A 288,358-nucleotide genomic window follows, 5' to 3' on the forward strand; every position below is an offset into this window, starting at 1 on the left:
TATTTATTTTTCATGGATGCAAAATACAAAAGGATCGTTCTGATAAGCTGGAACAAAACGACAGGTCGACCGTAGATTCTTGTCTTGGCAACCCCACATATAGGGTAAATTATTAGCGATACCATTGTTGGTGTTTTATAGGTTAAAAGTCAAAAGCATTACAGAATCAAAAGGCAGTAACATGAGTGATTATTGGTGGTTACATGGTGAAACAGAGCCAATGGAAGAGGATTATTGGATTAAATATTGTATATTCACATTTCAAATGGGGTGGCAATCTTTTCAGCTGACTGTTTTGGTGTCTCGTGAGTAATATATACAGGCGTTTATATATCACTAAGTATTGGATATATTTATGTTTATATGGTATATTTTGAAACATTTACATCTCTAAGGTCTAGTCTGAGGAATAGTCTTAGCCTATAACATTCATCATCGTCATCACCATTTATTTATATAGCGCCACTGATACCGCAGCGCTGTACAGAGAACTCACTCACATCAGTCCCTGCCCCATTGGAGCTTACAGTCTAATTTCCCTAACACACACACACACACACACACAGACAGGTAGAGACTAGGGTCAATTTTGATACCAGCCAATTAACCTACTAGTAAGTTTTTGGAGTGTGGGAGGAAACCGGAGCACCCGGAGGAAACCCACGCAAACACGGTGAGAACATACAAACTCCTCACAGATAAGGCCATGTTCGGGAATTGAACTCATGACCCCAGCGCTGTGAGGCAGAAGTGCTAACCACTAAGCCACCGTGCTGCCTTAAAAGCGTTTTCAGTCCAGGAAAACACCACTTAAGCAGGGGAGGGGCTAGTCTTTCTGTTGATTGAGGTCACACCTCTGCTTATCCAAAAGCGCTTAATGGTTTGCAGTGTTTTGTTTGCTATAAGAGAGTGATACTACAATAACTATCCAAATTTGCACACTGTTGCATCCTTACATACATTTAGCGGCCCTCAAACCTTGAAATCTGTCTTCATTTACCCCTTGCACAAATAATCTTCCTTCCTCTCTACTCGCCGTTATGACAATTTTCCACAGAATCCTTAGTGCACTTCCAGGATTACAAAGAAACAGGTTCGTTGGCTGATCCAGTCAGGGCCGGTGATACTTTTAGGCTAATGGTGAAATAATGGGGCATATTTAATTGTCGCGGGTTTCCGTAGCGTTAAAACTACTACCGTTAGCTGGATTTCAGCTTGCGGCTCAGGGAGCTGCGAGCTGAAATCCAGCGAGAAAATTACCATAATAACGTTTTAGCGCGAGATTTTCGCCGTTTCCGCCGACAATTGAATATGCCCCAATGTTTTTAATGCCCCCAAGGATCCCCCACACAGAACGCCACCCAGGGGTGGGGCCTTGGGTCAGTAACATTAATCAGCAGTGAACAACCTTCGTTTTTGTAGACAGATCCACAGATCCATGGACAGATACGTTAGCAGTACAAAACAAGCACTTGTACCCTGGGTCTCATTATGAACATCTCCTTTAGTAAACGTACTCACAGGAAGTCTAACATCTGCCCATTGGGCATTACCCTGCGCTATTTTTACCGAGAGAGGAATGTTGCTTAAGCACTTGTCAAAATCGTGACAAACAAATCACTGTGACAAAACACTTTCTATACTCCCAGTGCTGTTAGCGAATGCCAAGTGGACTGTGGATCAAATTTATCGGGATGACGTTCCAGTCAGCGTTTCTTAACACCGCCATAAGTACTAGTACATCTTTTGTCATAGCGATCTGTTGACCATTCTTCTGTCAGGCACTGGAAGGCTGTTACTTCACGATAAGTACAGCGTAACTCACTACAGCGTGATCCAGGGCCGTCTTTCCCCCTGGGCACTCTGGGCAGTTGCCCGGGGGCCCCACGAGCATAAGGGCCCCCATAGGCAGGGCCCAATAGAAAAAAAATCTCTTCACCCATGTATCAAGGCACAACTATACAGCCTGTTTTTTTCATGTTTAAACACTTATTTTTGTTGCAGGTACCAATAAATATAAACTTAATTTTATTGGTAATTTACATTTTTATTCCTGTGAGTGGTTGTGGAGGTAGGGGCCCAAGTGCACTGCTTTGCCCGGGGGCCCATGATATTGTTAAGATGGGCCTGGCGTGATCCAGTGAGTGTGTACCCTTAGATCAGTGTCTCTCAACTCCAGTCCTCAGGACCCCCTAGCAGGACATGTTTTCCATATCTCCTTGCTGGAGCACAGATGTATTCATTACTGACTGACACAGTGTAGCAGGAGGTATACTTATTTCACTGGTCACCTGGCAATCCTGCACAGTTATTGGTTCCTGACGACTGGAGTTAAGAAACACTGCCGTAGATTATAAACTACAGCTACCACCAATAATAAATATACATAGTACAGAAACAGAGTAAATATATAAATATATATATATATATATATATATATATTCATTATACATTCTTAGATAGATATTTATTGTAGTGTAGCAGACAGGTAAGCCACAATAATGATATATTAACCCTAGAGAGTAGAATCTGAGAACTGGGCTACAAAGCCATTGGGAGCTCCCAACTCCCTATTGTGTCTAGGTGCGAAAAAAAGACGCTATTTATGTGGACGTCTGATCTCGTCTGTGAGATAATGGAACGAAAATACATCATTATCAATGTCTGTATATGGATTGCTCCCCCCCACACACGTGGAGTAAACATTTATTGCATTGTGATGTATTCATTAAATACTTTGATTAAATGTAGCGATGCAATTACAGCACTTCCAGCTTTTTAGGCAGACACATGACCTGTTTGACTCTATTGAGTAGATATTTCATTTTTTTTTTTTAATTCTAAATAGAGATTTATAGAATTTGTATGGAAAGCAATCATTTCACGAGCCCAGAGAGGTAAATGTCAATATAGCTGTATGTGAGTGTATGTATATAGGAGTTTAATGGAACATGTATATTGATTTCTGGCGTACAAATGTACAATTTAAAGAAACATGTATTATTTCATTTCGGTGAACAGTGAATGAGAGAGCTGACATTACCAGGGGCGATAGTCTGGGCAGCAGAAAAGCGCAGTAACAACATAGATAGAAAACTGCTTCTAATCTCACATTCTGTACAAAATATCACTGATGTTATTATCTGAAAGAAATTTACAAATGTATATGTGAACATTGTAATATTTTGAGACAGGTTGGCGTGGACTGTCCTGCTCCCAGGAGAGGCCAGCTCTGGGGGACTGGGAGGTCTTACCCTGAGAATTGGACAACGCTCTCATTTTGTCTCTGATGTCAAACGTCAGCTGCCAATCCCAGCTCCAGCTTGTGAAAAGTAGGGCGGCTGAAACAAAGTACCAGGAACTTTCCACCCTCTCTCCTGTGGGCTCTGCAACCCCCCAAAAAAGGAGTCTTAGCTCTTCCTATGTTCCGTTGTGGAGCTGAAGGCATCTGGACCCTGTGTGCTGGCTCCACAGGTGAGTGTCACATAAGAAAATAGAGCTGCCTACATGTGTTTTATATTATATTATTATTTATATTTTTTAACAGTAAATTATGTGTATACATTAAATTGGTGCCACTACTATGTGATATAATATGAACCAGGAGAACTACTGTGTGGTATAATATGAACTGGGGACACTACTGTGTGGTATAATATATACTGGGGACACTACTGTGTGGCATAATATGAACCAGGAGAACTACTGTGGGGTATAATATGAACTGGGGACACTACTGTGTGGTATAATATATACTGGGGGCACTACTGTGTGGCATAATATGAACCAGGAGAACTACTGTGTGGTATAATATGAACCAGGAGAACTACTGTGTGGTATAATATGAACTGGGGACACTACTGTGTGGTATAATATATACTGGGGGCACTACTGTGTGGCATAATATGAACCAGGAGAACTACTGTGTGGTATAATATGAACTGGGGACACTACTGTGTGGTATAATATGAACCGGGGACTCTACTGTGTGGCATAATATGAACTGGGGGCACTACTGTGTGGTATAATATGAACTGTGGGCACTACTGTGTGGTATAATATGAACTGAGGACACTACTGTGTGGCATAATATGAACTGGGGTCACTACTGTGTGGTATAATATGAACTGAGGACACTACTGTGTGGCATAATATGAACTGGGGACGCTACTGTGTGGCATAATATGAACTGGACGCTCTACTGTGTGACATAATATGAACTGTGGGCACTACTGTGTGGTATAATATATAATATATATGTGTTTTATATTATATTATTGTTTATATTTTTTAACAGTAAATTATGTGTATACATTAAATTGGTGGCACTACTATGTGATATAATATGAACCAGGAGAACTACTGTGTGGTATAATATGAACCAGGAGAACTACTGTGTGGTATAATATGAACTTGGGGCTCTACTGTGTGGTATAATATGAACTGGGGACGCTCTACTGTGTGACATAATATGAACTGTGGGCACTACTGTGTGGTATAATATGAACTTGAGACTCTACTGTGTGGTATAATATGAACTGGGGACGCTACTGTGTGGTATAATATGAACTGGGTTCACTACTGTGTGGTATAATATGAACTGGGGACACTACTGTGTGGTATAATATGAACTGGGGAAACTACTGTGTGGCATAATATGAACTGGGGACGCTAATGTGTGGCATAATATGAACTGGGGACGCTACTGTGTGGCATAATATGAACTGTGGGCTCTACTGTGTGGTATAATATATACTGGGGACACTACTGTGTGGCATAATATGAACTGGACGCTCTACTGTGTGGTATATTATATACTGGGGACACTACTGTGTGGTATATTATATACTGGGGACACTACTGTGTGGCATAATATGAACTGGACGCTCTACTGTGTGGTATAATATGAACTGGGGACACTACTGTGTGGTATAATATGAACTGGGGACTCTACTGTATGGTATAATATGAACTGGACGCTCTACTGTGTGGTATAATATGAACTTGGGGCTCTACTGTGTGGTATAATATGAACTTGGGACACTACTGTGTGGCATAATATGAACTGGGGACACTACTGTGTGGTATAATATGAACTTGGGACACTACTGTGTGGCATAATATGAACTGGGGACGCTACTGTGTGGTATAATATGAACTTGGGACACTACTGTGTGGTATAATATGAACTGGGGACACTACTGTGTGGTATAATATGAACTGGACGCTCTACTGTGTGGTATAATATGAACTGGGGACTCTACTGTGTGGTATAATATGAACTGGGGACTCTACTGTGTGGTATAATATGAACTGGGGACTCTACTGTGTGGTATAATATGAACTGGGGACTCTACTGTGTGGTATAATATGAACTGGACGCTCTACTGTGTGGTATAATATGAACTGGGGACTCTACTGTGTGGTATAATATGAACTGGGGACTCTACTGTGTGGTATAATATGAACTGGGGACACTACTGTGTGGTATAATATGAACTGGGGACTCTACTGTGTGGTATAATATGAACTGGATGCTCTACTGTGTGGCATAATATGAACTTGGGACACTACTGTGTGGTATAATATGAACTGTGGGCACTACTGTGTGGTATAATATATAATATATATGTGTTTTATATTATATTATTGTTTATATTTTTTAACAGTAAATTATGTGTATACATTAAATTGGTGGCACTACTATGTGATATAATATGAACCAGGAGAACTACTGTGTGGTATAATATGAACCAGGAGAACTACTGTGTGGTATAATATGAACTTGGGGCTCTACTGTGTGGTATAATATGAACTGGGGACGCTCTACTGTGTGACATAATATGAACTGTGGGCACTACTGTGTGGTATAATATGAACTTGAGACTCTACTGTGTGGTATAATATGAACTGAGTGCACTACTGTGTGGTATAATATGAACTGGGGTCACTACTGTGTGGTATAATATGAACTGGGGACGCTACTGTGTGGTATAATATGAACTGGGTTCACTACTGTGTGGTATAATATGAACTGGGGACACTACTGTGTGGTATAATATGAACTGGGGACACTACTGTGTGGCATAATATGAACTGGGGACGCTACTGTGTGGCATAATATGAACTGGGGACGCTACTGTGTGGCATAATATGAACTGGACGCTCTACTGTGTGGTATATTATATACTGGAGACACTACTGTGTGGTATATTATATACTGGGGACACTACTGTGTGGCATAATATGAACTGGACGCTCTACTGTGTGGTATAATATGAACTGGGGACACTACTGTGTGGTATAATATGAACTGGGGACTCTACTGTATGGTATAATATGAACTGGACGCTCTACTGTGTGGTATAATATGAACTTGGGGCTCTACTGTGTGGTATAATATGAACTTGGGACACTACTGTGTGGCATAATATGAACTGGGGACACTACTGTGTGGTATAATATGAACTTGGGACACTACTGTGTGGCATAATATGAACTGGGGACGCTACTGTGTGGTATAATATGAACTTGGGACACTACTGTGTGGTATAATATGAACTGGGGACACTACTGTGTGGTATAATATGAACTGGGGACACTACTGTGTGGTATAATATGAACTGGGGACTCTACTGTGTGGCATAATATGAACTGGGGACTCTACTGTGTGGCATAATATGAACTGTGGGCTCTACTGTGTGGCATAATATGAACTGGGGACGCTACTGTGTGGCATAATATGAACTGTGGGCTCTACTGTGTGGTATAATATATACTGGGGACACTACTGTGTGGCATAATATGAACTGGACGCTCTACTGTGTGGTATATTATATACTGGGGACACTACTGTGTGGTATATTATATACTGGGGACACTACTGTGTGACATAATATGAACTGGACGCTCTACTGTGTGGTATAATATGAACTGGGGACACTACTGTGTGGCATACTATGAACTGGGGACTCTACTGTGTGGCACAATATGAACTGGACGCTCTACTGTGTGGCATAATATGAACTGGGGGCACTTCTGTGTGGCACAATATGAACTGGGGACACTACTGTGTGGTATAATATGAGCTGGGGAGTGTTGGAGGAAACTGGAGCACCAGGAAGAAACCCACACAAACACAGAAAAGGCCATGGTTGGCATGGATAATTGAACTCATGAACCCAGTATGTGTGGCTGACCAATGAGCCGCCATGCTGCCCTACTATGTTGTGTATTATGAACCTGGGGGACAATTATACATTAAAATGTGTGGTATAATATGAACTGGGGACTCTACTGTGTGGTATAATATGAACTGGGGACTCTACTGTGTGGTATAATATGAACTGGATGCTCTACTGTGTGGCACAATATGAACTGGGAACACTACTGTGTGGTATAATATGTACTGGGGACACTACTGTGTGGTATAATATGAACTGGAGACACTACTGTGTGGTATAATATGAACTGGGGACACTACTGTGTGGTATAATATGAACTGGAGACACTACTGTGTGGTATAATATGAACTGGGGACACTACTGTGTGGTATAATATGAACTGGGGACTCTACTGTGTGGCATAATATGAACTGGGGACTCTACTGTGTGGCATAATATGAACTGGGGACTCTACTGTGTGGCATAATATGAACTGTGGGCTCTACTGTGTGGCATAATATGAACTGGGGGCACTGCTGTGTGGCATAATATGAACTGGGGGCTCTACTGTGTGGCATAATATGAACTGGGGGCACTACTGTGTGGTATAATATGAACTTGGGACTCTACTGTGTGGTATAATATGAACTGGACGCTCTACTGTGTGGCATAATATGAACTTGGGACACTACTGTGTGGTATAATATGAACTGGAGACACTACTGTGTGGTATAATATGAACTGGGGACACTACTGTGTGGTATAATATGAACTGGGGACTCTACTGTGTGGTATAATATGAACTGGGGACTCTACTGTGTGGTATAATATGAACTGGACGCTCTACTGTGTGGCACAATATGAACTGGGGACACTACTGTGTGGTATAATATGAACTGGAGACACTACTGTGTGGTATAATATGAACTGGGGACACTACTGTGTGGTATAATATGAACTGGAGACACTACTGTGTGGTATAATATGAACTGGGGACACTACTGTGTGGTATAATATGAACTGGGGACTCTACTGTGTGGCATAATATGAACTGGGGACTCTACTGTGTGGCATAATATGAACTGGGGACTCTACTGTGTGGCATAATATGAACTGGGGGCACTGCTGTGTGGCATAATATGAACTGGGGGCTCTACTGTGTGGCATAATATGAACTGGGGGCTCTACTGTGTGGCATAATATGAACTGGGGGCTCTACTGTGTGGCATAATATGAACTGGGGGCACTACTGTGTGGTATAATATGAACTGGGGGCACTACTGTGTGGTATAATATGAACTGGGGACGCTACTGTGTGGCATAATATGAACTGTGGGCTCTACTGTGTGGTATAATTTGAACTGGACGCTCTACTGTGTGGTATATTATATACTGGGGACACTACTGTGTGGTATATTATATACTGGGGACACTACTGTGTGGCATAATATGAACTGGACGCTCTACTGTGTGGTATAATATGAACTGGGGACACTACTGTGTGGCATACTATGAACTGGGGACTCTACTGTGTGGCACAATATGAACTGGACGCTCTACTGTGTGGCATAATATGAACTGGGGGCACTTCTGTGTGGCACAATATGAACTGGGGACACTACTGTGTGGTATAATATGAGCTGGGGAGTGTTGGAGGAAACTGGAGCACCAGGAAGAAACCCACACAAACACAGAAAAGGCCATGGTTGGCATGGATAATTGAACTCATGAACCCAGTATGTGTGGCTGACCAATGAGCCGCCATGCTGCCCTACTATGTTGTGTATTATGAACCTGGGGGACAATTATACATTAAAAAATAATAAATTGCACATACATATAAAACACACACACACACACACACGTACACATGTCTCATATCTGCTTCTTCCCCATATGCCCCTGTCATGTCTTATGCTGACTTTTTCTGTATGCTATACAATTTTTTGTGTTTACTATTATTCTGCTTAGCTGTACCCACTTACCTGTTACTGTTTTCATGTATGTCATATTTGGATCATTATGTCAGGCGCTCTGGAATCTGTGGTGCCATATAAATAAACGATGATAATGACGGCGATGAGTCTTTAGTTACTGTTTAAGGCCCAAACCAATAAAGAATACCTGGGATAAAAATAAGTAACTGCTGCAATACCAGTCCTGACCTATAGGTGACAGTGCAGAGCCCACCCAATCTAATTATTTGTTTGGTACCATGGTTAGCAGGGAGCCCCCAGTGCAATTGCTATGTTTGTTTTACATGTTGTATGGCAATCATAGGTGTGCACCTGCCAAAATCTAGGGAGGGATTCTCTGTACTGCAGTGCTCTGCTGGAAGGGCCATGTCTATTCCTCTACTGAATCACTCTGCATGTCTCTACACTCGTTGCCTGTTTTCTACCAAATCCAATATAAAATACTTTTACTAACCTACAAGGCCATCAACAAAGCTGCACTAACATACATCTCCTCTCTTGTCTCAAAATATCTCCCAACTCGGCAACTCCGTTCTGCACAAGATCTGCGTCTCTCATCCACCCTCATTAGATCCTCCCATTCCCGGTTACAGGACATTGTTTCGGGCTGCACCCACTCTATGGAATTATCTCCCTCGCACAATAAGATTCTCCTCTAGTCTACAAACTTTCAAGCGTTCTCTGAAAACCCACCTCTTCAGACAAGCTTATAATATTCCTCAACCACCCTCTTAACCTCACTACATTACCCTATTACCACCCGTTACACAATTTCACACAAGACAACTACCCCCTGACCGACATTGTTGTGTGACAGGATCATTTAGCTTATGAGTCACTCTTAACTTTGCAGTCTGGCTGGGCCGAAATGCAAAATGTAGACTTAGCCTCATGTATCAAACTCCCATTGTCCCATATATTGTAAGCTTGCGAGCAGGGCCTTCTCACCTCTTTGTCTGTTTTACCCAGTTTGTTTATTAGTTTACTGTGTTTGTCCCCAATTGTAAAGCGCTACGGAATATGTTGGCGTTATATAAATAAATGATGATGATGTCTACATCATATTATGCCCAAATAGAAGTGCCCCCAGGAAGGGGAATTCATTATCCTACATGACAACACGTACAACTCACTGCACTGATCCGTCCTCAGCTCCTGCAGGGGTGGAGATAATTTGGGCGCAAAGTGAAAGGGAGGGAACCGCCACTCCGCCAAGTCTTGTGAGTCGCTGACCCTAGCGACTAGGTCACAGCCAAGGAGTCAAACACAGAGAGTCTGATTCGGAGATGGCGTCCTCCTCACACACATCACCTATGAAATGGGGCTTACTCGTGAATGATTTCGCATTTGTTATCTGTTGAGAGCTCTAAGTAACGCACTGCTGAATTCTGCAGACAATGTTTAGGGAATAGTGTGCGGAAGCACCGTAGCCAGATTTACCTCACTGACGCCTATAGCACACTTCCAAACATTAAGAATCCGCCACCAATATGCAAATTTGGGTAAAATTCCCGCTCCTTTTGCAGGCCCTGACAAAATCGGGACAGTTGTGAGGCATGCTCCAGACACCTAACATTTGATTCTTAAACCCGACCCCGTTCACTAGCCAAAAATCTTTTACATTCCACTTCTCAGTGGTCCTATCACAGAGAAAAAGGTATTGACAGTACCCTGCAGATTTTAAACCTTCAGTTCCACCTATGTCTGGTGATCTTTCTACACCCCATTAGTTAATTTTGTTCTTAGGTGTGTAAAAAAAAATCAAACAGTTTGATACACGTACTGTGTAGGGTATAAGCCGCCTTTTATACCAAGACGCCCCAAGGCACAGACTTATTCTGCGTGATGTTAAATACGGGCCTGGGGGCCACATTTCTCCTAGTCAGGATAATAGAAGCAATTCTACACACCTAATTAACACAGCAGGAAAGATTCCACTGAATATATTTGTATAGTGTCAGTATATGTTTATAATGCTATCTATTGATTGTAAACCAACTGGAGCGTTTTCGTCCAATAATCTGGCAAATCAGTCTAAATATGACCATTCGGTCAGGTTAGTATGTACAGTGACACGATGGTCGAAAGTCGTTCCAAATTGTCAATTGTCGGCTCATTTGGTTGGTCGTACTGTTTAATATTTTCTGACCAATCATGTAGTGTGTATGCACTCATGCTCAGGATCTACATAGAGTTTAGAGTCGTGTTCTTTTCAGCAGACGCATGTCTGGTGAATAAATGTAGAGAGTGCTGTAGAAGGAATAATTAAATTTGTTCGTCATGAGACAGAATATTTCATTTCAGAGTCACAGAAGCCAACGAAATCCGTTAGGACATGTGGATAGTTATAACAAGGCGGTTTTAATCAGTGTGACAATGTGACAATAATGAATAAATGAATGAATATTGTGCTGTCATTCTCTGAAGACTAGAGGACCAGATGAAGGACCAGATGAAGGACCAGATGAAGAGCACAGATCTGAAGGTAAATCGTGTCCGTGTGTATGGATGAATCGTCAGACTGATCGGACCTTCAGTCGTAGGTACAATCGTTTGAGATAACACGTCGGTCGGAAAATTCTTCAGTGTGTACCTAGCCTAAGTCGTAGCATCCAATCACAAATAGATAAAAAATAACAGCAGCAACTTGATTGGTTGCTACAGGCAACACCACCTTTTCTGCACAGTCAACTGCGGAACAGTTTTCTCAATTGTCCCCATCACTTCCACATAAGAAGCTGACCAATCAGAGCAACTGATAATTGTAAGAATGTATAGGTTCAATGTTTAGTGCTGATTAATAAATTGTTTGCTTATTAAAGTACACTTACACCCGGAAACTGATTTAATTTCTTTTGCTCGCCCAGGCGGCCTTTTCTGTACCGCTCCTTACCCCATCCAGCTGTAACTTTACATGGTTTAAAGCCCTACTAACTCCCTTTATAGAGGTAATTCCTGCTGCAATGATTTCATCATAATCTGCGGCTTCAGACTGCTCCTGTCAGTAACCGAGAAGGAGACAAGAATATAAAGTGAGGTCTGGTGCATTTGTAACAGGTGAGTTGTTACTGTCCAACCTGATAATTTTATCTCTTCCTTGTCTTCCTGTGGCACATCTTTCCATCTTCCAGCTCTGGCCCGTCGGTCTAACGTTCTGTCACCAATCAGAGTGCAGTTGCGGATGACACCTCTGCTTTTATTACAAGGCAGACCATTATTGCTTTTTGTGGCTGGATCACATCTAAATAAGTTATGGTATGAATTTATTTAAAGGAAATAGTGCGGGGCGCTTATTTATATAAATTGCCAATGCACTTATTTTAATATTGTGTATATTTAGAGATAGGAAATCGTTATTTCTGAGACCAGGGTAGAAAATGTGTTTTTTACTGTTTAGCCTGCATTATGTCTGATGTATATATCTGATACAATGAGCCTTTGTTTACAAAGCCTTTGGTGTATTGTGATGTGGGGAAGTGGCTTGTTTTGTTTTTTTGTTTTTTTTGGTTCTGTGGGAATGTATATTCGGCGACTGTCTGAAGAAGGTATTCATGTCAGATAGAGCTTTTGACTTGCTAGTATGTATCCTGCCTCTGAAATAAGACGCAGGATATCACAGCAAGGTTTTTAAGAATTTCATAGCTAAGTGTAAATATTATTGGCTTTGCAATGCATGTAAATCCATGTTTGTGTAAACATCTTATATCCTGATGCTAAAAATAGCCTGTGTCTGAACTGTATAAAAGGCACTAGCTTGTATTGGAAACTTGTTCTTCTGATTTCAACATTTGACCTGATCACTGGTACCCTTAACCAGTGTGATAGCAAATAAACAACTTGCTTCAAAGACCTGCTTGGAAACATAATGCTGTATTCCTGTGACCTACAGATTAGACCCTAAATTTCATCCGTTCTCAGGGGCGGGCTGGCCCGGAGGGCAGGTAGGCCGGCATCTCATGACACGGGATGCGGCCGCGTCATTGATGATGCGGCCGTGTCATGTGATGCGGCCGCCTGTGCACCCACCGGGATGACCTTTCCTAGCCCGCGCCTGTCCGTTCTCCGGCTGTTCTGAGGTTTGGACCCAAGCTTTCCAGTATCACGGCTCTGCCTGCTACCCATGCAGCCCTGGTGAGTGTGACAGGCCAGGGGGGGATCCATCCACAGCAATCCTGATCTATAGGAAGAGGTCAGGAGTACCAGCCCAGGTACACCAGCAACGAGGTACACTAGCAGCGTCAGTTACCCAGAAGAAACCCGATTCTGGATGCCGGTATAGGAGTCCAGTGGTGGCAGCCTTTGCAAGCCCCTCCTACTGCGGCAAGAGGGCGCAAGGGAAAGGGAATGGTGGCAAAGTAAGGCCAGCTGGATCCCAGCAACAACAGACATGGTGGCATAGGTGGTACATCCTGTCACACTATTGTTATACAATTTCATAAAAAGAGCAACGTATTCATGTGATACAATTTTATCTAGAAATGACAGGTGTTAATTCAAGTGAAAGTCTTGAAAACAGATTTAAATAACAGGTGTTTGGGATATAAAGCATTATGGTCTGATGCAACTGTGATCTGTAAGAACTCCAGCCGCACTAATGAGCTGCAATGGAAACAGAAGTCATCTGGGTATTCGGCCAAAACCTTTTCTGATTTGTTCAGCCACGTGTCTGGCCAAAGAGAATGATAGCTGGGTCAAGCCGCAGGATACTAAGACAAAGCCCGCTACGTTTCTTTCCTCCAATAATTACCTATAACTTGATTCTTATGTACAGCCGGGCCATCTGCGGCTTCTCTTCTATAGATATCTGTATGTTATATGTAAAAGTGTCATCTACACTCACTATCCCTAGTCCTGCAATATGAAGTCCATTGGTCAAGTGGTATTCTACCAGCTTTCAGGAAAAACTAACATGTTTCATTGTATGTAACTGGGTAGAACGGTGGCTCAGTGGTTAGCACTTCTGCTTCACAGTGCTGGGGTCACGAGTTCGATTCCCGAACAGTGCTTCATCTGTGTGGAGTTTGTATGTTCTCCCTGTGTTTTAGTGGGGTTTCCTCCGGGTGCTCCGGTTTCCTCCCACACTCCAGAAAAAAAATAAAAAAAAATAATTGGCTGCGGACAATCTTAACCCTAGTCTATGTGTATGTTAGGGAATTTAGACTGTAAGCTCCAAAGGGGCAGGGACTGGTGGGAAAGACAAATATTCTCTGTACGGCAAATATACAATGTATATATAATATACATTATATAAATAAATGCTGATGAAAGAACGTAGGTGACTTTCATGGGTTTGTACAAACCACACTTACCAACTTTTTTAAGTTGGTGTCCGGGAGACTCTCTGTAGCAGGTAGGCGTGCGGGGGGCGGGGCACCGAAATTGCGTCATTTTGCCCCCGCGACGTAATGACACAAATAGCGTCATTTGACAGCGGGGGGGCGGGGCTAAACGCCGCGATTCCCGGTGAATCTAATTCTGCCCACTTCACTAGGAAGTGGGGCACTTCCTAGTGAAGTGGGCAGAATTTGGGAGATTGCCACACTCGTCCGGGAGTCCGGGAGACTCTCGCAAAATGCGGAAAGTTGGCAAGTATGGTACAAACTTGTGGCTGGGACCTCTGCTGGATTTAGCATATGAGTCAGAGATACTGCTCTTCGCCCGCACAGTGTGTATGTCAACTTTGTTACCTTCAGTAACAAAGAAAAATGAACTCTGAGTGATAAAAATCATCTAACGTGAGTTTAAAGGGAATCTATTATGTCATTTTTGCTAAAGTATTTTCCATTAGTGATTAACTTTTTTGTGACTTTCATTTTTACAATGCAAATTGTGATGTCACCATTTTCAGAATCGTATTTCACATTGGAAGCCGCAACCAGGAAGTGCGATTATGTTGTGTATTGGTGCAGTCTACTTCATCCTCGCTGAACAGCACTGCTGCGAGAATTCTCACTACAGCTCCACCTAGTGGCTGCCATTCGGTAGTTGCCAGCATTTTAAATAATTACCAAAGAGACTTCGGTGCTGGGCAGGGGGATGTAAGCATGTAACACACACGCATATTACATAGGACACACTGCAATCTCCATCATTGCATGTTCACTGGACAAGGCTGTAGTCTCATATTTTTGCATTTTAGATGCTGTTCTTTAATGAGTAGTAACTTACAAAGACCAGAGAAAATAAAAGAGATCGGGCCTGATTCATTCTCCGACGCAACTCCCTTTGCGTGCTGTATCTTGCGCGAAATAGCTCTGCGCATGCTCAGACATGGACTTTACACCAATGAACACAATTGCAGGCAATTCATGTTTGAACGCAAATGACACTTAATACTCAGGGGCAAACGCAGGATTTGTAGAGAGGGGTTTCCATACACACCGCCAGTGGGCGTGACCAGCATGCTACGGGGCGTGGCTATAATATTAGACAGTGCTTGGCTGCTCTCCAACTCTTCCTATCCCCATAATATACATGGGCAATGCTGCGTGCACTACTGTTAGGTTACTGTTTTCGAGCAGAGCCGTGTGAAGTAGGGTCAGGGTCCAGCCACCTCAATTATACAGTGCCCCAGGCTTGGAGGGGGGTTTCCAGGCACTAGGTAACCCCCTCTGTTTGTCTATGCTACTGCCTACGACTTGAAGGGATCAGGGGAGGGAATGGCTGGATAAACGTAGGCAAGGGCGTGTAGAGGGTGTGCCAGTGCAGATGCGGCCAATTCAAGTGCTGGGTTTCTCTTAAGTACGTATTCTTTAGCGGAACTGTTTGCACCAGCTACAGGCATACTTGCCTACTTTCAGGCAGTGCAGTCTGGGAGAGGGGTGTGACTAGAGGGGGGGAGGTGCGGGGCGCAGTCTATCGCGTCATTTTGGCCCCACCCTCCTCGGCAAAAATTATGCCAAAATGACACGATTCATGGCGAATTGCGACCTGCCTGCTCTCCTGGGAGACTGCCCCGGATTTCGGGAGTCTCCCGGAATTGACAAGTATGGCTACAGGGCAGTCAGTGCCGACTGATAGTGATGTCTGACACGACATAGCCTTTGTTTTAAAAACTACACATGAGCGTGACGCTAGATAGCACAATACATGTGTATGCACGTAAGAGAAACGATAGAAGCAGATTGTATGTACAGTGTCCATTAAGAACATTCTAATTTATGTATTTAATGTAAAAAAAAAGATATGTTTTTAAAACAACATTTTATTAATGATTATAGTATTATGAGTTGGTAATTTCTTGTATAAAATGTTTATTTTTTGATGCGTTCTGATGGCACTTGATATTGTATACATGTGGACAACCTGCAGTTCCTTCTGTCTGTTAACATATGACAAGTACTGTTTAGGTAGAGGGTACTTATACCCAGATTCAAATAAGAACCACTGGGAGTTGAATACAGGCTGAGGTTCCGCACTCATTTTAAAAATGCAACTTGCGTGGAGGTGGCGTTCAAAGATGAATCCGGCTCATAGAATTGCACCCTATAAAGAGAACAAGAGAAATTGTACTGGACAGTCAGTTTTGCAAAATAGGGACTTGCGTAGGGATAGACCTTTAAAACTTGGGTCTGACCCTGGAAATTAGGGCACATGGGCAATTCCATGTATAATTGTAAACGCGTCACAACAACATGCCCACTTGTTTTTCAAAAAGCATTCAATATTGTAAAAATAGTGACATAATTTATCTCAATATACAAACGTATATAATTTACTGATTGTGTGTGCACATATGTTTCAATCCATCTGTCTTACTTACTGTTTATTGACAGGTGTCTGTGCATGCAACCCTCTTCCAAAGCGGACAATGGGCAGGATGATAGAATTGAATGGATGACAGATTAGGGGCATTGGCAAGTAAGGATCAGCACGGTGGCTCAGTGGTTACCACTTCTGCCTCACAACACTGGGGTCATGAGTTCAATTCCCGACCATGGCCTTATCTGTGAGGAGTTTGTATGTTCTCCCTGTGTTTGCGTGGGTTTCCTCCCACACTCCAAAAACATACTGGTAGGTTAATTGGCCGCTAACAAATTGACCCTAGTGTGTGTATGTGTGTTAGGGAATTTAGACTGTAAGCTCCAATGGGGCAGGGACTGATGTGAGTGAGTTCTCTGTACAGCGCTGCAGCATTAGTGGCGCTATATAAATAAATGATAATAATAATATGTCCCTATTATAGCATACATTTTGGTAATGCATCTCGTGTGCACTGTTCTTATGTTATGCATCACTACGGACATCAATGGTCTCTACAGCAACGTGTCTCTTCTTTGTTCACTTACAGAAGAGATCAGTAACGCGTTGAGGTTCCCGTCTGCACAAAGCCCAGTGGAGGTGAAGGTCAGGAATGAAAGCTGTGCGGTCAGTTTCATTGTCTTTACAGTCTTACAAAATAGTGTATGCTTGAAAGAATGGCAATTTATTTCCCACTGTTTAGCCAGGTGTTCCGCTAACCCAAATGTAATCCTAAAGCACATTGAGTATAACTGGCACCGTTCTTATATTTTTAGGAAACAGTGACTGCTATTCTCTACATTTCTGAATGGCTATGAAGTGTTTGCACCTGAATAATATGGCGGAACACAGTCATATAGTATTATTATTTATATAGTGTCAATCCTACTACGCAACGCTGTACAGAGAATATGTATCATTGCCCCACTGGGGCTTACAATCTGAATTCCCTATCACACACACACAACGCTATCCACTACGCCACCAGGCTGCTCAGTATATATATTACTAAACATAAAAATACAGATATACAAAGTAAGCAAAATCAGAGAAGAAATAAGCCCGCAGTCAGTATATCCCATATTATAAATAGTACCAACCGCGTGGCAATATAAACGCCCATATATGTATACAAAAGAAAAAGACAGTTGTCAGCGCTTATCCTTAACACTGCATATCGGTTTGTATCTAGCAAAATGAAAACATGAGGTATTGGTTCATATTTTGATCAAAACATTTAACCCTGCATCCCAGCGTCAATGGCACCTCAGTGTATGCCGGCTGACAACAACTGTCCTTTTGTTTAGTAAGCAAAATATCTGCATAATATATTTTCATTTCTCTTAAGAGAACATAAATACTACTTAAAATATCATGTTCTTATTTCTTTAACGAGGAGCTTTGCCAAAATTCACGTGTAAGCTATAATATACTCAATTATTACTACTGCAAACTAACTTGTAATGCTATATAAAATACATAATAGATTGGAGTCACACTCAGAGCCTCAAGGTCAGGCTTGATCTGGGGACTTTCTGAAACCTGCAGAGTCGGGTTGTGCGTGTTACAGAGCCTTGAAATTCTTTCATTCATGATTATCATTAGTTCTGACAACAATAAAGATTGACACAGATGTATAGTCTATGTAGCATGTATTTTCCCTCACTTAGTGGCTACTAGATAAATGAATGGTGTGTAAAGTGTACCTGTTATCTACTATACAAGTGCAGTCAGCTATTGTGTGTGCTGGAATAATATTGATGACAACGCAGTATAACAATACATTAGGAATCGGTGACATCAGTGAAGCACTTTGTGGTATTTTCTTATCTCCGGCGTCTTTTATTCACATCTTCCCTCAGTAACCTCCACGATTCACCGTTCTCTATGAATGGAAATAAAAGCCACCCGTCACATGCCACAAGCCAAGTTCATCTATTAACATACTGAGTATTCTATTCGGAACTTAGTGTAGCCAGAGAATTTGGGTGCGTTGCTGGGCAACATAGGAAAAGGTGGATAGGTGCACGGCCATGCCGCTGTAGCCTCCCCGGACCCCCCGCTCTTTTCATCCACCTGCTGAAAGTCGGATAAACTCTTAGAACAGGGCGTGCGACAAGTCTTCACCTATAGCAAGCTGCCTTTCCCATAGATAGTGATATGTTCACAGGTACTCAAATCCCCCCGGGACTTATACTCCGTTATAAGAGTTTATCTTAGGTACCAGGTAGCATTGATATATTGAGACTGGAGGTAGTAGCAGTACGCAAAAGGTCAGCAACAGGTAATCAATGGGTAATGTTTCAGCAAAGAGCAGGATACACAAAGTGCTGGCACAAATACCATAACCGGCATGGATGCTAAGCCCTCCCTGCTATGTAAAGTAATGAAAGTCAATCAGAACTCTACAGCAAGCCCTCCAGCAATCTAACAGGACGATTGCGATCATGTGGTCACCTATTATAGAAATAGCAGCCCGGCTGCTTACCAACCAGCCGGGACAGAAGGGGCGTGGCAATGGCGCTGTAGTTTCCCTGGCCCCCTGCTCCACTCAGAAACAGATGCCGCCCTGCGTCTTTCAGAGCAGAAAGAGGACATCGGGTAGTGCTGACAGCAGCCTGGGGGGAGGGGGCACACCGCTGGGCCCTGTAGTAGTTGCATCCCCTGCACCCACTCTAGTTCCACCACAGGGGTGGAGGCTACAGGGGGGGGGGGGGGGGGGGGGGGGGGGGGGGGTTGTTCACAAAATTCTCTTTGCCTTTTTATTACTTCAGCATATGTTTTATTAAAAAAAAAAAAGCAACGTGCCCCCTCCGATATTCACCTGTTGCTTTTCTATTATTACATACTAGACATAATGGATAACAACTTCCCTGCACCGGGGCCCACAGCTCACTAATTCCACCTCTTGCATCAGCTATTTTTATATAGCGCCACTAGTTCCGCAGCGCTGTACAGAGAACTCATTCACATCAGTCCCTGCCCCATTGGAGCTTACAGTCTAAATTCTCTAACACACACACACAGAACAAAAACTAAGGTTAATTTAATAGCAGCCAATTAACCTACCAGTATGTAATAAACTTAAGGATTTCCAGCTGAAAAATTTGGGGTACATGGGAGCCCTGTAATAGAAAGGGTATCTTGTTCTCCTCCTACGTAACTTGACGCCTCGCTGTGCGTGTTGGATAAATAATGATGGCTGGGGATTGTCGGAAGGGGCTTGGTGTACAACATTAAGTGACGGAAACTCTCCGGAAACCTTGGTTCACCAACAATGGTTTGGAAAGGCTGTGGCAGAACCTTGGCTCACTATCGGGCTGTCTTATGATTCTAACGCTAATTGAGCCACAATGTTCTACCGTCACATGTTCCTCTAAGTATTCCCGCGCCAGGCGTACACCACCATACCAATGCTTTACAATCGCTCTTCCGTGATGCACGCTCTCACCAAAGTTGCCAAATCAAGGGTCGCAAGCTTTCGATTAAGAGGTAGTCTGTGCTACATTGTTATTTACAGTAACTGAAGCCGCTGTGACATCAGCACCTCCTGAAACGCCATAGCTCCCGCCCGAATCTAGCCAAATTCCCTTCTGAAGTGGGTGGAGGCGAGGCCTAGCGACGCGATTCACAGCAAATCGCGGCCACCCGACCCAGACTGTATTATTCCGTAAATCGTGGCATTTTAGCGTCTGGGATCTCTTAAAGGTCAGCAAGTATGATTTTAATGCCAGATGGACACAAGGGTACACATAAGGGGATTTGTGCCACAGTCATTAGTTTTGAACTATGCTGAACATAAATTGAAAAAACAAACAGAAAAAAACAAAACAAAAACATAAAATATCAAAAAGACAAATGCATAATTGTCATACATACGCTGCAATACCAGTGTTCCAGAATCTACAAGCCGCAGAACGCGAATATCTGGCTATTATATTTGGCATGTATGCATAGTAAACAAGTTGTAGCAGAGGTATGTTTTTGACGTGGATAAAACTGATTAATCAGCAATTACATATTCATTCAGCTTTACTAATCATGCAGGTTATTAAATCACACCTAAATGATCATTAATCATTACCATTATAAAACAGAGATTGCATGCACCATTTTGAAGCCTGAATTTCAACAGCTCAGTTATCCTCAGGAGATTAAGGAAGTGAAGATGGGTCTAGCGTATTGCCCTATCCACAGCAACATGGGGTCACGCTTTCATTTTGCATCTCCATCATTGGAATGGAGGAGATACAAAGGAACGAGCAGTAGAAATATGGATGTATATTAAATGCACAACACCTGTATTGTTTCTTTTTTTGTTTAAAGAGCAATTATAACGTACAAGGCAGCCATCTTCCTTTCCATTCACCAACAACCAGTGACATCACTGTGGCATCCTGGCTCAGTCCACAAAATGGCTGCCCCACTGTGCTCCGACAAGGTCAAACTACAACATCTATGGAGTCCAAAAGCTGCCCCTGTGGTCATATGAAGTATTGTATAGTTTTTTGACAAACAGTAACTTTTGAGCAAATCTATTTACTTTCCTTAAAGAATCAGGCTAACTAAAAAATTGAGTAAGTAATCTCCTAGACAAAACCATGTTACAATGCAAGGGGTGCAAATTAGTTTTCTATTTTGCACATAAGTTAAATACTGTCTGTTTTTTCATGTAACACACAAATACTTGATAGCTTATTTGTACACTGAAATTTAAAGTTGATATTTGTGTGCTACATGAAAAACAGACAGTATTTAAACTTATGTGTAAAATTGAAAACTAATTTGCACCCCTTGCATTGTAACATGGTTTCGTCCAGGAGACTACTTACTCAATGATTTACTTAACTTTCCTTAATGAATCAGGATCTATGAGAGTACCATCAGCAAAAACATGTGTTTGTTCTATAATAAGAAGATATTCTGGTCTGCTCGGACTCTGCAAAGGCAAAAGTTTTTATTCATTAATTTTCATTGCCTATATTTATTCCCATAAAATGACTGAAAGGCTACATTTCTTGTGGTAATATATTGAAATAAATACCCAAATAAGTAATAGAAAATTACAATAAAAAATAAAAAAAGTGCAAAAGAGAAAACCTCTGGACCTTGGATAATATTTATTACATATAAAAATATTAAAAATGCCCCCCCCCCCCCCCCCCAAAAATAAATAAATGGTCTGATCGTTTAAATAACTCACTGCACAGCGTCAAAACATTCTTAGCAAATCATCTTTATTTAAAAATACAAATTTAGGTAAGGCATCCTTTCAGTGAAATGTGTTTCTAACTTACAAAGAAAAGTAAAACAAAAAACTCCCCAACCATTAATAGTTCATATTATCACTCTCTCTATAACAACCCCCCCCAAAAAAAAAACCCCGACAGAACGATGCTTGTGTAACAATGTTGTAGATGGACACCATCTAGTAAGACAACCCAAAGTGGTGTAAGGATAGAAACACTTATCATGCTCCCCCTCACCACTAAGTGCTTTCCTCATTTCCTACAAGCAGTGGAGGCAGCCATTTTGTGCCATCTACCTCAGTGATGTTAGGCAGGGTGCATTCTCGTGATGGTTTCACCTCACAAAATGGCTGCCTCCAGTCTATGTAGGAGCTGGGTAACCTTTAAATTTTATTTTACAAACCAGTTTTGGAGAAATTCTCTTTTTCGTTATTAAAAACAAACACTTCACAAAAATATATATATATATATCATTGCACATTGTACAGTAACCAGATACATTTGCTCTTTTTTACAGATAAGAAGAGATTAGTCAATTTATCTCCGGGTGGTTGGCTGCGTTATTACATATACAGAAATTAAAAATGACCAGGTGCACAGTGTATATCAATATACCACTATCCTGCAGCCTCACGTTGGTCAGTTGGGTGACAATAAGAATACAAAGCGCACACGCCTCAGCGCGTCAGTTAGTGTCACTCAGGATGCGGCAAAGCCCTCGCTTTAGATCGACGGCCGTCGGATAAACCGCCTTGTTTTGACGCGGGCCTTTATAACGCTGCATTGTATGTAAAGTCTGAGGTGAAGCAGAAGCTCCGAGACGTGCAGAAGAGGCGTGAAGTCACATCGTCACAGACTTATTGGAATTTCCTCTGGAACCAACAGCACTCTGGGTCTCGTTGTGTTGTCCGAGCAATTACAACAGTCAGCGGAGCTGAACTAAACCGTTCTGAGTAAGAAAGAACGAGGCACAATGGCTTCTGATTCCAACCTGAACATTTCACATTTTCCAGCTTTTCTCCAAATTTAATGAAGAGTTTTTCCAACATCGAATATCCCTGAAATTCATTTTCACACCTAACATACTATCCCAAGCCAGAGAGAGCGAGCAAATTACATGACTTCTTCTAGTAAGTCGGCGTCCTAAGCGTAGCACTGTATTTCTGCAATAGATAACGTGGAGGCTCGCTGATAAGACGTTACTACTTCAACGATCGGGGCTGCGTCCTGGGGAGTGGGCGGAAATCTGTATCTCCCAGTAGAGCGTAAACATGAATAAAAAAAATCCACCCATCGTGGCTCAGTCGCCGTCTCTTTGGTAACTGTATATTTCAGTAGTATTGTTAAAAACCCATCGACAAAAGTATTTATTTTTTGCAACAAAGCAGTCCTTCCTCTCTGGCAAACGCACAAATTACACTCTGGTCACACACACGCACACGTAAGTCCGCTCCGACCTTTGGGCTTCAGCTGGGTTGGTTCGATCTTGTGGAACCTCTAAAGACAATGGATAAAAAAAAAAAAAAAAAAGACAATGAAAGATATGGGTTGGAATAAAACAAAACAAAAAAAAAAAAAACATCTACTAAATACACAAATTATATTATGGATTCTGGGTGCATCTCAGCGATATCACAAATTCCTAATGAATTCTTTAAATTCATGAATTATACAATTACTGCTTCAGTTGAGTGTAGAAGGTTGGTCCATTTAAATGGATCATATCCTTCCAAAATTACATCGTAACGTGCAAGTCCAATCTCATCTTATGATCATCGAGATCTTCAATCTAAGTGTCTACGGCATTCATTACATGCACAAATTAATGGTGACTTTTATAAATAAACTGTAGTGGGGTATACACCGATTCAGGCAAGGACAAGATGCAATTAAGCCAGAGTACCTGCTCTATAAAAGTAAAAAAGTTAGAATACATGGGGGTATATTCACTAAACTTCAGGTTTGAAAAAGTGGAGATGTTGCCTATAGCAACCAATCAGATTCTAGTTATTTATTTAGAACATTCTACAAAAGGACAGCTAGAATCTGATAGGTTGCTATAGGCAACATCAAAAACACAATTGTGTACTTTTCCAAAGTACAGATATACTAAATGTGTATTTTACGCAAGTTTTGATGGATAACGCAGGGCCTAAAATAATGGGAAGGTTTATTTTAACATTTATTTTTAAACTTTTGCTTTTTTTCTGTGTTAACGAGTGGAGATCTCGAATTACCAGCGATTTCAACAGGTTTCTTATGCTTTGAGCACAAATGTTATAGATCCAATGTATGTATGTAACCTGGATCTAAATCTACAGAGCGTTTACCAGTAGATCCTTCCTCAATGGCCATGCCACCAAGCGATTGCCATTTATGAATGTAAATGGATTCTGGCCTGCTCATTGGACCCCAGGCTAATCAATCATTGCAACGTCGTCAAATGCGTCAGCATTAACAAACGTGCAAGCTGTAGGATATCAGTCACTAGTTGCTCACTACACGCTACCATATTTCTGTGGCCTCCCACATCCCAAGTCAATATCTGGATCAATAAATAAGAATAATAATAATAATAATAATAACAAAAATAAACACACGTTTCAGGGGTAGTTACCTTTGATATGGTGGAGGGGGTGCGTCATAGGTCCCCGATGCCTCCAAAGCCTCTTCATAAGACGGGAGCCCCGGGGCTGTAGGTCCAGCCAATGGCAGCTCTGTTAGTGGCAGGGCTTCGGGAAGTGAAGTACTACTCGTAAGGTTTACAGGGGCCCTGAAATACAAGAAAGCATTAAAGCAGTCAAAAAATCTATGAAGTTCAACAGCAATAAAAAAAGCTACAAAGTCCCCAACAACAACAACAATCCATCACACTGATGACCTGTTATGCAGCAAAAAAAAAGTTATTAAAACTTAAATACAAGCAGACATTGATCCATTTTTATGCTTACACAATGTCTATGTATAAAGCATACACTGAAGCTGCTAGCCAGGTGTCAGCAGAGCAGCTGAAACAAACAACGGTTAAAGCGTCGTTTGTTTGGTTAAATAGAAGCCTAGACCTTCAAAATTGCTAGACAAGCCCAGGGGGAACTTAGCTAAGCCCCATTGTGAATTGGCCACACCCCCTATTGTGTGTAGAGGCCTGTGGGCACTGCATTGAGGTTAGAGGTATGTCTTTATATAATCACAGCTCCCATGCCTTTAAACCAGCATTAATATTACCACATTACTATTATCTACCCAGCAGAACGAGCACCTACCTCCCGTGCCTTGTCCTCTCCTTGGCCTTGTATCTCACACAGTACATGATCAGGACTCCTATCATCACCAGCAGTACGACCCCTGCTACCAGCCCAGCGACCAGGCCAGCCACATCCACCGCAGGGGACTTTCCTGGAAGTACAGACATGAGTGGAACGTGGTGAAAATTAGGCAACGGAAAGTGAGCAATGGCCTCCCTTCCTATGTGTGGTACCACAGAGCAGTATGTAGCAACACCCGACATTACACTGCAATGTGATCTACACAGAGAGGGATAACAATGCAAGTTATCACCAGACAAGAGATGGCACATATGGACCTAATGCCTACACACCTCATGTACGAAGTGCAAAGTAGATAGTTTTGTTGCTGCGCCAGTGAACCTACATCGCCTGCTCAGCTCACTTGAAACGCACGCCGGATTTCCATATCTGGAGACTTTTATAACATTTGGTTGTATTTAGAGCTTTTATTCTTGTAATATAGAGAAAGTGCACTTCTCTGCTGGAGTGCAACAGTAAGGGGGGAAAAAGCACCCCCATTAAAATGATCGAAACACTCAAGAATTTTTTGTTTCATTTATATTGAATCTCACTCCACAACGCAGCAGACGAGGACACAACCTACGGACCGAGTCTGCATTAAGCCAAAGAACTCTGCCCGTGGAATGGTGTAAAAATATTTTCCTTCAAATGTGGCGCCAGTTTGCCTTTTATTTGGTCTGCAAGGCCAGGCACTTCTGCGCAAAACTAAGTGCGTTTTAGAAATGGTTTTACAGCAGTTTCATCTGTCGCAAATGATCTTCAGTGGTTCGGTTGCATTTCTGATCTGGTCTCGTTACATGTGTTATATTTCACCATGACAAAGCCTTATAACGGGTGTGCCACTTACCTGAGCCGCCACCTTGCCCATTGTGCACATAAGTTTTCCAAAAGTCTTTCTAAAATGGAGAGAGAGAGAAATTTAACACGAGGATTTAAGAATACCTATTAAACGTCCTTAAACAATCAAGTACAGTAATAAATTTTGATTTGACCCGTTTATAGTGCCGTATTTGACAACATATGGTTTTCCAGCTGCTGTGGAACTACAAATGCCAGCATGCCCTACCATTAAGTGACTCGAGAGACACAGGGATCAAATACACAATTTTAGCGACTCATTTGGTTTTAAGTGTATTCTTTTAAACAGCCACTAGAGGGCGAGCAGCAATCTTTTAAAAATAAAATGCAATACTCTGCATACAGTCAAGATCACATTGAATGAAAATCTCTTTCTTGGGAGCGATTGCTGCTATAACTGTGAAGGCAAACATAGTATCATCATCAACATTTATTCATATAGCGCCAGCAGATTCCGTAGCGCTTTACAATTTGGAACAAACATTAATAAAACAATACTGGGTAATATATACAGACAGAGAGGTAAGAGGGTCCCGCTCGCAAGCTTACAATCTATGGGATATGTTATTGTTATTTGAGCGCCATGTTCTCATCAGCGTATATTGGGAAAGGATAAGATCGATTTAGAACTGATCATTCCCAGGCGTAGTTATTCACCTAGGGGCGCACACAGGGTGCGAATATCGACAATGCCACCAGCAAAATCGCAACATAGCCATAATAAAGAACATTTATGTGTTAACCTAGGCACCTGCTTCCACACCTCTGCTCTATACTGTATTGTAGGAGTTCTTGCCTTCACATAAATTCATAAAATGAACACAATTACGCCTGTATATTTTCCCAATAAAAAAAAAATTAAATCAGTGATAAAAAAATAAATTAACTGAAGATTCATTCGAAATACAGCAATTAATAAAACAATGTTACATAAAATAAGATTTTTTTTGTATTAACTATTTTAAAATATATTCAGAATTTTGCTTATAAAAAGTTAAAAGTATCTTTTTTTAAAAAAAATGTCCCTATAACCAAAGGTAGTAACGGATCGAAAACTGGTTGTTAGGAGACGATGACATAAATAGCGATTCGGGTAAAAAAAAAAAAAAAATAGACTATTCATGGTTTGTAAGATAGAACAGAAAAGAATTTCCTGGTCCTTGTTCTACACTGCAGGGTTACATTGTCTACCTTAATTATACCCTCCTTCCATGCGCTCTCTCCCTTTTCAGATATTGTGGAGAGGGGCCTGGGCAGTAATAGCCATCTGTGTGTCAGCAAATCGCATCCCGCACTGTTCAATCAGCGCTCCGGTCTCCATGGCAACCGCACTCCGGACTCGTCAATCACAGAGGGCTCAGAGCGTGAATGTGACTAGATTCAGTGAGTTTAAGATCTTCTATGTCGAAGATTTCAGGATTCTCCAGCCTGGGGAGCCTTGAATTACCTGACAGATTCACTTATATAAGAAAATAACTTATACAAGTGTTTGTGTGTGTATATGTATATGTATGTATGTATGTATGTATGTATGTATGTATGTATGTATATATATATATATATATATTTTTTCAATTTTATGGTTTTCTTTCCTTGGTCACTTCTACTAGTCATAACGAAGCCAAGCATCCGCTTATCTAATACTGCCACATTATTAAAGGACACTCGCCAAAAAGGTGGCGTTTTGCTTGATAGATCAGTAGGCTTCATAACCAAGAACGAATGCTGCGCTCACCGTTTTCTGTTCATCCTCAAAGCACTCCCGCGCTTCCTCGTAGTTACACACCTCCTCGTAACATTCCCTCTCTAGATTACCCGGGGTAAACATCTCGAAATCCCAACTGTTGTACAGCAGCTTGCGGTTAAAGAAAGCGTGTGCGTCTTCATTGTTCAGGAACACTAGAGGGGACGGAAGATTTTAGGATTAGTGTTTTACTTCAGGAATGATAAAAAACCCCAATATATATTATAATAATATTATTCATATATATTATTTATTTACTATTGCCTTACACTGCACTATTTTATGTTACATGCATTCTTATCTACCGTCTAGCTCTTCAAATCTTTCCCTATTGTTCCTCTTTCCCAATCTTCAAGGATCCTCTATTCACATGCTTCAAGTCGTGGCTATGTGGCTTATAAACAGAACATAATATTATTCATTCTTTATTATATTATTGAGCTAAAGCATTAACTAGGCAAACTGGTAACATGATGGGGTGTATAGGACATTATGTACCCGTCTGGTAGTGCCTATAGGGTGGCATATGTTGTACCACGATATAGAGAGTAGATAATATAGACATAAATACACACTGGTATTTCAAAGTTATTATTACACCATTAGTTAAGAAAACTTTTTGTGTTCACTTGTTCAGTTTATAAAACAAGAACAGAACGCATGAAATCGCCAGGTATCCCCGAAGCTATTGTGCCACTATAGATCCAAAAGGTCACCCAGTAAATATTAAGAAACAGACAACTTATTAAAAGTTGTCAACAGCCCTTAATAAATTGCATCCATGAATCTCAATATATACAGCAGGCCTGGCCAATCCATAGCTCTGCAGGTGTTGTGTAACTACCAGTCCCAGCATGCCTTGCCAGCTCTTGACTGGCAGAGTATCCTGGGGGTTGTAGTTTCACAACACCTGGAGAACCACAGGTTGGCAAGCGACACAAATTAAAACTGCACTCCCAGGTAGGGTGAAAATAAAAATGAACTAATGACAGCGTGCTGTCTTCTATTGGTCACCCCGCTTCCTGGCAACTGGTTGATAGCGGTGAGCGGGAAAGACGTGTGAGCGATCTACCACCGACCACAGCGGTTCAGGGTAATCCTGTAACAGCATGCAGTCTCAGGTTCTCCACTAGGGGAAGCAGCGGCTCAGGGTCTGAGACGGACGGGTCTTACGCTCAGCATGGTGTCTAAAGCTGGGTACACACTACAGAAGTTTCAACCAACTTTTTATGCCGAGCGATTTTACATCCGATCGATGTTCCGATCGCTCGGTCCATGGACTGCATACACACTAGCCTTGTTTAGGACGATAAAGGGAAGAGCGGACGTCCCTTTAGCGACTTTTTACAGCCATGTTGTCGTGAGCAATGACTGCAATTTCGTACTCACTGTTGTGGATCGGTCGGAAGTTTATACACACTACACAGCGGAAACGAGATTGGAACGAAAATATTAAACGGTACGCCAACCAAATGAGGCGACAATCGTCCATTTGGGCAGACTTTCGACCATCGTGTCACTGCACACACTGACCCGACTTTCGAACGAGCGGTTGTATGTCGGCTGATTGAGCCGATTATTGGATGAAAACCGTGTAGTGTGTACCCAGCTTTAGTGTGCAAAGCTATAGCAGAAGCCATTGTAAAGTTAAACATGGTTATTGGTAAAATCATACATGCCCACTTTTAAGATTTCTCCCCCAGTCATGTGACACATGGGGTAGGAGGGGGGGCGTGGTGACATTTCACCATAGCCCCGTCCCCACTCTAAAAAGCCGAAATTCACAGCATTAAATGGGGGGGGGGTGGGGTGGGGGGGGGGGGGGTGGAGCTTAATGACATGTTAAGCCCCGCCCCCTACATTCACCGCTGTTAATTTCGCCAAATTTTGGGAGCTATGCCTACTCTTCTGGGAGTCCGAGAGGACTCCCGGAAATTCGGGAGCCTCCCGGGAATTTCGGGAGAGTAGGCAATTATGGGTAAAATGCATCTGAAAAGGAAGCATGAATGAATGACAGGTTTACCTTCTTTCCCTGGTTTTAGAAGTTCAGGCTGCTTCTGGGGTTCAATAACACGGCCAACGGTGGCTGCAAACGCCTGGAATAGCAAAATGTACCCGGCCCACATCATGGCAGCGACCTGTCAGAGAGAAGCAGTTATTACAAACACTGACTGTACATGCCCTGAACTTCTGATACAATACATAGACCACCACTTGTTCTACAGTGGTGCAATACAGTGCACCAGCATCTGGAGATCATGTTAGTAAGCAGTGCTCGAAGTGGGGCGGTATGTGCCGATATGACATACCGGCACTTCTCTGCCCCACTTCTTCAAAGACACTACCGGTGTTGAGCAGGCAAGGAGGGGGGAAGGGGGGGGCGCTATGTCCGATAGGCGCTCTGCTCCCCCTAGCTTCCCCTCTTCACCCCAACTCCTCTCTGTTCTCTGCTAAATTCTCACTGACTGTCGGGACCCGACAGCGAGACCGCAGGTGAGAGCAGAGAGGAACGGGGAGCACAGAATGAAAGAACAGAGAAGAAGACAGAAAAAAGAATGTCACAGAAAAGTAAGTACAGAACCGAGAGCACCATGTGATGATGGAGGAGGGGGCACAGGGTGATCTATGGAAGGGGGCACAGTGTGATGATGATGGAGGGGGCACAGGGTGATGATGGAGGAGGGGGCACAGGGTGACGATGGAGGAGGGGGCACAGTGCACAGAAGAAGCAGCAGTGTCAATTAACTAGTGAGAGGGAATAACAGGAACAGAAACAGGTAGAGAGAGAGGATCAAGGACTAAGGGAGAAGCAGGATGTGAGGCACAAGGAGAGCAGGTAAGGAGCAGGTGCGGATCTAGAATTTTTTTATTTTTCGGGGGGCGATTTAGTCCCCCCCCCCCCTTTTTTTCACAGCTAAGGCTGCCTGCGGCTGCACACTATGTGCAGGTCCGTTCTGCAGAGTCTCTGCGCTCTAGCTAGTTATATGCTTAGGTGGTTTTGCAAGTCCGGTAATTGTCTGTAGAATTCATTTGTTAGGTAGGCTCAGGGCTGGACGGGTTTGGTTTCAGATGCTTTTTCGTGTAAAATTAGACTTGTTCTAAAACAAATTAGCCTATTTACTCAAACTACCGAGCCATACGGACTTGTAACAGAGCACATTGCCGCAGAGACAGGCAGAGAGAGTATGCTGCCCGGCCGCTCCGATTGTGTTTTATACACAATCAGAGCAGCCAGTCAGCACACTCTCCCTGCTGAACGGAACTACACAGTGTGCAGCCGCCGGCAGCAAGCCCCTGCTAGGGGCCCCCACCTGGATCCGCCAATGGTAGGGAGAGAGAGAGGGGAAATATCTGTAATGAATATAGGAACACATAGGAACAGACAAAGTAAACAGATAAGGGAAAAATAAAGGCTAACATGGAAGATATAAGGGAGACAATGCCACCAGCCGTTCATTTCAAAGTGGAAGGTCCATATCAGCACTTGTAGATTTCCACTTTGACCACTGTTAGTAAGTAACAGATACATTAAAAACCTAATTTGGAAACAGTTATCCTGTTTGAAAATACTTGGATTATCCCACCCGTTAAAAAATAAATGTCTCTAGCTCTAATGTATAATCTTAAGTAATATCGCCACAGACGCGTCCCTGGAATTAGCTCAATGGCGGATAATAACCAGATTGGGATAAGTCGCGTTGTTGTGCAGGTCGGTAAACGGGGCCAGAAGAGTATGACTTTCGGGCAGTGTGTAGTCATCCATCCAACCTCCGCAAATTAATTAATTGGAATTTAGTTTTGTGGATTAATATAAAAGAGGAATTAGAGAACACTCATGTAAAGTGTTTTAGTTATCCTGCAAGGACTGCACTTATATAAACAAACAAATAAAGAGGATTTAAAATATTTAAATATTTTTGTAGCAAAACAAAATAACAAAATCCACACAACAACAAAATCCTATACAGAACATATATAGTAGGTAGGAGAAAGTTCAGTTAAGATTTTCCTATTGCAACATAAAAAAAATCCCTTATCACTGCAATATATCTTGTATATAAAAATTATTGGTCTGTTTGTCTGTCCAGTCATGCATTTGGATACCCTGCACCGATTGGGATGAAACCAACGCGAGGTGGTCCAGTTGGATCCTGGACAAGTTTTAGGGGTGTCAAGGTCCCGGTCAGACCTCCCGTTGGTGTACGCTGGGCAGAACTTTGACCTGGGACCCTATTCTGGGCCTTCCATTGGATGGATTCCGATGACATTTAATATAAAAACAAAATATTTCAGTGGCTGCTGCTAATCATTTTTTTTTAAAAAAGTTGACAGTTACATCCAACTCATTGATAACTTAATGATTTAAACCCGGGCAGCGCTTGAATTTGACTTAAAGCCAGATTGATGCATGGATTAGGTACAGTGTTTACTATTGTTCCAACATGCTCAAGTTATGGTTAATTCTCTGATTGGCCACAATTAATTACTCTACATTTGTATCATTGTTAGTAAATGAGGCCAACTGTGTATTATCATCATTTATTTATATAGCGCCACCAATTCCGCAGCGCTGTACAGAGAGTACGATTCATTCACATAAGTCCTTGCCCCATTGGAGCTTACAGTCTAAATTCCCTAACACACACACACACAGATACACACACACACATACAGATACACACACACACACACAGACAGGCCGACAGAGAGACTAGGGTCAATTTGTTAGGAGCCAATTAACCTACCAGTATGTTTTTGGAGTGTGGGAGGAAACCAGAGCACCCGGAGGAAACCCACGCAAACACGGGGAGAACATACAAACTCCACACAGATCAGGTCGGGATTCAAACTCATAACCCCAACTAAATGTACCAACAGCCACCACACTACTTGACAGTTACTAATCTTAATGGATACTTTATAAAAGATATTACAGATTCTACTACTATCAATATCACTTTCAATGAAGTTGATCATTAGATCACCCACACTGATATTACTGTGGAGAGACCGTATGAAACTAAATGCGATATAATTCAATGAGTTATTATTATGAACACAATTGAGACTGCTATAGTGGGAAAGAATAATATACTGCCAATTTAAAATCCTGTTGGCATAATTATTGCAGAAATACACCTATACATGTTCTTAATATTTCGCTACCATATAATCAGGAGTAGTTATCAATAGATTTGAATATTTTTTTAACATACGTCTTGAAACCTAGAGTATAATATTATATAATATTAATATATTCTGGGCGGATTAATACGTTCTAAAATCCCTTGGGATGCTATATACCAGGTAAGGCTGGAATTGTTCTTGTTCTGAGAGAGAACATTGTAGCTATGACACAGAGAACAGCAAATACCTGAACCGTAACTAGGGCAGAGGCACATGTCATGGGCACCAAGCCGAGGCGGGCACCAAGCTGAGGGGGGGCACCAGCGTTGGGTTAGTTAGTCCATAAGAGGCCACTATGGGGAGAATAGATGGTCCAGAGAGGGGTCAAGGGTCGTCCAGCAATTGTTCTAACCCATGTTGTTCACGGACCAGCGACGACCCTCCATGTTGGCACCTACTATGCCCCCATCAAGATGGGAAGAACCAATGTTCTCTCTTGCCCGTGGCATTAAAATGTCTCATTACTGCATTATGGCTACATTATCCCTGCCTAATAATCCCAATTATCACAGGACAATCCATATTTTTGGCATTCAAAAAGGATATGGCCCACATGAAGCGAGCGTGTTTAAACAGGATCAGAACACGATTTGTGAGAGTGGCCTAATTTGTCTAAAAATTTCTAAGTGGGAACGCCGGCAGGTATGTTATAGGTTGTTCTAGCCCACCCCTCTTCCATCTCGAATACATTCTGGCCATGCAAGAGTTTGCCGAACTAAAAATACTCTGTACTGCTATTAAACTTCCAATGCTCTGATTGGCTACAGGTTATTTGATTCCCCCCCCACTTCGAAGTTGGAAACACACTGCAAAGCAGGAGATGCAGACTGACAATATAGGTGCTTTAACCCTAGTCAACCACACACAAAAAAAAATAAAGGAGGGTTAAAGTGACAAGTGCCACCTCAGAGGTGTAATGCATACCTCCCAATTATTCTAATTTAGGCAGGACAGTACCTTTGTCCTGCTTGTTGGGAGAGGCAGTAGTTAGAATATCGAGGAACCTCGTCAACATTGCAAAATGGGATAATATTGAGAGGTAGAGCAACTATAAGATTACTCACGTGTATGAGCGAGTGGTCAGTACACACAATTCTCAGGTTGACTGTACAAAAAGTTACACCTACGCGTTTCAGGATGCATTTTTTACATGTTAAAATCATAAAGGTTCTTTTTGTTGACATTTTGTACCCCAAGGGTTAATGTACTGTCTACATTGAAATGGCAATTAGACAAGTACATTCCTATGTGACACATTTGCATTAGTCAGAAGCCAGCTATGTCCTATTAACCTTTGAGTTCCAAGCAGAACAATACTTTTATTGCCACAAACTGGAAATACATCCTACTCTGCATCCCATGAATATATGAACAAATGGAAAATAATAAAATATGACACATTCAAGTCACGCTCTGGTCTTATCCCCGAATGCCGTCAGAATGACAAAGTCAGACCTTTATTTTGCTTTGTAAGAAAAGACTTCACTGTCCAAGCTGTGTCTGTGGGACAATACATACAGAGATTTAACAATATTGCATAAGATCACATTGGACACAGTGACCTATGGACCCCTGGTACACTATGGAGAGTACGGGGGAGGCAGATTGTAGACTCCCACTGTCTCCAGTATTGAAGCACTCGCTCTCAGACCGAAAATGACATGGCTTGTGAGCTGTAATGACAAGCAAGAGAAGGCCGAGCAGGATGTTTTGGGCTCAGCTCCTGGATACACAATTGAATTGAATATATTTTTATCAACAAAACAAGCAGCGACTATTACGAGAAAGATTTAAAGACTTACTTGGCAACAGTCTACTGCATTCAATCCCAGAATCCCCAAACATTTTTTCGTTCAGGGGGACAACAAAAACCAATTTATACATATAAAATAAATGCTAAAACTCTGATTCGCTGGCAAAAAAAAAGAAAAAGAAAAAAAGAAATACAATATTTAACCTGATTTTGCAGCGCGCACTTTCATTTCATTCAATACACTACTAGAAAGGGAAGAGTCTCTCTAAAAATTATAATTGCTGCCTGGCCCAGACCGTAGGCTCTGTGCGAGAATAATGTACCAGTATCAGATTGCAGAGTCAGCATTCAGAGAGAAGCAGTTACAAACATTTAATAATACAATGTCAGAACAATTCTTATCCGAGAGGCAGCGTGTTCATCGCGCTGTGAAGAAAGAAGGGCTTTGTTCTGCGCCGGCAGCGCGGCCTGCGACGCTTATCTCTATCCAGTCCGTCTTTATTGTGGGATGTGAGATTTGGGCTGTAAGTGGGATTCTAGGAAGATCTGAAATGCCAGAGGAAAGGAGAGATTAACTCTTCTCCGCTCACCACGCCGTCTCTTATCCTTGGAATACATACAAATTGGGCTATTCCCAGTAGACCTTGAGAGATCTTCGTACGTTCCCTTTAGATGCACAATGATTGTGACAGTATAATCTTAACTTTGTATTTTATGAACAGTTAGGCTGGGTACACACTACATCATCATCATCAATTTATATAGGGCCACTAATTCCGCAGCGCTGTACAGAGAACTCACTCACATCAGTCCCTGCCCCATTGGAGCTTACAGTATAAATTCCCTAACATACACACACACAGAGAGAGAGAGACTAGGGTCAATTTTGATAGCAGCCAATTAACCTACTGGTATGTTTTTGGAGTGTGGGAGGAAACCAGAGCACCCGGAGGAAACCCACGCAAACACGGGGAGAACATACAAACTCCACACAGATAAGACCATGGTCGGGATTTGAACTCATGACCTCAGTGCTGTGAGGCAGAAGTGCTAACCACTGAGCCACCGTGCTGCCCACTACTACAGAACATTTCTCCCGATGTGATATCGTTAATGAAAGTCCCGATCAGCAGCCGATTCATGTGTACACACTATACACGTTTTACCTTCAGATCTGTGCACTTCATCGGTCATAACCATCGGCTGAAAAGATCGGGACTCTATAAACTCTATGGAGGTCTGACTACACTGCTGGACGCGAGTGCGTACACACTGCAGGATTTGCTCAACATCGTTCCATAAAATGATTTTTAGTCCGTTTATAAAATGAAATTGTACCATGCGCTTTGGAAAGATAATGTTTCCTTGTTGGAGCGAACACACTAATGCGAGATGGGGGCCGAACAATCGTTTATTGCGCGATTGGTACGATCATCGGGTGAAATACCTGTAGTGTGTACCCAGCCTTAGGTTCTTGCCCCAACCATTTAGACAACATGCAGACTGGTCTGTATAAGCGGGGCATCCGTATGACCATCTTACAAAACAGGCCCACTAGCTCCTGCCTAAAAAATACAATAAAACCAAACAAAGCAACTGCTTAAGTCCCTACTTCACACTTCATATAGACCCTACAATTATCATGCTGCAGTTAATCAATTCTCAAAGAGAACGTCTTCTGCCTCCTAGGTACTATCCGGAGTATAGATGTGGGGGTTTCCATACCACTGTGATTGGGGTAGACAGAAGATGGGTTTTAGAGGTAATGACTGATTTCAGTTCTGGAAATCAGGGGGAGGAGGGGGGGGTTAATTTCGCAGCATAAAATCAAGCTGTAGGGCAATACTTCAAGATGCGACTTGGAAGTAATGTAAGCATATTAAATAAGAGGAAGCAGTCAGACAGGTATTTCCATTATGTTGTGCCAATAATTTATCCATGTTGAATTTAGTAGGCTGTGCACAAGGGCCGTGCTAGTCATGAACACAGCGTGTGTACGCACCACATTCACTATATACAAATAACCATGAAGCCCCCCCCCCCAATAAATACATATAATGGAGAGAAATGACTGTAAAAGTCTGTAATGCACTAAAAAAGCAATTGGGAGGGTCACGTTGGGAGACTAGGGGCTACATTTACTAAACTGCGGGTTTGAAAAAGTGTAGATGCTGCCTATAGCAACCAATCAGATTCTAGCTGTCATTTATTTAGTGCATTCTACAAAATGACAGCTAGAATCTGATAGGTTGCTATAGGCAACATCTCCACTTTTTCAAACCCGCAGCTTAGTAAATATACCCCTAGGAGAGCGGCCGCCCGACAAAAGATGTCCCTTAAGAATTTGACGGCTGCCCAAATTAGACCTCCTCCTATTGACCTAGATTATCCTAGATGGTGGCAAAGCCCAACGGGAGTCTCAACTCTTCAAGTAGAAGCCCCGCAGCTTGTGAAACGAGTACCTGAATCAATGATGCCGGTGCGTTTATAAATGCACTAAGAGACGCTGACCGATACTTTCACCTCCAAAATCAAGGAAGTAAGAACGGAAACTACTAAACTATAAGGCAAGAAACATTCACAGTCCTGGGCAGCAAGGTGGCCACATCCCAGAGGTGGAGAACTGCCCGCATCACGTTGTGCTGTGGGGTTTGGCAAGGCATCGAAAAAAATGGCAGACAATACGGAAAACAGATTGAAGCGAAACATAAGGATCTACCTGAAAAGGAAACAAAAAAAACAAAAAAAATCTTCTTAGGGCTCAGAGCTGTTGGAATGGTTTTAGACTCTTCCGCTAGAAAGGCAGGTAGCACAAATCGTACAAATAGCCGTGCAGACACAAAGGAGCACTTTAACGGCAGTAAAATAAAGACATTACATATACAATGACCTACCCTTAAAGACTGAGCTCGTACAAAGATAGAACGTTCTTCTTTAATACACGGTTAGAGGCTACGGGTCATACGGTCAATAAACCATCTCCACACTTTAGGTTCCAAACTTCAACACCTTTTGTGCATCCACCATATAATTTGGAAGACGGCAGCAAAGAGGATGAAGCTACAATTTGAATTCTTATTGGATTTCACAACCTTCAGTCATCACACAAGTGACCCTTTTGGTCTTGCACTTGTTAGTGAGTAATTAAGGGATTTAGGGGTATATTTACTAAACTGCAGGTTTGAAATCGTGGAGATGTTGCCTATAGCAACCAATCAGATTCTAGCTGTCATTTTGTAGAGTGCACTAAATAAATGATAACTAGAAACTGATTGGTTGCTGGAGGCAACATCTCCACTTTTTCAAACCCGCAGTTTAGTAAATCTAGCCCTAAACTCACCTAGTGGCGAGTGGTTAGAAGATCACTCCAGGTTGGACAGGTACATTATAGACACGGTTTTGAGCTATACAAGGTATTATATTAAATGTCCGCTCTCCCACCCACGTGTTAAGTACTATAACAAAGAAACACTCCAGCGTTTGAGGTAGATAGGGGTGGTCTGGATCTCTGAGAACATACAGACAGCTTTTGAAATATGAAAAATTTGGGATGCTGCCTGACACAGTAAAAATTGTATCACAGTACGTAAGGTGGGGGCTTCGTTCAAAGAGCACATGACATTTCAATTTCCTAAAAGATGTACACCAGCGATAGTGTGACACTATTATTCCTGCCGTTAAGGGGGAAATTTAAGGAGGCGCCGCCTGTACAATGTACAAGCCTTCCTAAAAAAAAACAAAAAAAAACAAAACATTGTACAGCAGGCGTTTCCTTGCATTGCCCCCTTAACGGCAGGAATAATAGTGTCGCCCTTGAAACTGACGTCTGAAGATAAATCGCTTACTGATTTATCTTTGAATGCAACTTGGAAGTTATCTCCACATTAAACAAAATCATACATTAAATATGCAATGCTTTTAACTAAACCAGTATTGCTATTGTATAACTGCTCATATTAGCTCAGATTACACAGCCCCTGAGGGAATGGAGCTTTATTAATTGACAAATAGGAAGGGCGTGAACGCGTTATCCCTTACACTACATAAGTTGGCGTTTTAATTTTTAGTCACAAGCAGAGAAGCAGCAATAACAGTGTCATAGTCCCAACTTTCTCCTATCAATTTTACGAGCACAGAGCTAGCAAAGGTCACTCGACAGGACATCAATATAATCCAGATAAATTTCTATTTGTGCAAATGGCCTGCAGACAGCAATCAGTGATGGCTGCACCTTGGGTCATCTCTGTGTCAGGTGCGATACGCATGTTCGACAGTTACACGATCGACACCATAATATAGACATGGTTGGAAAGTTGACAATGATAACAGACGGTATTATTAGGTCAGAGAATAATCCCCCAGCAACACTGCTGAGAACCAGTAAACGAGCCGCCTTTCTACTTGTACATAAAAATGCAGAATTCTCAGTTAGACAAATTTGCAAATATATGATAAGCCACCCGCCATGTCAAGGCGCTGCTAATAGGGTGGTCCTAACTCTAAACAAGGAGAGTCCCTATATTGGGTCATACATTCATGTGTTTTTAAATTGAGAGCTCACTTTCCAAGAGGTAACCCCAAGAGCCTCCAAATGACAATATAGAGGTCCCCCATCAGCCATGGATACCAGACAGGCCTCTCATACAACAATACAGAAGTGGAAGTTGCTCAATTCATTTATAGGTTCACAGCAGGTGCTCGAAATAAAATGATTGATCAACTTCCATTTCTGTAGTATTATTAGATTGACAATAATATCCCTAAGCCTAACCCTACCCAACAACGCGGCCGACGGTCAAATTGTCTTGGTTGCTAGCAGCTGATTGTCTTAAGATTTCTAAGACTAGCTAATTGGTCTTCACTTCATCATTATTATTATTATTAATTTTTATTTATAGGGCGCCACTAGGTGTCTGTAGCGCCGTACAGGGACAAACGAAATTACAATACGAGGTGAGACAGCACAGTACAGTAAACAATAAGCACAGTAACTCCGTGAGCTCAAAGCACAGCTAAGGGGACGGGGGAGGGGAGAGGGGAAGGTCCTCCTAAGACAGAGTCCAAGAGGGAGGGCATGGGTGACAGGGAGACACCCAGAGGGGGGAGGAGGGAGCGAGAGGGGACAAGGGGAAGAGGGTCCTCGAGGAAGAGGGCGAGGTAGCTGGAGAGCAGAGTTAACAGTGGTGAAGACAGGAGAAGAGAAGACCCTGCTCAAAGGAGCGTACAATCTAAGGGGTGGGGTAGACAGACAGAGAAACACGGGGGAGAGAGGGAGAGAAGGAGGAATGGAGGATAAGGGAAGGGGAAAGAGGGGAATAGGCAGTAGAAAAGGTAGGAAATTAAGTGGGAGACTGGAAGGCTTTAAGAAAGAGGTGGGTTTTTAAAGCCCATTTGAAACTGGACAGATTAGGGGAGGTTCTGATGGAAGGAGGGAGCTTGTTCCAGTGGAGGGGGGCAGCGCGGGCGAAGTCTTGGATACGCGCATGGGAGGAGGTGATCAGGGGGGAAGAGAGGCGACGGTCATTGGCAGAACGGAGAGGGCGGGATGGAGCATGAATAGAGAGGAGGGTGGAAATGTAGGGTGCAGTGGCATTGGCGAGGGCCTTGTATGTAAGAGTGAGGAGCTTGAACAGGATTCTGTAGGGGAAGGGGAGCCAGTGAAGGGATAGGTAGAGGGGGGAGACGGAAGAGGAGCGGCGAGAAAGGAAGATAAGCCTAGCGGCTGCGTTAAGTACAGATCGAAGGGGAGTGAGATGAGAGAGTAGTCCAAGCGGGAGATGATCAGAGAGTGAATAAGACATTTGGTGGCATCTTGGGAGAGGAAAGGCCGGATGCGAGCGATGTTCCGCAGCTGGAAGCGGCAGGATTTAGCAAGAGAGAGAATGTGGGGGCCAAAGGAGTCGAGGATGACACCGAGGCAGCGAAGTTGGGGGACAGGGGAGATAGAGGTGTTGTTGGCAGTGATAGAGAGGTCAGAAGGGGGCGAGGCATGAGGGGGAGGAAAGACTATGAGTTCAGTTTTGGGGAGGTTAAGTTTGAGGAATTGAGAGGACATCCAGGAGGTGATGGCAGAGAGGCAGGCGAACACCCTAGAGAGGAGGGAGAGAGATTAGGAGAGGAGATGTAAAGTTGAGTGTCGTCAGCGTAGAGGTGGTAGTTTAGGCCATAGGAGCTGATGAGTTCACCCAGGGAAGAGGTGTATAAAGAGAAGAGTAAGGGTCCCAAAACAGAGCCCTGAGGGACCCCGACTGGAAGGGTGGACAGGGGGGGAGAGAGACCCAGAGGCGGAGACGGAGAAGGATCGGTCAGCGAGGTAAGACGTGAACCAAGACAGGACTGGGCCGGAGAGGCCAAAGGACTGGAGGGTGTGGAGGAGGAGGGGGTGGTCAACGGTGTCGAAGGCTGCTGAGAGATCAAGGAGGATGAGAAGGGAGAAATGGCCCCTGGCTTTAGCCGTCTCTTCATTCCAACCATACCGCACCACCGGTAGCTGCACAGAAATAACCGTCTGCCAGATGCTTTAACATTGGTGGCTGATGCTTCTACCTAGCACTAAGCACACTATCGCTACTACCAGGTATTGTTATCTTGCTACCACCACCTTAGGATCCCTGTATTAATTACATGTTTTTTTTTATCCTAAAATACTATTTACTTCAGACACATTAAGGTCCAAATGGTGGGAGGGATGGTAAGCCGAGACTTTATTACAGATTTTAATTTTTGGGTATTTTAGGTATAACATGGTGAGTATTTGTGCACTTAACTGCATCTGGATGAAAAACAAATGAAATTAAACAGTGAAACTATAAGACAATTCCAGAGCAACTGTATCATTTCAGGCGTAAAGCAGCTCTCCTTCACCCGCTACCCAGACAATGCTCAGTAAATGTGCCCTTTCCATCCCTTGAATCTCATTAAAATATATTGTCCTGCAAGAATGCATTTTTTTGCATGTTGGGAACATATTGTATTCCTATCCAAAATCCTGCCGCTACATCCCCCGTTCTCCCGACTTTTCCCCTGCTGTATGTACTTCCAAATGTATCGGGTCTTATGCACCAACCAGTGCACTTTGTCTAACATCTACTAACCCTTACTAAGTCTGCAATTATTCTTCCAATAGTCCATGTATCAAGAACAGGACACATGTATTCCTGTATCATCATAACTGGTGAAAATGTAATATTCAGTAGTTGATGTATAGTTACCAGGGGCACCAAGAAGAAAGGGGAGGGTATAAAGTACTTGGGCCTCCCTTGGGGGCCAGGCGGTGGTAAATATGGTAGTGGGCCCCTCAAGAAGTAACGACACTGGGCCCCCGAGAATCCTTTCAGAGGCCCTGATGGTTACCTTGCTGTGAAGATTCCATACTCTGATCACATGGTTTTCAACCTCTGCAGGACCTCACATCTCACAGTCTAAAAGGTCTTATTGAATTCACATAAATAATGTTGATCACACATATGGGATGAACCGTATACAAAAATATAGTTTAAAACCCATCATCCTAAACAGAAAAAAAAACCAAAACTACCAAATAGGTAGGCTTAACTAGTTCCATTAAAGTGATCATCTTCCAGTAGTTTTCTACAAGTTTTTATAACGTGTAAAATTAAAATTGTATTATACGCATCAAAGGTGAGAGACAAGACCTGACAATGTCATTAGTTTTATTAAGTAGTAGTTTACTTAGCTGCTATTAAATTAACCTTAGTCTCTCTCAATGTTTGTGTTTGTTAGACTGTAAGCTCCAATGGGGCAGGGACTGATGCGAGTTCTCTGTACAGCGCTGCGGAATTAGTGGTGCTATATAAAAATGGAGAAGTAGATGCTGTTATTCTGCCTTTATCGCTGATGAATGAATATATTCTACAGGACATAATGGTATAATGACACCTAAAGTCCTAATATGAATAAAAAAAAACAACAAATGACTTGCTTGGGGGGGGTGGGGTTACAAACCCATAACATTTAGATACAGCAAATCTAAAGAGAAGAGAGAGCCCAAGAAGTGCCTTCTAAAATGATATATATATTTGACACTTTTTGTGTAAGTAACGTCATGCAAAAAATAGTGAATTGACTACTTTATTTCTGTTCTAATCCATGCAGCTAGGAATGCAAATTAACACCCAAAGTAGCTGCAATAAAGTTAAAAAACAAAACAGATACAAACACAGCACAGCCAAATAAATAACCAACATGTTTCAAACCATGGACATTTCTTACTGAGAAATCTGTATAGAAAAGTGCTTCTATGGTCACACCCTGCCTGCTGGGGTTAGAACGTTCAATTACTACCCAATTTCCAGTACTGTATACACTGAAGCAAATACACGTGTGGCCATTCACACCAGACCCTACACTTACCAACACGGTGTCACATAAGTGCAGAGTGGTCACTTCGAGGTTAATCAGGTTACTGGAACAGGTTGTGTGGATTAAAGAAAAAGTGAAAGCGCCCTGCAGGATCTATGGCTTCTAGTTCCTCATGAGAACAGCAAACAGCTACAACCATAGCACAATATACAATTACAGCACAGAATGACAAGCTGTATTCTCCCTTTCTATGACCCAGCACAGTCACATGGTTAATTCCAGTAATAACAACAATGGCTGAATACTACCATCTGCAACAAGTGGCTGGCACAGGATGGCAGCATGCAATGCTCCAGCTGTTTGTGAAATACAAACCAGGGGCACTTGGGGACTGACAGATCCACAGGTTGCCCCAGCCTTCTGCATCAACACATGAAAACCACCTGTTTCTATATTTTTAGTTACTGTTAAAGGAAAGCACCAAAAAGCCCTAAACTGCAACAAAGAAAATCAAAAGCACACAAACACACATTAAAATACCTTGCATTTTTTTACAAGGCAAGTTCAAACAATTATCCACTTAGTACAGGATCACTTACCTTTGATGTGTTGCTACTGCATTGGGTGGGTAGTTGTAATAATGCTCAAATAATAAACAAAGGAGTCACTTTACAGCAACTCTCTACAATGATCCCACTTAATACTAGTACTACTAAGCCATACAAATTAGATTGACTGTGAAACCAAAAATGTACTTACCACAGTAAGCTATTGGGCAGGTACAGAATCAGCCTATAATAGTAAATAAACAAAAAAAATAAAACAGCTGGGATTTCAGCTGGTCAACAACGATCAAATAAAAAAAAAAAAAAATAATAATAAAAAAAGGAAAATATTTGCATCTATATAGAAAAAATATGTTCAGCTTTTCAAAACCAACATGGAAAAAAAATCAATAGCAGTTTCCCCAGCACATGTCCATGGCTGTGCAGACCAAGCTGGCTGCTTCACTTGCTCCTGTAGTCCAAGCATGTAGCCCTTAAACACATTTGGAAGCAGAACATGCAACACTTGGATTACAAGGAAAATAAAAAGAAAAGAGAACTGACTTGCAGCAATGAAGGGTTTATTTTCCGCTTCAGCAACAGGAGACTACTTTCCACTGCTGAATCACAATGTTCCTCCTTTTCCTGTAAGCTCGCCCTCCTCCCCCCTTCTCTCTATCCAGCACAGCCCCTACTGATAAGAGGTCCAGCTGACAGGCTCAGGTAGCTGCAGGGGAGGTGTTGGTGTCACATGACTAGTGGAGTAACAGGTATAACACTGTGTAAAGGGACAGATACAGGTGCATTCAGGGGATCCTGCATTCCTGCACGGCTCTCCCTCTGGCTCCAGCCAACATGACTAATTTATGGCCGAGCATTCAAACATCAGCTCTGCAAATCCTGTGCATGGACTATTATCTGATGATACCAGTGGAGTGTGCACAGGGCTGATTGCTGGTTAGTGGTTATACAATGTCAGGCTTTCTAAATGTGTCTTTATTTGTCAACTGGATACAGATCCTGGGATTGCTCATGGTCAGATATTTGGTATATGATACACTGTTGATTTTTCGGAACTTTAAGGAACATGCAGTCTGGATTATGGCACCAAAAAGACCTCATGCTTTTTTTTTTTATTATTATTATTATTATTATTATTATTATTATTATGCTTTATTTATAGAGTACAAACAGGATAAGACAGTACAGAACAACAAATGAGGAAAACCAAGGGGTATATTTACTAAACTGTGGGTTTAAAAAAGTGGAGATGTTGCCTATAGCAACCAGTCAGATTCTAGTTATCATTTATTTAGTACATTCTACAAAATGACAGCTAGACTCTGGTTGCTATAGGCAACATCTCCACTTTTTCAAAACCCACAGTTTAGTAAATATACCCCAAAGACTCTTATGGCTCCTAGCATAGCTAGTACAGTGAGGTTGGAGGAGATGAAATGGTATAGAGACAGGAGGAATGAGGGCCCTGCTCCTAAGAGCATACATACTACAGGGAGGGATGTATTTGGCTTATTCAGTCTGCATATGTCTAATGGAGATATTGCTTATATTCATCCAGACCCCCCAGTATTTGGGAGTGCATAAAGTGTAGAAATAAACTGACATTAATGTGCTACAGGCATGTTTTTGAGTTATTATTTATTATTATTAATATTATTATTTTATTAAACATTTATGCAATCAGCAATGCAACATTTTAACTAATTGTTAAATGGCATGGTTAATTGGTAGGGAAAAAATAGTTTTAGCGTAGAATTACCCTCCCTATATTGCATTGGCTGTCAAATGAGAGGTATCGCATGCCGTTCATTTTACGGAAGAGAGTGGCCTTTCTATATACTGCATTTTTAGGCAGGGATGTGGTAATACCAATTGTCCTGGCAGGTTCCCGAAACATTTGCATATAGATTTATGGCAGACTAAAAAACAAATCTGAATTTACAGTATATGTGCCACAAGGAAAGACATAAATTATGTTCAGAGTGACAAACACCAGGGGAAATATTTACTAAACTGCATGTTTAAAAAAAGTGGAGATGTTGCCTATAGCAACCAATCAGATACTAGCTGTCATTTTGTAGAATGTACTAAATAAATGAGAACTAGAATCTGGTTGCTATAGGCAACATCTGCTTCCCCCCCCCCCCCCAAACCCACAGTTTAGTAAATATACCCCTAACAATGTACAGTAATGAAGGTGCATTATAGAGCTGAAAACACTACATGCATGCAGCATTGATAATACGATACGTACACAGTGGCACATTGACTCATCCTACAAACAGTTCACTCTTTACAACTGCTGATATGTTAGCAGGAAGATTAATGACGATGATACTATCTTCGAGGAAGAAGGAATAAAAAAATGAATAGGGATTTCCCTTTAAAGGAGAGAAGCAAAATATATATATTTTTGCAATGTTCTACAACATGAAAATACTAATGGGCTTTATTACATTTATTGCTCTTTTATTATTATTATTATTATTATTATTAATTTTTATTTATAAGGCGCCACTCAGTGTCCGTAGCACCGTACAGGGACAAACAAGTACAGTACAAGGTGGGACGGCAAAATACAGTAAACAATAAGCACAGTAACTCAGTAAGCTCAGAGCACAGCTAGAGAGAGGGGGGAGGGAAGACCGCAAGAGCCGGAGCCCAAGAGGAAGGGCGCGGATGACGGGGAGACCCCCAGAGGGGTGGTGGGAAAGGTAGCTGGAGAGCAGAGTAAAAGGTACAGGAAACAGGAGGAGAGATGGCCCTGCTCAAGGGAGCGTACAATCTTAATTTTGTTGAGGATAACACTGTTGCTATTCTTCTCTATGAGGACTCGTTCACACAGATGCTCTTGGAAAATGGACAAAAATGCATGGAAACACGCGTTCTTTAGTGATGAACTGCGCTCAAGCCAATACATTCTATTGTTCTGGTAGCGAGTGTTCACGCATGACAAATAGAGTTTGCTACGTTCTAAAATTGTAAGCGTTAAAATTGGTGAAGCCCCCAAGAAACCATTCTCCCTATATTTTTGTGAGACGTTACCAGATAAAATGCACATGGAATAAGTGTGAACGAGCACTTAAGGTTTCATTCTTGGCTAAAAATGTTTGATCACGAACAGCTAACACTATAATATATTAACACTATTTTTATTATTATTTTAATTAATACGAAATTCTTGGTTCATACCCCCACAAACACATCCTGTGTTTGTTCTAGTCACTAAAACTCCACAGGCCATTGTTCTAGGCCTTGAGAGGGAACACGAGGCCTCGGGCGCTACAGAGGTGGCGTCAATTCCAAGATAACGATTCAGTTATTCAAAGGAATGCATGACATTCCTACATAATGCTCCCACTGATGAGGAGATCCGAGCTTCTCCAGCTCGTGACAGTTTTCTGGTTGGACAGAGAAAATTTTTCCACTTTTTATTTTTTCCTGTATGGCGCTAAGCTTTTTTATTTTTCCCCAATGTATTAATTTTAGGTAAAATATCTAGTTGTTATGATCAGAGAGATAGAAAATATATGGTCAGCACGGTGGCTCAGTGGTTAGCACTTCTGCCTCACAGCACTGGGGTCATGAGTTCGATTCCCGACCATGGTCTTATCTGTGAGGAGTTTGTATGTTCTCCCAGTGTTTGCCTGGGTTTCCTCCGGGTGCTCCGGTTTCCTCCCACACTCTAAAAACTTACTGGTAGGTTAATTGGCTGCTATCAAAATTGACCCTAGTCTCTACCTCTCTGTCTGTCTGTGGGTGTATGTTAGGGGATTTAGACTGTAAGCTCCAATGGGACAGGGACTGATGTGAATGAGTTCTCTGTACAGCGCTGCGAAATTAGTGGCGCTAAATAAATAAATGATGATGATGATATGGTCAAGGCTATGACAAAAAATGTGTTCTTTTTTTTTGCTAGGGGTAAGTTCAGTAAAGCCTGATCAGTCTTTTTTTCTGGAAAATTCTCATTGTGCTGCCCCTAATTTTGAGTTTGCACAGAATATATGTCTTTGATGTTGGAGATAGAGGAGAGGTGTCAAGCGTGGAAGGGGTAGTGGTGAGAACTATAGTCCCACCACCTATCGCAATCCACTGTGTTTTGTGATGGGGCAGGGCTTAATGACACAACTTCCAGCACTAATACAAATACATAGTAGATATAATATATACTGCTCGTCCTAACTGACCCAAGTATAAGGCCGCGGAGTTGCCCAACTCTAAAATCTCAGCGGACGGTAGGCTCTGCCATAGGCCCGGATGGTCTTCACACTCTGTACTATAATAAGTTTGCTGCCATTCTTGCCCCCAAGCTTACCCCATTCTTTAACTCAATCCTAGAGGGTGGGACTTTCGATCCTGATACAACAAGAGTCAAGAGTTTGGTCACCTCTAAAGAAAGCAAAGACCCATCTCTCTGAAGTAGCTACCGGCCTACCTTCTTATTAAATGTAGACCTGAAGATTGTTGCTAAAGTCCTTGCTTATAGACATAATGTGGTCCTACCATTCTGGTAGGTCTTGTCCCCCATTGCCAGGCTGCTGACAACACCAGGCAGATCATTGACTTAACTCAAATTCATCATGTGAATAAGTGCACAATGCCATTGCTATTTTGCCTGTTCTTGAATGCAAAGAAAGCCTTCAACAGCATTGGTTGATCCTTTATGACGAGAGTTCCTGCCTCCTATGTCTTCCAAGATGGGTTAATTATAGGTGTGTCTGCTCTGTATTGTGGACCCTCAGCTTCGGTCCTGGTGAATAGATGCAATTCCCCTTTTCTCTGCAGAAATAATGGCACCAGATAGGGATTATCCTTATCTCCTCTGTTTTTTTCTTGATGACATCCTTCTCACCATAACAAATCCTCTGATCTCACTCCTAAATGTGATCAATGAACACAGAGCTTTTCGATTTTAACTTCCCTGCAATTAGCACTTTAGTCAGATAAAGTATCTAGGGATTATGCTTACTAAAGCTGGGTACACACTACAGAATTTTCCACCAACTTTTTATGCCGATATATTTTACATCCGATCGATGGGCCGATCGCTCGGTCCATGGACTGCATACACACTAGCCTTGTTTTAGACGATAAAGGGAACAGCGGCCATCCCGTTAGAAACTTTTTACAGCCATGTTGTCGTGAGCAATGATTTTATTTCGTACACACTGAAGTAATATTGGTCGGATCGGTCGGAAATTTATACACACTACACAACGGAATGGAGATTGGAACGAAAATATTGAACGCTACGACCAACCAAATGAGGCAACAATCGTCCACTTGGGCAGACTTTCGATCATCGTGTCACTACACACACTGACCCGACTTTCGAACGAGCGGTCGTATGTCGGCTGGTTGAGCCGAATATTGGACAAAAACCCTGTAGTTTGTACCCATCTTAAGAAAGTGAAAAGTATCTACCAAGCTAATTATCCCCCCACCCCACTTGAATCGTGATAACAATAACCTGACCTCATAGAAAGGTTTCATCATCTCCTAGATTGTTCGAATCACCTCAATAATAATGGATATCCTCTCCAGGTTATCATACCACTTCATTACTTTGCCTATCAGAGTCCCTGCCAAAGTCCTCTCTTCTCTGCAAAAGTTGGTGATACGTGTTGTCTGGTCTGGTAGAAAGACGCAGATTCAGACTTGCATCTTCCAGAGAAGCACAGGTTCAGGTGGTCTGGGCAAACCAAGTTTTTCGCAAATACAATTTGATAGTCCAGCCGGCACAATTTATTCAATGGCATTCCCTTTGGGATACCAGAGTTTTGGTGGACATAGAACCAGTGTCATTGGGCAGGTCTCCTCTAGGTAGTCTTCTCTGGCTGACTCTATCCCTGAGACTCCGTTCGCCAATGTTGTATTCACCAGTCCTTAGAAATGTGCTGCAGTAGGTTGTGTAAACTATCCCCACCTTCCAATTTCTTTATGAGGCAACCTTGCTTCCCCACCCTCCATCAAATATGGCCACAGGTGGTCCAAGGCAGGACTGCTTTCCAGGAACAGCCTTCGTTGGGCAGGTGTATTCCCTCAGTCTTCCAATTTGAAGATTTACCTGGATTCTGGATGGGACAGCTCTACCAGTATCCACAAGTTAGACATCTCTTTCACTCAGTCAAAACCCGTCTCTGCAGCAGATGTCTCTCCACAATAGAGAATCTCTGCCTCCACAACAACTCCTCCAAATGCATTTTTTCAACGCTAAACAACGTCCTCCTTCCCAACACAGATGATGAGAAAGAGCTGCGTCAGCTGCAATGGGAATTGGAACTCGCAAGCACTTGGCTTAAATATTACTCTATCGGATAGTGGTAAAATAAAGCTAGCAATCAATCTGCACATACTGTATATAGATACATGTGATAGAAGCCCGCAGGGTATATATAAAGTATTAAGACTGTTTTAGAGGATGGTTTGCTGCGAGAGGTAGGGGCCAAGCCTTTACAAATAAAGGCTAAGCTATTCTGATACCTCCTTTGACCCAGACAGTAATAAAGGGGTAATGGCCCCATCGGTTTATTAATTATCATGTGGGCACTGTAAACTTATTTTTCCACTTCATATGTTTATATGACCTCAGCAACTGGTCTGAATGATCAATCTATGGATGGGAATTTCTGGTGACCAGGAGGAGAGGAAAGGCGGTAAATTTCCTCTTATAGGTTAAAGTCACAGTTTGCCAAGGTCCAAACCATTCACAAGACTTATCTTGTCCCCTCTTTTTAGGCTAGGTACGCACTGGAGGTTTTTCATCCAATCACCGGCTAATGTGTATACTTGCACCCTGAACGAAAGACGTCCCGAAGTGCCGATAGTCGTTTGATTTGATTGGTCGTACTGTTTGATAATCTCGTTCCAATCATCTTTCGATCACGTAGTGTGTTTGAATTCACAACTGATTCCACCAGCAACTGCCGATAGTTTCTAAAACCGTGACTCCTTTCGGGGCTTGTGTATGTAAATTTCTGATGTCTTTACCTCTCCCACGTGGTGCGATGTCCGCATGTCAGTCAAAGGTGCTTCTAACAGAAACGCAATAGTAGCTGTGTATTGCATTGATGTGTATAGCATATGTCTGCTTGCCTAATTATTCACTAGGCAATGGGACACTGGTTGTTCGGCGGTGAAGCTGTTCTGTTACCCTCTTCACTGCCACCAATGAGAGGTCAGTATTGTCTATATAAAGGAGGCTCTGGCGCCATTCTGGTGCCAGAGTATCAAGTTCCCCTTATGCTCCAGCGTTCCTGTTTGCTCCCAAGTTTTCTGACTGACTCCAGGTTCCATACCTGACCTCCCCTTTGGATCTCCTTTTGGCATTGATAGATTTCCTGGTTTTATCTCCGGGTTCCTTACTACGCTCCTGTTTGACCCTATTGTACCATTCTACTCCCACGGCCTGACCTCGGATTGCTTGACCACGCTTATTCACCTTTTACTTCACTGGTGGCTAATTAGGAATGGCCGCCACCTGCGTGTCTTCTGCAGCTAACTCCAAACTCCCTTGTGGGGGTTACTGCGAAGACCAGAGGCACGTTTAGACTCCGTGCCTCCTTGTTTAGCGGTTCAAATACCAGTAAGTAGGTCTCGGTTTTCTGCTATCCATGATAATTAAACACCTGTGTACATCATCTAGTCTACAAGAAAAGCACATAGCAATATTTTTGGGAGGCACGTAGCAAAAGTTTTTGGGAGGTTTTTGCCGGAGATGTTCTGCCCTTTATTTAAGTTTCTTCGGCATATAGCTGCAGGGAGCCTATATGTTGTTTCAGTGTGTACGAAATCAAAATCTTTCAAGACGACAATATAGATGTCGAAATTCATTGCCCGGATGATTGGTCTTGAGCAAAGCATTTAAATCATGTTAGTGTGTGTGCATGAATCGCCCGTCCAATTGGTCCATCAGTCACAGGTACAATCATTGTACTTAAAACATCGGTTGGAAAACTCTCCAGTGTGTTCTTAGCCTTTCTGTGTATTGTGATCTTGGACACAAAGACAGGCTCAGTGGAGTCTACTCAGCAGGGAGCTCAGGGAGGGAACATTGTGGTCTTGTACCCACTAAGAGTCATCCCCTTCCAGAAGTCGAGCATAGGTAACAGACAGCCATAGCGCGGGAATCCTAGGAGATACGAAAACCATAAGCCCATGGGAGATTTGTTCGGAGGTGTTTGCGGATTACAGTTCCCAATGGGCCAAGATGATTGCTGGGAGGAGACGATTCTATGAGCAACAGTTATGCGGGGAGACAAGTGGTGAATATACTTGTTTATTTACATTGACTGAGAGTGTATTCCTGCCCATGTAGACTTAAGCAGGCCCCATGTTCCCTAGTTCCTAATTAGTGGTTTACTTTAATAAACATATGATGAGAATTTCAATGTTCCAAGGTCCCATGCATATATATACATATATATATATATATATACATATATATATATGTATAATGATTTTAATGCTACTCTATCTAATACTAAATGTGGATGTCGTTTTAATCTGCCACTTTTAGCATGATAATAGCTTCATTATCATTCATCCAAATTACAGATGCTCCCTAATACTATAAAATATGCATTCAGCGGGAGACGGAGTATGTCCCAAATTAACGTGAACATAATTACCGCCTGCTTCGATTCATTTGTAGCTTGATTTGGTGACTGCCTTTTACAGCACAAAATCAACGCAGTATGCAGATCCTCAGCTCCGAGAGCAAGAATGAGCCTTTCTCCCACCCCAAGTCTTCATTACCCTCATAACATGATTACTGCTTGCATCCCTATAGACCCAGCATGTTATGTTGATAATTTATATATCGCTCCCATCTCAACTTGTTTAGCAGACAAATGGCACCCGGCAACTAGAGATTCACATAAAAAACAGCCAGCTAGTTAAGGGAATCACGGCCAACGTTTGTTTTGGAGCATATGAATGAATGACAGGGAGAAGTGTGTGTGTGTGTGTGTGTGTGTGTGTATGTGTGTATATATGTGTATATATATATATATATATATATATATATATATATATATATATATATATATTATATATATATATAATGTTAACCCGTGCATGATACTCATGCATTCTAGTGAAATCAAGCTACTTAAGGTGTTAAAAAGGTTCTTGTCATGCATTTGGGCCTAGCCCAGGCCTCCTCAGGGGAAGAGCGTTACTTCCCGACGCAAGCGCCCTTTTTTAACGTGGTTTTGTCCACATGTCACCACCTCATCATTCTTCTCCATCACCTCATCCTTCATCTTTATCGCCACATCTATCCAGATGTCTATCCAGACACAGGGATCTCTCTCAGCGGTCCTGAGAATCACACTCCTCTCACTCTGTCACCCCCGGCAACCACCAACCACTCCCAACTGTCACCCCCGGCAACCACCAACCACTCCCAACTGTCACCCCCCGGCAACCACCAACCACTCCCCACTGTCACCCCCGGCAACCACCAACCACTCCCAACTGTCACTTCTCCTTCAAGAAATATATATATATTTTTTTTTTTTAATCTTTATAAACACTTTTAACAATTAACAAATTAAATTAACAAATTAAAAACATCTTTGTATACCAAATTTCAGCCCTTTCTGAATTTTTTTCCCCACACACACTAAGAATTTAGTAGGTCAGTGTATAACTCCACCCAGCAGGTGGCGCTTGGTTTTATTTTTTCCACACACTCACACACACACAGACAGACTAACAAACGCCACTAAGCATTTATAATATATATATATATATATAATCTAAATAATTGTTATAATTTCATGGGATCCATCTCCACGTTCACCATGGGTCAATAACATATGTATGTTTACCTAGTTCCACTGGATTGACAATGTTTACAGATGTCAACTGCAAACTGCAGGTGCTTTATATCAACAAAGGTTTAGTTAGCGTAATAAACAATGTGCAGGATAAAGCAGCAATGAGATACCAGTTTAGGGAGCGATATTATTAAAGTGAGGTGAAGAGAGCGCCTCTGCGTGGGGTCAAAAACATTTTTTTCCAGGCGGTCTCTGGGCAATATGATCAAAAAAGAATGTCACATGCACAAAATTGGACATGCACAATCCCCATGTACTCACACTATGCTGCTGTTAAACGAAAATGAAATTAGGTGAACAGGGCATGCCCCTTTCCCCGAGGCTACCAGCCCAGACTGAGCACCCCCTCAAGATGTGAGAGCTGGGGTGATGAGCATGGTGGCTTAGTGGTTAGCACTTCTGCCTTACAGCACTGGGGTCATGAGTTCAATTCCTGACCATGGCCTTATCTGTGAGGAGTTTGTATGTTCTCCCTGTATTTGCGTGGGTTTCCTCCGGGTGCTCCCGTTTCCTCCCACACTCCAAAAACATACTTGTAGGTTAATTGGCTGCTATCAAATTGACCCTAGTCTGTCTCTGTCTGTGTGTGTGTATGTCAGCGAATTTAGACTGTAAGCTCCAATGGGACAGGGACTGATGTGAGTGAGTTCTCTGTACAGCGCTGCGGAATTAGTGGCGCTATATAAATAAATGGTATTAATAATAATAATAATAATAATAATGATTTGGACCCCTGGAGTGGCAACTTGGTCACCCCAGTTGTCCAGTGTAATTGACAATTAGCTTTTGCCTGTGATTTAAGCTGGAAGTATGAGCAAGGTGCATGTAACTTTTTAATATCACTTACAAAACACACAGCACATGTTGACCTAGCTATAATACAGGATAAATCTGCCCAAAACTCAATTTGTACTTTTCAGTGGAGATGAGGAAGTTAAAATAAAACAATTGAGCCTGAGTCATTAAAGAACGTAAGGGAAATAAAAAAAAGAGTAAATGTTCTCCGGGACAAACCATGTCACAATGCAAGGGGTGCAAATTAGTTTATTATTTTGCACATAAGTTAAATACTGTCTGTTTTGTCATCTAGCACACAAATACTTGATAGCTTTATTTTTACACTGATATTTAAAGTTGATCTAGGACATGCCCTACCCCAGCTATAAATCTGTACCCACATTTTAAATTTACCTCCCCCTCCAATGCAACATGGTTTTGCCCAGGTGCAAAGTTACTCCTTTTTTATGCTTTGCTCTCCTTAACGACTCAAAAAGTATAACTTACAGGCACCATTCACTGGATCAGCCATTGGTTCCAATAGCTATAATTGTCCAAAACAGCAGTTCTTTAGATGCCAGATTTCAGTGACCCTCCCCCCTAAACTTCCTGTTTACAGTAATGGCAATAATGGGCATGGACACCCACTTGTCTGTAAGATATAGGCTGAGTAGTAGGCCTATGGCATACTTACCAACCTTTGGAAAGTTCATTCCGGGAGATCCCAGGCAGCGGGGCGTAGATTTTGGGGTGCGGCAATTTGCGTCATTTTGGCTCCGCCCCACCCTACAAAATGCCGTTTTTGTTGGCGGGGCCAAATTGTCGCGAGTCACCGCGAATTGCGTCATTTTGAGGAGCAAGATGTCATATGTGGGATATTTGCCTGCTCTCCCGGGAGACCGGACCTACCCGAATTTCGGAAGTCTCCCGGAGATTCCCGGAGAGTTGGCAAGTATGGCCTATGGAGGAGTGCAACATGGGACATGGGACTGTTGCAACCATTGTGGACCATGACAAATCTGAAAATTGGCGTCTGAAAGGCATTTTTTTTTCTTACTTTTTTTTTTTTTTTTTTTTTTTTTAACTTTAAGACCTTTATTTCCATCCAAAATAACAGTTTTCACTTTGGGGGGATTTGTTTAAATGTGTGCCAGAAATGATACGGTTGCTATGGATATAGCAAAATGTGTAGTCTAATGTGTAATGTCATCAATAAATCACATATATAATAATAATGTATTTCTGGAATAAAAACAAAAGCACCTGTAACAAAAAAAAAATAAAGGATTTCCTTGTTAGATAACTACAGAACTGATGTCGGAGAGATTATGTCAGCTCCTGTGAACGTCTTTGTGAGCGCTGTCCTGAAACTGAATTTATAGAAATATATTGGTCACATAACAGACGCACCCACAACTATGGGCTGAATTTCCCACACAAGTGACTGTACTCCACGGGGGTGGCAACACCAAGTTGAAAAACAGGTTATTGTCTGTTATGGTCAACCAGCGAAGATACTAAAATTAGGCATACCATGTACTTGTACTTAGAATTGGTTCATTTGTCCTTTTCTTTTCATATTTTGCTTATGCAGTGAGAATGCTGATGAGATCAGTATGGTTTCAGGCTGAAACTCGACACCTGAACGTGCTCTCACATTCCAAACCTGTATGTACCTACTCCTGATCATCACCACCATTAGCTGGATGTGCTGTCAACAACCCAATTCCATAATGTCACACAAAGGATAATATCTTATTTAGTGTTAACGTAGAGCAATGTTGTCCAAGTATGTACAGGAAAATGTATATTCTAGCTAGGGCTTGTGGTCCAAATATATTTTTTAAAAATGTTGTCATACAGTCAGGGCTGGATTTAGATGAAATCTGAACCAGTTCAGAAGATATAATGGACATGGTCAATGACCAGTGACTCATTTCAATTTTACAGGGCTCATTACAACCCGGATTACACAGTTCTGCTGTAAGCCACATATCAAACCTGCACAGACTCCCCTTTTTCTTATTATTTAGCTACTGCTCAAAATAATACGTTGTCTACTCTCCCGGAATGTCCAGAAAGTTCCCGGATTTTGGGAAGACCTCCCGGATAAGCAGGAACCCTACCGGAGTCGGCAGGGGTGAAGCTTAGTGACTGTCATGTAAATTAGGAAACTGGAGGGTGGCCTACTGATTTTGACGCTACTCAGCAGTGAGGTGTGGATTCTAACGTGTCTCTGGTCTTCACCAGGGACCCCCGTCATGAAGTTTGGGCTTAGCTGGGGGAGACACGCAGGTCGCGGTTCTCAATGTGAGTAATCAGCGAAGCACTAGATGGAAGAGGTGTCAGGCAATCCGGGTCAGAACCATACAGACAAGGAAGGTATAGAGGGAGTATCAAACACGTAGTCAGGCAATCCGGGGTCAAACACAGGATTCAGAATATCACCAAAACCAGGAGGGAAACCAAGAGCGAGTCAGGAACAATAGAGCTGAGAATAAATAGGAGATTGGAAAGGACGTGGTTACCGAGTAGCGTCCTGTTTCCCGTTGCCTAGCAACAGGACGCGCATGCGGCGAGCAGCCTGGCGATTCCCCGGAGGTAGCGCAAGGGCGTCGCAGGAAGCAGGCACCCGTCCCTGTGCAGGAGAGGAAACACAGGGACGGCGCCTGACAGTGACGTGAATCGTGTTACCACACCCCCTCCAGCACTTGCCGTCTGCCCTCCCCAGCAGGATCTCCCAGAGGGTAGAGACTGAAAGTCGTCAAGTGTACCTGAAGTTCCCCTCACAGAGCCTGCCTCTGACCCGGATTGCCTTGCCATATGTTTACTGAGCCAGAGCTGAAGTCAAATGCCTGTGTGGCAGCTCACAGTTTCAACTTTGCCCCAGTAAATGGGTAGCAGGACAGGCTCCAAAGGCTTCTACAGATTTGTTTATAAATAGGAATCAGTTCCAAGTTGTAGGAGACAACTAGAGCCGAGTATAATATGAAAAGCAACATACGGTGTGGAGTATAATATGAAGAGCTATATCATACTTGTCTACTTTTAAATCCTCCCCTTCTGGGAAATCGCGGAGGGGAGTTCATGTTGCAAGTGGAAGAGGGTGTATGGTGACCCCATCGCATCACCATGGCCCTGACCCTGCTATAAAATAGCGATATTAACCGCATTGCATAGTGGGGGTGGAGCTTAATGGCGCAATCGAATCATTAAGCCCCGTCTCCACCAAGACCCGGCAGGATGCCTACTGTGAAATTCTGTAACCTCTCGGAAATTTCAGGAGAGTAGGGAAGTATAAGCGATATATGGTGCCAAGTGTAATCCGCAGAGCCATGCTAATTCTGATATATAGAGTTATATGTGGTGCTGGGTATTTGTACGAACGTGATCCTTACTTCAGTGTTCTGTCCTGTCAGGATCCTGCTCATTACAGCTGTTTCCTGCCTTACACTAAAGTACAACAGCCAGTCAAGGTTCAGTGTAAGACAGGAGCTCCACTATATCAACTAGAGATCGCTCGGGCTGATAGTGTGAGGTTTTACTGGGGTTGTGAACCCAGGATCTCTGTGCTCAAGTATCTACTCCTTAGCCTTCCTAATTTATATCATCTTTACTGTTTCTGACATCTAGGGGTAAACGTATCAAGCTGAGAGTTTTTCGGCGGGTTTGAAAAGTGGAGATGTTGCCTATAGCAACCAATCAGATTCTAGCTGTCATTTATTTAGTACATTCTACAAAATGACAGCTAGAATCTGATTGGTTGCTATAGGCAACATCTCCACTTTTCAAACCCGCCGAAAAACTCTCAGCTTGATACATTTACCCCCTGGTCTGTTTTCTCTACACCGACATGCCCCAGCTACAGGGAATCTCGGGCAATCCCCAGCCCTATATAATGTGTACTCAAAGACTCTAGTTTGCTGGTTCGTTTTGTGGCTTGTACCTATGTTGCTGAGTCCCTGTCTTTTAAAAAGGGCCACGCATTAAACTTAATTTCAGTAGTAAGTTACAACAATACTTTAATAAAAGAAAGAGACACCTATCTGTAATGACATAACAGAAGGCATTGTAAACAAGTGTTACCAGCTATAACAAATCTAACAATAAAGCAGTAAGGACCTGGGGGCCTCAGATGAAAGCTCGAAGGGCTACATGTGGCCCTAAGTCCTATAGTTGCCCATCACTCACGAGCTGTATGCAGTATGGCAAAAAAAATGTAAATATTGTCCTGGAACGGCCGCGGGACCCTTTTTTTTTGTTTTTTTTTTTTAGTGAAAGTACCGCTCACTTTTACTCACGCCCCATAGAGGTGCGAGCAAGAGTAAGCGTTACTTTGTACTGTATAAACGGTAATAAAGCGCGGACATTAGACCACTAGGCTCCTTCTCCGGCACCTAGAACCGCTTCCTTCTGGGTAACCATTGCTGCTAGTGCTGGGCACCTGGGCTGGGGCCACCTGACCTCTTCCTTCAGACCAAGGTCACTGTGGATGGCTCCCCATGGCCTCTCAGAATGGCCAGAGCTGCTGGTAGCGGGCAGAGCGTTGGTACTAGACGCTGGATCCTAACCTCAGAACAGTCGGATAATGGATTAGAGTGGTCTAATCTGTAGGTCACAGGAATTGAAGCCGGTAAGGAGGTGTCAAAGAAGGATCTTGAAGCAGTGATGTTTATTTGCTCAGAGAAGGTCCTTAGTTACACACTAGTTAGACTAGCCCACTCTCTATAGCGTGACCTATGTCCCAGCAGTCCTGAATTTTAGGACAGTGACCTAAAAGCAGCATTTTTAGGAGAAGATATATAGATGTTATAATGAAAAAGACAAATATAAACAAGACAGCTTTATTTTATACATTTCTAATATAAAGAAACAAATAAATAAAAATAAATAACAAACATTTTGATACAGAAACATAATAGAGAAACTTAGCTTTGACATGTTAAACCTTTAAACATAAATATCAAAATAATTTAGAAGGGAAAAAAAAATCAGTGTAATTGTAAACCATACTTGCCAACTTTTGCAATTTCTTTTTTGGGAGGTCCGAAGGGAAGGTGGGCATGTGGGGGCGGGGCTCGAAGAATCGTGCCATTGGCCACGCCCTCAACTGTCATAGTTATTTCTAGCCTATAACAGAAGGGGGCAGGCTCATGATGACGCGTGAATCACGTCACTAAACCCTGCTCCCTCCATTTAACATTGCAAACTGTCCGGGATCCCGGGAGGTTGCCATGCTCTCCCGGCAGTCCGGGAGGACTCCCAGAAATTCGTGAGTCGCCCGGACATTCCGGGAGAGTTGGCAACTATGTTGTAAATACCTACCTAGGAACATATGAGTCACAATACAAAATTATTATTTTTTTTTACAATGAAACACTGATCATAGAGGGCCTGATTCATTAAGGAGGGCAAAGCAAAATGGTTCACTCACATTTACAAATCCTACTCTATATCTCATTCTTGACCCCCTTGGAAACAGCTAAGAATTTGATTTTCATTATTCGGAAATGCGCCAAACAACTTCTCTATATTACATCCAGGATGGTACAATCCCCTCCCCCACCATCCTGCTTCTCTCTCCTTTACCGGGTGTATTTTCTGCCCTTAATCCTTTCAATTATATCATAAGGTGTGTATGCACACTGGCAAATAAGAAATGGAAATTGTACGTATTGTTTCTTTTGTCTAAAATATTTTACTTGCTTTGTAACCTTTGTTTTATAAATATACAACATTGTTCTGCAGCAAAACAATGTCTCAATGCCAACTTGAAAATGGGGACACTCTACAGGGATGTGTTTCCTTAGATTAACAGAATCGTTAGCAGTTGTTTACTTATTAACCTTTATGGAAGGATACTGGTTTGTAGAACTATGCAGTTATATTTTTAAAACCATTTGCTATTTCAAAAGCCTTGTTAAAATGTTGTTTTTTTTTTATTAAAAGTATTGATCATACTTTTTTTGTTATAATATATATATATTTATATATTTTTGAATGTTTAAGGAAGTTTAACCTTTTGGGTGCAGATTGTTACAGGTTTCAGATTCTACTGTTGCTTTTGCTATCTACGACTATGTATGATGCTGTTGACAAGTTTTCCACTTAGACCAGAGCAACAGCGACACCTGTAGGCTGCAGGTATGAACTGCACACCAGCAGCAATTTTTCTGCTTTGCAAAAACCTCAGCAGCAACATTGTACTTATTTTGCCCCCGGCAGCTGCCCCTGGATATAGCTCAGACTGTTCCGAGATGCTGTGAATGGTTTTGATTGTTGTTGTTTGTCATTACAACCATGTAAAGATCCCGTATGGGGACTGCACGGTATTTGCCTAAATGGAGGAGATTTCCGCTAGGCATGCAATGCATAGCAACTAAACTTAAAAAGATGTGGAAACAGCTGTTTCTGCATCTTTTATGTGCCAAATATGCTTGATGCATAGACCCCTAAATACTATCTGCTGATCACATTAGTCCACGTTAATACCAGTTTTGCTGACGTGTGAAGTTGCCTGTATTATCGACCAATATGAGGCGATGTTTGTTCTGTGTGTGCCTGTTCTGTTAGATGCCCATTTGTTAGGCTTTCCTTTGCAATGTATATGCAGCATATCTATTTGCTTTTTGCCATTCTGATTTTGTTTGATTTGTTTCCTGTATAGTTTTATCTCCACCTGCTATTCTGACATTCTTTATCTGCAGTCTAGACATCCTGTTCTTTTCTTGTTCCTCTAGAAGGTATGTTATTGTCTGGGGTCAGGTCAGTTTTGCAGATTAATTCTGACACCTGCTGGACGGAATCGGTAGTAATCCCAGATTAAATAGGTAATGGTGCTCCAGCCCTATTTATTATATACCTGCCAACTCTCCCTGAATGTCAGGAGACTCCCTGAAATAGGGGTGATCTCCCTCACTCCCTGAAGAGTCTGGCATTCACCCTGATGCTGAGTCAGTACAAGACGTGGTTGGCTTCGCCATCTGTGGCATGATGACACCGTTCAGAAATTGTGTCCTATGTCCATGTATTGATGCCTATGGAGGTGGCCATTTTCATGGAGACCAAGATTTAATCAAAGACTGACAGGTAAGACAACGTGACTTCAGTAATGGAGACAGAAATGTAAAAGACACTTCAGTCTCTAGAGAGTCATTAGCTGCTTGTCTTTAACGCATAGTTGCCTACTCTCCTGGAATGTCCGGGAGACTCCCGCATTTCTGGGAGACCTCCTGGGAGAGCAGGGTAACCTCCCAGTTCTCGCCCCCACAATAGATAAGTAGTGGGTGGGGGGGGGGGGCTTAATGCCGCAAATATCATGCCCCGCACCCTGCTGTAATTGGCCAAATTTTTGACAATCGTTTAGGGGGCAGGGCCAAATGATGCGATTCATCAAGCCCCGCCCCCACACGCCCACCTCCCCCAGGATCTCCTTGAAGCCAACGAGGAGAAGTTGGTAAGTATGTGTATATATTTAAGTTTTAGATGCTATTTAATTTGATTTATTGTATACACATTATTGTCATTATTATTATAATTAACCCAAAGTCATATCAGGCAGGTTCTTTCTAACTGTTGTTACCTAAATTACTTAAAACTCCTAAAAGGTGCCGTCTACCAACACATGCCACATACATTACTTTCACGTGTCCAACCAGCGTTAAGTGGGCGCAAGAGGGCCAACACTAAACCCGGTATCCTCACATTTGGTGGTAGATAGTGGGATCACTCATTCCCGGGCAGTGTAGGATTGGCCCACTGGGGAAATCCCTGATGGGCCCTAATGTTGGAAAGGTGCAGGGCCCACAGCTCGGTCTGTGTTATTGTGTCGTGGCATCACTAGATCATGTGACGTCCAGTGCTTGAAAGCTATGACAGGTTGATGTGAAACCCATAGACCACTTTCGGTTGAATGGACATAACCGGATGAGGGACTGCCGTGTTTTCGTGGAAGGCAAGGTATGGAGATTGACAGGAGAGAGATTCCCGACCATGGCCTTATCTGTGTGGAGTTTGTATGTTCTCCCCGTGTTTGCGTGGGTTTCCTCCAGGTGCTCCGGTTTCCTCCCACACTCCAAAAACATACTGGTAGGTTAATTGGCTGCTATCAAAGTGACCCTAATCCCTCTCTGTCTGTATGTGTGTGTTAGTGAATTTAGACTATAAGCTCTATTGGGGCAGGGACTGATGTGAGTGTGTTCTCTGTACAGCGCTGCTGAATTAGTGGCGCTATAAAAATAAAAAAATGATGATGATGATGATGATGAGAGCTGTCAGGGGCCGAACATGCCCAGTCAAAACAATAGCTAGGGGGAAACACATGTTCCATCATGTGACTTCTACAACGCTTAAAATAAACTGCTGCTCCTCATAGTGCCAAAGTACTAAAACAACGATCTTGCCTTTTATAATACCAGTCCTTGGGTTTTCCACTGATTACATTTACACAAATACTCCGAGCTGAGGCCTTTCTGAGGCATCTAAAATTGCCCAAACCCCTCCCCACACCTCAGCCTTTAAATAAAAAAAATATTTTTCCTACTGTTTTGGGACAGTATTAACTTATGTTTATTTGTTTTTAATATCACATTAACTTTTTAAAAACAAAATATTCATACACAGGGCAATGTAAATATTATTGTTTTAATGTATTGCTGTATTAAACAGAGGCACAAAAATACAATATTTATTTGGTTTTACATGTTTCATTAATTTTTGAATTTGCAATATTCAGAAAAGTGCAAATTAAACATTTTTAACAACCGTATAATTCGTAAAGAAACAAAAGTGGACATACATATCACTACGTGTACAGAAACCACACCACATGTACTCTCAGATAATCTCGCATCAATGGAACGTCATTGGCCTTTCATAGACAATAAAAATCAGTAAATCCTCCCACCAACATCACATCACCTTACTTTGGTCCCCTCTATACTAAATCTTGTAAATGACCCTTAGAAATTTGCTTACAACTGAGTACGTATTATAGGACAAGCTGGTTAAGAATCTAAATACCTTCTGAAAAACTTATTTTCAGATATTATGGAATGTCTTTAATATATATAATTATTATTCCACCAGAAGGAACATAGGGTACAAAAAAGCAATTTGCACCCCCGTCAATTCATCAATTGGGAGAGAGATCATTTTTATATATATATATATATATATATATATTTACTGTACGGACTTTCCTTTTAACCATAGCTCCCAACAGTTTTGGCAGGACGTCCCGATGTGCAGTCTGAAAAGGGGTGGGGCTTAATTGGAAAGTGGGTGAGACTTGACCAAATATGCCCATTTGTGGGCGGAGTTTTGGCACCACTGGCCGGAGTTTGGGCAGGGCGGGGCTTATTTTGCTTCGCTTTCGGGGTTCTATATGTTGGGATCTATGTTTTAACAAACATTGTTGGCCACATTTGAGGAGCCTATATCTGGTCGATGTAAGCGTTTTGGGAATGGGGCGATGAGCAGCCACTAATTATCTAGGACCAGTCCATCATTTCAATATCTTTCAGAAATGACAACAGGTCACTGCCTGACATAGAGTCAGATATTTCCAGATTGACGTCACTATGGATCAGTGAGGACGCTCCCGCGCTGTAACTCATCTCATGAAGCAGGGCCATGACCACTGGCGTGATCTAGGGAGGAAACACAATCATATCTGTCACGTGCATTGCAAAGAAGCTGTGAAATGAATCATACAAGGTGGGATATGAAATAAACATATGGGCCTGATTCATTAAGGACCATAAATGCCGTATTTTGCCTAAAATTGCTCTGGCAATGCTCAGAAACGGACTATACGCCAGTAAACAAGAATGCAATTCATCTTAAAACGCAAAGGGCACTCCTAAATGCCTATGATGTCAAGCGCGGAATTAAGAAGGGAAGAGGTGTATGGACGTAGTCAATGTACTGTAAGCCAGTAAGGGCGTGCCAAGGTTGAGCGTTTGCACATCCGTCCAATCCAAGCTCAGAGGCAGCACAGTGGCTCAGTGGTCAGCACTTCTGCCTTACAGCACTGGGGTCATGAGTTCAATTCCCGACCATGGCCTTATCTGTGAGGAGTTTGTATGTTCTCCCCGTGTTTGCGTATGTTTTCTCCGGGTGCTCCGGTTTCCTCCCACACTCCAAAAACATACTGGTAGGTTAACTGACTGCTAACAAAATTGACCATATTCTGTCTATATGTCTGTGTGTGTGTGTGTGTGTGTGTGTGTGTGTTAGGGAATTTAGACTGTAAGCCCCAATAGGGCAGGGACTGATGTGAGTGAGTTCTCTGTACAGCGCTGCGGAATCAGTGGCGCTATATAAATAAATGGTGATGATGATCTCTGAGGTTCGTGATTTTCAGCCGTATCACTTGCACCAGCTACAGGTCAGGTGTAAGTGCCGACTGATAGTGATGATGGCTGTGTATACAGCTAGAACATGTGTTTGCAATCAGAAGCAACTGTAAAACTACATTTTATGTACAGGGGATATTAATTACATCCTAATAAATTTATTTCATGTTAGAAAAAATAATAATAATAAAAAACAAGACATCCTCATGTCTTTATAACTCAGGAAGAAGAGTTTATACATCATATTTACCAACTTTTTACTCTACCCCTCCGGGAGGTGGGGTATGAGGAATGCAATATTTTGCAATGGGGTTGTGGTCAAAAAGACGCGTCATGGAGGCTCCCATCTGCATTCCGTCCACTTCACTAGGAAGTGGCCAGGATGCGGGAGAATGGCCTGCTCTCTGGGAGACCTACCTGGAATTCTGCAGTCTCCCGGGAAAAACGGGAGAGTGGGCAAGTATGTTATACATACGTTTTTAAAATCTGTTCAAAGGTAAATGTTGGTGCTGCCTAAGACATATGTCTGCTTTTATATTCTACAAGGGCATCATAAAAGTGTCTTGGTTGCTATGGCCAACACTGCATTTTCCTGTGCTCCAGCGTTCATAAACTCCTTCCAGTGATTCCTCTGCACTGTGCCTCACAGCGGAGACTCTTACAGCATAATGACTCACCTGCACCATGATGCATTTCTTGTTCCACAGAACGCCGTCCGGCCATTGTTCTCCAAGACAAATCCAAATGTTATATTGTGGAGACTCTTTCCTCCTGTGTTCCAGAAATTCAATCAGTTCTGACAGGGATGAGAAATGGCAGAGTTATCTATATGTTACAGTATTTAGATCGTTGTGTTACACATGGGCCAATGCTGAGATAGGTTGGTAACTAAGTCACATGGGCCAATGCTGATATAGGTTGGTAATTTAGTCACATGGGCTAATGCTGATATAGGTTGGAGACTAAGTCACATGGGCATATGCCTATGGCAGGAGAGGTTCAGGGGCAGCATTATTTTGCACAGCATTGTTATAATTTTCTTACACGTCATACTCTAATATTTTATGATTTGCAGCTCATAAGCATTATCCAAGGCCTTAGTTTAAGCTGTATCATTCCCATGGATTTTATATAGGTTTGGCTTATACTGAGTTTGCTTTTCTCAGTACAGTCCTATGTTTTGTCAATAAAAAGGTATAAACCTCAATACTGATTATCTCACAGAGACACCTGGAGACCCTGGTTTAATGTAATTAGTGACAGAAATAATTGTTTTTACCACATCTGGCTTCCAAGATGTATTGAGAGGTGGCATTTGTTGACTGAGGAAAAGTGAAAGGTAGTTAGCAAGACATGTACATGGGGCAAATGCAGAAAGCCTAGGGGTCTTATTTGACAATCCAGGAATCAGTGGATTTTTTGCTGCACTTCAAGTTATTATCTTACTAATATAGCAAAGGGCTAACAATCGGACACGGTCCCTCCAACAACTACTGCCAGCACACCACATCCCTGAACATGCACACTTACGCCTGCTAACAGTCCTGATTTATAGTATCCTAAAGGGGCATGACCATAGCTACAATGGGTGTGGCCACATATACAACGGATGTGGCCACACCTACAATGGGCGTGGTCAGACCTACAATGGGTGTGACCACCCATACAATGTGTGTGTGTGGGGGGGGGGGGGGTCACACCAAAAATGGGCGTGGTCACGAAAAAAAAATAAATAAAAAAAATGGGCGCAGCTGCACAAAAACAGGCTACAGTTTGGACATGGCCTATTTACAGGTGTATTTACAGCTGGAGTGTGTACAATCATTGGGTGCAGTGAAGTATTAGGAAAAGCGGCATTTCCATGACTAGCTACGTCCTGCTTTAAGATGTGCGGTTATTTTATATATGTATATTTTTTGTTTGTGATTATTACTATTTATATATAAAGTAGATGAAAACGGTATAATAATAAATCAATACCTGTAACAAACTGATGCACGCTATACAAAACAGAGTAGTCGGATTTGTCTATCTGATTGGGCACGTTCGTGGTCGGTGTATCGGTCATACTCCAATAGCTCCGACAGTGGCCTGTCCTTTTGGCACAGATTAATCCGCCTCGTACTTCTACCAGCGTCCCTTGTTCCAGTTTTGACAGGAGCATGTTGACTGCCTTAACCAGCAGCTGATCTGTGACGCATGTTGCAGGCTGCGGCAAAGCCACGTGCTCTAAATAGCTGCCCGTAATTGTCTGATCTCCGGCGGTGATGTAGAATCCACGTGGGTTTTTCACAGTGGTTTTGTGAACCTGGTTTCCTCGGTAAAACATTTTGACTTCAAAATCGGTTTCTGTAGCAAAACAAGACAACAAAACATTTATACTGTAGTATAATTATTGCAGGATAGAAACAAATCATATTTGGGATAATGTACTAATCTCCAATGTGAACGCTAGCAAAATAAAAGCCAACTAACAGTACCCTGATCGTATATATACCCACATGGTCACAGTTCAATACTAAACAAGTAACAATACTACAGCACTTAAGCTATTGGCCAAGTTCAGAAAAGTTAAGCCGGGTACACACTACACGGTTTTCGTCCAATAATCGGCTCAATCAGCTGACATACGACCGCTCGTTCAAAAGTCGGGTCAGTGTGTGTAGTGACACGATGGTCCAAAGTCTGCCCAAATGGACGATTGCCGCCTCATTTGGTTGGTCGTACTGTTTAATATTTTCGTTCCAATCTCGTTTCCGCTGTGTAGTGTGTGTAAACTTCCCACCGATCCACAACAGTGAGTACGAAATTACAGTCATTGCTCACGACAACATGGCTGTAAAAAGTCGCTAAAGGGACGTCCGCTCTTCCCTTTATCGTCCTAAACAAGACTAGTGTGTATGCAGTCCATGGACCGAGCGATCGGAACATCGATCGCATGTAAAATCGCTTGGCATAAAAAGTTGGTTGAAATTTCTGTAGTGTGTACCCAGCTTTAGTAAACAATTTGTGTTGATATCACGTTTTAATTAAAGAACATTAACTCTAATATTTACAAACATTTGTTGTTATTGGTTTCGACTGCTACAGTCAAAATGTTCATAAAAGTGGGAGTGGTTATCTCCAAATTTAATTAACTCCAACTTTATGAATGCGGTGTAAAGTTTATACACCAGCGGGTTCAGTTCAGCGCGAGGGTCCGCTGAACATCGCCTTGATGTTCAGATGCGTCTATTGCCGGCTATTACGGTAAAAAAATTCTGGTCATTTTTCTGCGCACCTCTAGGGGACGTGAGGAAAATTAAGTGAAAATTTCTGTGGAAACTCAGACGCAATGTGTCCACGCGGACTGTTCAGGAGATGAATGGCGTCACCTTGCGCCGAACTGAATCCGCCCCAAAGAGTTAACACTATTATCCGAATTCACAAAAGTGACTATAGTTAAAAAAAAACAAAAAACAAGCAGCTGTTGATACTATTTTGAACAAATTTCTGATGAACAAACTATTAAAATAGGCTTAACACAGCTTTTTAGTGCGTCGTATTTGTTGGTTTTCTTAAAGGAAATTTTTATGAGTAGTTTAAGGGAAAAAAGTTATTGTACCTGTAGCACTGGGGAATGTATAGGTTAGACATCATTTAAGTTGTCCCTTTATGCTAACTATGAGCAAACTCAGGTGAGGGTCTGTTACCTCTCTGATATTTCTGATAATTTTCAGACCTGACCACACCCTCGATGACATCATACCCTGCTACCAATGACATATCTCCCTTGCCACTAGGCCACGCCCCCAGGTTTTTTGTGTTTGAGATGACTCTCACCACTAAACTCTGACCACTGACAATGCAAAGCATTTGAAGCCCCAGAATTCCGTGCATGTGAGCTGACGATCTAGGGCTCCAATATTAAATTCTACTCAGGAGGGAACTTTAGCCCCTGGGTGGAGCAGCCTGATAAGCTAGGTGAGGCGAAGGAGAGGTGAGTTGGTCCCTCTGTAGAAAAATTGTGGGGGGGGGGGAGTGGGGCTCACTAATCCAAAATCTATAAATAAAAACAGCAGCATACACCCTTCACTGTAATAGCTGATTGTTACGGATTCAGAAGGGTATTATCTATAGTCATTGTTAACAAAGGATTCACAAATAACAACCGTCAACGTAAAACAATATGTCCCATGCTAAGTACATATGTAGGATTCACAAATGAATGTTACGCGAGTCATGAATACGTTACTCAGGTCATTTTTTAGACCACACCTGGCCAATCTGTGGCTCTACGGGTATTTGTGAAACTACAAGCCCCAGAATGCTTTGCCACTAGATAGTTAGCCGATAGATGGCAGAGCATGTGGAACTTGTAGTTCCACAATACCTGGAGAGACACAGGATGGCCAGGCCAGAGCTAGACAAATATTTAGATCACAATTAAGACCACTTTGTGACATTCAGGCATATTTTTTTCAGCAGTGACTTAAGTTCAGAAAAGTTGTCTGCGGTATGTATGAAATGAATTATACAACTACATTTTAAGATAGTATTTGAAGACAAAAAGAACACAATTTATGTGACTATAGGTACGTTGTCTTTGTCACTCTAGCTAGATATAAAATCTATGTTCTTTAGTTTTATGCTAGTGAAGAATGCATTTATTCTAAGCTACTTAACAATTGTTAATGATGCGAAGATTCTCACCAAACGCGTTGTTGGCGAAATGCGTAAGTATCCGTTGTTTCAGATTCCCAGGTTCCTGGGCAGGTTGTGGTTGAACTACTGCTGTAATATATGAACAAAGGGTGAGATTAGAAGAATTTGTGAACACATTGTATCTCAGAAAAAGTGATCATTGTTACAGACCTTCATGTATTTTCTAGCAATAGTCATCTGCCTGGAATTACTATTCAGAAGAAGCAACACACAGCCGCTTTCAAATTGAGATATGAAATATTTTTAATAACTCATGTATTGTTTTCATATCAAAAAAATAAAATAAAAAATAAAAAGTGATTGTGAATGTGGGGGATGGGAAGGAGAGAAACTTCTTCCGAATAAGAATCATCAGGTTCCTCATTATCAGTGCCTATCAGGAATAAAATGCAACAGTATTTATGTACATTAAATTTCCCAACCATTATGGGCATCACCACCACCATCCAGCCTCGTTACTCCTGGTCCCAATGCCTAGTGAAATTTAGGTAGAGGACCCTTTACCTGTTACCATATGCGGTGGAATGATTAGCACTATCAGCCCAAGGGCTAGATTTACTACACTGCGGCTTTGAAATAGTGGAGATGTTGCCTATAGCAACCAATAAGATTCTAGCTGTCATTTATTTAGTGCACTCTACAAAATGACAGCTAGAATCTGATTGGTTGCTATAGGCAACATCTCCACTTTTTCAAACCCGCAGTTTAGTAAATATACCCCTAGGTGTTCAGTTATCTTCTGACCACAATAACAGCCCGCAGTGAGCAGGAGACACCTGACCACTTGGGCCAAAGATCTGAATTACTGAATGTCGTAGAATTTGGCCACCTATATGTATGTGTGCTGGCAGGATCACCTGTTGTGTTACCAGCCGAAGCACGGCTTGCTTGAGTTACAATGCCCATTATGCTTTATATTGTTACTGAAATATATGTAATTGCTTCCACTAAATAGAATACATTTGACTTTAACCATTGATAACTTAGCAGAGGTTGCTGTAGCTGGAATGTAAACAATTTTTTTCTAACATAGGTTGAGATTATCTGCACTATCATCATCATATTCATCATCTATTTATATAGCGCCGCTAATTCCGCTGCGCTGTACAGAGAACTCACTCACATCAGTCCCTGCCCCATTGGAGCGTACAGTCTAAATCCCCTAACATACACACACACACACACACACACAGACCGAGCGAGACTAAGGGCAATTTAATAGCAGCCAATTAACCTACCAGTATGTTTTTGGAGTGTGGGAGGAAACCGGAGCACCCGGAGGAAACCCACGCAAACACGGGGAGAACATACAAACTCCTCACAGATAAGGCCATGGTCGGGAATTGAACTCATGACCCCAGTGCTGTGAGACAGAAGTGATAACAACTGAGCCACTGTGCTGCCCTACATGCACAGCAACGTATCATATTCCATGTCAGTAGGATGACATACACCAACTCTTTTTAGGCTAGTGATTTCAAACCAGCCAATGTCAGACAAGTGTGGGTAAGAAGAGGACTTCTCCCGAAGTCTTTGGTTACAGGTAATGTTAGATACACTGGATTATCGTGCAGGGGCATAACTATAGGGGGTTCAAAGATGTGGTGGCTATGGGGCCCGGAGGTGTTGGGAGCCCTGTAGCTCACTCACCCATACTACCTGAGACCCTCACTCTGCACCATGTATACTCACCCCACCCCACCCCTCGCTCTGCTTCAACCTCTGCCCGCCAGGCCTGGGAGACAAGAACAGCATACCAAAATTTAGCTACGAGATCCGGTGATGCACTGTTCCGCCCCTGGTAAAGTGTATATCTAACCACCAGTATAAAGTACGCAGCTACTTGTTTTTATAAAGTCACCCTTTGGGTCTACTATGTCTTTTGCATTTTAAACACCCAAAAAAGTCAGTAGCCTCAAAAGTGAGTTTGTTTTGATCCCTCACTATCTGAACTTTTGCAGTTCCTAAACCAACTGTGTCCTTTCAAATAATGTCTTAAATCTGTTTTACTCTAGTCTACTACAAAAAAATGAAACATTATTTATCCTTTAGGAAATGAGGACATCGCTGCACACAGAAACTAGCAGGGGCTGGTGACTAGGGCTGCCAACATTTTTTAAAAGAAAACTACATCCTTTTAAATTTGAAGGTGTTTGCTCTACTTTGAAATCCAGAATCAGATGACCCATGACAAGAACGGAGCCAATGTATGATGAGACTGTTACTTTTCACTATATTAGAACCTACCAACTGGTATCCCACTTGATGCAGAAGGGAGGGCATCGCTGTACACAGGGTGGGTGGCATCAGAGCATACAGGATTGGGGGCAGCAACTGCGCCATCCACATAGACTTGTGGTGATGAAACAGCGTCGCTACCGATTTCGTCTATAGTGCTGTGCAAGTCTCCAAGAGAAAGGTACAACCCTGAAAGGCAATGTATAGAAATTAATCACAATGCAGAATCATTTAACAGTGGGCACCTGGCTTTCAATAGGATGTACTGACTGTGCCGTGTTCCAAAGATTATTGTATCTAGTTTCCCCAGGTTGCCAGCTTTTGGCTGGCTATCTACTGGTGAAGGATGCTGGGACTTGTAGTTTCCCAAACACATGGAGAGCCACAGGTTGGCCAGGCGTGCAGTAGTGGAACTTCTAACTGGGCTATAGCCCAGGGGCCTCGGGCATCCAGGGGGCCCTTCAAACTCCTCAGCAGCATTATTGATCGGTCGGGGGCGGGGGCGCCCCCGGCCCGATCGATGCTGCTGAGTACTGTCAGTGAAGTCCTCCGTCCCGGCGCGCTGTAGTCTGCTTACTGAGGATATCTCGCGAGAGTTAATGAACTCTCGCGAGATCTCCTCAGTAAGGAGCTTACAGCGCGCCGGGACGGAGGACTGCACTGACAGGTAAGTGCTTGGGGGGGTCCTCGCGGGGGGTGGGGGGCGGCGGACGGCTCACATTGGGGGCCTCGCGGGGAATGGAGGGCCCCTTAGCCCAGGGGCCTCCATTCCCTTAATCCGGCCCTGAGTGGAAGACGGGCCTAATATGTTTACCTGGTGCTGTTGCTCGTAGACTGCCAGGGAAGGGGTCCAGTAAGCAGGTACAGCACTATATATATAAAGGATACTAACCGGAGAGTCCTCCGCCAACAATAACATTAACCTACCAGTATATTTATGGCCTGGAAGGGAGGGGGGTGGGGACTCAAACAATCATGGTGACAACATACAAACTCCACACAGATCATGTCCTGGAATAGAACCCAGCGCTGTAATGTAGAATACTGGTATGTGGAATGAATACCGTAGAGGACTGCTTGTGGGTCATTGGCAGAGATACGGCTTTTAGAACTTTTTTTTTAGGCAGTGGGTAGTTATTGCATACTTGCCGGCTCTCCCGGAATATCCGGGAGACTCCAGGATTCCAGGTGGGAATCCCGGACTCCCGGGAGAGGACGGCAGTCTCCCGCATCTGCCCACTTCCTAGTGTAGTGGGCAGAATTAAATCCAAAATGCTGCGATTCCCAGCTCCCGAACGCCGACTGCCATAAGTTGGCAAGTATGAGTTATTGTGAGACCCGCAATTATATTTCTATGGGACCTAGTAACCCCTAGTAATGCCTCTGGCAGTTAGGTTCCTATAAATCGGGGTGCAATCAGTTTGAGTGGCGTTAGCAGGAAATCCCCCCCATGTTATCCAGCTGTGTGGCCGTACTCTAGTTTTCTGTACAATTAAAGCATGCAGGATTCTGTACACAGAAAATTATATTTCCTAACACATTTTAGCCCTCCTGAACAAAACGGAAATTAAAAAGCTTCTTGCAGGAGTATCATAGCTCACGTGTTAATAAATGACATAAGAAAAATAAAGAGCGGGGGCATAGCCTCAGCTATAACAAGTGCTTACCATCTTCACCCTGGCAATACCCTGCCAGCTCCGATTCTGCTGACACGTTTGCATGAGGAGGCTGGGCAAAAAGACAAAGATGTTTTGTTACATAAGCAATACCCTACAGCTGAATTCAAAAAACCAATGTCTATTGTTTGTGCTGTACTTTTATCTGCTTTTCAAAATCAGATATACTCACCATTGTTCCACCAGCTTGTTGGCTATTGGAGTCAGGGGGCTGTAAAGTTGGGGAGCCACTACTGCTAGCATACTGTTCTGCAGGAACTGTTGGAAAAGGAGAAGGGAATAGATGTTTTATATTGTCTTTTCCTGATAAGTAGAAAAAGAGTCACTGAGGGGTCTATTTATCAACGATTTTTCCTGTGTTAAACACCCGAAAACAACAGTTTTGGGTGTTTACCGTGAAATTACTATGTATCATTGAAGCATTGCAGCAGATATCTCAGATATCTGCTGCTTTGCATTTCCTATCGGTTTTCTGAACACTCCCCATAACAGTGTATGGGAAGTGCTCAGAACCGCTATGTATTAAAAGCTAACTAGAGAAAATCTTCTCTTTTTTTACATGTTAATGTACGTCATCTGTACGCCAACTGTTGTTCACCACTGATCCAAATCCTACTAAAAAAAATAAAACTATTCATTAAAAATACACCATCATTCCTGCTTAACCCTCCCAGGGTAACCAACTCTGAGTTAATTTTCTGTCAGTAAAAAACAAGTCAGATTTTCACCCGTTAGTAAGAAATAAAGTAGTGGTCAATAAAAATCAGCCCCCACCATGCCTTAATTTATTGTAAATGCTGTTTCTACTGAGTCCAGGGTGAAATTTAAAACCAGCATGGTCAGTAAAATTGCTAGCTGTCAGTAAAAAAAATATATATTTTCAAGCGTTAGCAAACCTGGTGCTTATTATTTTATCCCTAAACAGATCCGCCCATGAGGTGTTCTTACATGCATTGGCCCCTCGGGTGATCTGGTATATTTTGTGAGGTTCATTGGAGTCCGAGCTGAAGTCCTGGGTCATGCAGATGCCCTCTCTCGTCAGCAGAGCCGAACGGAAATTCCTTTTCCATCTTGCTGGGTCAGGTTTGTCCGTGGTGGGGTTATAGCATCCGCTGGCAATAGCCCAGGCCTAGTAATACAATAAGAAAATGATTGCAAATATGCATTTATATTTCCCTCTCTTTGTCGCATCCACCTGGAGTACTTGTCTACTTTTGATAAATCATTTCAGGGAGATTATGAAAGCATCAATTAGGCTGCTGTCCTGCCCCGCCCACGAGATGAGTCTAGCTCCACCTATGCATGTGTCCTGTCCTATCCGTGGGATGAGTCTGACTCCACCTGTGGGCGTGTCCTGCCCCACCCACGGGATGAGTCTAGCTCCACCTGTGGCTTGTCATGCCCTACTAATGGTTTAAGTCTAGCTCCACCCATGGGATGAGTCTAGCTCCTCCTGTGGGCGTGTCCTGTCCTGCTAATGGGATCAATCTAGCTCCACCCATGGGATGAGTCTAGCTCCTCCTGTGGGCGTGTCCTGCCCTGCCCATGGGATGAGTCTAGCTCCTCCTGTGGGTGTGTACTGCCCATGGGATGAGTCAAGTTCCATCTGGGGCGTGTCATGCCCTACTAATGGGATCAGTCTAGCTCCACCCATGGGATGAGTCAAGCTCCTTCTGTGGGCGTGTCCTGCCCTGCCCATGGGATAAGTCTAGCTCCTCCTGTGGGCGTGTCCTGTCCTGCTAATGGGATCAATCTAGCTCCACCCATGGGATGAGTCTAGCTCCTCCTGTGGGCATGTCCTGCCCTGGCCATGGGATGAGTCTAGCTCCTCCTGTGGGCGTGTCCTGTCCTGCTAATGCGATCAATCTAGCTCCACCCATGGGATGAGTCTAGCTCCTCCTGTGGGTATGTCCTGCCCATGGGATGAGTCAAGTTCTACCTGTGCGTGTCATGCCCTACTAATGGGATCAGTCTAGCTCCACCCATGGGATGAGTCCAGGGGTAGGCAACCTGCGGCTCTCCAGATGTTGTGAAACTACAAATCCCAGCATGCCTTGCCACCTATCTGCTGTTTATCTACTGGCAAAGCATGCTGGGACTTGTAGTTTCACAACACCTGGAGAGCCGCAGGTTGCCTACCCCTCTAGCTCCTTCTGTGGGCGTGTCCTGCCCTGCCCATGGGATAAGTCTAGCTCCTCCTGTGGGCGTGTCCTGCCCTGCCCATGGGATGAGTCTAGCTCCTCCTGTGGGTGTGTCCTGTCCTGCTAATGGGATCAGTCTAGCTCCACCCATGGGATGAGTCTGATTGGTTGCTTCCTTTTAATAAAAGTTAAATTTTGTCCAATGTGCACAGAAATAGTAAATACAAAACAAAATGTGTTAGTCCATAACCCATCTGTAACAAATAGGTTTTACCTCAAAGATTTTAAAATCTTCTAGAGATAGGTCCTGCCTCAGGGCATGCTTCCAAGGTATCCGGAATTGTGTTCGTTCGGCGTTAACCCATTGCAAACCTGGGTACCTCTGGCTGTCGATCTGAGTGATGAGCCAAGGGATAATACGAGGCCTTTGGGAGCTCATGCTTGAGGCCTGCAGAGAACAGGAAATGAAAGGGAAACAAAATATTAAATCACAGAAATATAATATTATATGAGATAATGTAAGATTTTCATATGGACACGGAATTTATCTATGATTGTCAATATCTGTAAAAAAAAAATAAAAAAATCAGGGTAGATATGGTCAATGGTGATTCCCCCAACAGTATAGGATTCGGGGAAATTAAATAAATCACAGCTGTCAAACTTGCATTCCAGCGATTGCTTCTGGCTCCCAGATTTATGAAGAAATAAGAGTTTAGCTGATTATGTATTTGTTTATTAATTTTTTATAAAGGGAAAATATGATCATGAAGAGATAGATAGAGATATATATATATATATATATATATATATATATATATACATATATATGTGACCATATGATGATGGCAACATACAAGGTGTTGGGAGAGGTGTAATTATTAATATAATGTAAGGACTGGTGTGTGTGGCATTATCATACCGTGAGGACTGGTGTGTGTGAGGTTAATACATACTTGTCAACTCTCCCGGAATGTCCAGGAGACTCCCGGATTCCGTGTGGGTCTCCCGGACTTCCAGGAGAGTATGTCAGCCTCCCACATCTGCCGCCTTCCTAGTGAAGTGGGCAGAATTAGATCCAAAATGTAGCGATTCCCTGAGAATTGCACCATTTGCCCCACCCCCCTCCCCCCCCCGCTGTAAAATGACGCATTTGCATCATTACGTCACAGGGCCAAAATTACAAAATTTTCTGAGCCCCGCCCCGCACACGCCCACCTCCCGGACGACGACTGCCATAAGTTGGCAAGTATGGGTTAATATGGTTAATATACTGTGGGGACTAGTGTATGACTGTGTAGGGTGCATATACTGTAGATGAGGAGTTAATCTGAGGGTATTTGATGTAATGTAGGATTGGTGGGGCTATAAATATACTTCATGGGCTATTAATGCAATGTGGGGTCTCTGTATTACATGTGAATGTTATTCATTTGATGTCAGGCTTAGGAATATAGGCCTGTTTATGTAATATTGAGATTGCCATTGATTTAATTTTGGGGCTAGTTGGTGTGAAATAGGTCTATTATGAAATAGGAGTGCTATTTATTTCCAGTGCTTGTTGGCGCTAATAGAGGCTTATTTATTAGACATGAGTGCTATTCATTTGATGTTGGGGATAGTCGGGGAGAAGGAGGCCAAATTATTAAACATGGGGGCTATTGATTTAGTCTTGGGGCTTCTTGTGCTTAAGAGTGTTCACTCCCTGCACGGCTATCCAGGAGGTGAATAATAATTATCTTTTTTCCTATCAGGGCCCCAACATTCCAGGATCCGGCCAGCAACTGAGCTTACGATACCGGCAGCAGTATGTAGTCAAAGCTGCAAGAACAGGTAGGAGACAGCGAAACTCTCTGACGCTTGTACAACGTTTGTGAATCCGACATCATGGCAGGGGGTGTGGTCACATTATGATGGGGCGTGATCATGTCATTAAGGGGTGTGGCCACAGCCCAGGGGCATGCCTAGTGCTTTTAAAATAGGCTGCTCTGTACTCTCCTCCCCTCCAAACACCTCCATTGCCATGCTCGCCAGTGCACGCGGTACCCGATCACCGCTGCTCTGCTATGCAGATTGGTTCTGCATGGCAGATTGGTTGGTGGGACAGTTCAGATTTTTGGGCACTGGCTGTGACACACACTGGGCCACTCAGTTGGGCTATTTACACAGGCTAAAAGTTGCCCATTTCTGTGCCACTGAATACTAGTCTGTAATACACGTTGTGACCTTTGGCCAATCAGACTAGACCTTTTATTGGGGGAGTGGGAAAAGGACCTACCATCCGGCCCAACTGCACTTCTTTGCCGGGGGGTGAGACAGGTGTTGGATCAATCTAAACGTCCCCTTAGTTTTTTTGGGCAGCATGGTGGCATAGTGGTTAGCACTTCTGCCTTACAGCACTGGGGTCATGAGTTCAATTCCCAACCATGGCCCCGTGTTTGCGTGGGTTTCCCCCAGGTGCTCCGGTTTCCTCTCACATTCCAAAAAAAAACTTACTGGTAGGTTAATTGGCTGCTAATAAATTGACCCTAGTCTGTGTGGTCCGTCTGTCTGTCCAGTCCGTCGGTCCTGTGTGTGTGTTAGGGAATTTAGACTGTAAGCCCCAATGGGGCAGGGACTGATGTGAGTGAGTTCTCTGTACAGCGCTGTGGAATTAGTGCCGCTATATAAATAAATGATGATGATGATCTAGCGCTATTAATTAATAAATGTGTTGCCACTAAATACTGGTCTGCGATACACATATTAATTTGTGATATATATTATTGCAATAGATTGGTCTGTGACAGATATATCGCCTTGTGATGACTAGTCCCACTAAAATATTGGTCTGTGATACATATGTTGCCTTGTGTTATATAATATCACTAAATACTCTTCTGTGATACTGTGTGATTATATACTGGTCTGTATATAGCAAGCTGTGATATACAGGTTGTACATTGATATCTAATGCTGCTAAATGCCAGTGTGATACATATGCTGAATTTTTATAAATAATACCACTAAATATCTAATTCTACTTTATGCCGACCTTAAAACATTCCCATTTCATCTAACATATAATTATCTGCTCATCTTCTTCCTTATTTCCCAGCTTGGTCAATTAAGTCATTCATTCATGGTCTGGGTTAATAGAAAAGCCACTCACCTAAGATAATCTAGAATGTAAGATCTTCAGATTGTCCTATTCCAAGGCTTGTACAGGAGCAGGATCATTGTGTAGAGGCTTCAAGACAGTCGCTTATATACCAGACTTTAGTTTCATTTACCAGACTTCCCCATTGTTTCCTGTTTATCCCTCCCTCTCAGCTGACAGTTCTAGACTTTCACTGTTATAGCAGGAGGACACCCTTAGGTGGCGCTAAATGCTTGTTTTAGAAAGCTACAGGGTCTGACATTTATTTTCAAAAAAACTATTTGCAAGAGAAAAAGCAGCTCTTGTTATACTGTGTATAGATGTTCAGCAAATTAAAATCTATACATTCCATGCACTTGGAATTTCGACAACAAAAATATTTATTCGGTACTTGTTAATTATACAGGCACCACTCTGGTCAATGCTGCCCTTGTGTTATAATCAACAGCAGCTCAGCACATTCATACCGCTTTAATACTGCCACCCCGGGAATATCCTGGGTATATGGCCATAGGCAGAGCGAGGTGGGGGGGGGGGGGGGTTCCTAGTGCCTGGAAACCCCCCTCCAAGCCTGGGGCACTGTATAATTGAGGTGGCTGGACCCTGCCCCCACGTCACACGGCTCTGCTTGAAAAGGGAGAGCTGCGTGCACCTAACAGTAGTACACGCAGCATTGCCTGTGTATATTATAGGGATAGGAAGAGTTGGAAAGCAGCCAAGCACTGTCTAAAATTATAGCCACTCCCCCATGCATGCTGGTCACAGCCACTGGTGGAGTGGTGTGGAAACCCCCCTCTACAAATCCTGCGTTTTGGCCCTGATGGCAGAGGTTCGTACCTATCAAATTCCCAGATAGACCCTGTTCATACTGAACACGGGTCCACCCAGGGTTCTGGGAATTAGACCTGGAGTCATTCATACTGCAGCCTGGACTTGGGTCGAGGATGCAGTATGAAATGGATATCAGAGAGGTCAAGGCACTGGGTTGGGGGTGACAGGCAGCGGGTTCAGGGTGACCGGCAGATAATGGGTTCGGGAGTGACAGACAGGCCGTCAATTTGGGGTGACAGGCAGACAGTGGGTTTGGGATGACAGGCAGGCAGCAGGTTCGGGTTTACAGACAGGCCTTCGGTTTGGGATGACAGACAGGCAACAGGTTCAGGGTGACAGATAGTGGGTTCAGGAAGACAGGCAGCCAGCCTGTTTGGGGTGACAAGCAGATAGTGGGTTCGGGTGGACAGGCAAATAGTGGGTTCAGGGTGACAAGCAGACAATGGGTTCAGGTAGACAGGCAGACAGTGGGTTCGGGTAGACAGGCAGACAGTGGGTTCAGGGTGACAAGCAGACAATGGGTTCAGGTAGACAGGCAGACAATGGGTTCAGGGTGACAGGCAGACAATGGGTTCAGGGTGACAAGCAGACAATGGGTTCAGGTAGACAGGCAGACAATGGGTTCAGGTAGACAGGCAGACAGTGGGTTCAGGTCGACAGGCAGATCGTGGCTTCAGGTTTACAGACAGGCCTTTGGTTTGGGGTGACAGACAGGCAACAGGTTCAGGGTGACAGATAGTGGGTTCAGGAAGACAGGCAGCCAGCCTGTTTGGGGTGACAAGCAGATAGTGGATTCGGGTGGACAGGAAAATAGTGGGTTCAGGGTGACAAGCAGACAATGGGTTCAGGTAGACAGGCAGACAATGGGTTCAGGTAGACAGGCAGACAATGGGTTCAGGTAGACAGGCAGACAGTGGGTTCAGGGTGACAAGCAGACAATGTGTTCAGGTAGACAGGCAGACAGTGGGTTCAGGTAGACAGGCAGACAGTGGGTTCAGGTAGACAGGCAGACAGTGGGTTCAGGGTGACAAGCAGACAATGGGTTCAGGTAGACAGGCAGACAGTGGGTTCAGGTCGACAGGCAGATCGTGGCTTCAGGTTTACAGACAGGCCTTTGGTTTGGGGTGACAGACAGGCAACAGGTTCAGGGTGACAGATAGTGGGTTCAGGAAGACAGGCAGCCAGCCTGTTTGGGGTGACAAGCAGATAGTGGATTCGGGTGGACAGGCAAATAGTGGGTTCAGGGTGACAAGCAGAAAATGGGTTCAGGTAGACAGGCAGACAATGGGTTCAGGTAGACAGGCAGACAATGGGTTCAGGTAGACAGGCAGACAGTGGGTTCAGGTAGACAGGCAGACAGTGGGTTCAGGTAGACAGGCAGACAGTGGGTTCAGGTAGACAGGCAGACAGTGGGTTCAGGTAGACAGGCAGACAGTGGGTTCAGGGTGACAAGCAGACAATGTGTTCAGGTAGACAGGCAGACAGTGGGTTCAGGTAGACAGGCAGACAGTGGGTTCAGGTAGACAGGCAGACAGTGGGTTCAGGTAGACAGGCAGACAGTGGGTTCAGGGTGACAAGCAGACAATGGGTTCAGGTAGACAGGCAGACAGTGGGTTCAGGTCGACAGGCAGATCGTGGCTTCAGGTTTACAGACAGGCCTTTGGTTTGGGGTGACAGACAGGCAACAGGTTCAGGGTGACAGATAGTGGGTTCAGGAAGACAGGCAGCCAGCCTGTTTGGGGTGACAAGCAGATAGTGGATTCGGGTGGACAGGCAAATAGTGGGTTCAGGGTGACAAGCAGACAATGGGTTCAGGTAGACAGGCAGACAGTGGGTTCAGGTAGACAGGCAGACAGTGGGTTCAGGTAGACAGGCAGACAGTGGGTTCAGGTAGACAGGCAGACAGTGGGTTCAGGTAGACAGGCAGACAGTAGGTTCAGGTAGACAGGCAGACAGTGGGTTCAGGTAGACAGGCAGACAGTGGGTTCAGGTAGACAGGCAGACAGTGGGTTCGGGTAGACAGGTAGGCAAGCAGTGGGTTCAGTTTGATCGTCAGACAGTGGGTTAGTTTTGTTGTAACTTACTCCATAAAGGTTGTGATTGCAAAACCTGGCAGATCGTGAAACTAGATTCAGCCGGTATACCTTAAATATAGATCAGTTCCAAGAAGTTTACAGCGTTTTTTGTTTTTTTTAAAAGCCTTATAACTCACCTTAACGTGGCCAAAACTAAGGAGGTTCCAAATGGGTTATTCATTAAAATAACTTTATCCACTCACGTTTGTTTATCCCAATTTTACTAGAAAATACAGAGTTGCTGACATAGTACCTGGAAATTTTAAAATAGTTACTGATCCCTAATAGACGAGACCACTTTTGAACCATTTGTTTTCTAGGACATATTCAGTAAAATAATCTGGTAGACTTACTTCTCCTTACTAGACACACCTGTCATTTATCCCTAAGCTTTTATCCTGTGCTACACAATACCCCAGCTCTCCGCACATCTTTACTAACCCCTGGGTAAGGACACTTTTTTATCATTTCATTTTTATTGAAGCAAATGGTCAGTTCATAGTGTTAAATACATAATCATACATGGTGATGTAGGTCTAAAGCCAGGGAGCAAATGTACCAATGTGATTGTTGCATAGTAGGTACATTATGTGATACAATAAATATTGGATCACATAATGCAATCAAATATGCAAATATATACCTACACTAGCCCACCTGGTGCACAAGTTTGGACCTCAGTCATTACTAAGCGCAAAAACAAATGTAATGTGCATTTCTTTTTTTTAAAAAAAAAACGTGCATTTATCATCAGCTATTTATATAGCGCCACTAAACTAATTACGCAGCGCTGTACAGAGAACTCACTCACATCAGTCCCTGCCCCATTGGAGCTTACAGTCTAAATTTCCTAACACACACACACAGACTAGGGTCAATTTTGCTAGCAGCCAATTAGGCTACCAGTATGTTTTTGGAGTGTGGGAGGAAACCGGAGCACCCGGAGGAAACCCACGCAAACACATGGAGAACATATAAACTCCACACAGATAAGGCCATGGTCAGGAATTGAACTCATGACCCCAGTGCTGTAAGGCAGAAGTGATAACCACTTAGCCACTGTGCATTGGGTATACACTTGTCCATATTCAGCAAGGAGCAGATGTGAAGCTACGTCTGATGAATACGGGTCTAGGTGCACTTTGCTCTGACAGACAACACAGTGCAAGATACATCCAATACATATGTGAAATACGAAGTCACAAAAGAACACACAGAAAAAAATTAAAACTATTCAATTAATGTCACCTGTTAATAATATAGTCATTAATGGCAAAACATTATAAAAAGTGATTTTTTGGGGAGGGGGTTATTTTTTATTTTTTTCCAGGGAACACATTTTTTAGTATGTTATGAATGTCTACTGTACACAAAAAACATTTTTACAGTTGCTCCTGATTGCAAACACATGTTGTAGCATGCACACTCAGCCGTCATCACTAGAAATCAGCACTTAGACCAGACCTATAGATGGTGCAAGGGATACGACTAAAAACCATGCACCTTAGTGATGCCCAAAGCTTGAACCGGGCGCTGCTACGTGCGCTCGAGCTTGGCACGTCCTTACTGTACATTGACTACGGACATATGCCTATTCCCCTAGCCGTTCCGCCCCTGAAATCATAGACTGTAGTAGCGTCCTTTGCGCTCGAAGAGATGGATTGGACGTTGCTACGTTCTGTGGCGTATAGTCCGGTTCCGGACATGCGCAGAGTAATTGTGCACGTTATACGCAACGAACTGCCACTTCCGCTTCTTAATGAATACCAGAGCATGAATATAGTATGTTAAACCATGAATTGGCATGGAATTGAGAGACCAACGAGAGACCGTTCATCCCATTGGAAGTAAATGATCGAATATTGGAGGATCTTGTGCACATAAACTGGTCTCAAACCCAGCGAGGTGCCGAAAGTATCTCCAAACTTGATTCTGTGTTGAGGATGGAAGAATGTGAATTAAGATTTCCCCCCTGTCAAGTAAACCTTACTGTCTGTTTCTCTATGGATGCTTCCATCCATTCTGAAAATGTGAATAAGTCCCCCCTTCCCCTAAATAATATAAACGACGGAGCAGAGATATGGACATCAACATCTGGAGAATGCTTTTTCTGGCAACTACGGGGGAAGACTAATGATAGTTTTTAGGAGCTCTTGGAACTTCTTGTGTCTGTTGGGTGGGAGCCTAGTATAACCCAGAAGCAAATCTCACAACCTGGAACCAGAAACGCTTATTTGGGCAGTTAATGAGTCTAGGGGACCTTTCATTTTGGGCATTCGGGTTGTGTCATAGTCTTCTATCAAGAATCTTGTATGTGGCAATAAGCTTTGTGTGTCCAGGAGACTCTGACTACAAATACTTGCTGGGAGGAGTCTTGTCCAGGGTTAGAGAAGGGAAGCAGTTAGGCTTTGTGCAAGACTTGGTTTCGTTTTTCCATAATAGAGTTTGTCACGCAGATCTTTGTAATACAGGGAAATGGCCTTAAGGTCAGGAGAATGTCTAAGGGTTTCTTTCAATCGGATTAGTCAAGGTTATCATTACCTTTTCTTGTCATTGTATGTTACTTGTTTGTATCACGATCCCCCCCTCAATGTCCAGCGCTGAGTAAATTGTTGACGCTTTATAAATAAAATAATAATAATAACAATGGCATTCTCATACCACTGATAAGTTAAATTGTCATATGGCCTGGTCTTCTTTGGGAGGTTAATCCCTCCGTTAAGTTTTGATTTAGCAGTTTGGATAGGATTATGTTTGGTTTTTCACCTTTCGAAATAGAATCGCAGAAATTTCTGGTTTAAGTTTTTCTGAGGATCCAACTCAATCACGTCCAGGTATCTGTGAGGACTATAACCAGGGCCGGTGCTAGGGTCCACGGCGCCCTAGGCATTTTTAAAAAGGGGCGCCCCCCCACAAAAATCGCCGCCCTCCTCCCTCCTCTCCTTACCTTGTCTCACCACCGCCGCCTCTCTGCTCCGTCTCCTCCCCTCCACTCACTGACACTAGTAAGTGGAGGGGAGGAGACGGAGCAGAGAGGCGGCGGTGGTGACAAAATAGCCTCTTCCCCCCCCCCCCCCTCCCCGTCCATCTGAATGCTGTGCGGCGGCCGTGACAGGTATGGTCAGCGGTCGCCGCACAGTTTTAAAGTCTTTTAGTATTCTGTGGCGCCCTCCAGGCGCCCTCCAGAGCCCGGCGCCCTAGGCAAGTGCCTAACCTTGCCTAATGGGAGCGCCAGGCCTGACTATAACAGAAGATTGGCCTAGAAGCTACGTTTTGCTGTACTGGGTTTTGGGAGCTGTGTACAACTGTATCCAGACGTTCTGTGGCAACGGTGTTGGATTTGATCTTGACTAGTGACATCATTAGGAAACATGATCGTACTATTTTAGATGTGGAATATTTAGGAGCAGTGTTGTGCTCATGGTAATCCATGGAACTGTTTTGTTTAGTTTGTACTCTTGAGGAAAAAATGAAACAAATGTTTTTTAAAAATGTAAAGTATTATCATACCAAAATAATACAAGACACCAATAGTGCAGCAATGAAACAGTCTTTGAACCCATGCTGATAAAGTCGTTAGCATGTGCGCAGGTTAACATGCATGTATTAGTCATGTATATTTCATGATCATAATCACTTTCTTGCTCACTTCGCTTGTGAAAGTGCATTTTTATTTCTAATGGTATGCTGTCCTTTCACTGTTTGTTTAAACTTTTTATTGCTAGTGTTTGTTGGGGGAGCTTATTCAGGGCTTGATTGAAGAACACTGATCACATGTGTTTGGTAACCTTATATATTCATTGTCGAATGGCTGCAATCCAAATGATGGCTGCATAGCTAGTGTGTATAGTTACAAGTGTAAACAATTTAAAAAGCATAATTTGGAGTTATACCAGAGTTAAACAGAAGAACATTCTGCCTATTATCACAGCTACACCAGGACAACAGTCAGTATTCACCTGAAACTTCATATTCTACTCCTGATATTTCCATCTCTCCCTGGCTACAAGCTTCGCACCACAAGAAGACTGTTTAATCAGCCTGCTGTACTACTTGCTCAGCCACTCCCTACCCATACTACAGCTATTTCAGTCCCCTATCTCATCATTGTACTTTCAATTCTACTCAAGGCTTTGTCTGCCATCACAAGTGTGCAAATGTGTGCAACAAAGACTTTTGCATTTTTATCTACAGTAGAAATGGCAGATCTGTTGCTGGCTATAGCAGTGTGCTGGGGGAAAAAAATGTTGTGTGTATGTTCCTTGCAGGATAACCCCACCCTTTCAAGCACCTGTTATGGCCTATAAATTGATTTGAGCAGCTTCCACTTTTGTATTTGTCTGAGAGGCATGTTGGTGTCAGTAGCTGAGAGGGGGTACTGGCACTGAATTGCTGTTTGGAGGCTTCTGGGGTACCTCTTTGGTAAGTTGGCTCTCAATTTAAAAACACATATGTATGGCCCAAATATATGGGACTCTCATTGTTTAGAGTAGGACCATCCTATTAGCAAAAGCGCCTTGGCGTGGAAGGATGGCTTAAACATACATTTGCAAATGTGTGCAACAAAGACTTTGGCATTTTTATCTACAATAGAAATGGCAGATCTGTTGCTGGCTATAGCAGTGTGCTGGGGAAAAAAATGTTGTGTGTATGTTCCTTGCAGGATAACCCCACCCTTTCAGCACCTGTTATGGCCTATAAATTGATTTGAGCAGCTTCCACTTTTGTATTTGCCATCACAAGTAGTAAGGAAATTAAACTGATTTTGAACCACTCTCCTCTTTCATGACTCTGCAAAAACTCAGCTACTCCATCACCTGCTCTATATTATACCGCTTTCATACTGCCGCCCCGGCAATATCCCGGGTTTTTCAAGCCGGGTTTTTGCCGGGGCTCGGAGCGTCCCAGCTCAGAAACACCATTCATACTGCACATCGGACCCGGGAATTTCCCGGGTTGACCCCATTCATACTGCACAAGTCTGTGCCCTGGCAATTTGTGGGAGTCATCACCAGAGCAGTTTTCATTGGCTGAAAAATGGTGATGTCATTGAAAGGTGACGGGCTCCCACCGATGACATCATCCTCCAGAGACAGGCAGACAGCCAATCAGCTTGTTTTCTGTGCAACCCGGGTTGAAAAACCCGGGTTGCACCATTCATAGTGCAGGCAACCCAGGTCCGACCCGGGAATTACCCCTCGATAAATCCCGGGTTGAAGACCCAGGTTTTTAGACCCGGGATTTTTGACTTGTACCATTCATACTGCACCAAGACCCGGGTCGTTTGAGCTCGCCCCGGCAAAAACCCGGGATTTTGGTGCAGTATGAATGGGGTATTACTCTACATTCAATACTTCCACCCACATCATTACTCCATGCTGTCCAGACATCCAGGAATAAACTACATCTACTGCAGCCTCACTCTGCACTACTTCTCTGATTACACAGGACATTGCAATTAGGTAATTCTTTTAATTCCCTAATTTTTTGCTATTTTACTCATAAATCTCAATGCTTGCCAAAATATTTTTCTCTCTCTTTTTATGGCATTATCTTTAGGACTATATCATCCCTCACCCATCCCGCAGCACACACCTCTGTCCACATTGTCCCTTCATTACTTCACTTAAGTTTTCTGGACAAAACCATATTGCAATGCAAGGGGTGTAAATTAGTTTATTATTTTGCACATAAGTTAATTACTGGCTGTTTTTTTTTCATGTAGCACAAAAATACTTGATAGCTTATTTGTACACTGAAATCTAAAGTTGATATTCGTGCGCAACATGAAAAAACAGCCAGTATTTAAGTTATGTGCAAAATAATAAACCAATTTGTAACCCTTGCATTGCAACATGGTTTTGTCTTACTCAAATTCTTGCCTAAGTTCCTTAATGAATCAGGCCCAATGTGGGTTTGTTTTAAAACGCATGGAATTCGGGTATACGTACACCCGAAATCAACAAGGATGAATGAAGGCTGATGAATATGGGTGTAGGTCTGCTCAGCCCTGCAGGACACTGCAAGATATGTCTAATACCTATGTGAAATATAAATTCTCAAAAAAACGTTGAGAAAACAAAAATGTAATTAATGTCACCTGTAAATAGTATATGCATTAATGACAAAACATTATTGTTTTTTTTCTTTCCATGAAATACATTTATTATGATGTTCTGAATGTCTACTGTACATAAAATACATTTTTACAGTTGCTACTGATTGAAAACACATGTTATAGCATGCAAACACACGTTATAGCATGCATAATCAGCTGTCATCACTAGTAATTGGCACTTAGACTGGCCCTGTAGCTGGAGCAAGAGATATGGCTAAAACACAAGTACCTGAGAGATGACAAATAAAAAATGACACCCACATATGCTGTATGTGACAATGAATCCTTTCTTGAGATGAGCGGAATTTTCAAAACTGTTCCGTAGCAGATTCACCTCATTCCTTTGGCGGGATGGAATGTCACATGGTTTCCCTGCAGTATATGCCCTTCGGAGCCTGACGGGCATCTGGCCCCCAGGCCGGTTCCACCTTGGGCTGGGTCAGTGGGCTACCTGCAATTTTTTCCTTTAAAATATTCCTAATAGGCTGTTGAGTTGAGTCACCTCCGTCCCCTGGCACACACACATACTCCCCTGACTAAAATATGCCAGCCTCTATTTTATGATAATTTTTTTTTTTGTATCCGTTTCTCTGATAGTCTTTTAGGCTACATGCCCAATGGTGGTAAAATTCTCCATTTAACATGTTGTTTTCAATGTAAGTTAAATGCATGTAAAAGGATATGAAAATATAAATCATTGCACCAAATGAGACCGTACCAATCTAGGTTCTCTGTGCATACGCTGCGTTATTGTTATATGGCATCATTCCATTTTAGTGTTGGAACTATATATTAATTTCTAAACACATATCTAAATACATATCAAATGTGAACATAAACAAATGCTTTTTTTCTACTTGCCCGTGGCCACAAATCCTTGCTGTAACGAGTGCAGTTGTGCTCAAGGGTAAGTCATATTTTTGTCTGCTTTCTTTCCTCTCAGAAGAGCATATTATTATTATTATTATTATTATTATTAAAATTGGTACATGAATAGTTAGGCTAGTTACACACTGGAGCATTTTCGGCCAATAATCGGGTAAATCGGCCGACATACGACCATTCGGTCGGAAGTCGGGTTAGTGTGTATAGTGACACGATGGTCGAAAGTCGTTCCAAAGTGTCGATTGTCGGTTCATTTGGTTGGTCGTACTGTTTAATATCTTTCGACCAATCACCGACTGATCATGTAGTGTGTATGCATGTCTCCATAGCGTTCACAGAGTCGTCCTCTTTTCAGCCGATGCTAGCGATGAATGTCCCGGTGAGTAAATGTAGAGAGTGCTGTAGAAGGAATAATTAATTTGTTCGCTCTGAGACAGAATGTTTCGTTTCAGAGTCACAGAAGCTAACGAAATTGGTTAGGACATGTGGATAGTTATAACAAGGCGGTTTTAATCAGTGTGACAATGTGACAATAATGAATGAATGAATGAATATTGTGCTGTCATTCTCTGAAGACTAGACGACCAGATGAAAGACCAGATGAAGGACCAGATGAAGAGGACAGATCTGAAGATAAATCGTGTCAGTGTGTACGGATGAATCGTCAGACTGATCGGACCTTCAGTCGTAGGTACAATCGTTTGAGATAACGAATTGTTCGGAAAATTCTTCAGTGTGTACCTAGCCTTAGGGCTAGATTTACTAAGCTGCGGGTTTGAAAAAGTGGGGATGTTGCCTGTAGCAACCAATCAGATTCTAGCTGTCATTTTGTAGAAGATACTAAATAAATGAAAGCTAGAATCTGATTGGTTGCTATAGGCAACATCCCCACTTTTTCAAACCCGCAGCTTAGTAAATCTAGCCCTTAGTCTCTTTCATTTTCAAATAATTTTTTTTGTCTGCATATCACTTAAAATCCCCCTTTTGTGACAATTAAAAATCATAGCCGATTGTAGATGATGACATTTGTGGGTCTGCTAAGCACAATCCATTCTTTCTTCAAACTCCCTGAGAAAAGTCAGTATATCACTTGTACTGCGGAGGGAGAGAGAGTCTGAGATTTGCAGGTTGACCTCACTGCTGCGTAAGGAGGAAGCTCCGCTGCTGTAACTCAGCTCATGAAGTATTTGCATCGACACCGGTGTGATCTAAAGGCAACAAAAGGCATAATGTACTAACATTACAAACAAATATTCTGAATGTTTAGCAAAAGTGAAAATAATAACAAAACATATTTTTACTAAACAAGCTATATTTATAAATTTGTTTCATATAGACATGCGTTTGACACCAAAATCTTTCCGCACTAGTGTGACGGGAATCACACGTCATTCTCTGTGGTGTTAACATTCAGATGTTAGGATTGGTTACGTTAGTTTGGTACCTTCCACTACACCTTACACTCGCTGGTGGTGATGGCTTATGGTGAACCAGACGCCTATGCTGCCGATCAGAGGAGGACGCATCTCGAAAAATACGATAGTTTTCCATTGGTGGTTTTTTTTTTTAAAGCATATTTTACTCCTATTTTGCAGCCAATTCTACATCAGCACTGCTGTCTCTCATAAGATCAGCACAAAAGAAAATGAATATGTTTCAATGAATATAAATATACTTTCCACAAAAGCATATGTTCCCCTGTGAGCATTCTGATGATATGATTGGCTACAGCTTGTTCTATCCCCGCCTACTTCATAATTGGGAACATATTGCTGAGCAGAAGATGACGATAGATAACTTAAAGGTAATCAGAACCTATATGTATAATAAAAAGGCTTTGTGCTAAGGAAAAACAATGGTACTTTGGAGTACAGGTATCTTAGATGAAGCCTGGGGGGGGGGGGGGGTCATCGCTGTATGTTTGCTTTGTACTTGTGACAAGTTTACCTATATCACAACTGTATGTTTATTTATTTCACAGGTGGACTCACTTTCACCATGATCAATTTCTTCTTCCACGATCGCATATCCGGCCATAATTCTCCCAAACAAACATAGATGGAATACTGTGGCGATTCGGTTCTCTTTTGTTCTGTGAATTCAATCAGTTCTGAAGGGAAGAAGGATGGATAATGAGAGAAGATATGCCATATTTACCTGTTACATGTACAAATATATGCCATTAAACATATCCAGCGATCAATTTAGATCCCGGAGAACTAGGCAAGCACCTTTACATACATAGAGGACGGCAGCTACTAGGGTTATTCATGTCTATCTGACACATTTTATTTAGAAATCCCTTGGTATCCATGTGGCTCCACCCAGTCTCACAATAACTCTGCCCATTCCGACAAGCTCTCAGCCTTTATGATCACAAAATCTTTTATTTGGAGTTGCGTCCAATCTAAGGTAGACAAAATTCAGCAAACTGCAGACTTAAGATTCGTAATTATTCTGCCTCAAATTTATATGCAAATGTTTCAGGAACCTGCCAGAACAATTTCTGTTTTTCTATGGCGGCCTAAAAGTGCAGTGGGGAGGGGCCATCCTACTAGAACGCTCCTCCGGGCAGCAGGAACCAGCCAACCAATAAGAAGCTCTTAGTGATGTCTTACGACCTACTGCAGAGGTTTCCCAATAGGAATGAGTGCCTCATGCCTCAGTGAGGTTGCAGATTCCTAGTGAATTGATAGGCTACTTTTGAAAACAAAATGGCTGCCTTCACTGTGTTATAAGTAGACTTTAAAGATCACAGGTCAAAATTTTGGGTGCTTTGCAGTGTTTTCCTATACCTTCCGAGTTTGCAAGAACTCACCCACATTAGAACCTCATGTGTACCTTTGCCTATTCTCCCGGCGTGGACAACTTAGGTGAATTGAAATCCAAACGGCAAAGTAGCAGAGTGGTTAGCAGTGCTGTGTCATAGAGCTGGGATTAGTAGTTAGTTTCCTGCCTTATCTGTGTGGAGTTTGTAGGTTCTCCCCGTGTTTGCGTGGTCTACCTCTGTGTCTCTGGTTTCCTCCCACACTCAGGAGACATACATAGTAGGTTAATTGGCTGCTGACTAATATGGATCCTAGTGTATGTGTCTGTATTAGGGAATTTAGACTGTAAGCTCCAATGGGACAGGGACTGATGTCAATGATAAATATTCTCTGAACAACACTGTATAACATGGTGGTGCTATAGAAATAAGCGATAATAATAATTCAATTAATTTTGTACAACAGTGCTAATTGGACAGAGCCACGGGTTTGTTAATATAGAACACTTACATACATGATTCGACGAGCCCCCCCTGAGGCTACACAGCTCAGTATTGCCGTTATATGCTACCAGAGCACCATGCTTCAGAGGCAACGGTGCTGCCAATGCTGAAATGCTGAAATGACTGAAACAGGCAGGCTATAGTAGCAGAACGCAGAGCAGCGATGGCAGATTGAAGGATTTGTGGGATCCGCCTGATCAGGAACGGATCAGGAATCAGATCCGGCCTAAACTCCACTTAAAACTTAGTTTTGGGTAGCGTTCTTTTGGGTAAAAAAAACTTAAAAGCTAAGACGTTAAAACAAATAAATAGATGGGAAAGGATTCTTGCCTATACCTTTGACAAACTGCTGAAAGTTATACAGGACACAATAGTCCGTTTTGTCTACTGGATTGGGTTCGTAAGTGGTCGGCGTGTCCGTCATGCTCCAAAAGCTTCTGCATTTGCCCAGCCTCTTCGCACAGATGGCCCCGTGTCGCACCTCCACCAGGGTCCCTTGTTCCAAGCTCTGCAGCAGCTTGTTGATTTCGGCAGCCACTTTCTGGTCAGGGATGATATTTGCAGGCGGCAGCGAGACAAACTCTAGGTAACTGTCTGGATCGGCCTGCCTTCTTGACGTGATGTGGAAACCAATTGGGTTTTTCACCAAGGTGTTCTTTACTAGGGTTCCGCGGTAATAAATGTTGACTTCAAACTGCGTTTCTGCAATGATCAAAAGAAAAAAGAGTGAAAAGATAATATGTGCTTACATCCTGCTAAAATTTATTCAAGAATTTTTAATTTTTACTGGCTTATTTCTGCGTTCCAGAAACCTGTATTTACCCACTATCCAGTCTGTCTCTGAGATGTTGGCTATAGCAACCAATCAGATTCTAGCTTTCATTTTGTAGAATGTACTAAATAAATGATAACTAGAATCTGATTGGTTGCTATAGGCAACATCTCCACTTTTTCAAACCTCGCAGCTTGATAAATTTACCCCTCTGACTGTTTGAGAGAATGCTGGATTCTCGGTAAGGATTCATTCCCATACCTTGGGGATTCCAGGATGCCATTAAAAACCCCCAAAAAAGAAAACTATAAAAACACACATGCATAATGCAATAAACATATGCAGTAAATAAAATCGAGGGACGCATGAGCCCGATACAATCGTCATGGCCCTTATTCAATAATACCATGAAAGCAGCAGTGATGTGCTACCACTGGAATATGCTTTTGCCTAAAGATTTAACAAACTGCTAGTACAGATGTAACTACACAGCTAAGTAGATTTAATAAGTAGAAGGTTTAACTTACCAAATGTGTTGTTAGGGAACATTCGTTCCATTAGGGTTTGTTGTTCCAGAGACGGAGAGGCTTCAGCTTGTCCTTCAGGGATAAGAAACATACACTAATTAAACTAATGGAATGTTAACGGTAAATTTACTGTTACATAAAGTCTACAAATACCTAGCATACAAAGCTGCCCTACAGTCAGGGACAATCGAGGATGATGCTACAAAAACTAATAAAATTATATAGCACAACATTGAGTAATAGTAATACCACACTATAAACACTTAACCCAATAACTGGTTGTGTAGTTATTCTCCGGCTGTTGGGTCAAGAACATTGATATGTTCATCAAGAGGTCCTTGGGTTCAAACAAGAGTTCAATAAAGCTTTTCAGGTTGTACCGTACAGGTTTTTGTAACGAGCAGGTGTTTGCCAGAACCAGCGCACGCTCATCAGGCAGTGTGGAATTCTAATGAGTCTCCACCACTAAAAAGATGGAATTTGTACTACGTGACATGCCTTATGTAAGAGCTACAAGTAACATTCACAAACATATAGGAACTCTCGTTGGTTAGAGTTAAGACCACCCGATTAGCAGCAGCGCCTTGACGGGGCGGGGGGCTTATCATAAATGTGCAAATGCGTGTAAAAGAATTCTGCATTTTTATTTACAAGTAGGATAACAGCTATTTAACTGGTTATAGCAATGTGCTGGGGGGATTTTCTCTGTAGTTTCTCCTTTCAGGATAACCCCGCCCTTCCAAGCAGCTGCTGTGATCCTATAAATTGATTGAGAAACTTCCACTTCTATATTATTGTTTGAGAGGCATGTTGGTATCAGTAGCTGATGGGGGGTACCATTTGGAGGCTTCTGGGGTATCTCTTTGGTAAGTTAGCTCTCAATTTAAAAACACATATGTATGGCCCAAATATATGGGACTCTCACTGTTTAGAGTTAGGACCACCCTATTAGCAAAAGCGCCTTGGAGTGGCGGGTGGCTTTAACATACATTTGCAAATGTGTGCAACTAAGACTTTTGCATTTTTATCTACAGTAGAAATGGCAGCTCCTTTGCTGGCTGTAGCAGTGTGCTGGGGGAATTTTTTGTGTGTTTGTTCCTTTTAGGATAGCCCCACCCTTTCAAGCACCTGCTATGAGCCTATAAATTGATTGAGCAACTTCCACTTCTGTATTTGTATAGCTGCTTTTTTCATTATGGAACAGCTTGTATTTCAGGTTTAGACGACTTTTATGTGTTGAATTTTTCACTATTTTGCCTTGAGACATAGCTAGATTTAATGGAAGCTCAAACCATGTTACCGGGAAAGGGCAGTAGACATTTTTCTTGCCTTCAAATCTCAGCTGAGTGATCTCTAAAATTTGCTTTGCTATAATGACAAAAATCTAATAATGTAACAAAGGAGGAACATGCATATATAAATATTTTAGCATTTTTTGTATACAGTAGGTTTTAACAGATTTTCTTTGTGGTACATTTGTAACCGTTCTATAAACATTTCCGTATCTGCAATATTTTGATTTTAAGACTACTGTACTTACCGGGCTGCTCTTCTGGACAGGGTGAGGGTTGAGTGAGGCAGTCTGGGCTAGTCTCTTCCACGAACACATCCGGAGATAAGATGGTACTATACCAGTCCTGAAACGGTGCACCCGAGGGGCTTTGCAAGTCTTCCGGAGCAAGGTACAAATCTACAAAACAAGAGCAAAATAATAGTTATCAATATTATAGGAATTCTACACTAGTCACAGGCACCATGAACTGTTTTAACGTCAGTTTTTGTTGTAGCATAGTGTCCCCAGACCAATGGTGGTCCCAATACCAATTTTGCAGGGGCATACGCAGGATTTGTAGAGGGGGGTTTCCACACCACGCCACCAGTGGGCGTGACCAGCATGCACGGGGGCGTGGCTATAATTTTAGACAGTGCTTGGCTGCTCTCCAACTCTTCCTATCCCCACAATATACATGGGCAATGCTGCATGCACTACTGTTAGGTGCACCCAGCTCTCCCTTTTCAAGCAGAGCTGTGTGAAGCGGGGGCAGGGTCCAGCCACCTCAGTTATATAGTGCCCCAGGCATGGAGGGGGGTTTTCCAAGCACTAGGAATCCCCCCTCGGTTTGCCTATGTTTTGGCGGCAAATTTGGACAATTTAGACCAAATTGGTCCAAAATTGTTGCACGTCTGGGGATCCACCAACCAACTACAGATAACGAAGACGACTAAACTCTGTTTGGATTTCAATCCTTCTCAGCCCAAAATGCAATTGGCCATTGACCACTATTTAAATGTGTGTGAGTGATCACAACCAACCACACTAATGGAACCCCAGTGAGTCCAGCCATTTGGCATGATCAACAAATTGCTAATTCCACCGGTATAGTCCCCACTTAATGTGTGTGTATGTTTTATAGGCAAGTACTGCGTTACACACCAATGCGCTTTCCACATTCTTATCTCATCTTGCACATCAGTAACTGTATGATAAAAACCAGCAGCGATTATATTCATCTACCATCTTTGTTCATTAAAGCAGAAATATAAAAATATGACTTTTAATATTATTATATATAGACAAGATATTTCTTTATAAAAACAAACATATCTACTGCACGCTTCCATATTTCTGTGAGTCTATCCCACATCCCCAGTCACTGATTTATAACAATAAATAAACAGCAGTGTTAGCAGCACCGCATGCCATCGTAGACTTACTGCGCTACCTCCTGTGTCAGCTGACATATCACACCTTTTTTAAAAGAGTCAATTCCAGGCTATTTCCACTGTAATAGAATTGGTTCTGTTCTTAGTATATAAATCACAGTCCTGCCGACCAGGAGACAGATCATTATAATGGCCGGAAGTGAGCAATGCGGATATGTTCAAACTGATATAATATAAGCAATTAGCCAATCAGAAGCGACTAGCTAGGGCTGGCGACTGTCATCATCATCAGCGTATATTTGCAACAGAATATACGGAATATAGCGGCTAGCTGGTCTGTATATACGGGCACGCTGGTCTGTATACTGCGGGTGCACTGGTCTGTATATTGCGGGTGCGTGGTCTGTATATGTGGGTGCGTGGTCTGTATATGCGGGTGCGCTGGTTTGTATATGCGGGTACGTTGGTCTGTATATTGTGGGTGCGCTGGTCTGTATATTGCGGGTGCGCTGGTCTGTATATTGCGGGTGCGCTGATCTGTATATTGCGGGTGCGTGGTCTGTATATGTGGGTGCGTGGTCTGTATATGTGGGTGCGTGGTCTGTATATGTGGGTGCGTGGTCTGTATATGCGGGTGCGCTGGTCTGTATATGCGGGTGCGTGGTCTGTATATTGCGGGTGCGCTGGTCTGTATATTGCGGGTGCGCTGATCTGTATATTGCGGGTGCGTGGTCTGTATATTCGGATGCGCTGGTCTGTATATGCGGGTGCGTGGTCTGTATATGCGGGTGCGCTGGTTTGTATATGCGGGTATGTTGGTCTGCATATTGTGGGTGCGCTGGTCTGTATATGCGGGTGCGTGGTCTGTATATGCGGGTGCGCTGGTTTGTATATGCGGGTATGTTGGTCTGCATATTGTGGATGCGCTGGTCTGTATATGTGGGTGCGTGGTCTGTATATGTGGATGCGCTGGTCTGTATATATGGGTGCGCTGTTCTGTATATGTGGGTGCGCTGGTCTGTATATGTGGGTGTGCTGGTCTGTATATGCGGATGCGCTGGTCTGTATATGCGGGTGCGCTGGTCTGTATATGCGGGTGCGCTGGTCTGTATATTGTGGGTGCGCTGGTCTGTATATTGTGGGTGCGCTGGTCTGTATATGCGGGTGCGCTGGTCTGTATATTGTGGGTGCGCTGGTCTGTATATTGTGGGTGCGCTGGTCTGTATATTGCGGGTGCGCTGGTCTGTATATTGCGGGTGCGCTGGTCTGTATATTGTGGGTGCGCTGGTCTGTATATGTGGGTGCGTGGTCTGTATATGTGGGTACACTGATCTGTATATTGTGGGTGCGCTGGTCTGTATATTGCGGGTGCGCTGGTTTGAATAAGTGGGTGCGCTGGTCTGTATATGTGGGTGCGCTGGTCTGAATAAGTAGGTGCGCTGGTCTGTATATATATGTGGACATGCTGGTCTGTATATTGTGGATGCGCTGGTCTGAATAAGTGGGTGCGCTGGTCTGTATATGCGGGTGTGCTGGTCTGAATAAGTGGGTGCGCTGATCTGTATATGCGTGTGCGCTGGTCTGAATAAGTGGGTGCGCTGGTCTGTATATTGCGGGTGCGCTGGTCTATATATTGCGGGTGCGCTGGTCTGTATATTGTGGGTGCGCTGGTCCGTATATTGCGGGTTCATTGGTCTGTATATTGCGGGTGCACTGGTCTGTATATGTGGGTGCGTGGTCTGTATATGTAGGTGCACTGATCTGTATATTGTGGGTGCGCTGGTCTGTATATTGTGGGTGCGCTGATCTGTATATGTGGGTGCGCTAATCTGAATAAGTGGGTGCGCTGGTCTGAATAAATGGGTGCACTGGTCTGTATATATATATGTGGACATGCTGGTCTGTATATTGTGGATGCGCTGGTCTGTATATTGTGGATGTGCTCGTCTGTATATTGCGGGTGTGCTGGTCTGAATTAGTGGGTGCGCTGGTCTGTATATGTGGGTGTGCTGGTCTGAATAAGTAGGTGCGCTGGTCTGTATATATATGTGGACATGCTGGTCTGTATATTGTGGATGTGCTGGTCTGTATATTGTGGATGCGCTGGTCTGTATATTGTGAATGCGTTGGTCTGTATATGTGGGTGCGCTGGTCTGTATATTGTGGATGCGTTGGTCTGTATATTGTGGATGCGCTGGTCTGAATAAGTAGGTGCGCTGGTCTGTATATATATGTGGACATGCTGGTCTGTATATTGTGGATGCGCTGGTCTGTATATTGTGGATGCGCTGGTCTGTATATTGTGGATGCGCTGGTCTGAATAAGTAGGTGCGCTGGTCTGTATATATATGTGGACATGCTGGTCTGTATATTGTGGATGCGCTGGTCTGTATATTGTGGATGCGCTGGTCTGTATATTGTGGATGCGCTGGTCTGTATATTGTGGGTGCGCTGGTCTATATATTGCGGGTGCGCTGGTCTGTATATGCGGGTGCGCTGGTCTGTATATGCGGGTGCGCTGGTCTGTATATGCGGGTGCTCTGATCTGTATATGCGGGTGCGCTGGTCTGTATATTGCGAGTGTGCTGGTCTGTATATATATGTGGACATGTTGATCTGCATTTCTGTGAACACGCCCTTACTGTACACGCATGTGTGTGGCTTTTCGTGGGCACGAGCAGCACAAATTTGCGTATTTTACGTTATGCAAACAGGCCGACGTCGGCATCAGGCCCTAAATGTCGTTACCTTCATCATTATGTGAAATCTGCATCTGTGTCATCTCCTGGGAAAGGTTTCTGTCCTGTAAAACACACAAACCTCAAAGTCAACTTTATTGACAGAGCAGAGTAACTGTATTATTGGTATTATAATCACTGGAATAATAATTGCCAACAGTTCTGGTATGTTGTGGGAGTTATAACAGCACGGCCATCTTGTGTCTTGTCCATCCTGTGTAAAACTAAGACAGGGCGGCCCTCTTGTGACTTGAGAAAGTATAGAAGATTTGGGGATCCGCATATTTTTGCAATCTGTAAACGAGCCTCAAAGGGCGGGGGGGGGGATTTAATAACAGGGGACACTAGTGCTCTAAGAAGAAGCAACCACTTAACAGATAATTCCACTAAAATTAAAATTGTGTTTTTTTGGGTGGGGGAGTAAAGATAATTAAAATCAAACGAAAATTTACCTCCGCTTCCTGATTGCTGTAACAGTCCAGGCAGTAGACTCTCTCTTCTGCCCGGGGGATTGTCTTTTTCAATTTCCTAAAAGTCCTCCCCCCTTGTGAGTTTCCCATTGGAATGAATTATTAAATTACTTGTTTTGAAAGGAGTTCTCCTTTAGCAATTGCATGATGATGCTAGGATAGAGTTCTAGGGGATCTGTAAAGTGGTCTTTTTAAGTTCGTTTAAATACATTTTTATTGATCACTTACCAAAAGTTAAAAAAATGCCTATTGTAGCCAATATAACCAATGTTTCTGAAATACCCATTGTGTCACCGTTTACACTGGAGGCTACCTGGGTCAGACTCGGGAATAACCCTCCTAAACACCCGGGTCTGCACAGTGCAGAGACTTCAGACCCAGGTGAATGCACAGTGCAGAGACTGCAGACCCAGGTGAATGCACAGTGCAGAGACTGCAGACCCAGGTGAATGCACAGTGCAGACCCAGGTGAATGCACAGTGCAGAGACTTCAGACCCAGGTGAATGCACAGTGCAGAGACTTCAGACCCAGGTGAATGCACAGTGCAGAGACTGCAGACCCAGGTGAATGCACAGTGCAGAGACTGCAGACCCAGGTGAATGCACAGTGCAGACCCAGGTGAATGCACAGTGCAGAGACTTCAGACCCAGGTGAATGCACAGTGCAGAGACTGCAGACCCAGGTGAATGCACAGTGCAGAGACTTCAGACCCAGGTGAATGCACAGTGCAGAGACTGCAGACCCAGGTGAATGCACAGTGCAGACCCAGGTGAATGCACAGTGCAGAGACTGCAGACCCAGGTGAATGCACAGTGAATGAACAGAAGAGAGATCTAAATCAAATCAATATTTGTTGTGACCACCCTTTGCCTTCGAAGCAAAATCACACTTGTATGATTAAGCAATCATACCGAACACATGATAATGATCATCATTTTTATGTGTAGGTTGAAACACAGTCATTAACTGAATCAGAAACAGTTGTGTAGGAGGCTTAGTACTGGGTGAGGAACAGTCAAACTCTGCTGCATAAGTCAGGTTGTGGAAGACAGTGTCATGTCACAGGTCATACACCATGGCAAGACTGAGCACAGCAACAAGACACAAGGTAGTTTATACTGCAACTACGTATATATATAATATATTATATAAAATTCATCTCATTATATTGACTCTTTACAGTTCACACATTCACTGCCTATAATCAGTACAGTTTATTACCCAGGAAATTAAATAATAATAATAGAAATATGATAATAATAATAGTAATAATAATGATGGATTGTGTAAATCAACTAACCACAAAGATTTGGCTTCTCGGGCTGTTCAAGCTGGTTCTATCAGACGAAGGACTGACACTATCGCTCATGTCCTCAGAAGCTACATCACCTGTAGAATAAATCTCATTAAACAGACCTTTATATTGAAACATTACTTATGGTTTGCACGTATATGGTTGCATAATAAAACAAAGATATTTTTATTTATAATATGTATTACAGACATGTTCACAGGGTGATTGCTTGGTAAAGACGATGCAATTTCGAAACCTGTGGTTCATATAACCACAAGATACACCGGACCAATGCAAGGGTTGTTAAACTCAATTATAGCTAACAAACGTTCTCGTGTAAAAAGGATGAAACACAGTAGGACAAAGCAGCAGAAGAATTTTCTTAATCACATAAAAGAGTTCTTGACATTTACACGCCTTGAGGGGGTGTTTTGGATATATTATTTGTGCAAATCAAGGACTACTTGGTAAACGTTTGGCATCATAAAATATGTAAAATAGAGCTTCATAAAATCCTGCGGAATATCGATGCCGACTACCCCGGCAAGACTTACCCCGACCTGAGGATTCCAAAGGGGCTGCTTCCCGACCTTGACCGATGATGACTCCTCTTCACACCGACTTCAGCCAATGACGATGAAGAAGGCGGCTGCACTTGATGACGTCATTGAGCATGCCGACGGGATTATTGCTGTTGTTAAGGGGGTAATGTAAGTATGCATCCATGTACAATGTAGAAGCCTTTGTAAACTACATTGTACATGGGTGCATACTTACATTACCCCCTTAACAACAGCGATAATCCCGTCGGCATGCTCAATGACGTCATCAACTGCAGCCGCCTTCATCGTCATTGGCTGAAGTCGGGGATAAGAGGTGTCAAGGTGGGGAAGCAGCCCCTTCGGAATCCTCAGGTCGGGGTAAGTCTTGTCGGGCTTCTCGGCATCGATATGCCGTACCCCACCCACGGCGAGCTGGTGGTCTTTCAGACTTTATGGGGCGGATTCAACAAAGATTGAAGTCTCACAGACACTTAGCGCAAAAAGTGATACTGCATCGTACCAGCAATTCTATTGTGAGCGCGAACAAGCAAAGATTTTAACATCCCGTGGAGGAACCTTGCGTGAAGTTTCTACAAGACTTCGCTCCTAATTGAACCTGCCCCTTTTTGTCCATCTGGGTTACTGGTGACTCTGTTGCTGGGCCGGGACCTCTTTCCAGTTCAGATCTTTTAAAATTATCTAAAACAGAAATACTAACGTACAGAAGAGTCTGGGAGACCTTTGGGTTTGGCGACTGCCGTTAGCTGGGGACTAAACCAAGTGCTGAATCACAGAGTACGAAAAAGGCATCCTTACCGCCAGCAGAAATACCTCCTCTGACGATCTCGTAGATTTTATGTGGGTTTTGTGAGTCAGAGCTGCTGTCTCTGATCACTTTGATCTCGTTTTTACGATTCAGAGCAGATCGGACATTTCTTTTCCACACCGCTGGACTAGGCTCATGTTTGGAGGGATCATAGCTTCCGCTGGCAATCGCCCAGGCCTGGGCGAAGAAAAGACAAAAGAACTCATCAAATCAGGACGCTAAAGTATTGTGCTTCGTTCTCCGATGACCAAACCAGCTCTCAGCCCGGCAGACTCATAGGAAACAAAGACAATCAGAACAGGAACTAGAACCACGTACATTCCGGGACTGGTGTTAGGGGTTGGGAAAGGACGCTTGAGAATTCAGGCCATCCATCGTATGCCTCCACGCCACTTACACAGCCGTTAAAGCTGGCTATTAATGAATGATTTCCTTTCTAAAATTAATTTTAGATGTCAATTCCATTACGGGAGGGCTGTCATTTTATTTTCTAGCACTATGATTGCCTCTTTAGCGGGATCCTAGATCTGCGATTCCCCTTCAGAAACTCACTGGTAAAGCATGGTGATAAAGTGAGCGACCCCCCCCCCTAAGTCAAGGTACGTAAATGCTCAAGCTGAGTTAGGTGACAAAGTTACTTCCTAAGAGTAAAATACTTTCCTCTACGGAGTCTTCTAAGCCATATCTGTGGCCGACAACAGGGATGTTTATCTTATCTACAGTGTTGTAAGGAAAGTAGCACTGTGTGATTATTGAGAACTGATTAGAACCTGGTGAGTATGTTTGTCAGTTCTATGGCATTTCTACGGCATAGTCCAGTGTCGGCTAACCTGTGACACTCCAGGTGTTTGTGAAACTACAAGTCCCAGCATGCTTTGCCAATATATAGCAGCTTATTACTGGAAAGTGATGCTGGGACTTGTAGTTTCACAACACCTGGAGTGTCACAGGTTAGCCAACACTGGCATAGCCATTCTCCTACAGCCAGCTATCTCCTTCGGCCACTTTTCTCCAGGACCGTTAAATCTACACTGTGGACATAAGCTGGCACCTCTGGTCAGGCACATACAAGCCTCTAGTGCTAACTGTGGTACAAATATCTACTATGATATATGACAGCGGTGAAGATACTTCTTACGGCGAGTTATGAACAGCTTACCTTGGGGAAGAAAAATAATTACCTCAAATATTTTCACATCATCCTCCGATCGGTCCTGCCTCAGGCCGTGCTTCCAAGGTATCCGGAACTGTGTCCGCTCTCTGTTGAGCCATATGAGACCTGGATACTCCTGGCTGTCGATTTGGTCGATGAGCCAAGGGATGATACGTGGCTTCTGAGAGGCCATCTTCACAGACAGCAAGATGCTTTCCTCTGCACTGACTGAGTGGTTGATCTACGGGTAACACCAGATAGCAGGGATGAAGAACACACTACCACCATGCAAACTAAGGTTACAATAACATTAATGCATGTGGTCTCAGCACATGTGGCCTGTCAGAAGATACATTCAATTACTATTGCATAGGACAGTGGTTCCCAAACTGTGCGCAGCAGCTCCTTGGGGTGCCTCGGCGGTCTACCAGGAGTGCCGTGGCCAGGGCCGGTGGTAAGCAACTAGGACTACTTGGTAATTATTTTGGAGACCGTAAGGGCGCCTTGAACTGAGAAAGTTTGGGATCCACTGGCATAGAAGAATACTGGCGCTATTTTCTAGCTAGAGAATATAATATATGGAGGAAATTAAGGTTCTCTAACTTATCGCTGCATTTTTTTGGTGTGGTTTTATGATGCCCAAGTGCTGAAAGTGAACTTATATGGTCTGCAAGAGCATCATATTTGCATTTAAACTTACTATATTTGCATACATAAGCAGACGCACAGGACAAAAAGGTGAAATTATGACCAGTGAGAATTTGTGCCGTTACACGCATTTTCAGGTCATCAATGGCTCGCTGTTTGTCTATCGCAACCTGAAAAATGTGAGTGTTTGATTACCCAGTGTCATGACTATATACTACTAATAGTGCCCTATGCACTTGTTGCAGATTACGGTTTTGTAGATGCTCAGTACAGTACAGTTACATAGGAAGAATTCAGTGTTTATTTTCCTAGCATCACAAGGCAGGTGAGTACCTTGCCTCCTGCGGAAATTTTGCAAAGAGAGCGGCAGTCCCCGGACCTTGATAGAATTTGAGATGACATTTTATTTGCATTTACAGAGTACAAGCTAATGTTCTCTGTTATCAGACATTTTCTGCAAAAGGTGGCAAAAGTCGCACAACAGGATTAAGATTTCTGGGGGCCCCAGGGTAGGTTACTTAGGGGTGCCACTGCCACTAAAACACCATTTATAAAATGCTATAGTGGGGTTATTATCTAGTGTGTCAATCAGCGTTGTGCTTGTTTCCCAAATTCCTACAGGCAGATGATATGAAGTGTCTTGAAAAGGAAAGTGAAGTAAATAAGTAATTAAGTAAGTTAATTTAATTAAAATGCAATCAATCCTCATTAAGCAGGACAAGTCTAGTGACCAATGTGTTACCACCCTGCTTAAAATAAAATACACATTCACAAATATCCTGAAACATCTGCCCATTAATGTAATAAAATGAATATTCACGAATATACTGAGTTTCAAATTCAGGTAGCTTATCGAAATATTTGATCATGAGTAACAGCTGTATGTACTTTTTTTGTAGGTCTTATCTGAGTTTATTTACAAAAACAACTTATTTTTGCGAATAAGTGTGTTAACGAGGTGATAGTATTGCTAATCACAGCCTATAGTTCTGATATCAGCATAGGTATTTAGCATAGGCCCGCCCCTTCTATACTCTGATTGGTGGGCCCGTCCCCTTCTGTCACTTTGATTGGAACAGACAGATGAGAAACAGACAGAGGATACGATCCGGCTGCTCTAATTGGGCTTGGTTTATTATGACACACAAAACAAATGTAATGTGTGTTTTTTTAAAAACGCACATAAATCGGTATATGCACATTTGTATTTAACAAGGAGCAGATGTAAAGATATGTCTATTGCCCAGTCTGCTCTAACAGACAAGACACTGCAGAATACGTCCTATAAAAGAAGGCACAGAAAAAAAATTAAATTAATGTCACCTGTTAATAATATAGGCATTAATGGCAAAACATTAAAAAATAAAATTAAGTTTATTTTTCCATTTTTTTCCATACATTTATTAGGATGTTATTAATGTCTACTGGACGTAAAATTAATTTTTACAGTTGCTTCTGATTGCAAACACATGTTCTAACGTGCATACACAGCCGTTATCACTACCAGTCGGCACTTACACCTGACCGGCTGCTGGTGCGAGGGATACGACAGAAAGACACGTACCTTTGAGATTTCCAGAGCTTAAATCGGACGCTGCTCTGTACGTTCAAGCTTGGCACGCACTTACTGCACAGTGACTACGTGCATACGTCCATTCCCCTCCCCGTTCCTCCCCTGAAATCCTAGGCTGTAGTAAGGGTCCTGTTGCCGCGTTCTATGGTGTATGGTTTGTTTCTGGGAGATTGTACACAAAATACAGCCTTTACATGTCTTACTGAATCAGGACCATTGTGTTTAAAACATACTTGCCAACTCTCCCTGAATGTCAGGGAGACTCCCTGAAATAGGGGTGATCTCCCTCCCTCCCTGAAGAGTCTGGCATTCTCCCTGATGCTGAGCCAGTACAAGACGTGGTTGGCTGCGCCATCTGTGGCATGATGACACAGTTCAGGAATTGTGTCCTATGTCCATGTATTGATGCCTATGGAGGTGGCCATTTTCATGGAGACCAAGATTTAATCAAAGACTGACAGGTAAGACAACATGACTTTAGTAATGGAGACAGAAATGTAAAAGACACTTCAGTCTCTAGAGATTCATTAGCTGCTTTTCTTTAACGCATAGTTGCCTACTCTCCCGGAATGTGCGGGAGACTCCCGCATTTCTGGGAGACCTCCCGGGAGAGCAAGGCAACCTCATGGTTCTCGACGCCGCAATAGATAAGTTGGGGGGCTTAATGATGCAAATATCGTGTCATCTTAGCCCCACCCCCAGCTGTAATTGTCCAAAATTGTGACAATCGTTTAGGGGGAGGGGGAAATAATGATTTGATTAGTCAAGCCCCGCCCCTGTTCGCCCACCTCTCCCTGAAGCCAACGAGGAAAAGTTGGCAAGTATGGTTTAAAACATAATGGGGCAGGGACTGATGCGAGTGAGTTCTCTGTACAGCGCTGCGGAATTAGTGGCGATGATAATCGGAGCAGCCTGGCAGGATCCTCTGCCTGCCTCTTGGCTGCCAAGCAGATGTATGTAGTGTGCTGCTAGAGGGGGGACGATTGCCCCGATTGCTCCCCTCTGGATCCACCATTGGTCCAAGTCTGACCTGCAGGCACTCTTGTGGGTGCTGGAGGGCAGGTGCAAAATACGCACTGGTGATTATGATAACATGACCGTAGTGCATATGCATTTCATGCAGACATGGTCACACCTTATAGTTCTTTTTTTTTTTGAGACGCAATTTACGTCTGCACTTTTTTACATGAATTGCATCCATTCCAACAAGCCCTCAGTGTTTAGGAGTGTGGGAACATGTGACACAATGCTTTGGTTTGGTGAAGGCAGCACACTATCTATAAGTAACCCATTTTGAAACATTTTATTGCAGGCAGTTATGACAAAACTCATTGGTAACCTGCAGCCCAGTCCTTTGTCCACTTCTCTATCTGTTCTTAATACAGCGCTTGACCTTCATGTACCCAGTGCAAATCTAACTGTAATACTGCCACCATGACTGAACGTAAATAATTATACATGGATTAAACACAAAAGAGACTACTGAAGCAGTACTGACTTCAGCCAACGCTGACTGTACATGGCTAATCGTTCATATATCTACATTATACATTTGAATGAAGGCTACACTCCCCCCTCCCCTTAGTAAATCCATTGAAAGCTGCTGGTATGCAAACGTTCTACAAACTGTCATTCAGGCTTTACAGAAAATGACTTACTTACTTTAATATTTGTAAACAAACAACTGGCATGTTCTTCTTGTACAGAATATATATTAATAACACAACACAATGTATCTTACCTGGAAGTCTCAGTAGAGTGTATATAGCAGGCTGTGTGTTCAGCTCTCAGAATTGGTTTCAGTTTCAATTACTGTGAAACTCCTTCCTCCTCCTTAGGCACTGCCCAGTGTGACTGCAAGTCTGCAATCCATAGGTTAAAGCAGAAAATTACTCATCTCACACAGTGGAATTCCCAATTTGATATCGTTTTTTTTTATGTTGTATTTATGAAAACAAGTCAAGACTAGTACAATGAAAGTAAGCAGATGCAATAACATGATGGGAGGTTTTCAGAAACAGAATTACAAACAAAATTCCAAAATAAGAAGATATGTAAATATTCTACATTATTGTGTGTCGATTTGCCTGCTGAATATGAGCATTTTTTGCTGAGCGTAGACCACTTATAGTGGAAATGAGTTTTTTTGTTTTCTTTGTTGTTTTCTATGCAATGTCTTTGAAACTTTAGATAAAAATATTTGATTAAAAAAAAAAGAAGATTTGGGAGATTCTATGGGGGGGGGGGGGGAGGGGGGATTCAATGGATCGCGTTACTGCTGATAGTAACGCGGCCTGCACTCTATTTCCGTTAATACGGTAATTTTAACCCGGGTTTCTGCCAGCGTTAAAGATTACTGTACTAATGGTAATAAATAATAATGCGCACTATTATCGTAGTAACGGTAATAGTGCACTTTCGGCAGTAACGCGGCCAATTGAATTCCCCCGCCTAAGAGGAATGGTAACTCTAGTCTGCTCAAAGTAATTCCAAATAGATATAATCAGTGGTGGAAGTGGCTTGTTTACGGTGGTATGCCACACCGCCCCTTCTCCTACTGCCTTAGGGGTATATTTACTAAGCTGTGGGTTTGAAAAAGTGGAGATGTTGCCTATAGCAACCAATCAGATTCTAGTTATCATTCATTTACTACATTCTACAAAATGACAGCTAGATTCTGATTGGTTGCTATAGGCAACATCTCCACTTTTTCAAACCCACAGTTTAGTAAATACACCCCTAGATTTTAAAACTATCAAATTCCATTCCCTTTTGTTTTTCCATGCCTCCACTGCTAAAATTCCACTTTAACAATGGATAGAATAATATCAAATTAAAATTTTCTGTATATTCCCACAGAAATCCCAACCCCACAGATTGTATCATCCACACATGTATTGCTAAGGCGTTGTCATGTTTTACATGCGGAATGACAGCTGTTTGCTATAGAATGACAGCTGCTTTTTAGGTTATGGCAATGCAAACAATTCAATAAGAATCTGCATGTGTTTATAACTCCCGTTTCTCCCAGATCCTTTAAACCCACACATTAAATCCTTGGCACATGCTGTCCCCCCGTACCTATAACCCACTACACAGGTGATGATGTGGGATGGCAGCTGTTTGCTATGGAATGACAAACATGCCCCCTCTGACTCCCAGCCCAGCCAACCCCTGCTTATAGTGACAATTGATTCAGGGTCAATAGGCTAATAAATGTGATCAATTCATTTTTATTGATCTTAAATCATATCCTCATCATCATTTATTTATATAGCGCCACTAATTCTGCAGCGCTGTACAGAGAACTCATTTACAACAGTCCCTGCCCCATAGGAGCTTACAGTCTAAATTCCCTAACATGCAGACACTCACACACACACACACACATAGAGACAGAGACAAGGGTAAACGAATAAAATAACATATAATATAAAGCAAATTTGTGTAATAGGTGTATAAAAAGGGACAGGGGGGTTGAAAGGGGAAAAGGGAGTGGAACAAATAAAAATAAAAAATTATACGTGAGATAAATAGATATACAATATGTCAGGATTCATAATTACGCACTCTAAAATATATATAAAAGTGCAAGTGAAGTGAAGGTGTGTTCAGAATGATAATGTGTACTGATGTAATTGGAATCTACTTACAGCGTAATAACCTATTTACAGAAATACTATACTTATAGTCCGTACACTTTTATCCAGCATTATAAACATTATTTCAGGCACAATTTTGCTGCCCAATGAAGGACAAAATAGATTTTTCTGCACACCAGGAAACAGAGTGACTTATCCGAGTTCATAAGGTGGCGATACTGGGGTGGGAAATGTTAGAAAGTCACTGAAGGATGTACTCAAAAATCAAGATACTATACTCATAATAGAGGCCATAGAGAAGTAAGTACAGACAAGAAGTCATTTGTCAAACTAGGGACCGTCCCTTCAGCAGATAGCAGATGAGTATGGTGATATCAATGGCTACTCCATACCCATTTATTGTATTGAATTCCATTCTGTGTTCCATTGTTATTTTTTTAAGAAAGAGGTTTGTTTTTCAGCTTATCTATAAAAACACTATTTGGACAAAAGTATTTGGCCACACTTGTTAATTGTTGAATTGAGGTGTTTCAATCAGACCCGTTGCCAGAGGTGTATATAATCAAGCACCTAGCCATGCAGTCTCCATTTGCAAACATTTGTGATACAAAATGAGCTCAGTGACTTCAAGCGTGGTACTGTGATAGGATGTCACCTGCAATAAGACGGTTCTTGGAATTTCATCCCTGCTGGATATTCCACGGTCAACTGTAAGTGATATTATTAGAAAGTGGAAGCATTTAGGAACAACAGTAACTCAGCCATGAAGCGGAAGACCACGTAAAATCTCAGACCGTGGCCAACGACTGCTAAGGCACATGGTGCGTAAAAGTCGCAACGCTCTGCTGATTCCATAGCTGAAGATCCGAACTTCCACTGGCGTTAATATAAGCACAAAAACTGTGCGGCGGGAGCTTAATGGAATGGGTTTCCATGGCCGAGCAGCTGCATGGAAGCCTCACATCACCAAGCCCTTTTTTATTCCAACATGACTGTGCCCCAGTGCACAAAGCAAGGACTACAAAGACATGGTTTGATGAGCTTGGTGTGGAAGAACTTGATTGGCCCGCACAGAGCCCTGACCTCAACCCCATCAACACCTTTGGGATAAACTGGTACAGAGATTGCGAGCCAGGTCTTCTCATCCAACATCAGTGCTGACCTCATAAATGCTCTACAGAATGAATGGGCACAAATTCCCACAGAAACACACCAACATCTTGTGGAAGCCTCCCAAGAAGAGTGGAAGCTGTTATCACTGCAAAAGGGGGAACCAACTCCATATTAAAGTATATGTATTTGAATACTATGTCATTACAGTCCCTGTTGGTGTAATGGTCAAGCGTCTGAATACTTTTGTTCATATAGTGACAAAGTCACTGGATTAGTGTTTAATGGCAAGTAATTTTCACCTAGGTTCCTAACCTACTTGTTTTAAAACCCCAGTGAAATTTTATTGTATGTGATCTGCTGAAGGTCTCCAGGGCTGTTGAAAAAGGGTCCTGGATTCATGGATGGAAAGTGAGGATGGGCACCATAAATTAGGCCCATACACCGGGTCTTACAAGTTACCAGTGATAAGCTAAACAGGAGTTGCACCTGACTGGTATTGGTAAAAGGCTGCAAGACACCTCAGTCAGTCTCTCACTGCCTAGGGACAGGGGCCGTAGAGTCTCTATGAGAAAAAGCCTGATATCTGCCTGTAAGTAACTGTGCTGAAACTTCTTTTTGTTTTGTCTTAGTTTGTTAGTCAGTAGATGGTACCCTGGACACCCCTACCCGGTCACTATATAAATATAAATAAATATATATATTATATATATATATATATATATATATATATATATATATAGTTTGACTGACAATCTGCAACATAAGGTGGCAGATAGGGTTAAATTCTTGCGGAGTGATAATAGTTTATTATTTTGCACATAAGAAAAATACTATTCATGTAGCACACAAATACTTGATAGCTTATATGTAAACTGAAATTTAAGGTTGATCTAGGGGAAAAAAAGGCAGTATTTTCCTTATGTGCAAAATAATAAACTAATATGCACCCCTGGTATTGTAACATGGTTTTGTCCAGGAGAGAACTTAAGTAAAAAGATGAGTACTTTCCTTAATGAATCAGGCCCTATATTATTAACAGGTGACATTAATTGAATAGTTTTTTATCTGTGCTTTCTTTTGTTAATTTATATTCCATATATGTATTGGACGTATCATGCAGTGTATGGCCTAGCAGAGCAGAGCAGACCTACACCCGTAGTCATCACCAGACGTATCTTCAAGTACGCTCCTTGCGGGAATAGGGATCTATTCTTAATGTGTTCTAGGGATAAATGCCTAATAGTATAGTCCTGGTTATTGTGTCTTTGTAAGGTAGAAAACCATGAAATGATTTATTTATTTTCCTTTTATTAACAGCAATCTTCTGACAGTTATGGACCTAATTAGCAGTACATTTAGATGTCTAGAAATTAATTAAAAAGAGTGTCAGGTAAATAATATATATTAAATGACAGAATGTGATAGGAGTTGAGTGAAAGTAAATCAGAGGTAAAAATAAATCCTTGGAGACAGAGGACTATATGGACAGATGTGTGATAAATAGTCTGTGGACTCTTCCTCTTTATGGAATGTTGAGCTAAGTGAGGTCATGATTAGGGATGTGCACCGGCGACTTTTGAGGTCTCGTGTTTTGTGTTTTGGATCCGGATTTTCGTTATTTTTGAGGTTCGGATTTGTCTCGCAAAACACTTGACGAAAGGTCTCGGTTCGGATTTAAGGTATTGGATTCGGATTTTTTTTGAAAAAAAACATAAAAAGTTTAAAAATCAAGTTTTTGGGCTTATTTTCACTCCTAGGCTATTATTAACCTCAATAACATTCAATAACAAGCATTTCCACTAATTTACAGTGTATTCTGAACACCTCACAATATAGTTATTAGTCCAAAACGTTGCAAAAAGGTATCTTTCTGGACTGCGTAGAGGAATGGGTCACCACAATATCTTAAAAACCCTGAACTTTTATGATTCGCACCAATAATTGTACCTGGACTGCGTAGAGGAGTGGGTCACCACAATATATTAAAAACCCTGAACTTTTATGAATCGCACCAATAAATGTACCTGGACTGCGTAGAGGAGTGGGTCACCACAATATATTAAAAACCCAGAACTTTTATGAATCGCACCAATAAATGTACCTGGACTGCGTAGAGGAGTGGGTCACCACAATATATTAAAAACCCTGAACTTTTATGAATCGCACCAATAAATGTACCTGGACTGCGTAGAGGAGTGGGTCACCACAATATATTAAAAACCCTGAACTTTTATGAATCGCACCAATAAATGTACCTGGACTGCGTAGAGGAGTGGGTCACCACAATATCTTAAAAACCCTGAACTTTTATGAATCGCACCAAAAAATGTACCTGGACTGCGTAGAGGAGTGGGCACTGGGCACCACAATAAAATATATAAAAAACCTTCAACAGGTCTGCATTACACTACACATACGGCTGCTCCTCCATCCTCTCCATCATATACATGTTGGAGTTTTAGCGTGTGACAACCTCTTGTTTTTGATAATGTCAGTGCATTTTGAATATTTTTCAATTTGCCCCACACCACTGAATGTACTTTATCTATGATACGCATCTATCTATCTTGACTGCGTAGTGTGGTGGCCCCGGTACCCAACTTGATACCGGGGCCACAATAAAATAAATACACCCTCCACGTGTCAGAATTCCACCAAACAAGTATCTGGACTGCGTAGTGGGGTGGCCCCGGTACCCAACTTGATACCGGGGCCACAATACCTCCTCCAAACATGCTACAGACAATTCGTCATTGAGATCCCATTAAGTATGTTAAAGACAGACAGGGTCCAAGTGTTATTAGTTGACTTTGTAAAGAAAAAAACTGTCCCTGTTGCACATAGTCGTGCAATGAAGACTTACTTTTTCATTTAAAGGCACGATCTTTCAAGTGTAGTGTTTGTAAGTCTAAGTCATATTATACTTTTGGTAAAATTGGTTTTTTTTGTTCCTCTTTATGTTAATTAATTAGTAATAGAATTAAAGTAGGAAATAGAATTAAATAGAATTAAAGTAGGAAATAGAGTGGTATAGAGTTGTAGTGTGGTATAGATAGAGTGGTCCACACAATATAATAATAAAACCCTCAACTGGTCTGAATTCCACCAAACAAGTATCTTGACTGCGTAGTGTGGTGGCCCCGGTACACAATTTGGTACCGAGGCCACAATATAATTAAAAAACCCTCCACGTGTCGGAATTCCACCAAACAAGTATCTGGACTGCATAGTGGGGTGGCCCCGGTACCCAATTTGATACCGGGGCCACAATACCTCCTCAAAACATGCTCCAGACAATTCGTCATTGACAGACCCCAGACAGACAGGGTCGTAGTGTTATTGTTTGACTTTGTAAACCCAAAAAAATGTCCCTGTTGCACTTGCACATAGTCGTGCAATGAAGACTGACTTTTTCATTTAAAGGCACGATCTTTCAAGTGTAGTGTTTGTAAGTCTAAGTCATATTATACTTTTGGTAAAATTGGTTTTTTTTGTTCCTCTTTATGGTAATTAATTAGTAATAGAATTAAAGTAGGAAATAGAATTAAATAGAATTAAAGTAGGAAATAGAGTGGTATAGAGTTGTAGTGTGGTATAGATAGAGTGGTCCACACAATATAATAATAAAACCCTCAACTGGTCTGAATTCCACCAAACAAGTATCTTGACTGCGTAGTGTGGTGGCCCCGGTACACAATTTGGTACCGAGGCCACAATATAATTTAAAAACCCTCCACGTGTCGGAATTCCACCAAACAAGTATCTGGACTGCATAGTGGGGTGGCCCCGGTACCCAATTTGATACCGGGGCCACATTACCTCCTCCAATTTCCAAGTGTAGTGTTTATAACATCTTAACACTACACTAATTCTAGCACGTCAAAACCTCTTGTTTTAAATAATGACAGGGCATTTAACTTTTGATTTAATTTATTGAATTTGTTGGCATTTTCTTTTACTTTTTGAACATGGCAAACGACTGTTGAATGGTCACATAATGCCAAAAAAAAAGTTGCAAGATGGAATTGTCCTTGGGCCCTCCCACCCACCCTTATGTTGTTGAAATAGGACATGCACACTTTAACAAACCAATCATTTCAGCGACAGGGCCTACCAAACAACTGTGGCTGAAATGATTGGTTTGTTTGGGCCCCCACACCAATAAAACAATTCATCTCTCCCTGTACAAACTAAACAGGCTCTACTGAGGAAAGATGTCGTCCTTATCCTCAACCTCTGATTCCTCTCCCCCTACAGTGTGTACTTCCTCCTCCTCACACATTATCAATTCGTCCCCGCTGGACTCCACAACCACAGTCCCTCTGTACTGTCTGGAGGGCAGTGCTGTACTTCATTGAGGAATTGATTATTCATTTTTATAAACATCATTTTTTCAACGTTGTGAGGAAGCAACCTCCTTCGCCGCTCACTGACCAGGTTCCCCGCTGCACTAAAAACTCTTTCCGAGTACACACTGGAGGGGGGACAACTCAGTTAAAAAATAGAGCCAGTTTGTACAGGGGCTTCCAAACTGCCTTTTGGAGTTCTACCACGTCACTACCTCTAGTTAATTTAGATTGCAAGGCTTGTAAATATAAATACTTTGAAGATAAAAAAAAGCAGGCTGCACAGACTGTGGAGCTAGAAAGTGAAATTAAATGGACCACGTTACTTTGGTGGCTATCTATGCCCCCCCCCCCGCCCTACACTTGTAGTTGAATATAAATAAAGCAGCCTGCATAGACTGTAGAACTAGCAATTCAAATATACAAAGAAATGGACAAAGGCAGTTTGGTATCTGTCTGCATCAGATCCCCTCTCCACTAGGAGTAAAACAGAAAACTTTTCAGCCGTTATATAATCTAGAATATAAATAGAAATTGAGAAATGCAATTTGGTATCTGTCTGCATCATAATCATCAACATCCTCCTCAGCGCCAGCTACATCAATATCCTCCTCCCAGTGCACAACATTCACACCTTCATTAGCCAAATCTGTAACTGGACTGTGGGTGATCCTTCCAGCATATGCAGAGGGCGTGCTGCAAATGCTGGATGGAGTCACCTCTTCCCGTACAGTGATGGGAAGGTCAGGGTTCACAACCAACAACACCCTTGGACTCGCCTTGGGGATTTGTGATGTCATCTGTTTAGAAGGCAGAGTTCTTTGCTGTTTTGTTGTTGTTGCTGACAGCATAACTCTCTTAAATTTTTTGTAGGGGGGGGGAGGAGGGCTTTGATCCTTGGGTGAAGTTGGACCACTAGTCATGAACACGGGACAGGGCCTAAGCCGTTCCTTGCCACTACTTGTCGTAATTGGCATATTGCCAACTTTACGTTTCTCCTCAGATGATTTTAAGTTTCTTTTTTTGCTGTTTTTTGAGAACTTGGGCTTTTTGGATTTTACATGCCCTGTACTAGGAGATTGGGCATCGTGCTTGCCAGACGACGTTAATGGCATTTCATCGTCTATGTCATGACTAGTGGCAGCAGCTTCAGCATTAGGAGGAAGTGGGTCTTGATCTTTCCCTACTTTATCCTCCAAATTTTTGCTCTCCATTATATGTAGCACAAGATACTGCAGAATGTGTGAACTTGGTAATATTGCAGTACCAATGGACTTATAATGCTGGATTGGTTTTGCAAATTTGGTTATAATTATTATATATTTTTTTTTTTTAAAATTTTTTATTATTTTTTACTTTTTTTTTATTTTTTAAAAACTTGGGAATAATGGGGAAATAACTATGCCCTTAGAAGCACAGAGCACAGGACACAGCACCACTGGACTGAACAGGACACGGCACAGGACCCAGCAGCACTACGGAACTCAGCAGGACAGAGCACAGGACACAGCACCACTGGACTGATACTGCAGAATGTGTAAACTTTGTAATATTGCAGTACCACTGGACTTTTACTGCTGAATGTGTGAACTTGGTAATATTGCAGTACCAATGGGCTTATACTGCAGGATTGGTTGTGAAAATTTTGTGGTAATTAAAAAATATTAAAGTAGTTTTTGGTATTTTTTAAAAAAACTTTTTTTTATTTTTTTAAACACAGGGGAATATTGGGGAAATAACTATGCCCTTAGAAGCACAGAGCACAGGACACAGCACCACTGGACTGAACAGGACACAGCACAGGACCCAGCAGCACCACTGACCTCAGAAGGACAGAGCACAGCACACAGCACCACTGGACTGATACTGCAGAACACAGCACAGCACAGCACAGCACAGCACTAAACAGCACAGCACAGCACAGCACTAAACAGCACAGAACTAAACAGCACAGAACTAAACAGCACAGAGGACCACCTAACACACCCTCCCTCTACCCTGATCAATGCCCGAGTGAAGATGGCGGCGACTAGCGGGGAATTTATAGGATCCGAGTATCGCGAGATCCGACAACGGGATTATGAGTCAGAGCCTCAGTTTCACTTTTGAATTTGGCGCCAATACCCGGATCTGTCTCGGATCCGACTCGGATCCGCAACGTTCGGGTGGGCTCGGATTTCAGAAATCCGAGCGCGCTCATCCCTAGTCATGATGTGACATCATAATGGTAACTGCTGATATAACTGCTTCAAGACTCCACCCTCTGTCACACACAGCCAGGACACTGACCCAGCACCAGCAGACATCCCCAGCTCTCCTGCACAGACTGACGACATCCTCTGCACCTCGCCATCATCTGATATTTACTACAGAAACTTGTAGCCATCTCACCAAAAGAGGCCAGAATTAGGTAAGTATGTCGTCATAAACCTGTGGATGTGCCTGCAGACTCGGAGCTTGATTACCCTAAAATTCCACCTTCACATGATCATGTGAAGTAAAATGTGTGTTGATCATGTGAAGGTGAAATGTGTGTTGATCATGTGAAGGTGAAATGTGTGTTGATCATGTGAAGGTGAAATGTGTGTTGATCAAGTGAAGGTGAAATGTGTGTTGATTATGTAAAGGTGAAATGTGTGTTGATTATGTGAAAGTGAAATATGTGTTGATCATGTAAAGGTGAAATGTGTTGATCATGTGAAGGTGAAATGTGTTGATCATTCACCTTCACTTGATCAACACACATTTCACATTCACATGGTCGACACGCATTTCGGTTCAAACGAACAACACGCATTTCACCTTCACACAAACAACACGCATTTCACCTTCACACGAACAACACGCATTTCACCTTCACACGAACAACACGCATTTCACCTTCACACGAACAACACGCATTTCACCTTCACACGAACAACACGCATTTCACCTTCACACGAGCAACAAGCATTTCACCTTCACACGAGCAACACACATTTCACTTTCACAGGAGCAACAAGCATTTCACCTTCACAGGAGCAACAAGCATTTTACCTTCACAGGATCAACAAGCATTTCACCTTCACAGGATCAACAGACATTTCACCTTCACAGGAGCAACAAGCATTTTACCCTCACAGGAGCAACACGCATTTCACCTTCACAGGAGCAACAAGCATTTTACCTTCACAGGAGCAACATGCATTTCACCTTCACAGGAGCAACACTCATTTCACCTTCTCAGGAGCAACACGCATTTTACCTTCACAGGAGCAACAAGAATTTTACCTTCACCTGATCAACGGATATTTCATCTTCACCTGAGTAACATGATCACCTTCAGATGTACTTTTTTTTAAGGCTCAGTAATTTATTTCTGCATAGCCCCTTAATGCCCAGAGGGAAGGGCAGTCCTTGCAGCCATGGTTCCCCAGAGGTTTCCTCCACAGGGGGTTTTTCCTCTCCTGAGCGCTGAAGGATGACTCCTCGTGAGTCCAGGGGTATCCGCTATCTTGGTTCTCTTATAGAACAAGTTTGTAAGAGCCATGGCCAATTTTTTACCATATGTTCCTATTTTATTATGCAGAATAACAAATGTATGTTTTCATTTTAAAGAAAACTTTAATAAATACATTTTAAAATACTGTATATTTGCATGATTTTCCTTTTTGTTTTCTTAATAAATGCTCCTGAAATGGGCAGAGAAGTGGTGTGTGAGATAATGACTGGGGGCAGAGATGGTAATGGGGGGCAGTACATGGGTAGCTGAAATAATGAAAACTCAGCTTATTAGAGGTAAACCACAGGTATAGAGAAGATAGAGATTAGAACAGGCAGATCTGAGGGTTAAGGAGAAAAAGATTAAGGCTAAGTGCACACAAGTGACTTTAATGCATCCGTGTTATTTCCAGCTTTCTGTCCTCTGTAAGAGAGATGTCAGCACAGTTGGGGACATAGATATCTAAGAGAAAAAGCAGAACCTGTGCACATTGGCTTCTCCATGGGATGGATGTAGATAGACAAGATAAGACATGTCCTTTCTATCCACAGTAGTCTTGGTCTTTGTGAACAAACCCCCCTTGTGCACAGACATTGCTTCTTCTCATGTATCAATGACCCCTAGTGCCCCAGTCTCTCCCTAGTGTGTCTCCTCCATCCACTGGTAGAAACATAGGGAGCACCAGGGGCACTAGCTATAAGGAAGGAAGGTGATTACCTGAAGGAGGCCGCTGACGTTTATAAGACGTCATAATTACTAATAATACATCTAAGAGCTATGTGGTCAAAAAGAGGTAACATAAAAATCTGTGTGTAAATGAAAGATATATCAATGCCATATACAGCTGCCGCTTTTATCCACCTGTTTCCTGTCTGCTTGGAGTGACTTCACCTGAAGAAGGGGGGGGGGGGGTATTAGATATATGATTGGGAAGTGGAGGAGCCCAGAGAGCGTATTTAGGCACCACCGCATCACATTGTACCTGGAAGAAGGAGACAGACCCGACTGTGAGACTTGGAGTGAGTGGAAAGTTGCACAGAGGATCCTGACACATGTTGCAGCCTTTACACAGAAATATAATATCTGACAATAAAACTAAAGACAACAACAGTCCATTTAGAGAGCACATATTGACATTGACATATAATATGTAAGAAGCACAACCGTCAAACAGGTAAGATACATATTTACACCTATCTGCTGGGTCGGATACATCCAGCACTGCACCAGTCCCATATGCACCAAAACTGCGTTAGACTTACACCCAAATACACTGACATTTGTTTTGACAATGAAAAATGCATTCTCTATGAGGTTTGAGTTGCATGAATAAAAGACTCTATAGTACAGCAGCGTTAATCTCCCTTCTTGTGTAGGGATGAAAGTAGCAAAAACTTAAATCAATATTGGCCCAAAAAATCATATGATATAGGTTCGATCAATGAAGAAAGCTTCAGAGGTGAATCGCAAACAGCCAATCAGAAGCCACTAGCGCTGGCGACTGTCATCATCATCATCAGTGTGTATTGTCACCAGCCCTTCTCAGAGGAGAGCGGTAGCCACGAGGCAGGGGGGGGGAAGGAAGGATGTGGGGGCCAATCACCGACAGAGAACTTCTATCAACTCTGGGTATACTGGGATATTAAAGTAGGACAACCAGGGGACAATCTTGTCCGGTATTAGTCCAGAATGTTAATACCAACATGCATCTGGATGGTGCTGTAAACAATGACAAAACCAAATATAGCCCAAGTGGTTTATTATAAATTTAATTAAGAAATAAAATTGCCCTTATATACAGGCAATGATAAAAGAACAGTGGAACATTTGCAGGCTGTTTCCCACCAGAATATGGTGCAGGTAACCTGGAAATCCATCCTTTTTCCAGTAACTCAAATTAAATGGTTACAAACATCTCCTAGGGCTGGAGTAACAGGGTTGTTGATGTCACTATTAAACAAAGTAAAATCATTTTCAAGTCAGATAAGTATAGGGATTATTGCAACATGCAGACACCTTATATAAGAGCAGAACAAGGTGGTGCCCGGGAATCCTCAGGCTGTATCTGAGCGACTGTCAGGGAGACTAGCGGTCAGTAATGGGTGTATGCTCTATACAGTTATTATGGACCTGGTTTAGAGTTGCACCTTAGTGCATTTGTGTGAAACAAACATGTGTCTTGATACACAATAGTCGCAGAAAGTGTGGAAGTCTTTATACTATGTAGGAAGTAACATTTCTGGGAGTTCCGAGAGTTCAAGAAAAGACCATACAGGTTCCTCAGATACGTAATATGCAGCACAGAGTGGCATAAAACACTAAGGCAGAGCATTGAAAGGAGAAACCTCAGTGTGGATGAGATTTTCTTAGTATAGATAAAAGGATTACACTTACATATAATATAGAGCAGGGGCAGGCAAACTTTTTCTACCAGTGTGCCAACTAAACTTTAGTTAAGACCAGGTGTGCCAGATATATATATATAGATATATATATATATATATATATATATATATATATATATATATATATATATATATATATATATATATACACATACTATATGGACAAAAGTATTTGGACACTTGACCATTACACCTACAGGGACTGTAATGACATTGTATTCAAATACATACACTTTAATATGGAGTTGTTTCCCCTTTTGCAGTGATAACAGCTTCCACTCTTCTTGGAAGGCTTCCACAAGACGTTGGAGTGTTTCTGTGGGAATTTGTGCCCATTAATTTTGTAGAGCAATTTATGAGGTCAGGCACTGATGTTGGATGAGAAGGCCTGGCACGCAATCTCCGTTCCAGTACATCCCAAAAGTGTTCGATAGAGTTGAGGTCAGGGCTCTGTGCAGGATAGTCAAGTTCTTCCACACCAAACTCATCAAACCATGTCTTTGTAGTCCTTGCTTTGTGCACTGGGGCACAGTCATGTTGGAATAGAAAACGGCCTTCCCCAAACTGTTACCACAAAGTTGGAAGCATAGAGTTGTCCAAAATGACTTGGTATGCTGAAGCATTAAGATTGTCCTTCACTGGAGATAAGGGGCCTAGTCCAAACCCTGAAAAACAGCCCCCTACCATTATCCCTCCTCAGGGCCTGATTAAGGGTTCTGACCACTCTAAGCTAATACACCCGTAGACGCCCTTCCCCCAATCATTAAAGGAAAATTCAGGAGTAATTTCCAGCAAACAAATTTAGACAGATTCTCTTACCTGTTCTTGCTGTTGTTTTTTGCTTGTCCTTGCACCTTTATTGTTGTTTAGCTGTCTTCTGGAAAGTTGTGGTCCTGTTTTGAAAATGTGCAAACATTACAAAATCCTACATGATTAGGCTCTTTAGAGAGGATCCTCATGAACACCACACAATACAGAGATCATACCCCTCCCACAAGCGGCCAATTCATGACCCTCCAGCCATTTCATCACACTGCAGCGGCCAATTCATGACTCCCCTGCACACTGTCCCCCTCAGAGCATACTCTGTCCCCCTTCAAAACACACACTCTGCCCCCCCCCCTTTCTGCATGCTGTTGCCCAGAACACACTCTGTCCCCCTCAGAACACACTCTGTCCCCCTCAGAACACACTTTGTCCCCCTTCAAAACAACACAGTCTGTCCCCATTTCTGTACGTTGTCCCCCGGAACACACTCTGTCCCCCTTTCTGCACGCTGTCCGCCTGCATAAACACAAATCTACTTACCCCCTTCTTCTCTTCCGCCGGCAGTCAGCTCCTCACTGACACAGTCGGGATGTGATGATGACATCACGCCCGACAGCCAGTGGGGAGGGAGGAGAGGAGAGAGGGGGGCAGAGTGGGTAAGAGGAGAGGGGAGGAGGGAGCGACAGTGTGGAGGAGGGGGCAAGGGCGGCTCCGTGCGCACATAATCAATAGTAAAAAAAATTTAAATTAAAATCTTAAATGTTGCCGTTACAACCCCCCAGGTCCCAGCGCCCCAGGCTGCAGTCTGATCAGTATATTGGTTGATCAGGCCCTGTCTCTCCTCCACCAAACTTCACAGTTGGCATAATGCAGTCAGGCAGGTAACATTCTCCCAGACTCGCCCATCTGACTGCCAAACAGAGAAACGTGATTCGTCACTCCACACAACACGTTTCCACTGCTCCACAGTCCAGTGTCGGTGTGCTTTACACTACTCCATCTGACGCTTGGCATTGGTCTTGGTGATGTGAGGTTAGCATGCAGCTGCTCGGCCATGGAAACCCATTCCATTAAGCTCCAGCCGTACAGTTTTTGTGCTTACATTAATGCCAGTGTAAGTTCGGAACTCTTCAGCTATGGAATCAGCAGAATGTTGGCGACTTTTACACACCATGCGCCTTAACAGTTGTTGACCCCGCTCTGTGATTATACGTGGTCTTCCACTTCGTGGCTGAGTTGCTTTTTATACATCTCTGGGAACGGGTCTTGTTGAAACACCTCAATTCAATAATTAACAGGTGTGGCCAAATACTTTTGTCCATATAGTGTGTGTGTGTGTGTGTGTATATATATATATACACACATATATATATATATATATATATATATATATATATATATATATATATATATATATATATATATAAAATCAGCTTTTGTTTGAAAAACTGTGAAGTGCCAAACACCCCACTGTGCAGATCCTTTTCTAACCCTGTCCACCGTACACATAAATGACATTATCAAAAAAGTACTATGAATAAAATCTCCGATGTTTCCTAATTAAATGCCAATCTCTCAAAATCAAATGAGAAAATAAATGTTTCTAAAAAAAAATGGTTCCTTCCCACTTATTGACATGATAGATGATAACCTTCCTGTGATATGATAGGATAGTACGTACGGCCTGGCCTGACATTTAATGAGGTAATCAGGTAAACATCTTTTAATTAACAGCCGTGAAACAACCTTTTTAAATTCACATTAACCTATTGATATCAAGATCCTGGCGGCCCTTTAGCCTTCTGTCTGCGTCTCTTTGCTGAAACTGTTTGAAGAGATAAGAGGCATTAGGTTTGCAAACATTAATCTGTGCACTCCTCTCCTGTCCGGGGAAATTCGTCTTCTTATCTTTCCTATTAGTTCCAAAATATTATTTTATTATAATCTAATAGGCTCTCTAGTACTCGTGTACCAAAGTCATTGAAACCTGGTGGTATATTTTTATTTGCACTGGAGAAATAAAAGGCGTTGATATTACTGTTATTTAAAGTCGATTAATTATCCTCAGATAAAACGAACACTTTAAAGTATGAAAAAAGGGTCTGTCTAGATCTGGGATCCTTAATCTTTTTCAGCCTGGGGGCTAGATTTACTATACTGCGGGTTTGAAAAAGTGGAGATGTTGCCTATAGCAACCAATCAAATTGTAGTTGTCATTTTGTAGAATGCACTAAATAAATGACAGCTAGAATCTGATTGGTTGCTATAGGTAACATCTCCACATTTTCAAACCCGCAGTTTAGTAAATCTAGCCCCAAGTTTTAAACAAATCTTAATATGGCAATGTTGTCTACAAATTAAACTGATTGCATATCTCCTGGATGGCTCAGCCAATCACATTATTTTACGCCAATGTCCAGGAGGGTCTGAAGCAGCAGGCGATTGGATGTGAGGCGATCACATGACATTCACATCCAACTAGGTGCCTCTTTTCTAGTTAAGAAGGCCTGCTTCTATAATGTCTCTTAAATCAGATGTTTCAGTCAGGGAGTGGTCAGTCTCATTTAAAAATATGTAACTCCAAGGAAACAATTTACTTGTACAAAATTAAATTATATTTACCTAATCAATGAACTGTGCGGAACAGCATTAATTTTTTGGACCCTGACGTACAGATTTCTCGGTGTGTATTAATCATAAAATAGCTATTGCAATAACAATAAACTTCTTTAACACTCTTTATTCGCTAGAAGCTTGGCTTAATCTGTCTCCTTACCATGAACATACTGGAGCCACAACCATACACAGGAATTGCCAGTAGGGAAGAAATGAAACATATTAAAATATAGCTAAAAACAAAAAGAGAGTAAGCAAGTTCTGTATCTCTCCAGGTGTTGTGGAACTACAACCCCCAGCATGCTTTGCCAGCAGATAGTAGCCGATAGGTGGCGAGGTATAATGGGACGTGTAGTTTCACAACACCTGGACAAAGATATAAAAAGTATTTAGTACTGGTAATGTAGATAACACCTATACCTACAAAAGGCAACCTTGTGAAAATAATTTGCTCTATCTGTCAGAGCAATGTAAAGGCCTTAAAAGGTGTATAATAGATTGGTGCAGTTTATTTATTAATCAAAGTCAGTGACTTGATGTGCGAGACGCAGAGCAGACTGCAGTGAACTCCTAAATTATTTTCTAGTAACCATTTCCTTTTTATTTATTTTAAATTTTTAGAAATTTGGTCTGTGCTCGTAAACGGGTTGGGTACCATTTTCCGAAGTTGTTAATTCCGACATCGGTTAAACCTGCTTTCGCTACGCTACATACCGATTCCTCTGAATGTCGGCACTTTGAAATTACGTCACTCTCCATAGCCAAAGAGATATCTCGATATTTAAATCGGCAATGCCAGGACCCCACCACTTTAACATCTCATTTACACGTTGGGGTCCTGGAATTGCCGATTTAAATATCGAGATATCTCTGTGGCTATGGAGAGTGACGTAATTTCAAAGTGCCGGCATTCAGAGGAATCAGTATGGAGGGTAAGCATGCAGAGGATGTGCACTGTCATTTTTATTGTAAGTCATTATTTTAGTTTTGTAGGCATTCTTTAAATCGCAATTTTTTTGTAGGTTTAACCAATGTCGTTATAGTGGTAGTCATATATGACTACCACCGTTGTAAAACATGGGTTGTCTTGTGGATAAAAACTCACCTTGTGGTCTGTCACAATCAGCTAGGAGACAGTACTAATGTTTGAGAACTGTAACTGAATTGTCCTCAACCAAAACAGCTGCAACGTCTTACTGTTATACAGAGAGGGGACTACATGTACCAGAATGCTTCTGTACATCCAAAAGGTTCTCAAAAGCCCGGCTGGATAATATATTGTATAAGAGAAGGAGCGATGCTGTTTAAGTGGCAAGAGAGGGAAGAGTGAGAAGCTAAGGCAAAGAGTTGGTTGAGGAGAAGACAAGGATCAACCAAGATGTGCGTGCCAAGGGAAAAGCTTGTAAAGTAAAATTATATGGGAGCTGAGAGTGGGATGATCTTTTATTCAGGAGGCTGGAGCAACAACCACTCAGATAGTGGCCTACAGCTAGTGTGCAGTGATTCAGTCAGAAAACAGCATTTATACATTAGCTAGATCAATTCAGCAGGAGCTGTAACCCCTAGCCAATACTGACTTCAGCTAGTGCTGACTTCAACCAGTACTGACTTCAGCCAGTACTGACTTCAGCCAGTACTGACTTCAGTCCACCATGATCTTCACTGCTGAATCATCCTCTGGTCTCCAAGCCCAGCCTTTAATTCGGTCTCTGGTTCCCACACTTCTGGTTAGCGCTCCCTCTTCTGGCTCCCTGATTGGTGGCTCTTATTTCCTGGAATCTAAGGATAAGGAATCTATTTCTCTCCAGGAACCCCTTCCGACAGTGGCTCCACAATATCTGCAGTGAATGGGTTCCCAGATAATGGATCTCAACAAAAGAAGCTATTCACTGGAGATGTAATTAGCAATGGCATCCTCCCTGGAATGAGTTGCAGTATCACAAGTGCTGCCGGTGAAGTTTGGTTGGCTTCGAAATGCCTAGTTTCACTCAAGAGCGGGCTGTGTTTGGAACAGCCTTTGCATAGTTCTCTCAAGGGATGGCTACATTGCTTTCAGTAACATATTACCCGGTAAATACATTGTTCCTACTTCCCAATAATTTACATATAGAATAACTTAGATATTAGGTATGTGCTGAATCTATATTTGAGGATTCATCGCTTGCACTGAATACCAGACCAAATCTGACTCTTAATCTGCCTATGAAATTTAAAGAAGAACTCCACCCAAAACTAAAACGCATGTCACATGCATCTGTCACTGGCTCACTGTAGGCTTCCCCACAATAAACACCAAAGGCCTGATTCATTAAGGAAAGTAAGGCAAAGAGAGGATTAGATTTTCTCCAGGGCAAACCATGTTACAATGCAAGGGGTGCAAATTAGTTTATTATTTTGCACATAAGTTAAACACTGGCTGTTTTTTCATGTCGCACACAAATACTTGATAGCTTTATTTTTACACTGAAATGTAAAGTTGATCTAGGACATGCCCTACCCCCAACTATAAACCTGTCCCCACATTTTAAATTTGCCTTCCCCTCCAATGCAACATGGTTTTGCCCAGGTGCAAAGTTACTCCCTTTTTTTGCTTTACCTTCCTTAAAGAATCAGGCCCAATGCGCCCAGATAACCGGAACACAATTGGAGTGACTGTGGACAGGGCCGCAGAGAGGGGGGGGGGAATAATTACCCAGGCCAGGGGATGCCAGGGGGCCCGGCCCAGGCCCTCACTGCCAACAGTTTTTTTTTTTTGTTGCGCGTGGGGGGAGCGGCGGGACACCAGCGTGTACAAATATCACATGACCGCAGTGCCGGCGGCTTCCCTCCTCCGTTTGCACTGAATGTCGGTCGTGACGTTACCACATCCCACCCGACAGTGAGGAGCGGCGTACAGGCAAGAGAAGGCAGAATTAAAGAAAAGAGATGAAAGAAGCCAATACAAATGTAACTAAAAGAACGGAGGAAAGGCACAGTGTGATGGGGGGGGGAGAGAAAAGGCACAGTGTGATGGGGGGGAGAGAAAGGCACAGTGTGATGGGGGGGGGAGAAAGGCACAGTGTGATGGGGGGGAGAGAAAGGTACAGTGTGATGGGGGGAGGAGAAAGGCACAGTGTGATGGGGGGGGAGAGAAAGGCACAGTGTGATCGGGGGGAGAGAAAGGCACAGTGTGATGGGGGGGAGAGAAAGGCACAGTGTGATGGGGGGGAGAGAAAGGCACAGTGTGATGGGGGGGGGAGAGAAAGGCACAGTGTGATGGGGGGAGAGAAAGGCACAGTGTGATGGGGGGGAGAGAAAGGCACAGTGTGATGGGGGGGAGAGAGAAAGGCACAGTGTGATGGGGGGAGAGAAAGGCACAGTGTGATGGGGGGGTGAGAAAGGCACAGTGTGATGGGGGGGAGAGAAAGGCACAGTGTGATGGGGGGAGAGAAAGGCACAGTGTGATGGGGGGGAGAGAAAGGCACAGTGTGATGGGGGGAGAGAAAGGCACAGTGTGATGGGGGGGAGAGAAAGGCACAGTGTGATGGGGGGGAGAGAAAGGCACAGTGTGATGGGGGGAGAGAAAGGCACAGTGTGATGGGGGGGAGAGAAAGGCACAGTGTGATGGGGGGGAGAGAAAGGTACAGTGTGATGGGGGGGAGAAAGGCACAGTGTGATGGGGGGAGAGAAAGGCACAGTGTGATGGGGGAGAGAGAAAGGCACAGTGTGATGGGGGGGAGAGAAAGGTACAGTGTGATGGGGAGAGAGAAAGGCACAGTGTGATGGGGGGGGAGAGAAAGGTACAGTGTGATGGGGGGAGAGAAAGGCACAGTGTGATGGGGGGGAGAGAAAGGCACAGTGTGATGGGGGGAGAGAAAGGTACAGTGTGATGGGGGGAGAGAAAGGCACAGTGTGATGGGGGGAGAGAAAGGCACAGTGTGATGGGGGGAGAGAAAGGCACAGTGTGATGGGGGGAGAGAAAGGCACAGTGTGATGGGGGGAGAGAAAGGCACAGTGTGATGGGGGGTGAGAAAGGCACAGTGTGATGGGGGGGGAGAGAAAGGCACAGTGTGATGGGGGGAGAAAGGCACAGTGTGATGGGGGGGAGAGAAAGGTACAGTGTGATGGGGGGGGGAGAAAGGCACAGTGTGATGGGGGGGGAGAGAAAGGCACAGTGTGATGGGGGGGGAGAGAAAGGCACAGTGTGATGGGGGGGAGAAAGGCACAGTGTGATGGGGGGGGGGAGAGAAAGGTACAGTGTGATGGGGGGAGAGAAAGGCACAGTGTGATGGGGGGTGAGAAAGGCACAGTGTGATGGGGGGAGAGAAAGGCACAGTGTGATGGGGGGGAGAGAAAGGCACAGTGTGATGGGGGGAGAAAGGCACAGTGTGATGGGGGGGAGAGAAAGGTACAGTGTGATGGGGGGGGGAGAAAGGCACAGTGTGATGGGGGGGAGAGAAAGGCACAGTGTGATGGGGAGAGAGAAAGGCACAGTGTGATGGGGGGAGAAAGGCACAGTGTGATGGGGGGGGAGAGAAAGGTACAGTGTGATGGGGGGGGGGGAGAAAGGCACAGTGTGATGGGGGGGGGAGAGAAAGGCACAGTGTGATGGGGGGGAGAAAGGCACAGTGTGATGGGGGGGGGGAGAGAAAGGTACAGTGTGATGGGGGGAGAGAAAGGCACAGTGTGATGGGGGGTGAGAAAGGCACAGTGTGATGGGGGGAGAGAAAGGCACAGTGTGATGGGGGGGAGAGAAAGGCACAGTATGGTAATGAAGAAAAGGGGGAGGGAGAGAGAAAGGCACAGTGTGATGGGGGGGGGAGAGAAAGGCACAGTGTGATGGGGGGAGAAAGGCACAGTGTGATGGGGGGGGAGAGAAAGGTACAGTGTGATGGGGGGAGAGAAAGGCACAGTGTGATGGGGAGAGAGAAAGGCACAGTGTGATGGGGGGGAGAGAAAGGTACAGTGTGATGGGGGGTGAGAAAGGCACAGTGTGATGGGGGGGAGAGAAAGGCACAGTGTGATGGGGGGGAGAGAAAGGCACAGTGTGATGGGGGGAGAGAAAGGCACAGTGTGATGGGGGGGGAGAAAGGCACAGTGTGATGGGGGGGAGAGAAAGGCACAGTGTGATGGGGGGAGAAAGGCACAGTGTGATGGGGGGAGAGAAAGGTACAGTGTGATGGGAGGGGGGGAGAAAGGCACAGTGTGATGGGGGGGGGAGAGAAAGGCACAGTGTGATGGGGAGAGAGAAAGGCACAGTGTGATGGGGGAGAGAAAGGTACAGTGTGATGGGGGGTGAGAAAGGCACAGTGTGATGGGGGGAGAGAAAGGCACAGTGTGATGGGGGGGAGAGAAAGGCACAGTGTGATGGGGGGAGAAAGGCACAGTGTGATGGGGGGGAGAGAAAGGTACAGTGTGATGGGGGGGGGGGGAGAAAGGCACAGTGTGATGGGGGGGAGAGAAAGGCACAGTGTGATGGGGAGAGAGAAAGGTACAGTGTGATGGGGGGGGGAGAAAGGCACAGTGTGATGGGGGGGGGGGAGAGAAAGGCACAGTGTGATGGGGGGGAGAGAAAGGTACAGTGTGATGGGGGAGAGAAAGGCACAGTGTGATGGGGGGAGAGAAAGGCACAGTGTGATGGGGGGAGAGAAAGGCACAGTGTGATGGGGGGAGAGAAAGGCACAGTGTGATGGGGGGAGAGAAAGGCACAGTGTGATGGGGGGTGAGAAAGGCACAGTGTGATGGGGGGGAGAGAAAGGCACAGTGTGATGGGGGGAGAAAGGCACAGTGTGATGGGGGGGGAGAGAAAGGTACAGTGTGATGGGGGGGGGGGGGAGAAAGGCACAGTGTGATGGGGGGGGAGAGAAAGGCACAGTGTGATGGGGGGGAGAAAGGCACAGTGTGATGGGGGGGGAGAGAAAGGTACAGTGTGATGGGGGGAGAGAAAGGCACAGTGTGATGGGGGGTGAGAAAGGCACAGTGTGATGGGGGGAGAGAAAGGCACAGTGTGATGGGGGGGAGAGAAAGGCACAGTGTGATGGGGGGAGAAAGGCACAGTGTGATGGGGGGGAGAGAAAGGTACAGTGTGATGGGGGGGGGGGAGAAAGGCACAGTGTGATGGGGGGGGGAGAGAAAGGCACAGTGTGATGGGGAGAGAGAAAGGCACAGTGTGATGGGGGGAGAAAGGCACAGTGTGATGGGGGGGGAGAGAAAGGTACAGTGTGATGGGGGGGGGGAGAAAGGCACAGTGTGATGGGGGGGGGAGAGAAAGGCACAGTGTGATGGGGGGGAGAAAGGCACAGTGTGATAGGGGGGGAGAGAAAGGTACAGTGTGATGGGGGAGAGAAAGGCACAGTGTGATGGGGGGTGAGAAAGGCACAGTGTGATGGGGGGAGAGAAAGGCACAGTGTGATGGGGGGGAGAGAAAGGCACAGTATGGTAATGAAGAAAAGGGGGGAGGGAGAGAGAAAGGCACAGTGTGATGGGGGGGGGAGAGAAAGGCACAGTGTGATGGGGGGAGAAAGGCACAGTGTGATGGGGGGGGAGAGAAAGGTACAGTGTGATGGGGGGAGAGAAAGGCACAGTGTGATGGGGGGAGAGAAAGGCACAGTGTGATGGGGGGTGAGAAAGGCACAGTGTGATGGGGGGGAGAGAAAGGCACAGTGTGATGGGGGGAGAAAGGCACAGTGTGATGGGGGGGAGAGAAAGGTACAGTGTGATGGGGGGGGGGGAGAAAGGCACAGTGTGATGGGGGGGGGGGAGAGAAAGGCACAGTGTGATGGGGAGAGAGAAAGGCACAGTGTGATGGGGGGGAGAGAAAGGTACAGTGTGATGGGGGGTGAGAAAGGCACAGTGTGATGGGGGGGAGAGAAAGGCACAGTGTGATGGGGGGAGAGAAAGGCACAGTGTGATGGGGGGAGAGAAAGGCACAGTGTGATGGGGGGAGAGAAAGGTACAGTGTGATGGGGGGAGAGAAAGGCACAGTGTGATGGGGGGAGAGAAAGGCACAGTGTGATGGGGGGGAGAGAAAGGCACAGTGTGATGGGGGGGAGAGAAAGGTACAGTGTGATGGGGGGAGAGAAAGGCACAGTGTGATGGAGGGGGAGAGAAAGGTACAGTGTGATGGGGGGAGAGAAAGGCACAGTGTGATGGGGGGAGAGAAAGGCACAGTGTGATGGGGGGAGAGAAAGGCACAGTGTGATGGGGGGGAGAGAAAGGCACAGTGTGATGGGGGGGAGAAAGGCACAGTGTGATGGGGGGGAGAGAAAGGTACAGTGTGATGGGGGGGAGAAAGGCACAGTGTGATGGGGGGGGAGAGAAAGGCACAGTATGATGGGGGGGAGAGAAAGGCACAGTATGGTAATGAAGAAGAGGGGGAGGGAGAGAGAAAAGCACGGTGTGATGACAGGTGGGGGGGGCAGCATGGTAGAGTGTAAAGAGGGGTAAAAGCAGCAGCATCACAGAGTGTGAAGAGGGGCCAACGTAGCATGGCACAGTGTGATGAAGTGTGGCCAGGTGAAGGGGGAAAAGCAACATGGAGGACTCAGTGTGATCATAAGGAGGCACTGCGTGGTATGATGAAGGGGCACAATAATGTGTGTGTGATGGCACAGGGGACTTGTGACAATATGAGTATTGTTTTGTCTTTTTAATAATGAGAATCAGGACTTGTTTTTTCATGTTATCATCTAAAAATCTGACTTTAACCCCCGACCATAAAGGTTGGACGGTTGTGATTTATTTCTTCATTAAACACAAGTGGTACCATCCTCTCAGCCCTTCCTAGGTCCTGAGTCGCCCACATCCTGTATTGCAGATAACAGATCATTAAGAGAGAGTGTCTTAATTGATTGAGCAAACAAAGTCATAAGTCCACTCACCTCCCTCCAGGTAATTCTATTTGCAGAGAGTGGGGCTAGGTGAGATAGGAGAATTAACCGTATGGACACATTAACATATCTTAGTTATAACGCAATGACACATTAATGACTAATAAAGGAGGTGCGAGCTGCCAGACACTATGAAGCAGTGCACTATCTATCTCCAATGGCGGCATCTGGTATAAATACAGAATCGTCAGCTCTTTTCTGTCTGTTACTACCATCCCTCCTAGAGACAAGCAGTGGATCCTTGGACGACTGAGCTTACATCCCCTGGACAGTGAGTACAACTGATTACGTTACTTCTCCAATGTTGTCAATGTGGCAAACATTTATTGGGGCATTACCGTGTGAGTTGGGCAGCACAGTGGCTCAGTGGTTAACACTTCTGTCTCACAGCGCTGGGGTCATGAGTTCAATTCCCGACCATGGCCTTATCTGTGTGGAGTTTGTATGTTCTCCCCGTGTTTGCGTGGGTTTCCTCCGGGTGCTCCGGTTTCCTCCCACACTCCAAAAACATACTAGTAGGTTAATCAAAATTGACCCTAGTCTCTCTCTCTCTGTGTAGGGAATTTAGATTGTAAGCTCCAATGGGGCAGGGACTGATGTGAGTGAGTTCTCTGTACAGCGCTGTGGAGTCAGTGGCGCTATATAAATAAATTGTGATGATGATGATGATGATGATGTGTTGCTGGTGCATTTGGTGATAAGCATAGTGAAAGCACTAATTCAGTAGTTTACCTTGAACCCATCATCATCGTTTATTTATATAGCGCCACCAATTCTGCAGCGCTGTACAGAGAATATTTGACATTCACATAAGTCTCTGCCCCATCGGAGCTTACAGTATAAATTCCTTAACACACACAAGCTGGGGTTAATTTTGTCAGCTGTTTATTAACCTACTAGCATGTTTTTAGAGTGTGGGAGGAAACCGGAGCACCTGGAGGAAACCCACGCAAACACGGGAAAACATACAAACTCCACACAGATTAGGGCCAGTTTAGGAATTGAACTCATGACCCCAGCGCTGTGAGGCAGAAGTGCTAACCACTGAGCCACCACAAAGTCTCAAAAAAACCAGGTTCGGATGATCGTACTCCAAGAAGAGGAGCAAGTTCGATCATCGTCTTTTTATTTTCTATATACAAGAGTACCTACTTGCACATTGCTTCTATAAAACATTTACTGAGGCCCATACGTAAAGTATTAAGGGTGTATCCCGAGATAACGCTAAGTCAGTCCATACCTGAACATCTGCATTATATAGCGGCTGTTGGGTGCAGAGTTCACGTTAATGCTAAAAACTTATTTTACTTGACTGACTTGACTACTATATTTTGCAGGACAGAGGTCTTGTAGTTGTGGTATGTGAAAAATACAATTAATTATAATTATATATATTCGGAAGGAGATGCCCATACATATTTTATTCATATTCCCTAATTGAGAATGAGATTAAATATTTCTTTCTCTTTCGTAAAATGTATTTTTCTTTAAAAACAAAATGTAACCTCTCTATGATTTGCCAGAGCACTAAGGTTTGCAGGGAGCTGCAACATTGTTGCACCAAAGTAAGAAAACTAATAGTAGTTTTGGCTGCTTGTCAAGTGTACAGAACAGGGTAGAGAAGGGATGTGAAAGTTTGGGATTCTCGCATCCTGGAGAGATGCTTTATTTCCACCATAAAGCAGCATAGGTATTACTAACAATACCATGCAAATAATCTTATTATCAATTGTGAATCCATGGGGTAAATGTATCAAGCTGAGAATTTTCCTGCGGGTTTGAAAAACCAATCAGATTCTAGCTATCATTTATTTAATACATTCTACAAAATGACAGCTAGAATCTGATTGGTTGCTATAGGCAACATCTCCACTTTTCAAACCCGCCGGAAAACTCTCAGCTTGATACATTTACCCCCCAATTTTTGTTTAATGCTTTAGCAATTATAACACTAGTAGGCCTATTCAATTTTACCAAGATAGTTCGTGTTTTGTGACTGATAATCATTCTTGTATACCATAGCAAGATTTTTTTATTTAGATTGTAGTAGATCCATGAAGGGATGAAATACTATTTTGTTAGAAAATCATATATAGAAGTCACCTATATAAGTTTTGTCAGCCAATCACGTGGCTGTGTCTTGTGTAGTGATTCTGTGACAAGATACATGCACTACATACAGTCCAATCTTATGATTACATTGAATGTACCGTATCCATGGAGCATTACATTTTTATGCAGATGACATCAGCACTGAATATTGAGGCTGTGTTACTTTGTCTCTCCTCAGAATTATGCCTTTAACGATGGGACTCAGAGCACTGATGATACTTGTAGTGTTCCTGCAGTTATCATGTTCATCCGTACTTCCTGCCAGGTAAGACGACTAGGCAAGGGAAACTTGTTCACTTATCTTTTACAACAAAAATCTACATTTTCTAAGATCAGAATAATTTCTTTGTGCTGATTGGTGAACAGATTATAATCTAACAGTGATAAAACTCTGCAATGCTTCAGGCAGAAGTAAAACCTATAACATTTGATATGTTACATTGGATTACATAATTATTTTATCCTCCACTACTTTCCAGAACAACTATGTTCATATGAGAAACCATTCGTGAGTTGCTCGCCAAATGCTGCCATCTTTGTAAAAGAGTCTATCCCACCTCCCAAAGTCAATGACTTGAGAAAGTGGAGTTTGGGAAAGTTGTGAAGGTACATTAGAGCGACTAGCATAGGTGGGAGTAGAGTAAGCTCCAATACAGAGGTGGGTTTTCAGAGCGTGTTTAAAGATTTGAATGTTGCAGGAGAATCTGATTGGACGTGGCAAAGAATTCCACAAGTGGGTAGTGGACGTCATGTTGGTGGTGGGGAGGGGGACCAGAGATGAAGCACAGGTTAGATGTAGATCTAATAGGGAGTGAGATAAAGTATTCTGAAATGAGATGTATGCAGGGGTGATGTTGTTGAAGATTAGGCTTTGTCAAAGTTATGTATCTTCTGAACTCACCTGTTGGTTTTTTAAGTCAATTCAACCCTGATTTATTTCTACAGTTGGGAAAAATAAATATGGCAAGTCACAGCAGGAATAATTCATAATGAGTCATACTTTTTTATTTATCATATCTTTATTTAAAAAATTTGCATATACAAAATAACTCTAAAAATGCAAAGCAAGTGAAATAAGAAACGGCACAATCACAGCCATCTGTTCAAGGGAGAAAGAAAGGGGGAGGTTAGAATATAAAAAATTCAGCACATTATATATAATCATAAATGGTCCAACAAGGCAGAAACATTTGAGTCCAAGACAGAATTATTGAATTTATCTTCACGTGCATATCAAGCATTTTATTATATTGATCAGAGTGAACCTTGAAATGCGCTTGTCCAAAAAAGAACGGACTCGTTGGGTGCAGAAACGCATTTGCAGGTGCGCTCGCTGCCAAAAACACAACAGTGCCTCAAATCAAGCCCGGTCAATTCATTAAAAATGTCTTCCTTGTTTTCTCTTACTTTCATGAGCGACTTTTGCCACCCCTAACCCTTGCTAATCTCTCCTATTGGCTGAACTTTATATAGTGCGGACAAATGTCCAATCTGGTTATGACTTCCGTTTCATAGTATATATCGGACAGCCAGGAGTCAGCGAATCACTTAAATGGCCTTTGTGCTGTACCAATAAGAAGCTGTATTCTGTGTTTATACACAGGAATAAAAGACACGTGGATGGTATGTTCACCAGTGAGTTCAGTCGCGCCCGGGGGTCAGCGGCTATCCGCAAAATCATCAATTCTGCCATGGGAGGTAAAAGGTAAGTCAGGCCCTCTAAAACAGCCAGATTAATGATCAAACACACAACACACAATATCTACAAACACACACAATGTAGAAATATCTTTCTCAATTAGTGTTGAATGTGCACAATTTCTTTGCGTTAGATGTGCACTACTGTACCGCGCATGCGCACAACAAATGCGTACACATACTTTCATATGTAGTTTCTTTCGTATCACTGACTGGCGAATCCTGACACCTGGAGAGGTAGAAGAAGACGAGAAGGGTCAGCCAAGCGTAGCATTAATAAAGGGTGTGTTCACGTAATTGCAACTCAACTAGACGTGGATCCACCCAAAGATAAGCTTTTAGGAGGGCGTATCTCTTGCAGCGATGGACAGCTGCACCAACGATAGGCAATGATAATGATTAATTTCTGCAGCACTATCTAGCTGCTTCTGATTGGCTGACTGAGCATTGACCTCTAGCAGATGGTATATTATATAGAGTCCGGACCATCTATTCACATTATTTAATTATTACATGTGACCCTTTTCTGTGTTTGAAGCTCCTTTTACATTATGACAGTGCACCTAATATAGCCCCTTTCTCCACCACAGTCTAAATCTAAATGCACCTGCCGAAATGAAGGCTGAATGCACCACTAAAGGGGATTTTGAGCTTTGTCCTTCAGCTTTGTAAATGAAGACCAAAATAGATAAAGGTCACAGTAGGGGATTTGTATGTGGCAACCGGTAACTTCTGCTTGGTGAGACTGAGCAGGAACCTGGGTTAGAAGAGGAAGGGAAACCATACACTCTGCCTTTTAACTATATTATAAGTAACACACGTTACTTTTCTTTCGGATATTTCTCCTTTAAACAAGCAGTTTTCAACTCTGTCCAACTTGTTAAGTAAATGGTGCAGGAATTATTACGGCTAAGTCCCTCCAAACCACTCCCCAGTTATTCTGTAAAGTTATAGCTAGCGAATATGCCCCCTGGTTAGATCAATGCCAACCTCCGACAACAACACGAAATTGCTTGAGTCTCCTTGTTTCATGCAACAGTAACACAATTGAGTAGTTATTTACATACTAGGGACGTGGAAGAGAACGGTTTCCAAAGAGACGCAACAAATTCTGGCCCCCAAGCTGATTCTCCCAGGAAGGATTTGTCTGGACTGACCTATGACGCCGTATCAGAACTAAGGTAAATTATATAGCTCAGAATGCTAAATACTCTTATTCTCTCTAAATAAGCATTTGGAAACCAGATATAAGAGTGTACAGGGCTACAGTAAGGTTGTATGCAGAGTGTGTTGCTAATATTACCCAGTGTACACATGCCAATATCAAAATTAACCAGTCTTTAGTGTTTAATGGGTAAATTTACTAAAATTTCTAAAAAAGTGGAGGTGTTGCCCCTAGAAACCAATCAGATTATAGCTATCATTCTGTAGAATGTACTAGATAAATGATAGCTAGAATCTGATTGGTTGCTATGGGCGACACCTCTACTTTTTAGACGTTTTAATAAATCAACCCCCTAAGGCTGTATAACATTCATTCAGCACAAAGAAGCTCATCTATGTAGCTATATTGTGGGAAGTAGCGACCTGTCCACTTGTCCGTGATGTAAAGAAGGGAACTGGGAAGCCCCAGACTGAGGGGTCTATTTAATAAACTGCGGGTTTTAAGAAGTGGAGATGTTGCCTATAGCAACCAATCAGATTCTAGTTATCATTTATTTAGTACATTCTAGAAAATGACAGCTAGAATCTGATTGGTTGCTATAGGCAACATCTCCACTCTTTGAAACCCACAGTTTATTAAATAGACCCCTCAGTCTGGGGCTTCCCAGTTCCCTTCTTTACATCACGGACAAGTGGACAGGTCGCTACTTCCCACAATAAGAACACACTGGGACAACCGAAGATGGGTGGAAGGGGGATATGACTGGAGTGGGGTTGGTCGGTGACCTTCAAGGCTTACACTTAGTAGGACAGTTAATTAGAGAGAAGAGCTAGTTAATGGGTAGTTGATTTAGCATTTAAGGGTTATTAATATTACAGAACTGGTGAAAGAGCGGAGGAATCGTGGCCGCCCAATCAGGTGCTCAGACTATCATCATCATCACCATTTATTTATATAGCGCCACTGGTTCTGCAGCGCTGTACAGAGAACTCATTCACATCTGTCCCTGCCCCATTGGAGCTTACAGTCTAAATTCCCTAATATAGACACACACACACACACACACACACACACACACACAGACACACAGACAAGTAGAGACTAGGGTAAATTTTTATAGCAGCCAATTAACCTACTAGTATGTTTTTGGAGTGTGGGAGGAAACTGGAGTACCTGGAGGAAACCCATGCAAACACAGGGAGAACATACAAACTCCACACAGATAAGGCCATGGTCGGGAATTGAACTCATGACCCCAGTGCTGTGAGGCAGAAGTGCTAACCACTACGCCACTACGCCACCTATTCAAGCACACCTTGAAAATAAAGTGAAAACATAGAAATTGAACCCATCCTTGTTAGGAACCGAGGAACGTTGATTTAATACTTCATTTATGAGCTGCTCATTTTATCCTCGTCTTGTCTCTTCGCACACAAGCCCCTGTAATGTCTTTCCCAACACGTCTAAGATTATCAGACAGAACTAAAGAGCTTGATTGATCTCCAACCACTAGATTAGACCTGACAGCAGCAATGTAGAGGCAGGAATAATGGGATCATATACTATTTTAGGAGAAAGCGAAGATTTAATTACATCTCAGGCAGCACTAATTAAAATAAGTGAAGGCGTCTTCACGGCCTAATGGTCGAGCGGCATGTATCCACACTAGCACTCGGCCATTTATACTATATACTCCTTCCATCGCTCCCGTGAAGATAGTCACATATTTTTTTTGCTGGCAAACTTGTCTTTTTTTTTTTTAACTAAATCGGGTATCATTACATGGCATTTTCCCTAAGTATTGCTATCCCTCCCCCAAATAGAAAGGTTGATTTGCCATCTTATTTGCACACTCCTGCTTGTCAGAGCCACTTCTAACAATAGCAGAATACAGAGAATATAAACATTTTTGGAAAAAGGCAAAGCCCCAAACCATGTATATTATATTTTATTTATATTATATTTTTATTATAATTTATGACAAGCAACCAATCAGATTCCAGCTGTCATTTTGTAGAATGCACTAAATTATAACTAGAATCTGATTGGCTGCTATAGGCAACATCTCCACTTTTTCAAACCAGCAGTTTAATAAATATACTCCCTGTAGTCAGTATGTTGCTATAACCCTGCAAGTGTGCAAGATAAGTGCAACTCTAAATCTGTGCTCACGTTGTGCGCAAGTGCAACAATTTTGCACTAAAATGCATTTTTACATTGTGCAAGAGCACCTATGTGTAACTCTAAATCACTCCCATGGGCTTTAGGGACTGGCTGACACTTGAAATGTCTGTCATACAGATTGTTGATATATACCTGTCATTACATTACTCGGAACAAGTCAGACTGCTACAGTTCTGTGGAACCGCTGCAATTTAAATCACAATAATCATCATGTCATTTTAATGTTTTGGTGTTTGCAAAGCTGTCATTTCAGATCAGTAAAGCTCAATCTCGGAAATATAATATTTTAATCACATTGTAATTATTTGCAGGCTTGTATTACAAAAAGCAATGTTAGATTGTTATATTGTTTCTTTTGAAAAACCATTTACAAGTATTTATGTAGTTAAAGCAAAACATTATGATTATTGTTCGAGGGCTTCCACAATAATCTGTTTTAGATATGAAGGGCTTGATTTGGACTGATGTCCATTTCCTCCATGTAAAAATGTGACTTGTGTAAAGTTTGTCGTACGGCACGTGCGCCCAACTCGCGCTTGTATTGTAAATTGAGCGTGTCTAATACTTGCAGCCCATTGCATGTGGGTCAGTGGTGTTGACATGTGTGTTCAACACAGTACGTGTATGGAGAGGTAAGTCAAACACGCCCCTTAGAGGCGTGTCCTATTTTGACTTACACGTATTGTTGCGCGTCTCATAGGCCTGGTAGAAGTTACTGAGTTGATGCTAGTGTTGGTCTATACCATAGTTGCCTATATTCCCGAAATGTCCGGGAGACTCACGAATTTTGGGGAGCTTTCCCGGACTCCCGAAAGAGAAGGGCAACCTCCCGGATCATGCACCGTTTGTTGGTAAAGTCGGTGGGGGCGGGTCTAAATGCTTCATCCCGGCCCCAGCCCCTGCTGTCATATGTCGAAATCGACAGCATTTGACAGGGGGCGTGCCCTAATGATGTGAATCTCATGGCCACACCTCCATGACGGAGTCCCCTCCGAGACAGCTTGATGGCTTACCTGTGACACTCCAGGTGTTGTAAAACTACAAGCCCCAGCATGCTTTGCCAGTAGATAACTAGCCGATAGCTGGCAAAGCATGTTGGGGCTTGTAGTTTAACAACACCTGGAGTGTCACAGGTTAGCCAACACTGATCTATACGTTAGATTTAAAGTAGCACAAATCTTAAGGTACAAAACAGCTACAGAAACGTAAATCTACAGATAAGGAATGAGCGTAATGTTTGCAAATATTTCCTTTTCTTACCAGGTCAGAAGAGAGCGGTCTGAATGACGTAACAGAAAGACAGCTTTGCTCCGCTATCTTGAATCTGCTGTACAGGGCACCCTATCAGTCACAGCAGCTGTACATGACCCAGGTAACAAAACAATCAGTTTTAAAGCAATGGGGATAATTCAATGTAAAATCAGTTACATTCATTGGGAAATCGACAGGGCAATCACATGGGAGGGCTGGCTACTTCTAGCAACCAATCATATTCCAGCTATCATTTATCTTGTACAATGTTTGAAATGATAGCTAGAATCTGATTGGCTGCTACGGGCAACTCCTCCACATTTTCTTTTTGGAAGGTTTAGTAAATCTACCCAGCCAGCCTCCTCTATCAGGATCTCCCAGTTCAGTCACATTGGCAGATCCGCATGTGTGACCTGATCCCCAGGTGTATTGTGATGTTACATAAAATAATGTTATGTATCCGAATCATTACAGCACTAGAAGGAATTAATAAACAAGTCTAGTGTCTGCACAGGTCTAAGCAGGCGTCTCCTTGACGCTATCTTCCCTGCCATGGAAATATACCCCTCTACACAGCATTTAATACGATTATTTTGTAACAAGTACGTCCAGGAAGCAGATAATGAAATAAGACTATAATCTGGGAGTCAGATTCAGCCCCTGCCCGTCCGTTGCAGATCTGACACGTGCCTTCTGCAACCTGTACTGTACACCAGTAGGATTACTGTCTGATAGAAACCTAAGGGAGGGGGAGGCTGCTGGGGCTGATCACGTCTGTGGCTCTGCTGGGCAGGCGTCTGAATAATACATAATACTTGTGATCAGCGGACTTCTCACGCTATCAATTCACCATAGTAACTAACATTTTACTGTTTCTGATTTCTGGGGACACCCTGCTCCTGGGCAGGTGCGTATAAGGACATCACACCGAGGGCTGTCTTTGATCTCCGTCAAGCGCCATCCTCTGAATGCCATTTTTGATGTATTGGTAACACTAATTTTCAATAAATAATAACGAAATGACTAAACACTAAAGCTCATAAAACGGAAATGCACAGGACTTCATTTACGAAGAGCACCAATCAGATTCTAGTTATCATTTATTTAGTACATTCTACAAAATGATAGCAAGAATCTGATTGGTTGCTTTAGGCAACATCTCCACTTTTCAAACCCGCCGGAAAACTCTCAGCTTCAAACATTTACACCCTGGTGTGCATCATAAAACAACTTTCTTTTGCACTTGTGCACTTCAATGGTCCATCCAGCGCACACATTGAAGTCCACCCACCCCTTTCAATTGAATAAGTTTTTCCTTTATCCTCTAGAAATTCCACTAGGTTTAGCCTTTGTTATTACATAAATACAGTCTTTATTACATGCTATTTTTGGATATGTGAAGGTTTTACTACATTGCTCAGAGAGCACCATAAATCCTCAACAGTATAATGGACAGGAGTTTACAACACCCCCGCCAAATATTTTTTCATCTGACCAAATAGGGAAAAAAATATTTATAACATTGCAGCCAGTTTGCTCTGTAAACACAGGTGGGAATCTGCGTGAATCGGGGTACACAGCGAGAACAACATCTTTCTTATATACTAAATAAATTGTATTGAAAATTAGAGACATTTCCAGGGAGAAATAATTCTAGGGCTAAATTCTCAAAATCTGGGACTGTTTTGAAATTAGAGACAGTTAGCAACTATGTATTAGTAACCAGCAATCAATGATGAATAAATATCATCATCATCATCATTTATTTATATAGCGCCACTAATTTTGCAGCGCTGTACAGAGAACTCATTCACATCAGTCCCTGCCCCATTGGAGCTTACAGTCTAAATCCCCTAACACACACACACACACAGACAGAGAGACTAGGGTCAATTTGATAGCAGCCAATTAACCTACCAGTATGTTTTTGGAGTGTGGGAGGAAACCGGAGCACCCGGAGGAAACCCACGCAAACACGGGGAGAACATACAAACTCCACACAGATTGGTGGTTGGGAATTGAACTCATGACCCCAGCGCTGTGAGGCAGAAGTGCTAACCACTAAGCCACCGTGCTGCCCGTATTGGTACTTCCCACAAAGTGGATAGCTCCACTGTGTGTAGGCGATGGTACCCTTTAAGATTGCACATGGCTTGTTGATAATCATGGGAGATATAGGGTTCTATGTATTATTATGAAGATAACTTTGCCTAACAATGGGTTCTATTTTCCGTGCCATAAGTGGAACAATATCTTTAGGAACTGGCAAACAGGGAGAAACATGGCTGCTGTTTTAGATGCATTCAGGCTCCCGTCAGATGCGAACAATACAAACAAAATAAATATATATATATATATATATATATATATATATATATATATATGTATATATATTGTATTATTTTTGGACAGGGCAGAGATCATTGATGGAATGGGGGATTAAAATACTTTTGTAGCTGTGCAGCTGGGTAACTGTCATTCAACATTATAATAAATCTCAACTTTTCTTTTCCTGTACAGGATTACTAGACCTATTTAAAAGCTGACTAATATAATTTATGAAAGAATCTACTAGAAGCAAAATACAAGAATCTTATTCCACTTGCATCTACATTGTCTGCATCAAATTAAGGAAGGAACCGTTTGGATGTTTTTACCCCGGACAATTACAACAATAGACTCAAATGAATGTTTGATTTGCTTTAAAATTACACTGCCTAGCAGAAGTGCTATATCTTGTAATCTAGTTTATTATATTGGACTTTTCCTCGTGAAGGGATGGCTTGATAATATAGCTATTAGGAACTGGAACACAGAGGAGACAATAATAGAGCAATTAACTGCTACAGTATCTCTAAAGTGGTTCGTCTGGGAATTACTGTACATTATAAAGCCCCTAACGTGTGTCACGTGACCACTGTCACATGATCTGCAGCAACCCATAGGCTGGTCAGCTGACACTGAAATAGATCTAAATAACAAGATTTATTCCCCTGCCAAGATTGTTTAATGTTAACTAAACAGGGCAAATTATATTGACAGGTTCCAAACCCAAGAAAGATATCAAACAGGGTATTTGAAAATAATTAATACTGCCAGGGCTAAAGCGAATGCCACCAATCTGTATCCCAAAATTCATGATAATAGGAACCAATGAAGTCCAACCAATGGCTGTCACCTGCAGTTATTTTATTGACTAGACTGAGAGAGTCAGATGTAAAATGGAAGGGAACTCTGCAAATCAATGTTATACGCTTCCTTGCTTGGTTTCTTTTAAATAAAAAGATAAGATTCTAAAACTTTGGTCTCCTGAGTTTTCATTGCCTTTTTTGGTCTATGCCGGCGGTGGGTAGCTTGCAGCCTGCAGCCCGTGAATGGGCGACATGAGGCCCCCCTGAACAGCAGGGAAAAACGCAGGATTTGTAGAGGGGGGTTTCCACACCACACCACCAGTGGGCGTGACCAGCATGCATGGGGGGCGTAGCTATAATATTAGACAGTGCTTGTCTGCTCTCCAACTCTTCTTATCCCTATAATATACATGGGCAATGCTGCGTGCACTACTGTTAAGTGCACGCAGCTCTCCCTTTTCAAGCAGAGCCGTGTGAAGCAGGGGCAGGGTCCAGCCACCTCAATTATACAGTGCCCCAGGCTTGGAGGGGTTTTCCAGGCACTAGGAACCCCCCCCCCCCCCTCACTTAGGTTTGCCTATGAACAGAGTAATGATTCTGATGTCCCAGAGTGAGCACGGTACTCTTGTAGGTTAATTTGCCATTGGGTGACGATGTCCTTTCACCAGCTTGACTAGACAGCCATTGGGTGACCTACCTGAACACTTTATGTTGCTTCTGTAATCTCATAATGTAATCTTATGCTTCTTCATAAAGATAATAGGTAGCCCTCTTGTGGCGGTAAGGGATATTTCATGCTGCCCACCACTGATCTATGTTGTCAAATTATCAAGAGGAATGGCTAAGCAGCTTAAGGCCTTGTCACGAAAAATACAGGTTTTTCTCATGCGTCAACATGCACTCCCAGTACAACGGGATGAATCGGTAAACGTGCAACACATGAAGAGCGCATTGAAAATACATTAAAACGCATCACTAGAGATATAATTAGTCTTCATGCGTTCTGACCCATTTTCTCAGCGCACATGTGTTAACAAGCCCTTTAATTTTAAGTAATTGTTAGTTTCCCAACAGGGGGCTATAATTAGTAAATATAAAAATTACATATATGAAAATCCCGAAACCAACTTGCTCTGGGAATGCTATCGGCAGGGTTGGAGGGCGGTCGTCTCCTGCCAATGATTGATTTGTGAAACCCCCTAGAGGCCTGCTTAGTGCTGTAAAACACTAGGTAGCCCTCTAGGGGGTGAGGGGAGGGGAGTCTGGCATGGCAGGAGATGTGCAATGGGTGGTTGTTTACCAACACACAACAAAAACCACAGAACGTCTGCATGACAAAGCAGCAATCAACACAACTGAAGCTGGTAATTTAATTTAAAGACCATTATACATTATATATGAAAAAAAAAAAGTCTGTAATCACAGAAGAAGTGCCAATTGTGTTTACACTAAATATCAGTCCATGCACATGCAAAATATAATCTCTGGAAGAATTAAAAAAATTAAAGCAGGGAATCCCTTATACTAAAGTATAAAAACAAGGCAAAAAATGGTGTTTATATGCATATGTGATCTTTCATATTACAACATAAGGAGCAGCTTCCTTACCTGGGGAAATTGCTATGTTTGCTGCTGGATATAACGTGTACATGAGAAACATGAATATATCATATGCACTCGCAGTACACCAGAGATACACAACATTCCGTCTTCTCTGGAGCTATTTCCAGCTGTTCTGTCGCTACGGCAACAGAGTGTTTCCCTGGGAACACAGCCAGCTGCGCCCGCTAAGGGAGGTATACGCTCCCGGTGTATATAAGTACATGATCCACAGCCGTAATTGAATGGCTATTACCTTGATGCTCATTTGCAAGTACACAAAATGATTCTGAGCCGTCATTTACAAAGGGGCGTAAAAAAAACAATATATTATGAACTTCGGAATTTAACAGCCTGTTACAATAACAGCATTGACGGGCACACCCCAAAGAGGGGCAAGGAAATAGAAATATTTATATCATTTTTCAAAACTTCAAGTGTATATTATATGTGTATATTGCGAAATATTTAAGTGTCTTGACAAAAAATCACTATTGATGGCAATGGATGCAAATCTTCCCCAACTGCATAAAGTATCCTGCTGGCTCCTAGATTTGACTGACGGGCAACTGAATTCTATATTATTTTGTCCACCCTTTAGAAAAGCGATGGGGACACTTTAACCACTGAAAATTAGTGTGTGAACTAAATGTTATGTGACACGGTCACACTTAGTGTAATGCACACATGAACACCTTCTTTCTTTTATCAACTTTACCTTTATTGTCAGGATGGCAATGTAATTTATAACATAAAGTTGCACACACTTTTCTTGTGACCCTAACACTAAAAGTAACAAGAGAGCAGCTCCCTAGACACCGGCCACTGTCTGGCATCGGTCACAGGCATAAAAGAACAAGACAAGTTTAAATAGTTTACACTCCTCCTACAGCCATAACTTGATGGACATGTGACACTCCCACCTTGCCTTTAAAAATGGAGTTCTTTGCAGGGCAGGTGTTCTGTTTGATTGCATACACAGCCTGTCAGCCTGCAGCTTGCCGTGGAAAGGATGCCTTTAAAACCACATCAAAATATGTAAGTTAAATTGGACTATTATTTTGTTACACATATGTCTCCATCTGTATGTATTTAACTTAGGTGAACTACTGTACAAATGTTTGCAGCCTCATAGGCACACCGAGGGGAGGGGGGGGGGGGGGGGGTTCCTAGTGCCTGGAAACCCCCCTCCAAGCCTGGTGCACTGTATAATTGAGGTGGCTGCAGCCTGCTCCCGCTTCACATAGCTATGCTTGAAAAGGGAGAGCTGCGTGCACCTGACAGTAGTGCACGCAGCATTGCCCGTGTATATTATGGGGATATAAAGAGTTGGAGAGCAGCCAAGCACTGTCTAAAATGATAGCCACGCCCCCATGCATGCTGGTCACGACCACTGGCGACGTGGTGTGGAAACCCCCCTCTACAAATACTGCGTTTGCCCCTGAGCCTCTCTACAGATTGCCAGCTAAATACCTGTCTTCTCTTTTAGAAGCCTGTGGCAAACACCTCCCTTTGCCACAGTTATTAAACATTTTAAATAAACCTTAACTTGTGCTTCATACAGGACAAGAATATATAGCGAAAATCACATCTAAGACGCAAAACAAGAAAAGTACTATAAAGCTTGCAACAACAATGATATTATCAGGAACAAACACTGGAATTGCAAATGGGTAACAAGCCTAGGGAGTGGCAGTGATTTATACATAATATTGAGTCATGGAGGAATATACTTATATATATATAATTATAATATATAATTATATATACTGCTTGCTGCTGGGCACATTGTCTGCTAAAATTTTCTACAATTTGGAAAATAGGGACAGCTGGTAACTGTGAGACGATTGCACAACGGCAGAAGGAAGAATCAGCACATAGACTAAACACCGAAGCCTCCACAATAACTATCCTCCAAGAACTTGTCCAGGCATACTCACAACAGGATGTTTACACTGTAACTGAATGTACTGAACACTCTCTAGACAAATAAAATGACAATACTGCCAGCTGAAGCAAAACATCTAACAAAATAATCCTGAAAATAAATATTTAGTTTCTAAAGAAAAAGGTTTCTAAACAAGTATACAATGAGCCACAAATAGTAAAGTCTAGATTACAGGGTCTTTGAACCAGCGTTGCAGGAACACCAGGAGCAACTTCCACAGAATTAAGGGGTCGACCAGCATGTTAGTTCCATTAATTCCCAAAACTGAAATATTTAGACAGGAACCATCAAGGTAAAATACATTGCTTAGTCTTAACCTGATTTAAGCTCCTTTAAAAATCTTATTACCTCTTTGACCTCATTGCTTTAATTACATGCTGAAGCATCTTGGGACAAAGTCTTAATGGTATCTGGTACAGGGCAAAAAGGTGAGAATGCAGGCAGTGGAGCTACTGTGATGTCACTTGCCCCGCCTCTGTGTATGAATCCACCAATCCACAAAGTTCATTTCTGCAAACAATGTTTGCCAAGCTGTCAATCAACATGCTACCTGATAAAATGCGGATCCTTGTTTGCAAGTGTGCCTGTCAGCTTAGTGCATTTCAAGGTCCTTGCCCATTTCACGGAAACACCACTGAATGATCAATTTTCAATTTGGAAACATGTAAAACGTCACATCCAACCTACTGTCCCTTTAGGATCACCACCTTTAAGAAAACACCAATACCATTTAAAAAATTAATAAATCACTGTGGCAGGCTATAAGTGGAATGTTGGTATTTACCATTTTCCCTTCATTTCTTCAGGCAGCTATTATTTTTGATACTGTACTACCATGGCAACCACAGTCACATGGCACATGATGTAGTGATCAGAGAGGCTTTGGAACGCCCCTATAAGCTCTGTCTGCACTGTGTCTGTTGGGCAGACTTACTGTGTCTGGCAGGCAGTTTTGTTTGGCAAACAGAGAGCTTTTGAAAAGGAGATAATGATTTGTAGAATACTTAGGAAAATCCAAAGCACGCTTAGAAGGTATTTAACTTCCTATTTAAAGAAAATAAGTAAATAAATATTCTATGTGGCATTGACACGTTAATTTTTGTGTTTTTCTCCTAAAAGACTTTCTGAGAGCTCAGTTTAGCTTAATTTATTACTTAAATTAGTCATAACAGTGAGGGGACAACGTACCAGCTAAGGCCCTACAATGTGGCACCCGTGATTAATGATCATAAATAACCCTCTTCGTTTCTGCTGAGTTATAGAGATATATGCCTCTTAACATGGCAACCTGGTGCAGAGATTTGTAAGACATCGTGGAGGGCATAATTTAGTTAATTACCAGCACTCAGTGGCGGGCTGGCCCGGGGGCATCGGCCCCCCTGGCCGCTCGGTCAGGCCGCTATTAATACAATTCTTTCCCCCGCAGCCGCATCTGATGACATCAGATGCGGCCGCGTCGCTGCACAGGCGGCCCCCCCGGCCACGCCTCTCCCAGCCCGCGTCTGCCAGCACTCCTTGTATTTCATGCATACTACTCAGCTCTATAATACATATGCTTTGATATATTATTGTCAAATACAGGCTTTACTTGCTCCTTACACTCAAAATAACTGTTCAATGTATTATTAAAGAATAAAACTTATACAAATTAGGATTGAAATATTTATAGACATATGACATACATCCTAACTGTCCCGACTTAGGCAATACAGTCAGTCCCAATTTGAGGGGAATGTCCCATCTATCAAGACTTGGGGACAGTTGGGACATATCATCATCATTTATTTATATAGTGCCACTAATTTCGCAGCGCTGTACAGAGAACTCACTCACATCAATCCCTGCCCCATTGGAGCTTACAGTCTAAATTCCCTAACATACTCACACACACAGACAGAGAGAGAGAGACTAGGGTCAATTTTGTTAGCAGCCAATTAACCTACCAGTATGTTTTTGGAGTGTGGGAGGAAACCGGAGCACCCGGAGGAAACCCACACAAACAGGGGGAGAACATACAAACTCCTGAAAGATAAGGCCATGGTCGGGAATTGAACTCATGACCCCAGCGCTGTAAAGCAGAAGTGCTAGCCACCAATATATCCCACCAAGTCATGCCCCATCAATGCCATATGAAGAGGTGAAGGTGTGCATGGCACTGAAGGGGTGCTTGTAGGGGGAGGGGACTATTGGCAATTCAGATCTTTGTAGCTCTGGCCCAATGTGCCATAGCCATGCCCCTGTGGTATGATGTGGGTCTGCTTGGTACACATATAATAAACTAACACATGTAAAGGGCTACTTGGTATACATTTGCCTTTACAACTGCATACATGCCTTATTGCATTCACACCAGGGTGCCAAGCTGCAACCATAGGTATATTTTCTGACACTCTATAAAAATCTTTGCTAGGAAAAATAAATATGTCATTAAAGCTATATCATCCTGCTAACACAGTGCATTTTTTAAGACATGATACCAGTGGTTTGGGCACTGCATGGTGTTGTGCCCCCTTTCTTTCTAAATGGATCTGCTACACTAACGTTTGAAGAAAGGTCAGTAAAAAATGCTGGCTGTCAGTAAATACATTATTATTAACCTGTCAGTAAATATATTGACATGGGTCTTGCATGCCTGAATCACAAGCAGGTTAATACATGATTATGACAGCTCTGCCCTTTACACCAGTCATTTAATTTTAAAGCACATTGATCTCCCTGTGTCCCTGATCCAGACACGTTCCCAGGGATGTGATCTGCAGCAGCCTTCAGTGAGTGACAGCCAAGTCCCTGGGCAGGAGGCCCCGCCCCCGTGTGACGTCACCGTGTCAGTGGTGAGCAGAAGGAAGAGCTGGTCCACTTCCTGCACAGGGCAAGTATCAGACACACACATTGCACCTCAACCCTCTGCCAGCCATGGACCTGGATGCCATCCTAGACCAGCTGGAGACTGGGGAGCAGGAGCTGGTACATAAAGCACTGATGGAGTATAACAAGGAGGTGAGTGATGCTCCAGAATAATGTCTAGAGTGTGTTACAATGGTGGGAGGGGATTGCAAGGGATGAGTGGAGGGTTTTTTGCTTCTCATTGTAACCCTGGAATAGGGTGGGAATGCATTCGTGAGTGACAAAGATAATTCAGTGTTCTGTGGATGCATGTGGGTGTATTCATTTGCATATTCTGTGTATTATAGCTCAAAGGGCTTGCAGCTTGCTGGTGATATTACCTAAGTACAGGACTGCTAGAGAAGCTACATTATCCCCTTAACCAAGGTGCTTCAGATTATAAGAATTAGCATCTATGCCACTGCTTGCCAAGACAGGGAACTGCTCCACAGTCCCTATCACCCTTCTGTAGGTGTAATTTGTCATACTTGGAAGTCTGTGGCTCTCAGGGGCAGGCTGGGGGGCCCCCTGGGCCGGTCCCATAGTGGGCTACCTTGGGGCCACCTGCTTTTTTTCCTTTAAAATATTCCTAATAGGCTGCTGAGTTGCGTCCCACCCCTGGTTAAAATTTTCCAGCCCTCCCCTGGTGGTTCTCCAACTGTTGTGGAACTATAAGTCCCAGCAGGTCTGATAGGGCACATTATGGCTCCCCAGCTTTTGTGGATTTGTAAACCCAAAGTTCCAGCTTTCCATAGCACTCTGTACACCTCATGCAGACTTCCCCCTTTCTAGTAGTAACCATATTTTTGTAGTTTATAGAATATTGGTCAATATTTTTTTTTCTTCATTTTGCCTGTCAGGAGAATGTTGTGTCCGTTACTGACGTGTTGGGTAATTTAGAAGCACCTCAGACAGCAAAACTGACACTTTTATTGGCCTTTACAATGAACGTGCTTCGTGTTAGAACAGGTTGTTGTATTGACGTTGCCCTATATCAATTAGGTGTCAGGAGAAACAGCGTAGGTGGAGCGAATTCGATGGGAGAAGACCTGGGGCGAATGCTACTGTTAGTCCAGCTATTTTGAGAACTATCCAGGGTAATTAGGCTGGATGGGTGAACTGACCATTATATCCCCAAGTATTTGTTGATTTGTGATATTGTTAAAACAACCAGTCTAGGGTTTGGTTTGTTGTTTTTGTGTTTGCATTTTTTTTTCTATTTGTGAACACTGACTTGTTTCCCTAACGCTATGTGCTGGGTATCAAGAAAGCAGGTAAATATAATACACATTAAATATTAAAATGAGTTATAGAACCACAAACTCCTAGTTGGAATGTGAGCAAATTACAGGAGACATTAGGGGGGATACATTCTTCATCTTATAATAGGACACCCAATTAGCTGTCCTGTAGTGGTCCCTATGTACTGGGGAATCAATGACGCTGATCCCCAAAACACACATGCAGCCTTTACGGCAAACTCCAGACCTCTGAACGATCATGTGACTTTAGTAACATTTCGTGGTGAATTTCTCCCAAACTTTAGTGGTTTCCGGGCACGCTACTCTCATGCATTTGTTATTTGGCTGGAGGGGGTTCATTAATCACATGTCTGAAAAAAATAAATAAAAAAGTACATTATGCACATGAAGTCAAATATCTCCAGGAACTGACTTCCCCTCCCTAAATGTGCTCCAATTTTACCAGTACTGTAACAAGGTTTTTACCACTAAATAACCTATTTCTCTTTTGCAATCAAAATCAGTTTGCCCACATAAGTATATGATCAGTAATGTTATGGATAAAACACTTTTATTCGTGTTATCACATTTGCCACTTTGAGGATAAGCTGTCGTTTACCAATTGAGAAATTTCTTTACTCCATTATTGAGATCGTTTTGCATTCTCAAACATGCATTTTGTGATACAGAAATAGCAGTGTACACCTGCAGCATCTCGTCGGGTGCCCTGAACTGAGAAACGGCTACGTGCCTCAATTTTTGTTTACGAGCAAGCAGAAGATTATTGGTGGCCCGCTGCTTGTGTCAGTTGTTGGAACACTTTGCACATACAGTTTCTGAGCCCAGGCTTATCTTGTGGCTGCTTATCTGTCTATTACATACTCTCCACATGGCATGTTTAAATTATTGGATGCCTCACTAAGCTTATGTTGACTTTTTGGCAAATTGAGTGAGTAAACAATATATCACAATAAATAAAAATATTATTATAAAAGCTGCCACTAATGTTAAATATATAACACAGGAATGATTAAATACATTTAGTTACCTATTTGGCCTTGTTCAGCTATAGAAACTTTACGGGGCAAATTCAATTCGGCTGCGTTATTCTAGGAATAACGCGGCCTGCGCACTATTACAGTTAGTACGGTTAAAGTGCACAGTATTACTGTTAGTACGGTAATTTTAACGCAGATTTTTGTTTGCATCTCTCAGGGCCGCGAGTAAAAATCCGGGTTAAAATTACTGTATTAAAGGTAATAGTACTGACGCCCCGTTAATTCTAGATTAACGTGGCTGAATTGAATCTGCCCCTACATGTTTAAAGCACCTAAGTTCACTCAGTATCACCATGCCGTATTCCTACCACCCTTATCAGTACTAGGAAGACAAGAAGAATTCCTAAATCCGAAGTTTCTTTCAGCTGATTGGCTTATTATCTGGACAGATAAAATTGTGTGCTCAGTACAAGCACATTTTGTACAACTATCTTAGGGGCCCTTATTAAACTTGCCGGCAAAGAAAAACGAATATCCAAATGTCATTTCTGATTCAAGTTACCAGATATGTTGTCTTCTGTCATTTTTTTCTTTCTTCTGTCCCTTACTTTAGTATAGATGTGACAACGCAGTTCACTTGTCTTATTCCAGGTACCACACGCGTTTGTGTATACTACCCACCTTTTCTCATTCTTCGTCAATTTTTTTAGTTTATTCAAATCTATTTTCAATAGATTCCACTTTTACAATCAGTGTTTAATTTAGAGCTTAGAGGTGTCATTTTTTTTCTGTTTTATTTCTGTTCCGTTCACTCCAATATGGACAGTATTCAGGAGAAGATGAGGTATTGCGTAGTGATGTGTGTAATAATTGCCGCCCATAAAATGAACTACAAATTCCATGAGGAAGGCCATTACCGGCAAATACATCAAAGTATGCAGACTTTTGTAATGGTGGATTCCAACGGGGATGAATTAGTATTGTTTGAGGATGATGTACACACTGATGAGGGTGAATATGATGACAGTGTAGATTGCAGGTGCTGATATCTAGCTGAGAGAAGGGAGCTGGCTGATGCTGGTATGCTTGGTAATATTTTAGGTAGAGTGGCATGTTAGCAATTTTATGTTTTTCTACAGTGAGACTGGAGAGTGATAAGAACACTGCCACCCCTCCTGTTTCTGTATGAGCTATGGCACAGTAGAATGTCACTGGAGACTTTTAAAAACATTTTTGGAGCAGAAAAATTGTACAGTCAAGATGGGATAATGGTTCCGTAAAAGTGTTGCAATTTTGTGGGTTACGTATCCTACAGTAAAAAAAGCTATTGTAACCCAGGCCTGAACAAATTACTCAGAAAGTTAGGAGCCAGCAAGTTTTGTAATAAGAAAAGGGACCAGTGCACCTTAGCAGGTGTGGCTATACAAATACACAAAATCTACAACACGGCATACTAAACAGCAGATAATGCTTGGCAGTGACAGTAATTTGAACAATTATATATTGTATGTACATTAATAAAATGCCAGCCATGTACCCCGTTAAAGTTTTATTAATAACTGGTGCACGATTATCTCGTTCTTTTTTGCTTATTCTGCCAATATTAACCTATATTCATTCATTCTAAACCTAAAATCTGTTTTAAAGAGCTGCATGCAAATGTTTTATTTCTGCCGTCTAGCAAAAACACGGAGGACCCAGTAACTGGACCCCCAGGGGCAAACGCAGGATTTGTAGAGGGGGAATTTCCACACCACGCCACCAGTGGGCATGACCAGCATGCATGAGGGCGTGGCTATAATATTAGACAGTGCTTGGCTGCTCTCCAACTCTTCCTAACCCAATAATATACATGGGCAATGCTGCGTGCACTACGGTTAGGTGCATGCAACTCTCCCTTTTCAAGCAGAGCCGTGTGAAGCGGTGACAGGTCCAGCCACCTCAATTATACAGTGCCCAGGCTTGGAGGGGGTTTCCAGGCACTAGGAACCCCCCCCCCCCTCCCCCTCGGTTTGCCTATGACCCCTTTCATTTGGAAGCAATGCAAGTGCATGTAGAAACATAGTCCTTCCCAGCGGATGGTAAATATACCACGGCTAGTATACTGCCAAATCTCAGGTAATCCCTTTTAATCCCTGTGCACACCATTAACACAAGTAATTGAGACATTATATAGTTATTACCTTGATGCTGGATTTGATGGGAGTAATACACATCCACAAATATAATAAAATAAAGGAATTCTAAGCACAGAGAACAGATTTATTACATCACGTCAGACAAAGGTTTCTTGGAGAGGAACATTGTAATAAACTTTTTTGTGTAGTCTAGAGTCAGGTTGTTCACGTACTCCTGGTTTATAATGATTGTATAGTGCAGGGTAATGTTTGATTGCACTGGAAAATTGTTTGAGATATAAATGGATTATTTACCAGTCGATAATACAGATCATTGGACGGCTGCCATTTTTGTAGTTGTTTTTATCTATTTGCGTCATTGCTACCCTATTATTGTAGACCAAGCGCATAGATTGCAGTGGATGTGATCCTCAATCTATTTTCCTATTAAAGCATAGCCGGTTTCAGGGGCAAATGCAGCATTTGTAAAGGGGGGTTTCCACACCATGCCACCAGTGGGCGTGGGGGAGTGGCTATAATTTTAGACAGTGCTTGGCTGCTCTCCAACTCTTCCTATCCCCATAATATACATGGGCAATGCTGCGTGCACTACTGTTAGGTGCACACAGCTCTCCCTTTTCAAGCAGAGCTGTGTGAAGCGGGAGCACGGTCCAGCCACCTCAATTATACAGTGCCCCAGGCTTGGAGGGGGGTTTCCAGGCACTAGGAAATCACACCCCCCTCGGTTTGGCTATGGGTTTGCAGTCTGAAGCTGAGCAGCCAATTAAAACAAATGTTTTGGAAGCCAGACCAGTTCTCTAATACCATCGGCACGCCAGCCCTTCTGGAAAATTGCCAGGATGCCGGTCCGGTCCTGGGCACACATCTGGGACACTGTAAAGTGCTTATAATGTTTGCCTTATATAGCCATTGTTACTGCAATATATCGGCTTTATGTACTCAGGAAGCCCGTGGCACTCTCCTCCCTGGGGTAAACCCCTCAGCGTCACTGCAGTAAATAAACTAGGATTCTGAGTAGATGAACGCGGGATTCCAGGACTGCACAGATAATTGGTAATGTCGTCATTAGCCTTCACCTCTGAAAAATGGGTCACGTTTAATCTGACATTGAATGCTTCCAAAATCATTAAATATGTGTAGTTACTGTAGGAATTGGCCGTGGGCTGAAGTCTCTTTCTAATATGTTTATAAGAAAGGAGAACCATTGACCTCCGTGTATTCTAGATTTCTCTTCAACTGATCTAGAATCATGTTCCTGAGCAGCACCAGCTTCTAGAAGTAACTGTGGACTGAATAACAATAGAATTCTGTCATTTACAGCATGTTCTGTAATAGGAAATAACAATATCCATCAAAAAACGCTGCTGTTTTCTATATATGTCAGCATGGCGGTCAGTGCTATACGAGTATTTACATACAGAGAGCTGCATATATCTTACTACTATGTTATAATAGTCCAGCCTATGCGATTGGCTCCCCTGTCTCTATATATAACCTAGGGTCTGGCATTGGAAAACATTTTTTTTCTGGCACATAATATAACGTTCCTGGATTGTGAACAGGTCGTGTTTACGTTTCGTTCGGATGAAACCTGTTTTAATTTTTATCCTCCGTAAACACAATAGCTCCCATAACTAGTTTATTATCAGATGAAAAGACCAGGCTTGTCCGGATAGCAGGGCACAGTTACGTCAAGTTATCAAAATCTTCTGTGTGAATATCAATGAATGCTACACACAAGCTTCCATATCATCAGTTATTTATATAGCGCTAATTCCGCAGCGCTGTCCAAAGAACTCGTTCACATCAGTCCCTGCCCCATTGGGGCTTACAGTCTAACTTCCCTAACACACACACACTAGGGTCAATTTAGATAGCAGTCAATTAACCTACCAGTATGTTTTTGGAGTGTGGGAGGAAACCGGAGCACCCGGAGGAAACTCATGCAAACACAGGGAGAACACACACAGATAAGGCCATGGTCGGGAATCGAACCTATGACCCCAGCGCTGTGAGGCAGAAGTGCTAACCACTAGGCCACTTGTGCTGTTTACCTCAGTAATCGTGTAGCTGTACTTTTACTAGGCCTTAATCCTGTTAATCTTTTATACCTTCTGAACCATACAGCAGTAGAAACATAGACCTTATGCTAAGTATATCTAACAGGAAAAAATAGGAATATATATATTTTTTTTAGTGTTCTTTCCATCGTTTGCCACAGTTACACCAAACATTAGGGAGGGTATTCAATTTGGTTTCCGGTCCGCGGAAATATTGTTTGTATGTGAAATATTTCCATAGAACAAGCAGCATATTGTAGCAGTCCTCCACACACCCAGCGCTCCAGCTAAAGGATTTTGATTTGATTCCAGAACAAGAAACAGGATTTATGGCCAATGTGGCAACACACACGAGTGGGCAAGTTGGATGAAGAAGTTGGTAGTTCTTGGGGTAAATGTATCAAGCTGAGAGTTTTCCGGCAGGTTTGAAAAACCAATCAGATTCTAGCTGTCATTTACCTTCAGCATTCTACAAAATGTCAGCTACAATCTGATTGGTTGCTATAGGCAACATCTCCACTTTTCAAACTCGCTGGAAAACTCTCAGCTTGATACATTTACCCCCTTGTGTAGAGCTGTTGAAAAACTTCTGTCGTCATTGGGTTCTCATTGTGCAATCGTAATATATCCACGAGCACAGGCGGATAGAAATAATCTTCCTGCAGAATTTACGAAAATGTCTGATAAGGATCTTATTACTTGTGATGGGACCAGTATGGGGCATCTCAGCCATTTTCGGGCATTCTGCGGTAACGGGCCCAAATTGCAGCGTGCACGGCCATGGTGTATACAGATTGTTGCCCAGGACTGCTCACTGGGTTACTTTCACCTGCTGCCAATTGATGCATCTGTTTTATTAGACACAACTTGGAATTATTCCCCAGAGTGTGCTCACTGTAATATACTGTGTGATTATATCTACTGTTTACCTCCTCTGAGGGGATTTCCACTGCCATCACCGTCAGGCCGAACCAGCTTTGTGTTTACTGTAATGTGATCCATTTTTTGTTGCTACAAGTAGACCCTATGCATTTATTTAAATGGAGAGTGTCACGTAAAATAAATAAAAAACAAGCATGTACCAGACATCCTGGTCACAACTGCTAAACTTTTTTTTATTCAAGTCTATTAGTCCTCCTACTAACTCTCTTGTCCCGGCTCTCTCCCCCAGTTAGTATCACCCTATTTGTGTCTCCCCCTTTCCTTTAGGATGTGAGCTCTCAGGAGCAGGGCCCTCTTTCCTTGTGTACTACTTCTACTATTCCATCACCCTCTGTACCTCTTGGCCTGCTTCCCTAGCACTGTTTTCTTAAACTTTGGCCTACTTATCGCTGATTTCTACCATCACTTTCACTCATTGTCCCAGAAATAATTTGATTTGCATTACCATGTAAGCTGTGTGTACGTATCTATTCTATATATATCTATATATATATATATAATTGTGTGTGTTTTTGTTCTTCATATTTTGTTCTTTAAGTATCATGTTGTCATGGGTCACTGTTTACTACCCTCTGTGGCGCTTTATAAATTAAAAATAGTAATAATGTGTTTACACACACAGCTGGCAGCCATTTTGCGGAAGTCCTAAAATGCAGACAAATTTGGTCTCTATGGCGGGATGGGAATTAGCAATTGTACACTTGGGAAAATACTGTAAATACAGCAGAGCTTTGTGCGAGATACATTTAGGAAAATAAAGAAATCCAATCTAGTTCTTAAAGGAATAAGCAGCAGATAAAAAGGCTAAGAAAACTTTGCATGGAAAATATAGACAAAGCCAATGAGTGGAAGATAAACAAGTACTGTATATAAAGCTTATCTAACAGGCCAAGCCACAGTAAAACACAAAATCACAATGTTTGGAGGACAGGATTGCATAGTCTATTAAAATCTTATTAGCTGCAAATATTTTTGCTCAACCTTTACTGCTGAAAATTCAAAGGGGTGGCTTATCCTAGACGGAAAAAATATTCACCAGTGTGTGAATAATTCTCAAAATTAAAGGTAGCTAACTAAATTGGGCACTTTGACTAACATTGCATTCATGTGCAGAGTTTGCACTGAACCACTGCAACCAATCAGATGCTTTAATTGTCTTTACTTGTATTAAACCGATAAAAGCTAGTTACTGATTGGCTGTTGTGGTTTGGTGCAAATTTTTCACTTAAAATGCAAAGTTAGTAAATGAGACTAAAAGGATCAAATAGAATATATTTAACGGGTTGCTCTTGAATGATGCTTAACTGGACTTTCTGACCACTCTCTGCAAAATCAGTAATTTTTTTTTTCACAAAAAGAGCATCAACATCAGTAAACCAAAACTAGCAAATACATTAAGCTAACCAACTTTAAACGATGGCAAAATGGATGAGTGACAAGGAGGACAAATCACTAGCCGTAATACTTACTTTTACAATATGCATATGAGTATTTCTATGTCACCGGAAAATTATATTCGTGCTTTCTGAGACATTAATCAATGAATTGTATTATATTTCTGGGAAGCATTGTCAGTAAATACTCGCAGAGAAAATATTTCTGAGGCAGAAATCTATTTTCCATGTCCCAGTCACTAATACGTGGTGGAGGCAGACATCTTGTGATGGGAACCAATATGCAGTTTATCAATTCATGAGGAACTAGCCACGTCACTGAGACATGGGACACAATTGATGGGATTTGTTGTCCTGGATATTTATTTAGCCTAAAATATAAATTAAATGTGTATAGTATATTGGGTGTGCGGAATCTATCAATGATTTTCCAAGAAAGTCGGCCTCTCCCAGCCCTGTACACTTATATTACGAATATGACATTTTCCATGAATCTAGTGCGCAAAACAGCTGACAGAAATGATCTCGTCTTGCTCTTTTTTTCTGTAATGGCGAGATCTGACCACACACGTTAAAATACAATCTTTTGTAGAAGCTTTGCATGGCAGCAGTATAGTGGTCAGTCAGTTAAGAACTGATTAAAAAAAGACTGGATTGTAATGTGTATGTGCGTCAGTTGTGCTAGCTAACGGCTTCTGATTGGCTGGTTGCGATTTCGAATCCGAAGCCGCTTGCTGATTTCTTCATTGATGGTTTACGGATCGTAGACTTTTTGTGTGTGTACGTACAGAAAAGAAAATTTGTTATTTTCACACGTAGGCGAGAAGGAATGTTATATCTGCTGTATTATATGAATTGTACTTTGGTGTGATTGTACAGAAATGCAGTTGTTCGTTTGCAAATAAATTAAATTGATGCTTGTGTGGCCAGCGTAAGAAGTAGGGATGCCGTTATTCTTCATCATCATCATCATCTATTTATATAGCGCCACTTATTGCGCAGCGCTGTACAGAGAACTCATTCACATCAGTACCTGCCCCATTGGAGCTTACAGTCTAAATTCCCTAACACACACACACAGACAGAGACAGACAGACAGAGACTAAGGGCAATTTGATAGCAGCCAATTAACCTACTAGTATGTTTTTGGAGTGTGGGAGGAAACCGGAGCACCCGGAGGAAACCCACGCAAACACGGGGAGAACATACAAAATCCTCACAGATAAGGCCATGGTCGGGAATCGAACTCATGACCCCAGTGCTGTGAGGCAGAAGTGCTAACCACTGAGCCACCGTGCTGCCCTATATTGGTTCCATTACACAAAGCCAGCAATAAAACCTTTGTTCTCTCGATAAACCATTTAAAAACACACACTTGTACATTTTAATCTTTGTACAGTACGGAAGCATGCATTGAATATGTTTTGGATAATATTATAAATCTGGATAATATCAACATTATCCAGTCGACGTTCAGTTCATTTAGATACCCTTGGATCAAATAATTGGATAATTTTCACATTGGAGCTGCAGTACAAATGGGGTCTGTATTCATCTGTATGGAACCTTTGGTATCTACGTTTTTGTATAAAACATGAGATAGACTTTCTGTATTTCCAGAATTCGGCTGTACACCACTGGTGTTCCCCACAGCTGGATGAGGAGAGAGCAGTCCGTGTTGGTGGATTCAGACCGTACTGTTAGTTGTTCGAGGAGTAAACGCAGCTTCTAATTGAGTGTTTGAAACTCTTTGTTTTAATGTCTGCATTTATTTTGTCTACTTTGTATGTCCCTGTTTTATGTATGTCCTGTTTTCACTACTGTACGACGATGCGGAGCACTGTGGCGCCTTACAAATCTACGATAATAATAATAACAGGGGTTGTCCAAAAATACAGGTAAAGCCAAACATGAGTTATCTCAACAGGATACAGGATCCTGTTTCAAAGAGCTTACAGTCTGAAATAAGGCTGCTTGTTAGTGCAGCATAATCACCCGTGCCCCACATTCCCCAGTCACTTCTACCTGGTATCTTTTATGTATAAATCTTCCAGATCTAATACTGCTCTTATTTTTCTCTTGCAGAATTCCCAGTGTTTCTTCTTTAACGCGGAGCAGAGAGAACAGCGGAAGGTGAGGACAGTATGTGCTGAAGATTAAACGTTTCTCGCTGTGCTGTGTATTCTCTGATCTCTTATATAGCTGGTTTTATTTTAGACCACGTCTCTTGGATCTGCAGATACGATTTGTGCTGGGGATGGTGCCCTGTATAATAGACCACTCATGCTAGCTGAGCGCAGGTTCCTTGTTAGCGCCCTATTCCCCCCCCTAGATTCATGGTGCCAATAAGCAAAATGATGGTCATTCCTTGGTTATATCTGTACAAAACAATGGGGCATTTATGAAGTAAAGAGAAATTAGATTAACAAAAAATATTTAATGATTAGTATTTTATGTTCTTTATATTTTTGTAAAAATCACTTTGTTAACTTGGTTGAATACTTGAGATCTTGACCATGCTCGGGGGGGGCAGGGGAGATCACTTAATTCAGATCCGCCCACGCAGAGCGATCCAGTTGTTTGCAAGTAACAATTAATCACAATGATCAAACCGATCATACTTCTGAGGGCTCTCTTCAGTCATGTCACATTGATTTCTATCATTCATGTCTTATACGTGCAGCAATAATTGTATGCTCCTATTAAATGGGGTTAGATTGACGGTTAATATTGTTGTACGAGGGCAGTTTAAGTCATGTAAAATATTGTAAATTCTATCCCTGCTCCTTTGAGATGAGGGCACTGACCATGACAGTAACTGTGGAACTTTAGACAGCTGGTGGGTGGAAAAGGGCACTGGGTTGGCAGACTGGCACTGTGGGGCTTACAGTAGACTGTCACTGTGGCACTGGTCTGATTTGTTACAGGCCATGTTGATCCAAGCCTAGGATGGCATAGTTGCATGTGGCAGAATACATTTATATATTCCAATGGGCACAGATTGGGCACTGTAAAAAATGTTGAATCTGAGCTTGATTGGAATACTTAATACTGGGCAGAAGAGTACTGTATTTGGGGACTGACATAACTAGAAGGGATATGGCATAGCAAAAATGTGTTCAGATATAGCTCAAAATTTACAGTGTGGTGCCTTGTAGTGTTTTTTTTTTTTGTGTGTTTTTTTTTTTTTTTGTGGGAACCCTAGCCACCGACCAATCACCCCCAATGCATTTTTTTAATTCATACAGAACTGTGCCATTCCATGACCATGCAATCATCATTTATTTATATAGCGCCACTGATTCCGCAGCGCTGTACAGAGAACTCGCTCGCATACACAGAGAGAGAGAGAGAATAGGGTCAATTTTGATAGCAGACAATTAACCTACCAGTATGTTTTTGGAGTGTGGGAGGAAACCGGAGCACCCGGAGGTAACCCACGCAAACACGGGGAGAACATACAAACTCCACACACATAAGGCCATGGTCGGGAATCGAACCCATGACCCCAGTGCTGTGAGGCAGAATTGATAAACACTTAGCCAATGTGCTGCCCAAATTAAAAAAAAAAACCAAGAACTAGTTTTGGAATTAAAATAAAAAAATAGTATTATTGGTGGTATTTCCTGAATGGATGTAAGGGTCCCACGCTGCACGCCTTTCAAAGTTTACAACTTAACCTGGTCTGAAGCAGGGTGATTGGGTGTGGCTGCCAAACTTCAAACTTCATCGGCGGGGAAAAGGGGCATTGATTCCCACTTGACATGCCACAAGGTAAGACTACAGAGGGTCGTGGCATGGGACTTTTAAAGAAAAAGATTCCTAGCTTCTCTTCTTAAGGTTCAGTTTCCTACTAGCCTTGTCGGTGGCAAAATGGTGCCCACAGCCTACACCCGCAAGGCTAACCCGCCCCTGATCAACATGTCAACGACAGTCGCTCATTGATACGGAAAAACATTGGATGGGGATATTTAATTTTACTTCATTATAGTTTTCTTCATCTTATAATTCAGCACTGGCACAATTCTATAAGCCAGGCCCATAAAACACCAGCCAGGTGCCAAGCCTATGTAAACGTGTGTTATTTAATATGTTCTAATGCAATTAGCCATCCTAATAATCTTTAATCACGCCAGCGCAAGTAAGACTAATAAAATGTCTGGTTGATAATGGATTATTGTGCCACATTATTGGTAATATCTGCTATCGTATCTGTCACTACTACCCTCTCCCCTTTTTCTCTTTCCTTAAACTGTCCTTTTCACTTTATTTTATTTCTTATCTCTGAATGGCAGCGTCAGGAGCTGGAAGAGGTAACATAGAATCGTTGTATCTCTAGGTGTAGTCCGCACCCTTCCTTCGCTCTACACACACGCATCGGTCAATGAGAGCAGATACATAGAGGTTTAAAATATTGTGAATGGTCTGTAGTTCAACAAAGGGCCGACGAAACTGTTCTCTCCAGGGGCCTGATTCACCAAGGATCTTAAGTTGAGAAACTTCATATTTCAGTCTCCTGGACAAAACCATGTTACAATGCAAGGGGTGTAAATTAGTATTCTGTTTTGCACATAAGTTAAATACTGACTGAAATTGAGTTGAAATTTTGTGTATTTAACTTATGTGCAGTATTTAACTTATGTGCAAAATAGAAAACTAATTTGCACCCCTTGCATTGTAACATGGTTTTGTTAAGGAGACCACTTACTCAATTTTTTTACTTAACTTTCCTTAATGAATCAGGATCTATGAGAGTAACATCAGCAAAAACATGTGTTTGTTCTATAATAATGTAGCACACAAATATCAACTTTACATTTCAGTGTACAAATAAGCTATCAAGTATTTGTGTGCTACATAAAAAAACAGTCAGTATTTAACTCATGTGCAAAACAGAACACTAGTTTGCACCCCTTGCATTGTAATATGGTTTTGTCCAGGAGACTGAAATAAGAAGTTTCTTAAGTTAAGATCCTTAATGAATCAGGCTCCTGGTTTTCTTTAATAAAATAATGAAGCTGAAATATTCTATAACCTAGGGCGACCAGCCAATGAGACGCTGGCTTTTATCCGTTTAATGTAAATATTAATGCAACAAAACTGTTGTCTGGTTGATGTGGGTCACAGCAATGTTGTGCTATCACATCCATTATTAAAGGAAAGCAAAACCTAAATTACAAGTTGCCTGATATAAAATAACTACAAAATCACAAATATATATGTAAGAGCTTCAGGAACTTGAAGAGCGTTCTAATGAGTTAAAGGTCACGGAGGAAGTTAATATGAAAGCCCATCAGACTTCCTCCCTAATCCCCCCCCCCCATGTGCTGCAATTTGATTGTTTTAGGCAAAATTGGCCCAAAAATGATGTCTGAGGTCCAAAATGTTCCACCAGTCTGATCAATTATGTGATCAGGAATGATCTGCTGTTGATTGGGGCTACCTGAATCTCTAGCTAGTCTGTGACCGCGATCTGCCATCATGTGCAGCTATCGGCTGCGTGCTCTGACTTTGCGCCATGTGATTTGGGGGTATATTTACTAAGCTGGGGGTTTGAAAAAGTGGAGATGTTGCCTATAGCAACCAATCAGATTCTAGCTGTCATTTTGTGGAATGTACTAAATATAAGATAACTAGAATCTGATTGGTTGCTATAGGCAACATCTCTACTTGTCAAACCCGCAGTTTAGTAAATATACTCCCTGGTCTCTTAAGTGCTAATCCTCAATCTGTTGTTTTTGGGCAATATAAAACTAACGAATGACACTGTAGACAGTTTAATTTTGCCTGTTTAAGTACTATTTTTTTTTTTAAGAGCAATTCCTCCCATTTTGCAGTCACAGACTGTCCTGAATTAGGGCACCATAGCCCTTAATTGTATGTTGTGGGATGTAGTCCCTGCTGGGAAATTCTTGCAGTGTTCTACTTTGCCTTGAAATTTCCTAAGTGGAAAGATGAATTAATTAAAGAGTATGGTTTGAAAATTACAGGGTTTTCCACCCTCCAGATGTATTTACTTCCTACAAGTTTTACTAAATACATTTACCTCATGTCTATACCACGTTTATGATGACAGACAGAATTGTTTATTTTTGTTCTACTGAGTTACACAACACAGCTCGGCTGCAAAGTAGAGGAGGGAGCTACAATGTGTTTAGTAAAAGTGGCCTGGTGGCACATAAATTTAAAAAGTTAAGCCAGTGGTTCCCAAACTTTTGCAGTTTACGGCACCCTTAGAGTCTCCATAATTTTTTCAAGGCACCTCTCCAAAATAATTACTGAGCAGTCCTGTTTTATAAATTAGGTCGGGACAAAAATACTTATTTAGTTGTATGCAAAAATGCCCCCTCTACATCCAGACACACTGCCACCTCTGGCCCCTCTCATGCTGGCCCCTCTCACTGCCCCCTCTGACATGCTGTCCCCTCCTCTGGCCCCTCTCACTCTGGCCCCTCTCACTCTGGCCCCTCTCACTCTGGCCCCTCTCACGCTGTCCCCTCTCACGCTGTCCCCTCTCACGCTGTCCCCTCTCACGCTGTCCCCTCTCACGCTGTCCCCTCTCACGCTGTCCCCTCTCACGCTGTCCCCTCTCACGCTGTCCCCTCTCACTGCCCCCTCTGACATGCTGTACCATCCCCTGCCCTCTGTCACACTTCCTCTCACTCTGCCCTCTGTCACGCTGTCCCCCTCCTCTGGCCTCTGTCCCCCTCCTCTGGCCTCTGTCCACCTCCTCTGGCCTCTGTCACACTGTCCCCTCTCCTCTGCCCCCCCTCCTCTGCTCTCTGCCCCCCCTCCTCTGCTCTCTGTCCCTCCTCCTCTGCTCTCTGTCCCCTCTCCTCTGCTCCCCCCTCCTCTGCCCTCTGTCCCCTCTCCTCTGCCACGCTCCCTCTCACTCTGTCCCCTCTGCCGCGGGAAAGGCAGAAAAAAACAAAACAAAACATAAACTCGCCAATCCGCGCAGCGCCGGGACTGACAAGCTGCGTGAGAGAGAGGAGAATGCTGGGTCCCGGCGCCGCGCGGATTGGTGAGTTTATGTTTTGTCTTTTTTTCTGACTTTCCTGCGGCACCCCTGGGAGCCGCGGCGCACACTTTGGGAACCGCTGAGTTAAGGTAATCTGAAGCACCCTTTAAGCTATCTTTAAGTTCTATCTTGAACAGCAGAGACTGAGGAGTACAGACTAAGAGGGAGATGAATGTGTGAGGTGCTCAAAACATTCATTTGTTTGTTCAAAGACTCCATATAATCTACACCAAGGTAGTTATTAAACAAGATCAGTTATCAGAGGGAGCTCCCGTACAAGACTCCCATACCTACGTCTTTTTTTCTCACTGGATGTGTTCATTTTAAACATTTATAGCCAGTTTTACTAAAGAACTAATACATTTAAAAACATACAAGTCTCTTATGCATATAAAATGCCTCCAGATTTATTATTTAAGGCAAATGTTTTTAATGTGAGTCTGTATGGCTGTAATGAAAACTTGTGCCATACAAGTACCGCCACCATGAGGCTTTTTGTAGAATTGCATATGACTACTTCACTATTAATGTCAGTTTCTGTTGTCCCGGCTATTTATCCTGTAGTAATTAGATCTGCTTTTTAAGCATGCAAAATGCTCAGTGCAAAATCCTCTTTGACGTCACGTCCCTGAATTTGCGCTGATACAATTAGATTTCTGCCGTGGTTTTGCAGTGTAATATGGTAGCGTTTGCAGAGAAGCAGATGTGTGCACTTGCCAGTAGGAGGGTTCATTGGGCAGAATAAGGGTGAAGTATAGAGTGGGCGCTCACTGCAGGACAGTGCAAAATCATATGTAGTTATGCACATCGAGATTATTGAAATGAGCAGGAGGGTGGAAAGGCTAGATTTTTAAGGGTGTTCCTTTCTTTACAAGAGGGTGCAGCAATTTCCCCTCCACAAGTGGTTCAGGGCTGACAGAAATTGAATCTCATTCTTTGCTTTTAATTGGATGCCTATTTGCACCTTACATTTGGACTTCTGCAGAGAGGCGTAGTTTTAGCTGCAGTTTGCTCAATATTAAAACCTTCAAACACACAAAAATCATCATCATCACCATTTATTTATTCCGCAGCGCTGTACAGAGAACTCGCATCAGTCCCTGCCCCATTGGGGCTTACAGTCCTTAATTCCCTAAAATACACACACACAGAGACAGACTAGGGTCAATTTGTTAGCAACCAATTAACCTACCAGTATGTTTTTGGAGTGTGGGAGGAAACCGGAGCACCCGGAGGAAACCCACGCAAAAACGGGGAGAACATTTTTCCTTGCATCCCATAGAGCTGTGAGGAGAAAATAATTTTTTTGTACCGCATTGTCCGGCAACGTGCCCATGTTTACTTTGCAGAGGGGTCTCCAAACACTATAAAGTAGGCGTGTGCCTTGAAGTGCGCTGAGCGGTCCATATAGGCGCAATAGTGCGAAACCAAAGCCGTTTGTGCCTAATGGGTGCGTCGTAAAGAACCCCCAGTGGCTACCTTGCTTTTATAGCCAAAACTCCCCTCAGGATCATGCACTAGACATGGGAGTTGTAGCGATAGATTGCTTTGAACCACCTGGCTCTAACGCTCCTACATTGTAGTTTTTCTTCTGCTCCCCTTTGTCCTTTGTTAGCGGGGCCTGTTCCCTCCTCCATGTTCCATCTTCATTTTCACTCCATTCATTGCCTGTAGTTCAAGAAACAGAAATTCCGGGACTGGGTCCCTAAGTCTGACTCGGACTACGATTCTGATTACTCGGAAGATCAGGATGTCAAACTGCGACAGGTAAGGTGGTGGAAAATCAGAAGTCTGATGGTACAATGATCCAGTCCCTCAACTAATAATATAATATATGACGCTTAATATGGGCTTGATTATTTTATGAAATATATATATATTCATTTCATACAGTGTATTGTGTCCTATTTAATCTCTGAGGATGTATATCATAAATTTTCCTCACTATGTCCTGTACCTTTAAAGAATATAAGATATATATTTTTCTTGTTTAGTGACCTGAGAGTTTCTCTCTTTCTTCAAAGGAGAACTATATGTTCAGACAACATTATGGGGGGTATTTAATTGTCAGCAAGTTGTTTTGTTTTTTTGTTTGTTTTTTTTAGAGCACGTTAAGTAATTTTAACGCTGCTTTTTAAAATTTTCGAGTGGGATAACTTTACCCGCGATTAAATTCCTTTTTTTAATGCTACGTTTTTTTCCATGAAACAGTCCTCTCGCGCTCCAGTAGAAGGTCTATTGAAAGTATAGGGTGTGCGAGAGGCAAAAGCTATTCAATTGTTTTTTAACGCGGCGCGTTAAACAGGAAAATATGCTGTTTTATCTCGCACCTCTTTGGGGTGTGATAAAAATAAAAAACCTTTGAAAACTATTTGAAATCATGTAATAATGTGAAAAAAGGTTAAACTATGTTTATCACTAATGCCTAACATGTAAAATTTGATTTAAAGGAAAAAAAAATAAATCACTAATTATATTTATGTATGTTTTTGGTACAAATATGAATGTAGTAATGTGTTTTGACATGTATAGATCTTTCTATGGTGAAAAAATAGTTCAATAAAAAGATATGCTAAAGAAAGTACTGTAATGTAGATATTATCAATGTGTAATGCAATCTAATGTATGAAAATGTATGCAAATCCTTTTTTTTGTGTTATACATGACCGCATTAAAACTCACAAACACAATGTTTTCGCGCTACGGTAACTAAAAGCGGTCGCTATTGCAGTTAAAAACCTGCGGGAGTTTTTTCTATTTATACGCTGCAGGGAAAAAAAACAACGTGCGGACAATTGAATACCCCCATATGTCAGGTAGATCTATGTATTTTCGTTTTCCGGAGTTATGAAGTGATCTGTTGTGTAGATATGATTGTTTTGATGACCACAGTTAACTTTATATAAAATAACTCCTGCCCATCTAGTAGCTTCACTGTATATAATTCTCATTTTCTTTTTATGATGGTAGGAATAATTGCTATTGTAAAAAAATGTTTTTGGGTCTCTGCAAAGTACCGGCAGCTTTGAGAGAGAGCGACATCCAGTTAGTAACCTGTGACTGGTAGATGGCAGCAAGACTTTGTTACTGACAAATAAAGTACAATATTTTCAAGTATTTTTTCCACTTAACCATGAGGTAGAAATGTTGGCTCGGTTAAGCCTGGAGTGACCCTGTCGTTGTTTTAGGCTCTCCTTGGCCACAGTGCGGCCATTTTGTAAGGCGAGCCAATGTCCCATGAGAAGTCATCTTCACAATTTTTCCCCCATGGACAAATTAGGAATATATCCAGTCACCTAGGTTTTAATTGCTCCTGCACGGGATCCTGAATGCTAGGCCTCACATTTCATTGAGCAATTGTGGAAAAATAAAGTTCAGTCACACTTTAATTGTAAATAGGGTATGATTTTTCTCTTCTTAAATTTACTGTAAGCGGTTTATTTCACTATGATAAATAGAGAATGCGGTATTTTGCTAACAGCTTTATGTAGTGTGAAATGAGATTTAGGGGTAGATTTATGAAAAGTTCTCAAAAAGGAAAAGTGGAGGTGTTGCCCATAGCAACCAATCAGATTCTAGCTATCATGTTCTAGAATGCACTTGATAAATGATAGCTAGATTCTTATTGGTTGCTCTGGGCAACACTTCCACGTCTCCTGCTCTTCTTCACAGCAGTGACACTATGGTCGGGTAATGGAAGTAGTTCGGGGGAAGAAGGGTGATATGGAAGTACTGTGTGGGGGTAGCATTTAAAGTGTGGGTTTGTACAAAGCTGGGCAATTCATATGAATTTATTTACTCTGTCCTTTAACTACAGAAGTGTTGTATTGTTCTGTTCACCCTTTGTGTGAGTGATTCCATATTCTTCACAGATATCCTCACCGTTTTGTTCTTGTTAAGGAAAATTGATTGCTTTTAGTACACTCTTCGGGTACTCCACACTTTGGGCCTGATTCATTAAGGATCTTAACTTAAGAAACTTCTTATTTCAGTCTTCTGGACAAAACCATGTTACAATGCAAGGGGTGCAAATTAGTATTTTGTTTTGCACATAAGTTAAATACTGACTGTTTTTTCATGTAGCACACAAATACTTGATAGCTTATTTGTACACTGAAATTTAAAGTTGATATTTGTGTGCTACATGAAAAAACAGTCAGTGTTTAACTTATGTGCAAAACAGACTACTAATTTGCACCCCTTGCATTGCAACATGGTTTTGTCCAGGAGACTGAAATAAGAAGTTTCTCAAGTTAAGATCCTTAATGAATCAGGCCCCTTGTGAGCATATAGAAGTTGGCCGTAAAGCTAAATTGCTTCCACCATGCAAGCAGCATATTGCATAATTCATAAAAATTATACTTTGATGCAATTAAAATCTTTGATGGATTATAGCCCTGTCATAAGTCCCTCCGCATTTATTTACATACTGTGTCTTTGGTCTTTGTCTCCCACCAGAAACTTGGCGAGGTGGTGATTAAGTTCCTGCAGCGAGATCTGCAGCCTTCCTGTCAGATGGCCTGCCTAGAGACCATCCGCATCCTTTCTCGAGACAAGTACGGATTGTCTCCGTTCACCAGCCGCTCTGCGATGCAAATCCTGGCCCAGTATGCGGGGTTGGACTACTTCGATGAGATGGAGGTACCTCGCATCCCAGACAGTGAGAGCGTGGTGGAGGCTCTTAAGGGTCTGTGTAATATTGTTTACAACAGCGTCGAAGCCCAAGAGGTGGCCACGGAGCTAAGCCTGGTGTGCGGCCTGGCTCGCCGTCTCAAGCTCTACAACGAAACCAGGTCTTCTCACGAAGGCAAGTTCTTCGACCTCCGTTTGCTTTTTCTCCTGACCGCTCTGAGGGTCGATGTGCGGAGACAGCTTGCCCGGGAGTTGAGAGGCGTCAGTCTTCTAACCGATGCCCTGGAAAGCACCCTGGCGCTGAAATGGTCGGATATCTATGAGGTGGTGACGGACCATCTCGCCCCACCCTTAGGCAAAGAAGAGACTGAGAGAGTGATGGAGATCCTGAAGACTCTCTTCAACATCACCTTTGATATCAGCCGCAGAGAAGTTGACGAGGTGAGGTTTGGGCAACAGGCAAAAGATTGCCCGTGTGGATTAGCTAAATGGTTTAAAATGTTCTCAACGATAAAATACTAATGTCTTGAAAATCTTAAACTATATAACTCTTTAGATAATTCAACTTATTTATTTTGCCGTGGAACCGTCGGCTTCAGTCAAATTCCCAATAGACATAAAAGCTTTGGTGAGAGAGCGTTGAACTTTAAATAATCTTATTTCATCTCTTTATGGCACAACACCGTAGAGCATGTTGGTGCCTTATAATTAACGAGTATCACGTAGCGATCTTTAACCTTGCGAGTAATCAATAGTCCTTACTCTCCTGAATTTTCCTCCGCAGTCAGTTGTACACGAATGAAGTGGAATTTCGCTGACCTCTGGGAAGAGGTTTCATAATGTTTTAATGCTGTCATTAATGAGTGATTATGACAGTAATGTAAATTGCTTAGTGTAATTTATAGCTAATTAAGTGAAATATGCAGCGAAGTTTAAAGTAACCGTAATAATGACAGTGTGTAAAAATAATCTGTCTACTAATCTCTCTGCATAAAGGACACATCTTAATAATGACTCTGTACAGGAATCCTGTTTTGTTCTGAGAAACGAAACTCGGTTCTATTTATAGAACATTTCAGCATTTTCTAATTTTTTTGGGCAGCATAGGAAGTCAAAATCAATGTATTTCAATTGATGGTGATGAGAGGGGCTTGATGTATTTCAGTAATGGGTACAAATAATCCCTTTTGGAAACCGTTGACGGATAAAAGGGTAAACGTATATACACATAAGTGGTTTTGGTAAGAAAATGTTTGGGGAAGTTGCAGTCCGTTTTTAGACAGTGTGACTCATGAGATTGGGAAACTGGTCCGGAATGTAAAATTATCTACATTATAGTAGAATACTGTAACCTCTTAAGGGGTCAGTTCAATTAGCCGTGAGGCGCCATAGCAACAATAGCATCAATCGCTTGGTAACGATCTTCTCTCAATTTTTGCTCTGACCTCATGCCGTAATTGTCGGTTTTACACGCATAAACATAGTGCGTACGGCTGCTGCGGAATATGGCGGCTAATTGAATAAGCCATTAAAATATTTAACCGAGACTGTATTTTGATGTTACAATAGTGGCCCTTTATCTCTAAACATTTACGATCCATCTATGTCCTATAATAGCTTAGGACAGTGAGGGCTAACCTGTGACACTCCAGGTGTTGTGAAACTACAAGCCCCAGCATGCTTTGCCAGTAGATAACTAGCTGATAGCTGGCAAAGCATGCTGGGGCTTGTAGTTTCACAACACCTGGAGTGACACAGGTTAGCCATCACTGGCTTAGGATGCTCTACTTTCTGATAGTTACAGAAATACAGTACATCCAATTTTTATATACTGGCAGGACTGAATATAATAGAAATCATTTGTGCAGTTTTCACCTTCCTTCACCGGGTGGATGTCGGAAAGTTTACTTTTAGACAGAGCTCCTGGGAAAAGTCAGAGTGAGGTGGAATATTGCATTTACCCTGAGGCTGTGCTCGGTGTAGCTGAAGGGATCTGTCCACCCCCGTGGGTCTTTGTTTCCTCCAGCAATGTGCATAACAAAGTGGAAAAGACCTATTTTGTAAATATAGGGCTTGATGCAGAGTTGTTGGCAGTAGAGCTTGCGCAGAAATAGCTTATTTCTGGCCATATGCAGAGCCGTACACATTGCTAGAAGCTTCTGGTTCTGCATCGACCGCATGTGCGCCTGGTTGTCACATCGGCGTGTATCTGCACCTGCCTTCTAACGTCCGAAATTGGTGTATATACTAGTGATGCTCAGGCTCGGTTCCTCAAGAACCAAACACACCCGAACTTAGAGGATCTGAGTACCGAGCCGGCTCGGTACTTTCGCGCTTTTTCGGAATCGAAAACGAGGCAAAACGTGATTCTTACGTTGTCGGATCTCGGAAGTTTTGAATTCCTTTTTAAGATCCAACATAACGGTAGGTGGGTGGGAGGGCGGACCCCCATTTTTCTTTTCTGCCAATGTGTCCTAGATGTGCTAGCAACTGCCGTGTGTTTGTGTCATTGCTCTGTCGCTTACCATCCAGCCAGGTCGCTGCAGTATTTCTCCGAAAGTGTATGAAAATAATATTGTGACCTGTGAGGTGGTCAAAATTGACTGCAAATGACTTCAAATTGGTGTTATTGAGGTTAATAATAATGTAGGATCAAAAAAAGAGCAAAATTATGTGATTTTAGCATATTTTAGGATTTTTTCTAAAAAATCCAAAACCAAAACTCGAAGCTAATACAGATCCAAAACCAAAACCAGTTCATGGGGATCAGTGAGCGTCTCTAGTATATACGTGTACCTGCAGGTTTGGATGCGCCGCATCTGGGTGAACGTGCCTTCATTGAACTTGTGCAGTACCAATTTGAGCAATTTATGCTATGCAAGTTGGTGTTCAACTCCCCATGGGGATCATAATGTCTAGTCTATATTTAATCGTTCGAGGCGCTATCATACAGAGAGTAAGCGGCATGAGCCTGTTAGGCCAACGTGTAGATCTTCAGTGGGCTAGGGGTATTCACTTCTCTCTATAGGCCTGGCCCCCAATGTGGTACCATCAGCCTGACCTCGGCAAGTTTCTCGCTAATGACTTGAAGCCCGATGATATCTGACTTTTATACATGGCGGTGTAAATGGTACAGTCATCCCACTGAAGGTCCACACACTGACATAAAAGGTACATATTGGGATCACTGTTTAAGGTTATCTAACTAGCGATATAAAATAAGCTAGGCGTTAGTTGTGCAATATGGAACCTTTCATCCCTGAACGTAGTCGCAGGATTAAGTCTATAGACACTAAAGAATCTAGCTTAAAATACAGCATATAGATGTGTCCGGAGAAAAGATTTGCAGGTCATTATTATAATGAGAAAAATAAAATAAATGCTTTAAAAAATATATCAAGCCCAACCTCCTCATGTGAAAAGCGTTGATCCACCTCTCCGGAATCCAAAGGGCAAGTTTACGTGTAATTCTACATTCGGGTGCAAGTTTTGGTGAACCCATAATGTATTTTTACATGGCACACAACGGATTTACGTCAAACTTTAAATCAGGGTGTTTTTCAAATTGAAAAAAAATAAAAATAAATCAAAACCTTATATCTTATAACAGGGGTGGGCAAACCTGTCCTAAAGGGCCATATCCAGTTCATGTTTTTAGGATTTCTTTAATCATGTACAGCTGAGTTAATCTATTTGGCTGGGTCAGTAATTATCCCACCTGTTTCTACAGACAGAAATCCTAAAAACATGAACTGGATATGGCCCTTGAGGACAGGTTTGCCCACCCCTGTCTTATAAGATAGTTAACTATGTTTCATCCTCGAAGTGGTTATTAGCCGGCTGAAGCCTTTTTTGTTGTAATTAAACAGAATGGTTTGCATAAAAATTACAAGAATCAAACAAAGCAAAAAACAGAAAGACAGTTGTTGTCAGCGCTTATCCTTTACACTGCATATCTGTGTGTGTGTCTAGCAAAATAAAAACATGAGGTAATGGTTCATATTTTGATCAAAACATTTAAGCCTGCATCCCAGCGTCAAGGGCACCTCATTGCATGCAGGTCCTACACTGACCTATATGCTTTAAACACCATTAAAATGCAGTTAAAATAAGATGCACTCACCTCCCAGGTATAGGGGTTTACATCTAGAGCAAAATAACAGCATGTAAAAAATGCTTAAAAATCGGTGTAACTGTTCTTAAATTCTTCTTGTGTGAAGTGAGCTGATCATATTCTTTATTTGATGCTGAAACCTATAAAAAGCCACTGTACGACCGCAATCCAACGGTCTCCTAAATCCTGATATAAAACCAGAGGTTTGTTTAGCAGTATTGTTATTAAATGCTGTTTCTGAGTTTCAGTTTACTCCAGTAGGAAGTTGTGCGAGTGTGTCGTGCAGGACTGACAGCTGTGTTTTTTGTGTAGTTGTTTCCTTGTTGTCCGAACCAGTAATGAGTACACACTGCATTTAGTGACTGTACTTGCTATGCTTCACTAGGGCAGAGTTCTGTAATCACGGGTCACTTCTGTAATGAACTAAGGGTTTACTTTGTATTTATTTGACTTGAAAACCAACCTTATTTCACAAACATATGATTTATTTTAGCTATATTATTCTGATCACTCAATGACAGTATAAACAAAGCAATTCAGAAATCTTATTAATACAAATAATTTGGAAATTGTAACTCTGTGGAAAAGAATCCACTTAAAGGGGGGGAATTCAATTCCCCCCGCTTTAGCGCGGCGTTAAACCTATAACCCTTATTACGGTAAGTGGTTTTTTTAACGCGGCTAACTGAAGCCGTTGAAAGTACCGTAATAACTGTATTTAGGCGCACTATTACCGTAATAACGATAATAGTTTGTGTTTGGTTTTAACACACAAACAACTAAGCATATATTTGTTTGATGCTTTGAAGGCCTTTAATAACCTTGCATAAGTACTATACTGCTAACGTTCACAAATATACATGCTAAAGTTTCCAGGGCTTATCAGAGCTGAAGATATTGGCGATAAGACTTTATCAAGAGCGTTTTTTTGTCCTGTGCAGACCAGACTTCCTGTTTGTAGCCTATGGACACTGAAATGTCAGAAAGCAAATAGTTTGCAATTGGCTTCGTAGCAAATGTAAATATGATGTCATCATCATCATCATCATTTATTTATATAGCGCCACTAATTCCGCAGCGCTGTACAGAGAACCCATTCACATCAGTCCCTGCCCCATTGGAGCTTACAGTCTAAATTCCCTAATATACACACACACAGACACAGACAGACACTAGGGTAAATTTTGATAGCAGCCAATTAACCTACAAGTATGTTTTTTGGAGTGTGGGAGGAAACCGGAGCACCCGGAGGAAACCCACGCAAACACAGGGAGAACATACGAACTCCACACAGATAAGGCCACGGTCGGGAATTGAACTCATGAGCCCAGCACCGTGAGGCAGAAGTGCTAACCACTAGGCCACTGTGCTGCCCTATGTCAGACATCGAAATGCAAAATATTTCTACGTATGCATTTCTGAACTTTATACACTGACGTTAACGGATTTTGGGGATCGGATGCTGAATGTCGTCATCCTGGGTTAACCATTTACAGAGTGGCTTTTATGTTCTGTTTCCATCATTCCAAAACGTAATAAAAAATAAGTACAGTTAGGCTGTAGGATTAGAGCAATGCTTAATGCTAAAATGAATAGTTCCCAATATTGGGGGAGAATTATTTATCAGTGGAATATGAGACACTAATTCAGGAACTGCTTTAACTTTAAGGAGTAGATTTATCAAACCTTCTAAAACAGGAGTCAGGGAACTTTTTTACCTTTTACCCCTAAATATATTTAGATACGCCGACGTTACCCCCTTGATTTGAAAGGAAGGAAATCATATATTATTAATTATTGGAATTCAAAATTTTATTGAATCTATTCAAAATTTCTTTGAAAGCTTCATCTTCAAAACTTCAGGTTTTGAAGAAATGATGTTGCTTCATTTTTGATATGAGAACATCAATATTGGGGCATTTTGACGTCAAAGCAATTTGGATACAGTCTTCAGCATCCAATCGATTTCTCTGCTTTGTTTTTATGTTCGTTAGAGTGGAAAATCCTTGTTCGCAAAGGTAGGTTGTTGCAAAAGGCAGCAACTTTTTAACTGCCTCCTCATGTGCAATTTTGAATGCCTTTGCATCTGACGACATCCAAAAATATGACAGATCGGCTTTGTTTTCAAATGCAATACGTGCTTCATTATTACATCGAAGCTCAAGAAGTGCCTCTGCCAACCCTGGAGGCTCTTCTGGTACAACAGCGATTTCACATTTAAAGGGGTCTACAATCCAACTGACAGCATGTGAAATTGGCAGCATTACCCCCAGGAATTTCATTTTTACCCCATTTGGGGTAATTTACCACTGTTCTAAAACTATCATTTTCTAGAATGTGCTAGATCACCATTATCAACAACATTTATTTATACAGCGCCAGCAAATTCCACAGCGCTTTACAAATCGGTGATGGGCAATTCGACCTCTTCACAATCACTTCACCCGCAGCGCAACTGTTGCCCACCAGAATACTAGATAAATGATATGTAGAATCTGATTGGTTGCTATGGGTAACAACTCCACTTTTTTTTTTCTTTTTAGAAGGCTTGATAAATCTGCCCTTAACTATACCTCCAGCTTCTCTAACCCGCCACATGAACTTGCTCTCTCTCTCTCTCTCTTTTTTCTTGATGGCTACAGGAAGATGCGGCTCTCTATCGCCACCTGGCTGCTATCCTTAGGCACTGCTTGCTGAGGCAGAGTGACGGAGAAGAGAGAACAGAAGAATTCCACGGGTGAGATTGCGGAGATTCCACAGTGAGTATGTACACACTAGAGTTTTCAGTGCAGTTTCCCACTGGTGGCATTCAGGCACGCATGGTGATTACTGATCTCTATGGTAGATTTTTTATTTTTTTTATTCCTAGAGCAGGATAACCAAAAAAAAACCTTTTGCCATAGAAGTCGGTGATGAACATAGCTAGATACCACCAGTAGAGAACCACACTAAAAATGCCAATGTGTATGTACCCATCCAATAAGTTAAGTTGGCTTGTGCTCCTGCCCTTAATAGTGGAGACATGCAAGGTGTGTAGACTGCAGGTTGTCAATTTACTAGAAACCAGAGGCTTCATCATGAATGACACTATACTTGGTGATGGCACTGGTTCCTAGTGAATAGATAAATCTTCTCATTAATCCATAAATGTCTACATGTAGTATGTCTAGTCACCAAGTACACTAAAGGGAGATCTGAAAAGCATAATTGAAATGTATGATTAAACATAACCTTTTAAAACTAGTTGCTAGATTGTTTGTATTTATTCTTGTGTGTGTAACATTGTACACAAAATGCTTAATAATTATTTTTATTGGATCTGCAGTTTTTTTAGACAGACTACATGAGTGAATGGAGCAAGAGATCCCATGATTAAAGACCTGATTTATGGAAATGTATTTGACAGTGATTTCAGATAAACAATACAGAGAGCAAAACATTACCTTGGAAATGTATTCCTGTAGCATGGATAACAGCTAGTGATGTATATTTAAAACCAAGACATATCGCCCTTGTCGTAAATCCAGTGTTGGTAACCTCTTTGTTTCTGACACCCTGAACAGGCACACAGTAAACTTGCTGGTGAACCTGCCTCTAATGTGTCTTGACGTTCTGCTGACGCCCAAGGTGGATCTGGGCTCTGTGGAATACATGGGGATGAACATGGACACCGTGGAAGTTCTACTGAAGTTCTTGGACAGGAGATTGGACCGGGTGAGTGACCAGGAGCGAGCAGTAAATATTATATACATAGGACCCATTCGTCTTAGATGATCGTTAAATAGCTTGGGGCAATTCACTTGTGCGTAACCCATAGCAACCATTCAACCATTGGAATTCATTACTTTTACACCTGACCAATCGCATGAAGTTTATGGCTACACTGGGTTACAACTCGTATGTATTATTTACTATTGTTAAATGAGAATTTAGAGTATTTTACAGTAATAATGCAAAGAGCGTCCTGAAGTGATATAGTGAATTTTGGCTTTATACTTAAATTACATTTTTAGAGTTTGGCTAATTACCTATAACTACTACACATTCGATCCTTGCTGTAATCGTTTATTTACATTTTCTCTCCGCAGGGCCACAAGTTACGAGAGACGCTGACCCCCGTCTTGAACCTTCTTACTGAAAGCTCACGCGTCCACCGTGAGACGCGGAAGTTTATCCGCACAAAGGTGAGACCACAGCCCGGGAGACGACCGGTAACTTAGTATAGCTAAACGGCTCTTTATAGATATCCTCTAATTTCACTTCTGGTTCATTGTTTATAAATGTCCAGAGTGCCGATGACCATTGTGACTTGTATATGAGGTTGCTGTTCTTACATTATAGGTGGTACAAGCTGGATCACAAATTCAGTTGTCCGTTTTTAACAGAATCTTGTACAAGTTAAGGGGCTCAACAGGAACCTTTTTCACTCGCAGGTTTTACCCCCTCTGAGAGACGTAAAGAACCGCCCTGAGGTGGGAAACACCTTGCGCAATAAGCTGGTCCGTCTGATGACTCACGTGGACACGGACGTGAAACACTGCGCCGCCGAATTCCTGTTTGTCCTTTGCAAAGAAAACGGTAAGTGACGTTAGAGCAGAAAGTCAGATGATTAGTGTCTACCTGGGAGACTGTGTGGTAGAGTGGTTGGTGCAGTTATGGAAAGTGTGAGCGGTGGGGCTAACATGGTTTAAAGGGGTTATGTGAGGATGTCAAGGAGTGAGGAGGAATGGAGGGTAAGTGTGGGGGTCAATAATAGTATCATCATCATCATCAATATTTATTTATATTGCGTCACTAATTCTGCAGCGCTGTACAGAGAACTCACTCACATCAGTCCCTGCCCTATTGGAGCTTACAGTCTAAATCCCCTAACATACACACAGACAGAGAGAGGGAGAGACTAAGGTAAATTTTTGATAGCAGCCAATTAACCTACCAGTATCTTTTTGGAGTGTGGGAGGAAACCAGAGCACCCGGAGGAAACCCACGCAAACACAGGGAGAACACACAAACTCCACACAGATAAGGCCATGGTCGGGAATCGAACTCATGACCCCAGCGCTGTGAGGCAGAAGTGCTAACCACTGAGCCACTGTGCTGCCCCATGTAAAGAATGTGTAAGAGAGTGACGCATACAATTAAGAGTACATACACCGGTAACAATACATAAAGGCAAGTATAAAGGAGTGGCAACAGAAGTACAAGTCCATTCTAGTAAGGTTTATCATAGATATATTGGTAGTGTCCAATTAATGTGAGGTAGAATGAAGTGTATAGGGGGACAGGTAAATAGTTATAATGAACATAATACTGATAAGGATAATTACTAATACAATATGGAATAAATTAAAAAAAGTAGTTAATAAGGAAATAAGATGTAAATAGGTAGTAAAATAGTGAAATTATCAAAGACCAAACTGTGAGACGGTGTCGTAGTAGGAACCAAGCGCGTTTCACCGCAGCCGTGTGTCTTCCTCAGCAGTTTCTACATCAGGACTTGGAGAGTTTGCCATCGATTTGAAGAGAATTCTATTTACGTATAAAGTAATTGTTCACTCTTCCTTAGTACACGCTACCTTGTTAAATGTCTACAACCACACATGATTGCGGACATAATAGTCCTGTGACTGAAAAGGATGGTAACCTCATAAAATATATGTGCTTAGTTGTGCCTGTTATCAGGGAATGTATAGACCTCGTCATCCCTCCGTGCGGCTGTCAGCGTATTTAAGGACATGTCTGCTACCTCTTTGCCAGCTGTCTCTGATAGTTTTGGTTCTTCTGGTCCTGGCCACACCGCCATTGATATATACCAATCCCCTACGATGTCACACACACATCCGTTACCACTAGGAAACGCCAACCAAGCCATGGTATTGGGAGAGGAATATTACATCTCATTAAGATTGACAGGAGAGCTTTGGGAGGAGATAATGAGATTAAGGAGGAGAAACAACGGCATCTCTACTGAATGGTGAGCTCTGGGAGCCGCCTTACTAGCACCATCATAGGAACTACGGAAAGTCCTATAACTAGATCATTTTTATACATCCAACCGTTACTTATATATTCGGAAAATACAAGGCGAAAAGATCTAGGTTCGTATTCCATTATTCTGACTGTAAATGTTACTTTCTAAAGTTTTTTTTCTCTGAAGACTTTTTTGGCTTTTCTTTTCTTTTTTTTCTTTTTTTTCCCATTATTTCTTTATTAAGTGTATAAATAGTTAACAATGGATTGAATCATCATATACAAATTGAATAAAGCATTAGAAAATCTATAATTTTTTACAAAAATAAATAAAATAAATATAAAGAATCTCAAGTATATAATTTTAATTAAGAAAAATAGAATGTAAGAAAAAGAAAGGTGAAGAAACAAGGGGGGAAAAAAGGGGGGAGAGGGAGCAACCTCATTAAAATAATACTTATCAAGGATCATTTTCGGCTAAAAGAGAGCGGGTTGAACTCGTCAGTTGAGCTAGTTTCCCTGTATCCTGAAATGTAAACCAGGGACACCAAATGACAAAATATTCTGCAAACTTGTCAGCTGAAGAGAAAGTTAATTAATCCATTAACCTATAGAAATTCTATTCTTTGCAACCAATCCTTAATGGATGGGGGTGTAGAGGATTTCCAATGAACTGGTATCACTGCTTTAGCGGCAGAAATTAGATATTTCAAACTAGATTTTTTTAAAACTAGCAATCGGTAAATTAGTTTTATTTAGTAACCAAAAAGCAGGAACATCAAGAACCTTATCACCTAAAATATCTGTAGAGATTGCTATAACCTGTGTCCAAAATGGCCCAAGAACCGGACAATTCCACCAAATATGAAGCGGTGTGCCAGGGGCCTCTTGACACCTCCAACAAACGCCCGACACCTTCGTGAAAATTTTTGCTAATTGGGCTGGGCATCTATACCATCTTGATACGACCTTAGATTGGGTTTCTACAACTGTTGTACTAGAGGAACGTGAGTGAATGGATTCAAAAATGTTAGGCCAATCATCTTTCTGATGAATAATAATAATGAAAAGACTTTTGGCTTTTCATTATTCTGCTTATAAACGGCAAAACAATCTACTCAAAATTGCCAAAAAGGTGTTTTGTATTTCTTTAATTGCAATTGCAAGAAAGACTTTACAGCATATGGTTTCTAAGCTGTGTCCACAAAGCTGCAGGTACAGACTGATTTTCTGAGCTAGTTCCAAGGGATGTGAAAGGGCAGCATATAAAGAAGTGTTTTGTGGGTCTGCACTTTTTGCAGCTGGTCATTAAACCTTCTTGTATTACTTTTTAGTATCCAAATGGATTATCATAGTAACATAAAACACAGCGAATAAAACTTAGTAACGAATAGGCTACAAAAATGCTTGTGATATTTAATAAGTATACATGAAAAGTAGAAAAAAAAAAAAGCTTCCAGCATTAAGAAGCTTTTGGGGAGGACTTGACATGATCCAATTTGCAATAGTTTTGAGCATTGTTTTCTATGTATCTCTAATTAGCATCTATTTGATTGCTTTGCTGCATGTCTGGTAAAACGTTGTGTGTGTTGTGTATTATCCCCCGCTTTATAACGCTGCCGTTGTGGATTTATTTTCTCTCTTGGCGCGCAGTGTCTCGCTTCGTGAAGTACACGGGATATGGCAATGCCGCTGGGCTGCTCGCCGCCCGCGGACTGTTGGCAGGTGGACGCGGGGAAGGGAGATATTCTGAGGATGAAGACACGGACACAGAAGAGTACAGAGAAGCTAAACCTAAGTGAGTGCACTGCCAAACTGTCATTGTGCCCAGCCGAGTACCATATGGACCGAATGAGGGGGGGAGGGGCTTCTTAAAGGGGACCAAACGATGACTATCATAAAGGGCTTAAGTCATCTTGGAACGCAGTATGAACACAACTTGCATTTTAAAGAAAATTGCACGTGGCTTGCACCATATTCAAGTACAATCGCGTCTCAAGATTCGTTTCCATTTGAATCTGGGTATAAATACACTCTATATGTTACTTGTCATTTGTAGACAGACCGAACAGACTGCACAATGCATATGAGCAATACAAAGTCACACCAGAAAGCAGGCCAAAAATATACTTTTTTTTTTTTTTTTTTTTTTTTTTTTACATGAAATACATAAAACATAATCTTAATGTGTACTGTACATAAAATGCATTTTTATAGTTTCTCTTATTTGCAAACACATGTTCTAGCATGCCTATGTGTAGTCATCACTATCAGTCAGCACTTACACCTGCTAAAATCACGTACCTGAAAGTTGCCCAGACCTTGAATCGGCCACGCCCTCGCTGTACGTTGCCTACTTTAGTCGACCCCTTTCCTACCCCTATTCCACCCTTCAAAACATAGGCAGTCGGAAGTGTCCTTTGCGTGCGACCATGAATCGTGCACTGGTATAAGTCCTGCTCTGACCCGTGCTCAGAGCGATTTTAAGCAGAATACGGCACAGATGGACTTGCGTTCGAAGATGCGTCGGGCCGAAAGTATCCATTTGTCCGTCTTTAACTCTGTTCAAACATTTTTATATAGCATAGAGAATGTCCTCTGAAAACTACAATTTAATTCACATCCTAAGCGCCATTGTGACTTATGTAGAACACAGTGACGTGACCACAATATTAAAATATTTTTAAATTGGAGATGCTCAGGCTCGGTTTCCCGAGAACCGAATATACCCAAACTTAGCTTGGTACCTTTGCGCTTTTTCGGATTTGAAAACCAGGCAAAATGTCATCGTGACGTAGTTGGATCTCGCGAGTTTTGAATTCCTTTTTAAGATCCAACATAACGGTGGGTGGGTGGGAGGGAGGGCGGACCCCCATTTTTCTTTTCTGCCACTGCTGTGTGCCAATGTGTCCTAGATGTGCTAGGAACGGCCGTGTGTTTGTGTCATTGCTCTGTCGCTTACCTTCCAGCCAGGTCGTGGCAGTATTTGTCCGAAAGTGTATGAAAATAATATTGTGATCTGTGAGGGGGTCAAAATTGACTGCAAATGACTTGAAATTAGAGTCACTAAGGTTAATAATAATGTAGGAGCAAAAAAAGAGCAAAATTATGTTATTTTAGCATATTTTAGGATTTTTTCTAAAAAATCCAAAACCAAAACACACACGAGGGCGGTTTTGCCAAAACGAAGCTAATCCAGATGTAAAACCAAAACCACTTCACGAGGTTCAGTGAGCATCTCTATTTTAAATGCAAAACAATAAATGTAAAATTAAATATGCCATAATAAATATGCTCATATGTGGCTTCCGCTGCACACGTGTGCAGTGAGTGTTGTCTTACACACCTAAGTGGTAAAGTATCTAAAGCAGTGATGAGCAACCCCATGCTCCTCAGGGGCGTGGCACGGCGCTCTGACCTTAGAAAGGGCCGCAAGTTACCCTTAGTCTCAGTAATAGGTTAAAACAATACATTTAATCAAACAAATAGACCCCTATCTGTAATAATATATAGGCAGGCTTTTTAAACAAGTGTTACAAGCTATAACAAAGAAATCTGACAGTAAAGCAGGAAAGAGCTGGGGCCACAGGTGAAGGCTCGGAGGGCCGCCTGTTGTCCATCATTGATTTAGATTGTGGCGTCACTGCGAATCCGACCATAATTTATACAGCCCTTCTCGGACAATAAGCCCATCTTTTCATTAGGAGCTGGTAGGTTGACCTCAAACAGTAGTTTGGGATCTCTATCCTAAATAGCTTTTGACTTTGAGGTGTGAAAGTGCTGTTGTCCTAATCGATTTGAATAAAGAATCTCACACCTGAAACATCTCAGACCTTCAAAACAACTTCTTTATTCATCAACGAACTTCATTTCACGCGTTTTACTCTTCCTGGGTTATGTAATCATCCCACTGTTCATAACCCGGTGGGTATTTAAGGAGAAGACGTTGTGAACTATTAAATCCTTTCTAAGTCACAAAATGTTGCTGCCGATTCCATTGGTTTGTTTGTGTGTTTTTAGGATCTTGTTTTTTTTTTATTTTCGCAGCATTAACCCCGTAACGGGGCGCGTTGAAGAGAAGCAGCCCAACCCTATGGACGGGATGACGGAAGAGCAGAAAGAGTACGAGGCCATGAAGCTGGTCAGCATGTTTGACAAGTTATCTAGGTGAGATATATATAGAATATAGCAGTGTTGGCTAACCTGTGACACTCCAGGTGTTGTGAAACTACAAGTCCCAGCATGCTTTGCCAGCTATCAGCTAGTTATCTACTGGCAAAGCATGCTGGGGGCTTGTAGTTTCACAACACCTGGAGTGTCACAGGTTAGGCATCACTGGAATATAGTGTTCCTACTACACATTAAGGTAAGATACAAAGGAGTTTGTGTAAAATAGTAATGTATAGATAGACACAATGTACGGATCATATGGAAAACTATGTGATCCTGAAGGAAAATTATTATTTAGATCAGCAAGAGTTGTAATCTGTATGCTTAGTTAACATCAGGCGAAATATCAACAATGACTGTGGACTTTATGGATGAAATAAATGTATTCCCATATCCAAGAGATGATTCGCTTAGAAAATAAGTTCTCCAATATACATTGTTTTTTTTATTTATCTTATAATCTAACATGATGTTCAGTATACAGTTTAAAATTTAGAAGTGTACACTATTGATCTTGTTTGCCTTAGTTATATCTGTATTTGAGATAAGTAGTGTAGCAGCTCATAGTACTGCCAAAGGGAACCCACTGTTTTGAAATTCATTAATGCATTTGATGATATTTACTAAGCATTGATATTCATTTTTCTACTGCCTTATGGTGGAAATAAAGCATATTGTGAAGCAGTTAATCTGTTGTTTCTTTTTTATCACAAGACCATTGAACAAAAATTATAATTATTTGCAAACCATCTTATAAAAAACATACTAGTAGGTTAATTGGCTGCTATCAAAATTGACCCTAGTCTCTCTCTCTCTCTCTGTCTGTCTGTCTGTGTGTATGTTAGGGAATTAGACTGTAAGCCCCAATGGGGCTGGGACTGATGTGAATGAGTACTCTGTACAGTGCTGCGGAATCAGTGGCGCTATAAATAAATGATGATGATTAATTGGATTCTATACTTTAATTGTCCGTTAATTGTCCTTTTCTTGCCGTTGGCCGTAGTACATTGCACCAGCTGTCAATCTTAACTACTTTCTGTAACCAGATTTTTTTTTTTATTATTGTTGGGGCAGGGAGCAGATCATCCAGCCCATGGGGGTGACATCCGACGGGAGGTTGGAGCCTCTGGATGAAGCTGCACAGAGGATGCTACAGCAGCAGGAGTCTTCCGACCTGGAGACGGACTCTGACTAAGACGCCTCACGGGAGGGAGCGCGCAGTCCAGATCCGAGCCCCGCGGAAGCCGAGCCGGAGTAAAAAGAACCGCGAACAGTTATTCAGATACCATAAACCACAAGGGGAAACTAAACCTAGATTTCTGTAGATGTATCTCGGAGACCTCGGCTGTAGATCGGTCACTGGGAGACTTGTAGTGTAACACGTTCCTTTTAAAGGAGCACCTTCGGCCGTCGAGGGCCTGAAGATGTGACGTCCCAGCTGCCCGAAGGACTTGGCACTGAGTGCTAGCTGCTCTGCTTACGTAGACGTGTCTTTCTTCCAGCTTGTGAATGTCGTCGACTTCTAGGGTCCAAGGAAGTTAGCACAATACAAGTTTTCCCCCACTAGAGGGCAACGCTTTGGCACAATGACGGAGCTTGGCTCGGTTTGTACACTGTCTCCAGAAGAGAGGGTGATTGTTTTAGATGTTTAGATTTGGTTGCAGGAGTGTTCCGTTTACCATCATGGTAGTTCTGGGCGGTCTTAAACTCACTTACGAAAGATAACACACTACAGGGGGTGCAGTTGTTCCCGAATCTTCCTTGCACAATGTACACAATCCTATATCCAGTCCAGACACCGCGCAACTTAGTTACATACATGTTATCTAGATATTCAACTCCTTTACACATAGCAGGGACCCAGACCAGTTGGTCATCATTGGAAAAGGACGCAAACTGGTGATGCAAATTCTAAGTAGCAATCTACATATCCACACTCTGCAACATGACAAAGCTGCTACTGAATGTTCTAATCGTGACGGATGTACATTTCTATACGGCAATATTTAATGTAATATCTGTGACAGATCAGCAATGTTTCTGGTGTATAGCTTATTTTCTCCCTAGACCTCGAATGAGCAGACTACGAACAAAGAGAAAACCCGACCACACTGAACATGTTTTACACACTGAATAAAATCTTGTAGTGACTTATTAATGATCTATTTTATAAAATAGCCAAATATTCCAAAGTGTGTTCGTTTTTTGTTTAATACCAGTGTGTGCGCTTGGGGGCCCCTACTTGTACCAAAAGGGGCTGGACGGATCACTTGTCCCAAGCGTTGGTCTGATTCCCTTGCATAGGACCAATCACATGGGGGCTTGATGGTGTGATCTACAGATTACATTTTTTAACCAGATTTCTTGCCTGTAACTATCCTCTGACATGATGATCATTTTGATAGTGCGGTGATATCTTGCATATTTATTCTCTTCATGGTGTAATATTACTGCTGAATAAAAGTAAAATTGAATATTATCCATGTGCAAGAACAGGACAATATCACCTAGTTTCCTAAGGTTCCGCAAACTTGCGAACAACTTTATCATCATTTATTTATGTAGCGCCACTGATTCCGCAGCACTGTACAGAGAACTCACATCAGTCGCTGCCCCATTGGAGCTTACAGTCTAAATTCACACACACACACACACACACACACACACACACACACACACACAGTCGGGAATTGAACTCATGACCCCAGTGCTGTAAGACAGAAGTGCTAACCACTAAGCCACCGTGCTGCTTTATCATTATTTAAATTCCCAATATCTAAATTTACAGTATAACATTCCTGCCACCAAGAGACTTGATCTGAATTGTTTCACATGATAAAGTGGCTGGGGTTCATTCTCTCACGCGCCACCTACGTGTTGGCGTGACTTAGTGTTATGTGTTTTTATGGTAAACTAGGCACTGTCGAATTAAAGGGCTGCTGGTACAACGTGTCACTGAAATTCACTTATATGTTGACTGGAAGATAACCTCTGAACCATTCGCTATAATCTGATTGTTTGCTCTAAGTTACAGTTTATTTGTGCAGATTAAATCTTATTAATTTAGTTCCTATCCTCCTGCAATTTGCAGAACACCTAGCGTGTCATACCGAAATATTGCGGCATCAGATGTAACATGGGACATACAAGATAAATGGATAGAGGACAGACATGAGACATAAGGTAGAGTGGACCCTGCCCATAAGAGCTTACATTCTAAAGGGGTAAGAGACAGACAGTAGGATCAAGTGGGACAGTTTAGTTTGTGGTATGGACCAGTGAGGAGAGACGTGGAAAGCAATGCGGAATTAAAGGAACCATAGTAGTGGAGCAGGCAGTGCAGGTAGGTGGGCAGTAGCACAAGTGGTAGGTCGCAAGCAGCACAACACCGAACAGGCCCAGATGCTTGTGCTCGGGGTGTGGAGGCCTAGGTGGAGCAGAGGCCCAGGTGGTGGCTCAAGAAATTAATCCCGAGAACACTGCTGGCCTCAAACCAGGAGTGTGCCCATGAGGTGACTGGGAGATTCACTCTAACGAAAAGCCTGGATGCCCTCAATGGGTTGCCCTGGGGCAGCACAAGTGGAAAAAGCTGGATGTACCCACAAAGGCTCTTTTCCACTATCGTTGTCATTACTCATTTCGAAATGACTGTCCTCGTTGAATACCAGGGCTTTGTCTGGCTCATGAGAGCCCAGCTCACCAGTGAGGGCACAGGAGCAGACAACCCTCTCATTGATGGGCCCACCAGAGCAGCTTGACAGGAGTGGTAGCTAGGCTGGGCCGTGTTGCCGTACAATGCTGCAAATGTTCCCAGGGGGGATCCCGTAGTCTTGGAAGACACAGGCTGTTTGGGCAACGAGGCGATGACATGCTTCGGCTCGCAAGAGACGGCAGAAGTGGTTATCCAGATGCCCATGATTAATGTCCTAGTACAGGAGACTTGTACATCACTGGATTACCAGAATTGACTATGTGAAGCTTTAGAGAGGCTCTGGAAGGTGAGTAGGTGAGACGCAAGAGCACCAGCCAGACATAGATGGACAAGTCTAGCACAAAATGGTAGTTCGTAGGCCAGAGTAAATCCTCCAATCAGGGCTCACTCTCCCCTGTTTGCCAATCAGAGGCCAGGAAGGTGAGGCAATCCTTGCTCACCTCCGGCCGTTTGAATTGTTGGTGCCGCAATGATGCCGTTGTGTGATGTCGCCACGTCAATGGCTATATAAGCTGCTGGGCACAGCCATCTTCAAATCAGTTCGACGGCAGAGCCCCGGGGAGAGGAAGTCGTGGGTCGTCCTGAAGAAAAGAAGATGGCGTCAGTGGAAGTGGCAGGGAGTACTTGTAAGGGCTAAGAGCTACCCTGCTACGAGAAGACGAGAGAGACACTGCGTCAACGAAAGAAGATAGTATAGGAAAAACCTAAAGTATAGGCTTAGAGCCCGGGATGCCAGGAGGCCTGCAGTGTAGCTCGGTGCCAGCAGACACGGGTGACACAAAGCAACTAAGAAAGAGTAGGATTGGAAGGGGATCTCGGCTGATTGCAGACTGGGACCACTTGTTTTCCAGGTTAGTAAAGGTAAGTCTGTGACCATTGGTGAGGTGGTCGCTGGCCCGTAATGTACTGCATGTAGTTTTCTATGCCACCTGTCTATCTATAATTATTCTGGAGGCTCAGTGTCACATACCGTTAGTTTCCATAATTTAAACACCGATTTATAACATAAAACATGGAATATAACATCAGTTGGTCGTTAATAGTAACACACTTTCAGTCATATACCCTAGTGTAGAGGGACATGTCCGATCCTAATCTCCAATCATCTATTGGAATAAACTGATAGTGAGTAATCTTCATAAATCAGTTAAATCTCACTTTTACAATTTGCATATTTGTATAGGATTATTCTACAACCTTAGACAATTGGACACCAGCCGATCAATAAATGAAAACACTATTGGAGGTTTAATCATTTGAAATTTTACACATCAAATAAGGGGCAGTAGGTAGAAAAAAGTTTTTAATTCACAAACATTTCCATCATCAGGTATGTTGTAACAACTGGTTATGTAGGTTAGAGGTTTATGGATTCATCTGTCGGTGACCATCAGACGTTTTGTGTGCTGTTCACCTCATAATAAGGACAGTAATGTCTGTTTTGTCATTTTTATACCAGTAATCGAGATGTATGAAATGAATAAACGAAATATATATATATTTTCAGTAATATACATTGTTCAATTTTCACGGAATAATCTCTTGCTTTTTTTTTTTTATATTCACATGAATATTTGAGCCTGAAGTACCTCAGTGAGGTCACATGACTCCTAGTGATTTGAAAGGCTGTATTTGTATATACCGTGTATATATATTATATTGGCCCCGCCCATAAAATGGCCGCTCCATTGCTTGTAGGTAACCATTTATATTAAAAGTCCCTTACTAAGAAAATACCCTTGGTAGGAATAATTTTGTTATAATATATTTATCAACTGGAATTTCTTGGTCGCCCTTTTCCGTTAGAAGAAAGTTTTGTGGTGTCGGCTATACGAGCAGCTCAATAATTATATTCCCCCAGGTCTGGGAGCTGTCTTGATGTACAACACTGCTTGTGATTTCAAGTGCAAGGGACGAGTGATCCCAGAAGTTAAAAGATATGTTGCTTTGATAAATTGACGCTGTCATTGAGCGCTTTCTGGAGGCCCCCTAAACACTAATGACTGGCCAGGCCTGTCAATACAAACTGCAGTGTCAGCAAAACACTTCTGTCAAGTAAAGGACATTGTTACGACTGCCATAAAAGCAGGTGGAACCTGGATTCAGTCGCAGGCTCCGGTTTTCTTGTGACTTTCTAGCAAGTCTTTAATATAACAGCTATTCAGGCAACAGGTCAGTAGATTGTAAGCTCTTTGGAGCAACGAATCTAGCGCACTAATACATTTTATAAACCATAGTGTTCACTATTGACAAAATGCCAACCCCAAAATGGCTGCCTCCACCATGCCATCTGCTTCCACAGGCCCATTTTAAGAAACATTGTGTAATTATACCCTATGTTGTGATTGTGTGATCTGTGACCTATACTATTATAATATATTATATCATACTTGCCCACTTTCGCTCGTCGGCCTCCGAGAGATTCAGGTGTAGGTGGGCGTTTGGGGGCGGGGCTCAATGATTCGTGTCATTTTGCTCCCGCTCCCTAAACAAATGTCACCATGTTGGCCAATTACAACAGGGAGCAGGGCCACCATGATGCGAGGATTGCGTCGCTAAGCCATGCCCCCTACCACTTCACTTATGAAGTGGGCTCGATCCGGGAGGCTGCCCTGCTATCCCGGGAGGACTCCCAGAAATTCGGGAGTCTCCTGGACATTCCGGGAGAGAAGGCAGCTATGTATTAGATCTTGTAGGATATTCGGACTGACCTACATGCAGTCTGTCTCTCTGGGTGCAGACATTTCTCCCTGTACATCAGATAGAAGGATTGTACCTCTAGTGACCTGGACAGTAACTTAATTTATTCCCAATATTCTATGAAACTGATCTGCCACCTAAGCTTTCAAACTCTGGCGCCCAATGAGAAGCTAGCAAACTGCAGTGACAGGTCATTGAGTGATTGTAATGTGTTAAAAGACTCATCCGCTTCCTTTGTTGTGATCAGTATCATTGTAAGAAAGGTTCCAGGTGACTTTGGCCCTGAGGCATCTCCTCCTCTGTCATCAGCTTCACCGGCAAAGAGTGGAGTCTTCAAAACACACTTTATGATGACCATTTTATTTATTTTTTTATTTTTTTTGCACCATGGTCATGTATGACTATAAAACTGAGGAATATCTCTGCGATTAAGGGCAATGATTGATACTGAGAGTTTTGGACCTTCCCCTAAGGGGGAGATTCATTTGCCGGCGGTGTGGTTGGCGGACATCACTGCGCTGTTCAGCTGCGCACATTGCCGCCAATTGCGCTAGGTATCTCTGCTCATTTATTTTTTTTTTATATTATTTTTATTAGTATTTTTATAAGCAAAGGTAACCAAATACAAAGTCAACATCAAATAGGACATGTGAGATAACTTGACAATAATCATATTTTCATTTTTGAACAATATGTCTGTCCTCATACCATTGTTTCAACTGTAAATAGACACGGGGAGGAAAACACAAACCTAATGGGAAGTTAATAAGAGGTTGACATGACCTGTGTCAGGTTTGTTTGCGGAGAACACTGCAGAGATGATAGGTAAGGGCAGGTCTGGACTGGTCGGCCGCTCTGTGCTTCCTCCTCGCCGTCCGTCCCTACGCTGTGGAATGTAACGCGCCCCACTGATGTTTCACAGCGAGAGAAAAAACCTAAATGCCTAGGAGGACAACACCATATTCTGCAAGTGTTGCAACTTCAGGGGTCAGTTAAGGGGTAGATGTTTCTGTTACCGCAACAATTCCGTGTACGGAACACAAGACTGATTATATGCTTGAAGACTTGGAATTAATGTGCAAGTTTCTAAGGGCACAATTTCTTTAATACTTTAATACTTTAATTTCGTTTTTTTAATACCCCAGTCACACTGCCTCAAGCCGGGGCGAGCTCTGGCAATCCGGGTCGAGGCTCAGTGTGAACGAGTCCAGGGACATCTACCCGGGTCGGATGACCCTGGGTCTTTTGGAGGGTTATTCCCAGTTCCGACCCGGGTAGCCTCCAGTCTGTACGGTGAGACCTGAGTTGAATAACATCACAAGAGGAGCCAATCAAAGCTCCTCTTGTGATGTTGCCAGGGAGACCCAGGCAGAGCCGTGTTCAGTGTGAACACGATCTACCTGGGAATTTGCCGGGGTGTCCTGCACTGTCACCCGTCAATATCCCAGGTTCATAAACCCGTGAATTTGCCAGGGCGGCAGTGTGAAAGTGGTAGAAGACACCGTTCATTCGCACATTTAGACTATAGGTACACTTTTAGGTGGGAATTGGCTGCAAAGTGTCTGGAACGTCTGTGAGACACTTTCTGGCAGAGATTTGACAGAAATATTCGCTCATTTTTCCTCACACCCCATAGAGGTGCAAGGAAATCTGAGCGGAGATTTCTACCGTAATTGCCAGCACTGTGCATAGGCATATGAGGGGGGTTTCCTAGTGCCTGGAAACCCCCTCCAAGCCTGGGGCAATGCATAATTGAGGTGGCTGGACCCTGCTTCCGCTTCACACGGCTCTGCTTGAAAAGGGAGAGCTGCGTGCACCTAACAGTAGTGCACGCAGCATTGCCCATGTATATTATGGGGATAGGAAGAGTTGGAGAGCAGCCAAGCACTGTCTAAAATTATAGCTACGCCCCCATGCATGCTGGTCACGCCCACTGGTGGCGGGGTGTGGAAACCTCCCTCTACAAATCCTGCGTTTGCCCCTGGTGTGCGTGGCGCAATTTCCGTGCGCCAGATTGCCGGCGATTGTATTCCTCCCTTAAAGTGCAAATTCACTCAATTAGCTTGTTGCATGTATTAAGTGGGCTGCTGACAACCAGATTGTCAAGTTAGAGCAACTATTCCAATATCGTAATCAGTTAATTTATATAATTTTACTACATTGCAACTTTTATTTAGTGCATTATCTCTCAGGTGCTTTGGCTTATACTCCTGGCTGGGGTATTTTATTTGCTAATTTATGACCTGGCAACACCATAAGCAGGAAACTACTGGACCTCCCATACACAGGGCCCTCATGGAGTGGGAGAAACGTGACACTTCCGGAGGCTGGTGGTCCATTGACTCTTCAGGGCTCAGATCCTGTATGAATATAAGGTGCTACAGAGGGACTTGAGGTGGTAAGACCACTAATTAACTGCCCGTACAGTGTGATTTTTGTCATGCAAGATTTTTTTTTAATTATTTTTTTTTACCAAAGTCCCCAGACATTGCTTTGATTGACAATGACAGAAAATACAGTCAGCAAAGACAATGTGTGCGTGGTCAGTGGCCAACTGCACTAATGGTGCCACGTGTGAGCCTTGTCCTCACCAACAAACAGCATCTGACCAGTTTACACACATCCTCGGCTTATCTCCGTGTGTTTAGCCATCCCTTGAAGGATGGCCATACATTCTGCTGAATCAGTATCGATTTGTTAGAGTAGCCAATGAGGAGGTCGCTTCCCTTAACCAATCCCTGACCACACTAGGCTTGTGTATGCAATGCAGCCCACTAAGCACTTTTTACCTTTGCAGTCTGGCTGGACTAATATACAATATGTAGCACTTATCCTCATGTATCAAACTCCGATTGTCCCATAGATTGTAAGCTTGCAAGCAAGGCCCTCTTACCTCTCTGTATGTATTACCCAGTATTGTTGTGTTACTGTTTGTTCCCACTTGTAAAGTGCTACGGAATATGCTGGCGCTATATAAATAAATGATGATGATGACTGAAGTCGATTTTGGAGCTCTGTTCACCTCACTCTGACGCCATCCAGAACTTTTTCAAAACAATACAAAAACACAGAGATCTCCTTTACGTGGGTAGTCTTCTAGTCACCCGTGTTGTCCCATCCATCTAAGCTGTGTTGCATTCAACTAGCTTTAAAAGCAAGCAGAAAGGATGCTAGGGCTTGGAACGCAATCGTTGGTCCCTATGAAAAGTGCAAGTGCCATACACATGGGCATTTGGGGCAATACAGAGATAAACAAAATTAGACACACTGGGCCAAAGTCATCTGGTATATTGTAATAGGGACAGTCCATTGTTTATACTGAAGACTGTTATACAATACACAGACCATTGTGGTGACTATTATACAATACAGAGCCCATTATGGTGTAATACATAATAGATATAAACAGGCCGTTAAGAAAGGAATTTTGGGCCTCAGTACAGCAACTTCTTGGGGCTCCTTCCAATAGCGGCCAAAGTGGGCAGGACCACACCAGGCCGGTGGCTCCTCCCACTACATAGTAAGGTCCGGCCTCCAGTATTTTGTACATGCTGATCCCCCCCCCCCCTTTCTCGGCGCCCCTGGATATAAAAATAGATAAGTTGGGAAACCACCTTTGGAGCTGGTGAAAAAAATAAATCCCGCACAGATTGGTCACTTAAAAAGAAGACAAATGGCGGATTTACTGGACTAATGGTGACCTAGGCAGGGAGAATACATGACGGAGCATCGTCCAAAAGAACGCTACAAAATGCATCTATTTTCTGCCCTGAATTTTCTCTGTCTGTGGCCCTGGGAATCATCATCATAAAGCATACTTGCCAATGTTTCCTCGTTGGCTTCAGGGAGATCCCGGAGGAGGTGGGTGTGCTTATCCATTGTCGGGGCGAGAACCGGGAGGTTGCCCTGCTTTCCCGGGAGGTTGCCCAGAAATGCGGGAGTCTCCCGGACATCCCGGGAGAGCAGGCAACTATGCATTAAAGAGAAGCAGCTAATGAATCTCTAGAGACTGAAGTGTCTTTTACATTTCTGTCTCCATTACTGAAGTCATGTTGTCTTACCCGTCAGTCTTTGATTAAATCTTGGTCTCCATGAAAATGGCCACCTCCATAGGCATCAATACATGGACATAGGACACAATTTCTGAACGGTGTCATCATCTCACAGATGGCGAAGCCAACCACGTCTTGTACTGGCTCAGCGTCAGGGAGAATGCCAGACTCTTCAGGGTGTGAGGGAGATCACCCCTATGTCAGGGAGTCTCCCTGACATTCAGGGAGAATTAGCAAGTATGTCATAAAGATCCCTTTTTAAGTAGATATGTTCAAAACTACTTTATTATATGCTTTAATTTCACCGTTGTTGTCACTTATTTATATAGCGCTAACATATTATGCCGATGTGTGCAATAAAAACAATCACATGCAAACATTGTCAATTGAGGACATGCATTAAAAAAAATGTGACGTTCCCTTTTTAAAGTTAAAAAGCTCTTAAATCAATGACTAAATGGCTGCTATGAATAGTCACCAGGACAGTCATGTTTTTTTATAATGAGGAATATAATTCATAGGCAAGCAATTCAGAAATCGTCAGTAAACGAAACGGGTAGGCATTAATATTGGAATAAGGCCCCATGTCAGTGCTCTATAGAATATCTGCAGCTTGTGGTTTTTCTAAATACTGTACATGCTAAGGTCATTTGGGAGATAACTGAGCATTAATGTAAATATATAAGTCATAATGATGCAACATTAAAAGTTTAACTACCTGTCGGTCATGATTGACGCTCAGTGATATAGTTCAAAGTTCAAGGGTTCAACTAGAGACTGTGCTACATAGTAGAGTCCTAAATGATACGTGGGCCTCAATCCCCTCTACTTCCATCACACCGTTACACCCTCCATATTCATCTAGGCCAGTGTTGGCTAACCTGTGACACTCCAGGTGTTGTGAAACTACAAATCCCAGTATGCTTTGTCAATATATAGCAGCTTATTTCTGGAAGTGTATGCTGGGACTTGTAGTTTCACAAACACCTAGAGTGTCACAGGTTAGCCAACACTGATGTAGGTTAATTGCACCATACAGCTTTTTTTCAACCTGCTATACCAGGAGTAACCACTTGAGGGCATCTTAACATAGTGCTTTACAAATTGTTAGTTGTGCAAACTGCTGATGGCTGTAACCCGTAATAAGCGCCGCTTAAGACTGAAAGGGGTTAATTGAAATATTTATTGTGTGTACTGGGAAGACCAGATCTTTATCGCAACTTATCATAAAGGTATTTGTTTTCTGACAGTTTTTTGAAAACTGAAGCTAAACATCGTCACTGCCACACAAACCGTGATGGCAGCCCATCATCTTATGAGTTGTTCCACTGATATTTAACACTTGTAGTTTGCGGCAGGGAGGAAAAGAAATGCTGCGTCCATTTATGAAAAGTGCTCCCGTCGCGCACAGTGGAGGCAGCCATTTTCTGAGCTGTACTAATATTCATTTGAATGCAGTGTGACAATGTACCTCATGCCTAAGTGAGGTCTTTTGTTCCTAAAAAATAGATAGGGGGATATTAGTGCAGCCAACAAAGGCAGCGCCGCTTTAAATTTTAGCTGTCATCTCGCCGAACTCCCGCGAGTTGACAAAACCGGAGATTGATACATTTACCCCCTGGAGTAGGAGAGAGACTGGATGTTTGGAGTAACGGAGAGGAAGGAACTGAGGATGGGTTGGGTACGCTTTACCGATGTCCACTACTCCGACATGGAGAAGGCCTACAAATAAAATCTGAAATGATTTGTAGGCTGACGTCATTGTGACGTCTGTCAATAGAAATTTAAAGCAATGTCGGGTTAAGTGTTTAAACACTTAACCTTAGGGGTCCCCACATTGCTGTTTTAAATTTCTATTGACAGACGTCGCGATGACGTCAGCCTGCAGCGCCGAATACTTCTCCAGTCGGAATCGCTTGCTGTCAGCTTGGTGCTCCCATCGGAGATCTCCAGCGTTGGGTTGAAGGTAAGTCTGTTTCTTTTCCAATCGGTTTTTCATAATTTCGGATTTTCTTTTGTAGGGCTTCTCCATGTCGGAGTAGTGGTAATCGTAAAAAACGGTTTCCACCGCTGAGGATAACGCCCAGACAGTGCACTTAGGGAACTTATGAGGTTGTGGAATTAGGAGAAGTGGAGATTAGCGAGGGAGAGAAGACAAAGAGTTTGGTTGTGAAGTTTGAAAAAGCGCTCTGACATGCAGGAGGAAATCGCGGAGAGACAGATGGAAATCCGAGAGAGGAGGGGGACAGGTCAGGGGGACAGAAGTAGATTTGGGTGTCCTTGGCATAGAAGCAGTACTGTAGACTGAAGGAACTGATTAGTGCACCAACTGAGGAAGTGTAGAGTGACTAGTACAGGAGGCCATTTGCACCGTGCGCCAATTCAGAGTTCTCCTCTCCTCACACATAGGCGCAGTTGTAGGTTGTGGTGGCTTGCCCTGAGAGTGTAGACCTTCACCTTGAAGTGAAGGTGGACCATCCAGGCTAAACCAAGCGGTTTAACAGTGAATATTTGGGTGTGCCTGGCAAGGACCTCCACTGAGTGCAAGTGATAGGTATTCTGATATGTGTTAAAAAAAGCACATTAGCTTTCTTAATGTTAATGCTAGCAATATGAGGTGCGTGTAAAAGTGACAAGTCAATTATTCAGAGCATTCGAGGTAATGTCCTGCATCGCACCCAAGCTTCGTCAATCACTATTATCTTGTAGAGTTGAAGAAACGTTACCAACTCCAAAGTGTGAACTGAGGACAACTGTAAAACATAATTGTATCTTTTAGTCTCAGTTAATCCTAAAAGTGAGTCTTCTATTTATGATAATTGCCTAAATGCGGATAGTAATACGGCTGCTCATGTCAAGCTTGAAGGTTTTTACTATTCCTGTAATATAATTATCCCCAGCTCAAGCTAATGGAGGCTTAAATCTGTCAAACATTTCTAGTTGCAGTGTTTCAGTTCTCTGAATAAATGTGATCACGTCCTCGTTGTACATCGCAGCGTTGTTGCTGCAATAATAAGCCAAATAAAATGGATGCCAACCCATTCATGAGATCGCTTCGTAGCACCTACAAATCAAACGGTTGTTGTCATGTCACAAACGAAGATTTATTATATGTATTGCTTGCAAGTGCCTCAGGTTAAAATAGCTGAACTGATTCCTATAGTACAGCAAAACGACTTACAAAGTAACTTTGCCAACAATTACTCTGCATATTTTCCAGGGATCGTTCCCGTTTTTTTTAAGATTTGCCCCTGATAATGTCACTGTTTTTCAGTTATGAATTATAATATATATATATAAAATATACTGTTCTATACACACACATTTACAACACTTCCCTCCTCATATTTCTCTCATTGCCCCCTTGTATCTCTCCTGTTGACGCCCTTATATGTCTTTTGCTGCCCACTCGTATCTATCTCATTGTCCCCCTTGCATCTCTCCCGTTGCCTCCTCATATCTCTCCCATTGCCCCCGCATATCTCTCTCATTGCCCCCTCGTATCTCTCTCATTGCCCCCTCGTATCTCTCCCATTGCCCCCTCGTATCTCTCCCATTGCCCCCTCATATCTCTCTCATTGCCCCCTTGTATCTCTTCCGTTGCCCCCTTATATCTCTCTCATTGCCCCCTTGTATCTCTCCTGTTGACACCCTCATGTCTTTTGTTGCCCCCTCGTATCTCTCTCATTGACCCTCGTATCTCTCTCATTGCCCCCTTGTATCTCTGCCATTGCCCCCTCGCATCTCTCTCATTGCCCCCTCGTATCTCTCTCATTGCCCCCTCATATCTCTCTCATTTCACCCTCATATCTTTCCTGTTGACACCCTCATATGTCTTTTGTTGCCCCCTTGTATCTCTCCCATTGCCCTCTAATATCTCTCTCATTGCCCCCTTGTATCTATCCTGTTGCCCCCTCGTATCTCTCCCATTGCCCCCTCATATCTCTTCCGTTGCCCCCTTATATCTCTCTCATTGCCCTCTTGAATCTCTCCTGTTGACACCCTCATATGTCTTTTGTTGCCCCCTCGTATCTCTCTCATTGCCCCCTCGTATCTCTTCCGTTGACACCCTCATATGTCTCTCATTGCCCCCTTGTATCTCTCTTGTTGACACCCTCATATGTCTTTTGTTGTCCCCTTGTATCTTTCCCGTTACCCCCTTGCATCTCTCCCATTGCCCCCTCATATCTCTCCCATTGCCCCCTCATATCTCTCTCATTGCCCCCTTGTATCTCTTCCGTTGCCCCCTTATATCTCTCTCATTGCCCCCTTGTATCTCTCCTGTTGACACCCTCATATGTCTTTTGTTGTCCCCTTGTATCTTTCCCGTTACCCCCTTGCATCTCTCCCATTGCCCCCTCGTATCTCTCCCATTGCCCCCTCATATCTCTCTCATTGCCCCCTTGTATCTCTTCCGTTGACACCCTCATATGTGCTTTACAAAATGTGTTCTACAGCACTGCGAGGAGACTGTGCAGTCAGATCCGTGTGTACAAATGCATGAGGCAATTCATTTTTTCAACCTGACAATCACAAGAAGGCTGTGTTGCGCACAGTCTGTATAGAAGCCCTGGCTCTGACTTCATAATGTTTCCAAAGCTAATCGCCCATACCTCAGCTAGTTGTCACTATTGTAATATTACCCCAATCCATTTGTTTTAAGTGAATTTTGTTGCGTACTAAATAGTAACTGATGTTTCTCTTCTTAAGCACAACACAAACTATCATTTTCTGATTCAACAGAACAGATACGTCATTACCTATATACAGCGTACCTATGAGTACCTATTGGTTCGCTATGAATGTGCTCCGGCCAGGTCCATATAGTGGTGTGAAGGTAGAGAATTTAGACTGTAAGCTCCAATTGGGAAGGGACTGATATGAATTATTAAATAATCTCTGTACAGCTCATGAGATGATGGAGCTATATAAATAAATGGTTGTAAATAAATATCTCAATAAAATGTCAAAAATGTCTATAAATGCTGAAAGTTAAATGTTCCAAAATATTGTTTTTTATTTAGTTATTTGCTTTTATCGGTTGCATTGCATCAGCGAAGGTAAATTGCAATTACGACTCACAGAAGAATCACAAAGCAAATGCGCTTCTGCTATATAGAGCACCTACTTTGTGCCACAGTGCGTTTAGTCTCCCCACAAAGCACACGGATCTGTGGCATAAGATGACATCATTTGTAAGGCTCCATGAGTTTGCAGCAGCCAATGAGAGGAGTTGGGCAGATCAATGGTGTTCCTTACTAAGTGCGGACTTGCCCACCCACTTTTTCCTTGAAAGCTCCCTATTTCCTCCCATTGACCTCCGCAAACACTGTAATCTTACTCCACAAATCCGAGTTCTTTGGTGGAAATCCAGACATACCAGAAAATATCAGGAACCAAGGTGCAATGCAAAGCCTATTTGGTAATCATGTGCCTCAATCATTTTGTGTATCGTAAATGGGGCCCTGTACATTGGGCCCTACAGAGGGGCAATATTATAAGAAAGATGAACTGGGGATTTTCAGTAGAGGGACAGTTATGATACACATTTATGAAGGAGGTATACTGTATATCTCGTAGAACTCCAAGTACAAGGTAGGGAGGTTGACAAGTTGGTGATGGTGTCAGGAGCCGCGGCGGCACCGGGCACCGCCGCAACTCTCTTCCTGCTGGTTTTGCTGTACCGGTCGTCATGTTTCTTGGCTCGACCATTGCCAGGGCAACTGACGGATGCCGAGCACTCTATTAGCACGCTCCGGCAAAATCTGATTGGTCAGTACTAGTATTTAAGGCAGGGGGGGGCTTAGCCTCCCTGCCGGTTATAGCGTCCAGTCTGCACTGTTGCTGACCTGCTCTGAATTTCTGTATTGCTGACTTTCTGTTGTGATCTTTTGCCTGTACCTTGGACCTTGCCTGCTTGCCTGTGACCCTGACCCTTTTGCCTGTATCTTGGACTCCGCTGTTTTGCCTGTGACCCTGACCCTTGGCGTGTTATCTGACCATTCTACGTTGCTTGTGTCCCCTGACCTCGGCTAACGTCTGACCATTCACTACCATCTACTGGGCCTCCTCTGGCCTGCCGCTGTGGTATTGTATGACAGACTTGCACTAGGCTATGAGTTAAGTACTGGGGGCATCTGAGTCCCTGTGAGCACATAAAGTTCTATGGGAAAGGCGGCTGCTAAAGGTGAAGACCTCTGTCATCTGTTCTGTAAATTGGTTTTCAAACCGGCAACCTAACAGTAGGATGGAGGTTTTTGAATAACTGGGAAGATTTTTCTCTTGACTATTGATCTACGGTAGGGACAGTCTGCTTCTCAATATGGTGGGCGCTGCTGTCCTGAGGGAGAAAGATAGGAGGCTGGAGAACAAAACTACCGTGGGTGCAATGCCGGGAGACTTCCGTGCCAACCATCACTCCCGGGGATACCACTGTGCTCTAGCCACAGAGTTCACACTGACACAGCTATACAGTCAGGTCCATAAATATTGGGACATCAACACAATTCTCATATTTTGGGCTCTATACACCAGCACAATGGATTTGAAATGAAACTAACAAGATGTGCTTTAACTGCAGACTTTCAGCTTTAATTTGAGGGATTTTACATCCAAATCAGGTGAACGGTGTAGGAATTGCAAAGGTTTCTATATGTGCCTCCCACTTTTTAAGGGACCAAAAGTAATGGGACAAACTAAACAATCCTACATCAAACTTTCATTTTTTTAAACTTTGTTGCAAATCGTTTGCAGTAAATTACAGCCTGAAGTCTGGAACGCATAAACATCAGCAGACGCTGGGTTTCATCCCTGGTGATGCTCTGTCAGGCCTCTACTGCAAATGTCTTCAGTTCCTGCTTGTTCTTGGGGCATTTTCCCGTCAGTTTTGTCTTCATCAAGTGAAATGCATGCTCAATCGGATTCAGGTCAGGTGATTGACTTGGCCATTGCATAACATTCCACTTGTTAGCCTTAAAAACTCTTTGGTTGCTTTTGCAGTATGCTTCGGGTCATTGTCCATCTGCACTGTGAAGTGCCATCCCATGAGTTCTGAAGCATTTGACTGAATATGAGCAGATAATATTGCCCGAAACACTTCAGAATTCATCCTGCTGCTTTTGTCAGCAGTCACTTCATCAATAAATACAAGGGAGCCAGTTCCATTGGCAGCCATACATGCCCACGCCATGACACTACCACCACCATGCTTCACTGATGAGGTGGTATGTTTTGGATCATAAGCAGTTCCTTTCCTTCTCCATACTCTTCTTTTCCCATCACTCTGGTACAAGTTGATCTTTGTCTCATCTGTCCATAGGATGTTGTTCCAGAACTGTAATGGCTTTTTTAGATGTTGTTTGGCAAACTCTAATCTGGTCTTCCTGTTTTTGTGGCTCACAAATGGTTTACATCTTGTGGTGAACCCTCTATATTCACTCTTGTGAAGTCTTCTCTTGATTGATGACTTTGACACATATACACCTACCTCCTGGAGAGTGTTCTTGATTTGGCCAACTGTTGTGAAGGGGTTTTTCTTCACCAGGGAAAAAATTCTTCTGTCATCCACCACAGTTGTTTTCCGTGGTCTTCTGGGTCTTTTGGTGTTGCTGAGCTCTCCTGTGCGTTCTTTCTTTTTAAGAATGTTCCAAACAGTTGATTTGGCCACACCTAATGTTTTTGTTATCTCTCTGATGGGTTTGTTTTTTGATTTTTCAGCCTAATGATGGCTTGCTTCACTGATAGTGACAGCTCTTTGGATCTCATATTGAGAGTCGACGGCAACAGATTCCAAATGCAAATGTCAAACCTAGAATCAACTCCAGACCTTTTACCTGCTTAATTGATGATGAAATAACGAGGGAATAGCCCACACATGTCCATGAAATAGCTTTGCAGTCGATTGTCCCATTACTTTTGGTCCCTTTAAAAAGTGGGAGGCACATATAGAAACCGTTGTAATTCCTACACCGTTCACCTGATTTGGATGTAAATTCCCTCAAATTAAAGTTGAAAGTCTGCAGTTAAAGCTCATCTTGTTAGTTTCATTTCAAATCCATTGTGGTGGTGTATAGAGCCCAAAATATGAGAATTGTGTTGATGTCCCAATATTTATGGACCTGACTGTATATGTTTCAAATATCTTTATTGTTTGTATTGAAACAAATACTATTATGTCATCCCTTTCATTAACAATTGTTAATCTATTACAGTTAACTATTTACCTGACTTGTTACTATACTTTTTATCTGGATAACTAATATGTCAATTCATTGACATAACATACGTCAGTTTTTTTTTTTGCTTGTCATCATTTTTATTTGTGTTATAAAAATCTTCCAATAGAAAACACGAAAAATACAAAAAGAATTTATGAAATGTTAATCTTGATTAACCTGTGTCTATTTTTCAGCCTCACTATGTAACTATATAACTTACTCAACTGAGCAGTGCAGGTAAGTACAGCGTTATTCCAGTTTCTGGAACATTGTAATTAAACTATTTCATCAAGTATCTCCGAGTCTTCACTTGCTCAATCCCTTGAAAAACAATTACTTGTCTTATTTGTTGCAGAGTCGGGAGCACCTGCTTTAACTAGATGTTAACCTAAAAGAACAGGTCCCTTGCACCTGCTCCGTGGGTTACGGGTGCTGCAATTACTATTAACAAGGTATGTAAGAGGTCAAGAGGTGTGACGAGGATTACATGACAACTGGAGAGAGCTCTCTGCCAAGTGCAAAGTAGCATCTCTTCATCTCTCACAGTGTTTACAGGGAGGGATGTAAACATTGCATAACAACACTTATTGCTTTCTGTCTGGTTGGAATCAGACTGGTGCTGTGTGATGGAAAATTGGTCAATAATCCTTCCAGAAAGAAATGCAAGTTGTAGCTCTGGGAAATATGTTGAAGCGGAATAAATTTAAATAGTCAACAGCTTGTTGGATATTGACGTAGTCATCATCACCATTTATTTATATAGTGCCACTAATTCTGCAGCGCTGTACAGAGAACTCACTCACATCAGTCCCTGCCCCATTGGGGCTTACAGTCTAAATTCCCTAACACACAGACAGACGGACAGACTAGGGTCAATTTTGATAGCAGCCAATTAACCTACTAGTATGTTTTTGGAGTGTGGGAGGAAACCGGAGCACTCGGAGGAAACCCACGCAAACACGGGGAGAACATACAAACTCCACACAGATAAGGTCATGTTCGGTAATTGCACTCATGACCCCAGTGCTGTAAAGCAGATGTGCTAACCAAAACTCCACCGTGCTGCCCAAGTCATTTCTTGTATAAGCCTGTTATATAACATCATAGATCACCCACAGGGCCATGTTTCAAAACTATACCTCTACAACAATTTTGAAAAAAATGGCAGAAATCTAATGTCAAAGCTTTTCTATCTACATAGCAGTATTTATTTTGGAGCAGGAGATGCCAGAGTATAAAATCATATACAGTGTCATCAATAGACTCAAAGGGGTTGATTTATCAAACCTTCTAAAATGGAAAAGTAGAGGTGTTGCCCATAGCAACCAATCATTTTCTAGCTGTCTTTGTCTAGAATGTACTAGATAAATGAAAGCTAGAGTCTGATTGGTTGTTACGGGCAACACCCTGAATGTTCCTTTTTAGAATGTTCGATAAGTCAACCCCCAACCCCTTAACAGTCAAATCGCTATAGAAACTGCAGAATGCTTATTCAAAATGAAAACCTGAACCCTGTTTTAAAGTACACCCGTCTCCTGCACACAGCGCAGGAAGCCATCACGGGGCTACAACCAGCATTTATAGAATCCAGCATTTGAGCTCATTAGGAATTATTGAATTGAAGTGGTGCCATTGTGAATACTTAATGAATAAATAATAAATGGAATAATACATAAATTACAGTAGGGTATGCAACAAAGAATACGTCCAGTTATAATAAACCAGTTCCCATGCCCAAATGAATTTTTGGGGGTTATACCAATACCTGAATACGTCTTTCATTCATTGCCAAAATACTGTGGCCAGATATCTATGGCTGGCTGACCTCCTGCCTGCAGCTGTACAGCTCTTACTAAGTCTCATATTCTACTCACTCCTTCCCCGCTTGTCTATCCCTTTACATATACCCAGGTTGTACTTACCTGGGAAAATGGAGGTGCGGTCACATGATGTGTACACTGTCAGGGGCAAACGCAGGATTTGTAGAGGGGGTTTCCACACTAGGCCACCAGTGGGTGTGACCAGCATGAATGGGGGCATGGTTATAATATTAGACAGTGATTGGCTGCTCTCCAACTCTTTCTATCCCTATAATATACATGGGCAATGCTGTGTGCACTACTGTTAGGTGCACGCAGCTCTCCCTTTTCAAGCAGAGCCGTGTGAAGCGGGGGCAGGGTCCAGCCACCTCAACTATACAGTGCCCCAGCGTTGGAGGGGGGTTTCCAGGCACTAGGATGTCCCCCCCCCCCGCCCCCCCGGTTTTCCTATGACTGCAAGGAACTGAAATGACAAAAGGAGGAGTAAACAGCACACTTTATTCTCCAGCCTTATTGCGGTAACCAGCAAAAAAATAATGACAGTTGGTGACATTCACTTACTGTAAGACTTCCATCACTCGGTTATAAATATATATCTACATCCTTTCTTTCATAAGTGTGAGAACACATAAACAATGACAGATTGAACATTAGAATATAAACAATGAAATATAAGTTACATTACCAAGTCTTGAAACTTTGGGTTAGGCTTGGAAATTCTGCCAGATCTTGTGATGTCCATAATATCTGCAGGGGAACCCATTAGACACTTTGTTCAATTGATGTGGAGGATTTGGAGGATGATGTTGTACCCTCTGAAGGCTCGATGCCAGTTTCATCCAATAACCTTCCAGGTGGGATTTGGTGTTAACTCAGTAGAACTGTTAGTAACTAACCGAGTCACTGAGACATATAGTAAGTGATGCCAGTTGTGTTTGTAGGTGTTGTGATCAGCTTCAGCTGTTTAACTATTGGGTCTGCTAACAATTCTTTGTACCGTAGCCAATTTGTTCTAATCGGTGGTATGGGCTGGCAAATTGATTTGTCGTAGCTTGACTTGTACATGAACCCTAGATACAGTAAGTGCTTGTTGTATGTTGGTTTCTATTCTTTATTGTGACTGATGTACAAGTTCCCCTGGTTTCTAGTTCACCTAGACAATGGTCGCTGTGCATGAGTAGGCAAATCATCTCTCGGCATATTTTTCAATTGAGCATGACCATGATGGTATCGGTGACTCTATTAGTGAGCCTTTCTCTGAGCAGTGTTTAGCAGACCGCACTTCGCGTTCTGCCAATCCATCAACCTGAGGGTAGATTGGGCTAATTAGGACATAAACAATGTGACGTGCTTTGGTAAAGTCTTTGAATTCACAACTCGTGGATTGCTTGGCATTGTCAGTCATGACATGTTGGGGAATGCCATGAACAGAGAAATGTCTCTTGAGTTTGGAGATAGCCGTACTGAGGTTAGACAGGTGGGCAATTTCATGCCACAGTGAATATCACTTCCGCCAACCTGTTATGCAGACACATCTACATAACGGAGGTGCAGTCAAGTGATATAGTTGTCAGGTGCATCTACGTATACGCCACCGGGAGTAGGACCTGTCCTCTGGTGAATTGTACAGTCCAGGAATCGGCAAAACAGCCAAAAAAATTGTATTGTTGAATCTAAGTGTGTCTCTAGGGTGCATATAATTTAGCTCTCATGTTGTTTAAATAACCGAGGGAGACTGGCAGTGCAAAGTGGAAGAACAGTCAGGGAAAAGTGCTTTTTTCTTTTGAACCCTGTAGCCTAACCTATAAGTGAATAGACCCTGCCACTGGTTGACAGATCATGCCATAGGAAAACCGAGGGGGTGTTTCCTAGTGCCTGGAAACCCCCCTCCAAGCCTGGGGCACTGTATAATTGAGGTGGCTGGACCCTGCTCCCGCTTCACACGGCTCTGCTAACAGTAGTGCACGCAGCATTGCCCATGTATATTATGGGGATAGGAAGAGTTGGAGAGCAGACAAGCACTGTCTAAAATTATAGCCACGCCCCTATGCATGCTGGTCACGCCCACTGGCGGCGTAGTGTGGAAACCCCCCTCTACAAATCCTGCGTTTGCCCCTGCATGCTGGAAACATTTAAAAACATCTAGAATAACTGTTTTCTACTCTCATTACATAGGAATAGCATTGTTTTGTTTTTTCCTTCAGATTGACTGTTTTTCCTCCATAGTGTTGTAACACTTTACACACCGGGGTTCCTGACACTCTCAGTGCAGACAGGTGTACAAAGAGTTACACAACGTGGGGGCTGTTTCCGTTGCACCACCAAGCCTGAGCTGGCACAAACATACTCTGAAAAATAGATGTAGATAATAAGCACCTTACAGCTCACTTCTATCCCTCGAGGAAGTAATAAATAGATAGATCACAAAAGGGGGTTTCCTGAAATATTATGGGAGTGTCAGGAAGGGATATAACACGTAATTATTATTAGAAGATAGCTTATGTTTACTACGGAGCAGTGAACTATGGGTGGGAGATACATTGAATGAAACATACACATAATAGATTCAGTTTAAAAATAAATCTTGTACAGCGCTGCGGAATGTGTTGGTGCTATATGAATGGATGTTTGCAGCAGTGCCTGGGAATGGTTAAAAATAAGGATCTGCCATGTCTTCTGAGAACTAGCAAGAAGAAAACAACAGGGATGATTTATCAACTGGCCTAAAGTTTTGTATAGAGGGGCAGAAATTTTCCCTCTGGTTAAGAGTTTAGTAGATGAGGCTTTTGGTGGACTCTGATTGGAGGCAAGAATTCCCCAAGAGCCCTCTACTGTATGTGTTTGTCATTTACCCTCTGATAAGAGGGTTTAATAATGGAGGACCTTTGGCAGGGAAGTCTCTGGTTCTACAGAAAATCTTGAAGGTGGTTGTCTATATGGATGATGTTACACCTATAGGGTCAAGTGCGGAGGAGGAAGTGACTGTGGCAGATATTCTATTTGAACCCACATCATCCAGACATCCTTATAACCTCAGGTCATTGAATAAATCATGATAGTGACGTTTTCTGGACAAAGGAGGAGGATGATTGTTTTGGCCTACTGGGTTCCTACATTTGATCACTCCCTGGTCCTGTGAGATTGCCCATACTGGGTATTGAGAACAGCACTTACGTTTATCGACTCTCCAAGAATGAGAGACGAAGTCTGACTCTCTTTTCATGGGAAACTTTATATTAATGAGAATCTCTCAGATGACTCAGGGACTTTTGAGCAATTTGTTTTTGTATCTCGTGCAGTGGTTAGTTATCTCGTTTGGATGCATATTAGAAGGAAACTCCTCTCCTACCAGTTGGTGGTTTACCATATTCTAGCTGAGATGAGGAAGATTCATGTTCACGATAATCGGAAAATAGAGTGTCAGACCTGATTAGCTCTGTGGAGAGATTTCAAGTTTGATCCACATTGACTTCTATTTCTAGTACTTGGGGCTGCTTTACCCACCATCTCTATCCACATGGCGAATATAACTTTTTTGTATTATTCTAAAGGAAATCAAGTATTGTAGGTGAGTAATCTTTCTTTTAGTTCATCTAGGGTCTGTTGCATGTTTAATGTTGGTGACTAATAGCAGTTTTGGTGTTGAGAAGAAGCCATGACTAATACAAGTATATTATTTTGGAAGGGAGGATATCCTTATTGATGGATTTTTTTTGGGGGGAAGATTCAAAGGTGATGGTTGTGAATCTGGCATACATTGACCAGGAATGGTTAGATGGTTGTATGTTGATTTTATTTACCCAAGAAGGCCCTAGTAGTGGCCGCACCAGGGCCTGAGGTAGCTCATGTTGGGCTTGGTTGGAAGTGCCATGTTTTTGGAATGCTAAGAGATAATAGTGGAAGTCTGGAAGCTGGAGAGTTTGGCTAGGGGTGAACAGCTACATTTTATTTTAAATAGGTACAAAATACCGGGTGTTATGCTGGAGAATGTATTTAATGATCAGCCAGTCTCTGTCCAATCATATTATTTCAAATGCCAATCCTCCTTGTCTACTTCTTATAGTAGGAACACCAGAATTATAAAAAAAAAAAATATTTTGACATGTTCTAGGTGATAAAATTTCCTGATAGGCCCCATAATCTTTATAAAAGCCCCAAATCTTAAATATAAATTATCGAGTTGCCATATAGTTTATATTCCTGCGCCTCATTTTTTACCATCATTTTTCCTTCATGCCAGGCCTGTAAAGCACACTGCATCCCTGGAAGCATCAGAACGGTCATGTCTAGCAGATTTAGGTAGCTTTCGGATAAACCGCTAACTCTGTGTGATGACGCCAGTGCAAAGTATTACCATGAACAGTCAGAACTACAACCCAGGTGTTGTGAAACTACAAGCCCCAGCATGCTTTGCCAGCTATCAGCTAGTTATTTACTGGCAAAGCATGTTGGGGCTTGTAGTTTCACAACACCTGGGGGTAAATGTATCAAGCTGAGAGTTTTCCGGCGGGTTTGAAAAGTGGAGATGTTGCCTATAGCAACCAATCAGATTCTAGCTATCATTTTGTAGAATGCACTAAATAAATGATAGCTAGAATGTGATTGGCTTTTCAAACCCGCCGGAAAACTCTCAGCTTGATACATTTACCCCCTGGAGTGTCACAGGTTAGCTATCACTGACCTAAATAGTCTCCAACATGCAGCAGTGATAATTGGCATGACAATTAAGTATCACACACAATGGATATAATATTTGTATTTATATCTGATGCCGCCATGCTGTAGCTTTATCTAGAACTAGTTATAGATTGAACATATAAATTAGAATCAAGTTTACAATTAAAATTCCTCCTTCTATGATTTTTAAAATGCCAGTATTCCCCCTTTAAGTCCAGTAGGTAAATGTATCACGCTGAGAGTTTTTTGGCGAGTTTGAAAAGTGGAGATGTTGCCTATAGCAACCAATCAGATTCTAGCTATCATTTTATAGAATGTAATAAATGATAGCTAGAATCTGATTGGTTTTTCAAACCCGCCGAAAAACTCTCAGCTTGATACATTTACCCCAAGATGGATTTCAACCCTCTGTTGAATAGATGAGGCATAGCAGGTGCCTGAAATCCCCCCTAGTCTCCAAAATAGGTAAGAATATTCAAAAAAAGAATCATGTCGTACCCCTATGCTAGGCAGGGGAGGGCTAGCGAATTTTAGCCTGGGTGGCCTGACTCAACTCAGCAGAAAATGCAGGTGACTCATTGACACAGCCCAGGTAGCCCACTATGGGACCAACCATGGGGGCAGAAGCCCCTCAGCCCAGCCCAGTCTGCCCCTCATGCTAGGGCAGGGTAACGGTACCTACAGTAGATATGTACAGAGCAGCTCATCAGTCTACTCTAACGGTGTAATTTTGTGCTGCAGCAAATTTGCGTAAAACTGGTGCCTCGGTGCCATACATAGTAAATAACCCTATTGATGCTTTCCTGACCTTGGAGATGCCTACTTGCCTAATTGGGCCCCTGATAATCATGTCATATCATGCTTCAGCTCTGTGTACAGTTGGCTGCACTGTAACTTGTAGACATTATTAGTTATGGCTGTAAATGCCCACGGCTGTCTATTTTTAGTGCAATCTTCAGATATGTTTTGTACCCCCAGGACACTCTATGGTTTATAAGTGCACCAACCCTCCCCATCCTCCCCCCCCCCCCCCCCCCCCCTGCTCCTGTTACACTCTTTCTACAAGATTTTATCAAACGATCCTTCTCTTCTACCATTGCATTCACAAGGACAGGCATTCGGCAGAGTCTTGCCCCTGGTGCTAATAATGCAGATGATAGTAATAGTTGAGGAATGATCTGAATTTTTTCGGCAGGCCCCAGCTTGCCTGTGTTATGGTGGGGCACATAGAGCTTACATACCGATACTGATCACTCACGGGCAGGCGTATCTTCCTTATTTAAAGAGAGATGAGTCGGAGATAGGGAGAGGTAGCAAACACCAGTCAATCAAGTGCATATAAATATATGAGGAAATAACCTCTAATAATTCCTAAGTGTTATCATATGCAGCTGTTGCCTTTATATAAAAATAAGCTATGTTTTCACTAGACTACTTATAACCTGCTTAAAAGTTAAATTAAAGTTCATTTTAATTTTCTTTTAACTGCCCGGTAATAGTACCATTTTTTTTTTTTCGCTTTTAAACATACTTGCCAACTCTCCCGGAATATCCGGGAGACTCCTGCATTTCAACTCCTGGGAGAGTGTGGCAATCTCCCTGATCTGGGCACAATTCGGTTCAAACGCCGCGATTCACCGGGAATCGCGGCGTTTGGCCCCACCTCCTCTGTAAAATGACGCGATTTGCGTCATTACGTCACGGGGCGGGGCCAAAATGACGCGATTTCCCGAGCCCCGCCCCCATCACGCTCCCCTCCACCGGCAGGCTCCCGGAAAACATTTTGATAAAGTTGGTAAGTATGCTTTTAAATTGACCAAACACACAGTACAACCTCTTTTATTAATACTGCAATTTACGCTGAGCCAGGTCTTAAAGCTTTTTATGTGAAATTCCCTTTATATTCATAATTATGGTAGAGGGGTTTTTAAAATGCAAAATAATGATTGCAGTGCACTAGATGTCATCTAGACCCTGCTGCCTGTGATAACTTTGTAAGCACCTGCCCAGCAATAAAATGTCAATGGGATTTTTTTTTAAATGTTGTCAAGTTGTTTTTTTATGCAATCCCCAGTACTTTTTCTAAGGCTAGATACACACTGGAGGTTTTCCAGCCGATTATCGGGACAGTCACACGGTAAACAACCGCTCGGCTACATATCGCGTTGGTGTGTATACTTACACAATGAACGACAATCGTTCCAAAGTGCCGATTGTCATTTCATTTGGTTGGTCGCACTGTCTGATAATCTCGTTCCAATCATGTAGTGTGTATGCACTGACGATCCTGATCTCCATAGAGTTTACAGAGTCATGGGGCTAGATTTACTAAACTGCGGGTTTGAAAAAGGGGAGATGTTGCCTATAGCAACCAATCAGATTCTAGCTATCATTTTGTAGAGTGTACTAAATAAATGACAGAGAGAATCTGATTGGTTGCTATAGGCAACATCTCCAATTTTTCAAACCCGCCGTTTAGCAAATCTAGCCCATGGTCTTTTCAGCCGATGCCGGCAATGAACATGTCCCGGTGACTGAATGTAGAGAGTGCTGTTGATGAAATAATTTGTTAGTTCGTTCTGAGACTGAATATTTTGTTTCCGAGTCACAGAAGCTAACAAAATTCATTATGACATGTGGATAGCTAAAACAAGGTGGTTAATTAGTGTGACAGGAATTAATGAATGAATACATATTGTGCTGTCATTCTCTAAATGACTACAGGACCAGATAAAGAGCACAGATCTGAAGGTAAATCGTGTCAGTGTGTATGGATGAATCGCCTGATTGGTCGGACCTTCAGTCGTAGGTACAATCGTTGTAGATAACAGATTGGTCGGAAAATTCTCCAGTGTGTACCCAGCCTTATTCTGTATGGACAGCTCACACTGACACCTTTTCTTGCTCTGTATGAAATCCTCACTATCTACTCTTATTCTCTATGAATGTACTACACAGAGCAACCTGCCTCGTTATGTATAGAGATGTTCACTGACCCCCGTGTTTTGGTTTTGGATCTGGATTAAGTTCATGTTTTGGTTTTGGATCTGTATTTTTTAGAAAAATAGCTATAGAATACTAACTTCACATAATTTTGCTCTTCTTTTGTTCCTACATTATTATTAATCTCAATAACACTAATTTCCAGTCATTTCCAGTCAATTTTGACCATCTCACAGGTCACAATATTATTTTCATACCCTTTCAGACAAAGACTGCAGCGACCTGGCTGGATGGTAAGCGACAGAGCAATGACACAAACACACGGCAGTTCATAGCACATCTAGGAAACATTGCCACACAGCAGTTGCAGAAAAGAAAGTGGTGCAAAATGGAATTGTCTTTGGGCCCTCCCACCCACCCTTATGTAGGATATTGAAAAAGACATGCACAGTTTAACAAAGCAAGCACTCTAGCGACAAGCAGTGTCACTTTTGTGGCTGAAGTGCTTGGTTTATTTGGGCCCCCACAAATCAAGCTAACAATGGTCTTAAGGCACCTAAGGTAACAGTGCTGTTAAGGAACTCTACTGTGGCAAGATGTTGTTGTCATCATCTTCAGCCTCATCCTCACCCTCATTAGTGTGTACGTCATCCTCACACATTAATAATTCATCCCTGCTTAAATCCACCATTACAGAAGTCTCTGTACTTTGATGTCATTGGCGGGAAAGGCTTTCCTCATGGAAATTGTAGTTCATTTTGATGAACAATATTTTTGCCACATCTTGAGGAAGTAGCCTCCTACGCCAATCGTTGGCAAGGTTCTCGGCTGTGTTGAAAACTCTTTCCGAATACACCCTGGAGGGTGGGCAGCTTAGGTAGTGCAAAGCGGGTTAGTACATGGGTCCCCAAATACAGTTTTTTTCCTCCCAGTATGTAAAGGGACTGTCTGATGTGTCTATTACTATGCTGTCATGAAAATAATCCTCCACCATCCTTTGTATGTTGATAGTAGGATCAGGTGGAGTTAGGGCAGAGGTGTCACGTTTTTTGTTCAATTCTTTTAGACCAGACCAGGAGGTAAATGTATCAATCTGCGGGTTCTTCAACACCCGCGTGTTCAGCCTCTTCCGCAATTAAATTTCAAGCGGCGCTGCATTGTAAAGGGTTAACTTCCCTTTACAATGCAGCGCCGCTTGAAATTTAATCGCGGAAGAGGCTGAACACGCGGGTGTTGAAGAACCCGCAGATTGATACATTTACCCCCAGATGTCAAAATGTTGTTCTGAGTCATCTCCATCATCCCGGGGTCTTTTGGGAAAGCTAAGTTTTTTCCTAGCAGTAGTTGAATAAGAAACTGAAGGAGGAGACGGCGTCCTGTCGCATAACACTTGAGCTGTCATCTTGCTCACAAGAAGCTCCTTGCATCTCTTGGTCAGTTGAAAGCAAAGAGAAGACATAGCTCTTAAACCTAGGATCAAGCACAGTCGCCAAAATGTATTGATCCAATTTCAAGATTTTGATAACTCTTGGATCCTGGTGAAGCGAATAAAGTACTTGATCTACAAGTAGAGGAGATTAAACAAAGCGTAATTGCTTTGTTTAATCTCCTCCTTCAGTTTCTCAAGCTACTTTTCCAAAAGTCTAAATAAGGGATCACTTGGCTCAAGCTAGCAGTGTCTGAACTCACTTCACATGTGACTACTTTGAATGGTTTCAGCACCTTGCACAACACGGAAAGTTTTCTCCACTGCGCTTGAGTAAAATACATCCCCCCTCCTTTCCCAATGTCATGGCTTGTGGAGTAAGCGTGGATGGCTTTTCGCTGTTCCTCCATCGCAGAATCATGTACAGGGTGGAATTCCACCTTGTCACCACCTCTTGCTTCAGTTGGTAGCAGGGCAAATTAAATTACTCTTGTAGCTGCTGCAATCTCCTACATGCTGTTGCCAAATGCCCAGATATTTTACTGGCCACAGACAGCATCTCCTGCACGTCCCTGTCATTTTTAAAAAAAAACTCTGCACCATCAAGTTTATTGTGTGAGCAAAACAGGGAATGTGATGGAATTCACCCAGCTGTAATGCTCTCACAACATTGGTGGCGTTATCAGAAATAACATATCCTGAGGAGAGTCCAATCAGGATAAGCCATATTGCAATGACATCCCTTTCTTTTTGTAACAGATTGTCAGCTGTATGACTTTTAGTGAAGCTGGTGATACACAGAGTAGCCTGCCTCTGAGAAATATGATGTACTTGGGTACATACTGCTGCTCTTCCTGCTTTTGAAGGCGAATCACCAACCCAGTGGGCTGTCACAGTCATATAATCTTTAGTTTGCCCAATTCCGCTTGTCCACATATCTGTGGTTAAGTGTACAGTGGGTAGAATGGCATTTTGCAGTGCCGTAACTAGACATTTTAGTGCCCTGGGCAAGACAGGGCACCGGCGCCCCCCATCTAAGTGGGAGTGACAGTTAGCTAATGTGGGGGTGTGGCCAACCTAATGTGGGGGTGTAACTAGCACTTTACTGAAAGAATTCTGTTAGACATATTTGCAAATGCATGATATAGATATATATATATATATATATATATATATATATATATATATATATATATATACATACATACATTGGTGGGATTCAAATAAATTAACAACCGGTTCTCTGCCCTAATGACCATTTAAAGTATGCAAAAATACATCCCAAAAGGTATTCTAGTATTTCATGCAATTAATACTCAAATAAGAACAGTAAACGAGATACACAAAACCATATTGTTATAAGAAAGAGTTTTAAAATGTTAAAGAAACAATATTAAAGAATACCTTACCTGGCAAAAATCTGTTATTTAATATTATATTCATATTATGGAACAGTAATGCCCCCAGTTCATATTATGCCATAGTAATGGCTCTTTATCACACTCTGCCATGCAGCCTTCCTTTGCCGCTCAAAACACTGTGATATGTAAAAAGGTGCTTTGGGCAATAGAGAACACATTTAATAAATATTCCTAAAGAAGGTGTTTGTTCCATTAAGTGTCATTAATTTACGAGAGAGAGACACCTCCCCTCAGATTATAACTATAATTTATTTAGTACATGTTAGAAAATAGCTAGAATCTTGTTGCTATGGGTAAGGCTTCCATTTGTTTTTTTTATAAGTTTTAGTAAATCCACTCCAGGGGGTATATGTATTAATGTCCGGATTCTTCAAATCCGGCGTGTTCAGCGTCTTCGGCGATTAAATTTAAAGCGGCGCTGCCTTGTAAAGGGAAACTTCCCTTTACAATGCAGCGCCACTTTAAATTTAATCGCCGAAGACGCTGAACACGCAGGAGTTGAAGAATATGGACATTAATACATTTACCCCCTGATGTGTTCACTGTTTGTAATGCCTGGCACAGCAAAAGTACTTTGTAACTGTTGTTGGCTGAGTGACTTAATACACAGTTACTTTTAGGGGTTGCAGCATGTGGCATTTAAGCTACCTGTGGGAGGGGGGGGGAGAGAAAGATAGAGATCTTTCACCTGCGCCCTGGGCGACGGCACCGTCTGCGCCACCCGAGTAACGGCTCTGGCATTTTGTAGCCCAATAATTACATTTTTACGAACCTTCTGGTACTGCTGTGAATCCATTTTGATAACACAGTACAATGTGAATGCAGATTTTGAAGAACAGTGACAGCCCTAATATTTTTATTTCAGCAATGACAATTAGCAATGGAGGAATGGCACGTAGACTGGCAGCAACACTGGGACCTCTTCTGTTTCTGTGTGAGTTATAATAACACAGTACAATGTTACTGCAGGTTTTGAAGAACACTGATAGCCCTATTATTTCTATTTCAGCAATGACAATTGGCAATGAGGCAATGGCACGTAGACTGTAGACTGGCAACAACACTGGGACCTCTCCTGTTTCTGTGCAGGCTATAACTCAGTAGAGACTCACTGTAGACTTTTAAGAAAACAGTCATCCCTCCTCTCTCTGTTTTAGATATGACGCTGCCCAACTGAACTAGAAACTGCCAAGAACCGTGCTACCCCTTCTGTGAAATAGCTCCAGATCTCCGTGGAGGGCGTTACTTATAGAATCCAAAACTCGCGAGATCCAAAGACGCAACAATGACGTTTTGCCTCGTTTTCACTTCAGAGGGCGCGCAAAAGTACTGAGCCTCGGATCAGCGAAGTTGGGGTGGGCACGGTTCTCGGAGAACCGAGCCCGAGCATCTCTAGTTATGTATGCTTATGTAATTCTCAGTACCTAGGGGGCCTATTTCCTGCATTAGGCAAAGTACAGCAATAATGCTTATTGGAGACTGCAATCTGGACAATTTTATCAGATCCTGAAAGGCTTAGCTTTTTGAAGCTTGAGCACGATGGCTAACGTCATATGAAGATGGCATCAGCCAATCAATACTATGAGGAGAGGATCGCAGGAGGGGTATCTTCAGATCCGTCTCTGGCAACGTTGCTGCTCTTCCCTGCGCTGTCTTACGCAAATGGCATCTAGGGTTACGCATGCGCGTAAAGAATCTGGGTCAGAACCCGGAGTCTTCATTAGAATAAAGTCATGTCCAGGCCTCCTATTGAATGTGCTGATAAGACTTAGGGGTATATTTACTAAACTGCCGGTTTGAAAAAGTGGAGTTGTTGCCTATAACAACCAATCAGATTCTAGCTGTCATTTTGTAGAATGTACTAAATAAATGATAACTAGAATCTGATTGGTTGCTATAGGCAACATCTCCACTTTTTCAAAACCGCAGTTTAGTAAATATACTCCCATATCAGTATGTTTAGTTTCTTTGGTTATAACGTCTGGCATCTCTGTTTTTTTTTTACTGTGATTGACGTGGACAAAATAGTAAAAAATTGGGAAAGAGTAAGTGAACACGAAACAGCTTATTTAATAAAATAACCCATCGGATTCTAGATGTCATTTTTCTTGTGATGTTAGAGAAAAAGAATGCAGGCATCTTATTGGCTGTCATGTTATCTAATACCTGCACTTATTGCTATTTTATCAAATAAGTTTGTAAACTAAGCTTCCTTGTCACGGGTAGATCAAGCCTTGCCCAGAACACGCCAGACCCCTATCTACTATCTATAACACGTTATACAGGTTCCAGTCATTATTTGGTATACCGTGTTTTATGATTATTATTTAGTTGTGTAACCTGTTTCTTGTGCAATATGCTGCACTCTCACGGCATCATTTCCTAGAAATAAATACTCCTACATATAACAGAAATCGGATAAGAAATCTTATGTTAAGTTTGCTTTACTAATCATCATTTTCACTATTCCTATTAACATTCTGTTGGCTCCCTTCCTACACTTGCAGACAGTGCTCTGGCAGTGTTCCATACCTTTGTTTCTCTGAAATTAATTATGACGTATGTCATTAAATATTGCTCTGTCACAAATATTAATATACATATTAAAGTGCTTTCGTTCACTCTTACTTTGCAGATTGCCATGTTAGAAGAAAGGTGCGTCTCTATCTCAATCATCAGAAAGTCAGATTTTTGGCTGGCTAACTTGGTTTGCCCAAATGCCATATGTAGATTCAAGGGTGGGTCAGTGATGTCACAGCATTTTAACTGACTAAAATTTCAGCTTTTTGACTTGTATGAGTTGTGCAAGGTGGCTTCAGCCGTCTTTAATGGAGGAGGCAGGTAAAACTCTACTAAAGTTTACTTTTTAACAGAGCTGGAGTGGAATATAGTCACAGTGAACAATATTTTGTACCTCCATCCTTTCATTCAGTGAATGCCAGTTATTATACTGGCGTTTGTAAAGGGTTTTGGGACATAAAAATGTTTAAGTATAATTAAATGCTGTGACATAGGTGCTGAGAAAGTGACTAAAGGCAGATATATATCCCACAGGTTTCTGTCTTGTACGTTTTAAAACCCCAGAGAGATTGTTGTGTTTGGGAAAATTTGCTCAAAGTTTGTTTTCAGCATTAGGAAAAACTGGTAAGGGTCCCTGGGGTAATGAATGGAGTAGGGTGGGCTCCATTCCTATGGCCCATTTTCGGGCTTTCCAGAGAGCTAACAATTTGCTGGCTGAACAGGAGTTGCACCCGATGAGGTGCTGTTAATAGGATGCTAGGCAGTTCATTCACCCTCTCACAATCTGTGGAGTAGTGGGATGTAAGTGAGAGATACTGCAATTTATGAACAGCAAGTGCTGTTGTTTTGTCTGTGTGTGTGTGTGTGTGTGTGTGTGTGTGTGTGTGTGTGTGTGTGTGGGACACTAGGTCCTTCACTTCAGAAAGGGTGTTCCTGTCTACTAGTTAGAAACCTGCAAGTTAGGGCTTTTATTTATGTTTTGTTTTGTTTTTAATGGTGGATAAAACTAGCTGTGGATAGTTACACCAAAACAATTGACTGGTGCGAAATCCTTGGCTGGTCTGTCTGAAGTGCAGCCACATACCCCGAAAGACGGTAACCCCAGTACAATCTTATGACAATATGTTAAAAGCAAATGATATATTGATGATATATTATTACACTCATCACTGTATTAAAGTTCACATTATTAGCTTCTAAACTCGGCAATAGTTTATTACAGGTTTTTCCCTTCGTTAGACCATTACTCCGAGTCAAGGCTTTTACCACCAATGTACCAGTCCCTGAGGGTTAGTAGGGTTGTTAATGCCGCCATAATAGTGCCATATTTACATTCTTTACTAGCTGGCATAAGAAAACACTGTTGACACAGTTTTCTCTATTTAGAGCAGAGGGGGGCAATCTTTGGGGTGGAATCCCAAGCGTGGTCTCAGAATATGTTTCGGGGTCCCATCAATGTAGACGAGTGTCAAGAGGTTCACATGTCATTGGAATTTGTGCTTCCCTAACGGAATATTGGACCTATAAGTCAGTCCGTTATAAGGGTACGACATAGGTATCCTTCAATTTGGCATTAACACAGATACTTATACTTTCTTGCATAACTTCGAAAGAATATAGATGACCTTCAACTTGAGAGAAGCCCAGGCACCACTCTGAAGTTGGGCCTTGCCAGCAGAACCTAGACCATGTTCCATAGGGATGAGGTCATGTTGAAAGGTGCACACCCTACGTGAGCATGTGTGTTCTTTGTCTTCTAGCCTCAGTATAACATATAGAGCCTTTCACCAACCGCAGCTACGATCATACTTACCAACATTAAAATTGTCAAAGAGAAACACTTAAAGAGTAGTGTGTAACTTCTTACATTCTTAGACACCCATCTACACACACCTCAAAAACATTTAATAAAGGTTACTAAGCAAAGCTGCACAAACAACAAATCACAAAGAGTTGAAACCTCTCCCTAACCCCATCCATCTGAGGCTATTATCTCAGGGTCCAGCAGGAAGCAAAAAGCAAGGAAGGGTCCTTGTGTTCCTCCCCCACCCCAGATGACAGCCCCACTACCATCTTGTACGGAATGGAGAAGTGGCAAATAACTTAGTATTATTAAGGGGAAGCCCTGCGATGTCACATGATGTCACCAAGGCAGTCCAAGGGGGGGGAATGGCTTGAGGTATCCTCTGATAGGATAAAACATGCCCCTGGTCAAACCTTCCCACCTCCCACAAGGGATGTGAGCTAGGTCACCCCCACCCCGCCCCCCCCCCCCCCCCCACTCTTAGGGCTCCTGGAAGTCAGTGTAAGGCAGGGCCCAATTAAAGGAATGGAGGCCCCTGGGCTAAGGGGGCCTCCATTCCCCCGTGAGGCCCCCACCAGAGAGGCCCCTCTCCCCCTGTGAGCCGAGCTGCCCCCAGCCCCCAAGGCACTTACCTCCTTCCCCTGGCATTGTAGTCCTTCCCCGGCATGCTGTACGCTCCTTACTGAAGAGATCTCATTAGAGTGAGACTCAAGAGATCTCCTCAGTAAGGAGACTACAGCGCGCCGGGGAAGGACCGCAGTGAAAGTGCTCAGCAGCATTGATCAGGCCGGGGGTGCCCCTGCCCCAGACCGATCAATAACGCTGCTGAGCACTTTCAAGGGCCCCCTGGATGCCCGAGGCCCCTGGGCTGTAGCCCAGTTAGACCTCTGGTTAATCCGGCCCTGGTGGAGGGTCAAGGTAGAACAATGGGACCAAAGGGGATGAAACTATCGGCCAGTAATGGGGCTATCAAGTGGTGTAAGTGGGGGTGTATACGGTGCTATGCCATACCGCCACTTCTAAATGTCCGCTTCGACCTCTGAGGTTATGATATAATCACCACCAGCTGTGCTGAACATAACCCGTTAAGTGCTTTTTACTGTCTGTGGGTAATGAAACCTCACTGATACTTCCAGTCAATGGAGTCCATTTTGCCATGTTGCCGCGGATCATATACCTGTAGGAATTTATACATAACGAGGCTTATAACCCATAACACATCTTCCACTGGTGCAGTTACAGTCTGCACAGAGTTTATGAGAGGAGTATAATAAGGTACAATTACGATGACCCCGGAGGGAACGGGCATCGGGTGGAACTCTACACTAAGTACTCTACTTTGGATACTGGCACGCTGCTTTGTTCTCATGGCATCAAATAAGGATTTGCTTTGCATACTGGTCACCAGATAGAGCTCTGAACTGCAATTTGTTAATCTAATTAGTCTATTATTGTATACTGGTCATCAGACGAAGGTCTGTATTCTATACTGGTCATTGTACGGGACTTTTCTTCATTATACCTGTTTGAAATGATATTTCTTCCTTCATGTCCATGGCTGGGTAATGCGCAACAGTTTTGGGCAAATCATGTCCAAATTTGGGCCCAACACGCTATGTATGCTAGATGTCTGTCAGCTCTCTCCACCACAATAAAGAAATGCATGCGGAGTGAACTGTCAGGGGTGAAGACCAGTACAGTTATTAATTATAGTGTGATTAGGAAAGCAGAACTTGACACATCTCTGCTGTATATCACCTCCCTCCGGGTACAATCTTCTAGTGTTCTGTACATTACTGCACATCTCCAAGTCTCTGCAGGTCCCTGTGAAGTTGGTATTCCTGCAGTTACTTGGCTACGCACTGACTTTTGCATTTCTTAGTGCAATAGAGGCATATAACACTATATAGCGACTCACAATCTGATACCGCTACCTACACCTGATCAGGCATATAAGATAGAATCATTTTATCCAATCTGTGTTGGCTCAAACCATAAATCATAAAGTCAGTATCACTGATGACTTCCGTAACTACATTATCCTTAAGGCAAGAATGTGAGTCTGTTTCATTTCTAAAATATGATTATCTTACTCCTGAGAATACGCTTCAGGTTTTATCTCAGTTTAAGAGACGAAATCTCTGGTGCCTAAATTAACCCATTATTCATCATATGCCATAACTGCAGGCAGACGCCACGGGGAGCAGCGATGAGGGCCATCTTAACAACATGATGGGCCCCCAGGCAAAGCAGTGCAACGGGGCCCCTATATATATATATATATATATATATATATATATATATATATATATATATATATATATATATATGTATGTATAAAAAAAATAAAAAAGTGATTATATATATATTTATACATACCGTATTTCCCCATGTATAAGGTTAAGACAAACCTTTTCCCCCCAAAATTTGGGCTCTAAAAACTGGGTGCGTCTTATACAGGGGTAGTGGCGCTTATCCTGTCAGATGATTCCTCTGTCTGGTAAAGTCTTCTTTCTTCTGTCCGTTCTGATCCTGATGCTGGAATGTCTCTTAAGGTCCTCTTCCTGATGACCAGATGAGGTGCATGAACCGCAGTTGGAACGCACACTTCCGGTTTCTGCATTTGGCGTTTTGTCCGATCAGGACCTTGTCAAAGTCCTGATTGGACATCTGGTCATCGCGAAGAGGACGGTAAGTGGCTTTCCAGCATCAGGATCAGAACGGACAGAAGAAAGAAGACTTTACTGGACAGAGGAAGCATCTGACAGGGTAAGGCAGAATTAGCAAGAGGGTTAGAACTCCGTCTCTCCTCTGTATAAGCTGCACAATTACTCTGTGAAAAAATTGAGGATAATGTTTATCCTCAATTTTTTCACATGATTTATATAGGTACGTCTTATACATGGGGAAATACAGGTATATATATATATATATATATATATATATATATATATATATATATATATATACATACATATCACTTTTTTTTCAAACCCCCCTTAACTTACCTTACAATCGCCCTGTTCTTCGAGTCCGATCCTCTTCTCTTCTTCGTCACTGTTCTGCGCTCCTCTGTGCTGCACTCCTCCGTGCTGTGCTCGCAGTGAATGTTGGGCGTGATGAAGTCCTCACGCCTGACATTCACTGCGAGCGCAGCCCGGAAGATTGGACCAGGGAGGAATATAAATTCGCCAAAGTAATTAATGTCACCTGTTAATTGTAAGGGCATTAATGATCTAACAGTTAAAAAAAAAAAAAGTAGGTTTTTTTTTTTATGATTTTTTTTTTTTAAAACACTTTATCATTTTTGGTATGCAATGCACAAATATTCTGCATAAACACAAGTGATACCTTGAAGGTTAAATAAGAAAATTAGCTTGAATGAGGCATACAATAGTATAGGTGTGTGCAATAGTTAAAGGAGTTAGGAGGAAGAAAGGAGGGGGTGCAGGGGCAAACGCAGGATTTGTAGAGAGGGGTTTCCATGCCACACCGCCAGTGGGCGTGGTCAGCATGCTTCGGGGCGTGGCTGCTCTCCAATTCTTCCTATCCCCATGATATACACGGGCAATGCTGCGTGCACTACTGTTAGGGGCACACAGCTCTCCCTTTTCGAGCAGAGCCGAGTGAAGCGGGACATACCTCCCAACTTTCCCTACAGTCAGGACAAAGTCCTGACTGAGTGTGTCAGAACAGTTGACAGACTGTCCTGCTCTCTCCTACCTGTTCTTGCTGCTTTCAATACTTGTTGGGGAGAGATGGCTGTGAACAGTGCAGACAGAAACGATCTGCACTCAAGCTGCAAAATGGTTGGTCACGGGGCAGGGTCTAGCTACCGCATGCATACAGTACCCCAGGCTGGGAGGGGGGTTTCCAGGCATTAGGAACCCCCCCCCCCCCCCCCCTCGGTTTGCCTATGGGCTGATGAGACCAAACTTGGAATCCCCGGTGACCGGCCGCCAGCTAGACCGCTGAATCATTTATTATCCTACCTAATAATGATAAAAATAATAGAATAGAATTTGGCCTATCCAACCCTGTTCATAGGCACAGGGGCAACACGGTGGCTAAGTGGTTAGCACTTCGGCCTCACAGTGCTGAGGTCATGAGTTCAATTCCCGACCATGGCCTTATCTGTGTGGAGTTTGTATGTTCTCTCCGTGTTTGCGTGGGTTTCCTCCGGGTGCTCCGGTTTACTCCCACACTCCAAAAACATACTAGTAGGCCAATTAGATTTTTTAAACCTGTACAAAGATTTGAGGAATTCTAACGACTTTCGAAATTTTGTACCATTTTGAGAAACAATATATGGCAGATTCCAGCATCTATGGTAGCGACTTACAAAGTCCTGGCCAGGTGAAGCAATGGTGTCTACTACCTGTGACCTTTATTTGCATGCGAAAAGCACCCTGACTGCTATAACTGTTAAAACACTTTATTTGAAAGTCAGTGAGGTACATAGACTCATAACATACACTGTACCTCACCATCTAGACAACTTGATTAAAGGACTGTGGATATAAATGAGGGAATGATAAGTATATGTTGTACTGGAACTTAGAAGTTGATAAGATTAGTGTTGAAGAGTTAGGAGTTAGACTGGGTTCCCTAGTAAGAGCAATGAAATGTAAGCGAATTGTCTGTTATTGCAATATATAGCTGATGTACGTGTTTGCTCATAAATCATAACATCTAAGTAACTAAAACAGCCCCTTGGCATAATTTGTCCCTACAAACCGATAATAAAAGCCTTTCCTAGAGACACGTACATTTATTGTGCTCTCGGTTGGAAATGTCTCTCTCTGCTGGGGTTGGCTGCACTTTCTCTAAGAAAGGAAATACTACACAACACTACGTGGTACCACAATAAGAGGGAAAGTAGGAATAAGTTATCAAATCAGTGTCTTGCCCTTGACCAAGAAAGGTTAATGAGTTATACAATGTGATCTTTTCACAATGCTGGTCACTCTGGTTGGCTGTTATTTAATTTGCAGGCCAGCCTATGTATGTGTTGTGAGTAGGTGCACATTTGTGTTTGTTTGTGTGGGCACGTTTGTGAGTGTGTCCACTTTTGTGAGTGCATGATTGTGAGTGCATGATTGTGAATGTGTCCACATTAGTGAGTGTGTGCATGATTGTGAGTGTGTGCACGTTTGTGAGTGTGTGCATGATTGTGAGTGTATCCACGTTTGTGAGTGTGTCCACATTTGTGATCGTGTGTATGATTGTGAGTGTGTGCACGTTTGTGTGTGTCCACGTTGGTGAGTGTGTGCATGATTGTGAGTGCATGATTGTGAGTGTGTCCATATGTGTATGATTGTGAGTGTGTGTATGATTGTGAGTGTATCCACGTTTGTGAGTGTGGGCATGTTTGTGAGTGTGTGCTTGATTGTGAGTGTATCCACATTTGTGAGTGTGTGCATGATTGTGAGTGCATGATTGTGAGTGTGTCCACATTTGTGAGTGTGTCCACATTTGTGAGCGTGTGCATGATTGTGAGTGTGTGTATGATTGTGAGTGTGTGCATGTCTGTGAGTGTGTTCATGATTGTGAGTGTATCCACGTTTGTGAGTGTGTGTGTATGATTGTGAGTGTGGGCATGTTTGTGTGTGCATGTTTGTGAGTATGTCCACGTTTGTGAGTGTGTGCATGATTGTGAGTGTGTACACATTTGTGAGTGTGCGTATGATTTTGAGTGTGTCCATATTTTTGAGTGTGTGCGTGATTGTGAGTGTGTCCACATTTGGGAATTAACGAATATTTCTGAGTGTGTCCATGTTTGTGGGTGTGTCTACGTTTGTGAATGTGTCCTTGTTTGGGAATCTATGAATATTTGGGAGGGAGTGTGTTCACGTTTGGGAATTTACGAATGTTTGTGAGTGTGTCCACGTTTGTGAGTGTGTCCTTGTTTGGGAATCTATAAATGTTTGGGAGTGTGTCCACGTTTGGGAATATACCAATGTTTGTGAGTGTGTGCACACTTGTAATGTGTGCGTGTTTGTACCCCCATATTCTGTATGTATGATTTTGTCTGCTCTCCAGTCATGCCCTGCTCTGTGTGCTCATATTTTTAATAAGCCACTTGCGTGCTTGTATGATACACCCGGGGCTCTGACAGGAGAAAAATAAATTGGGTTCCCAGTTTATCCAGTTCGTGACCGGTACATCAAGCTTGGATGAAGTGGGGAGGGGGTGAAACAAGCAGTTACTATAAGTGTACAAAGAAATACATTCTTCACCTGAGCGTGCAGAGACTGCAAGTTGTGACAAGCCCATGTGTGTGAGGGACAGGCTTCAGTCTCCGGCCTCTCAGCCATTCTGCTGTATACACAAACCAACTTTGTCACTGGCTAATTAATGTCATTAATGAGAAAAAAATAAATGTGTGTGTAATGTTTATTTTCTCACTTCTCCTTTTTATGTCTGAAACAGAGATACAATTAACTACAGGGAATCTTGCAGATTTTAATAACAATATATGTTTTGTAGATACTCCAGTGACTCAGATGATTTCCTCAATGGTTATTGTCTAGTAAAAAACAAATATTCTCCCAGTTTCAAGGTAATTTGGCCTCTAGATGCACTCTTTCATTGGACTGGTATTGGCTGATATTGAACATAACCCTCTTAGGGCAGGTTAATATATTTGCTTGTGCACATCTTCATGTATCTTTCATTGCATACTATATAACGACTTTGGTGAAAACACAGAAGGAAGGCAGAAATGTGATACACCCTGCGGTTAGATACACAGTGGCTCATGTTTTGCGCCCGTGATCTGCTCATCCTGAGCTGCAGTCATTGATCTCTATAGCGATCCTGATGTCAGTACACACTTACAATTTGCTGGACCACAAAACCTGTCAAGAGACAGATATTGCTATAGAGATCAGTGATCACCAGTTACCATTGCTCAAATCAATGTCAACATGTGTGTATTACCCACTCTTCAGTTCTCTGGTAAATATATGAATGGGAACTCGGTCCTGTACCGTTCTCCATCGGCTGCAATCTTAGCGAATGTCCTGACCTCGGCTCGCTTTACGGGACAAGTCAGGGCTGCCCCATCTCCCCTCTCTATTTCACCCTTATAATAGAGCCCTTGGCTGCCAGGATTCGGGCTAATCAGAAGATAGTGGGCATAGCAGTGGGCTCCTCTACTCATAAAATTGGGCTCCATGCGGACGATGTCTTGATGACTGTTGTTAACCCGACTGTCTCACCCCCCACCCCCTCTTGGCTGAGCTGGACCTCTACGGCCACTTTTCAGGTTATAAGGTCTACACAGACAAGACAGCTGTTCTGAATTTCTATGTCCACACAAGTGACAAGTCGCTGCTTGAACGCTCCTTACCCATTCAACTGGCGCCTCCAAACAATTAAATATCTTGGTGTATATATCTTTAAACATCACCACCAGCAGAAAGGCAAGCCAAAAGACATACAAGGTACAATAAATCGGAATTTAAAGCTTGAGAATCAGATATGTGCCCAACTCTAAATGAGCCCCAATGTGTTCATAGAACTAAGATAAATTCTTGTTATCAGGCTTTGTATAAGTTAAGAGGAAGAAACAGAATATTTCTATTTGTAGTCTGAGTACAGTAAAGTCCTTGCTTATTGTAACCTGAAGCAGACCTGCACGAAGACGCATATACATGCCCATCAGTAGCTGTATGATTTACCCACTGTATCTGCACCACTTGCGCCAGTTTGAAGGCAGAAGCAAATATATTCAGATGATGACTACACTAGCTAACGCCTCTGATTGTCAAATAATGTTACTGTTCATTTATATTACAATTATGTTTGGCTATGCTCATGTGATTATCAATGGTTAGTGTACTGTGATTGACACTTTTAAAATTAGCTCTTTGCAACACTGCTCTTGAATTGTTTATAATCTTTATTTCTTCCCTTCAGATTTTTGGGACTTTGGAAATCAAACTTAGCAGGATTCCTACCAATTCATTTTTTATTTGATTATAATTTCCATGTTAATCTTATGTAATCTTTCTTTTTTGTATGTGTTTTTGTGATGATATACCTAGGTAAAAAAAAATGTTAATTTTTTCCCCTCCTTTTTCTGACATATACCATGTTTGTTGTCAAATTCCATTGTATGTCATTCTTAGACACTGACGATGTCGCTTCTGCTGCCAGCAGCAACAACACAGAAGGCAGCATGTGTACAAGTCAAGTATAAGCCGCTTTGGGATGAGGCTCCACCTCATGTCATCATGGAAACTCAGCAGATTGTGCAAAGTGATGTAGAGTTATGATCGGCATCCGCACAGCCATACCACCGAAAGTTGTTGACTGTGTTACATTTCTGTCCATCAGAGTCATTCCAGACCACAGTAGCTGTGGCGGCAGGAATGTTCCAGACTGCTTTTAATCAGGTAAAAAAACCTCCTCGCATTGCTCTTGCTGTTCCTAGCGGTGGGTAGTTGCTCCACATCTACATATTTTGATTTAAGAAAATCAATCAAGCTACTTGTTTGAAGTTGAAACTTTACTTTTATATATGTCAATAATGAAATAATAAAAAAAGAAAACTGTCAATATAGTTTTTCAAAAAATAAAATAAAAAATCCGTGGCCCAACTGATTATACCGAACTTGTTTTATGTGTAGCCAGTTCCTTTGTTACTTAAAGGAACAAGTTGGATCAAATAGTATAATGAATAACCACCATTATATAATTTTAATTGAATGTAGAAAATACTATCACATAGTATGAAAAAGCAAAAAAAATGTGATTGCTAGGTAGAAAAAACAGATTAATAAGGCTCAGATCCTATTTATTTAAAACATTGCTAATATTTCTCTCTATTTGTCTATCTATATCTGTTAGGCAATCGAACTTCCCCTTCCACCTCCTGATTGTCAGTGCAGGCCAATGTGGTTGCTGCAAGAGATGACCGTTTCAAGGAGGCGCCAGGACCACAACCAGTCCTCCTGGCATGATACCGTTGATCGCTGATCTTGTCTTTCAGGCGCTTCTTGAAATTCTGCCAAGATTTATCAGATGAGAAATATTTTTTAAAGAAAGTTATTTAATGTATTAATACTTATTTTATGGTAGCTTCAATTGTCAAATCAAAATATTAATTAAAAGTGACACAGAAAGTTCTATTTTAAGCAACTATGGGAACTGGTGCATAATGTATGCAGTATTTTGATCAGTTGCATGGGTGTATTTTTGGGACAGTACAACAGAGATATTGTCCCCTAACACATATGGGGTAATCATATCTGCGAGTGTATATGTGTATAGATAAAACATTGCTGAGAAATAGTAAAAATATTTATTATCTGGCCCTTAGATATTATTCAACCACTGTATACCAGAAAATAAATATATTTGTAGACATCTAAAAATGTTTTAGATTGTTCGATATTCCTTGATTCCTTTAAACACCTCTTCTTGATCTCGGCGACTGTGCAGCGGTTAGGGGCTATTGCCCCCAGCCCTTAGCTGCCTTGTGGTGTTGTGCAGCACCAGTACCTCAAATTCAGCATAACTGAAGTTGGGCTGGTGCCTCTACTTCGGTAGACTGCTGGGGTCATTTCGCTCCCCCTCATTATGCTATTTTAATATGTTCTATATAATAAGTATATCCTAGTTATTTGCCGTTTACTTACAGTATACAATATATGCGGAATGATACATGGACTAGTGAGACAAGGTGAGGTCGATGGCAGGAGAAACACATTTTTGCTCATTAGGAATGAAAGATCTCGCAGCATAAAAGCGGATACATAATGCTGCATATTTGCAATGATTCTGTGCAGGAATGCAAAATCATGATTTATTTTTGTGGGATGTCATGTTCTAACGAACTTCCAAGGGTATATATTTTGGACTTGGTGCATATATTTTCTTCTGCAAGTCTTATACAAAACATAAAAAAAAAAGTGTGTAAAGCAATATTAAGAACTGCATACACTTCACAAAAGGGAAATGCCAAACCGAAAATATAGGCAATATGATAGCATCAATCATTTCCCAAAGTCACCATATATACGGTACACATTTGTTTTTCATGATGAGATTCCCAGAAATTAATAGGATCCCATTTAAACGATTGTAAGATTACACCACTTGCTTTAAGATTTAGATTGTACAGATCTATCGATAAATTGATCATTTTCAAACAAATCATCAACATCATCAACATTACTTTATATATCTCCAGCAAATTCCGAAGCGTTTTACAATTGGGAACAAATTACTCAAAATTGCATGAATTGTATAGTCGGATTGTACCAGGTGTAGGTACCATTAAAAAAAAATGGAGGCGTGTAACAGGCGCTATGAGGTGTAATGGTTTTTGAAAAGATAAGGTAGTGAAACAAAATGTTAGAACATATTTTGTTAGCTGATCTATGAAACCATGCTGAAAGGGTAACTTAACGCAAAAATTATTTTTAAGAATATGTTTTGCTGAAGTAGAATCTTTATGCTGAGTAACACAGCTCAATAAAAGATCTAATGATACTTGAAGTGGGACTGGTGCCTGAAATCAGCAGTTGAAGATGCACTGTTGCTGCCATTTGACAGATATTTGTCAATAACTGGCATCCCTTAGTAAATTGTGGACTGCACTGACTGCTTTTATTTTTACAGATGTGCTAGGTAAGACGCAGACAAAAATGAAAATCCATGAGATTGTTCTGTCCCGTGCCACTGGAGACTGACTAAAACAACGTTGTTGACGGTTGTTTCCCGCTGAAAGGGATGAGACATAGGGGTATATTTACTAAACTGCGGGTTTGAAAAAGTGGAGATGTTGCCTATAGCAGCCAATCAGATTCTAGCTGTCATTTTGTAGAATGTACTAAACAAATAACAGCTAGAATCTGATTGGTTGCTATAGGCAACAGCTCCACTTTTTGAAACCCGCAGGTTAGTAAATCTAGCCTTGGGTCTCTGAGTCTTAAAGGACTCAAAGCAGCTCTCCAACAGTGCTCCTAGTGTTAGCGCATTTATTAACATGCTCTAACATACAGTTTTGAGGTTCTTTTTAACTTAACACATGTTATTGTAAAAATAATAAGTTTTTCTCATATGGTTGTAAAAAAAAACCCTAATATAAATACACTTGCACAAAAAAATATTATACTTACTTTATGACGGACACACTTAGATTCAACATGTAATAAAGTAGACATATTTGGTATCCATATACTCATTACAAATTACTGAATACAATTTGTAGTATAATTTGTGGGTTGAATTGTGTAAAAGTTGTTAATGGTATAATCATGGCAGATGTACTGTATTGTTTAAGTTTTTGCCTGTTTTATGCTAATTTATGACCATAAATCAGATATATTTACACAACTATGGTTACAAAAGAACAACCCTATCTGTCCAGAAACAACTCAAAATTCATTTGGGCAGAGAAAATGTATTTAAAATAAAGTTATTCCTGGTGAGATTGACATACTTGCCAACCTTTTTAGAGTTCCTTCCGGGAGATCCCGGGCAGGGGGGCGTGGTTCGGGGTGGCAGGGGTGGGGCGCGGTGAATTGCGTCATTTTGGCCCCACCTCCCGCGACAAAATGCCGTTTTTGTCACGGGTCGGGGCCAAAATGACGCGATTCACAGCAAATCACGTCATTTTGACGGCCAGAGGCCGTTTGCGGGATGTTTGCCTGCTCTCCCGGGAGTCCAGGAGATCTACCCGAATTTCGGGTACTTGGCAAGTATTCTAAATGCTAAAAGATTTCCTGGGTCCCTTAGTGAGCACATCAACTGAAAGGGTTAGAGACAAAGTATACATAATGGGCCTGAGTCATTAAGGAACATAAAGCATAAAAAAGTTAATTTGCACCAGGGCAAAACCATGTTTCATTGGAGGGGGGGGGGGGTAAATTTAAAATGTGGGGACAGATTTATAGTTGGTATAGGGCATCTCCTAGATCAACTTTAAATTTCACTGTAAAATAAAGCTATCAAGTATTTGTGTGCTAGATGAAAAAACAGCCAGTATTTATCTTATGTGCAAAATAATAAACTAATTTGCACCCCTGGCATTGTAACATGGTTTGTCCTGAAAAACATGTACTCTATTTTTGCTTTACTTTCCTTAATGAATCAGGCCCAATGACAGTACGATTCACTAGCTGCCCATATATGCAATTGGAAAATAGGGACAATTTTGACTTTGCCCCTGGTTCACCAAAACCACTCCATGGTCTGTCCAAATCATGCCAAGGCATATGACGGCTATATGTATCAGCAGAGGTTTTTTTATATAGTATACTCAATGTGCCCACGCCAAAGATGAGGGCACAGATTGGTGCCCATAATATACCACCTTATACCCCTATGACAGAATCCACAAATTAGTCCACAATTTGATTCGTCATCAGAAAATCCACTGCTCTGTCTCTATCTCCAGTACCCTGACTTGCTCAGGTGTCTTATCCTGGGAGAGGGACGAAAGAAGAGCAAGCAGAGACCTCTGTACCAGTGACATGGGATGTGCGCTACTGTATGGGCAGAACGGTGGCTCAGTGGTTAGCACTTCTATGTCACAGCACTGGGGTTATGAGTTCAATTCACGACTGCAGCCTTATCTGTGTAGAGTTTGTATGTTCTCCGGGTGCTCCTGTTTCCTCCCACATTAACCTAGTAGGTTAATTGGCAGCTATTAAATTGACCTTAGTCTGTGTTTGTTGGGGAATTTAGACTGTAAGCTCCAATGGGGCAGGGACTGATGTGAGTTCTCTGTACAGCGCTGCGGAATTAGTGGTGCTATATAAATTGCTGATGATGACTGTGGTGCCACTTTTGTTGTCCCTTTAATATCCCTACATCAAGAAACCATTGTAAGCACTCTGCTGGCCAGTAAAACAAAAATAAATATATTAAAGTATAAAGTTAGTTACTGGACTGGAAAGAGAGTTCCTGGCTGTGGATTGGGGGAGAAGAGGTCTCTGTAGGAGAGTCCACAAGCAAAGTAAATAACAGGACCCCTTTCACCAGTTGCGCATTATTTCGTTTTTTCATTTAATTATAAAATAAAAGTTATTGATATTTGATTTGTTGTCTTCTTAGCTGCACCCCCTGCTATTACGATCCCCCTTTGCTCATGTCCAGAGTTACCAATATATATTTTCCCAGGAGCCTTTGGTGCTGAGCAGGTGTATCCCGGCAGGTCAAGTGAGACACGTGCTAGGTGGACGTTCCAGGACTACAATCCCAATCACGGTATTCTCTTTGGACTTCATTGTAAAATCATTTATTTACATTTTTATGCTCCTGTTCAAAAAATATTAAGTTCCAAAGCCCAGAGAATAAGACTTGATAGTGACCATTGAATCCAGGATGTTAAATAATGGGAATAGAAATATTCCCAGGGATGAATCTTTAAAACCTGGGACTGTCTCTGGAAAATAGGGACAGTTATCAGCTATTCATGTCTGTGTCTTTGGCTTGCATATATTTCCTATCATTTAAAGACCATTCTGCCTCACAGCACTGGGTTCATGAGTTCGATTCCCGACCATGGCCTTATATGTGTGGAGTTTGTAAGTTCTTCCCGTGTTTGCGTGGGTTTCCTCCGGGTGCTCCGGTTTCCAACCACACTCCAAAAACATACTGGTAGGTTAATTGGCTGCTATCAAATTGACCTTAGTCTCTCTCGGTCTGTGTGTGTGTGTCTGTGTATGTTTGGGGATTTATACTGTAAGCTCCAATGGGGCAGGGACTGATGTGAATGAGTTCTCTGTACAGCGCTGCGGAAGTAGTGGCGCTATACAAATAAATGATGATGATGATGTCAGTGTCCTTTATATGCTAGTTTATTATATAGATCCCACACTGTATCTTCATCCAGCAGATTTTTGATTGCATGGGCTGATGAGATGGGCCTAATGATGTGACGTACTAGACATTGTTTTTGAGACTTATAGTTCATCAAGAAAGATATCAATGTATACTGCAGTTGGTAGTCGGAGCGGGACAACGCATATCTTGAGGGAGGTTACTTACGTAAAAGAGATCTTTATAACAAGAACTTTGAGATTCTAGAAGATGCTAATTTACCGGCTGATATTCACAGTGACCATAAAAGCAATTGACTTGCATCCCTGAGCGCTGTAGTTTAATTACCGCTCTAAGTCCTGGTATATTTACAAAGACATTATGTACTTATAACTGATATATTACATTATGTGAATTGTAGTGTAATACTGGTGATGACACGTGAACGTGTATGTTTATGAGTATGCGTTTTCGTGTGACGGTTGTAGTGGGTGCCCTAATCATAAATTAAGAAGATACTTTAATATGCGACTATCAATATAAAATGTCTTTGATAAATCATCATCATCATCATTTATTTATATAGCGCCACTAATTCCGCAGCGCTGTACAGAGAACTCATTCACATCAGTCCCTGCCCCATTGGAGCTTACAGTCTAAATTCCCTACTATAGACACACACTCACAGACAGACAGACAGACAGAGAGGGAGAGATTAGGGTCAATTTTTGATTGCAGCCAATTAACCTGCCAGTATGTTTTTTTTTGGAGTGTGGGAGTAAACCGGAGCACCCGGAGGAAACCCACGCAAACACAGGGAGAACATACAAACTCCACACAGATAAGGCCATGGTCAGGAATTGAACTCATGACCCCAGTGCTGTGAGGCAGAAGTGCTAACCACTAGGCCACTGGATCTTATCAGTGCGATACAAAGTCTCAACATTAAGAGGCACCTCCAAGGAACATTTGAAATGTGCTTCTAATATTAGTATTCCAGTATTGATTTCAGCGATTCATTTATTTTTGCCAATATCCTCACTGTTGGTTCAATATATTGCTCGATTGCCTTGTTTAGCATTATAAAACATGTAATGGCTCCAGACAGGATAAAATGTTTTCACAGGTGCTTAAATATTGCCTTGAACATTCCATCGTCTTTATAGATCCAAAAATGATAGGGGTGATAGCCAGTTTGGCAGTAGCATGCAAGGTGCATAGTTAGTTATTTAGGGCACAGTGCAGAGTGACTGCAAGGCCTCCATCTGTGGTTGGAAAGAAAAACATTTTGGGTTCGAGTCATTAAGGAGAGCAAAGCATAAAAAGTAGTAACTTTGCACTTGGGCAAAACCATGTTACATTGGAGGGGGGGGGGTAAATTTAAAATGTGGGGACAGATTTATAGTTGGGATAGGACATGTCCTAGATCAACTTTAAATTTTGGTGTAAAAATAAAGCTATGAAGCATTTGTGTGCTAGATGAAAAAACAGTCAGTAAATAATAAACTAATTTGCACCCCTTGCATTGTAACATGGTTTGTACCGGAGAACATTTACTAATTTTTTTGCCTTAATTTCCTTAATGACTCCGGCCCTTTGGGTCACAACAACACAGAAAAGATGTACACGGCACAAAATGATCAGTTTATCCCATTTTTTTCTCAGTTTATGCAAATGGACTACAAGTTGTAATAGGATAAAAAAAAGAACCTTTTCAGTTTTTAATTAGAAAAATAGCTTAATGTTCGGGTTAGAAAATCTGTAAGTAAAAAGAATGTATTTACAAATAAATAAGTTAGCAGTTCTGAAATCAGTGAGCAAATCATATGTTCCGGTTGTTAGATCCAATATGTCCTTTGTCCGGATATGTGTTTAAAGTTTATTCCCATCATGCACTTGGAGCTGTAGAGATGCACTCAGCTGATTCGCTATGATTTAGACATTTTAAGGCACAAGTCTTTAGGTCAGGAGAGGAGTTGGATAAACGATAGTCCTTGGTTAATCTCCTTCTCTTGGTCTAAATACAGAACTGACTCCAGTGTAAGGCAGTTGAGATTTCAAGGCACAATTCATTGTCTTTTGTCTGCACTTCCTGAAAACTGGTTATTGTGTAGGTTGCAGACTTGCATTTTCTTTCCCTGCCTTGGAGCAGATTACTGAGCCAGCGGCATAGAGGTTTCAATACAAACATTTGTCAAAAGCAAACCCATTTAACAGTGATTACATCCATTATAAATATTATTACAACTAGTAACTGGAGGTAGATGCGTTTAAATATTGCATAATTTGAATGACTGTGTAGGCCACCTGCTGTTCTCCAAAGGTTGAAGAACTACAAGTCACAGCATGGTCTACTAGTGACTGGCACAGCATGCTGGGATTTGTAGCTCCACAACATCTGGGGGTGCAACAGGTTGTCCAAGACTGGTTAGATACCTATGTAGCGCCACCTAGTGGCAGAATTTACTTAGTAAACAGACATAGGTTTTTCTGAGTATAGAAGACTACGAAATCTGGAAATGCATAGTTTGGCTACTCGGTGCCAGCGTGGCTGGTAGACCAAATAACTTAGTGAACAGGTTAATAGGTCAAAGGGCAGGTTTGCTGCTGCCGTAGACTATAATCTGACAGCCGTGGCGTGACACAGCTCTGTCACTGAGGTACTAAGCCATAAAAAGGCTTTTTGATGTACATATTATTCAAAATCCAGGGTCTGTCTGATTCTTTAAAGCCGAGACTGTTTACTCTTGGATCCATTAGTAGAGTGAATATGGCTGTGAGACTGAGTCCTTTATGCAGCCCGGAGCGAGTGAAAGCTCTCCGCAAACATTGGCTTTTCAGATCCACACAAGAGAAGGGGATTTCGGCATACAATAGGTCTCACTTAAAAGCCCTTCTCCAGAGGTGGACTTTTGGTCCTTCCGAGTTTCAGGAAATCAAAAAAGGGTTTTCAACACATAGTCAATACAAAACCCCAGAGATGGGAGGTTACCTCTTACCCCTCCAAAATACATAAAATACTGATTTAACCAAATATATTACCCTCCTACAGCATCGTTAAATACAAATGGCAGTGTCAGGTGCCAGCACGTATGTACAACTTCAGATATAAATAACTGTCTCTATATATTAACATTCTAAATGATCCTCATAGTGTTCCAACGAGAAGACATGTCCATATTTGTTGTAGGTCGGGTGCAGCCCACCATCCTCTAAGACCTACAGGGCAAAGAAGGAAAGCAGTTATTGCAGACGCACAACAAAATACAACAATGTATATTATAATGCTATTTCTAATAGTAATAACAGTCTCAAACAGACATAAACGCAGGATTCAGCATATATTGGTAAAGGCATTTTCCACTATAATATTGAATTTCAGTAATCCTTTCCTTCCCTAAAAAGTCAGGTGATTGGAAGAGATCCTGGCTATATTTTAATTCTGAAACCCTGCAAATAGTGGGTGTCTTGGGGAAGGGGTACCTAGCCAAAGTATTGTCTTAGGGGGGATTGATAAAATTAAGTATTAAAGTAGAAAACCCTTTTGATATCAAAAGGATATTTGTCTAAAATAATTTACAATATATCACTTATAATGTTTAATGTTTACTTGTTTATCTATATCATTAGAATAGCTGAGGGCAGGCTTTGGGGAACCTATGCATCTCCAGCTGCAATAGAACTAGGAAGCCAGGCATGCTGGGATTATTAGTCCCACAGCAGGTGGAGAGACAACAACGCCAGGTGGCATGACTGTCATACCCACAGAAGATGCCATCGCCTGTGCTCATGTGACAGGTGGTTAATTACGATACAATAAGGAACACCCTGTGTTACTCTATCGTACCTTGTATTGTGGTCATTTGCATGTCCCCACCCCCCCAGGGGTTATCTTGTGTGGTTTGGATTTGTGAAGGAATTGCTGGATTCTCACCCGTGGATTGCCTTCTTTTCTAAAGATGACTGTCATTATAAGTATTACGTTTTAGTTTTAATGCACTGATATATTTTGGAGCACTGTACAGAAAGCAAACAAATTAGTACATGAGAGGCAGATATAAATATAGGTGGTGAGCTCCCTAGCCACAAAGGCTTACAATCCAAGAGGGACAATGTAAGATTATAGCATACCATGTCATATATTGCAAAGTGATATCATATGTTGCCAAGTGAGGTTTTGCTTATTGTTCTAAAATTCCAAGCAAGCGGTTTCCTACCTGGAAAGCCTCTAAATATTCTGGGCACCATCACCAACAAATGTGGACAGTGATTCTACCTGTATACAGAGTTGTGGCCATGACAATATGTAACAATCATTACAAAAACCTCAGGCACATAAATTACTGCGGTGTTATGCATTAAACAATAGATCGGTAGATTATATTCATATGGAATGCCATAATTCCATCATTTCTGTATAAAAAAATTATATTCTAAACTAGATGTTTGTAATTTCATTTTATTGTGCTTTTTTGATCTAATGACTGGGATTGGAGGTTAACAGAGTCAACCGGTGAACGGGAACATAGGGGTATACATTGTGTTTATTTGATCTAAGAGGTTCCGTTTAAATTCTCCAGCCTGAAGACAGACAGGGGACTGAGAATCACATAAACAGATAAAGAAATGTTAGAGGGCTCCTGCATGCCAATTTGTTGTCAATGCCTTTACAGCCCCTACACGTGAACCCCGCACTAACGTAGTATTAATGCAGGGGTTGGCTGGCAAATATTAGCCCTGGGGGGCAAGGAGCGAGACTTGGCTCAGCAGCCTATTGTAAACCTTTTAGAGGGCAAAAACTGCAGGTAGAACAGTGACTCAGCCCAAGGTAGCCCACTATGGCACCATGCCAGGGGGCAGGTGCCCCCCCTTACCCCCAGCCCAGCCAGCTCCTGGATCAATGATTTCTAATAGTCTCTTACCCAACATTGCTCTGTACCAGAGCACAATGCCTCAAAAAGACAAGGAAAACACGTTAATAATGCATCTGAAGCGTGTGTTAGTTTTCATGTATGTTTACCCCTTTCTGCATATGTGCTAATGTCATGAGGGATGAAGTCAGTGAGATTCTTGGGTAAGAAGACTTCATAAACTCCCACAAAACAGGCTTCCGCAAACAGAGACAGGTTTCCAATGAAATGAACAGCGTCACTAAAGATTTGGGACATCAGTACCTGGTGTACAAAGGCTTCAACACACCTACATCACAGATCTTACATTTTCCACTTGGCTTGTGGCTTATGGTCAGCACAGATACATTGTATACCTAAACATGTATACATAAAGATATAAAACATAGCAATATTGATAACAAAATACATTTGTGGGAAAAGAAAACATTCTAACTTACAAGCTTTGTTGAAATGTAAATAACACTCTTTGATGTTTTGATGGTGGCCACTTGCAATACCGATTTCTGATTTATAGCAAATTGCCATATATTTATGTGATGTATATACTGCGTGTTTTTATGTTATATAATGACTTATTTTACATTGGGCACTTATAGACAAGAAATGGTGGATGATTACGCATGTCCAAGATCCCTATCCAAAACAGAAATTCTGCATGGGCTTCTTATAATAGGAAAGTAAAGCAGCTATACAACCATTTTAACAATGCAAATACTGTGTTGCAATTTCTGGAGAGTAACATTTGATATATAACATTATTATATCGTGCTATAATAATAGCCTAACCATCTGCAAGGTTATTTAATGGGCGCCCTACAGGTCTACCCTAGAGGTAATAGACCACAATAGCTCTTATTACAGGTGCACCCACCTTGCAGCCATGCTATCCCCAGCCATGCAGTGTTAGGAAGAAGTCTGCCTCTGATACACCGCTGTCCTCCCGGGAGCACTCTTCTGAAGAACACGACCCTGGTGACAAAGGCACGGAGTCCACTGAGCAGCTGCTGCCACATGGAGAAAGTCCATCAGAGCTTGGTCCTCTCTGCCCATCCTCCCCTGACTGCCTGTCCAAGAGTACGGACTGGAGCGCACGGATGTATTCTACGGCAGAGCGCAAAGTCTCCACCTTGCTCATCTTCTTGTTAGGACCCTGAGCCTGTGGTACATGCTGCCTGAGTTTGGCAAAGCCCATATTGACCAGCTTCACCCGGTTCCTCTCCCTCTCGTTCCGCCTTTCCGAGGTAGTGGAGATGGCATTCCTGCTTCCAGAGGAGCCGCTGCGCCTTTGGCATCTTAGCCTCTGTGGGGACGCTGAACGCGCGCTCCCTTTGCGCACGGTCCTTGGTTGCGTTTCTGGGCTCGTCTGTAGGTGGCTCTGGTCGTCTGAAGTCTCCATAGAGCTGAGGTAGAACAGGTGCTTTGCTTATCTCTTTAATGAGGTATTATAAAGAATGAGACCACTGGCAGCGTCTCACTAAATGATCTGATTTGTCTCTCTACACCCTAGGCTGAGTCCTATCAGCCAGGATCTGGATAAGAGGTAACTCCCCCGTCAGCCGGTCATGACATGCCTCTTCTTATTTCTGTAATGCACTTCCTTGTGCATCGTGGTGTACTGTATATCCCACTCCAGCTCGAGAACACCCCCTCCCACCAATCACCTCACACTACTTTCACTAAGGACCTCTTTTCAATGACTGATCCCTCCTTCCTCTTCAAACTTCTCAAGAAACCCAGGGAGGAGGAGAAAATAATTGAAAGTCCTGCCTGGCAGCTAAATGATGGACTGTTTTGCAATTCAACACTTTTCTAATATAAAATGCCTCAAGATATTGCAACTCCTGGAATCAGCATGCAATAATATCAACACAGTAACCATTTTCTCCCATTCTTATTAATAGAAAGCAAGGTCACATTCTCCCTATTGTCATTTCAGATAAATCTACTGTAGGTAAATTGTGTTACCATGATTTATTGGGATACTATGTGCCAGAAGATCCTGCAAGCTGCAGACAACTATTGCATGTAAACTACTATTCAGTAGAGGTTTATAGATATTTTCCGCCAATTGGTTGGCAAGTCATGCTGGAACTAGTAGTTCCACAAAATCTGGACAGAGGTGTTGTACTACTCCTAATGTCTGTTATTACAGATTAATTTACTGCAAGTAATGTGTAGTTCTAGAGCTGTTGTGGAACTACAAGACCCAGCATGCCCGTCCAACCATTGGAACTTGTAATTCCACAGCAGCCAGATACCCTCACATGATACGCTCACATACATGACATACAGTGTTAATCATACTGCACAGTCTCTGCACAAATGCTGTAATACCTTAACCGGTATAGTGCAATGAATAACTTTGTAGGTGTCATTTATGTTATACAAATCGGAACAGTTTTTTATCTTAGTAGATTTGTCTTCCCATTCACACACACATTAAATTGCACATTAGTTACAAAAATAATTATCACAGTAGTTGTGGCTCCATATTATTGGAACACACTAAAGTTGGAAAAGGTGAGTCCTAAATGCTTGTATTAAACTGAAATAATTACTGCAATAGATTTGGTTCCAGACGATGGTTCCAAACTATAGTTCTAGAAATTGACATGTCATAAATGCATTTTTTCACTTAAATAATTACCTTACCAATAGGTGTAGTTACAGATTATTGGAAAACTATTTATGCTTATAGAGATAGAAAAGGGCATGTCTGATAAACCCCTGTTTTTAATAAAAAAAAAAAAATATACCATACTAGGGGGTAAATGTATCAATGTGACAGTTTTTCGGTGGGTTTGAAAAACCAATCAGATTCTAGCTATCATTTATTTAGAACATTCTGCTAAATGACAGCTAGAGTCTGATTGGTTGCTATGGGCAACATCTCCACTTTTCAAACCCGCTGGAAAACTCTCAGCTTGATACATTTACCCCTAGGTGTGGTTATAGTTTACTGAATGCATGTCATACTCACTGAGCCAGAAATTTGCCAAAAATATGTCTGCCGCGCAATTGCCTGCTTTTCAATAAATCCACTGCAGTAGGTGTAGCCACAAAAGATCAGGGTTCTTAAAGTCAGAAAATAGCATGTTTTATAAACACCTGTAGTGCGCTAAAATTATTACCGCAGTAGGTGTGGTTGCAGATTATCGGAATACATTCAATTCTTCCAGAGCTACACAATTGTCTGTTTTATGCTGTTTTCCACCCAAATAATGCACCAGGTGTGGCTACAGATTATTGGCATATATTTTATTCTTATACCAACAGAAAATTATTTTGTTATGGTAAAAGTGGTATACTTGAAAGAGAGCAATGAACTACAACAGATATGTATTGATGGCAGCCCAAAAAAAAATCAATGCTCTTCATTTGTCTTTCAGTTTGCCCAGACTGTCAAAAGTCTATAATCACTCGACTAAATAGTGCAGTAGGTGTGGTTCAAATAATCAAAATATAGTTTATACTGTCTGCCCATAAATTTGTCTGTCTAATAAACACCTTTTTTTTCCCACCTCAAATAAATAGCACAGACAGTGTGGTTCAAATTATTTTAATTTTCTTTAATCTAATCAGAACACTAAGAGCCTGATGAATTAGTCTCTTCTGTGGAACCCTCTCACCACTCCTCTATTAGTTGCTCATTCAACCAACATCCAGAACTATCCCTAATTCTCTATGTGACATCCACCGTATGTGTATCACACTGCACTTAGCTTTCCCTGATCCAGCACTGTCCGCCAATCGCATCCGCTATGACAGCGAGTGTGTGCCACTTCCCGGATGTCTGCCCAAGGTCACATGACCGTCCTTAGAGGCGGTATTTTTTATACCTGCTCTGACACTGTGGCAGTGTGAGAGCAACAGGTTTCTTCCTCTCTTCTGGCTATCCTCCTTGGCTGTTGTCTAGTGTTTGGACCTTGGCTTATTCCGGTACCCGCCCTTTGGATCCTGATTCTGCGCTGATTGTCTGTGTTCCAGTTTCTTGTCTATCTATTATCTTCTGACTATCTCTGCCACATCTCCGTTTTGCAACCTGCGAGTTCCTGGCAGCAAAGCCCATCCCGCCTTGCGGGAGTTCTTGGTGAAAACCCGGGGGGACAGGGTTGGGGGCTCGTTAGAGTATTGGTCAACTAGTGCAAATCTTGGCTGACACTTGGATTACATTTCCTTTTGAGTATTTCCTGACAATGTGTGTTTTGGGGTTTTCCACCCTCTGGTATGGAACCCTGGTATGTGTGGCATAAACTGCTCACCTCCTGTAGAACTTTGGCACAGGAAGTTATCTTCATGGATATGGGGAACTAAATACAATGTAACCATGCAGATTCCCAGGGCCTGATTAAGGGTTCAGAACACCTAGGCTAATATGCCCATAGCACCCTCTCACCTTCATGCCAACCTAATACAAGGTAGATTTTTTACTCTGGAGAACAACTATTCTCTAACAATTTAAAATTAATTTCAGTTTGTAGGTCCCCTAGTCACAATTTTGCTCCCCAAAAAATTGTGCCACCCCCCCCCCCCCAAATCCTTGCGCCCTAGCCTGCAGCCTATTGGGTAATCAGGCCCTGCAGAATCCATGGGAGCCTATTAATTTTCTAATCAGTTGTACGACACCGTTAAACATCACTCAGAACATCAAGCTCAGTCGTGGCATAGGGGCATACTTTAGGGTTAGTAGCCCTTTAACTTTCATCATTACAAGTGGTGACCTGACATTGGTAGCTTCCAGGTGGCAGGATAAAGTTCAGCAAGTACCCACTTATGCCCACCTAAGCCATATTCTAGATAGGCCAATTTGCAAATGGCTTGGTAAAAGGAATTCTGGGTGGAGCAGAAAACACAAGACAATTTTAGTATGATTTTAATACTGCAGAACTTGCAAACCGGAGAAATTCCTAATTCATTTGGGTAACCCCTTTTGTTCTAGAGATTTGCTATTTTCTGATTTAGCATTTTAGTAAAATCAAAATGCATCTTTTGAGACGTACCTGGTGCCTTGCTGTACTTGTCAGTCTGCGGGATCAATCACCGGTGTAAGCAGTGTGTATCTATGGGAATTAAGACAGTGTATTGAAGGGACATGATCACCATACTTTAAGGCATGTAGGTTATTGCTGCAGAATCAGCGCTGCTGTGCGCCGCTATGTACACAGTACAGGATTGGTGACCATTTACATCTAGTTGGATTGAACATTGCCAAGTATTGTTTTTGAGCGTGCCACGTCTCATCTTTTGCCTGACACTGCTGTATTTTATGTGTGAGTGAACACGGGAAGGCTGGACCACCATGCTGTGAGAGTCTTTGAAGAGACACAGGGAGTAACAAAGAAGAAGCGGGTGAGAAGACAGTAGGATACTTCCTGTGTGGATCCAGTATCACAATTAACGACCCTCCCTGACCACTTATAAATTCCCTTTGCAACACAAAATTCCCACAAATACTGTGTGCCCTTAACAGGACATACATCTATATGCTCACAAAATATGCCCAGTTCAGTTAAATAAAGCTGCCTTTTCAAGATGTATTCTACATCGATCTAATGGCTACATCACAGCAATTCCTATGGTCTGGTTTGGTCCTGTTGAACACAGGTTTATATATGTAATCTTATCCAGAGTTTCCAACAGCTATCTTTTTTTTTTTACTGAAAGGTTCACAAAAATGTGTTCGACAATCAGCTTTGTTTACTAACACATTGTTAGAGTATACCAACACACCCTGGGTACACACTTAGGGGCATATTCAATTAGGATGCACGTATAAAGTGTCATTACGGTACCGCAACATCGCAGATTTTCGTGCGCATGCGGCTGCGAACTGTAATTGAATAAGCCCCTCAGAATTTCCGTACAACGATTGTACCAACGACTGAAAGAAAAAAAACATACTCTAATGCTACAAACTCTCCATTATTTGCCACTTCATAATCCTCTAGTCAATATTTCATTTAAACCACTTGTATTTGCAAAATATACCATTCCTACGCTACCACCTAGTAAGCATTTTTCCCATTGTGGCTCCTCACCCTAGCCGGGGCCCCCGTACCGTTATATATTTCCTAGGGCTCCCCCATTTCTCCCACAGCCATGGCTGAATATCACAGGGCTGAGAATGGAAAGACCAATCGTAAGCCGCAATTCCGAGACAGAGGCTTGTGATTGGCCCTCCCGCTCGTACTCCTCCACCACAGCCAATTAAAGTTTGGCAATTAAATTAACTTGCCGGATCTGTGTTACAGAAACGGCAGAGCGCCAGGAAAAAAATGGCTGAATGTAGCCTCAAGGCTCCACCTAGATGGTAGTGCAGTTTTAAAGGGGCAGTATAGCCCATTTAGAAGCAGGAGATACATTTACTTTATTTTCTTTAATAATTTTTCTCACTATAATATATAGAAATAAGTATTATGCATGTAGAACCTTAATATCAAACATAGATACTAACAGAACTATATATAGTTCTATGGACACTTTGCTGTTGTGCCAGAGAATATATACGGATTACGTACAGTAATCTCTTGGCGGACCTTGGAGCTCTACGCCTCTTAAGCATGTCCGGGAGACTCCCGGGGAGCAGGTTAACCTCCTGGATTCTGGCTAGTAATGGAGAGATAAGTGCCGGGGGCGGATCCACGTGCTATCATGGCCCTAATGACGCGTTCCTCCAAGCCCCGCGACCACAGGCCCACTTTCCCTGGGGGCCAACTTGCCAAAGTTAGCAAGTATGATTTTAAATACTCCTTTTCTGTCCATTTTTTCTTCTGCAGCCCAGGAAGTAAGAATGGAGGGTAAGAAGTATATATAACATGCAGGAAAATTAGAGATGTTCACTGACCCCCTGTGTTTTGGTTTGGTTTTGGATCTGGATCAACTTCGTGTTTTGGTTTTGGTAAAACCGCCCTCGCGTGTTTTGGTTTTGGTTTTGGATCCCTATTTTTTGGTTGCAATGTCACTGGAGAATAGAGTGTGACAAGAACACTGCTACCCCTGTTTCTGTGTGAGCAATGGCACTGAGCAATGGCACTGGAGACTGGAGAGTGACAAGAACACTGCTACCCTTGTTTCTGTGTGAGCAATGGCGCTGGATCTCCAGGGGAGGGAGGTACTTATAGAATCCAAAACCTGCAAGATCCGACAACGCAACAATGAAATTTTCCCAGGACGAGCAAAAGCACCGAGCCTACTCGGCTGCATGGTATTACAAGGCAATAACTAGCAATCCCTCATTTTGAAATAAAAAATCAGGACACCAATATGACTCAAAGTTTGTTCAGGCCATACAATCCACCCTAGACTGCCTTCTGGGTGCTAAATGAGGTAAAATAGATATAGGAACCTATTTCCAGTTATTCTGTTAATTGTAGTGTGCCATGCGTTTCATTTCTGAGAAAATAATCAGTGTGAGCTTTCTGGTCGACAAAAATGGATTGTCCTGGGAAAACTGGGGCACATGGGAGAAGTAGGAATAACCTTTGAAAAAAAACGCTGGCTTTGTAAATCGGGGCAGTGTGTTTGGCTTGCAGCCTGCTATGTATTGTGGGAGTTATCTCCATTTTGCTAAGTATATCAAATAAGCAAAGGAAATAAATATCTCAGCTGTGTGGTAACGCAGAAATACATTATCTTTGTCCTTTGTACTTACAACATCTAGTGCACCAGCAGCCATGAATAGTCAGCAGCGATGGCTTCCTGCAGCAAAATCATGGCTGCACTTTTATAATATTAAGTGCCTTATGGGTTTGCTAGTATGTGCAAAGGAAGCTCTGTACCAGTGATGGCTAACCTGTGACACTCCAGGTGTTGTGAAGCTACAAATGCCAGCATGCTCTGCCAGTTATCAACTAGTTATCTACTGGCAAAGCATGCTGGGGATTGTAGTTTCACAATACCTGGAGTGTCACAGGTTAGCCATCACTGCTCTATACCATTACTATGTTCTGTTTATTGCATTAATTGTTGCCCTGAAATATGGCCTCCTCTTCTCCAAGTGCCAACCCTCAACTGAGGTAGAGTAGCTTCCTTGCCTGTCCTCGCGTGAGCATAAGCTCCTCATATTAGGATCCACCCCAATTCAGTGATCTCAATTGTGACTAAAGGGCACCTGGCGGCCATTTTGTTGGATAAACCAATACTTGCAGCCTATCCATTCTATAGGAGGCAGTGATATCGCCCGGATAACCTGTGGCTGTCCAGGTGTTTATGAGACTACAAGCCCCATCATGCTCTAACAGCCGATAGCTGGCAGGGTATGATGGGACTTGTAGTTTCACAACACCTGGAATGCCGCAGGTTGGTCAGGTCTGCTGTATGTACATAAAGAGGCACCAAAAATTGTCTTGGGTACATTACAGTGTACCGGTGGCTGGCACACAGCCGTGGCAGCCATTTTGTGGCCTGAGCCAGTATTAACAAGAAGACTTGATAGGATGATGAATTCTCATGAATAGCAACCAACCCACATCAAAGCCAATCTCTTCAATGAGACATGGGGGTACATGTATCATAGTGCGGGTTGTACAAGTCGCCGGAAATTGGCGAGATGACAGCTTAAATTTAAAGCGGCGCTGCCTTGTAAAGGTCCCTTTACAAGGCAGCGTTGCTTTGAATTTAAGCTGTCATCTCGCCGATTTCCAGCGACTTGTACAACCCGCACTATGAATCCTTTACCCCCTGTTCTCTTTAATCCCTGCACACCTCAGCTAAGACTTAATGATTTGCCTTATCTCTCCACATAGGATAGCTATTTCAAACAAGAAATAAATCAGTGGCAAGTTGTGATGCTTTCCTGTCACAAACTATGGTTATTTTTCATGGTGCTAGTACCTGGGCTCCCAGCTTCAAAGCTATAATATACGTGTGTTATTATAAGGGATATAGGCCGACCAACCGGTGACCCACGCAGGGAGCTAATAGAGAAAGACTCTGAGACAAGTATTTGGCAAAATTAATTTGGTCACAGCTTTATTAAACACTTCCAAACTTGTAATTATATACATAGGTAAAAGCTCATTGTAGCACCATTATAGCTAGAAAACGTATCATTTTCATAGCTGCGTTGAATATGTTGCTTTATAAATAACAAATCCTTAGCAAATCTATTATTATTATTTTACTAGTAGTAATAATAGTAATAATAATACAAAATGATACATAATAATACATACGTACATACGTAATAATACAAAATGCTATTATCATGCACAGTTAGGTTGGACGAGCTGGTCTGCATATGTAAGGGTATTTTGACTTCCCTGTTAAACAGGACAGATTGATGTATTGGACAAGTACAACAAAGGCTTCTTATCTGTGACAAATAATGTTCGTCGAATTGACTATAACATTGCGGTAGGAATTATTTGACTGACTTAATGGAAACACTGAAGAATTTAATATCAATCCATCCCACTAACTGCAAAGAATTAGGGCTAGATTTACTAAACGGCGGGTTTGAAAAAGTGGAGATGTTGCCTATGGCAACCAATCAGATTCTAGCTGTCATTTTGTAGAATGCACAAAATAAATTAAAGCTAGAATCTGATTGGTTGCTATAGGCAACATCTCCACTTTTTTCAACCCAGCAGTTTAGTAAATATACCCCTTAGTGTTAATCATCCATTATACAAAGATCACAAAATAAGTTCATTCTTACACTTTAGCAAAAATCATCTAACATGTCACGTTCGTCGCCGCAGTATTATTATCAAGTTTAGAACGCCATGCTCCAAATAAAAGTTTAATCAAAGCGTGCATTGTGATTATGCCATTTCTGCTGAAAATTACTAGTGTGTGATCTTTCTTATCTTAGCACACGGGACCCTTGACCTGTGTAATTAGTGTCCCTGTTCTCCACCCCTCTGTGCCCTGAGGTCTCCTGTTGCTAAGCAGGCATTCAGAACCCAAGAAGCTGACAGCTGGAGTCCCGCCTCTGGCAAAGACTTCCAGCCTAATTGTTTTAATGAAGGTGGTCCCAACGCTTTGTCTTGAATGCCAGCACCAGACTGATACATGGTGCCTTCCACAGTGTGCAGCTATTTTTCAAACACGGTTCATTTATCATTTTAAATGTGAGCCCCCCCTCCTTCCCCCCCCCTCACCGAACCAAGAAAATAGAGCTGGTTTGCATTGATGGGATGTATAGGGTCCCGCCTCTCCCTTCTGTTGGGAGCCGCAAAGACACTGGACGGGATTTAGAGACCATATTGGTCTAAGCAAAAGTTGTCTGAGCAGCATTATGGCTGATGTAAAGCTTGAATTCACAAGAACACTTTATCATTTTTACATAATGGGACCAACGTATGTGCTGGAACTGTAGCATGCAAATGGCACTGCAAGAAACACAATGTGTGGGGCTAAGGGCCTCACTTTCCATAATATTACAAAGATGGGACAATAAATGTAAATAGACAGGCTGGGAAGGAACAGAGAATAAAGACAAACATTTAAATGTACTGTTTGCCAAAGGCCTCATGGAGTTAAGATGATGATGGTTCCTTCCTGACTGTTGGACCAGTTTGACTGGCTTTGGTACTTTTTTTGGTGCCCCTTGGGTATAAGTTATGTAGCTTGGAGCCAGACTTTTGAGCAATCGTGCACTAGGGGGTTTATTTGGTGGAAACCAGGGACCAGCTTAAAATGAGGTGACCAAAGATAGCCGGCATTGGCGTCAGATTTTAGAAAAAATTATACTAATTTCAATGAGGGCAGCACAGTGGCCTAGTGGTTAGCACTTCTGCCTCACAGCACTGGGGTCATGAGTTTGATTCCCGAACATGGCCTTATCTGTGTGGAGTTTGTATGTTCGCCCTGTGTTTGTGTGGGTTTCCTCCGGGTGCTCCGGTTTCCTCCCACACTCCAAAAACATACTGGTAGGTTAATTGGCTGCTAACAAAATTGACCCTAGTCTCTGTGTGTCTGTGTGTGTCTGTGTGTATATTAGGGAATTTAGACTGTAAGCTCCAATGGGGCAGGGACTGATGTGAGTGAGTTCTCTGTACAGCGCTGCAGAATTAGTGGCGCTATATAAATAAATGATGATGATGATGATGATGAAATGGTTAAAATGGAAATATATGTCTATTCTGGCGGATATTTCAGTACCACCATCCATTCTATTTATTAACAGATGGTCATTGGAAGATATGCAGTAACTGTAGGATATCCATGTAAAGACAAAAATGGCCAGGGGTAAATCGCCCTTCTGATCAGTTCTCCAATGTCCCCCAGTAACTTCTAAGTCACATTTTTCCATCGCTTACTATAGAAATGTTATTTGTCATGACACAAGCTGCCTACGAATGCTGTATCTCAGACCGACCAATCACAGATTTGCTTCCATTAGTCTACCTTGCAATAGACTCTTCAAATCCAATATGTGATTGGTTGCTATGGGTTACAGCACATTTTCTGAGCATTCACAGAAAATCACCAAATCGGCTTTGGGATGGTGAACTGATATTGCTGGGCCCCCCTCATTTCATAGCGTCCGCATCTCCCACAGTAACGGCGATTTTAGCACTGCCTGCAAATCTATGCTCTTCCCCATAAAATTGTGTGCAGTTAAAAATTATGTCCCAAGAGAGAATTTTGTGGTTTTTGCATTTTTGCGGTTTAGAAAGAACCCTTATTGCTAGTTTTTTTTAACAGCAGGTGGCCGTTAGATACACCTTGCTCGAGAGTGTATCTAACTAAAGGAACTCGGCAGAGCCTTTCTTTAAAGAAAATAATTTAACATTTAAAAAAAATCTACAAAAAAAGACACTTATACTTTTAGCAGATGAGCTGGTGACGCTAACAGCGAGAACACACTGGGGAAAAAGAGAATACAATCTGTCAAAGTTTCTTTTAAATTCTTGCACAGAGGTGAACTTTTGTGCAAGGAAATTCAGTTAACTTTGAGTAAAAATGTCCAGTGTCCGGACATATCGGACCACACTGGTTGGCAATTGGCTAATCAGATCATTAATTGTCAAGCTTTTCCTTTCATAGGGGCATATATTACTGGTAAACAGTGGAACAAAGAAGAGCTAATTTAATAAGTTCCACTTGCCTCGTTCTGCTGGCGATGGAATGAATAGGATTCCACGTGGTAACTGCAGAGACAGGCTACTTCCTCGGAGAGCCCATTGTGTTGGCTGACAAGTGCAGTGCAGACTGACTGCATGCCACCATGCTCTTATTTATTAGGCTCCTGACTAGACTCAAGCTATTAACTGCTCGGTAAGCACTTCAGGTAGGCATCTATGCAGCAGAATAAAGCTCAATTATTGCCCAATTTACCATGCCCCATACAAAGGCATAATACTGTCATGATATCCAGGGGAGAGGGCTGTCTGTGGGTCAGAATATACTTATACACAGATGAGACCTGCTTGAATTTGAATACGGTCGTAACAACGCTCAAGTTCCGTGCTGGCTTTTTAAAATGCTCATTGTTAGTCCCTTTTATCATTACTTATAGCTTTTGTATTATACTCCAAACTATACTTATCTAAAAATAACCACACGGACACAAGATATAATTTGTGGCAAAAAGGTCGCAGTTTATTAATATAACATATTTCTTAAACTCTGATGGCAGAGAGAGAAAAGCAGTCAGCTAACAACCAATCTTGAAACCAATACAACATACTGTAAACCTCAACTACCACTGTCCCAAAGTCTTTTACCATTGGCCGGTACTAGACTTGGCGTCATCGCGACCACTCCCCTCTGAACTCACATTGAAGCACCTGCCCAAAGGCACGCCAAGGGACCCCTCCACCCAAGAGGACCGAGAGTTGGGTTACTGTGAAAAGGGCAGTGACGTGCGGCCGATTCAATGGTAGCACCTTCGAATAGTCGCTGACTGCACTGCTCTCCCGCCTACTGCGCCTCATCTGAAACAGGGAAATGAAAAGATCGTAACATGACTAAACTTATGCAGGGAGGAAGGGAGTAACCGAAGATCCAGGAGGTAACCGAAGATCCAGGAGGTAACTGAAGATCCAGGTGGTAACCGAAGATCCAGGAGGTAACCGAAGATCCAGGAACCAAGAGGGCAGACCACTATGACATGTTATTTTATAACATCCACCGTCACCACTCCCAACACTGTCATTGGCTGGCTGTAAATAAAAGTTAACCCCTAATGGTAAGTGCTGATAAAAGTATAACACAATATTGTAATTGCCCTCAGCTTATGGCTTCACTTAAACTGAAGTTGCGTGCAGGTTGCTTCCTAACATGAATCAGGATCAATATGAGGAACAGCAGCAGTTAAATAGCAGAGGGGTTACGTGAAATTTTTGAAAATGGGAATGTGGTAAACGGTGAAAAGTTTACCGCATTCCAAAAGAAGTCCGGAAATGAATGAATTTATGGTGCAGTCCATTAATAAGTAAGAAATAGTCCATGATTTTCAGCTGAATCTTGGTGGGAGTCCAGTGTTGTTCCTTAATGCTTCTATGGAACTCTGTTAAACTCTCTTCGTGCAAACGGACCCTACGGTATCATATTAGAATTATATTATATTTAATTATGCCCTGATAACAGGGGCGGGCTGGGCCGGGGGGCAGTGGGGCATCGGCCCACCGGGCCGCTCAGAATCACGGCTGTTAGGGCCGCCCGCTCCCCGGAAGTAATATCAATGTGATGCGGCCACGCAGGCTGCATCACGTGTCATGTGATGCGGCCGCCTGTGCCGCGGTTGCCCCCCTGGCTGACGTCCGTCAGACCGCGCCTGCCTGATAAATGCTGTTATAAGCAGCTAGCCGATCACACTGTAGATCCTACACTCAAGACCCATTATCCTTTAATCCTCTTGAAACTAGAGGGCTTACAACATCTTGAAGATCCAAGTATAGAGTTGTAATTGCGGATAAGGTGTGGTGAGAATGGTAGATTGAGGAAATTAGCACTACTGAGAAAAGTAGAAAGAAAAAAAGATTTTAATGACAAGATGACTACTAACGACTCTGCGTATGTTTCCTGAGAAACTAGAGAAAAATATATCTTCATCAAGGTTGAAAACCATGATAATGAGAGTGTCATGTTATGATATGCACAAGTTTAATGATGTGGAAGACAATTCCTACACCAAAAACAGAGTAATGAGCGCTTATACACTAATGTCGGAGGATAGATCGTATACTAAAGGAACTTTCTGCTCACTAGATAATGCATTGTGTTTTCATCCCACTCTAAGGGCTAGATTTACTAAACTGCGGGTTTGAAAAAGTGGAGATGTTGCCTATAGCAACCAATCAGATTCTAGTTATCATTTATTTAGTACATTCTACAAAATGACAGCTAGAATCTGATTGGTTGCTATAGGCAACATCTCCACTTTTTCAAACCCACAGATTAGTAAATATACCTCTAAGTGTTGTCCTGAGTTGAGTATATAAGTAAAGTGCCCTGGTTGCAGCTTCACTATATACTTCTTTAATCACCAGTTTGCAACTCCCAGATGGATTAAAAATAGCCAGAAGGTTTTGAGAATGACAATTTATAACGATTATTTGTTAATTATTACATTATATTGGCTTTTGACATATAGACCACAATGATGTCTACTTTCAGAAAAATCATCAAATTAGTACATTCCAAGATTGTAGAATTGAAGGAAGTAACCAGGTATACGCTTGTTCACTTACAGAATAGACATCTTAAATATAGTTCCAATATAATAATTTTCTAGATTACGTTCAGCTTGTGACCAGGATAGGGCCCTGATGGGCACAGTGTGCCCACATGCATATGTGCAATATAAAGTCACATCAAAAGACAAACCAAAAAATGAATATTACAAAATAATGCATACTGCACATACAATGCATTTTTATATTCTATTTTACTTACATACACATGTTCTGTGATAGCTAGTGGCGCGCAAACGGACTTGCATCAGAACATGAATCAGGCCCAATGTATCTTAAAAAATATATTATGTATATATATATATATATATATATATATATATATATATATATATTTATATATATATATATATAAGTAATAGGGTGGATATATGTATTTCCTCCCCACAACTCTGCAACAGAACCTGGCTGTAAGTGTACGGCTTTAAATCCCACTTCATAGGGACCCACATAATACCATTTATGCAGGGGGAAGAAGAGAGACGAGGAAAGACAAGAGGAAAGAGAAGAGAAAAGAGAGACAAAGAGAGAGAAGAAAAGAGAGAAGAGGAGAGGGAAGAAGAGAGAGTAGAAGAGAGAGACGAGGAGAGAGAAGAAAAGAGAGATAAGAGAGAAGAGAGAGAAAAAGATGGAGGTAAGAAGAGAGAAGAGAGAGAAGAGGTGAGAGAAGAGAGAGAAGAAGAGAGAGAAGAAGAGAAAGACGAGGAGAGAGAAGAGAAAGAAGAGGAGAGAGAAAAGGAGAGAGAAGAGAGAGAAGAAGAGACAGACGAGGAGAGAAAAGAGGAGAGAGAAGAGAAAGAAGAGGAGAGAGAAGAAGAGAGAAGAGAGAGAGAAGAGGAGAGAGAAGAAGAGAGTAGGAGAGAGACGAAGAGAGAGACGAGGAGATAGAAGAGGAGAGAGAAGAGAAAATAAGAGAGAGAAGAGGAGAGAGAAGAGAAAAGAAGAAAGAGAAAAAGATGGAGGTAAGAAGAGAGAAGAGAGAGAAGAGGTGAGAGAAGAAGAGAAAGACGAGAAGAGAGAGAAGAGAGAGAAGAGGAGAGAGAAAAGGAGAGAGAAGAGAGAGAAGAAGAGACAGACGAGGAGAGATAAGAGAAAGAAGAGGAGAGAGAAGAAGAGAAAGACGAGGAGAGAAAAGAGAGAGAGAAGAGGAGAGAGAAGAAGAGAGAGAAGAGGGAGAAGAATTGAGACGAGGAAAGACAAGAGGAGAGAGAAGAGAAAAGAGAGACAAAGAGAGAAGAAAAGGGAGAAGAGGAGAGGGAAGAGGAGAGAGAAGAGAGAGTAGAAGAGAGAGACAAGGAGAGAGAAGAAAAGAGAGAGAAGAGAGAGACGAGGAGATAGAAGAGGAGAGAGAAGAGAAAAGAGGAGAGAGAAGAGGAGAGAGAAGAGAAAAGAAGAGAGAAAAAGATGGAGGTAAGAAGAGAGAAGAAGAGAAAGACGAGGAGAGAGAAGAGAAAGAAGAGGAGAGAGAAAAGGAGAGAGAAGAGAGAGAAGAGACAGATGAGGAGAGAGAAGAGAGAGAAGAGAGAAGAGGAGAGAGAAGAAGAGAGAGAAGAGGGAGAAGAATTGAGACGAGGAAAGACAAGAGGAGAGAGAAGAGAAAAGAGAGACAAAGAGAGAGAAGAGAGAGAAGAAAAGGGAGAAGAGGAGAGGGAAGAGGAGAGAGAAGAGGAGAGGGAAGAGGAGAGAGAAGAGAGAGTAGAAGAGAGAGACAAGGAGAGAGAAGAAAAGAGAGAAAAGAGAGAAGAGAGAGACGAGGAGAGAGAAGAGAAAAGAAGAGAGAGAAGAGGAGAGAGAAGAGAAAAGAAGAGAGAGAAAAAGATGGAGGTAAGGAGAGAGAAGAAGTGAGAGAAGAGAGAGAAGAAGAGAAAGACGAGGAGAGAGAAGAGAAATAAGAGAGAGAAGAGAGGGAAGAAGAGACAGACGAGGAGAGAGAAGAGAAAGGAGAGAAGAAGAGAATGTTGAGGAGAGAGAAGAAGAGAGAGAAGAAGAGAGGGAGAGGAGAGACAAAAAAGAGAAAAGAGAGAGACAAGGAGAGAGAGAGAGACGAGGAGAGAGAAGAGGAGAAAGACAAGAGAGAAAATAGTGAAGAAGGAGAGAGAAGAGAGGGAAGAAGAGAGAAGAGGAGAGAGGGAGAGAGAGTAGACAATGTAAATACTGTCAACCTGTTTACATGTAAAAAAAAAAAAAATATAGATAATCCTGGTAAAATATTTCCATTATCATAGTATGTCCTTTGCTCTCGGTATATACAGCACAGGAATAACACTCTGAGATGAAGCTATAGCATTCATGGGGTAACTATCAAATGAGCCCTTAATGAAGTCTCCCCATATATGCTTTGGGCTAGATATTTGGGAACAGGGGTGGTTCAAAATCATAATCTGTGACATTTGTAATAAATTAGACAAAGGTTCATTGTGTGGCCGTTCAGATCAGCATAATTTAATTATATTTTCAAACACAAATGGTTGAAATAAATATGTCGTCAAGTAAGAACATTGACTATTTCCATTACAGGACTAGCTATAGAAATAGGAAAACATACAGGAGCAAGTACAGTATTACATAAATACCAAAATAGATTATCTCACCGTTATACCTGCTACCAATCAACTAATAATAAGATAAATGATTAGTCCTATTGGATAACATTTAGAGATGATCACTGACCCCCGTGAACTGGTTTTGATTTTGGTTTTGGATCTGGATTAGCTTTGTATTTTGGTTTTGGCAAAACTGCCCTCGTGTGTTTTGGTTTTGGATTTGGATTTTTTCGAAAAAATCCTAAAATATGCTAAAATCACATATTTTTGCTCTTTTTTTTGTTCACAATATTATTTTCATACACTTTCGGACAAATACTGCAGCGACCTGGCTGGATGGTAAGCGACAGAGCAATGACACAAACACACAGCAGTTCCTAGCACATCTAGGACACATTGGCACACAGCAGTGGCAGAAAAGAAAAATGGGGGTCCGCCCTCCCTCCCACCCCTCGCTATGCTGGATCTTAAAAAGGAATTCAAAACTCGCGAGATCCGACGACGTAACAATGACGTTTTGCCTCGTTTTCGATTCCGAGGGCGCACGAGAGTACCGACCAGCTCGGCTCTTTACTCGAATCCCCTAAGTTTGGGTGCGTTCGGTTCTCGAGGAACTGAGCCTGAGCATCTCTAATAAAAATCAACAATTCTTAAAGGCAAAAACCTCTCACTTTCAGGAATGTAAAGGAACTTCTAAGAACAGAAACCCGGGAAGGTTACAACTGGTTTGCCTAACCCTTCTGTTGTCTCATCTCCAGAAAAAAACTACCCTGAACTATGCTGCCTAAACATGGTGGGCCTGATTCATGTTCGGACTTCAATCTGTCTCCACGTCGTATCTTGTGAAAAATAACCCATAAATAACGGAAAAGGACCTTACGCCAATGAACGCAATCGCATGTAATTCATGTCTGGGCACAAATGACACTTACAACTGCCTACGACTTAAGAGGCGGAACGTGTGAGGGAACGGGTGGACTACCGCGGCCCAGGTACAGTAAAGGCGTGCCAACGCAGATGCCGCCGATTCAAGTACTGTGTTTGTCGTAAGTATGTCTGGTTTCAGCCATATCACTTTACCAGCTACAGGGCAGGTGTAAGTGCAGACTGACGGTGATGACCGACATGGCATAGGGGTATATTTACTAAACTGCGGGTTTGAAAAAGTGGAGATGTTATCTATAGCAACCAATCAGATTGTAGCTGTCATTTTGTAGAATGCACTATATAAATGATAGCTGGAATCTGATTGGTTGCTATTAGTAAATATACTCCCTGAAGCCAACGATGAAAAGTTGGCAAGTATGGAATAAGGTCTCTGTTCATTTGAGTAATGGACTGTTGTAGCAACTAGAGTAGCGCAGAGCCTGTAATATCTATGACAGCCCATAGCCAGGAACTAGCGCTATACTTGTAGCGCTCAGATGCCTGAGGACAGGGAATAGCACAGTGTTTGTATCAATGAACCACCAACCACCAACATGTACTATTTCTCTACATTAAGTATCTAGTGTACCCTACATCTCTTACCTCAGGCCTGGCCAACCTGTGTCTCTCCAGGTGGTGTCACACTACAAGCCCCAGCATGCTTTGTCAGTAGACAGCCAGCCGATACCTGGCAGGGCATTCTGGGACTTGTAGTTTCACAAACACCCGGAGAGCCACAGGTTGGCCAGCACTGTCTTAGATTGTAAGCTTAGCTGAGCAAGAACATCTTTTCATGTTGTTGTTTGTCAATTGTTTGGATCATATTCCCTCAATGTAAACTGCTACATAATATGTTGGTGCTTTATAAATAAAAGTTATAATAATAATAATAATAATAATAATAAAAAATAAAATAATATCAATTGACTACCTTAGGTACAGCTTCCATGTCAGTCCTGCATTCTATCGGATCACTGCAGATTTGTGCAGCCCTCACCATCTGGGAATAATGTGATCCAAACATTACTTTTTCGTTACTTGTGGCTATGGTTAATTGCACACGTAGATTCTTTTGATTTAAGTGTTTAACATCCTATATACGTTCACTCTACTATGCAATGAGGGGATCAAACTAGAGATGCTAACTGACCCCCTGTGTTTTGGTTTTGGTTTTGGATCTGGATTAATTTTGTGTTTTGGTTTTGGTTTTGGAAAAACCGCCCTAGTGTGTTTAGGTTTTGGTTTTGGATCCCTTTTTTCTCTCCCTAAAATCCCTATTTTATTTTTTTTCTAAAATCACATAAATTGGCTCTTTTTTTTGTTCCTACATTATTATTAACTTCACTAACATTTATTGCCAGTCAATTTTTGTCAAGTGACAAGAACACTGCTACCCCTCCTGTTTCTGTATGAGCAATGGCACTGAGCAATGTCACTGGAGACTGGAGAGTGACAAGAACACTGCTACCCCTGTTTCTGTGCAGGGGCGGATCCAGAAGTTAATTGTATCGGGGGCGATTTAGCCCCGCCCCCTTTTTGACACCTAAGGCTGCTGACGGCTGCACACTATGTGCAGATCCGTTCAGCAGAGAGAGTTAGGGAGAGAGTCCTGTCCAACTGCTCCGATCGCCCCCCCCCCCCCCTGGATCCGCCACTGTTTCTGTGTGAGCAATGGCACTGAGCAATGTCACTGGAGACTGGAGAGTGACAAGAACACTGCTACCCCTGTTTCTGTGTGAGTAATGGCACTGAGCAATGTCACTGCAGACTTTCCTGCATTCTATCGGACCACTGAGTCGAGCCGGCTCTGTACTTTTGCGCGCTTTCGGAATTGAAAACGAGGCAAAACGTCATTTACGTTGTCGGATCTCGGGAGTTTTGGATTCTATAAGTACAGCCCTCCACGGCGATCTAGTGCCATTTCACAGAGGGACACAGAAGGGGTAGCACAGTCTGTAGAGCAGTTGGACAGCGCAGGCCTGGCGCTCCCATTAGGCAAGGTTAGGCAGTTGCCTAGGGCGCCAGGCTCTGGAGGGCGCCTGGAAGGCGCCACAGAATAAAAATTACTTTAAAACTGTGCGGCGACCGCTGACCATACCTTCCATGGCCGCCGCACAGCTTCCGATAAATCCACGGGGAGGGGGGAAGGGGCTATGGATCACCACTGCCGCCTCTCTGCTCCGTCTCCTCCCCTCCACTCACTGACTGTCGAGCATGACATCATCATCACGGCCGACAGTGTCAGTGAGTGGAGGGGAGGAGACGGAGCAGAGAGGAGCAGCTTTATGGCGGAAAGTAAAGGTAAGGAAAGACGTGGGGAGGGGGGGGGGTGGCGCGGATTGTGAAAGTGTGCCTAGGGCGCCACGGACCCTAGCACCGGCCCTGGGACAGCGTCATAGGTAGAATAGAAAGAGGAGGGATAGCAGTGTTCTTCAAAGTCTACAGTGACATTCAGGAGAACTCCATTGCTAATTGTCATTGCTGAAATACAAATACTAGGGCTGGCAGGCTTGGTGTAAATCTGCAGTCAAATTGTACGGTGTTATATAGGTTACACACAAAGAGGAGAGCACCATTGCTAATTGTCATTGCTGAAATACAAATAGTAGGTCTGGCAGGCTTGGTCTTCTGAATTTGCAGTCACATTGTACTGTGTTATATAGGTAAAACACAAAGAGGAGAGCTCCATTGCTAATTGCACCACTTTTCTTTACTGCCACTGCTGTGTGCCAATGTGTCCTAGATGTGCTAGGAACTGCTGTGTGTTTGAGTCATTGCTCTGTCGCTTACCATCCAGCCAGGTCACTGCAGTATTTGTCCGAAAGTGTTTGAAAATAATATTGTGATCTGTGATGATATATTGTATTAGGATCACGGCAGATTATATATATATATATATATATATATTGTAATGCAAACTATTACACTGCCTTCGCCTCAGCTCAAAAACGTCAAAAAGATTGCATCCAAAATCAACAAGGAAGGGCTGTGTTTACTTTAACAGACATGCTGCCTTTGCGGTCACACCTTCAATTCATTGTTCCCATGCAAAGAACAACCATGTCATAGCAAGTACACGCAGGGATGGGACAGTGAGCAGAGGCTCAAATTCACCTTAAATAGGGAATATTTTTCCTAAATATGTAAATACGTAGAAGTATCTGTCAGCGTTTGAACCAGTATCCAGTCCCCCAGTAAGTCTTCTTATAAAGGCATACTCATTTCCTGGGTAAATTAAGTGATATGAAAATGATCTTGTTGGGGGTAGGAAATCAATTTGTGGGTTGCACTAAACAGCAGATTCTCGGTGCTGCCCTTCAAGGGGGAAGTTGTCTTTAAGTTTTTTTCATGTTGCTCGTGTCATGTAGTGTTGAAATATACTTTATGTAAATGTACAATTTTGCTTGTTTGGATAATGGTTTTGTAATCAGAAGGAAATTCTCCTTGTTTCCTTGTTTCAAACACACATCAAATATTTGGCTACAGTTGCTTACTCTGCCTGAAGGTCAAAGAGACACTCGAATTAAGGAGAGCACTGACCTAGAGAATGGTAGGGAACATACACTACATAGACAATATTATGTGCACATCCATATGTGTTTGTTGAAAACCTCATTCCAAAACTATGGGCTTCCCCCTTTCCTTCCATAACAGCCTCTAGTTCTCTAGAATGCGATTGTATTCTATAGGATTAAGATTTCACTGGAACCCTTAGTTCCATTGAAAAAACACTCCCCACATTACATTAATAGCCACCACCTGTTGCTACATTACATAAATAACCTTCTAATTGTCTCCATCCAAATATGACAGGGAAATGGTTTGATGTAAAGCTCATCCCAAACCAGAAGAGTGTTATCAAGACCAGCGGGCGGGAACAATGAATATCAAGGACATTGATTGTCTGAGGGAGATTTATTTCAATGAGTTCTCAGTAATGGTACGTGTTCTGGCTTGGTTTTGGGATAAAAAAAATACATAGCATAAAATAACTGTTAGTGAAACCTTCCCCTCAAGGTAATTCCCTTTACCCAGATGTGGCTTATGTGATAATTTAAATAGACCCACCACCTACACACAGTGGAGGCAGCCATATTGGGCGTATCAGGCACATAGGGCCTGTTCATTAAAGTAACACTTAATGCAGCGTTAAAAAATAACTTATTGCAATGATTTAGCATTATGTTATGTTATCTTTGTGTCAGAATGATATACAGCTGCCAGGGTAAAAACTATCCAGATTCATACAGTTTCTATATATATAAAAATGCAGTGTAAGGTAGATATAATCTAAATATATTAATAGTAATAGTCCCATTCATTTTATACTGAAAATAAATTGATTAAATCAGCAACTCTTCCTGTTAACGCCGTCCTGAGAACAGGTATTGTGGCGGTCAGTGGAAATTTAGAAGTGGTGGTATGGAAAATGTAATGGGAATGTAAGTCAAAGGAATGTGATAGTTTTACAATGAAGGCAGTAGGAGAAGTGGCGGTATGGCATACCACCGTATACACCCCACATTTTGACTGCTAGTGGCGGTATAAACGTGTGGAAGCCTTCATCAACAGCTGACGAGATAACGAAAACCCCCCAGGATTGAAGAGTATTGTGTAATATTGGAGGGAAGTTACCTGACGACAATCAGTAAAAGTTAGAGACTAGGGGGTATATTTACTAAACTGCAGGTTTGAAAAAGTGGAGATGTTGCCTATAGCAACCAATCAGATTCTAGCTGCCATTTTGTAGAATGCACTAAATAAATGACAGCTAGAATCTGATTGGTTGCTATAGGCAACATCTCCACAAACCACAGTTTAGTAAATCTAGCCCTAGAACACGTTCTGGAACTATCAGACGGTCACAGTAACTACCCCTCATTATTTGCATGAACTACAGAGCCACAAAGTCGTTTATCATGAAAGTTCCCTATTCATACATTTGACCACGGTTACACATTTGCATACTGTTTAAATCTGATATCTCTGCGACAGAAAAAAAAAAAAAAAGCACTTAGTCCGAATCCTAGTCCTAGTTTGTAATATCAATTGCTCACCCAAGTCAGAGATTGTACTAGACTTGAATTCTGTCTTTTGTCCTCAGAATTCCTGATCCCCTCTCTTATAGATAAGAATGGCTGATGTCAGTCACTGACATTCCTGCACCCAGGAAGCCTTTTCCTGCTGAAGTTGTGCATTTGAAAGCAGCATAAAGAGATTACTTCCTTTGCAGGCCACTGGGGAGACAGGAATGTATTGGGATGTTTAGTGACTTTTACGTGTGAGTTAGAGATAATATTTCACATCTCCATATATGCATTAACAGGCCGCTTTGTGCAGAGTATGGACAGGTCATCCATTTAAAATCCATTTCACAAACATCTGGAGGGCCGCAGGTTGGACAGGCCTGTTTTAGAGCATTGCAGTCCTTTAAAGGACACGCACACTGGGCATATCAGGACCACCTTGATTTCAGACTGAGTGGTCAGTATTATTAATCGGACCCTTGTATGTGTGACTGTCGGGACTGACAGTCAGCAATGAGTTTTTGTTATAATTATCTGACATTGGGGTTATTTATTAACAAAGTGCAAATGTTCAGTTGCCCATAGCAACCAGCGCCCCCCCCCCCCCCCCCCGACATAACATGACCACTAGACATGGGGCTAGATTTACTAAACTGCGGGTTTGAAAAAGTGGAGTTGTTGCCTATAGCAACCAATCAGATTCTACTTCTCATTTATTAAGTACATTCTACAAAATGACAGCTAGAATCTGATTGGTTGCTATAGGCAACATCTCCACTTTTTCAAACCCGCAGTTTAGTAAATATACCCAATGGTCATAATACTGAGAGTTGGACCCAATATACATAACCATGTTACTATTCCTTTTGTCATTATAATGAATTTGCACTGAGACAAGCCTTAGGCAATGGGTACAGCAACCCCAGTAAGTGTAATGCAATTAATATAATAATTCAATTTTCATGTGTGGCAACTTCATCATGTTGATTTCACCTGGTTTGTGAATGCAGATTTGAAATTGCAAGCCCTGTCCTAGAAACGGCCGTCCTGGTGATCTGACCACCTGTGTCTTGCTTAATATCATTATAGCTCTTATAAAAGTTAGTGAAAAAGGACAAACATTGTAAAGCCAGTTATTCCTGCTGTGACAAAACTGCTCTTACCCCTCTGTGTGGTCATGTACAAAATGTTTTCTTTTACATACACTCAAACAGTCCCAACTCTCGCAGGGCAACCATGATTTTGTGCTGGCCCACTGGGAAGTGGCCTATTGATTTAGAAGTATAGTCACATTAAATAAATTGCAATGTGGCTTAATGGACTAAGAATACTGTGTGGACAATTCTCATGATTTTTCAATTATAGGCTGATTTAAAGGGCTGATGGAGTATACGGCTTCCCCGACTACAGAGGCTGTGTGTCACTCATGCTGTGTGTCTCGTACTCTACCAACTTCTACCCAGTCCCAGACGGAGGTCAGCGGTGCTCGACACAACAGGTAGGAGCAATTTATTTTTAACAGGGGATATGTGACAACAGGGGATATGTGAAAATATAATATGCATGTTTGAATGGTCTTTGTGTATTAGCATTAGTATCCGTTCCTTTTACTCTAACAAAATTGCCAACTTTTTCAAAGAAGATTATATCCTGGTGCCAATGACAGTTAACTATGTTTGACTATATGTATTTTGAAGTTGATTGTGCTCAAGCTTGGCGTGCACTTACTGTACATTGACTACATACATACGCCCATTTCTCTCCTGGGTCCACCCCTGAATTTGTAGTCTGTAGTAGGGTCCTTTGCGCTCGAAGATGAATCGGACGCTGCTGCACTCTCTGGAGTATGGTTTGTTTCTGGGCATGCGCAGAACGATTTTACGCAAAATATGGCACATATTGACGTTTACGTTCCTTAATGAATCAAGCCCTTTGTGTCTATCTTAAAGAGTAATATCTGAAATGTATCCAATAGTAAGGTATTTTAAGATTTGTATCTAACTTAGTTATAACTTCATTGTACTAGAGTTGAACCACACCAAAATCATCATCATCACTCCACATATCACTTGTCACCTTCCCCCTCCTATAGTCCTTGAGATGTACAAACTCCACCACAAAGCAGAATGATTTGACAGCATTGTTTCAAAGCGCTAAAAATACCAATGTAGAAATATAACATAACCAGATACCAAATACTTATGCAGTCAGAGAAATAGAGGACTCCAGTTGTGGCTGGACTCTCTCCACTGTTCGTCAAACAGAGGATTATTGAGTTTGCTGGGATTTGCAGTTCAGAAACATGGCCCATTCCTGATACACAGTTATTGATTGAAGACAGTGAGAAAAGTCTCACATGTTGCTTAAAGAAAGAAATGGCTCAGCAGGCTAGTAGCCAGGTTCTTTACTTGCAGTCATAGATGAGGATCTAGTTTGAATCCTAAGTCTGGTTTCATTTTAGTAAAGTGAATGTTGCAGCAGGGTGACTGGTGACATTGAGAAAAGTGTAATTTAGCTCAGTTGACTAGTAGTGAGGTGCCCATGGACAGTCATAGTAGGGGTGTGCCCATGGACAGTCATAGTAGTGAGGTGCCCATGGACAGTCATAGTAGTGAGGTGCCCATGGACAGTCATAGTAGTGAGGTGCCCATGGACAGTCATAGTAGTGAGGTGCCCATGGACAGTCATAGTAGTGAGGTGCCCATGGACAGTCATAGTAGTGAGGTGCCCATGGACAGTCATAGTAGTGAGGTGCCCATGGACAGTCATAGTAGTGAGGTGCCCATGGACAGTGTCACTCACCGGACCGTGAGTGCCTCTTCCCGGACATTTAGGAACCGTGGCCGTCCACCATCCTGAGGGTCTGCGCATGCGCAGCCCTTTTCTATACTTCAGTGTATACCCCTTTAACTTAATTGGCAGATCAGGCAACCTCCCTATATTAAGCACCTGTGGTCACTACCACGTTGCCTGATCTTGGAGTCTCATTCCTCATGAGTCTCTGAAGGTGTTCCTGTATTACTTGTGTATTCAGTGCTGCTGATTCCTGTGGTTTCCAAACCACTTCTACTACTGTGGTTCCATACCACTTCTACCATCAACTTTATCATCATGACTGTTTGCTGATTCCTATCCGCTGCCTCCGTGCACTACAGTCTTCTACACCACTTCAACGTTATTTTATATCAATGTGACTGTTTGCTCATTGCTATCCGCTGCCTCCGTGCACTCCAGCTTTTACCTCACTCACCTGCTTCTCATCAAGTCTGTTTGCTGATTTCTATCCGCTGCCTCTGTGCACTACAGTCTCCTGCTTGCAACTCGCCTGTGTTCAACATCGTGACTGCCAGCTGACTACTATCCGCTGCCTCTGTGCACTACAGTCTCCTGCTTGCAACTCGCCTGTGTTCAACATCGTGACTGCCAGCTGACTACTATCCGCTGCCTCTGTGCACTACAGTCTCCTGCTTGCAACTCGCCTGTGTTCAACATCGTGACTGCCAGCTGATTACTATCCGCTGCCTCCGTGCACTACACTCTCATCTCATCTTTGCTGTGACTTCCTCGAGACTGCCGCTTTTCATTACCATCTGCTACACTTCGTGATCTACAGCTCCTGCCCTGCGCTGCACTCCTGTTTCCCATCGCTGTTGGTTCCTGTGGTTGCTACTGGTTACCTCCGTGTGCCGCTGAGTCCTGCCGCTGTGGTCAGCGCTATCGTCCATCTCCTGCTGATCCACTCTCCACGCCTTCACGTGTTCCACTGGCCTCTACCCTCCTGTCAGCATTGGATTTGTATCTCTTCTACTACCCTCTGCTGGATCATCTCCATTCTCCTGGGTTTCCTATGAGTCCAGTTCCACGTGTTGCTGACTCCTGTGGATTCGTGTCCCTGTCGGTCTACTCACCTGTGCGCTGCACCTGCTAGACCGCTGCTTCTCCTATCCAGGGACTTCCTATCCAGTCGGTCCCCAGCCGCTCAGGTACCGCTGCAATCCCATCTTACTGCTACTGCTGAACCACGGTATGCATACTTCTCATTGACTGTGCTGTGTATTGCATATCTTGCTGGACTGTGTTTGGTTCTCTCTGGAGTCTGCTATCCGCTGAGTCTATTGCCATCATTGACTGTGTTATCATTGTGCTGGACTACTTCAAGAGACTTTCTAGATTGCAGACCTGATCAGTCATTTACATATATATATACCTATATTGTGCATATTACTGTGGATCGTGTATAAGGTGCCTGTGTATATCCTGTGTTGCAGTCTTCCCCCGTGCACCTCCTCACATATATATGCAGTGGTACAACTTGCTGATGTCAGACCACTGATCCCTGTTTCCGGTATCACCTGTTCCATTATCCTCTCACATAGCAGTGGTACAACTTGCTACCGCAGACCACTGACTACCTGGATACCTCCACTTGGATTCCATTCCTTCACTCAGACAGCGGTACAACTTGCTACCCGCAGACCGCTGACTCTCATCACCTCCTTGTTTCTGTTGGACATTCCTCCTCACTATAGCAGTGGTACAACTTGCTATCGCAGACCACTGACTACCTTCACGTGTCCTTGTCCATACAGTTCCTTGTGTATCATTACCTCATTATTACCAGTGTTGCTAGTCATAGACTTTCCTGAGCATCTCATCGGCCATCATTTCATGTTCCGTGATCACCCAGCTACCAGAGTACCCTATTACCATCTACATTGCTCTGGTAAGCCTACCATCTGGTGATCCCTGGGTAAAGACTCCTAGTGCCCGTGACAGTAAGATCAGGCCATGACAGACCCAGATGTGGAACCTACCGCCAAAGAGATGCTGCAACATCTGGTTAGCCGTGTGGAGCAACAGGATGCCCGCCAACAGCTGTTACTTCAGTGTTATCAGTCATTAACCTCCCAAGGAACATCTGGACAGACTGTGACAGCTACTACTGAAGCTCCTGTGCTTTCCTCCGTTTCCCCATTGCCATCCCAGGTGTCTATAGCTTCCACGCTTCACCTGCCTACTCCGTCAAAGTACGATGGAGACCCCAAAACTTGTAGGGGTTTCCTTAACCAATGTTCAGTCCATTTTGAGCTCCAACCTCAAAATTTTTCTACCCATCGTTCCAGAGTGGCCTATCTTATCTCTTTGTTTTCAGGACAAGCCCTGGCTTGGGCCTCCCCTCTGTGGGAGAGGAACGATCCAATATTACAAGATAGTGCCAAATTCATTTCTACATTCCGAAGTGTGTTCGATGAACCAGGTCGTGTGACCTCCGCTGCTTCCAGCATCCTCCGTCTGCGACAAGGATCTCATACTGTAGGCCAGTACGTCATTCAATTTAGGATCTTAGCCTCTGAACTTCAGTGGAACACTGAAGCCCTAGTTGCCGCCTTCTGGCAGGGGCTTTCCGATAAAATTAAAGATGCACTGACTACCCAAGAGCTTCCTTCGTCACTTGAAGATTTGATCTCTCTATGCCATCGTGTTGATATGAGATTTCGTGAAAGAGAGGCTGAGAAAACGACTTCTGCTAAAGCACCTTTTCGCTCTAACCCTCAATTTCGTCCAGTGTCACCCGCTGTGATTCCCATGGAGATTGGACGTTCCAAGTTATCTTCTGAGGAGAGGAAACGAAGAGTCAAGAATAGACTCTGTATCTATTGTGCTGATTCCACTCATGTCCTCAGCTCCTGCCCTAAGAGATCGGGAAATGCCAGGCCCTAACTAGTTCTGGAGAGGTGAAGTTAGGGTCCCTGGAGTCCTCTCCATCGTCTATGAAATCTAAAGTCTGCGCTTTTGATGTGACTATTTCCTTTGCTACCAAGACCTTTGAGTCACAGGCATTGATTGATTCCGGAGCAGCAGGAAATTTTATTTCCAAATCGTTAGTTAATCAATGGTCTCTACCAATGATTACCTTAAAAACTCCCATTACTGTGACGGCTATCGATGGATCACGTCTCATCAACGGTCTCATCACCCAGAGTACGTCTCCAGTAACCCTTCAGATTGGTGCTCTGCATCATGAAGAGATATCGTTTTTAATTCTTCCTGTTACGACAAGTCCGATTGTCCTAGGCCTTCCATGGCTTCAGTGTCACTCTCCCCAGATTGACTGGCGCACCCCTCAAGTCACGTCTTGGGGGCCTGAATGTCACCATCATTGCCTTTCCCAAGTCATTCCTCTCAAGGTACAGCAAGCTTCCATTTCAGCTATTTCACCGGGACTCCCTCCTCAATATGCTTCATTTACCGATGTTTTTGATAAAGCTCAGTCTGAACGTCTTCCTCCTCATCGTTCTTGGGATTGTCCGATTGATCTTCTTCCTGGCAAGACTCCTCCCAGAGGCCGGGTCTATCCACTCTCGTTACCTGAAACTCAAGCTACATCTGAATATATACGGGAGAACCTCCAGCGTGGGTTCATTCGACCTTCCACCTCGCCCGCTGGAGCTGGGTTCTTCTTTGTCAAAAAGAAGGATGGATCATTACGCCCTTGTATAGATTTTCGTGGACTCAATGCCATTACTATCAAGAACCGGTATCCCATTCCGTTGATCACTGAGCTATTTGACCGCATTAAGGGAGCCCGTATTTTTACTAAGTTGGATCTTCGTGGTGCTTACAATTTAATCAGAATCCGTTCCGGTGACGAATGGAAGACGGCGTTTAACACCAGAGACGGGCATTACGAATATCTGGTAATGCCTTTCGGGCTATGTAATGCCCCCGCTGTTTTTCAGGGCTTCATCAATGAGATTTTTCGGGACTTATTATATGTATGTGTCGTCGTCTACCTGGACGACATATTGATTTTTTCACAGGACCTGCCTTCTCACCACCAACATGTGGCAGAAGTCCTCTCCAGGCTACGGAAAAATTCATTGTTCTGTAAATTAGAAAAATGTTCATTCGAATTACCCCAGATTCCATTCTTGGGGTATATTGTTTCCGGAGTTGGTCTGAAGATGGATCCTGACAAAGTAAATGCTGTACTACATTGGCCCCAGCCAACTACTCTTCGTGCCATCCAGCGTTTTTTAGGTTTTGCCAATTACTATAGACGCTTCATTCAAGACTTTTCTTCCATTGCATCTCCTATTGTGGCCCTGACTCGTAAAGGGGCTAATCCTAAGCAATGGTCTACTGAGGCTATTCAAGCCTTTCAAACATTAAAAGAGTCCTTCTCTTCGGCTCCAATCCTTCGTCAGCCTGATGTGACACTCCCTTTTTTCCTAGAAGTAGATGCCTCTAATGTGGGCTTAGGAGCTATTCTCTCCCAACGCTCGGAACAGCAAAAATTCCACCCTTGTGCCTTCTATTCTCGGGGTCTCCTACCCGCAGAGAAGAATTATACCATCGGAGACAAGGAATTACTGGCTATCAAAGCCGCATTAGAGGAATGGAGATACTTGTTGGAGGGAGCTCGCCATCCGGTGACGATCTTCACGGATCATAAGAACTTGTCATATCTCCAGTCTGCCCAATGCTTGAACCCTCGTCAAGCAAGATGGTCTCTTTTCTTTTCCCGTTTTGAATTAATAATTACCTTCAAACCAGCTGCCAAGAACAAAAAAGCTGATGCCTTATCTAGAGCCTTTGCTACGTCCTCTGATATAGAAGAGGTTTCCAACCATACCATTCTAGACCCCAAATGTATCTCACTGGCTGCTTCATCCACCAAAACGCTACCATTTGGGAAGACCCTCGTGCCTCCTACTCTAAGGAGGAAAATCCTTTCGTGGTTCCATGCCTCTCGTTTTTCTGGACACGCCGGTGAACACAAGACTTTTGAGATCCTCTCTCGAAGTTACTGGTGGCCTTCAATGAGGAGAGACGTCAAAGAGTTCATTGCTTCCTGTGAATTATGTTCGCAATTCAAATCCTCCCGCAGAACCCCAGCAGGGTTGCTGCGACCACTACCCATTCCGTCCAAACCATGGACCCATATTAGTATGGATTTCGTTACTGACTTACCACCTAGTAAGAACCATAACACTATTTGGGTCGTAGTGGACAGATTTTCGAAGATGGCTCATTTCATCCCTCTGTCTGGTTTGCCTTCCTCGTCTATCCTGGCTGAACATTTCATTAAAGAGATCTTCCGTATCCATGGATGTCCATCTGAGATTGTGTCTGATAGAGGAGTACAATTCGTGTCCAGATTCTGGCGAGCCCTTTGTAAAACCTTGGGCATACGATTAGCACTCTCATCTTCTTACCATCCACAATCCAATGGACAAACCGAACGTGTCAATCAAGATCTTGAGACTTTTATAAGGATATTTTCATCAGCCAATCAAGACAACTGGGTAGAGTTACTCCCTTGGGCTGAGTTCGCCCATAACAACATGTACCATGAGTCATCATCCAAAACTCCATTCTTTGTGGTCTACGGTCACCATCCGTCTTTTCCGGAATTTCCTGCCCTCCCGCCCACCCAAGTTCCTGCGGTGGAGACTGTTTGTCAGACCTTTAAAAATATCTGGTCTCAGGTTAGAACCTGTTTGAAGAAGACATCTGTCAAATATAAATCTTTCGCTGATAAGAAGAGGCGGGCTATTCCACCACTAAAAATTGGAGATCGTGTCTGGTTATCCACAAAAAATATTCGTTTGAAGGTTCCATCCATGAAATTCGCCCCTCGTTTTATTGGTCCATATAGGATCATTCAAGTTATCAATCCAGTATGTGTGAAACTTCTTCTTCCTAAGAGTCTTCGGATTTCTAATGCCTTCCATGTATCTTTGCTCAAACCTCTTATTATCAACCGTTTTTCAACTCCTCCCTCAGCTCCGCAGCCAGTTCAAGTCCATCAGGAGGAGGATTTTGAGATTACCGAGGTACTAGATGCAAAAATTTCGCGAGGAGTCCTCCACTTCCTCGTTCATTGGAAGGGCTTTGGTCCTGAGGAGCGCTCTTGGATCAAAGCTGAAGATCTTAATGCTCCTGCCCTTTTGAAGAAGTTTTACTCCAAAAATCCGGACAAGCCCGGTTCCAGGCGTTCTGTGCCCACCTTTAAAAGGGGGGGTACTGTCACTCACCGGACCGTGAGTGCCTCTTCCCGGACATTTAGGAACCGTGGCCGTCCACCATCCTGAGGGTCTGCGCATGCGCAGCCCTTTTCTATACTTCAGTGTATACCCCTTTAACTTAATTGGCAGATCAGGCAACCTCCCTATATTAAGCACCTGTGGTCACTACCACGTTGCCTGATCTTGGAGTCTCATTCCTCATGAGTCTCTGAAGGTGTTCCTGTATTACTTGTGTATTCAGTGCTGCTGATTCCTGTGGTTTCCAAACCACTTCTACTACTGTGGTTCCATACCACTTCTACCATCAACTTTATCATCATGACTGTTTGCTGATTCCTATCCGCTGCCTCCGTGCACTACAGTCTTCTACACCACTTCAACGTTATTTTATATCAATGTGACTGTTTGCTCATTGCTATCCGCTGCCTCCGTGCACTCCAGCTTTTACCTCACTCACCTGCTTCTCATCAAGTCTGTTTGCTGATTTCTATCCGCTGCCTCTGTGCACTACAGTCTCCTGCTTGCAACTCGCCTGTGTTCAACATCGTGACTGCCAGCTGACTACTATCCGCTGCCTCTGTGCACTACAGTCTCCTGCTTGCAACTCGCCTGTGTTCAACATCGTGACGGCCAGCTGACTACTATCCGCTGCCTCTGTGCACTACAGTCTCCTGCTTGCAACTCGCCTGTGTTCAACATCGTGACTGCCAGCTGATTACTATCCGCTGCCTCCGTGCACTACACTCTCATCTCATCTTTGCTGTGACTTCCTCGAGACTGCCGCTTTTCATTACCATCTGCTACACTTCGTGATCTACAGCTCCTGCCCTGCGCTGCACTCCTGTTTCCCATCGCTGTTGGTTCCTGTGGTTGCTACTGGTTACCTCCGTGTGCCGCTGAGTCCTGCCGCTGTGGTCAGCGCTATCGTCCATCTCCTGCTGATCCACTCTCCACGCCTTCACGTGTTCCACTGGCCTCTACCCTCCTGTCAGCATTGGATTTGTATCTCTTCTACTACCCTCTGCTGGATCATCTCCATTCTCCTGGGTTTCCTATGAGTCCAGTTCCACGTGTTGCTGACTCCTGTGGATTCGTGTCCCTGTCGGTCTACTCACCTGTGCGCTGCACCTGCTAGACCGCTGCTTCTCCTATCCAGGGACTTCCTATCCAGTCGGTCCCCAGCCGCTCAGGTACCGCTGCAATCCCATCTTACTGCTACTGCTGAACCACGGTATGCATACTTCTCATTGACTGTGCTGTGTATTGCATATCTTGCTGGACTGTGTTTGGTTCTCTCTGGAGTCTGCTATCCGCTGAGTCTATTGCCATCATTGACTGTGTTATCATTGTGCTGGACTACTTCAAGAGACTTTCTAGATTGCAGACCTGATCAGTCATTTACATATATATATACCTATATTGTGCATATTACTGTGGATCGTGTATAAGGTGCCTGTGTATATCCTGTGTTGCAGTCTTCCCCCGTGCACCTCCTCACATATATATGCAGTGGTACAACTTGCTGATGTCAGACCACTGATCCCTGTTTCCGGTATCACCTGTTCCATTATCCTCTCACATAGCAGTGGTACAACTTGCTACCGCAGACCACTGACTACCTGGATACCTCCACTTGGATTCCATTCCTTCACTCAGACAGCGGTACAACTTGCTACCCGCAGACCGCTGACTCTCATCACCTCCTTGTTTCTGTTGGACATTCCTCCTCACTATAGCAGTGGTACAACTTGCTATCGCAGACCACTGACTACCTTCACGTGTCCTTGTCCATACAGTTCCTTGTGTATCATTACCTCATTATTACCAGTGTTGCTAGTCATAGACTTTCCTGAGCATCTCATCGGCCATCATTTCATGTTCCGTGATCACCCAGCTACCAGAGTACCCTATTACCATCTACATTGCTCTGGTAAGCCTACCATCTGGTGATCCCTGGGTAAAGACTCCTAGTGCCCGTGACAGACAGTCATAGTAGTGAGGTGCCCATGGACAGTCATAGTAGTGGCCCTTCTTTGAATTCCAAGTGGCTTACTTTTGAGCACATTTCATTTTGCAACAGGCTTGATGAAGTCCATGAGAAAGTCTCTTTATATCTTCAACAAATGTTCTAGCTTGGTGGCCCAGTAGGTAGGTGATCTGTTTACAGTGTATATGGCTTCCCTCGTTTGATTCCTGAGGCAGCAAACATTTATAGCATTTATTATTTTGCTCCAGGCCCCTGGATGACATGGGATTATGCTCAATCCCATCAACCACCCTGGAGCAACATCCAAGGTACTAACAGAATGTTGTCTGGGGGAACATACAACGGGACTTCAACATCTCTGTTACTAGAGCACACGGGTACTAGTCCAGTGACCCAGCACAGTATCTTTAGGAGGTAAGACTTTTCTAAATGTCACCAAGCATGGGCAATATCCTAAGTACTAAAATGATACCTGTCTGCAGATTCAAACCTGGGACTCTACCATCACCGGCGGTGGTTTGCTGGGCTAGCTTATATATTTTTCACAAACCAGCCAAGTGCAAAATTCATGTTAGTAAGAAAGAACACAACTAGGGATTTAAGTAACAAGCTTCACCGTCAAAGCCAAATGAGTACCTGGCTTTCAAACATCTCCATCATAGTCAGGTGAGTACTGGGCTTCTAGACAACTAAGCTAGCTTTTACCATTGGTGTTTCTAGATATTTTTGTCAATGTTATCAACCAACCTGGTACAACATTCAAAGGCCTAAACCTGAAACCTGCATTAGGACACACAGTAAATAAATGCCAGGCAGGTTTACCACATAATCTGTCCCTTACCCCACTAGCTTAAGGAGTTACAGTCAGGGCTGCCAAGAGGAATTCAGGGCCCCAGTACAACAACTTCATGGGTTGAGCGTGTGAATTTTTTTTTTTATGTGGTTGTGGTCATAGCCACGTCCCAAATACTATTTGGGGCGTGGCTATGCATCATTGGGGTGTGCCTAGCAGGTGAAAAGTGCTAGGCTACCCTCCTACACACAAAAAAAAACAACCTGCATTGTTGTGTACACCATTGACACAAGGGTGCAGTGCCCGCTTGCTGAAGCATGACCTATGTCCCAGCACTCCTGACTTTCAGGACATCTAGCACCATAGTGTAGTATAAAAAGAATGCAGTGTGTCCATAAAGAGTTCACAGTCTTGGCCTGCACCTTACATTGGGCAGAACAGTCACCAAAAATCGTGATTGTCCCACTACAATCACAACATTTCACAGACTGTCCTACCTGTTCTTGTCACTTTCACCACCTATGGCTGCTGATTTCTTTACTTTGGCTTGTCTGGATCCTGGAATGTTGGGGACCCTATTTGGAGAAAAAAAATAGGTACATTTAGAAAATTACAACCAGCCCCGTTGTTAAATCAATAGCACCCACAAGTAATAATTAGGCCTTCCTCCAGCTCCAAAATTAAAATAATAGTATTCCCATTTAATAAATAAACCTATTTCCCTCCCTACAAACAGCCCCAGCAATAAATTAATAGTATTTACGTTTCAGAAATATACCTATTTCCCGCAACCATCACTGCCATTAAATAATTCATATTCACATTTAATAAGAAGATCTCCTTCTCCCCAAACTCACCTCGCATTCAATAGCCCCCAAACCGTCCCATCTTAAATTAATAGTCCCCACTATTAAATTGCCCCACAAACAAAATAGCACCCATTAATTAGCCACCACCTACCTCACACACACTGTGCCCCCTGTGCCATCACATGCACATTACTGTGCCCCTTCATCACAACCAACGCCGGCGCCGCGATCATGTGAGTTGTTTTTGGGGTTTTTTCTTAAACGATCCAGCTCCCCCCACCAACAAATGAGTCGAAGCACCCTGTACTTTGTTCAATGTTAAAAACCTGAAAATTAGCATTTTTCATGTATGTTTATGTTAAAGCACTTTAATGGCAAGAGGAAAACTAAGGATGTGGGAGGAGCTTCATCTGTCTGTATCCGAGAAGGGAGGTTCCAGCTATCCTGATTTTGGTGGAATATCCCCCATTCACCGGATGCAAAATAGACGGGACTTGACAGAAAGTATATTTGTGGACAGAGTTTGAGCAAAAGGGGGGCAAGGCACATTATATACACAATACCATCCTGATCATTAATTCCCTATATTCCATAACTAGCATACACAAGGTGCGATCTTATAGCTGATGGAACCGGATCACTAAGGATAAATAGGGGATTAGAATGACACCAAACATTATATGTTTCCTGTAACCTGAGCCTTAGATGTCACTAAAGTACATATAACATTATAATATCTAACAATAAACTCAATAACATCTGTTCATAAAACACTGTGGGTTGGAACTATTATAAAAATGAACTATGTACAGGTGAATGTGTAAGTGTAAGTGTATGCGTGCGTTATTTATCGTGCGATTGCGCCATGACACGTGGCGTACTGATCGCAATCGTACGGTAAAACAATATACTTTCTTTCATCCAATTATACGACTTTGACAGCTATAAGGCTTCAAAAATGAAAACATGAAACATATTTAGCTTCCCACCATTCTATTCTTCACTTTTTCGCAATATTGTGACCAAAAATTTAACTTTTTGTGCCTATATTATTTCCCCATCGGAAGAATAGGGCAAGCGCAAAAGTCTTATTCAGTTTTTTTTATTAATAACAATCATCAAGGGGCACTATTATTAATTTAGATCATCAAGTGGCACTATTATTAATTTAGATCATCAAGGGGGCACTATTGTTAATTTAGGTCATCAAGGGGACACTGTTAGGAATTTAGATCAAGGGGTTACATCAAGGAGTTTAATAGAGTAGTATGTTCAGAACCATGTGATTCAATATTTGGTTAATAAGTAACTCTCTCTTTCCCTGAATGATGACACTATGCTCGTAATTTAGACCATAAGACCTGTTTTATGTGACCCGGGCTCCCCAAAGATTTAATCCAGCTTATTTTGCACCGGTGCGTCTGGATGTTCTGCTCAGTGTACTTCAAGTTGCCTAACTACCCTCCATTCTCAGTACATACCTCCGTAACATGTTATCTTAGGGTCCAACCTCCTTTTCGCTGCTCCTCAGCCAGTTGGCACTTTGTAAATCACCTCCTATGTAACCACGTAGTATACAATCCAACTAATTGCAACACAACCGTACAGAATATTTATTCTACGTATTAAGGGAAATATGGAGCAAAAAGCGGCACGTTCCTATTTTTCCCTCTACATTTGCCTTTCGGTGGCCGTCCTGCGGGAGGTGTGCCAGGAGACTAAGTGGGGGCAGAACGAGGACTCTCACACATGTTAATGAGAATAATCATTACCATGTAGCATGTTGTACCATTATCTCCCCCCTCCAGGATTCACAATCCTCCGTCACCTCCGGCGTGGTCAGCGCTGCGTCGTGTTTGAGCAGCGCTGCGTAGATGTAATAAATAGATATTACATACGACGCCACTCTGCATAAAAAAAAATTAGCACTGGGGCTGTATGTATGTTAGTAAATAAAGTCCTGTGTGTCCAGGCTTAAATGACTGGTCTGACAATCCCACATGAATGTGTAAAGTCATAGACTGCAGGCTCCCCAGATGTGCTGTGATTCTGCACTCGGCAGTGAAAGGGTTAACAATTGCAGCGTGAGACCGGGATAAACTGAGCCAATATTAAAGTCATGCAAAGCTATGCAAATCATGCAAATGAGAAAGACCTTGTCCATTTGCATTGAAAAAAAAATAATCTCTCCTTCAAATTGATTTTAAACCACTCAGCAACCTGATCTCCTCCACCCAGCCCTAGACGTCAGCCCCGTGCATGACTACACACTGCAGGCATTCAGCTACCTGTATCCTCAGATATGATGCAATGCAGAGTGTTATCTAATAATAAATAATAATATCAGTCACCTATTATATTCTCCAACAACCTGCTGCTCCCTTTTTTTCTGCGCCAGATATTTCTGTTGGGTTATTTTATTTTGTGACATAACTTTAACCCACGTGATTTTAACCTTATTATTAGACGAAAGGAGAGGCATGAAATGTGTCCCTGAGAAAGTACTTTACTTAAATAGGAAATTATATTGGTCCAACTGCTGAGAAAATCACCAGGCAACCTGCGGCTCGCCGTTGTGGGACTATAAATTCCAGCAGTCCATGTTGCGACTTGTAATCCCACAATAGCTGGGTGAACAAATGCAGTCTCAGGCTTTACCTTCTATATGGACATGTGAATTATTTTTACTAATTGGGGGGCGTTGGCATTAAGACGCGTTATATGTTTACGTTGTCGTTAGATGTCGTGCTTTTTACTTAACCAAAGATTTCTTTATTATACCTTTATAAAGCTTCAAAACTTCAGGAATATGTCAGAATAGAAGCTGCTTGAGACAATGTCTGGTCCACGGTAGATGCACGCAGATTGTGTAAGGCTATTGAAGCCCCCTGAGACCTCCTATGGTTTATTATAGAAGACAATGACTTGGATTCAAGTGATTGCATGTCATTTACATAAAGGGAATGTTAACTTCAGTTCTCCCTATTGGAAAAGAAAAAACATGGACCCTCTGCACTGTTCTCTTTAAACTGTTCGGTCAGGAAAGCTGCACATTCATCATCATCACCATTTATTTATATAGCGCCACTGATTCCGTAGCATTGTACAGAGAACTCACTCACATCAGTCCCTGCCCCAGTGGGGCTTGCAGTCTAAGTTCCCTAACATACACACACAGACAGACACAGAGACTAGGGTAAATTTTGATAGCAGCCAATTAACCTACTAGTATGTTTTTGGAGTGTGGGAGGAATCCGGAGCACCGGGAGGAAACCCACACAAACACAGGGAAAACATACAAACTCCACACAGCAAAGGCCATGGTTGGGACTTGAACTCATGACCCCAGGGCTGGGAGGCAAAAGTGCTAACCACTTAGCCACCGTGCTGCCCCTCATTGACACATTGAAGAGTTGCATTGAGAATCTGTTGTTCACGGCAACCCTGCATAATGATTATTTCTTAAAAATATTACATTTTTAAGGATAGTTTCACCCAAAAATGTAACACACCAGAACATATTTGGTGTCAGTGAAAAGGGGGCCAAAACCAGCACAGTACACAGGCATGGTGGCAGATCTATAGGGCGTAAGGGGGTACGGTCGCTACAAGGCTGAGTGGTGAGGGGGTCACAGCCTAGGAATGCGCTGGACTGCTCATGCTCAGAAGAGTCCTCTGATCTGCTATTTGACAGCAGAGCGTGGCGCCTGAGAGGCTGGAATTGTATCCCTGGACCACTGCAGAATTTTTTTTATAGGGCCTAATGATGCTCTGTTACACCTTTGCACAGGCAGATGGTTATCCTCCTAACTAAACAGGAGCATATGTGTATATATATATATATATATATATATATATATATATATATATATATATTGCAGTTTCAAATACAGTGTATATAATGTCCTACAACTGTGTACATAGGGATGTAACAACTAGGGCTATGTTTGGTGAACCCACAATTGGTTAAATGTATCTGATAGGAGGGACAATTTAACAAGTACATATCTTTATTTGCATTTTACACAGGGACACAAAGCTTTTGTTTTGTTACTAAGATATTTTGCATATGCACAAAGAAATGTCTGTTGATGAAAAGGATTAAGTATTACCCTTTTTTTTTTTTTTTTGTTGTAAAACTAATCTAACCTCCCCAAAGAGGATGCGATGATTTGAAAATATGTAGTTTAGTAGAGTTATGTGTTGGCATAGCAAAGTGAAATGAAAAAGACCAGAAAAATGGAAACACCAATATCATTCACTTCATAGGGCATCGGGCCACCATATGTGGCCACCATATGTGGCCACCACATGCCATAGTTGCCTGCAGACTGTTCGCGCTTGGCCTTCAAGTTAATGCACAGATATCAAAGCACTGTAATATGTGCTATTTTCCTATGTGTTCCCATTTTGTATCCACTATCAGCCAATAGTACTGAGAGACACTGGTGAAATGTTGCGCAGCCTATAAGTGGCGATATAATCCTGGTGTTGGAGGGATGCTGCGTTTGCAGTTCAAAGTTCATGGTTTGCATTCATGATCCGTGGATAAAAAAGAAAACTTTATAACATTGCCATAAAGCTCAAATATTTTCAAACAAGCTTGAGCAAAATTGAACCTGTTTTGCTTGAACTTCACTCACATTTAGTCTGTCTAAAGTTGTAAAATTTCTCGCAAATTTTTGGAACTGTTGAACAAGTTTTTCGAACATCTTCAAAAACACTTTGAGACAATTTCTAGCCTCTCTAGTGATTTACTAACTGGCTAAAGTTTGCAAAACTGGTGGCACCTGGTATCCTGGAAGAATGATATTTAAAAAGAACAGCAAAACTTTTTTAAAAAATAAAAAGATTGTGTGTCCAGACTTTAAAATTAACCACTTTGCTCAATAGTAAGGGGTTCAGAAATAAGCCCCTTTGCATGAGCGTGGGTAACATCCTGGATTACTAAAGGAACCACTCACAGGTGGCTTGACGAAGGTGTGGCGGGACTGGGGTTTTTAAAAGGGACCAGCTCTGGTCTCAATCAGTCCAAGTTCATGTTCATGGCCCGGAACACGACTCTACTCAGGTTTTAGGACACATGCTACAAAATCCCATTCAACTGTAGTGAGACAGAGTGCTGCTGAGTGAGCTGACGGGTGACTGTACAGCAAGTCTGATGTCTAAGAGAGAGGATCTAGAACCCATTGAATACCGAGAGGAGCCAGAGAGCTGCTGAGTGAGCTGACGGGTGACTGTACAGCAAGTCTGATGTCTAAGAGAGAGGATCTAGAACCCATTGAATACCGAGAGGAGCCAGAGAGCTGCTGAGTGAGCTGACAGGTGACTGTACAGCGAGTCTGAGGTCTAAGAGGGAGGTTCCAGAGCCCAGTGAATACCGAGAGGAGCCAGAGAGCTGCTGAGTGTAGGACACCTATTCAGAAGGCTGTAAACCTGACCTTTGGGGGAATTGAGTAATGAGAGCGAGAAAGAGTTAGAGGCGATGCTGAGTTAAAAGAGAATGGCAGTGGGGTAGAGAGAGTGCCAGCTCTTGTGACCACCTAGGTCAGCCACTATCCTTATGTGGGAAAACTGTGCAAGAGAGAGAAAAGGAGATGTAATAAAGGTGTGCATTTATTTAAGAGAAATCATCTGGTACTCATTCCTTCTAACAAGAGTGACTGTACTGTGATTTTACAACTGTATATGTCTATATGCCCATCAACTAACATGTTACTCATCATGCCCATCAGCTAACATGTTATTCATCATGCCCATCAGCTAACATGTTACACAACATGCCCATCAACTAACATGTTACTCATCATGCCCATCAGCTAACATGTTACTCATCATGCCCATCAGCTAACATGTTACACAACATGCCCATCAACTAACATGTTACACAACATGCCCATCAACTAACATGTTTCTCAACATGCCCATCAACTAACATGCCACTCAACATGCCCATCAACTAACATGTTACTCAACATACCCATCAACTAACATGTTACTCATCATGCCCATCAGCTAACATGTTACACAATATGCCCATCAACTAACATGTTACTCAACATGCCCATCAACTAACATGTTTCTCAACATGCCCATCAACTAACATGTCACTCAACATGCCCATCAACTAACATGTTACTCAACATACCCATCAACTAACATGTCACTCGACATGCCCATCAACTAACATGTCACTCAACATGCCCATCAACTAACATGTCACTCAACATGCCCATCAACTAACATGTTTCTCAACATGCCCATCAACTAACATGCCACTCAACATGCCCATCAACTAACATGTTACTCAACATACCCATCAACTAACATGTTACTCATCATGCCCATCAGCTAACATGTTACACAATATGCCCATCAACTAACATGTTACTCAACATGCCCATCAACTAACATGTTTCTCAACATGCCCATCAACTAACATGTCACTCAACATGCCCATCAACTAACATGTTACTCAACATACCCATCAACTAACATGTCACTCGACATGCCCATCAACTAACATGTCACTCAACATGCCCATCAACTAACATGTTACTCAACATGCCCATCAACTAACATGTCACTCGACATGCCCATCAACTAACATGTTACTCAATATGCCCACCAACTAACATGTCACTCAACATGCCCATCAACTAACATGTTACTCAACATGCCCATCAACTAACATGTTACTCAACATGCCCATCAACTAACATGTTACTCAACATGCCCATCAACTAACATGTTATTCAACATGCCCATCAACTAACATGTTACACAATATGCCCATCAACTAACATGTTACTCAACATGCCCATCAACTAACATGTTTCTCAACATGCCCATCAACTAACATGTTTCTCAACATGCCCATCAACTAACATGTTTCTCAACATACCCATCAACTAACATGTTACTCAACATGCCCATCAACTAACATGTTACTCAACATGCCCATCAACTAACATGTTACTCAACATGCCCATCAACTAACATACCAGAGCCCGAGATGAGGCGGTGCCAACGAGATACACCCACACCACACTGTCAGTGATCAGTGGGGCTACATCATTTTGGGCTCTTCCAAAATGAATTATATTTTCTATATTAAATGTTCTTTTTTCAATATTATTATATGGATGTGCCTAATACTACCCTTAATACGATTTACAAGCCTTTAAAAATAACTATTTTATAAAATGAGAGATTAGTAACCTTTTAATGGTAATTAATTCACAAATAAATGTAAATATATCTGTGAATATCATGCTAATAGAATTGAAAGACATTTCTGAATTTTTGGGGGAAAGGCATCTGTTATTGTCACTGATTTTGTCTCTTTTTTTTGTTGCTCATTGAGGGTTATTTTACTAACAACGGCGCAAACCTGACTAAAATCACAACAAACAATCCACATTTAGCTTGTACAGTATATACATGGAACAGCTTTTACCATTGATTGTGATATTGTAACATAGACCTAGGTCCCTACTGTGCTTTCCTTCTTTGTGTATACACCCGGCAGATGTTTGAACGGCTTTGTGTCTAGCTGTATTATTGTATTTGTTTTTTTATCTCTGTTTTAAACCTATTTGTTTATGTAATTTTGAACTCAGCCACACTGACTGGCTGGCTGTGATTTACATATTTTGTACTTAATCCCCAGAACAATACATTGTGAAGTTGTTTTCATTTGAAATCAATCTAAAGAGACGTTCATTTGTTTTTAGTCTCTTTTGATTTCATCCCAAACTATCGGGTCTATGAATGGTAAATATGGAAGAAAGAGTAACGCATCTCCACTCCTCATTCCATGTTTACATTCTCTCAGCTGTTTCCACGACCATCTACTGGGGGGGGAGTGTCTGGAGGTGGTGTCAAAGTCGAATAATTGGATGAAAGAAAGTATATTGATTAATATTGTTTTACCGTGCGATTGCGAGCAGAACGCCACGTGTTATGATGCAATCGCACAATACATAACGCACGCATATGCTTACACTTACACATTCACTTGTATATAGTTCATTTTTATAATAGTTCCAACCCACAGTCGTTTATGAACAGATGTTATTGAGTTTATCGTTAGATATTGTAAGGTTATATGTACTTTAGTGACATCTAAGGTTCAGGTTACAGGATACATATCATGTTTGGTATCATTCTAATCCCCTATTTATCCTTAGTGATCCGGATCCATCAGCTATAAGATCGCATCTCGTGTATGCTAGTTATGGAATATAGGGAATTAATAATCAGGATGGTATTGTGTGTATAATGTACATAGACCAGTTAGAACTAGCTGTCAGCGGGAAGATTAGTATGCATCTGATCGGAGAGCTGACCCCCACCCTTGGAGGGTGTTGTTTGAACTGACCTATGAACTACACTATACTACACTGTCCTGGAGCATGAACCTATGGAAACATGCCAAGTCATCTGTATTGTACTTACTGTAACACCAAATGTATATATATTGCTCTCTGGAATCAGCTTGCAGTCTCTTTGACCACAGACTTCATGATTGAATGACTGTAAGCTGGATCCAGCAGACTTATTTATTTAATTGTTAGTCTTTTGCTTTTGCTAATAAATCGCTTTGTGAGTTGGAACCACACAAATCGCATAGACAATGATTATTGGTAAACGATAAATAACTTTAATAGTGGTGTATCGGTGGAGCGAGGACTGGCGCACATGACGTTGCATCGTAACTCCCCTCCTCCTTGTGCTCAAATCTTCTGTCAGCTTTGTGGCGGTGGAAGTCACTTCTGTTCCATTAATAAATAAAGTTGTGTTGATATTATCCTTTACACAAACACGAGACAATAGTAATGAGAATCTATCTCAAAGAATTTGCAAGTTAAAGGATCTTTATTTCGAAGGCTTAGCCTAAAAAAGAAGAAACATTATGATCAAAAGAACCAAGGTCACCAACTGTCAGTAAATTTACTGTCAATAAAAATACTTCAAGTTTTCACTCGTCAGTAAGAAAAAAGGTAAAGGTCAGTAAAAATCGTTCCCTCTCCTGACTCTACAATGACACTCACAGGAGTGTCACACCAATGGTGTAGGGCTTTGAAACCTTTGCTTAAAATACCTGATCCCCTTTAATTGTAGATCATCATCATCACCATTCATTTATATAGCGCCACTAATTGCGCAGCGCTGTACAGAGAACTCACTCACATCAGTCCCTGCCCCATTGGAGCTTACAGTCTAAATTCCCTAAGACACACACACACACACACACACACACACAGAGACTAGGATCAATTTTTGATAGCAGCCAATTAACCTAATAGTATGTTTTTGGAGTGTGGGAGGAAACCAGAGCACCCGGAGGAAACCCACGCAAACAAGGGGAGAACATACAAACTCCACACAGGTATGGTCATGGTCGGGAATTGAACTCATGACCCGCTTCTACTGCTTTACGATACGTTTGATATAGCCTAATAATGTGTTATTCTTATTATATGAATAATTGTCAGTAAAAAAATATTTAAAATGTTTGGTGACCCTGATCAGCAGGGCCGTAACTAGGGCTGTGCGACAGGGGCGACCGCCCAGGGCGCAACGCTGAAGGGGGGCGCAATTTAGGAATATTTTAGGTTAATTTGGTTAAAATTGAGGGCTAGGGGGGCGGAATTTGTCTTTCTCGCCCAGGGCACTAGAATGCTAAGTTACGGCTCTGCTGATCAGTATTCCACCGACTGCGCCAATATGGCCCCAGGTAGATTTAGATATTCAGTAGATAGTATCTGTGTTCTTTGGAACATTGTGGAATGGTAATTATGATTTATTGATTGTTCAGTATGAAATATGAGGTTGTGAGACATCTATCTCTTATGAATAAACATGTTTCTGATGGTAGTAAAGTGTATTTAAAGGTCCTTGATGATGCAATTTGCATTACCATGGGCCCTGCCTCCCCCTACTCCGTGATGAAATTATCACATCATTGCCCAGCAGGGGGGGGGGGGGCATGATGAAGCAAATTGGACTTCCCCTTTGGACTTCCCCTCCGGGATCTTCCAGAGGAAAGGTCCAGAAAAGTTCAGACAATTATGCTGTTGTCTAAGCACAGTGGAGACAGTCATTTTGTGGTCTGGCCTAATTTTGCTGAGAATGAAGCCTAACAATTCACTAGGAACCAATACTACATGAATGTGACAAGTAAGTAATTCAAATAAACGACCACGACTTGATATAATATAGCCCAATGAATGAATTACTGCATACTTGCCAACTCTCCCTGAATGTCAGGGAGACTCCCTGAAATAGGGGTGATCTCCCTCACTCCCTGAAGAGTCTGGCATTCTCCCTGATGCTGAACCAGTACAAGACGTGGTTGACTTCGCCATCTGTGGCATGATGACACAGTTCAGAAATTGTGTCCTATGTCCATGTATTGATGCCTATGGAGGTGGCCATTTTCATGGAGACCTAGATTTAATCAAAGACTGACAGGTAAGACAACACGACCTCAGTAATGGAGACAGAAATGTAAAAGACACGTCAGTCTCTAGAGATTCATTAGCTGCTTTTCTTTAACGCATAGTTGCCCCTACTCTCCCGGAATGTCCGGGAGGCGCCCGCATTTTCGGGAGACCCCCGAGGAGAGCAGTGCAACCTCCGGTTCTCGCCCCCGCAATAGATAAGTGGCAAGTGGACGGGACTTAATGGCACAAATATCGCGTCATCTTAGCCCCACCCTCTGCTATAATAGGTCAAAAATTGTGACAATCGTTTAGGGGGTGGGGCCAAAATGATGCCATTCATCAAGCCACGCCCTCCCACGGCCACCTCCCCTGGGGATCTCCCTGAAGCCAACGAGGAAAAGTTGGCAAGTATGAATTACTGTCAATTGGCAAGATGCACAAGCAGCCAATCAGGACCGGCCTGTTCCTTGTCTGGGGACCCTCTTCAAGTGTTATAAGAAAAGCGGATAGGCACAATACATTTTAAAGCGTAAAATTCCTTTAAATATATATATATTAACTAGATGATACAACAGTATTAGCCTTAGGTAAGCTATGTTATATATTTCTTGCTGCTATCTCTGCTGCTCTGCACCAGCAGTTTGTTCTTTGTTTACATTTTATGTTATTATTTTTTTAATGAGGAGAGAAATATTATATCACATTTTAAACATAACAAGTTGTAATTTGTACTTTTACTGACCTCACGTTTAGCTTTTAAAATTGGCATTGAGTAAAGAGTGCCATCTAGTGGACAATTTATGTCACTTTACTTGGAACTCCTGCACCCTGGAGGGTTATTGTGTATACAAACTCTCCCCTTTTCAAGGACAGATTTTCTTTGGGAAACTAGCCAGTGCTGGGCAAAGTGCACCATGGGGGCATCCTTAAAGTAGTGAAAGCAATTTATATAGGAAAAAAAATGTAAACTTGAGAATGATCCCTCTGTCCCTGTTTTCTTTCAAATTGTCCCTTTTTTGCATCTAATGGTTCCCATATGTGGCTGTTTGACTTCTGGATTTATCTTGTCTGAACCCTGTGCTTGTTTATATCTATTAATACTTTATGATGTTTATTGCTGTGTGCAATGCCTTTTATGATCATTTATATCCAAAAGTCTCCGCGTCTGTCATTGAGCGTAAAAAAAAAAGCCTGTTTATGTCACCAATAATATCAACTTCCATGGACACATACAAAGCTAGGAGGTTGTACACATACAGCCTATGTCCATTGTTAGCATCTAATCCTTGGTGGGGCGGATTTACTAATGACCTGAGCATGTTGATCTGTAATGACATGGGCTATTTACAAAACAAGAATAACAATTCGCTTTTCATTTGACACTTCCGCCAGCATACCTGTAGAGTCCGTAGTAAATATGGTAACCCGGTGCAATTTTATATCTTGGCAAAACCATGTTGCACTGGGGGCGGGGGGGGGGGGGGTTGATGTAAAATGTGTGAACAGATTTAGAGTCAGGAGGGGGCGTCCTAGCTCAACTGCAAATCACTGTGTGAAAAAACGCAACTTGAGTTTCAAAAACGAGCATAGATCTCTCAATATACGTTTCCATTTCAATCTGGGTGTAAGTACGTTTGACCTAAACGTTACTTGCTGTATACAGACAGACCACAGTGCAGGATAGGCACATTCATTTATACAAATAAAAAGTCACACATCAGTTCTCATGCAAAAAAAAATGTTTATAAAATAAATAATACTATATATACATAATACTCTAATCATTAATAAAAATATTTGTAAAAAAAAAAGTTATTTACATCTTTTAAAGTAAATATATAAATCGAGATGTTATAAATATATACTGTATATACAATCCATGTTTATAGTTCCTCTTCCTTGTATACACATGTCCTGTGCTATCTAGTGGCACGCGTACGTAGTTTTTAATACAAAGACTATGCCGTGGCAGTCATCGCGATCAGTGGGCACTAATTAATCACTAGTCTTGGCCATTGATGTGGAGAAACTTTTAATGATTAGAGCATTAGCGAATGTGCTTTTTATTGGAAATTTTCTGGAGTATCAGCTCTTTGTCGCAAATCTACCGCAACGATCTCTGCCAACAGTTATACGCCCAGCTTGCTGAAGAATTTAATGGTATTCATCAGTTTTTGCCTTAGCTATTGATTAAATAGCACGGTGGCTTAGTGGTTAGCACTTCTGCCTCACAGCACTTGGGTCATGAGTTTGATTCCCAACCATGGCCTTATCTGTGTGGAGTTTGTATGTTCTCCCTGTGTTAGCATGGGTTTCCTCCGGGTGCTCCGGTTTCCTCCCACACTCCAAAAACATACTGGTAGGTTAATTGGCTGCTATCAAAATTGACCCTAGTCTCTCTCTCTCTGTCTGTGTGTGTGTATGTTATGAAATTTAGACTGTAGAACGCAGAGGACAATTAAAAAAAATATTGAATTAGTGTCACATGGTAGTAATAGAAGCATTAATGATAAAACAGTTTAAAATAGTGATTTTTAACATGAAATACATTTATTATTATTATTGTTAATGTCTATTGAGCATCAAATACATTTTACGGTTGTTCGTGATTGCAAACACATGTTATAGCATACGGGACTGTCATCACTACTGATCAGGACTTAGACTAGCCCTGTAGCTGGTGCAAGAGATACGGTATAAAAGTAAGTAACTTTGACAGGCGTTGGGCTTGATTCGGATGTAGCTGCGTGCGCTGGAGTTTGGCACACTCCTATTGTACATCGACTACGGCAAAATGCCCCTTCACAGTCCTGTTCGCTCCTCAAAATCGTAGGCTGTAGTAAGAGTCCTTTGTGCTCGCTGGGGCTGTCTGCACGGACGTATCTCTCAATTCTGAACATGCGCAGAATGATTTTGCGTATGATGTGCTCAAAACCGTAAGATATATGCCTTGGTGAGTCAGTCCCGCTATATCAAGTAAACCATACTACTATGCTAGCAGGCAGTAAAATGACCTTGCAGCCAGAATACATTTTTAATTTCATGGATAGGTTGGGATTTATGAATATCAGGAAGCCGAGGTCATCCACAAGTAACCAATAGAAGCATCCGGAACGTTGGTTTCAAGAACAAAGCTCAATAAACTGGCACCTTGCTAGTGGCCAATCACCATATTTTTACGAATCCCACATCCATGTGCGGAGGATCTTGTCGCCTCCATTTGACGTGTGTGCAAATGTCACGTGAAAATTTTGCCCATGCTCTGACCTGAGAAAACGTCATTAAATTAAATTTAATTTAATTTTTAAACGTTTGTTTAGCACATTAGTGGAACTGAATGTGTGTGCACACATCTGCAAAGACCGCCCCAGTGGCACAGTAAGTTAGCAGTCACTGCTCTACGCCAGTGTCGCCCTGGAGATATTTTTGGTTAAATTGCGGCAATAAGTGATTTTTTAACACCTGGATCAGAAACGTATTGATAAATGGACCTCGCTGTCTCTGTCCTTACACACACATGGCCCTAGGAGAGATTATGGAATAGTTAATACTGCTTGTACTTAGCATAGGTACAGAGCAAAGGTCATCAGCCGCTGGCAATCGTTCAGAGATGGGGTTACAGAGAAGCCAAGGCCTGCCCAGGGAGAGCGAGGGTGAGGGGAGAGCACGGATCTGGGGCAGAAACGTGCGAGAGAGGTAGAGGTGTATGGTTCTACCTCCCAGCTTGTCCTTGAGTTCTTTAGTGAAATGTGACACCCCTCCATCACCAACCCTCAAATAAGCCTGGTAATAATTATTTCATACACCGGAAGTGGCAACTATGTCACCCTTAGGATCACTGGGTTTTATACGGCACTTCAGGAAAGACGATAAAAGGTACTATATGGATTTAGGAATCTAAGAAATAGGCAAATTAGGGGTCGGGTAAGCATATTGTCCTTAAAAACGGAATGCTGGCACTTGTAGTTCTACAAGCATCCGCGGGCCAAGGCCTTTGATGGCAGGCAGGGCTTGCTGGGATTTTTAGTTCCACAATGGTACCTAGTCTATTTTTTGACAATATTAGCCTGGTGCCCACTGTCCGAGCGTCAGTACCACGTGTCGTAGTGCGATCTGTACTTTAAAACATCACCCATACGAAGGTAATCGTCATCAAGTTGACGGAAATTATTGAACTAT

General features: G+C 42.4%; 5 protein-coding genes across 9 annotated transcripts; 2 read left to right on the forward strand and 3 right to left on the reverse strand.

The window, feature by feature from the left end:
• Positions 1–22,099: 22,099 nt before the first annotated feature.
• Positions 22,100–43,447, reverse strand: PRRG2 (proline rich and Gla domain 2). The gene is made up of 7 exons (XM_075190623.1): positions 43,352–43,447; positions 30,062–30,176; positions 28,030–28,193; positions 26,284–26,332; positions 25,392–25,524; positions 24,746–24,901; positions 22,100–23,625 (listed from the first exon to the last, which is right to left on the reverse strand). Exons 2-7 carry the CDS (start codon positions 30,165–30,167, stop codon positions 23,595–23,597), a joined length of 639 nt encoding a protein of 212 aa, XP_075046724.1. The 5' UTR covers positions 30,168–30,176; positions 43,352–43,447; the 3' UTR covers positions 22,100–23,594.
• Positions 43,448–44,655: 1,208 nt separating this feature from the next.
• Positions 44,656–142,993, forward strand: SCT (secretin). Of its 2 annotated transcripts, none has more exons than XM_075190624.1 (6): positions 44,656–44,802; positions 133,622–133,708; positions 135,047–135,148; positions 136,197–136,322; positions 139,754–139,862; positions 142,262–142,993. In XM_075190624.1, exons 2-6 carry the CDS (start codon positions 133,626–133,628, stop codon positions 142,268–142,270), a joined length of 429 nt encoding a protein of 142 aa, XP_075046725.1. In that variant the 5' UTR covers positions 44,656–44,802; positions 133,622–133,625; the 3' UTR covers positions 142,271–142,993. The 2 variants fall into 2 exon arrangements, with proteins under 2 accessions (XP_075046725.1, XP_075046726.1); XM_075190625.1 differs by having other exon boundaries at positions 136,212–136,322.
• Positions 63,113–78,897, reverse strand: LOC142107970 (interferon regulatory factor 3-like). 2 transcript variants are annotated; one of them, XM_075191647.1, is made up of 10 exons: positions 78,757–78,897; positions 75,880–76,053; positions 74,413–74,593; positions 73,637–73,722; positions 73,456–73,516; positions 71,798–71,977; positions 69,539–69,616; positions 66,827–67,195; positions 65,524–65,642; positions 63,113–64,138 (listed from the first exon to the last, which is right to left on the reverse strand). In XM_075191647.1, exons 2-10 carry the CDS (start codon positions 76,042–76,044, stop codon positions 63,980–63,982), a joined length of 1,398 nt encoding a protein of 465 aa, XP_075047748.1. In that variant the 5' UTR covers positions 76,045–76,053; positions 78,757–78,897; the 3' UTR covers positions 63,113–63,979. The 2 variants fall into 2 exon arrangements, with proteins under 2 accessions (XP_075047748.1, XP_075047747.1); XM_075191646.1 differs by having other exon boundaries at positions 69,539–69,619; positions 78,757–78,896.
• On the reverse strand, positions 89,571–103,164 carry LOC142107288 (interferon regulatory factor 3-like). 2 transcript variants are annotated; one of them, XM_075190622.1, is made up of 9 exons: positions 102,940–103,164; positions 101,749–101,935; positions 100,397–100,485; positions 98,636–98,690; positions 94,764–94,913; positions 93,224–93,295; positions 92,261–92,626; positions 90,651–90,763; positions 89,571–89,861 (listed from the first exon to the last, which is right to left on the reverse strand). In XM_075190622.1, exons 1-9 carry the CDS (start codon positions 103,102–103,104, stop codon positions 89,691–89,693), a joined length of 1,368 nt encoding a protein of 455 aa, XP_075046723.1. In that variant the 5' UTR covers positions 103,105–103,164; the 3' UTR covers positions 89,571–89,690. The 2 variants fall into 2 exon arrangements, with proteins under 2 accessions (XP_075046723.1, XP_075046722.1); XM_075190621.1 differs by having other exon boundaries at positions 90,645–90,763; positions 102,940–103,163.
• Positions 142,994–149,228: 6,235 nt separating the features above from the next.
• On the forward strand, positions 149,229–186,174 carry RIC8A (RIC8 guanine nucleotide exchange factor A). Of its 2 annotated transcripts, XM_075190959.1 has the most exons (12): positions 149,229–149,416; positions 160,161–160,208; positions 162,371–162,388; positions 166,771–166,863; positions 169,555–170,169; positions 176,485–176,579; positions 177,406–177,556; positions 177,931–178,026; positions 178,276–178,420; positions 181,466–181,610; positions 183,860–183,979; positions 185,057–186,174. In XM_075190959.1, the coding sequence occupies exons 1-12, from the start codon at positions 149,333–149,335 to the stop codon at positions 185,175–185,177; spliced, it is 1,731 nt and encodes a 576-aa protein (XP_075047060.1). In that variant the 5' UTR covers positions 149,229–149,332; the 3' UTR covers positions 185,178–186,174. The 2 variants fall into 2 exon arrangements, with proteins under 2 accessions (XP_075047060.1, XP_075047061.1); XM_075190960.1 differs by lacking the exons at positions 162,371–162,388; positions 166,771–166,863 and having other exon boundaries at positions 149,230–149,416.
• The last annotated feature ends 102,184 nt before the right edge of the window (positions 186,175–288,358 follow it).

This window comes from Mixophyes fleayi, chromosome 11 (genome assembly GCF_038048845.1).
Source record: "Mixophyes fleayi isolate aMixFle1 chromosome 11, aMixFle1.hap1, whole genome shotgun sequence".
Taxonomy (NCBI): Eukaryota; Metazoa; Chordata; class Amphibia; order Anura; family Limnodynastidae; genus Mixophyes; species Mixophyes fleayi.

Bases quoted from the DNA above. Each gene is read 5' to 3' on its own strand.
- SCT (XM_075190624.1), top strand. From the start codon at position 133,626: ATGCCTTTAACGATGGGACTCAGAGCACTGATGATACTTGTAGTGTTC. The intron at 133,709-135,046 runs GTAAGACGACTA...GTTTATACACAG, and splicing joins TCATCCGTACTTCCTGCCAG to GAATAAAAGACACGTGGATG. The intron at 135,149-136,196 runs GTAAGTCAGGCC...ACAATTGAGTAG, and splicing joins TCTGCCATGGGAGGTAAAAG to TTATTTACATACTAGGGACG.
- LOC142107288 (XM_075190621.1), bottom strand. From the start codon at position 103,104: ATGGCCTCTCAGAAGCCACGTATCATCCCTTGGCTCATCGACCAAATC. The intron at 98,691-100,396 runs GTTAGTTGATTT...TGTGTTTTACAG, and splicing joins CGAGAAGCCAAATCTTTGTG to GACAGAAACCTTTCCCAGGA. The intron at 89,862-90,644 runs GTGAGTCCACCT...TGTTGCCTTTAG, and splicing joins AGAAATTGATCATGGTGAAA to ATCACACCGGTGTCGATGCA.
- RIC8A (XM_075190959.1), top strand. From the start codon at position 149,333: ATGGACCTGGATGCCATCCTAGACCAGCTGGAGACTGGGGAGCAGGAG. The intron at 170,170-176,484 runs GTGAGGTTTGGG...TGATGGCTACAG, and splicing joins GCCGCAGAGAAGTTGACGAG to GAAGATGCGGCTCTCTATCG. The intron at 176,580-177,405 runs GTGAGATTGCGG...CACCCTGAACAG, and splicing joins AGAACAGAAGAATTCCACGG to GCACACAGTAAACTTGCTGG.
- LOC142107970 (XM_075191646.1), bottom strand. From the start codon at position 76,044: ATGAGCTCCCAAAGGCCTCGTATTATCCCTTGGCTCATCACTCAGATC. The intron at 73,723-74,412 runs GTAAGAACACCT...CTTTTCCAACAG, and splicing joins CACCCGAGGGGCCAATGCAT to TTCCTGCAGAACAGTATGCT. The intron at 73,517-73,636 runs GTGAGTATATCT...CTTTTTGCCCAG, and splicing joins AACAAGCTGGTGGAACAATG to CCTCCTCATGCAAACGTGTC.
- PRRG2 (XM_075190623.1), bottom strand. From the start codon at position 30,167: ATGATGTGGGCCGGGTACATTTTGCTATTCCAGGCGTTTGCAGCCACC. The intron at 26,333-28,029 runs GTGAGCGCAGCA...TCTCCATTTTAG, and splicing joins TTGAGGATGAACAGAAAACG to AAAGACTTTTGGAAAACTTA. The intron at 23,626-24,745 runs GTAACTACCCCT...CATTGTCTTTAG, and splicing joins CCCCCTCCACCATATCAAAG to AGGTTCCACAAGATCGAACC.